Source organism: Pipra filicauda, unplaced genomic scaffold (genome assembly GCF_003945595.2).
Source record: "Pipra filicauda isolate LSUMZ 115617 unplaced genomic scaffold, ASM394559v2 scaffold113_size4260070_pilon, whole genome shotgun sequence".
NCBI lineage: Eukaryota > Metazoa > Chordata > Aves > Passeriformes > Pipridae > Pipra > Pipra filicauda.
The window spans coordinates 2,992,980-3,223,594 of NW_024103585.1; the positions used below are offsets into that span (position 1 = coordinate 2,992,980).

Below are 230,615 nucleotides of genomic sequence, written 5' to 3' on the forward strand. Positions count from 1 at the left end.
ACAAAGCTCCAGGATGCGCGTTTTCCTACACGAGATGATGGGAACATTTGCAGCATCTTGGAGACTTGTTGAGAACAGAGCAGTGACAGAAGAGAAAGGTAGTGGGGGATGTCTACCTCAAAAAGAAGAGCTGTGAGAAAAAAGAGGGGAGGACACAAGAAGATTGTAACTTAATTTTCACCAAGGAACACCCAGTTAGGATTCAAGCCACTTGAAGCTGACTTCATTGTAAACCACAGCTCTTAATTGTTGTACTAGTGGTGCTTTATATGGATTAACAAGAGTCTTAAGAAAGAAGCTGAAGAGAGGTCTCTGCCCTCTGGACCTTTCCTAGTTTTCATGATCCAACTTTTTTTTTTTAATGTTTCCTCTGGAAACAGCAGACCCTTTTACAGCCTCAGTTTCCTGAGTGCTAGTTTGGAAAAAGCTTCATTTTGCTCTGCATGTTTTGCTTTCCAGATGTCTTACTGTGGCACTTAGTTTCCTCAAACATTAATGTGACTACTAAATGCTTGATGTGTATGTAATGTCTCCTAAACTGTTTGGATTTTCTGCAGTCTGAGAGTTTTTCAAGAATATGTGTATTAATAAAATAAGAGGCCAGGTGGATAATTTCAGAAGGGGAAATAATATTCCAAGTCAACACTACAACTAAATGTTGACTGACTTGCCTGTGTAAGGGTGGGAAGGGCTGCTGTACTTCACTAACTGACCTGGGACACGGCTAAGGTGGATACCAAACAAGGGACTTTTTCTTAATGAAATCCTCTTCAGTTTTATGGCTGTAAGGCCATAACCTAGCCGTAATACAAGGGGCCTGGCAAAGAAAATTGAAGAAACCTGTAAGGCTGGATGGGGACTTTGAGGCTGAAACAGGAAGGTACAAGAACAGCTCTTGACTTGTTCAGTGATATCACGAGGTGATATCACTCCTGATGCTGTACAAGGGATGCATGGGACCCTGCTTCTCACACTCTAAGCAACGTGCCAAAAACACACAAACACCTGAGCTCAGCTACCTCCTGCTTCTGCCTCCCTGGGAGTGAAAAAATAAAGAATGGCAAGAGAGCATGTTTTATTACATTTCTGCTAACCTAGCTTTAAGCCACTTTTAGTTCCTCCTTGCTGCCTCTGTAGTTAGCCCTTTCATTCTTACAAACAAGTTCTAAAACATCCTTCATAGACTTAGGTTAAAACAGGTTCCTCAAATATCTCTTCCTATGTATCTCTTCCTAGTATCCATCTAGGTAGGTTGGCTCATGTGCCATCCAAATCTTCTTTGCTGAAAATTAACAATTAGTTTTTCACAAGTTAAAAGTTGATGACTCTACTTAGATATCTTTTACATTCTTCCTGGCCCTATCTTTTCCTTTCTGGGGCCCCCTGGCGGTCTAGTGGTTAGGATGCAGCGCTCTCACCACCGCGGCCTGGGTTTGATTCCCAGTCAGGGGACTTCCCCGGGCAGATGGAGCTCGTCAGCCCTGTAAGGCCATCCATCTAAGAGAAGGTCACTCTAAACAAACCTACGTCCTGAGGACCTCACTGCCACTGTCCAAGCTCGCTCGGCCCCGGCAGATGAACCTTAAGGTTAAAGGGTGGGCTCAGTTCAGCGCACACTGTGTCTCACCTAAAAAAAAAACTCCACTGCGCAGGCTCGAAGGGTAAAGACCTTTCCCAAATCTTCGTTCACGAAGACGGGCCATGATGATGATGATCTTTTCCTTTCTAGAACATACAACCCAATTGCTTTAATCTTGCATTTAAATTGCTTTAATCTGTAAATCTGTAATCACCCATTCCCTCGGAAAGGTCTATTCCTTTCTTAGGGTGTTGTCCACAGCAGGATATAGCTACATGGTCATGAAAAAAGGCACTCCCAGCTGAGGAGGAATTATGTCTCCTCTTTGAGCTTGATGGATGGCAGTGGAAGAGAGTGCTGTCTCCTGTGGAATGTAGTCTGCAAATGTTTTTTCCTACCAAATGCTACAGCAATCTTCTCTGACTAATTGTCTTTCTCAGCCTTGAATATTTCAGCATTGTTTTTATCAGTACAGCCTCCTGTTCCCAGGTCTTGTCAGCTGAATCATCCCATTGGAGAACTTGCTGGATAATGTCTTGATTTATGGCTTTTATATCTTAGTCCTCATAGGTGCCTTGAAAGCACCTAACCCACCATGTAGATAACTGCACCTTGTGATAAGTTTTGTAGTGTATTAGTAAATAAAATTAATATCCTCTGTTTGTTATCCTTTGAAGTATGTAGATATGAAAACTTTGTCTCAGGGCATTAAAATATATATGGACAGAGGAGATCAGTATAGAGCACTGTAATAGTCCAGCTACATTGTCTACTATGTAAAATGCACAGAAATCACTCTATCCTATGGGAAATTTCTGATCCCTGGAGATAGCCCAAAGCAGCTAATTAATTCTGTTCCTCTTGTTGATCTTGCACTACAGTGCAAGAGGCTTAGAGTGTTTCTTAGCATTGCATTTATGGCACAGTCAGCAAACGGGAAAAAAAACCCAAAACACTGAACTCAACTAATGTTTGAAGGTTATTTAAGTGGTTGAAATTGTATTATCCCAAATAGGATCTTAGCAGAGTGTATGATACTGTTCTGTCTTGACTTAGTGCTGTTTAGTCCTGGGCAAGCAGGGCTTTTTGATCAGGTTACTTGCAGTTGTACTGCCATAAAATCATCGATCAATGGAAAATGTGCCTGCCCTGAAGCACTAATCTTTCTTACTGTACATGGTTTGCTTGTTTTCCTGAGAGGGCGTGTCGTGAGGGATCATAAAACTTCTACAGGAGGTGCTCGAGCATTGGGTAATTCCAAAAGTTTGGTTCTACCTAGATTTCTTGCATAGAAATCCCTGAAATTGGTTTATTTTGCAAGCTGCTTTTTTTGCAGAACTTCTGTCATTCTCTCCATTCATGCTGTGGGGGTTTTGGTTTTGTTGGTTGGTTTTATGTTAAAACCCAGGCGTTTTCAATGCACATGAAGTGTGAAACAATAGTTGGACAATACTCTAATGCTAGCAGCACAGTCAAGGAGTTACTACTCCTGGTCACCTCCCTGAGGTGTCATGCCCTTGCTGCAGTTTTCTGCTCCAAACTGAGCCAAATCTGTTGTTTGTGCAGTGTTTCTGTGAACCATATTGTTTAAACCAATCAATGAGCTGTGGTTCAGAACAGGGAGTAGGAAGCCTGGGCTCACCCAACCTGGCAGGCAAACCTAGCCTGCCATGAAACTACAGCCTACAGCTCTAAAATCAGCATGTATAAAACTTAACAACTTAGTTCTCAAAGCCTCAGGTAACTTCTGGTTTTGCTCCCATTGGCATAATCAGCAATAACTAGTCAGATTTTTTTTTTTTTTTAAATGGCACATCTTAAACTGGAATTGAGTAGTATCTCACTTTTGTGTTCCTCTGAACGTTGATTCTCTTAATGATCTTTTAAAAACTCAGTATGTTTTGTGTCAAAATATGATTTAGCACACACTGAGACATTTTTCCAGTTTGTGCTACTGACATGAGGCACAATGTACCTTTTAGCACAGAGGGTAAATCATCATGCACAGAAATAATACTGCAGTATGTTTTTTAACCCCCAGTATAGTGTCGAGCTTCCTCTCTAGAAAACAGAAATGCTCATGAAATGTGTTTCACTCTGCTCCACAATCAAATATAAATTCTCAGGGCTTTGGGGAAAATGATTATAGAAGTCTTACCCCATCAAGTTTCAGCTTTTGAATTAAGGCATCCAGATACACAAATAACTTGATAATAATAAAAAAAAAAGGACCGTAAGCTTATGATTGTTGAAGTATTAAGATGAAAAATGTGCAGGTCATTTAAAATATGCTTTGTTGTAATAAACATAGCAAGGCTGAGAGGAAAAGGAAATGGCCAAACGCTGAGATGGGCTCTGATTTTTCAGCCCATGACAAGCTGTTTTCATGCTAGCAGGCACAGGTTCAGCAGAAGGTTTCTCAAGGCATGTGGCACTACCCTGCAGTGAATCACTCTATCATTTTCCTGTTCAGCTAGTGTCTCTAAACTCCACGTGTGTCTGCCTTTACTCTCCTAAATGCTTTATTTGTTACACCTCTTCGGTGTGCAAAAAATTACAGCTCCCATCCGCTGAAGGCCATCCATTTACAGTCACCCCTGGCATCCAAATTCCAGCCTCGGCCAGAGGTATCACCAGTCAGTGTTCCCTACTAGCTGTGAAATGAATTGCAGTCTTGTGTTCCTATCTGCCACCACACTTCCAGCTCTGCAGAGATGACACAGTGGCCAGAGAGGAATAATTTGCATTTCATTCTCTGCTGGGTAAACCATTAGTTATTTAACAGAACTCTCAGTGAAATTACACAGTTGTTGATGCAGTTTAACAGCAGACCCTGGGACAGACATGAGTATTTTAGCAATAATTATCCGCAGCATTAACATGAAGATCACATGGAGGCACCATTCCCTTCAGGATGAATTTGTCATTTGGTGGGGCGGGGGGTGGGGGAAGCATATTTGACTTCCAGAAATACAAACCACAGAAGGCCAAGTTTGGGAAATGCAGTAGCCAGCTAATTCTTTTAGTCTGTACCTGTGCTTAGAAAACTGTACTCAGCTCTGCAGGAGGACTTGCACAATAGTGACCACTGTATGGTCACTATATAGTCCTAACTAGTAAGCCACAGTTTTCCAACTACACGGGCTGAGAAATAAATGCAGTGACAAGGTAGCCAAAACATTAGGTTGATTTTTTTCTTTTTTTCCTTTTTTTTCAAATCTAGGTCTGCCATTGTTTTTGCACATCATTTTGAGAAAGTCATTCCCCCCAGTTTCCTGTTTATAGTCAGAATACTAATGCTACCCTCCTTAGTGATGCTCATTGGACATATGGGTGTGAAGCCATTTCTCAGTTATTGTCTCAGCTGTTGTCTGCCCATACCACTTCACTAACAGTAAAAATTGTGGGAGTCTGTAAAATCCTAGAAGTTGCTTTTGCATATTCTTGCATGAAATGAAAAATTAAATCATGATACCACATTCACTATTACTACTGCTGCTGGATCTGGGCACTCCAGATCACCTGGCAGGACAGATGGGATACAGTCAGAAGAGGATTCACTACTAACAGTTGTTGCAAGTTCTCTAGAACAAATAACATATTTTCCACTACAGTACTTCATGCTATCCCCCCCCCGTATGAAAGTTACCATAAGACAGAGGGTTCAGATAAACAGTGCCTCATTTGGCATGAAGTCTGCCACAGTGGGATGATCCCTTTACATGGCTTTAATAAAATTTTAGCCATTGGGCTGAAAGCAGTTGGTGTGGGTTCAGCACTTTCCCACTCTAAAGTTGTTTATCTTGTGAAACCTCATCCTTCCATGAAATCAAGCATCTCAGCTCCATCAGAAATCTCAGCCAAAGTAGATGTCCTTCTAACATCATTTCCTTTGAATGACCAATGATAATTGTTGCTGTTTACTTTACACATACACTTCACATACTTGTACTGAAAAGTGCTGCGCAGCACAGAGATGTTTTGACAGCAATGGAAACAATCTCCATTTACTACACATCCTTTGACAAGGGATCTCCAATAGGGAAAGACAAGATGGTGTTCTTTGGTTGGCATGTTGACAGAATGACCAGCTGTATTCCTGTATTAACTCCTCAGAGCACGTCAGCACTTCAGTCATCAACACAACTTTGCTCTTAAAACATGCAGCCAGTGCACATGCATTTCTGTGTCCAAAACAGAAAACATAATTTTCACTTTCACAAGAGGCTACAATTATTCTTTCTTCAAAAAGTAAACTTGTGGCATTTTTCATAGGTTTGCTACTTTTCTCAAACTGCTACTCCATGCATAAAAGGGCACTGTGTGGGAATAGGACTGAGAGAAGACCTTTTCCCCACTCAAATTTCCTTCCAATTTTTTTTCTAATCTCACTTGCTCAGATAAGCACACATGAAGCTACTTTCAAACATAAAGTATGTATTATTGCAAAGCTGTACAACAGTATTATAAGGCTGTAGTTTCAAAGTCAACAGCCTTGATCCTCCAGTCCCAGCATAAGGAAAAAAACCCACTCTATTCAAGTGAGTTAATTAAATTCATCCCAGTACCACATGCCCACCAGAGTAGCTGAACCACATATGTCATACATAGGCTCCTCTTGGAAAGAGGAGGCATGCTGTCTTACAGATGATTCTCTCTCTTGCTGTCCCGCAAGGAAAGCTTTGGTTTGAGAGTGTGGAAGTAGTAAAGGCAGTTTTGTGCAATAAATAGTGCAATAGATGTCAGTTAATTTTTTTAGCCCTGATGCTACTACAAAACAGTGTTCATATCCTGTTCCAAAATTGCTTTTACAGATACTGCTCATCCAGAATTAATTTTATGGATGTAACTGAGGTAAGTTACAATGGAGCTTAACTTAAACAGCAATTTAAACTGTGGTGGGTAAAGAGAGGAGCTCATGCTCCAGTCTCCCCAGTGCACTCATCTTTGCTTCTGCTTCCCTCAGATTGCATGCACTTGGTCTACTCTCAGTGCAGAAAGGGTAACACCACCTCTCATCAAATTCTCCCTCAGCTTCTCAGAAGCAAAATGAATTCTTTCGCTGCCAGTGAAGCTTCAAACCTGTGTTAGCTTGTTTGCTCAGCCACTGAGGCTTTCATAAACCTTACATGTTGCCACTTCTCTTCATTGTCTTTTGTCATTCTTTGAAAAAATAAACTCTTCCTCCCAAGAAAACTAAGAAAAAAATCTTTTATTAACAACACTTATGAACAAAAAGGTGGGGTTTTTTTTGGTTTTGGTTTGTTTTTTTCTGAAACTAGATGATTGTTAAAAATAACACAGCATCAAATGCTGAATAAATAGCCAAGCAGGCAAGAGACACCCTGGCTGTGATGGCTGCGTTCTGGCTGCCCCACATCTCTGTGCAATGCCAATGTCAGTGCCCTTCTCCTTCAAACCCACAGAAACATCTTTCTGAGGTTTGCCCCTCCTGGGAAAATCCCTGCAGTTGACCTCAGGCCCAGAAGTCCAGAATCATTTCCTCCCCATTTCCGGCCCTGCCAGAAGTTAAGGTGAGATTGAGAAGTATATTGGCAATTTTCTGTATTTTACAGATCAGGCGTGGAAGAACCTTTAGGTCCAATAAAAGCTAAGCTGTTTTGAAAGAATGGTCAAGGCTGCTGCAGTAAGGATTCTGGTCTTCACATTGAATTCCCATAAGCTGGAGTCCCATATAAAAAACCAGTTGTAATCTCAACAGTGAACTCAGTACCTCTAGGAGAAGGCTCAGGCAGGACACCAAGGCACTTGCCTCTGACAGGAACTTGATGTGGGGCAGAATAAAAAAGAGAGGCAATCTCTACCATGCCTTCATATCACATTGACCAGTATCATCTCCCATCCATGCTGCCAACAGGTGCTGTGGCACAGCCTGAGGAGCCACTGGGTTTCCTTTCATTGCTGCAAGATGGGAACAACCTGTGGCTCACAACCCTCTCTTTAGGATCTTTCAACAGCATGTGTATTTCCCATCTGAATTTTCACAGAAAGGGTGTTGAATCCTGTGACAGTGACTGGCATGCTGAGCACCCTTCTCACAGACAGCAGATTTTGTGGCCTCAGGATAATAATCTAGGTCAACAGAGACACACTGGCCGAATGTGGAGTAAAGGTCCAAAAAGAACGAGCAGATTAAGGACTTAATTGTTTCTGAACTGATGTTCCTAAAATAATCCACATAAGGCAGTGAAATACCACAACATAGAAGATTTTGTTTCCTTCTTCCTGACCTACACATCCAATAAAGAGTGACAGGGAATCTGGTCACCATCTTTCATGGGAAAATAACTGACAACAAGGAAATGAATTCTTCAAAGTAACTTTGAAAGCCTCAACCAAAGTGTCCAAGATGATTTCTTTCTAAAAACTGTTAGTATGGAAGAAGTTAAGGGATTGCAAACCCTTGCAAGTCCCCTTGATGTCAGTGGGAGTTCTGCACTTACTGCTGGAGCTGGGATTTCAGTGTTCGTAAAATGCATTTAAAAGAATAATAATAAAAATGAAAATATTCAGAATACTAATTAACTGATCATTTAGAGAATCATAGTGTTTCTCATCAGTGTGTATTCACTGCAATAATTATGAGCACCCTGATGGTAAAAAAAAAAAAGGAACATTTATGTAATTCTCTGACTAATTTCCCTCAGAACATGCAAATAAAAATCAATTAAAGGCTACTACAATATTAACAAATATCTAACCAACAAATATCAAAGACTGTAGTCTTATCACATAAGTTTTGGAAATGTTTTACATAACTTGCATAATTTAAATATTTACAAAATATAAACTTTCTTATCTTATCAAAAATAGGTATTTGCACAATTAAACAACAGTAATCCTTTCACATGCTGCTTTTTAAGCCAGGCATTAAATCATTGCATGAAAATAAACAACCTTTCACAGATGTAAAATAAAATTAGGCCAACATATGAAGGGGGAGAAAATGTTATCATTAACATTTAAATATTTCAGTGGTATGAGCCAATCCATAAATTACATTGTGCACTGAATTTAATGAGGATGCAACCTAATGAAAAATTTTAAATGCTGCTTCTATAAAGAAAACATGTTTTAAAAAATCTTTTGCTTTATGGCAGATTTCTTTGGGCTGTGTTTCACATGGTTAATTTTGAAAATGATGGTGAAACACCAGTGAGATGGTTGAACATGGCAAGTTATTGCATAGAGTTCAACAGTGAGGTGATGACCAGCTGACTCACAAAATGTGTGCTCAGATACTGAGGAAATGCCTGCAAGGGTTTTTGTTTCCTTCTAATATTAAACTATATTTTTGTCCCTCCTCAGGCCAGTCCCTCGTGCATTTGAAGGACAAGCTGTAAAAAAAATCCTGAGGTTGCTATTTGGTACACCATTCACATTCATCAAGCTGTGCTCTCACCTCTCTACTCTGGGCACAGCTTGCCTCACACCAACAGATCCTCCTCTCCCAACCAGGCAGTGCTGAGCTCTCTGCAGTCATGCACATTTCTCAGTACCACATGCTTTTCTGCATATTACACAGAAGACAGCTTTCTGAATGGCTGCAAAGCAAACACTTAGTGGTCAAGAGTAGAACATCTCCTGTGATTTTTTCTGAAGTGCAGAACTGAACCATCTAGTGGATTCATCTAGTCCCACTTATAAAAACATAGACATAAGGTTATATCTAATGTATCTTACAAGTCCTCTTAACTCTTCAGTCTCTGGCTAATGAGATCTTGAGTTTTCTCCACTGTACCTGCCCACCACATGGATCTTTAGGACGTTGTAGCTATTAAAGACTTGAAAAGTTTAGTGTCTGTCTCTGCTCACGGAGTAAGATATTCAAATGTGTCATCAGGAGTCCTTTTTTGTTGTTTAAGCTGCCCCTGCATGCAGTCTGGTGCTCACTAACTTGTTCTTTCAGTCGCCAAATGCTTGGACTACTTGTTGTTTGGCAGTACCCATTCTCCCCGAGGCTGATCCCCCCAAAATCCCACAAATTTGCTGCCTGTGTGGCAGCTCTGCACCAGACAGGGCAGGATGGTTTGGCTGTGTTTCCTGTACTTCATCTTACTTGCAGGTGTGTACATCAGTCATGGTCTCACACCTCCTGCAGCGCACGTAGCAGCACCAGACAAACTTGCACTCGCACCTTTCCACGTGCCTGACAACGTGGGTGTTGTACCCGCGCCCGCAGCACAGGAGGTTACAGCCATCGGGTCCCTGTGAGGTGCGGTTACATTCTCTTCCCTGAGTCCCAGGGATCCCCAATTTTTGATCTTCAACGCAGTAATTGGGTGATTTGTTCACATATAGCAGGTCCTCTTTCCCAATTGGTACTTTTCTCTGGCTTTTCTCTTTCCTGCGTAGCTTTTTTTTCAGTCTGTCTGATATTTGTATGCTGTTTTCATACTTATCCTTTAAAAACCGGCCAATCTTTTCAAAGGATGACATTGTTTTCCAACAAGTTTTCACAGCACAGGACCCAGAAACACCGTGACAACGACAATCCACAGACATCAGCTTTGCTACAGCCTGAAAGCAAAGGGAGAAAAACATTTGGATGTGATCTTTCATTCATTAAGAATGCTGCCTGACATCAGTAACACGGAGGTCTCAAAGTATTTAATATTACAGCTGCCATTGCCATTTCAGTGACAGGGAAGTCACAGCATGTTAGGAACCACAGACCCTCTCTATGAGAAGCCCCATCTTCAGAAATGCTCTGCATTTGGACTTTGCAATGGCCATAATGTAGCAATATCAAATCACAACAACGAAAGCTATGATTTCTGAATCACTTTTCATTCTGGAGGATCTTAAACACCTGAAATTACATGTCCTGTGTCACTCCATCCACCACTGGAATGCAAATGGCTCTCATGGGGAATAGCAGAAAGGGAAAGCAGGGACAGGGCAGGTCAAAGTACCCTTCCTATGCTGGAAGACACTGCGCGGGTAAGTGCCCAGTTATGTAGCCTTTTAAGGGTGCCTTGCAGTTACCACCAAGATGACTAAACATCCACAACCCAGTCTCTATCCAATGTCCCGAGAATGGCTGAGGTCACACAACAGCACCTGGGCACAGTGTGGCTCAGCACCCGAAGCAGTGCAGCGTGCAGCCCCGAGGCACCTCAGGGCAGACTTCTGTTGGAAGAGCAGGAGGATGCCCACCTTTCTGAGCTTCGCAGAAAGTCTATCAAAAGAGCCACCATGGCTCAGCAGAGGTGTCTTCAACTGAGGTATTCTGGAGTAAATCTCAAGTGCTTCTCACTTACAGGATAAAGCTCGGTTCTTGCAATTTCTGCATACATGAACTAGCGTGGGTTTCTAGTGTTTCCAGTTTCATAATGGCTCTATTTAACACAATTAGATAGTTGCATTCATATTACTTTTCTTATTTTCAATGTTTTAGCAAAGATTCCAGAGTTACTGCCAACACTAAAATACTCTTAGATGAGTTACTTTTCCATGCCCCTGCAGAAGCAAGGGCTGGGCTGAACAATAACTGTCTGGCCAACAATGGGAATCTGAAGTCTGTGTCAAGCTTTTGTAACACATGAGAATTTTACTTCAGTTTATAGGAGACCAAGCCTCGAAGAACTGGAATCTGTAAACAAGGAGTAACTTTATCTGAGACTACAACTCAAATACTCAGCAGACAATCAATTTAATACTTCCGTTTTGAATATCTAATAGTCATAGCATAAAATTATATGATTAGTATTGTGACATATCTCACATTAGAGTTTGTAAAAGTGCACTGAAAAATCACACATTCACAGATGCAGCACGAGAACAAGGCAAAATGTCAAGGAAAAGAGAAACACAATATCAAAAGAAATTTTACACACAGTTTACAAACAGAGAGGATTTAATAGTATTTTTCCAATTTTGAGTGATTAGTTATTTTTGTCAAGCAATTAGAATCTCAAAGTAGTTTGAAATCATATTGTGCTACAAGATTTATAAGGTTACAGATGTACTCCTTGTTTTCATGTCAGTATGATAAGGTACTTACTAAGGGCATAAGGGTCCAGAAATTGTCAGAGGAAGCACTGGACATGTCTGCTAACTGCTAAGGGTGACTTATTTCCATGTGGGCAAGTAGCCCAGCTGAAGACACAGAAGTATTGTCCCTAGAAGACTGCTCTTGCAAGACACTGAACCAGGAATGTGATAGTATTCATTACAAAAGGTAATAAGGTATCAAAATATCCTTCTTATAAGCCCCAAAACATGAACATAAACATTTTCCAGCATCTCCTATGTAAAGATTTAAAAATACAAAAAGGAAGACTTATGCTAAACTTTACTTCAGATAACATTACTGCTAGAAAACCCAAGTACCAACAATAAACATTCTTTTATTCTGGACAGTGGTCAAAATATTTGCTTTATCTTAGAGTTTGCCATTAAATTACAAAATATTTATGCATGAAAGCTGCCTAAATACTCTTCATGTTTTCTTTCAAGATAATGAACAAAAAATACACCATTGATACAGCATCAGTGAAATAAGGGTCTTCTGGCCTTTTGGGCTTGCAGCAAATTTGGTTTTTCTTAAGAAAACAATGCCACAGTGCCTTGGAAAAGGAATGAGTTCATGTGTCATATGCACAAAATAAGCCTGTGACAGGGTACAGAATCTTTTTGGAGAGCTCAGTACTGTGAAGAACCTGAAACGTGTCCTGGTTTCAGCTGGGATAGAGTTAGTTTTCTTCTTATTAGCTAGCACAAAGCTTTGATTTGTATTTAGTATGAGAATAATGTTGATAACACACTGTTTAGTTGTTGCTAAGTAGTGCCTACACTAAATCAAGGACTTTTCAGTGTCTTGTGCTGCAGTGAGGAGCTGCAAGAGAAACTGTGAGGGAGCATGGCCAGGACAGCTGACTTCAAATGGCCAAAGGGATATTCCACATCACGGAACATCATGCCCAGTATATAAACTAGGGAGACTTGGCCAGGAGGGGTAGATCACTGCTGGGCATCATTCAGCAGGTGGTTAGCAGTTGTATTGTGCATCACTAATTTTTCTCAGGTTTTGTTCCTCTCTCTTTGATATCTCCCTTTTCATTACATTATTATTGTTACATTCTATTTCAATTATTAAAATCTTCTTATTGCAAACCACTAGTTTTACCATTTTTTGCCCCAAACCTTCTCCCCAGCCCACTGAGGGGAGGGGAAGAGTACAGGGGATGTGAGCAAGCAGCTGTGGTTCAACCACAACACCATGAAAGGTTCTCAGTATCTAATAGTTTCTGTTGGGCCAAATTCTACCACATTCCCAGAGACTGTCAGTCTAGTCTAAAACCCTGGTTTCATTCACTCACTCATTGTGAATGAAAATAGAAAATACTACTGTTGCCTGTCATTAAAAGTGTGGACTCACAATCTACTATATTTTACACATATAACCAACATATAAGATAACTTTGATCCTCTCAAAAATACTGTTCATGGAAAATGAAGACTCAATTAGATCCTTCAGCCCCTTGTAACTTTAGTTCACCATTTGAAAACATGTTCTCTTTGGCTGAATGCACTTTTCTCCTTTGCCAGTCAATCCCATCCCCATGACACATATGACCCAGCTGACTATAGGTGTGATCTGGAAACGGATCCAACTTTGAAGAAAGCAACACGAAAATAAAAGTTTATGTTCTAGGCTCTGTGTTTGTGTGCGTAGTTTTTTTTTTAAAGTTGAACAGTTGCTTGGTACAGTTCACAGCAGAAGACTCCAGACAGTTCTGCTGGCCCACTGGCAGCAATGAATGAGGAGCACAAGGATTGTATGGGAATCACAAGTGAACACCGTCACTGCAGACAAAAGGACAGCAAACTATTGCTGCTGCTATTCTAAAGGTAAAGGCCAACAAGATAATAGGGTATCAAAGAGAAACCCATATCACTGACACCTTACCACAGAAATCACATTCTCTTTCTCTTTCAAGTTCCTCTGGAGCCTTGCAGTCTTCTTCCCTACACTTCTGTCGCCCTAATCTGAGACAATGGTTTTGTCTAATGACAAACATGAGTAATAAAATAAAAATTTATATCTGTACTGTGTATTTAAATTAAGAGAGACCATTTTATAGAAATTACTATCTCCTTCCTTAACTATCTCTCTCTCCAAACATGAGAAACAACCTTTTGCTCCTTCCCTAAGGAAATAATCACTTAAGCTTCTGTTACTCTTATTAACATCTCCTACTACAAGATACCAATCACTTTCCTTAGAGACGATTTAGCTGACTGGCATCTAATTAAACTTACAGTAAGTGTTCTCAGCATCTACTTAAGGTTTAAAGTTTGCTTCTTCCACTTCAGTTATGAAAAGGGCTTACGTCATAGAGCCACAGAATCATAGAACGGTTTGGGTTGGAAGGGACCTGAAAGATTTTCTGATTTACAACTGTATAGCTTAAATGAAATAACATATTACCTGTAAAAATTAGTTTAAATTAAAATAGTTTTCAGTTATACCACCATAGCTCTCATGACAGCTTCCTATGGTTATTCCTTGTCTACAGCAGATAGGAAAGTTGGGTTCAGTAAAACTCACTGATCCTGCTTCTGGCTACAAGAAATGACTGAATTACAACGGAGTCCATCAATACATGTAGTTAAAACCAAAGGTTTTTCCTTTTTTCTTTTTTCCTTCTTTAGTTATATCTGTGTCACTGAGCAGAACAGACCTAAAGTATTATAGACCCAGAGACAGCCATTAAAGATGAAATTAAAAACTCCAAGGTAAAGCAGAGAAAGTAATCTGAAAGCAAGAACCAGCATCCAAGTCTCTGTCATTCCAGATGTAAGCTCCAAGCACTCATAGGCTCACATCTCCCTGTATAGGTTGTTTTGCCCCCATTTTTTACCCTCTACAGGACAGGACAGGAGAACCCAATGTCACACACTCACAAACATACATTTCCTCTGCAAACTTGGTTTTTAAGTTCTTTGGGCTGATGAAAAGCTGTCCAAATCCACTCTCCTCTCACTTCTTTGATTCATGCTTTAACCAATGAGCTGTTTTAAAATAGAGGTGTCATTTCTATCCCATGTTTTAAAAGACAATATTAACTCTTGATTTCCTCTCTAACAATGCGAAACTTGTGGTCTCAGGTGTGCACCCCAGACTGTGGATGAGTAATAAGGCCTTTTGTCCAACTGGCCTTCTCCTTCAGTACTAGAGAGACTTAAAAATGTAGGTCATGATGATAACAGAATAGTGAGTGAAAAAACTCATATTATGCTGACAACAGGATTATTTCAAATTTGCTACAGAGTATCAAATATCTAGTTAAGATAACTTTATTATTTAAGCATTGCAGATCTATTTCTTAGTTTGTGGCTTTTATTTTAATCCATGGGGATTAGTTAGTTAAAACCAGCTCTGATTTTGAGTTTGTACATGCTTGCTTTGGTGAATGTTAGTGTTGTTTTTACCATTGGCTCCACATACACCTGCAGTCAAGGGCCGGCCTCCTTTAGCTGATGTCATTTTGTCAAAGAAGGTGAACAAGCAGTTGCTGCCCATATCTGAATGACACATACCTGCCTCCCAGCCTCGTTGTTGTGCAGGTTCATCACCACCAGTCCGCTCCCACTCTTGCCCGTTAAGTTCTTCAAAGGCATGTCCAGGAACTTTCTGCTGAATGACATTCCATAGTGGATATCATCAGAGCAGCCGCCCCAGTGCCAGCCCTCGCTGGCCGAGCCGCCATGCCTCAGGCTCAGGTCGCAGGAGCACTCGGTCACATTCCCCGCACTGCACGATCGCGTCACTGAATGCACCAGTCCTGCTGATGTCACCGCATAGATGAACGCGGTCTCCTTCGTGCCTACAAAGCAAGGCATGAAAATATTACTTCGTAACTCCCTCTGATTACCTTCCTGGCTGGGTTGTAGAAAGCAATTTTACAAGCCAGACTATTATGAGAAGGGAACAGTTACAAGTTTAAAGTCATCACAGCTTGGTCTGTAGTGTTAATTTGTTTAAAGTAGTGGATGTTCATATCCAAAAATGACTTCACAGTCCCTTCATAGGACCGTGCTACTAATGGTGCTGTTTCCTGATGCTTGTATCACACATTTTTTGGTAACTTCTCTCTAAATCTGGTTGGGAACTTTATTTGCCACAGAAATTTTCAAGCCAATTAAGTTTTAATCATAAAAAATAAAAATTAAAAAATCAAACCTCGAACTAACCATATTCCAAACCCCTTACTCTCCACTCTGCTTTTCACTATTCACATTGATTTGAGGAATAAGAAAAGGTTAGTTTAAATCTCGGAGAAGCTGTCACGATCCCAGAGGTTACTTTGGTATAGGGCCAGAACTTACCTCATGCTAGATTCAGCAAACATTAATGTTATTCTAATTCACAAAGGTTGCAAAGAGCCCCAGAAGTGTTAAACGAGACAGAAATCAGGATGGCATAAGAATATTTAGGTCATGTGCTTTTCCTAGAATAAGGTGGCCATGGGAAAGACAACAGCATAAAAGGCCTTTAATTGTTGGACTACATCTCAGAAGAATCATGGAGTGACCTGCATGGGCTTCTTAAGCTGGTTCCATTCTCTGAGACTTCCAGCATAATGTGGCACACAGCTTTAAACCATGTTAAGCAAGGTATACTCTAAGCAAACTGAAAATCCAAGGGTGGTGAATAACTGTAGCCAAAATTTCACTGTGCTAATTTTCACTGTTGTGAAACAATCTCCCAGGTTCCTGCTCACAGGCAGGAAAGTTCCTGTTTGTTTCCCTTGTTCGTAGTGGTCTATGGTGCTGGTACGATCATAAAAGGCTTCTACAGGACACACTAGTGAAGCTTTGTGGGTGAGCAGTGGCCCTCATCTGCGGGTCTTCAGGAACAACCCTTCCTGTTGGACAGAAGGACTAACATACAATACATACAGCTACATATAATGGGGCGAACTTCTCCCATTTTCTTTTTTTCCTTTTTGGAATCACTTTTTATTGCTCATTTTATGTTTTCATGGTTAATGCTTGGGGGTTTTACACTGTTTTAGTACAAAGTGAAGATTGCACAAACACAGAAGGAAATGCCACAATACCTAAATTCACATCAATCACACAATCAGTGACCAGTGTTAAAAATTAGTTTGCAGGATACCTTGGTACTGACATTTGATTCAAACATAATTTGAATCAAATGTAACCCCCAAAGCCTTCTCCTTATTTCGGTGGAAATTTCAGCAGTTCCATAATTAGTTTATGCAATAAAAAGAGTTTTGCTGTGCTGATCAATACCATGTCGCTGAGCACATACAATACATTTTAAAGCAATTCACACTGTATGTGGTGCCTTGAGCAGATTTTTTACCTGCAAACAAGTGACCTTTTTGAAATACTATGTCTCATCACCCCACTCATTTAGTAATTGTGACATAAGGGAATCAACCCAACATAAGAATAACAACATTTCAACATATTTAAGTGGATCTACATACGGGTAGTGTCATCCACGACCGCACTAAGCAAAAATTACAGTTAACAACATCAACGCTGGAAAGACAAGGGCAGGTTTCGTCTGTTGGGTGCGTTTAGCGTGCCTGAGGTAGCCTCCCGCGACGGCTGCGTCGACCGCCCGCCCCGCCGCCCCGGCTGTGCCCGACTGTGCCGTCGGGACGGACGGACGGATGGACGGTCGCCGGCGCCGCCCCGAGGTACTCCTCGCCGCGCAAACCCAACACACCGGGGCAGCCCCGCTGTGTCTGCAGCGGACGCACCCGGCCCGGCGGCCCCACTGGGGCGGACACTCACCGCTGCTGAGCTGGTGCCCGAGAGCGGCGGGGGCGGCGGTGCCGCGGCGGGCGGCGGGCGGCGAGCGGCAGTCCCAGCGCTCGTGTCGGAACTGGCTGCGGCACTCCTGGAGGCCCAGCCGCGCTCCCTCCCGGATGGCGGGCGCCAGCTCCGGCTTCTGCTCGCACAGGTCCAGCTGCCGGCGGCTCAGCGGAGGACTGGTGCAGCCCGGCTTCTCCGGCCCGCCGGCGGCGGCGATGCCCAGCCACCTGCAGGAGCAGCCCCCCGTCAGCGCCGGGCCCCGGCGGACACGAGGGGACGGGCACCGCGCAGCCCTCCCACCCCCGCCCGGCTACTCACATCCAGGTGCTGCCAGCGGCGGGGCAGAGGAAGAGCAGCAGCAGCAGCGCTGCCCGCAGCAGGCGCGGTCCGAGGGGAGCCCCGCGCCCCATGGCAGCCGCATCGAGCCCCGCCACACAGCCGCCGCTGCCCGCGGCCCCCGGGCAGCAGGGACCGAGGGGGACGGTCCCCAGAGGCGCCCCCCTACTCGGGTCTCTCCCCCTCGTGGGGCAGGGGGCAGCTGGCGGGGCAAGCACGAGCCGTCGGACGGCGCTCCCGAGGAGGCTGAGCTGGCAGGGAGGGAGGCTGGAGGGGACGCATCGGGAGCGCCTGGTTCTTTTCAAGGTGAGAAAGTTGGGACTGATGTTTTTCCTGACTCCTTCTTCGGCTCTGCCTCCCCGGCCGTGCATTGGCCGCCAGGGGGCCGGGGCGGGCCGGGGCGGGGGCTCCGCACCGCTCCGCACCGCACCGCTCCGCACCGCTCCGCACCGCACCGCTCCGCACCGCTCCGCACCGCACCGCTCCGCACGGACCGCACCGCACCGCACCGCGGCGCCCGGCCGCGCCTCTCGGGCTGCGAGGGGTCTAGCGGGGTTCCGGCTGCGGCAGAGGAACTACAGGCAAAGGTTTTAATCCACAGTGGTTTAATCCACAGGAAGGAGAGAGATGATGTTAAGAGATCATAACATTCCCTACACCTTTTATTCAAATTTTCTAATGCTTCCGCAGTATTAACTGACCGAGTCAGCATCAGTATTCATTAGTACAACATTTATTCACTTCTATTAACTTCAGTGAGACAGTCTTATCAACTGCTACCTTAATTGTTAGTCGTTAGTTACACATTAAAAGCCAATGAATCAGCTAGCACCTGATGGAGAGCTGGTGTTGGCACTCTGGACTTTCAGGTCCTCTTTAATCACAATATATTGCTGCTTCCTTCTGTGTAAGCAAAACACCTGCACAAAAAATAATCTGGTATGTAAATGGTAGATCTGTAAAGACTTTGATTTGATACAGTCGTAAATGAGCAAAATAGCTCTTGACTGACAATAGCTCCAAGTGAAGAGCACAATAACTCATCTCAATGACAAATATACATTTTTAAGAGTACAATGTGTTGAGAAATAATCACGTAAATGTGCTGTTCCCCCTGTCTTTTGCCCCATGGATGTGATGAGATGTTTTAAGACCACAGGCTGTGGTACATTTAGGTCTATAAAATTATGTCTCCTTCGTACTTCATGCTCATTTGTCTGTTCTTAAAGGGTCTCCAAAGCATCACCAGCTCTGGGCAGATTACTAATGAGCCCACGAACTATATAAACCTTTGAATATAACTTGTTTTCTCTGTTCTGAATTTTAGTCTGGAGAACATCTGCTTGTGGTTTCAGAGAAACTTAGTCCAGAGTGAGGGAAATGGATGAAGGACATTGGAACACAGGGAACCGGCCATGAAACAGGCCTGAACCAGCCAAAATATGTGGCCTGTGTCAGAGAATTATCTAATTATTCCAGGACACATGGCTCATTTTATCCTCATTACTGCTTCCTGGCTCCATCTTCTAAAGTTTATTCAAAGCCCTGGTCTAGCAGACAATTTCTTAGGAGCTCCTTTATCTGCTCTATGCATTTGTCATCCATTCTGAAATTATTTTTTCCTTTTAACAGGGTTATTCTCTTTGGATTTTTTGTTTGTTTGGTTTGGTTGTTGTTGTTTGTTTGCATTTATATTTTTTAAAGTTAATATGCAATTCTTGGTCCCAAATTCTTACATGTGAATTTTTCTGTACTAGCTACAGAATGTTATATGCTAATAGCAATGTAAGATTAAGTTAGAAAAATATTGATTTCAAAAATTCCACTCTTATTTGCAGCATTTTGTATATGGCACCATAAATAAATTACCCCTCTATTGGGTTCCCATGTATTGGGATCTGATCTTGTGTACTTTTTTTGGTACAATCATCTTTATCTAGTTAAGAAAATCCTTTGATCATATCCACTTGTGTAAAGTAAAACATTTGCAATTTGGAGGGCTGATGCTAAACAAAAAATAATATAAATTGTAAGAGACTCCTTGAGATCATCCAGTTCAATCTCTAGAAGTGACTGGAAGCAAACTACATTTTTGCATGACCATCTGATTTAAAGAAGTTTGGATTACTATGTATTTGAGTCCTATCTCCCATCTGCCTCTCTTCCCATCTGTTTCCTTTAGAACCACTCCCCTCTTTCCCACAGCCCCTGCACCTTCCTCTCTAACTGTCACTGTTCCCCACAAGATCCCACTTCTCTGCCCTCCTCCCTTCTCCTACCTCTTATCTTCCCGCCTGCTAGTTACATCATCTCTCTCCTTTATTCCCTCCAACAGTACTCTCCTCCCCAGGCAAAGGCAGCACATACAGGACTATTTCTGTTAGTCTAGAGCTGTGTGTCTGCGTGTGAGTCAGTTTGCTACTGAGAAGGGAAGGGCAAACACATTATTTTGCATGTTATGTGCTTTGCAAACCTGCAAAGGGGCACAATTTGGAAATACCTTGTTGATCTACCAAAATTTATTGAAATTTGCCAAATGTTTCTGAAGTCCTTAATTCTAATTCACTTATGCTTCAGAGCCCTCTGTGCCTGAAGATCATTCACAACATACAGACAACAACATGAGCGGGATGCAGAGACAGAGAAGCAGAATTCTAGCCAAGGTCAAGTGCCAAGCCTCTGAACAAAATTTACTATAAATCAGGGAAAATAAATTAGACTTACTGCTTATCTTACTTTCTCTAGCCAAGGTGGGGCTATCTGTGGCTATTTATACTAAAATACCCACATTTTTTATTTTAAGAAGAAGACAACCAATTGTTTAAGCAACTTGGTATTTCCTGACTGGACATTTATCACCTTACTATTTAATGTAGATGAATTTTTTTTATTCACTGTGAAATAAAGAAGTACTCTATTGTGCATAATCTGTGTGAATAAGCAGATCACATGATAAATAATGTGCTTCAAAGATGGGCCAATTACCTCTTTAAAGTGATGCCTTAAGCCCCTAATGGTTTTTTATTTTTCTAATATTTGTAAGACTTGTGAGTTTTATAAGTAGGTTTTAAAAGCAGAAGCCCCTTCCTTCTTTGTCCCTTGTCCCTTTCCCTTTCTCCAGTACCCTTGTTTATATATTCCTTAACCCTCTTACCCCATTCTATGCTCCCCATATCAATCCTACTTCTGAATACAGCAGAAATGTTTAGTCTTTTGTCAAGGCAAGGCCTAGATGGTTGACAGAACAGCATATCTGGGCCTAAACCACAGAATACGGTCAAGAATTAGGTAACTATGTACCCTTTGTGCTCTGATGATGGTGAAGATGGGATGAATGGGGGGTCCCAAAATACACCCCAGACTCATTTTAAGGGGGAGGACCTGGGATGGACCAGAGTAAAGGCCACAGGATGGACACATCTGGGATTGGATGGATGGTGTTATAAAATGTAACCTCTCAGGCACGGCCTGCGCGCGCGTCGTGTAACATCATCTTAGCCTTGGCATAATAAACCCTTTCTTATCTCACCCCTAATTAACTGCTCTGGAGAATTTTTTCAGCACCAAAATACAGCGGCAACAAAAAAAAGAGTGGCTAGTATTTTCACTACAATAAGGTGTACCTTGATTAGATGCACCTAATCTGCCATCTTATTAGATGCAAGTACATACAAAGTTAACTTCTTTTACAAAATTAACTTCAGCTAAACAAGTCATCCTTCTTGAAAGTTTTGTTAAGATTATTTTCCTTCTCCTGGAACTTCTGAAGGCCAGCAGAGACATGAATATAACAGAGCAAACTGCATTATCCCACCTGTACATACAATGAGGCCATTATCCCCTTGTCTTATAAAACTGAGCAGAGGTAAACATGCCATCCAAACAGGAAAAATCTTCCATATTCTCTATATCAGGTTATCCCTTCAGCTATGATATTTATTATGTTTGGTGACCAAGCTCAAATTCTATACTTCTGATGCAAAAGATGCACTTTCAATCCCCCTCAGTTCTTGGCTGCACTATGGCACCCATCCCCTTGGGAACTGCAGGCATGCTGAGTCTTTGCATTGAAGGAATGGAACTTTGTTGGCAAAATGGTGGTATCGAAGCAGAGCCATTGCAGGATGGGAGTTGTGAGAGTACTCTCACAACTTCACTCTTCAACTGATGTACCCTTAGTGAGAAGGGACATACGCAGTGAGACTCTGGACTTCAGGCCATGAGTCCTTGGTGCAGTGCTCCCTTACAGTGCAGCATCTCCTTGTGAGGTGATCTCTGTGTAGACAAGTCTCAGGCCCTCGATAAGGTCAGGCCGGAGGTAGAAGGGATGTTAAGAGAGGAAAAGAGATGCCTCTTCTCCCATACATAGCCCACCAAGATCCCTTTGTCTCTTGTCTGAAGGTTATTGCTGTTATCAGTGTATTTTTCATTTTAGTATTTGTAGACTGAAAGTACACACTGTTGCTAATTCAGACCCAGCATACTGAGTTCACAAATGACTGGGACAGCAATTAAAGTGCATCCAGTAATGACATGGTGGCAGAGAGAGACTTCACAAACAGACTTCAAAAAATTGTAATGATTCCAAAGCTATTCCTTAACATTATCTTTGTAATAACTGCACAACACGGTATACAGAACCACATTTTCTATGTACATGGATATATAAAAAATGGAGAAGTAGGACCTCGAAGGTAAGGAAAGAGCAGGCTTCTCACAATCCCTTGCCAAAGAATCCAGAAGAAAACTAAGTTTTCTGTATCCCATAATTCTAGACCATTGCTGAAGCAATTGCTGAGCAGATCTCCTGGCAATCTACATTGACTGTATCTTTGGTGATGTGTTGCCAGAAAGCTGGGGCTTAGGAAGAGAGAACGGAGACTGACTACAGATCTCCTGTTCCCTGTGGTCAAAAATCTAGAGGCAGCATCCTGGACTTACCAGTATTTACATGAGTGCTTGAGAATTGCTCGTGTTCTGGGGGATCCTGGAAGCAGGTGTGGGTTTCTTCTGAAGTGCTGCTGGCAAATTCTGTTCTCTGATATGACTGCCTAAATGTAGGTATTTTCTAGAGTTACTCCTGAGGCATATTTTGGGCATACCAATATTAAGTAAAATGCATCTAGGGAATGCTGTAAAGGCTTCAAAGCTTCATGCGAAAGATGTGGGGAAAAGATCCCCTTATTAATTCTAATTGCACCCAGATCTTACTTCCTACTAAAACTTAAATTAGTGCTAAAACTGTATTTGATAACAGTGAATCTTTGTGCCATCAGTTAATTTCCCTGGTTGTTTTGAGAACGATGAGAAATGCTCCTGGAGACAGGAGGTAATAAAAAAGGAATTTTTTACTGACATAAAATTTTCCTAATGTTTTTCTTCAAACTTAAAGCAAAATTATTTTTAAAAATTATTTTTTTACTCAGTAGATGAAGTGTATGAGATTAGAGTTGGTGCTAGGAGGTAACTGTGGAGTTTGTTAAGAGTAGCTCAAGTGTGTGGGAGAATTCAAATTACTTTAGTGGAGTGGGGATGTTTGGTGGTAGTCCTTATTTAGTTTTAAATTATACTCCCCTAAGGACGTAACACCACTACTTTGTTCCTGTATGTGGAAGCTTTATACATAAGTTCCTGAGATAAGCAGAAAAAGACACTCTGCGTGTGTGCACAGAAGCAGCATGCTCTCTCCCAAGGACGTCACTGAATTTTAGGTATAAAACAGGTAGAGGAAGGAGGGGGAACTGCTCCTCTGAGAGCAGTGCTGTCTGCAACACAGTTCATGTTTCTGCCCCAATGGCTAATTTGCGTTATCACTTTCCACACAACTCTTTCATAGCAATGATTTTGCTACATCTCATAAAAGTGACATGATTTGGATGTATAGAACTGTTGCCATCCTGTGATGACAGAACTGAGATTCAGAAGGCTATTTAGTTTTCTGTTGTCAGATGGCACATCATCATGAAAACCATGATTAGGTCCTTGGTTTCTCATTGCTAATTCAACTTCTAATGAGTTCCCTATCCTTTGAGTGAGGATAATGATAGAAAAAGAAGAATCTACTCTGTAACTGTCGTAACACAAGGCTGGCACTCTATTTATTGTCTTCTCATTCCTTGAGGTATGGTTGTATGCCTAATTCACAAAGCATTTGGTCCAGTCATCAGATTACTTGCATCATACAAGTGAATTTACCTACAGAGTCAGTTTTGAAAGGAAGAAGCTTAGGAAGAAGTGAGGGAACGGTATTCTGTCAACAATGACAGAAGTAGTCACTTCCTACCTGCAGTGTGGTGGTGATGGGAAAAAATGCGTGGCCTGCTTTTGTTATATGACAACATTAAAAAAATTCCAAATTCAAATAATTCACTGTCCACCTTTCCCCCAATTTTAATGATCTTGCCCACTTCAGTGTATTAATTTTGTCTGTTCTGCCTCAGCATTTTTTCTTTAGAGCCTCAATAATGCTTGCTTCACATCTTGCCCCATTCCCACTTGGCATTTTTTGATTGATAAAAATAGAAAATAAATAAAAAATTGAAACTTCATACAGTTACGGTCTGGGTAATCCAAGGCTCGTGTAAACTTATGTGTCTTCACTGATAATGAGCACAACAGATCTTAAAAATCAAGGTGCAAAAAACTCCCTAGTAGGACGGTAATCTGTCCCTTCATAAATGTCCATTTTAAGATTAAATGATTACAGGATACCTTGCACAAACAAGTTTTATAAGACTTTAAAAAATTTTGACTGGGTTAGATGATAAACATCAAATCCTTCTTAGAATTTTTCTAGATCTTTTTAAGTCAGTGTTACATGTTACCTGTTTCCTGAGCCACCTTCTTATTTCCTCTCCTCAATGATCCCCTCCTTCTCTCTTTCTAACCTGTCTTTTTTTCTTTTTGGCTGGGCCTGGCACTGTAGTACTTGAACCCACTTAAACCTTTTAACACTGTTGTCACAGAAAGTCTTTCAGCTTTGGAAACCTTACCCTTATTATATCCCTTTAGCTGTGATATTTATCCACTGTTGCATAAGGCAGGGTGGTTGTGGTTTAAAATGTGTGTAGCCACAGGCAAGATGCCAAAGTCTACAGGGTTTAGGCTGTCCCCAACTAATTGAACTCTGCTAAACTGGCAAGTTATCAAAGTAGCTGGGATTTGACATCTCAGCAACCTTGTAATAGCATTGACCTAAATCATGCAAAAGTTAAGGCCATGGGGATAAAAGGGAATAGTTTAAGTTATTGGGGATATTTTCTGTGGTTTTATGCCCTTCCCACTGGTAGTTTCCTATTGTGCTAATAATTATTTATTTGAAAACTTTCTTTGACTCTTGTGTTTGAGATGTTTGAGCAGATCAACAACTGCAAAAATGTGACCATCAGTGAAAATGGGGTCAGTGTGGAGCTTGAACATTTAAAATTTCCCCTACTCCTGTGAGCAGAGGGCAGTAGCCCTTTGCACAGCATGGTCAGTAGTAAACATGACTTGGGATTCATCCTGGAAATCAGGGCGAGGCACCTTCCACCGCAACCCTTTTCAGGAGCTAGTACAGCCAGGTAGTCTGTGCTAGGAGAGGCAAGGAGGAGGCATGTGGTCCAACATTGCCCTGGAGGGTCCGGGTGATACAGGACTCCACAAACACCAGCACTTCTGATTGAAGTGTGTCAGTCCCTTCAAAGTGCAATGGTTAATCCTGACTCCGAGAGTGGAGCTGGGCAATTTGTCACTCCATCTGCCTTTCCTCGCCATCCTGCAGAGACAGGGCTGTTGCCCAGAGGCCTAGGATCTCTTGCTGGTTGCAATTCCTAGGGTATGTGAAAGATTCCCCATATGAAGTGTAAAGGAGCTCACAAACACAGCTGTAAGATTAAGTGCCGTGGTGCCATAAGTATCTGTTTTTAATAGTACACACAGTATTAAATTTCCCTCTTAAATGAACAATTTATTTACAGCCTCAGAACCAACTTAATGACTTCTTTTGTCTAGAATTAGGTATATTTCTATAGTTTCAGTGCCCTCACAGCAAATGCTGTCAACCTTTGTTAATGCTCAGAAAATTTAATTATTTTGTGATTCGGAATTTTCCTGTCCTTTAGGCAGTGAAGGACAATAGGCAGGACTATCAAGTCCTTTAATTTCTCATTTGTGTAAATATGATCTATTTTATTTCCTAATTATCCTCAGCAGTTGCATTAGAATTTACTCCAGCTCATCGTTCTGCCCCAGCTGTGTTTGGTACTTCTGTATGTGAAAGCCTGACAGGTACTTCATTACTATCAATGATTTGGGGGTTTTTTTGTGTCTATGGCTGTTTCTACAGAAGTGATTAGGAAATATGTTTGTATAACAAACTTTGAGCGTACACTATATGTTATTCCTCAGAATTGTTTTCCAGTGGTAGGCATCGCATTATCTGTGTTTTAATGGAACATACATCCTCTTCAGGTGCACCCTCAGGAGTATTATCTGTAAGGGTCCGAGAGAGTCCACTCATTCATGGACAAACATTGTGATGATATACAACAGGCCTAGTCCAACACCAAAAAAAGGAAGGGAAAATAAGCCTGTTTCCCAGAAATGACTATCGATATCTTTACATATTGTGTGATATCTGTGATATCTATCATCTTGTGTTTTCCAAGGCTTGTTACACTTCAGTATCTGTTGGAGCAAAGGGGAGGAAAGTGATAGGGGCTTTCTATTTTTATTACCAGAAGGCTGACTTCTTTAGCATGCAAATCCAGTATCTCTGTGTACTTCTTGTTTATCTCATCCTCGGGCTATACAGGATGTTATAGCATGCTGGCCAATAATATAGGTGATTCAATGGGAAAGATTTTTAGACTGACTTAGTGATACTTGACTTGTGCTTTGAGATACAACTTAACGGGCATATGTGATTAAATGCTTTCACGACTGTAGAGGAAGCTTGAGTGTGTGATTCAAGTGCAGAAATATATGAAAGAGAACTCAATATATTGTGTTTTATTGTAGCTGTCACAAATTTTATATTATCATGCTTTTGAAGAACTGATGTATTATTTTTATTTTTTCATTTGAGATTGAAGATGCTATTGTTAGCAATGACAACTCTAATGTCTCCAATAATGTTTTCCTTATGGTAATTGTAGAAATTGAGAGTTAAGAATATAATGACAGAGCCAAAACAAAAACTGGATTTAAGTACGGAGAGTAAATACTGGTCACTTATTTTTACCAATAAAAATGACTTGTAGTCATAGAAACTTGCAATGGCAAAAACTAATGCAGCATAGCTTGAAGGGAGGCCCAAATACAAAGTGTTAAGTGAATCATATGTATTCAAAAGGGAAAGGAACGCATTCTCAGATCTGATTATAAAAAAAACCAGAATTTGCAAGTATTCCATATGATCTCTATTTTATGCCTGTTGATACTTTCAAGGAATAAATGGCACTATCTGTACAGTATAAATAAAGCAGAAAAATAAATGTCTGCTAAATCAAATTATATCAGACTATATTTACGTCATATAAACTTAAGAGTAAGTGTTTACTGGATCAAATCCCTGCAGCCATATTGGAGGACAAAGTTTCATTGTATTATTTGTGGCTATAGGGGGGCTGTATATTAACTTTAAATTTACCTGCCTTACAAAAATAAGCAAACTGGTTTAAAAAAAATATAATCAGATGTAAAACTACTCCCTAGCTGCAGAATCTGTGACTTTCAGAAAGTGACCAGGAGCTATGGAAACAACTTTTTTATAGAAGTAAGCTTTAAGACACTTAAAGCTGTATGCCGAGGTGATGTGTTACAAGGTAGACTGCTTTACAATACGACTCCTGAGACCACTTATGCATGTGTGAGTGTGAGACTTGGTGCAATTTACTCACCAGAATCCTGAATCTGCTATGTTACAGCTCCACCTATTTAAATCAGACATCTCCACTTCAACAAAACAAAACTTTCCTTCCTTTAGTACACTATCCCTGTATGAGAATCAGCTAAAAAGGAAGACAATTGCTGTGTAAATACATAATGTAACTTTGTCTATACAGGCACATGAAAGATAAATGCATAGGTAGGATGTATTTCTGTGAAAATAGGGATTTGATGAAATTCATTTGCTGGAGAACAAAAAGGAGGGAGATGAAGGAAGAGATGGCTCTTGTAAGAGAAGATAAAAAACGAAAATGCGTTCATACCTAGTTTTAATTTTTGACTTCTCACAACTTTTGCTTCTAACAGCTTTTAGTCATGCAGTGGGTCCCAGTTGTAAACACAAGGAGTCTCAATTCAGGTAGGCATGTTGAGTCCACAGGCTTGCTGGGATGTGGAGGTCATTGTACATGGCTATACAACTCTCTCTGACTTTTTGAAGAAACAAACTGTGCAACTTGCCCCTTCTGTTTGCTGGTAAGACAGTCCATAATCCTTTTGAAATCAGTTGCAGCATGGAAGCAAATGGCAATGGCAAAAACTAATGCAGCATAGCATTTGTCTTGCTCGCAAAGCCTTTACTACTTGTCCAGAATAAAGCTGATGTAGACCACAGCTTCACTGGTTGGCAGGCTAAGGTGCTGTGTGGAGACTGGAAAAATTAGGTTGGCCACTTGTCCATAGGCAGGTGAGAGGGAAGGAAAGGGTGGAACCCCACAAGAAGTAAGGCAAAATTATGGAAGTGGAAAAGAAAGGCCAAAAGATTTTAATAAGGAATGAAAGGCAGGAAAGGGAAAAGACTGGGAATGCTTTTGCAAGAGGATGAGAATTACGTGTTTGCAGGACTTGTCTAGATACGCCAGGAGAACCCATGATTTCGTTGCATGCAATCATGTTCTGAAGTGTGTGCATCTAAGTAAAGCATGAGCAAATCTGAAGAACTCTGGGCTTCAGAGGTTTGTCATTTTATCGCCATCTGGAAGCCCTTTTTGGGGATCTTTTCAAATAAAAATGTAAACAGTTGGAGAAAGAAGTCTAAACATGAACAGGTAGCTGGTCCACATGTTTTAACTATTTGCAAGACATTAATACAAAACAGAATTATCTGCATTCTTGACTAGATGGTCACAAAGTATTTACAGATCCAGGAAACACATCTATTGATAGCAATTGAATATGTGGCTGTAACAAGGCATTTTCTCAGACATTTTCATAGTAGTTTTTTCTAAATCTGCCAATAATAACCTGGAAAGATACTGAAAACTTCTGCTGGCTATCTACATTTTCTTCAAAAGTAATGATATCATGCATGAACAGGCCAGGATTGGATGTCAGCTTGCACTGCCATTAATGTAGTTGTGTGGTGAGAAAAAAACCACAAGTATTCCATCTGAAACAAAAAGCAAGGCTAGGTCCCTCAATATTACTTGGTGAAAGATTTGAAGACACAAATCCCTATTTAAAATCTACCAGTATTGTGTCATAGCATTTTTACCAGAGCCCTTGTAAATCAAGACTTGATTTTTCTTTCATTTTATATTGCAGTGTGCTGACACTTGGACATTAGCCATACTTTTCACGTCAGCAACTTGTCTGTGGCTGAATTACTGTCAAACAGTTAAACGTGCCAAAGGACTTTTCTCCTCAGATCTTCTACACTCTGTGTAGGAAGCTTGTGCTCAGCAGAGGCAATAACAACCTTGAACCAGGCAACAAATAGTCAGTGTAGTTTCACTTACAAACATCCCAGAAAATGTGTGGCCAGGATGATGGGAAGCAGCAGGACCATCCTAGCTTCCCCAAGCATGAGAAGGAGGCAGAGACCTGGTTATGGTGGACAGAGCAAGTCTAAGTCTTACTGTTTCCAAATGGAATAAACTGAAGCAAATCCATGTCAGGGAGCATCTCTTTAGGACAACAGAAGTCTTGTTAGATGTGCAAGTGCTGACCTTGGCTGGTGTATGGTAGTGACTTTACTTGAGAAAGATTAGACTGTGCCACTGCACTAATTCTTTTCCAGCAGGACTGTATTCTGTAGTGTTGAGACCCTGGTGCTGTTATTTGGGGATTGATAGCTTACAGGCAGGTCAGTGCACCTGTATTGACCTTCCCACCATCAAAACACAGATTGCCTGGAGTATGCCTCGTCAAAACTAGAAACTACCGTGAACTTGAGGGACAAATAATGACTAAACGGTTGATATTCAATCCGTCAGACCATAGGAAATAACCCAACTACCCTGGTTGGAGGAGCATGGAAGGCAGTTTGCCGGATAAAAATGTGGTAATCGCAGCCTTGTCTAGACAGACACTTCACTCCAGACTGTCTCCTGTGGAGCGACAGATCACTCATTAAAATGACTTGCATCTCTACTGAATGTTAATTAACAGAACTGTGAGGAGCAGGTGTTAACTTGTTTTATAGATTCATTATAGTTCCTGAGCTCCCTAGACACAGTTAGATATAGTTACCAAACATTTAGAAGTTCCTGATTTTGACCCTTTTTGTCTCATTTACAAACTTGTACTTGTATATGTATATGTAATTGTATTTATTCACACTATTTTAAGGATATTTTAAAGCCAGGCATTTAAACCCCAGGAACTGCAAGAGAAGTCCACCAACAGGTGTTCAGTGGGGAAGGATGCAGTTTGCCTGCATCAAACTTGTGGAGAGATTGTCAGCTCCCTCCTGCCTCCAACTCAGCATTTGTTTTTCACCTCTCTCTTCAGGGATGCTACCATTCACCCAACTGTCATAGCTGCTATTTAACAGCTGCCCAACTCAAACTATCTGAAATTGCCCAGGTTAGTTTACACACTTTAATTCATAGAGGTCTCTTATATACTGTAGTGTTTTTAATTGAGCTGGAGAGCAATTACATAAATAGCTATAAGCCACACAGAGGGAAGTTATGTTGGGGTTTATTTGTGTGTTTGAGGTGTGGAGAGGTGCTCAGGGCAATAAATTCTTCACAGAACCAAAATAGGGGATGTGACCAACATGTCAGGCTCATTTTTTAACACCTATTAGACCTTTTTACTGCACAGGGGTCAGCAGTCCCTAAGTTACTTGGGCTCTCCATGCACTTCTGATACAGGCATAAATGCTAGAAACTGGAGCTGTCAAATACCAATCAGGTACTATCTCTGATATGGCCTCAAACCTGAAAAAGAATCTCTGCTATTTTCAGGAGTTAAGTGCCTGTCAGCTCTGTTTTTCTCACATAGTGACATTCATCTAGCCCTCTTGTAAGGCAGTAGATGGAGATTTGTTCTTCATTTACCCAAATGAAAGGTCTTGAACCTGTATATCCCATGCTACCATCAAATGTTCAGCTCACCAAAATACCTGCAGGGCTGGCTTCCCTCTGACCCAGCGCAGAGTTAAACAATCAAACAGCTCCAAGAGCAGATGTTGAGAATGTTCCATGTTCTCCATGCTGGAGAGCATATCCTGGTGGTGGTGGTGGTGGTGGTGGTAGTGGACTTGTGATCCTGGTCTCAAGGAACAGAGGGGGGATGTAAAAACATCTACCTATGCAAGGAATCCCACAACCACTCATCTGTTGAACTGATATTCTTTTCTCAAAACTTTGGTCACCAAGCAGAAAAATCTGAGAGTTACTTTAGATTCTCTTTACAGTAAAAAATATTGTAGAAACAATAGACACCTCTAGAGAATAATTCAGATTTCAGTCTTCCTGTGATGATTACAAAGAAGCCTAGTGTGACCACAATCAAAATTAAAATGCCTCAGTTAAATGTCTAAAGTTAAGGAGGAAACCAGGTTTTGATGCCTGAAAACAGTCTCTAAAGCTGTTGTCCTTGATTTCCAGGCTGACCTTGACCCAACAGGTGAGTTTTGAATATGTCTGCAGGCTCTGTTGGATGCATTTCACAGTTGAAGGTGTGCTATTTTGATAACTCTATCAAGGCTTCAGAGCTGAACTGTTCTACAGACTATGCAGACAGCCTAGAGAACTGTGCAGACAGCCAGCATTAAGAGGTTACTACACCCTGACTCTTTGTTACTGCACAGAAATGATGCAATGTAGAATTTAGGGAATAGTAATGGGTGGAACAGTAAGAACTGCTATGATTTAACCTTTTACCACCTTGTATATCTGTGTTTTATAACAACTGCGCAGGATACAGTGCTCAAAGGATGTTGAAACAGGATTTTACAGTAGCTAATAGATACCATTTGCTGTAAAGAGAGCTTGACAAACACCCTGAGCTGAAAAAAACCACACCTATCAAATTGTAATCACTCCAGTAAAAACTTTGGTAGAAGAGAACATTGCTTTATTATAGATGAAGATGTGACTGTGATTCTCTATTTTAAAGGAAGCCGGTTTTGGGCTACATCATGCTGGGTGCTGCATTATCTAATGGCTTGCAAGGTCAGGTTTTCAAGGCCTAAAGTCCATCCTATTAGGATAAATAGGGATTGGCAGGTTTCTTTGAATACATTGGAGGCATTAAAGCTATCATAACTAAAAATTTCTGTAAATATAAAGAAACTTTGGAGCTGGCATATGGACTTAAAGGAACAAAACCCTTCAGAAATAATAAAACTTCTCTGGTCTATGAGATGACTTGACTACCATCTGCGGAGGCTACACAATTATTTTTAGGCAGAGTAGAATATTGCTTCAAACTCCTTGGTCCCAGCGAATCATAACAGAGAAGCTGATAATGACAAGAATAAAAGAAAACATAAAAGATGTTTTTGGAACATGACAAGTGAGAAACTCTGCCAAATACAGATCCGGTCTTCAAACCCTGAAAATAATCCACAGAATTTACTGACTTTAAAGGGCTCCTGACAACTTTAACTTTACCCACTTGATCTACAGTGAGATCTTCATGACTGCCTTGCCTTTGTCAAAAGGTGTCTGAGTCATTTTGATTCCTCACTCAAGGATTTTAATTCTGCAGTCTTGTCTTCACCCAGAATCTACCCAGCATCCTGAGAGCGGCACCCGGGCAAACATTACTGGCAGACACTGAGACAGGCACTGTCTGTTTTAACTGCATTGCTCAAGACAGATAAAAAATCACAATAGTGAAAACCATCTGCTGGGAGGATTTTGTCCCCACAGTGGGGTATATGAGGGAAATGCCGACTGCATTGACTACGTGTGAACACAGCTTAGTGTTCACTAAGGTAAACACTAGGTTCACTGCAAAGCAGTTCCCTCCCTTCATTCCATGTAAGCAAGCAGTGGGGATAAAGTTTGTCAAAAGCTGGGAAAAGACCTTGTTATTTGAGTTTCAGCTGAAAAGGACTGAATCCTGCTCCTCATTAGGGAAGTTCAGTTCTAGAGGAAATCAAGGTGATGCTGCATAAATGCTGTGTTTCATAAAGACCTCGGTTCAGATTTCATTTTAACATATGCTTGACCTTCAGTTCAGGGCTCCTTAACATGCTGTCCCTTGCCAAGGTCGTTGAACGTCTTTGAGGGATTGCAGGAAGGGCTACCACAAGTGCTGAGGACCTGGCCAACCAGCCAGATGAAAGAACCTAGAAAAGGGAGAAGTCCATTGCGAGAGAAACTTGTGCTGCAGGAGACCCTGTTGTGACCCTACAGGCTCATCTTGACCGTTCAGGTTAATGACTTGAGTAGGTACTGGCCTGGACTGTCATGTAGCACTGTTTTTAGTACAATCAAACCACAGGCGAGTAAGGCTAAAATGCATATTTTTACTGTGTAGTCAGAGCTTTTCTGTTCAATGGATAGTGTGAAGGTACCAGTAAATACTGCAGCACCAATACACAGGTATGCCTGCATTATACACTGACTGTTCTGGTGTTTTGAAGATTTACAAGTGCAAAGATGGTGGTGGAGTTTGAAAGATGGATTTTTGCTTGGTAAGGGCAAGTTCCATGAAGAGCTAAGTGCTAATGCAAACTAACTACTTAACACAACACAGCTATTTTAAATTCATCAGAGAAAATCACTGCCCCAGAGAAGAAACTTGTTCTACCTCTGTAGCACTCATTATGTCTTTTGCTGTTGGAATTGACAAAAACATTAAAGTAATCACTGATACTTTGAAGAATTGTGAAAAATGCATGAATTTGCAACAATCACATCTTAGATTTTCAGAAGTTGCTGGTCTGATGAAACACAAACTTCTAAGGTCATCTGAAAAAAAGACTAATGTGGAGTAGGGCCAGTACAGATAGTCATAACAGTGAGGTAAAACAAGCCAGATGCAAGGCTAGCAAGCAAACAAGAAGGTAAGACTGTATTTTTCATGTAAGCCTACAGAGACTTGTTTAGCAGTTTGACTCTAAGCCAAATAGTTCACTGCACCTCTAAAAATTGCTTTACTCTAAAAAAGTAATCTGAAAGATCCCTGGACTGCAGTCAACTTAATATCACACATATCTGCATCTTCAAAGCATTCTCTTTGGCTCAACATAGCAACAGAAGCATAACCATTAGTGGTTATTTCAACCTTGAAGTAATTTGATGCCCTGCAACTCCACCCACTAAGCAAATAAACTGACTTTGATGTCCCTTAAATATGTGACAGAAGAGAAAAACAAAGGCCTTGTGTTTAACACTGTGAAAGAGAGGACTTCTCAAGGCATTTCCCTACAAATAGAGAAATCTTCTTTTATTATAGCCAGTTATTCCAAAGATACTCATTAGGATGGACTTGATCATGGTGGCCATCTATCCTGCAAGGCTCAAACTCACAGTTCAACATCTATGTAATATTTAATATGAGAGACAAGGAGTTGCAATGCTGTGTCGTTGGACACTGGTAAATTATGCTCCAGCTTCAGCTAGAGTTTAAAGGGATGTAATAAGAGCTGAGGTTACTGCTCTGTATGTCAGAGTATTTATTTTGCAGCATAGTTCCAGTCTCTCTCTACCTGTACTTAAAGTATACCCCGGTTCTATTCTAAACTCCATGTGCTGCTGGGAATGTTTGAGCAGGAAACTTTACTTTTCAGTGTACTTGTTTCCCAGCCTGAATATTTCAATCCTACCACCAATTTCAGGGCCACTTATATCTGTGTTAGGAGGTGGAACTCACCTTGACAATTAGGTCCTTTGCTATTTTAATGGTAAGTAATGGGACTGAGGTAAATATATGGAATATAGGAACACTTTAATGCTTATTTAGGCAAAACATCACAGCAGATATGATAATTCTAGAGTAAATCATTGATAACAATACATGCTCTCACTGGAATACAAACACAGTGATTCTTTTATTGTCTTAATCCATAAATTTTAATGTGTATGAGCAAGCGATCCTTGCATGTCAATCTCAGCTCTCATCTTTCACATACCTAGAGATGCTAGATATATTTTAAAGTTATGAAATGAAAATGTAGCTTGGTACCTGTTTTAGTCTGCATTTCCTTTATTTATTCCTAAGACTACATGGATCATATATAGTGTTCAAAAAAGCTTATTCAAAGAACTCATTTAAATAAAGATCAATTTGCAAATTGTACCAATGACTCTGTACAGACAAATATATATGTACATAGACATGTAAGAAATAGAAAACACAGGAAAATATCCACTCAAAACACTTGGAAAATATTAGGATTTGGAAAATATTAAGACATCTGGGTGTATAGTACGTGTAAACCATTTTGTGGTGAAACTAGAACTCATGAATTGCACATTCACTGATATCAGCTACAGTATAACAAAGTCAGCTCTTTCCTTTTCATCAATAGGCTTTGGTTAAAAAAACCCAAACATAAAAACCCAGTTCATACCTTAAAGACATTTGTGTACAGAACAATAGCAGTAACAGCATGTGGATTTAAATGAGCTACCAAAAAACCTCCATATCTTAACAGAAGCAGAACTGTAATACACCTATTATTGATCATCTTAATACTGAAGACATCTGGCTCTATTTTGCATCACCTATTAATAATGACATGATATTATATCTTTCAGCTTTAAGGCTGTGAAGCTCTGGAATTCCAGACCCAAGAGAATATATTATATAATTTGCATACAATATTCTTTAGATAATCATATTGCTCAAAAACAAATGCTGTTTTTTCTGTATTTATGCACAGCTCCTGACCCATCTTTCAAGCAAAGCTCCACACCAGGGAAAACCTTACATAGAAATTTGGAGACATTTACTGTAAGCAATCAGCAGCATATTATACAGAAACAGAGATAATCACACCATCTCACAAAATGTGAGTAATTGTCTAAATTAGGAGCTTTTTCAGCATAGTGGAAGGTCTCCTAAACTAGATGTGCCAGATCCTCTTTTTGAGGATACTCCTATTACCTAGGAAGCCAAACTCCATACTGCATAACAATTTCTCATTGCATCCCTACATATCTCACCTAAAGGAGCATGAATTCACAAAACTATAGCTGGGCATACAGACTGTTGAGTTTAAGGATCTTTGGCAAACCCCAAATGTTGTGTCATGAACTGTTAGCCCTACTTCTACTAGCACTACTAAGGTAAATAAGATGATGATTCCTTGCTGTAATTTGTTTATTCTGTGACATGCTTTGAGGCTTCCTTTCCCAAATTAGAAGCTAATGGAAGATTATATGTAAAACTGTGAAGGGAAAGCATGACACAGACTCAGTAGATCTTTTCGTAGACCTGCACTTACCTGCTTCAGACTCCTTTCTCTAACGACAGTGGGAGAGAGCGGTGCCTTAATTGCCTGCTGCATGACTGGATTAATGAAAATCCATAACTGGATAATTTGTAGGGACAACAGTCTTATAGGTTGCCATTAACCTGTCACTCAGCTGTTAAACCTGGATTGTGCTTGGTTTCCCATCATGGCACCATAACTGTGAATGAGTGGGCTGCCAACACTGCGGCAGGGAAGCAGCAGACAGCCTCTCCCTGGGGCTTCACTCACAGAAGGTCTGCAAACATTGCTGATGTAGCTGGGCTCCAGCATGAAGCTGCAGTTCAGAGAAGGTCTGAACTGAAACTAGCATTCACAAAAGGTCTTGTCCCTGCCAAGCATGGGATGCTGGCAGTAAATCTGCTGCCATTGCATTGCACGCTCCTCATGACAGATTAATAACCAGATCCTGAAGTTTTTATGTGTGCTTGAAAAGGGGATTTTTCTTATGTTTGTGGTATTGGCTTCACACATTGGCAAGTATTTTATGAAAATCATGAAAGAAACGGCACTTCCATGTGGGAGGAATACTTGCTTGGCTCACAGGCCAAGGTAGACACTGAAGCACTTATCTAAGTGTTCTTCTTGCATATGGGCACTCTCCTAAACTGGAACCATAAATAAAGTTATGTTAACAAATTTGCTATATTTACATGTTACATTGAAACTGTTACACTCATTCTCAAGTGTAAGGAATCTATCTATTAGCTTTAGAACATGCAAAAAAATAGAGTAGATATCTCTTCCATCTAAGATATAAAGAAGAGGTGTGTTTTCACTAAAAACACTAGAGTTCAAACTTGGCATCATCAGTAAAATGCTAATAGACATTTTCAGTTGTATAAACCAAGTGTATAACGAGAAAAGGTTTGATATTCAGGGGGAATCTATCTATATAAAATAAAACTCTTTAAAATGGAATGTAGTCAGTTTCTAAATACATTCAAATATTACAGTGTCTCTATAAATAGAAAACTATATAGTGCTGAAGAACTGAAGCAGTCCTTTCCAAATGTTCAAGTAAATATATTTCTCTCTCTTTACTATCATAAATACACAGTTGCTTGAGCTACAGCTGTTCTAGTCTTTGGCAACAGTTCAAGTAACTTCCTCTCTTCTCTCCACCTTCCATTTTGACACAACAGAGTTACCAGGGCATATTTCAACTTCATAATGTTTTTGAAAAAATACCACATGTCCCAAACTCTGTGTGTATGTTCAGTCAGTCAAGGAAGCATGTAAAAATTCTCAATCATCCTTCAATTGTCACTCCCGTAGTGGTATTTCTCTAGTACCAGCACTATATCCAAGAGAGACTATGTGCTGACAAGCTCCCTCTTACTTGCACAGAGCCTGCTGAGAAGGATTTCAGAATATACTTGATTTATTGGACCTCGGACATGATATGGGGAGTGAGAATTTGTTGCATAGTCCTGCAGTTGTGATGGTTTGCTTTGACCACCGAAATATTTCCCCAGTGTATAGTGCCTTGATAACGTCATTGTTATGTGTGGCTGTTCTTCAGAGGGATTGGATTTCACCACCTGCAAAAAAAATGACATATGTGAGTGCTTTCTGCCTGCATCTAGAAAGACAGATACACAGCTGTGTGCACAGAAATGCTGCGGCAGTTGTGCACAAAGCAGGTCCTGATACTTTTACCTTGAGCTGCAAGTTGCTGGCAAACAGTATTTTAATGGCCAACTTGTTATGTTACATACTAACTAAAGTGCAAGATCTTAAGTCTTGAAATCTAAATGCATAGGCCCATTATACTCAGTAGATTCTGTAATGCTAATTCTAATGTATATTAGATTCTGTTCTCTTCATTAGAGACAGTTTACGGAAAACAATAAAATTCATACTCAGAGCTTGTCTGTATATTCAGCATGTCAAAAAACAAAGGACAGCCCCAAACTGCAGAAAGGTTTAAATCCTGCTCTGATATTAAGCGCTTGAGGAACAAATACTGTGACTCAGCTAAGAGCCTTGTCTTAACTATGAGAATGTCTCACTCTAAGGTCTTGATGCAAACCTGGCCCACCCCCATGTTGAGATGAAAACACTCATGTATCATGTTTCTCCAAGAAGGGAGTTATGGTGCAATTTAACATCCCTGTCCCCAGGGCCTCACATGACTTCACATCACCTGACATAACCATAACATGATTCAGTAACTAGTGCCAAACTGATGCACCTTGGCCCCTCAAGTATGTATAAAGCTCTGGGATTATCAGGTTCAACTCGAATGGAATAAACAAATGCCCATGGAACTAATAAGAGAGAAAGTGAAAGGTATGGTTGTCAGGAGCCTAATGACTGGGGAGGGTGGTCTCCTGTGAAATGCTGCAGATCTTGTCTCAGTGAACACTCAGTTACTGATGAATAATGAAGCAACTTCAAGAGAGGCAAAACTTCAGAACCTTGCGCATATGCAGGACAGAAGACCTCAGCCTCAGCAGTGGCAAATCCAGAGAAAGCAGAAAAGGAGACAAGTGATTAACTTATTTTTTAAAAAGTAAACATATGCTGACTTGATAGCTCTGATGCCCATCAGTTTTCCTGCTATATCAATCACAGCACATGCTTGAAAATGCAGAATTCATTTATTAATGCACATATTTATTCAGAAGCATGTTAGCTTTTAAAAAATATAAGGTATATTTACTGCCACTGAACAATCAGAATAAATGTTCATATGTAGTGAATATTATAATAAACGAAACAAATCATACAAAATTAAGTGTGAGTGAAGGAGTAACATGTGCAAAGGCTTGAAAGATTGAGTAGAGAGGCTATGAGGAAGCCAGCTGAACTGAAAAAGGACCAGGAACTACCCATGTAGAAAATTAATATATCCTCTGATCAATTTGATACAGTTAAGTGAAGGGCTATTATTTGTTTTTCTTCAGTTACTGCAGGTTCATTTTTCTAAATTAGTGCCTTAAATCTTACAACTATTTCAAAATGATGCCACCTTGAACCAATCACCCAAACTGCATTCCTGTTAGGCATAATCTCCCAGGAATGCAATCTAATGTTCATCCAGCAGTCAGCCAGCCACTGATTAAGATACCAAAATCCCAAGGTTGCTAGTTTCTATGTTGTGACCATGATTTGATTTCATTGCCATTAAAATAGGAAATAAATCTGAATTTAAAAATAGCTTCTATAATGGTCTTTATAAGTGCTGCCCAATCTGCTTCTCCATAAGCATTTTAAAAGAATGAGATAAGTAAAAAATCAAGTTTGCGTGTGTGCACAGAACTAGAAGTATGTTTGGGCAGCAAGTACCAGGGTTATGCAAGATAGTTTGTCTCAGCTCAACATAATCCCGTTGAAAGCCCAGATCCCTTGGCAATCTGAGCAAAGATTGAAGGCTCTACAGAGGTGCAGATTTCTATGCTATCAGGCTCACCCTAAAGACACACTGAAGTGGGTTGGTGGGAACTCAATTTTTGAGGACAATCAGAGGAAACAGCTTTCTCTTCAGACAGCTATTGGGAACTAAATGAGAACTGTTGAGGGCATTTCAGTTCTTGTTTTTTTACTGCAGAGAATGGCCAGTCCCCCCTTCCAGCACAGCCATGCTTTAGCTCAGATGGCAATTATAGGGGAGTGTCATCTTCTGGGCATTTAGGAGTGTCATTTTTTAAAGAGAAAGCAAGTGAAAGTACAAAGCAACAGACTTAATCTATCTCATCTGGTTTCAGAAAACATGAAAAGTGCTGGGGTTTTACACAGTATTCTTGGCTCTGTCCTCAGAGGCAAAATGCCACTTTCCTAGTGCAAACTGCTTCAGCACCTGATGAAACTCCACTTGCCAGGATGCCAGGATGCAGAAATAAGCTGATGACAAAACTGTTAAAACTAACGAGGTATCAAAAGCATTCAAGGACTTTCTTTTTGCTTTCCTCAAGGATCAAGTCTGGATTTTAGTGGCTGATGAATTCTCCTGGGCATATCTGTGCCTCTTTTAGGCACAACGACCTCTCAAGCTTCATTAACAACAGCTTTGTGGGCCAAATTCTCCAGTGATCCTCCCCAGAAACGCATACTTTCTGTTGAGATTCTTCCGGCACAGAAACAAGAGCAAATACAGCTCTCTGGGTAAAATGGAGGGAGGCATTTACTCCATGGGATGATTTATCCATTACATAAATATGTGCTCTGTGACTTACTCCGTTTTTCTAACTCCATTTGTACTGAGCTGTGTTTGTGCCTCTCAAGTTCTGAGCAGAGTAGATTAAAGGACTGGTTAACCAGCCACACCTGCTGATTTTGGTCCCAAAGCACTACAGAGGCCATGGCAATGGCCTGAAAAAATGTGAGCTGCTGGGGAGCTGAGGTGGAAACCAGCTGTGAGGCTGACACATAGCACTAGAGATCAGATGGGTCTGATAACACTCCCAAACTTGTGGTCTGTCCCAGGCAGCCTCATACCGGAGCAGAGTCCCAACCAGTTCCAGTCAATTGACTCCCCAGACTCTTCTGGAAATGCATTTGCTATCTGGTAGACTGTGTTTGAGATAATATTTCTGCCTGTGTATTTATGGAGAAAAATCAAAGCTTTATAGTTATTGTTTTATTCTGCTGTGGCTAAGAGAGTTAAATATAATCTACAGGCTACAAGAAAATAGACTTGCTAGCATATGCAGACACCAGAAGGACACTCTGGAGCCTATGCTTGAATTTTACGATCATCACCGCTGAATTTCAGTTTGTTTAGTTTAAACTACTCGTAGGTTTAATTAGCCACAGGATATTTCGGTTTCCAGTGTATACTGTGGGTGTCTGATGAAGGCACCTTTATTTTTAGATTGTTATTTTTTGCTGTGATATTTTTTCACAGCAAAAATTAGTACCTCCACTTCATTCCTGGTGTCATGGCCCATCTTTGTACCTGAAAAACTCTACAGAGCTTCTCTGCTAACCCTGAACACATTCAGGTCCTGGGGACAGGTTTGGCCAGAAGTGAGGCTTACAGAAAAATCGGCATGACTTGGCAAAATAAGCAAAGGCGGTTTATCCTTGAGAGGTTCAGAAAACATTTGACGGTCTCTCTTACTTAAAGTAATTTATTTTGACAGAAAACAAATTCCTAAAATTATGCTGAAAAAATACTAGCATTTCACTTGTGTGGTGTTAGTCTTTTTTAACACTTACGTGCTTTTGATAACTCTAATAAAAAAAAAATCCTAGGATTTTCTCCATGAGAATTAAGTTTTTGTATTCTAAATGGCATATCAAATTTCTGAGATTTTTTCGAACTCGTAGCTTCTTATTGGCTAAAAGCCCCCAGCTGACTATGAAACATTATAAATTTATTAACTCTTGATTTCAGAGAGCCATCTTTTTTTGCACCCTTTTTGCCCCCCAGTTTTAACTTTTCAGTAACAATTTGTTCTCATTCTGTATTTCATTCTATCAAAATTTCCACCTCTCTTTTGATCACTCAGAGAAAACACAATCTTTCTGAAAGATATGAGAATCCCAGTCTTATGGCTCTAAACAGATTTTAGTTAAATAACTTGAGGTAGTTTCCTAATCTTTTGTTAAACAATCCAGATTTCAGTTCATAAGAATGAAGAATGTAGCATCACAGGCAATTTCTCACTTGCACTTCTGTTTGTATAGTTGGTTACTGTAACTATCCCAGATAATTTTTTCTCAGTCAAGGGAAAACAGATACATAGCAGTGAGATTGGTCTTTCAATTTTAAGCTCCATTTTAATTGTATTTATGATCTGATGTGTGTGCACTGAGCTGCTCAGTTGGGAAGCCATCAGAAGAAAACCTGTGAGACTGAGGTACGGTAAAAAGATAAACTCAGTCCATGAAGAAGCAGCAGGGTTATATAGCACATAACAAATAATATAAGAACCTGGAAACTGTGCAACATCTTTTTATATGAGTTACCTTTGCAGAAGAGCACATTTATTCTTATTTTGAGGAATTATCACTACAGCAGTTCAGCCTGTCCTTGGGTGGCCTTACACTCCAAGCAGCGAGGGACAAGTGCCCTGTTCAAACTGCTGTACCCATGATTTGTATTCAGGCCTAACTTTGAGTCACAATGCTAACCTCATTGCATACCTTTTCGTTTCTAAGCACCTGACAGTTAAAATATCTTAAATACCTGGAAATTATATAAGTGTAAATTATTACCTCATGGAAATGGCAACCACACTTCCCTTGCAGGAATTCCTTGTAACGTCCCATGGTGATGACAAAGGTGTCAACCACTTCATAGCCCAAATTTTTTGCTGTATCCAGAATAATCAAGTTTTCATTCCACAGGTTTTGTATTTGTGCCTGCATTCCAGATAAAATATTACAATGTCTTGTCAGAAGGGCTGTTTAAGGGGTATTGTGCCATGGGAATGAATAGCAAAACTGCATTTTGAATAAGCAATGATGTTATACTCCAGGCATGAATTACTATAAATTCACTCTTGGAAATAGCTGCTACTCCAAGGCTGTTGTAGATGTTTGCAGAAATTACAATTACTTTTCAGTAGTTGTGCAGCTTCCTTTACAGGAAGATTTCAAGGTTGTTTAAAATATAATCAAATTCATTGAGGCTGTTGCTTAAAAAGGAGTAAAGGACATGGGTATCTTAAAAATGGTTATACTGAAGAACAGATTACTATTTCTGAAGATACTGCAGGAAGGCCAACAATAGAAAAAAATTTAGCCATGAAGGTGGCAAGGTGGTGGATTGGACACTGCAGATAGAAGAGCTTTGAGAGTAGCTGTGGTAGTCCTGAAGCCTAGAGCACCCAAACCACATGGGTAATTTGGCATATGATTCCAATATTGAAAGAGAAAAGAATGTCAGTTATTCATCATAGTTGATTTCTGGAATTTTGCCAATTTACTGAATAAAAAAGATAAAAAGGTACTCCTCAGAAGCCTTTAATACTCTTTTTATTCTTGCCTCACCTACCCTGCATCAAAATTCTTCTTCCTCCTAGGACTGAACTCTACTGAAACCTGTGGCAGGAGCTATGAAAATGTTTCTTCATGTTGATGACAACAATTTCCCTACTGTATTCTATTGTGGTCATCCAGATAAATTAAGAAAATTGTTTGAATCAATAAGAAGACATTCGGTAGAGAAAAGGTAGATAGTTAGACAGAAAGAATTGGCAAAATCAGACAGGGTAGTCTCTGTAGCAGAAAGAAGGGTGAGAGTAGCAGTAAGTCACACACTGAATACAGCAGTGTGTTATGGTTGCAAAAAGACGTGGGCACCAGTCCCCAATGTGAAAGGAGTGCTGTATGTAATCTATGAAAGCTAATAATTTTCTCTTTTCGACACCTGTGAATAGCTGGAGCATGACACACAGTGTTGGTAGGCATCATGCACTCCGTTCTGCCCTCTACTGCTTCTCATCCATGCATTTTATGTGTAGAGAATAAAGAATTAATGTCCAAATTCTAAATAAAAATATTGAATTGAATGAGTTACAAAAGTGCATTGAAATGAGCCCATTTGTTACTCTGAGGGTCTTGGATATGATTTAAACTAACTGTAACATATTGTTAACATACAAATAACAGGCTGGATTCACCGGTACATTCCAGCTGCTCTGTAATGTTCTGGTTTCACAGGTGAGTTAAAGTAGATTTATGAGAGTTATGCAATGCAGCCAGACCAGTGAATCTGATCCAGCAGTAAACACGGAGGAAGCCTGTGAAGGGCCTGTGCTCAATGTGGTACAAGGAGCAGTCTGCTTATCCCTAGCTCAATTTCTCAACCTGGACAAGAGGATTAATATTGGAGCTTCTTCTGGTTCTTGGGACAGCTGACCAAGCACAGCATCTCCAGTGGCTCTCTGATTGCAGTGGAATCCTTGAAATAAGGCGAATTGGTTTGAATCCATATTAGTAAGCAGCATGAGCAAATACAAACATTAATCTTTCTTTGATCCACTTAAAGCTTGCTCAGCAGAGGTTGTAACGTATTTTGACCAGACAGCAAAATTAATGCTGAAATGACAAATCTTCCATGAAAAAACATTCAAAATGTACTATAGCTTACTTGTGATAGAGAATGTATTCCATCCACCGGTAGGTGAAAGCCCATGCCTATGGATTTGATAATTACCAGGATATTTGATAGATTTTCCCTGTTTGGGAAATTAAAAAAAAAAAAAAAGGACAAACATTTTAATCACAGAATCAGAGATTATGCTGAGTTGGAAGGGACACACAAGGATCATCAAGTTCAACTCTTAGCCCTGCACAGGACCATACCCTGAGAGTCACACCATGTGCCTGAGAGTATGATCCAAACACTTCTTGAACTCTGGCAGGCTTGATATTGTGACCACTTCCCTGGGGAGCCTGTTCCAGCACCCAATCACCCTCTGGGTGAAGAACCTTTTTCTAATATCCAACCTAAGCCTCCCCTGACACCACTTCAGGCCATTCCCTTGGGTGCAGTCACTGGTCACCACAGAGAAGAGATCAGTGCCTGCCCCTCCTCTTCCCCTCACAAGGAAGTTGTAACTGCAATGAGGTCTCCCCGCAGCCTCCTCTTCTCCAGGCTGAACAGACCAAGTGACCTCAGCTGCTCCTCATACGGCTTCCCCTGAGGGCCCTTCACCATCTTCGTTGCCCTCCTTTGGACACTCTCTAGTAGCTTAATGTCATTCTTATATTGTGATGACCAAAACTGCACACAGTATTCAAGGTGAGGCTACACCATTGCAGAGTAGAGCAGGACACTGGTGTGGCCTCACCTTGAATATTTACTTAACAGAAACATCAAAAGACAATGTATATTTATTTTTTTTCAAAGCCATTTAAATGCACACCCATGAAAAAACAAATGAAATTTTTGTGTTTAAAAATTGTTGTTTCTCATAATTTATCATATCAAATCTTGGAATAACACCAAGTACATAGCATTACCTGCTCAACACCTTTTGGATAATTTGCAGGTGATTGGAATTAAGCCACTGAACACCACCTACAATTAATACAGTCTGGTCTGTGTTCTCCAGGGGACGTGACCTGAAACCCAGAAAAGAAAAACAACACATCTTGCTTTAAAACAGATGGCAAACATTTTAACTGCATTGCATTGCATTTCACTGAACTGTATCTGGCACCCTGATCAGAGGCCTGATGTAATTTTCTACTATTTTTTTAATCACACAACATGGTCTGCACACGTTATGCGTAATAGTTTACCGTCTTTAATTGTGAAATGTGTTAAACACATTTGCGAATAGAACAATAATACAAACAAGGGTACAATAGAGTTTGTACAGTACCTCTGCAGCAGCTGTTCCAGTGCTTTTTCAAAACTCGGTCTCTGGTTTGCATTCATCCAGAACTGGGGGTAGTAGGAGTAACTGATAAATGTTTTCCCCTCATTGATATTATGATAACATTTAACATCATGAGTCTTTTGCCATTCCTGAAGAGTCTTATTCACTCTTTCTATTAGATAGTACATCATCCCTCTGTTAGTTGAGTCACCTATAAAAAGAATCTTTAGATGGAAAAAAAGATATGACTTAGAAGTTGTACAATCCAAAAACCAAAAGCTTAGAAAAAAATACAGCTGCTCAGGAGGTCTTTAAACCCTTCTCATAATGTTCAAGTAATACCTCTGTGAGCTACCTGTTCTCCAGACCTAACATCTCAATACTAAAGTTCTCCTTTAGCAAAATCTGTGTGATTCGATTAATAAAAATATTATGTGTTTCAAAGACAAAAAGTGCAGGTTATAGATGGCTATAGCTGCATAGTTAGCCCTGCATTTTTCATCCTTGGTGGTAATTTCTTTTGCTTATGTGTATATATCCTTCCAATTGCTAGTACACAACTGCTGTCGTAATTGCTTGCAGCTTCCTGCTTTTTTTCCTTCAATTTTTCATGTGATTTGTTCCTACACAGCATGTCTTGATTAATGTCTGTCTTCCATAAAGGGAGTTAGAAATGCTGTCAGGATGACGGAAGTACTTAAAGTATAGCAGTCTCTGCTCTGCTACTCTGAACTTGTAAATGAATGAAGTCATTTGGGCTTGTTCCTATTCATTCTTACAGTCCTCTGACAAATCAAACACCTCTGTATTTGGAGACCACAGAACTTAGTGGTTTGGGTTTTTTTTTAATGCAATTGCTCTATTTCTAGTGGATAGGACTAGCAGTTCCTCCTGCTTGAAGCAGGTAAGCAATGACAAAATAGTACGAGAACCCAGCTTCACTGCGGTTTGCCAATGAAACTGTGTGCATAATCAATTACCACAGTCGCCTCAGCCAAAAATCCACACTGAGGAGCAAAAATGTAAAACTGGGAGTCAGAAACCCCACAGAGCCATAACACAGTAACAGCCCTGTTCTCCGCACAACAGTATGCAGCTTCTCCTACCTCCTCTGGCACTCAGGGTAGGTAGCACCCTGTAAGCTGGTGTTTTGTTGTTTCATTTCTTAATTTGGTTTGGGGTTTGATATTTTACCACTTCCAGATTGAATATTTGATTATGCAAATAAAATTTAGACTGCACGGGATTACATGTTTAAGAATACGTTTCCAAAGTGGTTTTTTAGAGATTCGATGTGGTGGAAGCATCCTGGACTTCTCTCATCTAATACATCTCTATTTATCTATTCCCTTGAGGAATGTTACAGTTTCGGAAACTGATTCCACTTCCCACTATTAACTCGTTGTGATTAAAAATAAGTCACAACAGTGTACCAATGACACTTCCTACAGAACAGAAGCAGCTTCAGATGAACATACCCTAATTTGGTGTCAGGGCTGAGAATGGGCATATCAAGGGCTGCAGAGAAGCCCTTGATAGATTATGTATGGTAGCAAACAAATTAAAACTAACACCAAGTGCATAGAGGCTCTTCTACCTCTTGTCCTGGACCTCTCAAAGCTGCTCCACAGAGGAAATTCTTAAATAGCTGCTGTTCATGCTTGCACTGAACAAGCACTTCTCTCACATGCAAGGGGGTTTCCAGCTTTTGACATTGTGTCAGAAGAAACCGCTTTAAACCAAGCATAACATGACACACAGAAGTCAAGGGTCCTTGGATCCCTGAAAGGACCGGTTGGATATTCTCTTTTTCCCTCTCTGACAGACACAAACATACATACAATTATTTACAGTTAGGAAGACAGTTTATGCTTAGAATATGTCCTAATTCTAAAGTAGATTAACCTGAGGTTTTAAGCAACAATTCTTTTAGCTTGCAAAATCTCCTAATTTCTTCAGTCTGCCTATATCCGTGTCTCTTTAATCTCCATTTCATGAGTCCATCACTGTAGTATCTAGATGCATATCTATTTAAAAAGTAGTTCTCAGATATTAGCAGGCAAGGATATGATTAGCTTGTAATGTGAGTGAGAACATTTTTGTGAAAACACAACACATCATTAGCAGAATAACAAACAGGCACTACCAAGTTACACACGTACTGCAATTGGTAGAACATCCAAGATTGTTTCTCTTCTAGTAACATACAGTACTATTTTGTTATCACAGCACATGAGAATTGCAAAGGAGCACATTCAGCTATTACACTAAATGGGCAGATCTGGCATTTTTATCTCATTCTTCATTCTACTGTGATAAGGATTCTCATAGATACTTTCTCCTTCTAACTGTGTTTGGTCTAATCTCATCTACCACTCCTTTCAAATAGCAGGACAACAAACTTCATGAATAAAAGGAGAGAAGAACTATGGCTAAGGCCAATGAAAATGATGCACAGATATCTTTTTTTGCCAACACTGTGCATTTACTATCAACTAAAATGTGAAGTGTCATGCTAAATATTTCCCAAGTCTCAAACAGTGCAGATCATCAAAGATCGACTCATCAGTCTCTTTCCTATTCTTTTGATGTGTCAAAATTAGAGCAAAACACACACACGTCCCAATTTACGCTACTAAATAATTTAGCCTTGTAGGGCTTTACAATTTCTATACCTACACAAGCACACACATATAAACTGTGGATCCATGAATGAATTTTCAAGCCTTCCCTGGGATACCTAGCTGGCCTGGTTTGCAGATGGAAGGGCACTGTGTGCAGTCATTTAGTGAATCAGTACCAGGAGAGACAAGTTAGGTACAATTATGTCTTAAAGTGGCAGCTCTAGTTCATAAATGACTGATGCTGGGCACCATATGAAAATATCAGGTGGGCTTTAGCATAGTTGTTGTCCTGATGTTCTGCAAATGTGATGGAGGTGATAGGAGTCAGAGCAGATTCCTTCTGATGGTTAGTATAACTGGATGAAACAGGTAACTGTTACAGCCCTGACATACTTCAAATATCATCACAAGATTGATGAGACTGCACACAGCCTATCTCCAAAGGATGTTGTGAGTCTCAGAACATCTCCATTTTCACTCTTAAGTGAACTTGTTATGAAATGGTGAAGCAGGAGGTCAGGAAATTAGATCAGACAGCTAATGCTGTTGAGTGTCCATCTGGGAATGTATACTTATTTCTAGGAGAAGGTGTGGCTGAACAGGATGAGTCAGGATTGAGACAGATGACAACATCCCACTGGGGAGGAATACAGATTGTTTCACTTGTGAAATTAACACAGACTCTCAGAACAGGTCGGTTAAGAGAATACTTGAGACTTGATGTAAGTGGGGAAGAAAGAAATGAACCAAAGTGGACTTGTGGATGTACAGAGAGGCAGATCAAAAGCGTAGGTCACTCTCAAAGGTGTCAGTCAATTACAGAACCATATGAGCTTTCAGTGAAGAAGTCTAGCTGTTCAAGCAGATAAGAGCTACATCAGGACTGTATAACTAGAATCAAGCAAAGCTGTTTAACTCCAGCTACATCTTTCACAGTGAAATTACAGCATTGTTGAAAGGTACGTCATTAACACTAGGACTGCAGTATCTGAAACCTGCAGTCCCTGCTCTCTAGATGTAGTCTGTTTGCAGTCATCACAGGAGGGTATCAACAGTCATTCTCTGGAGACCATGTGTGCTGGGATATTGAAGGGAATGTTCTGCCCTAAGTCTAGAGAAGATGTCAGACAGAAAGACAGGTGTGCATTCCTTGTAATCCAATGCACCCCAGGCTGGTGGATGAATAGCAAATCACCAGCAAATCTGCACACACACTGCATCCATTCATTAAGACCTTGTCTGCATTCAACTATCTGCTTCTAACTATTGGTTCAACCATGCTGTGAGACGTGTAAATCCTGGAAAAATAAAAAAATTCTTCTCTCTAAACAAAAATAAATTAGGTGGAAGAAGAGGACACCTGTACATAATTCTACCTGCTTTTCAAACTGCCCTTGTGCAGAGCTGGCCAAGCACATTTTGTTGAGGTATGCAAACCATCAGAAAGCATCTTTCAAAATTCATGTTCTGCAAGTCAGCTTCATTTTCAGCAAATGCTTGGAAGCCTCAAAGGTTAAAAGTGGTGTTTAGCTTGAGGAAGAAAACCTATGTCCTTCAGTTAACCCAAGAGCTTTGATGAATTAATCATTCAATGTAATTTAATGTGTGGTAACTGTATCCACATTTATTTCTATACAGTTGCATGAACTCACTGTAGTTGCATATGCCATGCAGTATTTAATATGATTTCAACCAAAGGTTCTAGGGATGACTATGACAATAATAAGGAAGATGATGGCTCAGGTGTGTAGAATACCTCATATCTCTTTTTTTTTACACGTCTGGCACAAGGCTTAGTCATGTACTGTTCAAGTCAATGAGGATTTGTCTGCAGGATGACTAAAGGATCAGACATACATAAGGTTATAATTTTACCAGACAAAGAACAACACTTTCACACAGACAGATGTTTTCTTGCAAATATTTTGTGTGAAAAATTCCATTACAGCTTAAAGGCTTTGAAAGATTGTGTAAGCATAGTGGAATTCAATTCTTAACCAGACCTATTATTATAAATTAACCACACTTAGGAAATTTAAACACCTGTAAGTTCAAAACACCACTTAACTCTAAAATATTATTAAGAAATTATAAGCTAAAATTCCTGTTTTAACAGCTGAATTTTAAGTACTTCAGCAAATATTGTCTTTTCATATTTCCTGTTCTTAATTACACATGGCTCAATGGTGCTTAATTATGAGACTAAACTCTGGGTAATATTTCTCACTGAGAAGCAAAATATATATCCCTCCTGCTGTTGAGGTCAACTTTCTATATGCTGCTAATTGGGTAAATAATAACCTGTTAGAATCCATTTTCCTCCACCCATTTTTAAAATTTCTTGTACAAAAATCAAAGCATTATGTCTTAATACAATTGTATATGTCTTACAGTAAGAAGTCATTAACCACAGTTAGAGAGAATTTGTTGAGCCAATATAATACAGATATGATATTTTATTATGACTACCAATTTCTTTGATTCAATTAGAACATAAGTGTGGAGTTCCCTAAGAATGACACAGTCTGCATCTCATTAGCCTTGGAGTTTAAAATGAAGGAGAAAAAAGACTGCAGATATGAAAAGTGGACTGAAGGAAAATCTATTCAGCCAGAACAACCTTAAGTACAGCACTTCAAAATTTTCCTGTTTACTGTGTTTGAAATGCAAAAATATCACTTACTATTCTTGCTAACACATCATAAAGCAAAATAAGACCTCATAAAACTTGTTTTGTGCACATACATCCTTTCTTATGTCTCCATTAGCCTGAGTGCTATTGTTTCACTACAGGTGGTCTTACATTTTTATGAAACCAAGTGTCCTGGTTTTCACTGGGGTAGAGCTAATTTTCTTCCTAGTAGCTGTTACAGTGCTGTGGTTTGGATTTAGAATAAGAATAATGTTGATAACACACTGATGTTTTAGTTGTTGCTGAGCAGTGCTTACACTAAGTCAAGGACTTTTCAGATTCTTGTTCTGCCCTGCCAGCGAGGAGGCTGGGCAGCACAAGAAGCGGGGAGGGGACACAGCCTGGCTAACTGACCTCAGCTGGCCAAAGGAATATTCCAAATCATATGGTATCATGTTGAACAATAAAACTGAGGGGAATTGGCTGGGGAGTGACAACCTCTGCTCAGGGACTGGCTGGCTGTTGGTCAGTGGGTGGTGCGAAATAGCACTGTGTATCACTTCCCTTGTATATTTTTTATCATTATTATTTTCCTTTCTTCTTCCATTCTGCTAAACTGTCTTTTTTTCAACCCATGACTTTTACCTGTTTTTCTGATTCCGTCCCTCATCCCACTGTCGGGCAGTGAGTAAATGGCTGTGTGGTGTTTAGCTGCCTGCCAGGTTAAACCATAACACACAGAAACAAGTTAGCTCAAGCACAGTTTTATAAGCATACAAACTAAAATAGCAGTTAGTGATGATGTGAAATCAACTGGAAGTCACAGCCAGGGAAAATTAATTTCTTTTATAGAGAAAGGAGATTACAATTTTACAGATGAGCTTTGGAAAACAAATAAATTCTAACATAAGACATGAAAGCAGCCTGGAGTTAGAAAACAAATTAGAAAGCATTTTTGAAGGCCTAATTATGATGCAGATAGGAAAGAAGTGGTCAGCTTGGGTGATCATAAATATATTTCAGAAATATTGGCAAATGAATAAAAGAAACTAATGAGCAAGAGATATCTATGTGCTGCATTTTATCAGTGTTCTATGAAACATGAGAAAAACAGAAGGATTGCACTTAAAGATACAGTTGATCTTCTGTGTGCTGCATTTCAGACAAAAAGAACATTCCCTTTACATCATATTTCATCACCCCAGCCTGCACTTGTGCTTGGGATTGCCCTGACACAGATGCAGGACCTTGCACTTGGCCTTGTTGAACTTCATGAGGCACAGAAGCCCACCTCTCAAGCCTGTCAGGGTCCCTCTGGATGGCATTCCTTCCCTCCTGCAAGTTGACTGCACCACACAGCTGGGTGGCAAACTTACTGAGGATGTACTTGATCCCACTTTCCATGTTAAACAACACTGGTCCCAGTACCAACCCCTGAGGTATGTCATTTGTCACTGCTCTCCACTCGGACATTGAGCCACTGAACACAACTCTTTGAGTGTGACCACCCAGTTAATTTTTTAAACACTAAATGTTCCATCTATCAAATCCTTGTCTCTCCAGTTTAAAGACAAGGATTTCATGCAGGACAGTGTTGAATACTTTACACAAATGATGTTTTAAATTGTAAGAACTATAGCCAGAAGATCAGAATCCTGAAAACAAATTATATTTTTTTCCAGGACAAAAATCAGAAACTTTAGTGAATCACAAATGTCACTACTTGCTTTATCTGTGATTCCTGGTGCAATTTTGCATGTCTGAATTTTTTATGAAGGTATTCAGGTGTGAAATTCAGTCACAGAGGGCTGTTAGAGTTTTGACAGTAGGCTCGATGTCATTGGACCCAAAGAGGCTACAGAAATACATGTCTCTGCTTTCCCGAGAAAGGATTGGTAATTATCTGGGGTTTATAGAGATTTTATTGCCTTAGTTCAGAATAAACTTTCAGGAAGAATTCAGATGTAGATACACGAGTCCTTCCTAAAGAATTCTGAACTCCAGAGACCAGAGTTACACAAGCTGAATATTCAAAAACCCTGAATACAGAGGCACGCAGGTTAATTGAGCCCTTTTTGAAAAGTGGACACACAAATGAGTTGTGTTGTTCTTAGGCAACTTCAGCAAATGACAATGTAAATCAAAGAGCATTCTAGATTATCTCAGTGTCCTCAATTGGACTGATGACTTTTGCCCTTGTGTTTTGCACTCATCCTTTTTTTTGCTATCTGCTTACATTTCTAGCATCGAAACCTGTTTCTGGAAACTCAGATGTCTGTACTACTTAAAGACAAGGCATGTAATGAATTGAAACTAAAATCACAAATGAGGAAATATAAATATCTATAGATCTTTATAAAAATCTCTTGTGTAATAAAAATGTATTTACTCACAATAATTATATCTTTGTGGCTACTCAGTAACTCCTCTATGAAAGATCCAGGTGTCTAAAACATATAAGACAGGCAAAAGCCTTTTGCAGTGAGCCCCTGAAATTTTTTTTCTACTACATTGCTTAGACTGTGTAAAGTAATTCTAAAGTTTGACTTAAAACAGGCAGAATCAGGATCTTATCAGCCAAGCAGGGAACCATTTTTATTCATCTACGTTTGGTATGAAGAAATTCTCTCTTAGTTCTTAAGTTCCACTGAAACAAGGGAGTTAACTCATACTCTACCTTTATTTATTTGGTGAAAGAAGCAAAAATGCTATTGCAAAACATCACACAAAGTTAAAATCACTCCAAAGTGATGACAAAAAGGGAATATATAAGAGAGGGAAAGACATAGGGGAAATATACCAAAAGGGGAACATACTTTAGAGTAATGACTTTAAAAGAATAAACTGGCTAAACATACATCTGTGCAAAGGTAACAGGAGTGATTCAGCAGATTTCTACAGAGCAGAAAAGGTTATCAGACAAAGTCAGGTGACTTATGTAAAAGATATGGAAAACAAGTGCAATCAGTTTTACAGAGACTTTTCTTGCAAGGTGTTAATGTAGAGCAAGTAGGATCTGGGTCTCATCTGACACTAGGATAGATCAGTGACCTCAGAGAGTCAGAACATCATGGAAGTTGAATTAAGAAATTAAGCTGACAAACAGTCATTTCATATACTTGGTTTTAATGGACTCTTAACAAATATTTTTGACACTGGTGAATGTGAGTGGTCAGATTCAGGAGGTGGGAACATCAGCAAATCCTCCCAGCAATACCCTGGCAATCCACTTCCACAGTAGCGTATTGTTCCTCTGCTGTCCTTCAATTGCCTAACCAAAAGGGGTTTGCTTATTGAAGCAGCATGATGTCCATGAAAATTAAAGACCAAAGCAAAGCTATCAATTTCTTGTCTATTTTTGCTGTGGTCAACCCAGAAGTGCTTGTTTTGTACATGAGGAGCAAATCAAGCCTCTACTCTGTCATATAAACCAATATGATTTTAGAAAAATATGTTCAGAGAAATGCACAGCTTTATAGTAATTGAGAAAACCACAGGAAGAAACAAAGCCAAATGGCAATAAAGTACTTTTTGCAGGGCAAGAAATTACAGAAATGAAGGAGAAAATGTTAATTGAAAGACTATTATTTTTGTATTCGTCTATATAGAAATGCTCTTCGATTTTATCAAAATGCTGCTTTTAGTTACTGTTTTCTTACCTAGGCAATACACTTTAATATCTTTATAACAATTAATTACTTACTTTCTGGATACTTGTATCCTCAGTAAGGTACCTGAGCCTCAGATCAGAGCTCGCTCTCAACAGTTTTACAGTCATAGCATGCTTATTAAGGAGACCTTGTATTTCCAAGCAATCACCTGAGAAGCTTCACTAAAAGAAAAGAATGTGCAAGAAGACTTGGTAAGATTAGTGTGCACAAGCAATGCCATGCATTAGGTATGCAGAAAAAGAAAATCGACTTGCATGTCAAATGTGAGACAAACTGTGACAACAATGCAACAACATCCTCCATTTGCCATCCTTGTGTACTCACTGCAGGTCTGACTGGTAACCACATACACCATAGGTCTTGAAATTCCGCTGGTGTGACCTAAGATCCTACGTGAAATGACAGAAGACAACTGCCTCTGCATATGAGGCTAAATTATGGATAATGGGGTTTTTTTGTCCCTGTGGATTTTTCATCTGAATATTTTTCCAGTTATAATAAAAAGGGATTTTTCTCACACATCTGTCATAAAAGAATTTTAAAATCTTCAGGACTAATATCCAGGTAAATAAAATGAATTAAAATGTAAAACCTGTTACATACCCTTCTGCCCTCCACACAGCGCTGGAGCTGGGGCTTGGCTAGCACAGAGTATCGGCAGCCATGGGGCTGCCATGTTATTTCTCTCCAGTCACAGGTCCTGTTGTCAGAGCAGCTGAGGCAAGGGACAATCCACTGCCCTGGAAAACAGCAATGGGAAGTCAGCACCTCCTCTGTATTTTTGTGAATGGTTTTATTGCGCAGGAAGCAAGATGTTTTTGAGTATTTTGTCATGGGAGTTTTTCCAAAATTAAATGCCCTCTAACCCTTTGAGGAGACTATTTCCTTCCATTGTGTTATGCCCTTTTCATTTAGCTAGGGTAGGAGTTTTTCCTTTCCCCAAAAGAGCTGTGAATGCTCAAATCTGACAGCTGTTCATAGGTTTATTTCTCAGTTCATGTTGCCTTCTTGTAGCACCTTGTCCTTTTTCAAGAGAAGAGATACAAGAAAGGGAAAAGTGGTGAGGAGTGAATGCAAAAAGAAAATATTCACATTCAGAAGTGCCTGAAGACAAGGTTCATTCTCATCTACAACTAAACATTTAAAGGCTGGATGGCTGGTTGAGAGTACCCAATAGAAAAATGAAGCAGGATGAAGACTTTCCCTCAAAAAATACTAACTTCTTTAGTTTGTGAGAGTTCATAGGACTGTCCCAGATTGCACATACACATTTCAGAAGATGACAGTAAGGTGAGATGAATAATGTATGTGATTTATTAAAGCCTTATCCCTATTTTCAAAAATTATTTTGCAGATTAGGAGCATAAAGTGGGATTACCAAAGGTCAGTGGGTTTTAACAATCCCTTACCAAAGGTTGAACGGTTTTATTATTATGTTTTCTAAAGTTATGCCTTTCCAAAATCCTACTGGAAGCCTGATGGATTTAATTCCTCAAGGAAGACAGAAAACTTTTGAGTAGCCTTTATATTCAGATCAACAAAAGAAACACTTTTTCTAGCCCATATAAGTACACAGTACTGACACCTCCCAGGGACTATGTAGCTCTGCCAGCAAAACCTACTTTTGTTCTGATTAAAGGTATTAGACAAGGAAGAGTGCAGAGGCCCCCAAATCCTTGTGTCAATGCTATCAGGCCTTGCTAGCAGAGATGGGTTCCTCAACACTGCCCAAAAAATAGCTCCAAAAGCAAATGGTTGCAAAGTAGACCTGGCCTTAGAGTTTGTTGCCAACACTGCTACCAGGCAGCAGGTCAGCAGCCAGCTGGGTGTGATGGATTGCTGCTGCACAAGAAGCTCCAGCAAAAACTGCAAGGCTGTATATTGACATTTTTTTATCAGGCCAGGGACTGAGGGGGCTGCTGAGCAAAGCAACCCTGTGGGATGCCAGTGGCCTTGGGAGAGTCAGCTGCTACTCAGGAGCACGGGAATTTCCAGGGAGGCGGCCTGTGCTTGCACTTAGCCAAAAATCCAAGTGAATATGTTTTTGAAAGCAGCAGAGGGAGTTGTCTTAGCAGATAAAGAAGTCCTTCCAGATAAAAGAATCAAGAATTGTTTGTATGGGAGCCCACACAAGTACATACATCTAAGGGCAGAAAACATCCCACAGTGCCACGACCATGCAACACTAGTTACTGCTACCCTGCCCTGTGCAGAACATGCTCATCCCAGCCTTAGATGCACTTGCAGATGATGTGGAGCAAATTATGGCAGACTGAACCTAAAGAAAAGCCTGGACATTGGTTTTTACCATGCTGGGGGTCAGTGAGGATAACCTGGTTCCCTTGGTTCCCACGGGCATGGGTGTCTCATGAAGGCTGTGCTGGGCAAGCAGCATGGAGGAAGGAGGGAAGGAAGGAAACTCAGGACCATGGTGGTAGAGTGCAAGCAGGAAGATAGAGATGCTCCACGCTTCTGGCTCAGAGGAGTTTCAAACTTGCATTTCTGCACCCTAATCACCCAGCTGTTAGGAAAAACATTCCCTACTCTTACCAGCTGAGGACCACTTTGAAGTTCAAAATTCATTAGGACGGGAAAATAACATGCTTGTAACCTGGCAATTTTTGTGTAAAAACAGAGATCTGAACTTTGCCCCCTGGGCAAGATCCTATGTAGACTTTTTATAAAGGGGTTAAATTGAATCTTTATCTAAAGGTACAAAGTGAATAACTAGGTTCAGGAGCACGGAGTGTTCTTCCAAATGAATGTCCTGCTCAGCTGGGAAACCAAAGGCTGAATTTAGACAATTCCTGTTGCTTGTAGCCTCCCAGTGCTAGCTGTTGTGAATCCCTTACTTGTGCTGACCATCCTTTGGCTTTGAGGACCTTTGTTCCAGGTTGTGGTCTACTGGCCACCACTGGGGTCAGGAATGCTTTGACCCTCCAATTGCCCTCTATTGTCACTTGTGGATCTTGCCCTTAGGTCCCTCTGCACACACTTGGCAATCCATGACTAAAGAGTCATTCTCAACTTCATAGTAGTTGTATGAAGAGACTGAAAAGTGCTAGGTCTCAGATAACCCAGCAACAGTTGCTATGCAAACATCTTTTACAGCTTTGTGCTTTTTGAGTAATAGAGCAGAGACAGAATGGTTAGTTGTTTTGAAGTCTGGACTTCAAGATTGCTACTGTTGAGCTCTTCATATATGATCTGAGAGTTGTTTCAGGCAGTGTTTTATATTTTAAAATTATATGAAAACTGAATATTTTTTCCTGATGTTGTAGTTTTTCTTTCACACCAAATACAAAAAAGTTCTGGCAATGTCTAGAACACAGGAGATCCCTCATTTTATGAAATTTTCTTTTTAACATTACATACATTTATGAGCTGATCTGGTTTTAGGTAATAAACCAGAAAAGTAGAACTATATAAAATGAATATTGAGGAGCCAAAATATCTGAACAATAAAAGTTTAAACTTTGGCAATTGCAAGTGATAAGTACCTTTTGAAAAGTTTATTTTAAATAGCTTGGTTTATATTCAATAGTTCTCTAGGTATATTAAGAAAAAATAGATCATTTTTTGGCATATACTAAAGATTAGTAGTAAATAGAAAAAGATTTGAGAACAAGGATATATGGAGACAAACTGATGTGTATAGGAAGCACTAACATTTAATGCTAACAGAATAGTTGTAGGTTTTATATTTACATAGCTTTTTCAAATGATGCATCTAAATTTATACATTTTTGAACCAGTTATTATTAACTTTTCCTGTTTCAGCTTCACAACAGTTAGTCAATGCATTCTCAACCTTCAAAAATAGGATTGTGTTAAAAGAGAAAATGAATCTTACAAAAAAAGGTGAAGACCATTAACAGTAAAAAATAGCAAAAATATTAGTTTGGAAATTAAACTTATTTGCTAGGGAAATTGTAAGTTGCTTTTCCCCTATTTATACAAGTTAGCAGCACACATTGCATCTTTCAGCACCATTTCAATCAGGCTGCATTTTGTTGTGCTTCAGCCAAAAGAGTTAGCATTAGCTCTACCAGGCAAGGGCAAGTTTACCTGCAATTCAGTGAAAGAGAGCAGGAAAGAGAGAGGCGTTGTTAGTTTCTTCACAAACTAAAAATTGGCATAATCAAAGTTTTATGCTAGCCTGTAAGTAGGAGGTTTCCACAGGAAGAGTGAAAGTAAACTGGATTTTTGGCTCATTAGAGCAGTTATAAATCTGCTTAAGATATGAGATTAAACATTGTCAGTACTCCCTAAAACTGTTCTCATAACATGAAAAGAAAGATACTTTAAAAATAATTAATTAGGATTGTTTATTTTCTATTTTAAAAATATTACCCTGAAGTTAAAAATTTAACCAATAAAGGCTGTACATTTAAATCTGATAGTTTTGTTGCTTCTTTTAGCCTCTTTTATTTTTATTCACCCTTTTCCATTTTCATAGCCACATATACATACATTTTCAAATTTAAAATCAACTTTTTTCTATACTGCCGAACAATCATCCATATAAAGAGAAAAAAGTATTTCTATCCTGATTACTCAAAATCAAAATATTTAACCTACCTGATGCTAAAGATAGTTTGTGGATTTATGACTAGCTTACTTTTGCATTTGGTGTTTATTTGGCACCCTAAGACTTTTAAAAAGCTTTTTTCTCTGTGACTAGGCTACAGAAATATTTTTTATTATTTATTATTTATTTTTTAGCTCAATTTATGAAAAGCAAAAGTAAAAATTATTTTTAAAGGACATTATTTGCTTAGGTTTATGGACTTATGTCTGAACTGAGATTTATTCCTTGTAACCAAAGGCGACATTCATTTTGTTGAACATCAGTTAATGTCTCTGTTGGACCCAAATCCAGATAAATGCTGAATGCAGAGAGAGCTCACACAGAATTATGTTAAACTGGATACAGTTGTAGGAAATGTGGAAAGTGGGATATAACTAAAACATACATGTCACAGGAGCAGGGCAGAACATTAGAAGAGAATCTGTGATCTCTTACCCACCAGATTTTTGTAATTGTCTGCAAATCACATTTCCACAGACAGCAGTAGCCTGATTCACTTGCAGGAATTTAGCAAAACTTGGGGTTCTCATGGTCTCTCTCAGCTCTCTCTCTCTCTCTGAGGAGCCAAACACACAGTTAATGCTTGCTGACTTCTGTATTATTGATAATACACCAATACTGAAGAAAGAGTTAATTTTCCTGTGATAGCCTGGTTCAAACCCCATGTGAATCAAGGGAGATTTTCTGACAGAAAAAAGATTTTTTTTGCTTTAAAAATTGTAATTTCATTCTATGATGTAAACAAGAAGGAAAGAAACCTCTGCTGTTGAATATTTCAATTTGCATTTAGTGATTAGAGAGAGAGTAAGAGAGAGAAAGAGACAGAAATGATGTAAATTGAGTGCATATTTCATAAGGTGCTGAGCTTCCTCTAAAGAATAGTGTCATAGTAACTAGGAGAGGAGGAAGTCACTTCTGCCTTTGGTCAGACCCTGAACTACTGTCCCTGCTCTACATCAAAGGACTAGAAATGAGGCATGAAATCCGAGTTGTATGGAATTGCAAAGCAGACTTCTAAGTTTTACCATTAGTGTCAGAGGAGGTAAGGTTTCATCTCTAACTTTGCTGCTCCACCTCAGCCTTTTTCCATGTATGCACAAACACAAGCTTTTCTCAGCACAGATAGATTTTGCAGTGGTAGTACCTCAGTATCCCTATAAAACTAAGCTCTTCCCTGGCATAAGAACAGGGTATGGTGCCACCTTACTTCTGCAGAAGTTTTGAGTTGTCTTCTGAGGGGAAATGACATTGCTTGGCTTCTCTGAAAATTTAACTTATTTAAGTGAAAGAGTTGTTTCTGCTTTTGCAGGGAACTTGCCATGGCTTCCATATGTGTTAGGAAAAAGTTCACTGCCAAGATTGGTATACCATTCGGTTGTTACAAATTTGGAATGGTTTTCCACATAAAGATATGCTTTCCAGTTCCACTTGGAAGTTGTGACACACAGTAAAACTACATGGCCACTTGTTGCCAGATACTGCAAACCCCAGTTCTAGGTTCATTAGACACTTGACAGTCTTCACTTTCTAAGCATAAATTATCTTTTCCTGTTTAATATACTTTTCCTTTGAGACTGCACCTCCTGAAGTTTGTTTGAACTTTAATTGTGTATAGTATTCACAATAAGGCTGTAAAAGATATTTTATATTCAGCCTCATTTAGCTAGATGCAGTATTCAAAAGGAGTATGCTATATATCAGGAGAAAGAGACTGTCTGCCCCAGAAGGATTCAGTGGATTTGGTCTGGGCTTTCTAGTCACAAATGTTATGTCCTGATATAGTGGCATCGGATGATTCGCAACTTGTGTGATTAAAATATGCTGCTAGGTACAACAGTGTCTCTTTTGTGCTTTCCCTCTGTATAACACAAATTTAATATATGCCTCTGTTTCACATGATATGATGCATTCAGGCAGTTCCCACATTCCTGTAATTTTTTATTGATTATTCCATGAGTTTGTGCAAATTTACTGCTGTGAGAAGTACAGATAAAGAATACAGTTGTGTCAGTAGACCATAAAGGAGTGTTGGGCTATTTTTCATTTCTCTAATAAAGGATTGAACAAAGTTACTTACTGTCTAATACAGCAACAACTTAAGCTATGAATGACCACACACCTGAGTAGTTAAAGTACACCTGAATAAATCTTTATGCAACTGTGACCTTAACATGAGTACATGCCTGACATTCTGTTGTAATCTGAGTTCACACTAAACCAAAGACATGTCTTGATTGCATTTCTTATTGTAGAATGTTTAATTTGTCCATCTTGTAGGTATAACTATATGTAAAACTAAAAACTGGTTTTGTGTCTCCAATATATAAATGGAAGTATACCATTCAAATGGATCAAAATGTTGTATTCTTTTTCTAAAGTTAATTTTTGAGTAGACAATCCCTTCTAGTTCGAATAAAACATCTGAGATTGGTTCATTTGGTCTGAGCAGGGTTCTAATAATGCCAAGGTATGCCAAGACACCTGTATGGGTTATTCACTTAAGAGCTGGACTCAATGATCCTTGTTGTTCCTTTCCAACTCAGAATATTCTGTGATTCGGTGATTTTTATTTTAATTGGTGTCAATAGGAATATTTCAATGCATGGTAAAGGCTACATGACAATAACAGAAGCAATGGTGGATCATTGATTAGAAACTTATTAACAAAACATTCTCACATAAACTAATTAACCTGATTTTAAAAATCAGTAACTGTTACAAGTGATTAGTCCAATTTATTGTGCGTAGGTTAGTGCATGTCTATAGCAAAAAGTAAATACTGTTTCTAGTTTTTCTTTGATGAGGTGCATGAGTTAATTTTCAGAAGAAAGGGGATAAAGTACAAACCTTTTGTGTCTCCAGCTTCACAGGTCTTAAACACTGTCTGTGAAATTGCTGAGAGGTATTCATGAGACAGAGGCTGCAAGCCACAGGACTCCTCTGGGTGAATTTTGGAACCACAGTCCTGAATTAAATGAAATATGTGAAAATTACAGCAGTGTGCCCATCCACATAACTTTGAAATCCTCTTCAAGCACATTTAAAGAGGAAAAAAACATATTTGGGGTTGGTTCTGCAGTTCATTCATCCTTTATTCTTCAATATATAGGTTAATATGAAATTTATAATTCTTTTTCCATTCAGACAAGGGGTTTGTAATAAATTATCCCAATCCACAGTACATATACAAAATACTACATTTGCTAAAGACATAAGAAATTTTATTGAGGTAAACATATATAACTTTCACAAAATATTATATTGTCTCTACTTACAGTATATATATATATATATTATATATATATATAGGTATATATAATACAAACTGCATAAAAAATGGAGTGGACCTTTCTGGCTAAATGCAATGATAATATTCAGTAATTCAAAATTGGCCTTTTTAAAAAATTGCATATGCTTAGTACTACTAATTATTTACAAACTACACAAATGTAAAGACACTTTTACTGGAGTGTGTCCATTTCAAGGACTATTCTTGAAACATAAAGAACACTGAAATGCAATTTCTCCAAAAAGAACAAAAATATTTCATTAGTATTTTCTTCACTGAAGCACGCCAATTTCTATTTTCTAAAATGACATTAAAATTAATTTCACAGTTGTCATATAATATCATTCACTGTTGCCATGAAATTATGCTACATCTAGGATGTTATGCTTAAATTACACCAATGAGAAAATTACAGTTAAGTCCGAGTAGGGTGTAGGTGAATCTTGACAGCTAGTAGAATATGTGCAACTGATACAGATGGCAATATGAACACATCCTGGAATTTAGTAAATACTGGTAGTTCTTGATTATGCAATCAAAAAACCGAAGTGAAATAGCTGTCTCAAAATTAATCTGATCTCATTAAATTGCATGGTGGCAGAAACAAAAGTCTTCCCACTGACTTCCAGGGGTTAAGGTAATTTTTGTGCACACATAGGCAGAGAAATAGTGGGTATTTCTGGGTTGTCCTGTTCTCTGCTTAATCTCTGTAACTAGTGGCAGCTGTTATGACAAAAGGAATGGCATAGTGTCTTCTAGTGTTAAATGTGATGCTGTCTTGGAGCCTCTGGATCTGGACACACTGTACAGCTATTTGACAGTATTACTTCAAATAACATTAACAACAGAAAGTTCCTACCTTGCAGTAATACAACTTGCACAGGACTTCACAAGAAAATCCAAAATTCCTGAATGTACTGCCATTGCTCTCAACACAGTGCCATTAAATAACAGGGATTTTCTTGTTCGTATCTGCCCAGGGTATGTGTTTAAACAAACAAGATTTCTTTTTTAATTACATTTCTTTACCATTAACAGCAGTTTCATGTGGCTAGTTACCTACTAATTACAATCAATATGCAGGGAACTATGTCACTTTTGACTTTGTTGTGTTTTCAAAGTATGCAAACCATGAATTTTAAAGGACACTGTTTGTGTTTAATATGTAATTCACATCTAAACTATCAGGTCACAAGAGATTGTGAATCCCTGAACAAAGCTTATTTGTTTCATCTTTACCTTTGTAGGAGACCAATCCTTTACCATCACTGACATTTAATATAATGTGCAGCTACAGATTTTACCACAGCTCCATCAATCTATGGCACATTAAGGGCTTTTCAAACTGCCTGCAGATTTTTTATTGTTTTTTGCAGGTGCTGCAGTGACATGAAATTTTTCTTGCCTTGCCCAAAGATGAAACATCTTGTGATCTTAAGTATGTTTACAAAAGATCACTCATGGCAAAGATGAGAGCAAGACATGTAAACATAAATGATAGCTTCTGCTCTGTATCTGTTCTCCCTGCAAGCCTTCATATTTGGATGGGAGATATAAGAAGGCCCTTGCAATGTCTGGACTAGAATCAAAGGAAAAATTCCCCTGCATTATGTACTTTAGTGCATATCTAGAATGACACTTTATAAGATTGATTTGGCAATTGATTTGGCATTTCACTAGTAAACTTTCTTTTATCTTTATGGAAGATCATCTGGACACTAGCAAATAAAAGAGGAATAAAGCTTTCTTCTCTATATCTAGATAGCTTTTAGTCATCATTGATTGATACTTAGAGAGTGAATATTTCTGCTGTGTGAAATGACAATTGTTTCTGTTTCAGACCACACTACAGTGAACCTGATTTTTCATAAAGTTTTAGCATTTAAAAGATCACAAAGATTTCTGAGCCTGCTACTTTACAGTTTTCTCAAACTACTAATTCATGTTATTTCATTTATTTATAGTCTGTGTGCCTGATTTAATAAGAATTTTGTTTGTTTAGCTCACCTTTCAATAACCACACACTGTATTTCCTCTAAATTATATACTTATGTATATACATAAACATAATGCAGACTTAGTTTCACTCAGGTGCACGTTAATATTAAAAAAAAACCCAAATCCAGAATCAGTTTTAAAATTGTATGGGGGAGATAGAGACAAAAGCAAAGCGTTATAAAGGTGACCCACACTCATGCAGCTAATATGACATGAGTGTCATATAGCTAATACCATCATAAATGCAGCCATGCTTTAGATTAAGGAATCTAAATTAACTATTAATGGATTTTTAATTACTGTTGTATCTTTTTACAATCTCCACCCTAATGAAAGAGTGATTACTCTGAAATTGCAGCAATTGCCTACAGACTAACCCCATAAACTTTCACCAAACTAGAAGCAGTTAAAAAGAGAGAAAGTAAGCAGCCTGGGAAAAGTCTCATCAAACAAAGGACAAATGGTCTATCTGAGTTTGTTTGAACAGTCAGTGCTCCAGCAGTGACAGAGCATCACAAAAAAATAAAGTTACTTTTAGCATCTACAGCTGCTGCTACCTGTCATCTCAAAAAGGCATTTTAAATAGAAAGGTAGGATTTTCAGCATTTTTCTGGAATAACCCAACTCTGTCCATTTAAAGCTGTTGCTAAATCTATAATTTTTGGTGGAAGTAGACTTTTGTTAATGAATTGAATGCTTTGGAAACTCCCACCCAGGATGACTGTATCTAGACTGTACTGTAGACTGAGCAAGGTCTACAGTTTGGTCAATAATAGTTCTTCGTGCATTTGTATGAAACCCCCTAGCAATCAAAAGGAGTGGTGGGCTCAACATTTTGAAAACCAGGCAATTTCTGCATTTCTGAAACTGTACCCAGCCCAAATCACTGAAGAGTACCCCTACCAGTCTAATAAAGGATCAGAGTATCAGAATGTTTTAAACTAAACAACAAGAGAAATATAACTAAGCTCACAGGAATTCATTTTAGCATTGCATACAGCCAACATGTAGCCAAAATCCTGCCTTTTTCTTACATCCAGAGCCCATGCATGTCTGGGAACTAATGGATGAGATAAACGTCATTGATTATTCTTTGTAAAGAAGGGAGGAGACCTCCCCACCTGTCAGTTCTGCCCCTGTAGTGCCACAGCCAGCATTGCCCGTCAGCCCGGCGGGTCACTCAGCTACCTCCCCTCAGGCACCACAGCCCTGCCTCCTCTCACGGTGCTGCCTGGACTGCCTTACTCCTTTTGACTGTTTGCATTTTAGACATGACAGAACAAAACTTCATGTGAAAGAGATAATTTAGAACACTTTTCTGTTGGCCTTTGTAGGCTCACTGACTTAACTTTATTTAATCTGTTTCTATTTTAGCTGACCTGAGTTTCTCATGGAATCCTTTCATGTCTCTTTAGTCCATCTTTTTCTACTATTTTACACATAACTAAAACTGGATGAAAAGTGATTAAAAATGATACTATAGAAGGAATTTCAATAAAGTTAGTCAAAGAGTGAGCTCATGAAATAGTGAAACTGTATCTTACTACTAGGGCATAAATTGTGAGCAGACGGATTAGTTCCACTCTATCAACTTTCTTAATATGGTAGTAATAAATGAAGGAACAGTTGGCATATTGACTTCTATTCAACTGTCTCCCTCTGTCTGGCTGCATTATTCAGTGATAGATGAACCTCCAAAGATTCACAGCTTCAGGCTGGTTCAGTTCAACACCCAAACTGACTACACTGAACTGAAACTCATGGGTGTACAAAACAGGTATAGAGATCTGTCATAAGGAGGGGCATTCTTACAGGAAATTTCAGTACATTATTGCTTTTGACTGGGGCATAATGACTATTGTTAGCCATCAAGCACTAAGACATAGATGAAGACATTGCCTACATCAAAAGACACACAAAGTCATAAAACAGAGAATATAGGATTAATGGGATGAACTGATGGAGTAATGTGCTGCAACTATGATTTAAAGGAAAGAAACTGCCACCACTGTATTTTTTAAGGAACCTAATGTGTTCCATCTGCAAAAATGGGATAATAGCTCCCCAATGACCCCAAATACACTGTCATAAATATCACATTAAAAGAGTACAAAATGCTCAGTTCCCCACAGATCTGGTAGGGACCATAAAAACACTTTAGAGAAGGAGTCTGGGCACTCACAGATTTGGAATACGCAGTGCACAGACATCAGCAGGAGTCCGGGACGGATATGAAAAACTGAGATACTGACCATATTGTTGGGCATGATGGAGACATCAGAGAACAGTTTGAAATGTGGACAAAGTACAGCCATCAGTCTAAATTGCTTTCCAGTTCTTAATGGAACTATTCATGTTGTTGATATAATTAATATTACTGTGTCTTACAAATACAATAATACCCTTAACTGTGGGTCTCAATCACAGACTTCTGTATATAAAATTTCTTTGAGAATAATGTCATATGCTTTAACCAGTGGCAGAAGAATTTCATAACTACACAGTATCTTTACTAATTGCTAAAGAACTTTTGAAAATTCCAGTAGGTGCCTCTCTACAAAGACAACTGACTCAAAGCTCTTAAAATTTATGGACAAATAAATTTCATCTTGATACTAAAGCAGATGCAGTGGTTTCCTCTGCACTGAGAATGCCAACCTCACAGAAAACTAAGAAACTGTTTTGAGAAATAAGCACTATATATTAAGAAAAAATATTACAAATTTCATATCACTTTTTAAATATCTTTTACGTGTATGGGGAATATAAAAGGATCCTTTTCTTCTATGGAGGATTTTGATTCAATTTCATTTTACATGGAGGTGATATCAGTTAGACCCTATCTACCTTCCTGCCTCCAAACACTCAATAGTTCCAAGTTCTGCATTTGTGAGCTAAAAAGCACAAGTCTTAATCTAGCAGAGTCTTGTGAATTAGGACTCTGAACTGCTCAGAGATCCATCAGAATTAGTTGAAGTAAGACAACTGAATGTAAAATCCAACTCCATTAAGAATGGAATAATATAAACTTAAATTTTGGAAAATGTTTCAAACTGTGCTAAATATAATTACAGAGACTTTTTTTCCAGTATTGTTTGCTAACATCTGCATGGATTTTTCAAGTGCTTTCTTAGCATACATGTTTTCCTCATGCAGTTAATGCTATTTTTCCCAAGCAAGAACAGTGATGATTTCCAGCTTGTATGCTTTATAAACCAAGTATACACAAAGCAAGAAAAAAAAAGGAATAAAAAGAATTTAGTATTTTTTCCTCCCTAAAAATAAAGATAAAATAGGGACAAGTAATAGCAGATAAAGAGAGGCATTTTGCTGTTTACATACTGGTGGTTTTTAGTTTAAAAAGTGATATGGTACTGCTGATCTGAAGACTTTAGGAGCTGCATCGATTTTGGATTTTCCCTTAGTCCTTTTCTTTATCGCCCTCTTTTCTCAGTACAAGCTCTGAATGTGAACTGATTTGAAGTTTGCCAAGTCCACTATCTGAAAGCAGGGAATAGCTTGAGAAAACCATGTGCTTTGACAGTGCAAGAAGTAAATATTTTATGTGATAACCAAAGGAATTGTTAGGTATTTATGATTTTCTCAATACAGTGTTGATGTGATTGTGATTGTTTTCTCTGCTAATTAAGTAAAAAATGTACTATACTAGCTGGGAAATCCCACAGCCTTGTGGCTATTTTTAAGGAGTATTCACAGTTATTGGTTGTATGGCATTCACAGTTCACATTGCAGAGAGATCTATACCCCTTCCTATGTGCAAGAGGTGCTTGAGCTCTAGACTTGTCCCTTTGATTTTAGACTAAGACCTTTGTATCACAGCCGTGGAAGACACAGCAGAACTTCTCAGACTGAACAGTTATCATTACATTCAGAAAGTATGAAAGGGGATGAGAGAAAGAATGAGTTGAAAAGCATTACTGTTCCTTCATGAATTCTGAGATTGAATACTCTAAGAATGAATTCAATGCATTGAAAAAACATATGTGAGCCAAGGACTCAGTCCAGTGAGTTATGCATCTGCCAACACTACTGTTAAAGCTGCTATTTGCAGTATCAAAGCTTGCAGAGATGAACTCATTTTTTAGGGTATACCATACCAGAGGTACTTCCTTCTCATTTCTAATACCAAATCCTTTAGACCTTGAAAGAATATCTATTAACTTTATTTAGGGCCTGGGGTATAGTGAGGTTAGGATTCCAAGGAGAGATTTAGGATGTTTGAGTCCAATTCACAACTCTGCCTCTTATTTTCTGTATCTTGTAGCTTCATCCAACACTACTCACCCTTGTAATGTATCATCTCAAAAGTCTGAGTTGCCACAATCCTCCTAAGTGCCTATTTTCCTCCAGTGGGCATAGGCAAAGCCACCCATAGCTCACAGAGCTATTTGAGTCAGCCCCTTTAGCACTAACAGAGTTTAAAAATACCTTTGCCAACAGTGCTTGATCTTATAGGTGTTGTCAGGACATTACTGGGAGTGGGCAGTACATAAACATTAACTGGTATTTCCCTGGGAGAACATGTCCCTATGATACAGCAAACATAGTTTAAAGTCCCTCTTTGGAATGACTGGCTACAAAGATTTCAGTTCACTCTCCCAATGTTTTCCTTCCAGTTAGGGGGCTACAGGCTATTCTGGGCAGTTGTTTCAGTCTCTCCCAAGGAAGCTGTTTGCATTTGCTTTGTACATACAATTAAATACTGACTTGTAAAGAGCCTTGAAGTAGGTACTTAGATCCCTGAGAGAGCATGTGGCAATTCACACTGAAGGACAGATTCTCCTGTAACCCAGCAGGATATATAACTCCCACAGAAATGTAAATCTAATATCTATTTCTTTCTGTATTATTTTCTGCAGAGCAATACATCTGACACCCTAATCACTGTGCTGACAAGTGGAGAATCTTGTTTTTACAAGCTGAAGTCTTCTATTTCAATTTTTAAAAAGAGTTGTACTCAAATGCTTCTTTTGGTGTGTGCTTTCTTCCCCTCAGTTATATCAGATGCTCTGCTAAAAAACATATCAAACCTTTCTCTGCAAGCTTTACCTCACTAACACTCCCTACACTGTGCAAAAGGAACCTTGTTACACTGCCTGGACGTGACCTGTTTCCCTAGGCCTCATGATGCTAAAATGTATCTCTCCCCAACTGATTGTTCTGCATTCTCCTGCACATTCCCTGAACATCACAAAAGGCATGTAACACTACTTTTTTTCAGCAAAATATCAATGATGAATAGTAAACTGGTGACTGCCAAACAGGATGAAAGGAAAAAAAAGAAGAAGAAGAAGAAGAAACATTGGGATTTCCTTGCTTATTCTAAATTGGCCTCAATGACTGAAAAGGTATTAGTGAGCCATGGATGGACTGAAGGCAAGATTTCAAGAGGTTTGTTACCTTGGGGAAGCAGACAAAAACAAAGCTAAAGAAATAATAAATATAGACTAGATATATTAATAAAAAAAAAACCCCAACAAACAGAACAGTTTGTTATTTGATTTATTTATGTCATGCTGGCTTCAGGGCAAACTAAAATGGTTTTTGTTCAAGGAATTACTGCACACACTGTTTTATACAGAAATTCTGTTCTCTGTGGCATACTAGGTTTTGGAATACACATCAGAACCATGCATGGTCTGGGGAACATTGAGGAAGCTCAGAAACACCAAGTAGATTTCTGAAACTGTTTTCCTAGACAGTGGCAAAAAATCCAATGAGTTCCTGCCTTTCATGTAAAAGTAAGTGCCTACATATGCGTGGAGTCTTCACTTTAACGGAAAGCACACTTGTATCTGGTGGACAGCAGGAGGTATTTCCCTTTGCATACGTACAGATTGCACTGATGCACATGTTTGAAGAACCAGAGCACATGGCCAGCTTCGTGCAGCCATGGGCTTTGATGCTGGCTGTCTTTAATCTCTCTGTGTCTCAGGGAACACGCAGGGTCAGATGCTGAGAGGAGTCATGTTGAACACTCGAGTCAACTCCCCAAAGCTAAACACCCTCCACTTCGGAAAACAATATCCCTGGTGAAAGAACCTAAACTCACTCTCAAGTGAGAGTGTTCCAAATGGTTTCTCTGCTCAAGTGTGCACTGAAAAATATCACCCACCTATAGAGGGTTAGAGGGACACAGGGCAGTGCCATTGGGTCAGACCTGAGCTGAGCCTGGAGAGGTCTTTTCTGCGGTCTCATCTGCAGATGAGAAGGCCATCTCATCTGAATGGTGCTAAGAAGAAAAACATCTGAAATGTGTGTGTGCTCGTTGCAATGCCCCCACTCGGGGCAAGGATGATCCCTATACCTTGTGCTTTCCTGGCAGCTCAGTGGGAGGCAAGTCATAGTGGCTGGCAGTTTTGCAAGCAGCTGTCTGACCCTTCTGTTTTGGGTCTGTTTTTAAAAGGACCTTTGACAAAGGTCCCATTTCTGAAGAATCAACATCTGAGGCTTTTCTGGCCAAATATCAGACCCTTCTCTTATTAAGACATTAGGCTGTTCATTTATGAGTTAAGAGACCTTGAGAAAGTTTATTTTTAGAAAGAGAGCATTTAGACAAATCTTTCTAACTGTAACCAGCAAATATTTTATAAAAAACCTATTACTGGTGTAAGGTTTAGAGCCTTTTTGCATACAAAACAAAATGTTAGGGCTAAAACTAAGAATGTGTAAATGATGCTAGAGAAAGCATTTATGCAAATGTCCAGAACACATAGGCAGTGCATGGATAGGTCTCCATTTCACACTACGTGTAACTCCCATTGAAGCCACTTATATTCAGAAGGTGACGTATAAGCCTATGGTAGTGCAGAAAGGATGACTACGCCTTTTTTCTCTATGTGTGAAAGAGAGTGAGACAATGGGAACATTTAGGAAGTGGTGGGTGTTTTTCCCTCCTTTTTTCCTTTTCAGTTTAAAGCTTCAGTAAAAATAAAAATACTTGAAAGGAAATCAGTCAACATTATTTGGGATTAAAGTTTCTTGGACAATGCACATAATGAAAACTATATCAAACCAGAAAAGATAAATGTATTTACAGGCAGAATCTGGTTATCATTTATATTTCCCTTATACCACACTGTGGCTTACCATAAAAAGAATGAAGTAATTGGAGGACCGATGTGACTTTGAAAATCAATATGTATTTAATTGAAAAGAGCCTTTGAGCTAGAATATTTTCCTTGCTGTCTAATAGCTATGTCCAGCAGTAAATTTCACATATCCCCAGATACTTGTTTAATATACACAGCTGGGAGACAGGAGTAAGACAGGCAAATTTGTTTTCCTAGAACACCTACAAATCTAGCCATGTAATAATTTATTTTCTAAACTATAATGGTGTCAAAATTGACGCTAATGAATGTGCAGCACACTGGCTGCTATACAGAAGTGAATTTCATGGATTTTTATTAAGCATGATCTTTTTCAAAAGATACTGATTAAAGGTTTGCCTTCTGGTGCACAGCAGACTGAAAATGCAGCTTCCTTACAGCTTGATGGCTTATTGAGCAGCAGACTGCATGCAGGTAGCTTTCACACATGGACAGAAACAGATTGCATGCAGTTAGTGCCAAATGAGCAGACTGAAGTTAGAATTCACCCTGCTTTCTCCAACAGCCTGCTCGCACTAATTTACTACTACACGCCCTTTTCATTCACCTAAAGTAATAAAGCAGCCACTAGTTGAACAAGGTTGTCCTCAAAAAAAAACATCTAATTACTTCTGAAACCTGAATAATGGGCTTAGTGACGATATTTATTCTACTGCACAAGGCGCAATAAGTGACGCTGAGCTGAAGCCTTACTCTGATCAACACTGAGATTACATTATCCCAGAGATAATATAATTTAAAATTAAAATTAAAAACTTAAAAATTGACATTTAGCCTCTCTCAACAATGTATTAAGGCAGTGAACTACAGCTTATTAATCACAAAAGTTCCCCTGACCTACACAAATATTTTTATACAGTAATTCATTCTCCCTAATAGATAGATGTCTGGAAGATTTCTGTGATTCACTTCGAGTCTGGAGAGCAATGAAGAGGCAGATTATGCAGCCAGTGCAGCACCACAAACATAAATGAATCAAAGTGACTCAGGTTGTTTTCACTGAAATGTCAGAAACATGTTAACAACTGTTTTTCTTGCAAGGACAGAGGCTACACTTGGATCTGGGCAATTTTCCAGGCCCAGGTGGAACCCACTCACCAAGATTCAGCACTTCAAAGAGATAACTCTGTGTGGAGCTAGATACTCCTCCACCTTTCGTATGTATTTTGAGTCAGCCGGTGAGGTGTTTTGTGTTTAACTTTCTTGTATCCAGTAATAAAATGAATTACTGTAAATTTAGGCTTCTGGTGACATGGAACAAGTTTTCCTTCAGCAAAGTAGGCATGGACAGCAAACCCTCCCACATTATCACTACATTGTTTTTCTGACTGAAAGGACTGTTTGATTACAGGCAATGCTCCCTGAGCAACTCTAAAATCATGGATTCAATATTATCTTATTATTTCAATATTTTTGCTTAGGCTGATGAACAGTCTAACTGACAGATTGCCTTTGACCTGCCCATACTCCTAGTCATTTACCAGCTATTTTTCATTTTCCTACTCTTCTTCAGTAAGACACTGGATATCTCTAACAGAAATTTTTCTCAGAGTGTCTGCCCAGTAGTAACTCAGCAAAAGGCATACAAATCTTGAACCAATCACACAGACCAGCTTTCCTCCAGTGGCAGCTCTTTTTCACGTGATAAAGGGCTGCCAGACCTTATTGTGGACATTGGGACTCTGGCCTTACAGCAGACTGGGCTGTTGCAGAAAACTAAAATATTTCCAGTTTGAATCAGAGGATGTACTACAGACAAAAGAACTGAGATAATGGAAGGGCTCTATTCCAGCAAATATTAGATTACAGTGTACTATGATATAGCATATATTAGATACTATTATGTTCTGTATACTGTAATCTGTATTAGATACATGATAGTAATTTAACAAAGGTTAAATTAATTATTAGTGCAAGGATGTTGTCATCTTGCTTTTACTTCATTTGAAAACTTCTTGGTTTTTTTCCAAAAATCTTTTCATATTATCAACATGAGAAAGACAGTAAGAATGCTTGAGGGAAGGTCAGAATGGAGAAAGGCAAAAGACAAATACGGGTTAAATGAACAGCAAATTGTTTTCTTTGGACACATGGCTGTCTAGATGTGCCATGTTATGGCAATTGAATAGAATTGCTTAAATGATTGTTTGCATTTGCTAAAAGATATTTGGAAATGCTTCGAAATGCCTCTGTTTTGCAAAATTAAACCTACCTTCTATTGTGTTGAAAGAATAACATAGGAGGAAACAGCTCAAGATCAGCTGCTAGTCTGAAAGCTCTGCATTACTATTTTCATACTAAAGAGCGAACTAAAAAGAAAACATGTAGTAGATGAAATATAGTTTACCCTTTTGCACTGAAAAATGTCCATGCAAAGACTGATCTTAATAGAACCCCATATAGAGATTATGGTAATTAAATAATCTCCTTCTAAGCTGATGAACTTCTGCATCTAACATACTGGGGAATGGAAAGGTACTAATGTCCAACAAATTACCTCAATGCAGCTATGAAATCCCAGACATGCAGAGACTCCAAATAGCCTTCACATTGCCAAGTTCAAGGCTTAAGGACGATCTGGCTTTCTCCTGGTAAAACAGCATAAACTCCTTCACTGTATCAGAATGCAAAAGCAAAGCTTCATGTAAATGAAGGTTGGACTTGATGATCTTGTAGGTCTTTTCCAACCTTAACAACTCCATGATTAAATGAGATTTGGATATGCTGTAAGGCATTTCATGTAAAGCAAAAAAAGCTCTCTCAGTCCTATTTTGCCTGTTCTCACCCTCCAGCAACTGATTGAAGTTCTGAGTTAAAGCCAAACGAAAGCTGTGCTATCATTATTGATGAGTGCCAGTGGTCCCCTGGCAGTGTGCCACTCATAACCAGTTTTTACAAGAAGTTGGACATTTCCCAAGATATTTTTTGCCTGTCTTCTGATTGACCTTGGAAGCAGCTGTTGAGTGCAATTATCTCAAAGGTCTGCAAGACTAATGAGTACCTCTCTGCAGCAGATACAGCAAGTTACAAAAGTAATTTCTATCCTTTCTCAATGCTTAATAGTGAATGCCTCAAATGCCAGGAGCTAATGCAAAGTCTGAGTTCCCCAAATACTCATGTTTGCACCCTACCAGATACAACTCACATGTATAAGAAGTTTTTTTCCAACAGAGCAACTCTTTAGATCTACTTGTCCATCTTTTCTGAAGTACAAGCTCCTTATCTTAAGCTTTCTTCACACAGACAGTAATAGTATTAAAAAAATATGCCATGTCAAATTATGATATACTGTCAGAAAGAGGACAAGTTAAGTGAAAGCACGCTGATCATAACTTTATTGTGATTTTATCTGGAATAACTTGCTCTTGCAACATGCACATGTGCAGTGTTTAAGGTTTGTCAACCACATGCTTTTGCTCCACATCTGTCAACTAAGACCAGAGATCTGTTTGCCCAGTGTAGCACTCTGGAACATTATGATACTCCCACAAGTATTTCTGGCTTACAAAGCAAGAAATGGGTTACCTTGAGGCTGTGGTATGTTCATCTGTGTTTTATATGTTACAGTTGTAACACTCTTCATATTTTATAAATTATATTAGTCACTTCATATGTCAAATCACAGAAGTTAAAAATGAAAAGGCACTTCTAATCATTAGTACAAACAAACATATATAGCTTTGAATCTTTCACATCAAAAAAATTTGCCACAGTCAAAGAGCACATCTGATTTGTTTTACAACCCTTAAAAACGTGCATCTTCTTCCATACAGTTCAGAGAATCACAGAGTCACAAAATCGTTCCTCTACAAAAGAACCTCAGGAGGTCACTAATCTAACCTCTTGTTCCATGCAGACTCAGCTATGAAATCAGATCAGGTTGTTCAGATTGCTTTGCTATTCTTGAAAACCTTCAAGAACGGAGCCTGCAAAACCCCCCTGTGCAGACTGCATCTCTTGACTCTCCTCAAAGAAAGAAATGTTCCCTTACATGTTCCCAGACAGAAATTGCCCTGTTTCAATTAATCAGCTTTTGTTCTGCTGTGCATCTCTTTCATAAAGAGCCTCTCCTTGTCCATCTCCTCTTACACAGGAAGACTGCTATTAACTATCATGGAAACCTTCTGTGTGTTGGGTTAAAAAAGACCATCTCCCTCAGCCTATCCTCTGAAGGCAACTGCTGCAGGCCAAATGTGCTCTGAGGGCTTCCTGTACTGCAATTTGGCATGCACACACCCACCAGCGACCTGACGGTGCTGAAATTTAAATTAGGAGAAGGCATTCCTCTAGTTTTGTCAGCGTGGGTTGATTAGTAAATATTCTGGGAATTGATATGCCAGACTAAGCCCAGTGGAAAACTGATGATTCTGTGACTCTCATGAGAAGTGCTGAGACGTAGGATATGCAAGTTCAAATCTTTTATTTACTGATTGATGCAAGTTCAGTTAGTGGTTTAAGTAAAAAATCTACAGTGGGATAAGCAGTGACTAACTCTAAAGTAGGGGTTCATCTATCGTGGGGATTCTGCTACACTGTAGGTAACTGTTTCATAGATTTAAAAAGAAACAAAATAACAAAACAATAAAAATCTGCAATGATTGCAGACTGGCAAATCCTCTATTTGATGTTAATCCTATTTTAAACTCCTTAGATTAATATGCAGCTTCAACTAAACAAGGAGATGTAATTTAGCACTTACTTGGATTTCACAATGAACTGGTTATCAGTCACCGCTCTGGTCTATAAAGACATGATATTTTTAGTAATACGTAACCAAAAATATGTATTCAATTATATCAGCTTCTGTTTTCTTCATTATGGGAATGGACACGGTAGCTCCATGCTTTACAAATATTTCTGATTTGTATAGTATGACATCAAGTGCTATTAGTTAGAGACTAGCAATAGCATGAAGCTTTACAAAATCACACATTAAGAAAAACCTACTGCAAACATACCTGCAGTTTCAGCAAAGGGCTTAGCAATCAGTCACTACAACTGAAGTGTCCTAAATAGTAAGAGTATCAAAGAAAAACGTGTTTCTTCATCTAAAAACTTGACCCGGTAAATTAATCAACAGCCTGTTCATGGAAAGTCAGATGTGGCAGCTGTGCAGATAACAGAGGAATAGGCTCCTTGGCTGTCTATTTACTGACCAGAACTGCTTCCTCCAGACAATCCTCTCTTTCTTACAAGGAGTAACTAGCTAACAATATGTTTATGGTTTAGTAGAGCGATTCCTCAGCAGGATGGAGAGATGAGATGTGACAAAAATTCCCTGTTCAGTGCCAGGAGATGGAGCAAGCAGGTAGGGTAACATCCTACTCTCACTAAGCACATACATACTTCCCATTCATGTCTTCCTTCTTTAGGATCATAGGATTAAGGCTGGGCACTTGTATAGGTACTTTGCTGGATTGAGAACAAACGCTTCAGTTCCTGCAATTGCTGCTGTTACAGGCACAGAGCCTTCTCTCTGTAGTGTTTTTATTGTAAGAGCCCCTTTTCAGAGTATCCACGAAACTCATTTTTTTTCGGAAGCTTCAAGATAGTTTGCAAAAAACATAGAGAGGCAGCGTACAAGCTCAGTGAATGCCTTTTTTCCCATCATCACCTCAACTATATTTAAGTGATCTTTATCTCTGATCTTTGAGAAGGAGGAGAATAGGCTTGCTATTGACTTCAAGAAAAGCTGTTTTCTGTAATGTCATGGTGGCATGTGTTAGATTCTACAACTCACTTCCTGGAGGGTTATCTTACTCCATTCACTTCACTGAGGACTCTGAAGGACTAATGCTTTAGCTCAGGCATCTGAGAGAGATGCTCAGATTTGAAAGGGATGAATACCTCTCTCTGTTTTGTTCAGGGGATCTTCAAACACACTACAGATATAGGGAATTGAAACAAATGAACATATTCAGGATGACTATGAAATCCAAAGTTGTCTTACATTTTTCAACTATAACATTTCATGACAGACATAAGCTATTGACACAAGAGTATTGTATCATTGATATCTTGGCATGTGAATCGATGCTTTGTCCCATATTCCTTTTTAAGTTATGTGACAACAGCTGAAGGCACCTTTAGTCAAAGAACTGACAGAAGTAGCTCCAGAAGTTGATTTGGATTGTGCCAAAATAAATATTCTTCTAGAGGAGCCAGAAGAGTGCCCATTTGCCCCAGAGGGAATTTACTGTATCCCGTTAACGCACATGTTCCCAGGAAGAGCTGATGCAAAGAGAATGCTCTTATCAAGAGGAATTAAATTAATTTAAGTCCTTTACACTATAAATTAAGTTTCCAATCTTCTTAAAGTCCAGCATTTGCTCATCAAGTAAGAGGGTCAAAACCACATCCAAAATTAAGTGTATGATGTGCTCTTTCCATCCTGACAGATATCTACAAATAAGACTCAGACACCATACAGTTCTTTCTTTTTCCCAGGAAAGAGAGTTTTCCAGATGGTCCTTACTTCCTTTCAAGCTCGGTATTTATAGACTAAAGGACACTTTTGAAAAAGCCTTTTTGGCAGGCTGGAACTTAAAAACTCAAAAGAATAAAAAGCGTATTTTTAAACTTCTATATTGTATATTAATTTGCTGTGCTGTTCATATTATTCTATTACAAAATAATAAAATAAAATAATATTTATAGATCAGCTTTTATATTTCAACTGCTTTTGAACAACTAATAATGATGTTCACATCTAAAGATAGGGAACACAGAAGTATGTGACTGGAGCAAAGCTTCATAACTTTATAAGGTGAGGAGTGAACACTGAATTTTTATTTCATAGAGACTAGAGACAGAGCCTTCAGTCTTATCACTAGTGGGTTTATTTCTCTATCATTTATTTAAATTGTACATTTCATTCCTAACAGATGATAAAACCCTGGATAAAACCTGAAGCCATATAAAGAAAAAGTAAAAAAATCCCTCACAAATTTATACTTTCAAATAAAATTATTATGGGAAAAGTGGTTTTGCTGCTCAGTTTCCTTCATCACCAGTCTTCTTCCCCCTAACTCCTGCTCCATTTTCTCTTCTTTCACTTCCTTTTCCAAAACAAACTTTTATCCAAACATCATATTACCTCTATGATGATTTGACCCTGTGTTTGTAAGAGTTTTAGGAATTCTCAGTGGTTAAAGAGTCAGATCCAACACAGGTCCAATCCTTTAGAATAATATGCTTTATCTCTGCTGAAGTATATGAATACGGACTATTCAGCACCCCACAAGTCCTCAACCTCTGAACATTATATACATCATCAGATATTCAGAATTCACAAAGTCACACCAACATTTATGACTTCAGGTTTGAACTACACGTATCTCACATGCTAGCGAATGCAACTAACATCTTGCTAAAGGAGTTTGCACCACATTCCCTCCCTCCTGTGAACATGAGACTCATGTAACTTTGCATGCATGACTTGTTTTTGTCAATTATATTTTATCTAGATTGCTCAGGATGTAAGTTACAGAGCATAGGTTTCGTCTGATCAAATATTTAGAGCTGTAACACAGACACTACTGCTTTATAGCTAAGCCATTCAGATAACTCAAGAGAGATCAGCTGAACTGTGCCTTAAAACTGCTGATTTTCCCCAGTTATAGGCATCCCAAGGAACTAGGTCACATTGTTGAAAACAGAAGTAAGGCAAGATGGATCCCATACACAGTGCACAGACTGAGAAAACACTTGGGTCACAGAAGACTTTCTCTTCCATCTCACCATCATATTTCCATTTTTACAAAGAGCAGGGATCAAGCAAAATATTTGGTATCAAGGGTCAATGTAAGCTGTCAGCTCCCAGAGCACCCATCAAAAATGCACACAGTAGCTCTTCAAGTACCATGTCAGCTCTCTGACAACTCATTGTCAAACAAATGTCTTTTAAGGCTGCTACAAAGCACAGAGGAAAGCCACACATCTGTCTTCATCTTTCCTGCTGTAAGAAGAGTGGGAAGCAGAAGATATCATTAATATTTTTTCTATAGCAACCCAAATATAAAACTTAACGGTCCACAATACACGGCACTTTCTTTCACAATCTGTAGGAGAAGTAGTCAAAGAACATATGAGCTTCAAATGGGCTTGGAAACAGCTAATAGTGGGCAATAAGCCACAATAATGAAAAACACAGCTTTGAAGCTAAACTGAAAACTGTACTATTTTCAATATCTTGCTTTCAAAGGTCACAATAAAATGCATTTTGAAGAGATGATATGCTTTCACATTTCTTTTTTGGTGGATTTACATATTTTTCTGTGCTTCTGTCTAAAGTTGATTATTAGTTTAATTTATTGTAAAACAGAAAAATCAAATTCCTATAGAGTTTGGTATATCTTTGATTTACAACTCAGTTTTCCATCTGCCCTTTGCTGAAACCAGCCACGAAACACAGAATTACTGAAGTAGAACAAAACAACTACAAGGTTCCACTTTGTTTTCTGAAATGCTATTTTTTTCTAGCAGAGGTCTCTGTATTTATTAATGAACCTTTCAGAGAGAGCCTGGCCTAAAATGCCTCACCCTAATTTGGCCAATCAGGCATTCAAACTGTTGAACTTACAGAACAGGGAGTAGTTTCTTTCCTAACCTAAGCCCTGTTGGAAAGAATTAATAAAGGAGGTGTGGGTGATGTATTGACTCTGCTTCTCTGGATTTGTGCCTGGAAGAGATCTCTGAATATGTCCCTTGGCTAAGGACATCATGATTTGACCTACCTGGACCAAACACCAAAGTTGCACAATAAAGCCTACTGCTATTTTGGCCTTCCATAGCTTTTGCCAGCAGGATCTTCCCATACAGAAGGACCAATTTGACAATTTTAAATCTCTATGGTTATTTTTGAAGTCTTATCTAGGCTTAAATATAACACGCATTAATTTTTGTAATTAAAGTCAACATTTTTGCCGGATAGACCAAGCATAATCGTGACAATTGAGACTGTTTGTTCTTATTGCAAATATAGAAACCTTGAGCCTTCCTTCACTGGATTACAGGATTTTGACAAGATATGGTCAGTTCTTCTGGTATCTATGTGTAGCATCAATAAAATTTTTAAAAAAATCATTATTTCAGTATTTGCATGTGATTACAGGTCTTCTTTTTGTGGCTGCTTTTTTTTTTTTACTGTTTCATTTCTGTCCTATTTCTGTTCTGCTGTTGCAGAAGAACAGAGCTTTACATACTCTGACTTTGTTCAGTACACTAGAACTTAGTATAAGTTTAACACATGTAACACAGCTGATGTTAATAGACATAAATGTCCCCTAAAGTAGTTTTCCATATTTATATTGGAGCAGATGTTTTACCTCTTTTTGTGTCCTTGGACACTGGCCATTCCACAAGACTCTAACTGAGATACAATAGGAACTGTGTGGCTAAAATATGGCTTGTTCAGCAAATGTATCTTCTTTTCAGTTGGATTTACCACCAATATGATAGGAAAGAACAGGAAAAATAATAATTTTCTTCCATTGTGCACAGTTGACCAGAAATGCAGAAAAAGTGTAAGATGTTTCCTAAGACTGTGCTGCAAAAATGAAGTTATATTAGAATGTCACCTCTTGTGACCATATATCGTTTCTCATACTTGTGCAAAGCAGCTACATTCAGATAAAAAAGAGTATTTCAAACAAAACACTTTTCTCTGTCTTCTCAGTTTGGTGTTATATACTTACAAAAATACTTGGTTAAATACTTGGTTAAATACTTACAAAAATTTTTCTGGAAATTTTAATGAATATTGATTAGGCTGAATTTCTGGAAAAGCAGTAGAGCAGCAGTATATAATCGGACATTACTTTTCTAGCAAATAGAGTATGTTGTCTGAAAATGTTTTCTACTACATCACAGTTCATTAATTTAAACTAGGTAGACAAAATAGCTTGCTTTGAACAATGGATTTAAGTAATTGCTTTCTTTCTTTTTTTACTTTTATGTAAATCATAACATCACAGTTCTGTTGACCTCCAAGAACCTCATAATTCTTCAGCAATCATAAATGAAGTCTTTACTCTAAAACCCAGCTTCATTTTGAGTTAAAATCTGTATCATGAATTTGTCTTCAATTCAGTGACTTCTTTTTTCAAGCTCTGTCTTCATTTCCCTAATGTCCATATGTATGCTGACGTTGCTCCATAACAGAATGTTTACTGGATCAAAAACAAGGGAAAAGTCTCATTGTTCTAATGATGGCATCCATCCCAAACTGTATTAGCTACAAATAATTGCTTCCTAAATTGCTCTGTTGGCAAGAAACATCCTGGTTTAAAACCCTCTTGACCTTTAATTTACAGAGCAAAGCAATTGTGAGCAAGATTTCTGGCAACAAAAAGCCTCTAAACTATACTTCTCTTATTTCACTGCTTTAAAACTGAACAGAAAGAGAAGTTCTTAAGCTCAGATATGTGAGTAAATCATTAGCAGATCTATTTTATTTCCAGTTTAGTCTAACTAAATGTGGCATGGCACAGCTCTTTACAAAAAGAATCTGAGTAGTGAGAATCATGGACACACAAAGCAGGATAGAAACCCACAGCAAAGAAACCCATGGGGTCATGTAGTTCATCCTCCATACTGAGGCAAGATCAAGTGTACTAGCAGTTTTACTAATCTCACTTAAATTCTTCCAGTAAAGGGCATTCCACAACATAGCTAAAACAGTCTGGGAGAAGCCACATAATCTATCACTCCTGAAATGCTAAGAAACAGAAATGAGTGAAAGGAAAGAGCAATAATGTTCTTTGCCAAATATCTGTTTCACATCTATTGTTTCTTCTTTATAGGACCTTCCTTTGTTTTACAGATGAATCTATAACTAACCATTAGTAAAAAGGAATTAATTCACAAGGAAAAAAGCATTTATCTAGAGATTTGCAACTATAAAGTTAATTAAAAACAATGCAATAGAGAAGAGACACTGGCATGAATGAGATTTCCAGAATTTTAAACCAAAAAGGTTATCTAACCAAAAGATCTGAAAAGAAAACTCCAGGTTATTTATGCTCATTTCAATTACAAAGATTAAAAATATGAATTCATCTAAAATACTGATCCCGTTTACTTTGACATGAATATGACCAAGAGTCAAATTCTTCTGAGTGGAGTTTTTGAATAAATGTGATATGAAGAAGTATATGGTATCCTTTGGACTGTAATGAACTCTCTCCGTCAAAATGTCAAAGTAATGGTAAAGAAACAAGATTAGTTTTTTTATTTGAATGTGATGGAAATAAGCAGTGGTTTGTAAAACAGTAAATAAGACTGTCAAAGAAATAACATGTATAAGAATACAAAAACAATAGTAGTGAATGTGTTCCCTTTTCTCAGATGAACTAATCTGCATGACAGTACTAGGACATAACTTGTCTCACTCGTACTTAGTTTCACACTAAGGCAAACTTGGCACAGCTTCTAGCTTGCTGAGTGGGGAGTTGCATTCTGACTTGGCAGATGACGCTCCTGCCTTGCAGTGCCAAAGGTCCAGAGGTTAAAATCTAGTTGCAGCTATGTGTGGGATACATACACAGTGAGTCCCATCTCCAGCTAGGACTAGGTCCCTGCTAATTGGTTCTATCCTCTTGAATGTCTGATTGCCAGCTGGCAGGCACGAAGTCTCATTTGTGGTATTTAGCAAATTGGAAGTGATACAGTCAACTCAGACCTTCAAAGTCAGGTGAAATTTTGCTAAATGCAGTGGAAATACTTCCTGCTCTGCTCCACGGGACACATATACAAAGGAGGTGAGAAGAGCTGTGTACAGGAATAACGGAAAAAATACTGTATTACAGGATGGATTCTGTCTTGAAAACTGAACTGTGAAGTGATCCATGTATCTGAGGTATTCCCAACAGCCTTCACACTCAACTAAGTTTCATGGACTCAACACTCGTGGACTCATAGAAGAATTTAGATTGGAATGAACTTTAGGAAGCTCAAAGCAGGCAGAAATGTGATAACTCACTTTTTCAGGGCTCCTAAGTATGTTAAGTTTCAGATACTGCAGTCTAGCAAACCCGGTTAATTTTATTTTGAAACAGTGTATGAGAATTTGTACAAGAAGTGGCTGCTTGTTTGCTGAGGAGGCAGTACCAAATAGCTGACCAGCAGCAACTGAAAGCGATACAGTAGAGAGTTGGTGCATCCCACCATTTGGTTAACACATCTCTAATTAAAGATGTCCCAGTCAAAGGTTTGAACCTTCTCAATCCAGTTTTGCCCAATTTTCCTTCTTGGAGCCTCTATCTATGTTGCCATAGAACCATGAAATTGTAGAAAACCAGGTTGACAGGGACATCAAGAATCATAGTCTAAGTTTTCTGTCAAAAGCACGGTCTAGACAAGATGGCCCAGCATCCTGCCCAGCTGAGTCTGAAGTGTCCAATACTGGGGAATCCACCGCTTTCCTGGACAGTTTATTCCAATGGTTGATTGTTCTTAATGTGAAAAATTTTTCTTCTGTGTCCAGTCAGAATCTCCCCCAGAGTGACTTGTACCATTACCCCTCATCTTTTCCATGTGGCTCCTTGTAAAAAGGGAGTCTCCATCTTCTTTGTAGCTACCCTTTAAATACTGGAACATGGTGCTAAAGTCTCCCCTAAGTCTTCTTTTCCCAAGGCTGAACAAAGCCAGCTCTCTCAGCTTTCCCTCGTCCGGCAGGTGGATCAGTCCTTTGAGTGTCTTTGTGCTGGACCATCTCCAGCCTGTACATGTTGTTTTTGTTTTTTTATTTTTGTATAGCAGGGACCAAAACACAACATTCCAGTGCAAATATTTTGTCTTGGATAAAGTCCCGAAGGAGTGGAATTTTTCTTGACTGGAAAATTAGGTTTGCATGACATTTAAGGTGACAGAGAACCATCTTTTTGTACATCAATTCATCATCCAATTGTATAAGGGATGAAATTAGAAATGCAGTTGCCTTAGGACAACTATACTTATTTGGGACTGGGGATAATTCTATAAACAAGTAACAGAAAGCTTCTCTGATAACTGACTAGTCACATATTTTGATCCAGGATGATCACCAGAATATGACTCAGAAGGAACCATTAAGGCCATCAGCAGGAGTTACTACAACTATTTAAGGTGATGTCACACTTCTCATGAAGAGCAAAGCCAGTCAGGAAGAGGACACAGCAGTGTCATCATGCATTCACACCATCTGAATCTCACCTCACCAATGAAACCATCAGCCAAGAATCCAATTATCTCCTGTCAGAGAAAAGAGCTTTTTAAGGAACAATCTACCTATTCTGATATATAAACAGAAGAACCTGGAGTAGATTGGGAGCAACTGGAGAAGGTTATTAGGAGTGAGGAAGATAGGAAACAACTGGGTCAGAGGCACAAGACCAAGAAACTAGGAGCTGGTATTCTTTTTTATTTGGGAGTAAGACTGGAGGAAGCAGAAAGAAGTTTTGAGTTGAAAGTTCATTTTCGTTAAAAAACCACCAAGTTGCTTCACTTCTGATATGCTGAATCAGCCTCCCAAAGAAGTCTCTTTGGACATCCAAAAATCAAAGCGGAGTAGAAAAACTGAAAGTCTGAGAAGACAATGAATCAGTATTTCTGAGCCTAGTTATCACATACATCAACTAACTTGCAAAGGAATTATTCATGCTTTATTGTAGAATTTGCCAAGGTGATAATAAAAGTATTTTGTGCCTTCCATTGTATCTCTGTTTTGCTTTAACACATTTTTTAAAATAGAATATTTAGTTATATACAATATTCAAATGTGAAATTTTGTGATTTCTGAAAATCCAGGAAGAAAAACCTACTTGTCAAATGAAAATAAATTATCCTGTCTCAGACCTCAGGTTAGTGAATATTCAAAGCAGCAAATATCTGTTAATTTTCTTCTTACTCCTAAAGACAGCCAAAGGTATAAAAAAAGTTACTCAACTTGTTTAATTCCATTTTTCTGGTGTGCTCATTTCAAACAGGAATTCTGAGGTTGCCAGGCAAATTATATTAAGGGGGCTATCTCAGTCTTTCAGACAGTTCAGTCCTTCATGATATTTTCTGCTTTAACATCAGGTGTGTTATGATGCTCTTAGTCCTGCCTTGGAAGCTGACTTGGATGCCTAAACTGCTTATGTAAGGTGTTAAAAGTCTAGCATACACAAGTATCACATTCAAAGTCAAGCAAATACGTTTCACCTGGTCTTCAATATAGCACCCTTACCCAAGCTAGCAACAAACAAGTTTGGGACAGAAATACATCAGTTCCCAGGGGTTTACATTTAAAAGACTGCTGTTGAGAAAATGGGATATTATATGTCATAAAATCATCACATAATCAAAGCAATAGCAATGAGTTATGGGTTTGGCTCTGATCCACTGTAGTTTCAGATGCTTTGCAAAATGCACAAACCTACAGTCTGTACTCAGTTACAACAGCTTCAGTTACTTCAGTGAGGTTATGCCAGGTTGGCACAGCAACAGCTGAATGCAAGCTCAGTCTTCATTTGCAACAATAAAATATAAAAGCTATTGAACAGCTTAAGAAGAATTCAAGTTTATTATGGATTACAGTAAACTGTTTCATAATGTCACATAAAGTATGCAATATATCTAAAAATAAATGCAGGAATATAAGTAATATTTCCCATCTTTGACATATGCTAATTTCATACAGTTTAATGTCAACTTCTCTGCTGGACATTTCAAGGCCCTGTGTCTCATAGTCTGAATTTGCTTTCATGATGTTTGGAATATGTGCTAACCATCACACATATTTCCAAAAGACTTACTGGTTTCGAAAATGCATCCTAGTCATATGCCCAAATCTCTCTGAAACGTGTGGCCAAAACTGTGTGTGCAATTGAAATCAATACATGCAAAAGTGTGTTTTTCAAAAACAGTGAAGAAGGTTTGGGTTCTGTGAGCCAGGTATCTTCTCATCCCTTAGCACATACTCTTTCAAAAAAAGGTTTTTTGTTGGGTAGCATTGCTTATCACACCAGCTGTTCTCTATCTGTATGTATGAACAAGTAATACTAGGAAGTGCCTATTTATAAAAGCTTCCAGTGCACTTTTTCTGTCTGTATCAGGAGATGGTGGGCCTGAGACAAACTGCTGAGTCTTAGCATCCTGGCAAACAAACTGTGGAGAAGCCTTCTCTGGGCTCAGGTGAATAGAACCAGAGTGGCTCCCTCTGCCTGAGTACTTTCTACACCATCCGGCAAATCAGACAGCTAATGTTATTTGCCCCACCAAGGATTCACAGACCGTGTACTCATATCCTGGATCTCAAAGTCCTTGGTACATGGTTCACCAACAGCCCCTAAAGAGCTCAGTGATTTGCTGCAATATTTAAGAGTGCTTAACCCTGTTTACAAGCAGGGGGAAAGAGCAGGACTGCATTCTGTTCTGGGTTTCACCACCTGACCTAGGTGACCTTGCAGTCTTTTATACTCATCTTGCAGTTCTGCTTGGATTGCAATCCAATCTGCTTGGATTACTGCAAACAAATACCCAATTTATTTTCAAGCTTGAACATTTTACTGACACCTACTTTCCTCTTACAACTGGGGAACTGGAAGGTTTGTGAGAGTGGAACCTGAATGTGAACTTTCAGTGACTGAGCTGACAAATGTTGTACTTGGTCCCTAAGGGAAGGTGGATGATTGAGAATATCAGCTCATTCAGAGCAAATTGTAACCTCATTCTCCTCAACCTATACACATCCTCAGCAGAATTCTCAAAGGAAACAAGAAAAGTGAGAAAGTTGAAAGGAAAAGGAGGGAGAAAAAGAGAGGAAAATTTAAGACCTATAAAACTTCAGACGGGAGAAATAAGTACCATAATCTTGCACTGTTATTAATTTTATTTTGCTGCTTTTGCTCTAAACATGAACTTTAGTTTCTCCAACCCTCTCTAGTAGTCAAACTAGAAGTAGAAAATTGAATACACAGGTAAGTAGGGAGCAGCAGGGGCAGAGGTTATTACACACAAGAAACTTTGCATACCAGAAATGAAATAGTGAAATACCAGTGTAAGTCCACCTGCCAGGGACTGAGAGCTACTTTTGTAGATGTTGTTCTCACATGGCTGTTCTGTTCAGTGGATTTACCACTTGTAGAGATAACTGCAGTACTTTCCTTTGGTCACTGTAACCCACCTATATTATTTTGATCTTAGGGCTACTAAAACACAAATAAAATTCTTTAGTCGTGTGTTCCTGCCATTTGTTTAGTGGTATACAGTATGCATACTGCAGAGCCCTGTCTACGGCAGCCGCAGGCAGGGACTCTGCTCATGACTGGCCCTGCCTATAACTTTCATTTAGATCTCAAGTTCTCAGCCCCAAGATTTGAATTTTAGCTTTAAAAAAAAAAAAAAAAAACAAAACAAACACAAAACAACTCCTCTAAATTATTTCACACTTTTAAGAATGGAAAAGTCATGTCCCAAGATTTTAATAAGAAGATTAAAAGACAGTCCTGCATCATATATCTGCACCTTTTTGATGTTTTCCCAAGATCAACAACAAATACAGAATCCTTGTTGCATTTTTTTCTTCTAAAGTTCTATTGTGGGATTTCCAGATTTTCAAGAAGACCTCAGTTTAGCCTCTGCTGTCATTGCACAATCAGCTAGAGGATTCTGGGTGGTGTGTTTACTCCTCAATTGGCTTGTCAGCTCATGAAGTACAAAGAATACAAAGGTTTGGCAAAGGAAAACCTTGTAGTATTTAATTGCAAACATAAAGAAACAGAGAAGTGGATGATTTGATAACAAAAATTAGTACCATTTAATTTAGGAAAGGAAGAACATAAAATCATATTTGCCAAAACACATAATGTGCACTGTGTAATACTTCAAGGTATTTTACTCTTAAAAATAAAATATGCTTCAAATATCACTTGATGAGGTAAAGCTTCCATTGTGTATTCTCTTTTTGTCTTGAGTAAACCAGCTACAGAATACTTGAAAACATTTGATTTAATGCTGCTGATAAAATAATTTTAGGGACAAATTTTAAAGGTACACGCAAGGTAAGTACAGCTACTCAAGTCTTTTGTTACTCTCTTCATAAATGAGTGGAAAAGATATTCACAACCTGAGGTGTGAAGAGTTACCCAAATATAATGCTTATAAGAGCAGTCATTCCAGCACAAAACATAACATTAGATTTTCTCTCTCTCCTTTGATTACTTGTCCTACTTACCAAGACACTGTCATAGCAGGAAATGAGGACAAACACATTTTAAGTTCACTAGAGGATTTCCAAAATTGCATGTCTTTGACCTATTTTCCCTCAAAACATTTGATCAAACTCTATTACTTCACAGGCCAATGAGGACTAGCATGTTTTTTCATTTTGAAATGGACATGCCCAGACAAAGTGATCAAATGTTACTGATGGACATATAAACAGGCAGAAAGAGAGACAAAAGGAAAGAATAAGAGGATATATTCTCTCTTTGTTCATTCTGATTACTCCAGCAGATTTTGTTCCAGCACTTTTTAAAGACTTCAGGAAATCCCACTGCAAAAACTAGCTCAGAAGGGAGTATCCAGGCCCCATATGTATAAGCAACTCCTTGATATTTATCAATGATTCTGTGTAATCAATAAATCTGTTTCTCTACATTAATAATGTAATAATTCACAGAAAAATTTAAATAGGGCATTTATTTTTCTCTCTAAAGAATAGAATTATTTTTCATAAATATGAAAGTATGTCATCATGAAAAAGAGCAAAAGGAATTAGAAGACGAAAGTCAGGAGTGCTGATAGACACTACAAATATGTTTCTGTTTTAGAAATAAATAAATACTGACTGTCCTGTTTTAGCACAGGACAAATGGGAACATGGATACAATTATACACACTCCAGATCTAATAATATTGCTTAAGACTTTGGGCCTGCAAAGATGGAGACCTATGATATTATTCGGAACAAGTTAACCCACTGACTTTGCTGGAAATGTCCAGTGTGTGAAGTGAAGCATGCATATCCCTTTGTAGAAAAATGCACTAAAACTTCCATGTTTTCCCTCTGAAACCTCATCAAGCCATGGGGATTAGAGCTCCCCTCAAGTATTTTCTGTGTCTTTTTGCTGCCACCATATTGTTGTTCAGTTCCTGCATTCTATTAGTGTTCCCTTTTGTCTAGAATTTACTTGGCAACTCTTAAAGATTTTTGGTAATATCATAACCAATTTATAGTACATCCATGCTCTCTCAAAATAAAATTCTTAACTGTCAAATGTCCATCTCAAAAAAAAAGCACCAATAAACAAAAATTGTGCAACCTTTCTGTCAAGCATTGCATCTCTTAATAAAGATATTATGGAAAATTACACAATAATTTTACTAATTTTAATAATTTTAATTTTGATTAAAAGAAGACAATTCCTGAAGTAGTTTTTTTCCAATACCTTTTTTTAAATTTTTGTCTGTAGTTCAATACTATGAAAAACACTTGGGTGTTGGATCAGGGAAGGTATAGCACAATGGGGACAGGTATCAGGAGTATCAGTAGTGTTTTTCAGTTGTGACGATATATTTCATAGAAAAAAATCATATAGGAACAAGAGGTTGTGGAAATTACCTTAACCCACCAGGTGACCAGCCAGAAACATTCAGGGTTTGGCACAGCTGCTGAACACAGGTGTCCAGAGCCTTGCCAGTAAGGTGTAAAAATGATTTTCAGCATACTAACCACTTACACAGAATTGGAAGGTATGCTCAGCCTGGGATCATCAGCTTGGAGGAGGATGTGATACTGAGCTTCTAACGTGATAAGAAGGGAATATTGAGGCAATTCATACCTGTTCCCTTTCTCTTTGGATCCTTTTCACATGGCAGTTCCTAGTAGGTTCCTTGGTCCTTTCCTAAAGTGATTTCATTGCTAAAAATGCAAATTGGGAACTTCCCTGCTGAAGCTTTTCCTTTCCTTGGATGAACTCTGACTAAGGGTTCAGAGTGACTGGAAGAATTCCTTAACCCCTCTCCCAGCAGAGCATGCTATGGCCAGGAAAAGGCTTGTGCTTTTGTACTCAATTGAGGTCAATAAACTGCAAGCTGACTAAGGGGCAGGGACCATCTTGAGATACCAGGATAGCTGCTTATTTAAATTTGTAACCCTCTTTTGGGGTTCTTCTAAGGTTTTGGGTTGCTAGGTTTTTTTGCTGTTGTATGTGCCATCCATGATGAAAACATGTGAGAGGTCTGAAGGAAGAAGAAAATAATGGGACAATGAATAGAAAAGAAACCCCTAAAACACAAGAGCAATAAATCCACAGGAAAGCACAGGCACTATTTGTATTCCAACCTATTAGTGGTAAGACCTGAAGATGTTGCAGCTGTTCCAAGGTATTTTGTAGATCAAGGCTTCCTACAGGACCGTAGTGGGTTTGTGCAGCAAGGTTTTACTAGTGGGGAGGACTACAGGGGTGGCTTCTGTGAGAAGCTGCCAGAAGCTTCCCCCATGTCCAACAGAACCAATGCCAGCTGGCTCCAAGAATGGACCTGCCCCTGGCCAAGACGGAACCAATTAGGGATGGTGGTAGTATCTCTGCGACAACAGAGTTAAGAAGAAAAAAATTAGTTTTTGCGCAGAAGTAATTACAGCCAGAGAAGAGAGGAGTGAGAATATGTGAGAGGAACAACCCTACAGACACAAGGTCAGAGGAGAAGGAGAGGGAGGAGCTGCTTCAGGCTCCAGAACTGAGATTCCCCTGCAGCCCGTGGTGCAGACCATGGTGAAGCAGCTGTGCCTCTGCAGCCCACGGAGGTCCACAGGGATGCAGAGATCCATCTGCAGCCCATGGAATAGCCCCACACCAGAGTGAGTGGATGTGTGAAAGAAGGCTGTGACCCCATGGGAAGGCGATGCTGGAGCAGTCTCCTGGCAGGACCTGTGGCCTGTGGAGAGAGGAGCCCATGCTGGAGTAGGTTTGTTGGCAGAACCTGTGATCCCACTGGAGACCTACACTGGAGCAGTCTGTTCCTGAAGTACTCCACCCCATGGAGAGGGATCCATGTCAGAGCAGTTCATGAACAACTGCAGCCTGTGGGAAAGACTCACACTGTAGAAGTTTGAGGAAGACTGTCTCTCCTGGGAGGGACTCCATGCTGGAGCAGCAGAAGGACTCCTCTCCCTGAGGAGGAAGCAGTGGCAGAAACAAAATGTGATGAACAGACCGTAAGCCCCATTTCCCATCTCCCTGCACCACAGGCAGGGAAGAAGGGAGGGGTAGGGAGAAAGGTATTTTTAAGGTTTGTTTTATTTCCCATTTTACTTATTCTGATTTTAACTGGTAATAAATTCAACTAATTTCCCTAAGTCATGTCTGTTGGGCCCATGACAGTAATCAGTTAGTGACCTCTCCCTGCCCTTATCTCAACCCACAGGCCTTTTATTATATTTTCTCTCCCCTGTCAAGTTGAGGAGGGGAGTGACAGAGCAGGCTTTGGTCAGCATCTGGAATCAACCTGGGTCAACCGACCACAAGGACATAGGAGGAGTAGGCATAAATAAAACAGATGATTTTGATGAAAAAATAAGAGACACAGGTTTCATTCAGAAACTTATCATAGAATCATAGGATGTTCTGAGTTGGAAGAAAACTACAAGAATCAACAAGTCCAACTCCTGGCCCTGCACAGGACCATCCCCAAGACTCACACCATGTGCCTGAGAGTGTTGTCCAACACTTCTTGAATGCTGTCAGGCTTGGTGCCATGACCACTTCCCTGGGGAGTCTGTTCCAGTGCCCAACCCTGCTCTGGGTGAGGAACCTTCTCCTAATATCTAGCCTAAATCTCCTCTGACACAGCTTCATGCCATTAAAGCAAAAATGTTGGCCAGAACACTGGCCAAGATTAAGTGAATTACACATATTCACAGACCTTTAAACCAAATGCTCTAGAGAAGAAAGACAGCATCTCTTCAGCAGGCACATCACTCTGTGTAAGTGAAGGTGGCTCTATTCTGCAATGCCTTTCAGTAGAAATTTTCCCCCTTTTATGGGATTAGGCAGAGAAGGTAGTGTTCATTTAGAGACAAAGGAATAATAGAATGACAGGGTGAGACAGCAGTCCACCTGTACCACATATTACTCAAATTCTTTACTGGAACTCAGATGACTTCTGTGTATGGTGGCTCATTGTCATGGCTGTTTCTTTTTTCATGCCGTGCTCAGACATTAAGCCACTCACAACTGCTCCTTCTTAAATAAACTCCAGAAGTCTTTGATCTGTTTTCTACAAGGCTTCCCAGCAGATATTGGCATCTACTTTATTTTTCAGGCAGCACCAATGGAATGAGATTTATGAATAACTTCTGTCCTCTGAAGCAGTCTGGTAGCAAACAGCTGAGCACATGCCACTCAATGGAAGACTCAGGATAAGCAACAGAAGCTTGTTCCTTCCTAAAACTTTTATATTTTTCAAGGTGAGAACCATTGCCAGTGTGGCCAACGCACAAAGGCCGACAGTTTTACACAGAAGATACCAAATTTGTTTGACACTAATTTGAAATATTTTTAACCAGATTAAGGTGCAAGGCATCTTCAAGTGATCCTTAAAGTGGAATTTTAAAATTTATGCATTTTAGTACAAAGTACAGGCATCAGCTTCAGAGTGACAAGTATTTGAATTTTCAGTATCAGCCACAAGAAAGAAAAATACTAAAAAACACACAAAAAAAGAGTATCAGATTCTAAAATGAATAGCCACAGCACTGAATACTGTTCTTTTTTTTTCCCCAAGTAGCATATTGCTGTCTTTCATACAGAGCCGTGCATGTAAATGAAAGGAGTCTGAGACGTACAAACTCCAGCTGGAAAATATGCTTAATTCAACACAATAAAATGAGAAACAGAACTATATTTAATCATAACTATATTTAAAAAAGTCTAAATAAATGTGTACCAAAAATACTGCAAAATAGACCACAATAATTCTTCATAAAGAGATCTCATGGTTCCGTCTTCTTTGAAATGCAGTGAAATATGCCTCCAACCAATGTTTTTCAGCAAGTAGGTTGATTGTCTTTAGCAAAAGGGCAAGGATTCATTCCAAGAGTAGTGGTATATGCAAAAGTAGGTAAATGACCTTCAGACTCCATTTAAAATTCAAGCTCATTTTTTTCCAGTAGCTAGTCAGACCCCCAGGACACCCTTACTGAGGTATTTATGCGTTCCATTTTCTGCAATGAATCCCACCTTTTATCTAAAAATTTAGTTTTAACCATTTTCATTGCAACATCCTGTGAATAATTTATGCAGATAATTACAAATGTTTATTTTTATTTTGATTTGACCAAATAAAAATAGATTCACTGGATGACGTTTTCATTGATAATCCTTAAATTCACAAGCACCTGTAATGGCTGGAAGTTCTTACCCTAAAGGGAACAAGGCTGGACTTGATGCTGACCTGACTGCAACTACTCTGTTGTGACTGATTTGTTTCCTTGTTTATATCTACACACTCTAGCTCTGAGCAAAATCAGAACACTTATTATGCATCAGCATTCCACGCTCTTTTATGTTGGATTATGTACAGTAAACACCTCACTTGACAACATTCATCACACAGGTAGTGCATTTTATTTGTGTGGGTAAACAAAATAGGTGGAAAGTACACATACAAGTATTAAATGGCCTGAATTCCAGATGGCTTGCTTGCTCCATAAAGGAACAGTATCTGCTGAGATGACTGTGGTACTGTAGTTCTTTTTCCTTACCAAACACATGCAGTAGGAAGTTTTCCTCTGTTCTTTTGTCATCTTCTTTGCTGCTCTCTTATTTCATGACCTCTGAGTTAATCCTTCTATTCTTCCTATTAGCAAGTTTAAGCAGGCAAACTTCAAACGGACTAGCGATTGGTCACAAGGTTTAATGGGCATGTAGATAATCATCTAAATTACATTTCTGGAGCTGATGGGCCAGACAGGCTTAGAGAGTAACTTTACCAGCTTTCACTGTTAATCAGCAAGGATTGTGTGTCTCTACTTATCTGCCTTTGCCTGCCTCCCCGAGGGCCTGGGTCATACTGACTGATTAACAAAGGCAGCTGCATTAGCTTTCTTCTCCCAGAAAGTGTGGCATGGAGGCCCAAATGACTTGAAAGGCAAATGTGACTACAGCTCAAGCACCAAGCGCTCTCTTCTCATCACTGTGGAATTGCTGGCCCTCCTCTTGCAGATTATGATACTCACACAACAGTTGTTGCCAATTTTCATGATCTGTTAACACTTAGGAAGCCTTATGCTGAAGGCTCTTATTTCACATCTATTGTGCTATCATCAAGGGGAAAATTCAACAGGCTATTTCACATTTTCTGATTAATTTCAGAGCAGTGTATGAGGTGAACCGAAAAGAATACAACAATTGAATTGTCAATAATGAATGCCCTGGATTTCAGCTTTGAAACACAAACTGTAGATGGCTGGGTAAAGAGAATAACACCTCTCTGTAGGATACAGACAATTTTACAACTACAGAAATAGCAATGGATGGATCTGTAGTGTGAACCTGATTTTCTCAGCGAAGCAAAGTGTATCAAATCTGAGTCTCTTCTTTGTCTTATATTGGTGGTTGTGTTTTATATCTACCTTGATTACAAAAGGAACAAGAGCAGAGGAGGATTGGCTTCCTGACTTTGGCAGAAGTTTGTCCTTCAGGTGTTTGTCTCATCTTGTGTAGTAAATACTTTTTAATCTCTTTATCAAGTTGTTAAATAAACACAAAATCAGACCAATCAAACTATGATTATCCACACAAGAAGCTTACTCAGGAGCAACATAGGCTAATTCCAGCACTCTTTAAAACAGTAAAACCTTTTCATACATTTATAGCTCTGTACAGAATGGAATCTGACAAGCCAGCTAAGATTTTATTTTGGATCCCAATTAAGAACATTCTACAAGAAGAAACTAGTGAGGAACAAAGTAAAATAATCTAGAACACCGACTTCCTTATCTGTCTCTTGAACTTTGAGAAAGGAAGTTGGATTCTGACTTTCCACAAGTTTTTATAGGCAAAACTATGAAACATTCATGTTTCTGTGACTTAGATGCAACCACTTGTGACTGATGTTAGAGGCAGACATGAATTAGGCTAAATACTTCTATAATTTTCCAGTCTAGGAAGCATGCCATTTCTCAAGTTTCTAAACAAAGACAAAATTTTCCACTTTTATCTGGGACAGACCCAGAACTCAAGGACTGTCCCATATTGTGATAAAACCTTCAAGTCTCAGTTTTGTTTCAGGTATTCACTGAGACATGGGATTATCCTATTTCCTAGCTTTTTGGCAGCCGAGTACCTTACCCACTCCCGGAGCCACAGCGCTCACGCCTCTTTCAAGGAGAACAAAAATGGCCAAAGCTCTATGCCAGATCATGAAACTCACAGCAGGATTTCAGATATGTCACATCCTCTTTACCAAAACAGTGCACAGAGAAAACAATCTGAATTTCATATATCCACTGTGAGCATATAGCTGGAAGAGTCTTTACACAGTGCAGCATTAATTCACTTCACTTTTCATTGTTCTATTGTACAATTTACAGAATTTGTAAATTGTACAATTTACAATTGCTGATTTACAATTTACAATTGCTGATTTACAGAATTATCCTTTTCACTTTTACTTTACCAAGTCAGAATTATAAATTGTAATTAAAAGACCAGACAAATTATTATGAGTTATGATATCATTACTGTGACTCATTAGTCTTTCCCTTATATCATGTTGATAACAATCTATACCCTCTACTTAATATTACAGCTTTTCAATGCCAAAATGCCATCAATAATTTCCAATAGCATCAAAAGCTGAGATGATCAAAACCTAGCTATTATTTCTGGAGAGGCAATAGTAAGCATACTCTTTCCTGCAGACTCATTTTTTGATCCCACATGGTAAGAAAATAAGTCTAGTTAGGTCAGATCCAAATTACATGGAAGTCAATGGGAATCTGTTTCTCTGTTCAAAGAGCTTGCATTAAGGATATTTTTCTCTTCTTTTACTGTTATACACACCACAAAAAATGGGCACAGAACCTGCTACTAAATCCAAATTTCAGTCTGCTTTGAGAGTCTCAGAACTGAAAGAGCTGAGTTGTACAGCTGTATAATAAGGAATATGCAACTTTTGTGTGCCCAAAACTTGGCTCTAGACACCTTTACCTTTCCCCCCTCATGATATGTGTATGAGTATGACAGAAAGTCTTGTAGATGGAGTAAACTTGGGTACCAGAAACCGACAGATGTATGTGCAACATATATTTTGCAAATGCTTCATAGACAAATGCTTTGCCTGTGACTTAGGAACTGGCAGTCTGATCATAGTTGTAACACTTTGTGTGCTGTCATACAGTGCCAGTTATTTCTAATTAATGAACTTTCTCTCCATGAATCAGGCACATTGACACAATGTAAACACTGACACAAATATTTACCCAAAACATAACCTAAATATTTCAGTGAGGCTTCAGAAACTCTGAATGACCTTTTCTTCCTCCCCACCCTCTTTAATTATTGTACTTTTAAATGTGTCATTGGACTTCCAGGAGCTTGTAAAAAACTGCTTAGCTCAAACTTTGCAGTTCTCATAGTTACGTGGCTCATTCAAAGACTTGTAAGGCTTTACACCTTGCTGGGGAGTCAATTCTTATATCTCGATATTGCACAGTTAGAAATGGAAGTATTGAAAAATTATGGGCTTCATTCTACCTTCCTGATTTAGCACAGTTAATGTAGGCAATGCAAAACCTGATCCACCATAGTGATTGAGAGGGCTAAGGTTCCCTGTGGAATCAAAGAAAAACAACAGCTATTAGAGGATGACTGAGAGTCCTCAAGTACATTATCTATTCCTTTCCAGAGATCTCAGGTGCCATCACAAGGCTTTATCATCAGTACAGTACACAGAGCACGACCCAAGAGTGCCTGGCTCAGGGCTGCATGGTAGGAGCTTCCTCTGCCTGCCCAGGGTCTGGCTCCAGCAGTGCCCTTGCAAAGATAGGGCACAGAAGGAAGCAACCCAACTAGTCAGGCTGGGTCAGGATGCCCCAAACTGCCTTTTGGCTGAGGTGATTTGAACATATGGTCCCCCTCTTTTCCCTAAGGGCTATCAGTCCATCAAGCTGTACCTCTGCTCAAACTGGAGCCAGTGCAGCAATGCATGGAGGGATCACTGTGCTGGGCAGGGAGAGGAAGCAAGAGTAAGCACAAAAAAAGTCTGAGTTACAAGGAGTCTTCTGCAGAAGTTACTGCTACCAATTCTCTAGCAAAATGTAATTGATTCCAGCTGTGTTACTGGGCCTGTGTTATAATGAAAACATCCAAAATAAGAGCAAAGAAGGACTATAAGTGAAAAACTATTTCTAAATATGTGGGATGATTGCCTGATAACTTAGCATAAACAAAAAATCCACAGCTGACAAGAATTATATTAAAACAGGTTTTCTGATAAACTTTTCCAGAGAACAGTGTTCTGCCAGGATCAGAATCGCTTACCCAGCATTTACTTCCATCTGTCTCCTTTCACAGCCACCCACAATGGTTTGCTGTTATTATTTAAAAAGACATTTCAATCCTTTGGTTAAAGTCAGAAAAAAACTGGATGTATTCCAGTCTGTACTAGCCATCCTTCATGGGCTCAGAGACAGCACTGTATCTACAGAATCTGCATCCACAGCACTGTATCTGCTGCAGCACCTCCCCATCCTGCAGCACCCTAGGGAGCAGGTATTGCAAGGCAACTGTCAGGCTGAAATGTCCAATCATACGCCCCACCAGCACCAGTGGGATCATATGTGTCATAATTTAACTTCCTAACATTTTTAGTCATGCAATTAGGAGTTTCTGCTTGGCTAGTTTCCGGGCAGATCTTCATCTTCCGTATGTTTAATGTGTCATGCACACCCATGAGATGGTATCAGTAATTGTATGAAAGGGGAGAACAGCCTGAACACACAAAAGAATGGAATTACTCTCTCAGGTCGTTGAAGTTTACCTTTTATGATTTTGTTCGTCACGACATTTTTCTGTGGCAGCAAAACAGCAAAACAACCATTCAAGTTAGGAGTCTAACAGAGTCCCTAGGATGGTGAAATGGTCCTAGCAAGACTGTGCTAAATTGCAAACACATAGAAGACAGAAAAAATGGTAGGAAATACTAAATTTTCCATTATTGAGGTAGGAGATTCTAAAAACACCTCTAGCTGGTGTCAATAAATTCAGTTGTGCTGAAGAGTGATATCATTCCTGACTTAAGAAGTTCTTAACTACAAGAGTGCCAACCAAGGAAAGAGAGCATTGGAAAAACTAAAGCTGAAAGCTCCATATAAAATTACCTCTCTTCAGGGGCTAATTATTACAGCAACCTAATACTTCCTCTCACTAATGATCATAAACCAAATTAGTTCATTGGTGTCATCTCAGTCATTATTGGCTTAAAATTGTTGAATCATTGAATTAGTATTCCTATGGATAGTCTCAAAGCACTGGTGGCCAATTTCTCCATCAGTGATCTGTGTAACACATAATTTCCCATGTACAATGCATCGTAATAATGACAAATGTGGCTGCTGCATAGACACATCCGCTTTCTTCAGTCTTTGCCTGAAACTTTCCTGAAGGGTATCTGGTATTCATCTTGGATCATATGTTAAGCCGGAAACTTAGCTACACAGAGAAGACTAAGCACAACTAATATAAAACCAGGAGTGTAAGCAAAATACTGTAAACTGGAAGACTATAAATTTTTCTCCGGACAGCTGGACCCAACATGGACTTAAGCCTCAAAGTTTGGGCTCTCTAATGTGGCATCCCCAATGTGCTGGAGAGTATGATGATGGTCCTACTCAGGCACAGCCTACTGGAAATACAGGATGAAATTTTTAGTTTAGGAAACTAAAAATTTTCTTTCCATGCTTAGAGAAAGGGATGCCTAAATAGAAGCACAGACATTGTGCTCATTCTTCTGCTGTTTTTTCCCATCTTATGCCCTAGTTGTGCCCATTTTCTCTTTATGGCCTCTTCAGAGCCCAGCAGATGTCTGACAGGGAACAGTGACTCTGGGAACCTGTGACTACTAAATGATAGTGGAGACTGTATGAAGTTAACTGTGCAGATGAAAAAAGTGAATGTTTGCCTTCTACAGAAAACCCAGAGCATTATATTAATTCCTTCAAATGATGGATCTCATCAGTTCTGCTGAGTTTTTGAGACCTTTCCTTAAAGCAGCAGATAATGGCCACTGATCAAGATGCCAGCTTAACAGCCACATTCTGAGTCTGAATCCAAAAGGAGTTCAGTACAGAACAGCGTAAATGTTAAGAATACCCATCACAATGGTTAATTGTTCCTCTGACTCATCTACAATGCTTTAAATCATTGCAAAAGTCTTGGGTATAATTAAGGAAACGTGGCAAGCCTTCTCTCCCCAGTGGTATACATGCTAACAAAGACAGAACATGCTGACTCTACAAAACATTTTGTTCTGAGATACACACACAAAGTAAACCTCTACTTGCAAATTAGCTAAGTGTATTTATTATTTTCATGTCTATCATCTATCATCATAAACATTGTGGAAGCACCAAGTTGTGTTATTCAATTTAGGTGCTTTTTCACTTTATACTTACAGTGAACGGTGACTATAAATCCCTTGATCTTTAAATATTTTAAAACTTCTTCAAGTAGTTTTTTAGATTATCCTAAGCTGTTGTTTGACCATAAATATTTAGGAAATTTAAAAAATTCTGTTTAGGATATCTAACAGGATATCTATCTAATTAGGAAATCTAACAAATTGAGCAGTTTTATTCAAGTGAATTTGCTCACATACATTGCCTGGCATACATAATGGAAGAGAATTCAGCCATATGTTTTTGCCAGGATGGGTACTCCATCAATGTAATTTGGAATTGCTCCCCTAAAATTAATTGAACCATGTTGACATAGAGCAGTTGAAGATATAAGCCCTCAGCCTTCTTTCTATGGCAGTCTCTCTGTACTAGCTCTCTATTTTGTGGCTTTCACCTAAAGTACTCACAATTTAACACGTATTCAATTTGATACACATTTGTTCCTTAAGGCTAGGTGAACCTTGCTCTATTTTTCCTGGGGAGTGGGTTGCAGTCACATAGTACCAAAATAATTTATGCTTTATTTAATAGATTAATAGCAATGCAAATGTACTTCTAGTGTTTTGTGTGTTTTCACCCTTAAATCACTTCTACAATTTCTGAACATGAAGCTTCTGCTCATTTAAAACCAGTAAGAGCTTTAAACCCAATCCTGATGTGAATTTCTTTAATGAAGAAAGAAAAATCTGCCTTAACCAGCACCCACTAACCACCCTTCTGTGCCCAGCTGCTCATTTCTGCCCCTGCATCTACCCCTTCCCTTGTGTTCACATAGAGAGATTGGGTAATTTATCCTAGAAACTAGTTCATTTAAAAAAAATAAAAAGCTTTTCCATCTAGTTCATGAGTAGCTGCAGGCAGGGAAAGGGATGCTTAAGTTGGCATTGCTCCTGGAAAGAATGACTGTTATACTGTGCTCTCACTAATGTTTCTGAAGAAAATTTAGAGTATAAGCTTGAGTGTTTCAGATCTAGTAATGAGTGGGCTTTTTTCTTGTCCCAGATACTCCCTCCTTGAAAAGAGAGTTAGCATTCTGGACTGCACAATAGCTAAAATATCTAACTTAACAGTTATACCAACAAAATTTTCAAATTTTATACTCATTTAATCAAATAATCCTCAATGAATCAAACACACCCTTTTGAACAACAGGAAAAAAAAAAAGGACTCCAACTATTTTTTTGAAGTTTGGGGCATTTTTTGTTGTTGTTCTGAAAAATCCAAAACCACTGAAAAATATTCTCACTAGCTCTATACCTGAGAAGGCAGAGGAAAACAATGCATGATTGCTCTCATAATGGACATTCTTTTTTCTCTGAAAGGGAAGTAAGCTTACTTTGTAAATAAGATACAGTCTGGTGGTTGTTACAATTAGGCTGTGTATTCAGTTCCAGAGATGCACTCTCCATGTCTTTTCAAGCAAGACACTCAAACCCAGAACTGCCACAAGGGTTAGCTGCTACTACAACAAACTCTGCAAAACACGTGGCATCGGCAATGTCCTGAGGACAGAAGAGATGGGCAGTTTGTAATGGTGGTCATGCTGAATCTAATGCAGATAACGGGAAATACAGAAGAGAATAATGTGCTTCCAGCCTGTCCTACAAGACAAATTCTTTGTTTCTCTCCTAAGCTTTCTTTTTTTTTTTTCTTTTATGGACATTATGTGATACTTGCAAGGTTCTTTGAAATCTTTGTGTGGAAGTACTATGCAAAGAGTTAATACATGTTTCTATAATTGATGTTTTTTACTTGTACTCTCTGGTATGAAAAGCTTTGTAAATGTAATAGTACACAGTTTAAAATGAAATAAAACCATTTTATTTTCCCACAGTTTAAAATGAAGTAAAACTCTTTTATTTTCCTTTGGAAATGTATAAATTGAGCTGCAAAAAAAATAAGTATTCTCATAACTTTCTTAACACAAAAATGAGAGCTTTTTCTTCTCTATGCCTGCAAATCTATAGTAAAATTAAATATACTTACTATACTAGGCCTAGGTCTTAATTGCTTTGTCATCAATGGAAGTTTAGTGGACAGAGAAATCAACATGTTGTTCCTGGCATCTTGTTGCCAGCTGCATTGCAGCCATTTGGTGTTACAGTTTGCAATGCTATGCCAGTATCTCATAATCAGTTCTGTTGGGCTTCTTATGCTATCTGGACTCCAGCAAAAAAATACGATAAAAGGACTTATAAAAATACAAGAGATAATAGTACTTAAGAATAAGGTTTTTTATAAAAATCAGGAAAGTTTTAAAAGATGTTCTGTAAGTCCATTCTCTCAGACCTGAGAAAGCTGTAGGACAACCACATTAGCCCTCTGCACTGCACTGATTCTGGAATGTACTCTTTTACATTTTGGGCAAATGCCCAAAGAGAATGATGAAGAGAACAAAACACACTATGATACAAAATGTAATATTAGCTATCCATTACTCACAATACACAAGCAAAATCAAATAAATAACTGTATTACTAAAAAAACCAAAACCCAAAACACCTAAAAAACACAACAAAAACAAACAAACAAATAAACCAAAAACTACCCACTCCAAAACACTCTAGATACAAAGTTCACAGTGTCAAACAAAATTCCCTAAGCACATCACCAGTTACTCACCATGACTGCAACTAGGCAAAGATTAAAAATCAAAGAGAGAGCACATTTCAAGTGAGGCATAGATAAATCTGTTTGCATTTTAAAGATAATAGGCACTGCAAGGATGAATAAAATACTTTTTCCTTTACAAGAGTTTGTATGTAGTGTGGGGTCTTTCACCTGAGAGAGATGCTGATAACCCTGTCTTAAGAGCTCACTGGCTTTCCTGCTGCCTGCTTTGAATCCTGACTATCTTGGTATCCAGCTTCAGAGATGATAATGAAATGGCACCACTTCTTTCAGGGTACTTAATTTGAATATTGTCACTAATTGCACAAAATTAAGTTCAAGCAGAAATCAACAACCTCTCAATTTGCAGTCCAAACAATACTGTCAAAATGCAAAACACACAGTGGAAGGCAACCAAATCCGCTGAAGGTACTGCGGTGATGCAACAGTTTATTTTCTATTGATTTGGTTTTAATGAGGATATTATAGCTGTTATAAAAAAGTAAAGAGGACAATATCTTTTCCCTTTTTAGGGGTTGCAAGGCTTGGAACCACACACCTCTGAATTCAATAGCCTTGAAATGAATCCAGCATTATTCAACTGCATGAGAATTGTTAGAAGACTGCAAATAACATCCTGCACTCTGTCTTTTTATTGTAGCCTTCCTTATAGTATCATCTTGCAGTGAAACCCGAATATACTAATGGGATTAAACATAAAAGAAAGTCAGGAAAAAAATTACCGGATTAGAATTTTAAGCAAAGCCTTCTGTGAGAAAGACCACACCACTATCAGTGACCTTCCTCTCCTCATGTGTGATCCCAGTTGTGCCTAGTCAAGTGTCCAAAGGATACTCCATCAGTTCACGCTTATTTATCCTTTTGCTCCTAAAACAGGTGTCTTTGTTACTAAGAGAACAAGCATTCATGGTGGTGTATTAACCCACTCTGCCAGAGCTCATAATGTTCTCTACTATGAAAAGCAGAATGTAATGATGTTATTTAAGCCCTGAGTTCTGTATTGATAAAATGACATCATTCTAAGCAAAAAGGAATAATTCTCTTCTAGCAAATAGGAAAAAGAGTAAAAAATGCAGGCTTTTAAGTGTTTTAGAATGCCATTTCTATCTCCAGCTCCAGTCTTTGTTTGTTTTTTAAATGCACTCTCTGATAAGTTTGCCTCTAACATAAGTAAAAGTTGTTTTAGAATCTCATACTGTATCTTCACAGCAGTCCTTAGATACCACAAGAATGCTTTTCATCTTATTTTTACTCTAAACTCCTGAAGCTGTCCCTAGCTCTGAACAATTATATTAATTAGAGAATAGTTATTCACAGAGGAGCAGAAAACCGAGCTTAATCAAAAGAAACTTCTAAAACACTCTTAATTTTTATCACTCTAGATCTCTTTGCCTTTGCAGTGCTTTAAAGATTCATACTGTCTCATAAATGCTATCATAAAACATTAACAGCAGTGTAAACTCTAAGTGTGGGAGGATGTGTATGAGGTTGAATTCCTGGTCCTATACCCAGATATGTGCCCCAAATAAGGAAAAAAGAAGAGTTCCTCACATCTTTCCAAGTAGTGTGTTGTCCTCATAATATAACCCCAGTTCAACTTATCGCTGCTCTCCTTTTCATATTAATTCACACTTAAGATGTCAGGCAGGTTGCTGTACACCTGAACTGAAATCTTAGGTATTATATGTGGTTTTTCTTATTTTACTGTAGCAACTACTAGATCTAGTGCTGAGCCAGTAAAAAGAGCAAGAAGATGGTCCTTGACCTTTTGGGTTGGTAAGAGAAGTCTAAGAGAACAGACAAAGAATAGGTAGAGAGCCAGACAACACTATAATCAAGTATTCAGATCAGCAGTCAGTAGGCTATGACTATTACACACATTTTCTCTGACAGTTCTAATTTGCAGATTGAAATAATTATTGTCAACATACAATTTGCTATCAACATTTATTATCTCTTTGCCTCCTGTTTTAAGTCCCAGTATGTATCTCTCCACAAGAGAAAAGAATCCCTCTTGATCTCCCCCATCACATAAAATGCTCTGCCTTCTACCACCCTGGTCTGCCAACCAGAGATGGGAAGGAAGTTTTGCTAATGGATATAATGATATATAAAGGTCTTCATAAAGAAAATAGATAAATAAAGATAGGATTAGACATTTGACATGAACACGGATGACAGTTTCAACACAATAGTTTTGAAAATCCTTCTTCCTGGATGCAGAATTAATTGTGACAAAATATGCTACTCCTGGATGCTCTAATAATTAGAATTAACACACCAATCCTTTTAATCTGCCTAAAATTCCACAGACAAAAGCATTGCCCTGGATTACCATTTACAATGTCACTTCCTTCTTTGAACTGGCTGGCTTATCTTTGCCCACCATATCAAGGACATTTAGTCCTCAAACTTTGGAATACAAACAGCTCTGATACAGCCTGTGTCCCAGGTTTTCTCTCTTATGCAAAATATCTTTATCACCATAGTTTCACTAACTGAAATCTTCACTGTTACCTGCTTTCAGTACCTTTCTTCCAATTTTCTGTATAATTCAGCCTGATATCCCGTTTCCCAGCCCCAATTTAGCCCTATTGGACAGACTCTCATCCTTTTTTTCCCTCAACAAACCAACTGCTTCCTAAGCATTGTTATTTCTTAGCAACAATGATCCCTTCCTTCAAAATTATCAGTGGGTCTTTTTCATTGTGTTTGTTGCTCTAGAATAAACAGTTTTCATTCATAAATTATCTGGCAGCATTTTTCTTGAACACTGATAAGCGCACTGTCATCGTAAATATCTTTCCCAGTAAAAGGATTTCCATGGCTCCAATGTCACAGACAGATAGTTATGAAAACTGCGCACTGCGTGTTACAGAGGGACTGTTTTATCACAAGCAAACAACACCTCTCTGATGGAGAAGGTTTTGCCTGACCAACGTAAAGATTAATTCACCCAGAGCTCTCAAATACACGGTAATAGGTACTTATGCTGGACTTACCTTTTATATCCAAAACTTTATGTAAATATTGAATTTCATACAATTTTAGTGTTTAGAACTCAGATTCTAATCTCAACAAAAACTGACTCTACACCAGCTTTGGCCCATGTGCCCTAATTTATATCACTGGATGAACAGAACCCAGCTAATATCACTATTAATTTGAATACGAAAAGAATGCAGAGACAATACCTGCACAAACCCACACATCATGTAGTCATCAAACAAAGGCAGACTGGGACGGTCCTCCCGATAAATTGTTATTTTGTAGCTGCTCACAACCGGAGGGTTGGGCTGCGAATCATCTGTTACGAGAATGATGACTTTGTTCAATCCAAGGCCAAGGGGGTAGTTAGCACTGCTGCACAACAAAATAGGAAAGAAGTGGAATAAACCTTAAAGAAATAAAGATTTATGCTGCTTTATCTATGGCTGCTAAATTTTACTTGTTCCTTGAGGCTGCTATTTCTAACATTTTCTCTTAAAAAATACATGTGATTTTAAATACAAACAGTGTAAAATAACATTTTTTAACAATTTATAGTTCTTTCAGAAAGATATAATACTGAGAGTGAAACTTTGTGAAAACAGCTTCAGTGGCAGTGGCAAATATTCTGACGTGAAATCTGTGAATGAAACCATCAGGGACAATAATTCCTGGTAGGTTCAAGTTTATGATGATGTCATCAGAGAGACAAACATGACCAGAGATGTCGGCCACTGAAATTGTCCACTAGCCAAATGTGATGACTAGACAAACTGCTCAGAGTGACAGACAAGACCAAAGCTGAGCTGTTTGTCTTCCTTTGGAAGGGAAACAAAAAATGATGAAAGGCAGAACCTGCACATGCAAGGTTTTTACTTTTCAATTTAAAGGACATATTGGTATTCCGTTTTCCTTTTACAAGGAAGAAATCTGTAAGCTTTTCACTTGTATCCATATTGACTGCCAAGGGAGTTAACATTAACACACTAAAATGCTGAGTGGAAGAATTTTGTGGCAGTTTCTTTTGAAATGATATATCAAGACTAACTTCTTACTGAAAATACAGAAAACATACTGAGTATTAGATCAGTAAGAACTGTACAGACTGTCTAGTTATTAGAAGACATTCTAGGTCAAAGCATCTGCTTCACAGTCAAAAGATGGTGTGTTGCATGAGCACTTCATGTCAGGAAGCAAAGTTTGCTCTGTAATGGTTAAGAATTCTTCTTCCCAAGTAATTCATTGTTCATGCTCTCCTTTTTATCCACTCACTAATGGTTAGTATGTAAATAGGCCAGTTCTCTGGTTCTGAGGTACCTGACCCAAATAAATAAACTGGTATTGTCCCTGGCACATGCTGTTGTCTCTGAGAGAGCTGGTTGGCAAAGACAAAACTGTGCCAGGGATCACAATAGCAATTAAATATCATGGATGATTGTGGGTCAGTGATAAAACCTAATGTTTAGTGATGACTGCTCTCTCTTCTATCATCCAGCTTTATATTTCTCTAAAAGATCAGATAAGCTGGGACTCTTGCAGATGGCAAGATGACCCACTTAGTGGATGAGAGCAAGGCTGTTGTTGTTGTCTCCCTAGTGCCTTTGGCACTGTTTCCCACAGCAATCTTATGGAGAAGCTGTCTGCTCACAGCTTGGATGGGCATACACTTTGCTGGGTAAAAAATTGGCTGGATGGCCAGGCCAACGATCAGGACAAGGAGATTGAGTGCAACCTCAGTCAGTTTGCAGATAACATCAAATTGGGTGGAAGTGCTGACCTGCTGGAGTCTCTGCAAAGGGATCTGGACAGGCTGGATGGATGGGCCAAGGCCAAGTGTATGAGGTCCAAGAAAGTGATGTACCATGTCCAGCACTTGGGTCATAACAACCCCATGCAGAGCTACAGGCTTGGGGCAGAGAGGCTGGAAAGACGCCCAGTGGAAAAGGACCAAGGAGTGCTGTCGACAGAGGGCTAAACATGAACCAGCAGTGAGCACAGGTGGCCAGGAAGGCCAAAGGCATCCTGGCTTGTATTAAGAATAGTGTGGCCAGCAGGACTAGGGCAATGGTTGTCCTCCTGTATTTGGCACTGATGAATCCTTGACACCTTGAATCCTGTGTTCAGCTCTGGTCCCTCACGACAAGAAAGACATTAAGGTGCTTGAGCATGTCCAGAGAAGGGAAATAAAGCTGGTGAAGGGTCTGGAGCACAAGTTTTATGAGGAGCAGCTGAGGTAGCTGGGGTTCTTTAGCCTGGAGAGAGAAGGAGGTTGCCTGAAAGGAGGTCATAGCCAGGTGGGGGTTGGCCTCTTCTCCCAAGTAACAAGAGGTAGGACAGGAGGAAATGGCCTAAAGTTACACCAGGGAAGTTTTAGATTGGATATTAGGAAGAATTTCTTCACTGAAAGGGTTGTCAAGCATTGGAACAGGCAGACCAGGGTGAGTCACCATCCCGGGAGGTATTTAAAAGACCTGTAGATGGGTCACTTAGGGATATGGTTTAGCGATGGACTTGGCAGTGCTGGGTTAACGTTTGGACTTGATGATCTTAAGGGTCTTTTTCAATGTAAATTATTCTATGTTTCTATGACAATCCCTTGTAATACAACTCCGATGAAAATGAATCATTGTAAATTAGGAAACTTGAACCTATTTCTTCTTTTGACTCCAGCTATCCTACTCTGACCCACATAAGCAGACCAATTCTAGCAGCTTAGGGCACAGTGCAAAATTAACACCTGGATACAAAAGCTCTAATTCTTTCTTGTCTACTGTGTGCAGTGTAGTGATAGTCCGTTCCTACTCAGCTTTGATGCTGTCAGAGATTGCAGGAGCTGGGTGAGATGCTAGCAACTGTACCCTCTATAAAGCTAGGGCTAATTATGGCTTGAGAACATACTACCACTGACTTCAGGACATTGAAAATAAATACAAGTTCCTCAGTGTTGAACTCCCTCTGACTTTCCTTTGACTCATCTATCTGTGTTCTAGGTATTTGGAAACACAAAAATATTCTGGAATATTCTGCCATATTTCCAAAATTAAGTTTTTACACTCATATTTTGTTGCTCATACCTTGGCCCTTTCTTGTCGTCAAGGTGTACTCGGCATTGACAGTTAGAGGGTTCTGCTCCTATCTTCACTGTCACCATGTCGAATGGGACTTCTGCATAGTATTCTTTGATCTTTGGGTTAAACTGAGGATTCAAGTCCAGCTGTGGACTGGTGAAGATCTGCCTGATATGAGATAGGGTATCTTTATCTGTTCCAAGAAGGCATCAAAGAAAAAACTGTGAAATGTATGAACATTTTTGAGTAACATGCAACTTCTGGCAGATTGATAACATGTACAGTGGCAAGATATTTAATGCCTAGTCACTCTGAGACTGATAATCCTGCTGCAAAATCTTAATGGAGTTTTTAGTGGCACTTCAGAGAAAGGTTTAGACCTTGGAGGGATTTTAATTATTCAGTGCCCAATCACTTTAGTCCTAGTCACAAAACTCAAAGCCTGAGTAAGCCTTTGAAAATGCAAGGATTAAGTCTTGGAGATCTGTCTCCAGTTGGTTTACCGAAACATAAAGAAGAGCTAGGCCAAAATTCATAACCTACTTAGGTACCAGCCTGTGTACAGGGTTTATGTACAAATGTAATTTCCAATAAAAATCAAAATAAGTTAGACATATTCTTACTCTTCATAAGAACAAGTCACATGGAGATGTCTAGACTCATGGGGTCATTTGTAGTACAACTGGAAGAATGTTTTATTAAAATTCCTAAATCAACAAATTCCAGCTCTTTGCCTGTGTATGAAATCTCCACAATCAAATCCTATTTGCTCAAATGTATCCTTTATTTTGTAGTGTTTGCCCAATTACTCATGAGAATAATTATTTGCTGGCAACCCACTTATGACAAATACTTTAATCCAACTTATCAGATTCAGATTTACAGTACAATTCCACATTCAAAACTGCTTTTCACATACATTCACTAGTACATGTTTAAAACTGGGTACTTCAGAAAACATTCCAGATAGAAAACTCTTTTATTATAATATCTGAAAAATCTTGTAGCTTAAAACCTGGTCTAAAAGGGTCCTAAAGAATGTAAGCAGTTCTATGTGGACCTTTTCTATCTTGAAATATCTGCCTTGAGAAAGAAAACAGGGCAATTTCAGCACCTTCTTGCATGGATTAAAATATAAAGGAAGTTATTCCAATGGAAGAGTAGAACTTGGGCTAGATTTGTAGGGGAATAGAGTCCTATACATTAATACACAGAAGGTATTAAAAAAAACCCCTACAGATGAATACAAACAGCTCTCCACATTCTGTATGTCTTACTTAAAAATGTTGTCTCACTATAGTTTAAAAATGAGGAATTTCAAAATAAAATTAATGGAGGTATTTTCAAACTAAAATGTCATAAAATCAGAATAGTGATGCCAGTCAGCCAGCCCCGGAGTATTTCTGGCCTTTGATTGATAGAGTAGTTCCTGGAGGCACCATATCAGTAATAGAGAGGACAGAAGGCTCAGTGGGTAGCAAAGCCTTTCCACCACAGAGCAATGGCTTCACATTTACAAAGCGATCCCTCAGATAACATGTCAATGAGGAAGGCAGCCAAAAGCATTGCTCTTACCAAAGAAAAATATATTTTAAATCTTTACAGTTCTTTAAATATACTTTAAATATTCCAACAAGCATATACATTTTAGAAAAACTCATCTCTTGAGCAGCTATTTAATATCCCGCTATTGAACCCCAGATAAATTTAAAGGTTTTTCCACAAGAAAAAAACATATGCTGAAGTTAATGGAAACAGGGGGCAAAAGTCTATTGAAGTGTGACAAGGGATCAATGAGTGCTGGAATACTCACATTAATATGCACACATAGCAATGTTTAATTTTGTGCTTAAGTCATATTTAATATAATAGCCCAGTTATTGAGAGTTGTTTATAAACATTCTTGCTACTTAAAAATCCTTCTTTTTTTTTTTTACAGCCTGCAGATACTTGATTCACTGAGAGGTTATGCAGAAAAACCCAAGGAATTTGTTCAAGAAATCTCTCTTCTTCCCCCTTAGTGATCTAGAAAGACCTTGACTTACCATGACTGCATTGCCTTTCTTCAGTCTTACTTGAATAATGCAATGCTGAAAGATAAACAGAAACACCTAATAGTTTTCTACTGTAAGCCCAATTACAATCCTATTGGAGAAGAAAATATCTTTTAATCATAAAAGATACATTGTACTCTTATTCTCTACAGTGTGAGATCTTTGTTTTAGGCCCATGAACACAGTTCATGGGCTCAGCATAACAACTTACACAGAAGAAATATATATTGGTCTTTTATATGTAGTAAGCCAAGACTTCAACTGGAATACAAAACAATGTAATCTAAATCATGCATGTTATCAGAAATAATAAAAATAGGAAAAACATACTTTATATAAAAGATCTGATCCCTTACCTTTATGACTCTTCTTGGAGTCAGAGGGAACATTCTGCTTAGGACTCCTATTTCCTTGAGAAGATAGCCTGTCGATTCAATAGCAGACATATTTTTACATGAATGGAAGGAACAGAAACCATGAAACATTTTTCAACAATTTCTATATGGTATCCTAGGGCACATGGTATTTCAATATTCTCCATAGAAAGATCAACTTTCTGGATTCATGCTCTCAGCATTAGCAATATTACCTGAGTGAACATATTCCATAATAAATGGTAGCATATCATATCAAAATAGAAAACAAGAAATAAATTCCAAAACAAAGTTGCATTGCTGGGAAAAGGAAGAGTGGATATAGCCAGGAATAAAATAACCCAAACTGTATCTCTTAACTGTTTGTATGATGGTTTTCTGTATATACCTGAGATTTCAAAAATAATTAAAAATAAATGAAGGTCTGTGTCAAGGGCAACATCTCTACTGACATTAGCATGAATTCCTAAATGGAACTCCTATGTGTTTTGCTGTGTTTGCCAATTCAAAACAAATCCAGAGTATATATATAAATAAATCCTCCATGAAAAAAGACAAATGATTTGCAACAATTCATCAACATGTTAGTGGTGCCCATATTACAAGCTTTGCAGACTTTTTCTTTCAAATAGAATTTTGAGAACATAATAGAAGAAAGGGAGTAGCACAACAGAAGAAAGGGAGTACTTTTTGATCTGTGTACTGGACCTCTAGGTAATAACACCTTTTCAGAGGTCTACTAGCATTTCTTGAAGCTTTCATGTGTTTTCCTCCCCGTGTTTTCCACAGAAGTTCTCATAAAGCAGCTTCTTCACAGATACTGCAGTTTGGATTTTGAAAGACATGAAGTCACTGTCTGTGCCAAAGGAAGGGAGGTAGCAATATTGTTCTGTGCAATCATCCATCACTAATGTTTCAACAGAAGCTTCTGAAAGCAATATTGAGGTCAATCATGGTAAAAGGTAAACTGTCCAATGATAAAACAGAGATTTCTGCATTATGTCAATGAGATAGGAAAGAAGTCACTGTCAGATCAATGTGTCTCTGTGTGTGCATGAAAATGTAGTTCTGAGATTGCAGTGTCTAGACACCACCCTAATTTCATGCACATTCTTGACCTACTTCAAAGGAGGCACTTAACAAACTATTAGAGAGTTTGTTTTCCAAGTTGCAAGTAATTTTTCACCCCCTTCCTCCTTGCCAAAGAGATAACAGCTAACACTTGTCAAATACATTTTTCCTCTCCACTGTTTCTTTTTTCTTGCCCAGTCCCAAACTCGTAAGGTGAAAACAAGTCTTAACTCTATAAAATGCCAGAGGCAGTGATCATCCCACTGTACTCAGCACAGGTGGGGCTGCATCTCAAATCTTGTGCCCAGTTTTGGGCCCCTCACTACAAGAAAGACACTGAGGTGCTGGAGCCTGTTCAGAGAAGGGCAATGAAGCTGGTGAAGGGTCTGAAACACAAGTCTGCTGAGAAGCGGCTGAGGGAGCTTGGGTTGTTTAGTCTGGAGAAAAGGACGCTCAGGGGAGACTTCATCACTCCCTACAACTACCTGAATGGAGGCTGTAGCCAGGTGGGGTCATTCTCTTCTCCCACTTAATAAGTGACAGGATGGGAAGAATCTTTCCAATCCAAATGAGTCTATATTTCCATGATTTATTTCTGCTCTTTTTACTCATTAAGTTTTCCTTTGTGCAAGCTCTTTGCAGTCATCAGACTGAGGTAAGATGCAGTTATGAAGCTCTTCAAAATACAGGCACCAGCTGAGACCCTGGACTGTGCAGAGTCCTTTCCTTCACATGCTGTTACTCAAGAAGAAACCTTTATCTGTATGAGTGGCCCCTTATTTACTTAAGTATCTCGAAGGAGCTATCAAGTAGAGGTGCATACTTTGCCCACACACTTTGTAATTAGCTCTAATGAAACCAATGACTGTATGACAGTACCCTTGCATGCTTATGAATGTATGTACCTTTTGAAAAATCCCAGATGTGTACATCACAAACTATTGACTGTGAACCTGTCCTTTAGGAATCTCTCTGATTCCGCAAATGAGAAAGCCAAAGGATTGACAGCAGCAATAGTAATATAGCTCTGATGGTCTAAGCAATCAGAGACATAAGCAATGAAGGATGTGTAGAAATAGAATCTTTCATTAGATTAAAATATAAAAAAGAAAAAATCTAGTCACTTTTGGTGCCTTTGATGGGTAGTTAGTTGTGGATGGTACAGTTTGTAATGGGTCATTAACTAAAGATTGAGAACATATTTCAGTATTTAGCAGAGTTATGAATTTTATTTCTTTAGCTGATGTTATGTAGTTATCTCTTCAAAATGAAGAACCGCTGCAGGTAATTTTGTGAGACTGTATCACTAACAATTTTTTTCTGTTTGATTAACTGGCAGTGTGAGCTTTGCTTGGCTTCAGTCACAGTTTCCATAATGGCGTTTGGTTGCCTGAATAAAATACCTTGTGCTGATCTTCAGAAGAGAAATATAAGGTTGCAGACTTAAGAGTGGGAATGGTTTCCTGGCACTCAATACCAACTGTCTCTCTCCTTTCCTACTTCCCTCTCTCTCTCATTCCTCCTATTGCAGGTCAGTGATCTTATCCACACTTCCTCGTTGTTGCCACCTTCTGTCCCATAGATCAAACCATGTTACTTTCTCAAACTGCCTGGGTAATTGGCACAACCAAGTTAAACTCCGAGAAAGTATGTTCAACACAAATTCAGTCTGAAGGCTGTTGCTTCTATTTTGATCTAAAAAAGGGCTTGTATATGGAAAGCTAGAACCACTTTTCCAAATATATCAGTTGATTTCATAAAAACATTTGCAACTTTATTGACCTGCTTAGGCTTTTGTCTTTTGCAAATACAGAAGAGCTAGCTTCAGTCACTAATTCGATTCTTCCATGATACCCTGCTGTGTGACATAGCCGAACATACTTGCCATGATACACCTATTTTAAAAGACAGCAGCTATGCACTTCCTATCAGAAGTCATATCACAAGTTGAAACTGCAGAGTTGAAAAACAGTGCACAAACAATGCAGAAAATTGATTTCAGTGCACATGTTAGGTAGTACTGCTCCATCACTTTCAAAGAACTTTGTAATATCTTATACCAATACATTAGAGGTGGTCATTTCATCTAGGTTGTAATCTTTTCATTATAGTCTGAGATGAGTTTCTGGAGTTCTTCTTCACTAATACCATTTAAGGATTCAGAACTAGTCATGTAGATGAAATGGGTGAAAAAATGTAGACCAGGAAGCACCTTTAAATCCTGTCTTCATCCTATAGATTCGTGATCAATGAACAGAGTGACTGTACAAGACCTGAGTCAGAAGTCACTATTTTTCACATAAGTATCTTGTCTGGATTTTTTTAAATGGAAATACCAGTTTTGCATAGTCAGAGAAATAAAAACTGTGTGCCACAGGATTAGCTCAGTTGCTTAGAGTATGGTGCTAATAATGCCATGGTTGCAGGTTTGATCCCTGAACGGGCCATTCACTTAAGAATTGGACTCGATGATCGCTGTGAGTCCCTTCCAACTCAGAATATTCTGTGATATCTCATCAAGTGTTAAATAAATCAACTGAACAGCCTGGCCTTACCTGAAGAAATTTAGGAAAAGTATTCTGATATACAAACTCATCAAAGTTGGGAATTGCAAAAAACAGATAAATCAAAGCTCAAAGAGAACGCATACCCGAGTTAGTAAGTACAACAAAGTTTGTTCTTCCTTGCAATTAAATATAATTACATGCCTATCTGACACATGCATCACCATCACATGCATGTAACTATAGGAGTGGAAGATTATGAATTAGCAATGTCAAAGAACATGTTTTTTTTATACAGTGAATAAACAAATGGTATTATTAGCTTAACCATTGCAGGAAAATATAGTGCAAAGAAGCAGATTGGCCCTTGTTCTGGAGAAATATCATGGTACTTCTACACATTTATATGTATACAATAAAGTTCAGCTTGAAGGAAAAAATGAGGCCAAGGGGCTTACTCAAAGTGAGTGAGTGGTACAGCTTAGATTAGAACAGAAAGCTGCTAAAGGCTGGTATGCTTTGATATGCAAACCTAAATATTTCTGCAAAAGGCAAGGGCTTACATATGAATGCAAGCAGCTGCATCTTTGAGTTACTTCTCATGGAGTGGTCGCAGTAACAATAACTCCGCACATTTACGAAACTGTGTATTTTCAAAACACTAATAAACAGTTACCTAGCACAGTGGGAATAGATAAACGACTTCATAGTTAAGTAAACAAAGATACAGATAACTATTGACTTGCTGAAAGCCCCACACAATTCAGTGAGGAGCAAAACTAAAACTTAAGAAATCTTACAGATGCCCTATACAGTCATGACAGCATTCTCCAAGCAAAATGCATAAAATAGTGTCATTCATTCAACTTGAGACTCAGTGGAATGGAGCACACACATTGTCTAATGTGCCTCTGTTTCCAAGCCCTGGTTTGTAAAATCATAAATGTCTTTAGACAGCAAAGTGTGGCATATATGTATATAAGACATCATTAGCCAAGAGATAATGAAAACAGAAAACACATTTTGACAAATTTTTTACTAAAGATGCAGTATACCACAAGTTTTCCCCTTCCCTCCATTCATTCTTCACTCCCTCTTTTCTTTTGTCCTCTCCGTCTCTCCTTCCCTCCTTGCTTTTCCTCTTCCCTCTTATGAAAGTTAAAATTTCCTGACAGAAGTTCAGTGGATCCAACCATGTCATTGCAGTATTTTTTCCAGCTCTTCAAAAAGAGTTAAAATGAGGTTCTCAGAGTATTATGGTCTTTGACCTGCCTCTTGTTGGACAGAAAATCTAGAGCCACTCAAAATTATTTGTCCTTTCGAAAAATCTTCACCTGAAATTTTATATTTTCTTTACAGTTTTGCTTTTAATTGGTGCATAAATTAAGACAATCTTAACCCTGAAAAATATTCCTAATATTGATTTTACAGTTTTTCAGAAATAACTTAATAATTTACTTCATCTTTCTTAAAAAAAAATTTAATGTAGTTCCAATTAAATTTTAATCCAGAGTCCTTCATATTAGAAAGAGAAGAAAACACTGTCCTATGTAGAAACCTAGCTACAATTCTAATGGCAGAATGGCTGACAACGCTCCATGATGGCATGATGGACACTCCTCTCAAGACTTGCAAGTCCACCTGCATCTACTGAAGAATTAAGTTTTATAATGCTCACTGGAGATATTGCAATTAATATAATTTGAGAAACTACCCTCATATATATATAACAGCTGTCTTACCATTTTGACCTATTTGTATGTGCCTCTTTAGTCATGAACTGGAATTGTTCAAGTAAACTGGAAAGCAGCCAATGCATAGTCAGGACTGAACCAAGCCGCCTCATTGGGTCTACCATGCGATAAAGGTCACGCAGTAATGTTTGAATCTTGGGTGCAGCAGAAGGGAAAAGCTGAGAAGAGAGACACTGATTAGAAACCCCACAGTATAATATTTCTAGAATGTCAAGATGTGAGAAATTATCAGAAGACAGTATATATAGCATAGGGATTATTATATATTAATGCTCTTACCCACATGTGTAGAAAATTACTGTCTTGCCCAGCCTTGCAAATCAGAATTCCTAGTACTGACAAGGAAGTCAAACTCCTTTGCCTCTGTACTGACTTCTGGATCTATTAAACTCAATCACTCTTCAGAAAGCTTTACTAATTTCCATCCCTGAAACTCATCCAGGAGTTCTCAAAGAAATCCTGATATCATGCAGACTTTCTGAACAACAGATTCAGTTTCTTTTATTTCTCATATATTCAGCATTTCCCTCACTAACTGCCATGCCTATTTACAGACACTGACTGTTATTCCTCTACCTGTATTCTTCTCCAAAAATGAACATGAAGTGTTGCCACTTCCTCATCAATATCTACTCTTGGGTCATGATCTCACTGCTATAGTGTCTTCACTTCTTCCAATCACACCTGCTTTGCTTTATTATCATTCTATTTTATTACCAACTCATTGGTCATTTACATAGTTTTCTTCCCTTCCCTTCCCTTCCCTTCCCTCCCTCCCTCCCTCCCCTCCCCTCCCCTCCCACTTTCTGCTGTCTGTTTCTGCTTTAGCTGTCTTTTCAATGAATCCTTAGCTCAAATTCTCTATTTCTTTATGTCTTTTAAATTAAATGCAAATGATCCTCCAAAATAAAATCAGTGTAAACTCTTATCTCCTTACTTCCCTGCCCATCCAGCCTAATACATGTGCAAAGAAGGGTAATGAAGGATAATGAAGGAGAACTGTTAGGAGATTTACACAAAATATACATCCAGTACAACAAAACCATATTTATTTTACCAGCTCAAACTGTCCAAGACTCTTCAGCTCCTTTATGAAAGTAATCATTGAATTTATCTCTTTTAAAGAGAAACATTGCTCATCTTCTCTGTGGTACTTTCTGTCCTGTGAAGGAAAGGGCAGCATGTTCTGGTGAAATCATGGAAAGCAATGTGCTTTCAATTAGACCCCAATCCCTTTGGTGATCAAAAGAACAAGTTACAGCAGATCTCAACTAGCCCTAACCTCAGCCAACCAGCTCCTTGATACCTCTTCCCATTTTTCAGTCTAGAATAAAGTTGATTGTGCATTTCTTTTTCCTTTGTGTAGAAAAGCACAAGTCATGGTATCCTATGGAACACAGCCTAGGTAGTTGCATCACTCGTGCATATGTCTGCTGCTTCCTACTTTATCCTGTCATAAATTTAGAACGCATGACCCCGTTTTAGCCACACCTGGTTGAGAGACAGAAGTCGCATGGATAAATTAGTCCCTGTAAGTCTTGCAAGCAGGATGCTCCTCAGAAATGCATCCTTAAAAGTGCCCAAACTGGGAGAAATACTGCTAGAAGAGACCCAAGCTTGCCAGAAATAGTTTTCACTAGTCATGCAAACTTTATACAGACCCTTTAAATAAAAAAAAAAAAAATGGATATTGCATTCAGAATAAGAGACAAAGTTGTAGGACAGAAAAATTAATTCTAATGCTCATGAACTTACTTGTGTGAGTTAATCAATTCAGAGTGAAATTGCGAAAACACACAAATCTGTACATTAACAGAAGACCATTTAAAAAATGATGGGAAAATTATTTCATTAAAGTTTTAAATATATGTTTAAAGCTCAGTGTTTTGGGGAATGATATAATTTGAGAGTCAAATTTTAAGAAAAGAAAATTCCACTGTTTAATATAATTACAGTTTTATTCCCAAGAATACAATAATAGATAGTTTTTGATAAAATAAACCCTTCATTCTATGATTTCTATAGGGCATCAGCAATTTCAGAGAAGCATACAATTTAAAATTAAATGTTTTCAAATAGTCAGTAATAAGAAAAAGTTGGAATGAACTACCTTGCTCACAGTTGATCCATATATTTTTTGCAAGGCTTCAATGAAAATGGATGTTGAGGATGCATTAGATAAGAGAAATTTAAAAGTATCTTCAAAAATAAGTTCTTTGAAAGTTTGGTCCTGAATAGTTGACTCATCCTCATCTTGAAAGTCAAAGTTTTCATGCACCTGTTGGAAAACAATATAAGAATTTATAGTTTGAATAAGAAGTCCAGTCTCCTTATAACGATATATACTACACTAGAACTATTTATTTTAAAAGTGTAATAACACAACTGACGGGATTATAAAATAACAAACGTGTGCCACATTTTGTCACAGCTTCATACCACAATGTTTCCTGCCCTCCAGTGGACAGAGTGCAGTATTGCAGTGCCATGTGAGCTTTTTTCGTACGTTTGACTTATAAGTTTATTTAAAAAAAAAGATTTTATGCTAACATAACTCTTTCAAAACTCAGGTATTCAGAGTTACTACAGATAAAAGGATAAGTTTAACAATATAAATAAAATTAACAAATTAATATTTATGAAATATTACTAAATCATTATTTTAGCATAAAGACAAATATGACGTCAAGATGCATAGGGTGTGTACATGCTACACTTTCCAAGGGATACTATTCAAAGTCAAATGTCGCATTAATTGTCAACTGTTATTTTTTAGAGCAATTTGTATTTTCATAAAAACACTATTAAATTCTACTGATTTACTGTACATTTACAGACTGGGGATAATGGTTGAAATTCCCATACAGGCAGATAAACATTATGTTTTATGCTTAGTTTTTTAAGCACTTCTGGCAGAATTTTTTACAGCCTGGTATACAATTACTGAATTCTTATGACATGCCACATTTTTTACACTAGCAAAAAAAGTCTTTGCAGACTATTTAAGGATATTGTCTTCATGGATTTTTTAAATTGTGAAAAATTGCTTTCATGTGTCCATTTTTCCTATGTGTTTAAATGATTTTTTTTTTTGAAGGATGGAGAGAATGACTGCACTGTTGTTGCTAGAAACTTGAACAGATTTTAAGTAAGGATATATTCACAATTTTGCTTTTAATATTTGCATATCACAAATATGGACAAATATTTTATATGCCTAGATATATACATATTCATGTGTGTACAGGGGTAATGAGAAGCAGCTGGAAAGTAGTACAGTATTTGTTTCAGGACAGGCTGTTCTGAGGCAAGAGTGGTATGAAAACTGGCACAGGTCACATTTCCCTGGTTTTTAGGGCCTTGAGGATCATCCAGAAAGAAGATAGCACAATGGAGGTTAAAGGAGGTCATGGGCTGCAGGAGTACAATACAATTTATGGAGAACTTTAATTTGTATTAAAGGCCAATTGTGGTATTTTAACTTCCTTCCCACATCTTTGTTCTGTCATATTTAAAACCTACCTCTACTTTCATGCAAGGCTTCCTGTGGGTTTTGTATCACCAATATTCAGTTGGGTCATAGATAGTCCTTTAATGCTAAACTGAAAGATTTGCACACCTCCTGGTGTGGTGAACTTTATCACAGGAACTCCAACTCTTAAAAACACGTTTCTGCCATAGCAACTCTCCACATTTAGGCAAAATTAATATTAAAGTATTTGTACATTTCTAAGAGATTTGAGAGTACCTATCAAAGAGGGTTTCCTGCTGTGTTCTTCTTAGTGTATTTTTTCGAGGTCAAGCAATAATTTGTGTAATTTTCTCACCTCAAGAACTACTGGGTATATTGACATGCCGAATCCAATGTCAAAGGTTAGCATTTGAAAACATTGGCTGCATCTGAAATACAATATAACAGGAATTGGATTCAGTGAGGTTAGGTACTGCTGTGAAATACAGAATCACAGAGTCATTTATGTTGGAAAAGACCTTTAAGGTCATTGAATCCAATCATAAACCTAACACTGACAAGTTCACCACTGAACCATGTCCAATACATATGGTGAAATGCAGTACACACACAGGTCCAGAGAACACACACAAGAACACGCACACAGAGGTCAAAAGACAGCATGTAATGCAGACTAAATAAAATTTCCAAGAGCCAGCAGCATTAATCATATATGGAGTTAGATTGTGAGCTGACACAAAAGTGCTATATAAAAATGTATTATTATATGGTTGACAGTTAAACCAGTGAGGGAGGTGAATTATGCTAAAGGAGGAAATGTCTTTTGAAGAGAATGAGGTCCTCCAAAAGTTTCAAGACATTTGGAGGGCAATAGATGGTGAAACTGCAGGCTCACTGAAGCTGAAGAGCTCTGCTGCAGCTATGGGGATGTTTGAAGGCATGGACCAGGAGCTCTAAGCAAGTCTTGTGTTACATAAACAAGAGAGTCCATCCTATTGGTAAAAAAAGAGAGCTTGGACCACTGTCAAAATAGCTTCATTCCTATTACACTCCTCCCCTCCTTGCTACCCTCTCTACTCACAATGTAAGCTTTATTCCCAACTGTGTAAGTCAAATAGTGAGCTTTACATTACTGCCACTAAAACACCTGGGTTGTCAAAATAGCTTTATAAAACACATAAATGTACTAAATAGTGACTTATTTAGTATTTATCATAAAAATGTCAGGGATGGGACATAACATATATAGAAAAAATATTAATTTTAATTAGTAAAAATATTACATAATAGAGGTTGAATTATGTGTAAGAACTATAACACGCTAATGGAAGTGATTACACACAGAAATGTGATTGTTGGTGTCTAGGTGTATTTCATAAGGTACACTCCATAAGATATTCTACAGTGTCTCTTGTTCAGGTTGCCAGCTAGAGCCAGCTCTAAACCATCTGGGATATTCTAGCATTAAATATTTGACATATGAAAGAAGGCTCACTGAAAGGAAATACAGCATTATACGTGTTAGGACAAGCCGAATTGTGAGTGATTTCTGTTCATCTGTGCTGCCTGAAACACTTCATCAGGACAAAGCATCTGGTCCTAGGTATTCATCACAACCTTTTCACAAACTGGAAACACTGTGGATATTGAAGAGGTTTACTCCTTAAATGCACGTCCTTACTTTACAAAGAAGTATGAAATAGAGGGTAATTTTTTATTTTAGGAGTTGTGTAGCCCCTACAATTTTTATTGTGTTCTAAGGAGTTATCTTGCATTACACTAGAATTACAATGACTACTGCGAGTCACTTACTGATTGAAAGAATTTGGTCCTGAGGCAGATGATTCACTGAAGACCTCAGTTATAAGTAGAAGTTTGCTTATAGCCTCCTTCATGTTGTTCAAGGCTTGTTGGGGAGAACTGTTTTTGAAGAATATGTCAAAAAATCTTTGCAGCTGTGAAAGAGAATTCATATACTTTTGAACATTTACAGTAAAGCAGTGCCTACAATCATAAATTAAAAAGCTGGTAGAAATAAAAACTGCCTTGCAATATCAAATTCAGTTCTTATTTATTTTCACAGTGAAGTGCTATGAAAAGCTTCACCCTTTTTGTTTAGAAACAAGCATATTAGAAACAAAATCTATATTAATGGTTTTAAAAAATACTGGTCACAGTCTAAGCTTACTTCAGTATAACCTTTTGTTGGCACTGGTTCTAGGCAAAGGAAACTACAAATGCTTATTTCTTTAGCAGTGGGTAATAGCACACTTAAAGTAAAAGCCTTCTCTCTTTTTAACACACTGTGCCAAGGGCCAAGCCATTTGGCTTTGACTACAAATCCTTACCCCAGTCAACAAACTTTAAAGAGAATATATGAGACAGATGTTGAAAAAAAGACCAACCACCCCAGCCTGTGTTTTGACTGAACTCTGCATACCCTGTGATTTTCAGACTCATGAATCCTCACAATGGCATATTTACTGGCCTGCAGAGCACTGTCCTCAGCTGCTTTCATCACTCAGGCAAATTCACCCATCTCATCACTTCAGACAGAGATTCAGGGAAACAACTGGAGCAACAGAGACCCAGTGAAGAGTGGGACACAGGCACGGTTTTTTGCAAGAGTCATCTGTGCTAAGAAAGGGCTGCCTTTAAACCATATTTCCATTAGAGTTATCACATGGCAAAGAACCCAACTAATGTCTGAACTATGTAAAACTATTAGATAATCTAGTAGTACTGTACTACCAAAGATCTCTTCAGAGATAAATGATGTAAAAAGTACATGAAGAACATGTTTTGTATTGACATTCGGAAAGGAAAAAATTCTGATTACTTACAGGAATTTCTCTACAAAATTTACCTAGAAATGCCAGTATATATTTTTTGTTATCACCCACTTATACATGTCCCACTGGGATAACACGATGGAAGTATGCAAACTTCTGTAGACAATCCTACTGAGGACTGATGTGCTTGGCATCTCTCATCTCAGACTACCTTTGACTACTACAGCCATGAACAAGTATACACAGCAGATGGGTTAATCAAGCCTGGTCTTCAGCAAAAGTTTAACGTGATATTTTGTCTTCAAAGCACGATCACAGAATCACAGAACCACAGAACGGCTGAGGTTGGAAGTGACCTCTGGAAGCCATCTGGTCCAAATCCCCTGCTCAAGCAGGGTTATCTGCAGCTGGTTGCCCAGAACTGTGTCCAGACATCTTTTGAATACCTCCAAGGATAAATACTCTACAACTTCTCTGGGCAACCTCTGCAAGTGCTTGGTAACTCTCAAAGTAAAAGTGTTTCCTGATGTTCAGAAGGAACCTGCAGTGTTTCAATTTGTGCCCATGGCCTCTTGTTCTGTCACTGGGCACCACTGTAAAGGGCCCAGGTTCATCTTCTCTACAGCCTCCATTCAGGTATTCATACACACTGATGAGATCTCCCTGACCCTGAAAAGCTCTTCCAGGCTAAACAGTCCCAGCTCTCTACGTATGCTCCCTCTATGAGCATTTCCTCATATAAGGAATGCCACAGTTCCTTAATCATCCTAGTGGCCCTCCACATCCCTCTTGTACTGGAGAGTCCAGAACTGGACACAGTAGTCCAGGTGTGCCACAAGGGCACACTGCTGGCTAATGGTCAACTAGGTGTCCTAGACCCTTTTCTGCAAAGCTGCTTTCCAGCTGCTGATCTCCAGCATGTGCAGGTGCCTGAAGCTGTTCCTTCCCAGGTGCGGGACTTTGCACTTCCCCTTGTTGAGCTGCATGAGGTCTCTGTCAGCCCATTTCTCCAGCCTGTGGAGGTTCCTCTGGGTGGCAGCGTGACCCTCTAGTGTATCACTCCTCCCAGTTTTGTGTCATCAGCAAACATGGTGAGGGTACACTTTGCCCCATCATCCAGACATTTAACGAAGACATTGAACAGGAATGGATCCAGTAGGGATCCCTGGGGTACATCGCTGGTTCCTGGTGCTGTGTTATGATGCATTCACTGTGATCACACCAGATACTAAGCATACTTCTGTGTACTCTAGTCCACAGCATTTTCTAGACAATGTTGGCGTCTCCCCTTGTGAGCATGAATACTGTCAAGCACATTGGTCTCCGCTGGCATGGATGAATGGCTTTCAGTTTCTTCAGGCAGCATACTGCAGTTAAATGTAATAAGCACTTTTCACTTTCCTTTTTAAAAAACACTGTATCATTGCCTACAGCCAGCCATGGGAGATACTTGAGTATGCAGCTAACACTGATCCTTCTTTGCTTTTTGCTCTCTTCAGCTCAAGTAACTCCATCCAATTGTGCTGGTAAATAACTGGTGGGTAGGCTTTTGGTCTGTCTGCCTTCCTGTTCTTATCACCTCTGATTTTATTTCAACAAGTGGTTGTCTTTCCAAATTTTACTGACTAAAAGAAATGTCCCCCATGCATAGTTCTGGACTAAAGGTTTGTAGTGCCTGGGACTTTTTCTCCCTTTCTAATAAAGCTATTTGAAATGCCAGTAGGAAAAAAATGACAACAGTATATATGACTGAAGTCATAAAATTAAACCTCTGACTGCCAGGAAATTATGAAGTAAAGGTTTCACATATAGCCTCAACTCTATCCTTTGGATATTTGCGTGATGTTGAAATGTTGAATCACATCACACTGTATTTTTATGCTGTAGAAATTTTTCCTTGTGTACTACAGTTCCATGGGTCTCTGGGGCAAAAAGATCCCCGGAAGTACTATTTAGAGATTATGCAACTCCTCATAGCACTCTCCATTTCATTACCACAACAGGCTGAGAAGGAGTCCTTGTTTCCCAAAGTCTAAGACCACCAAGGCTCTGTTTCTCCCACAGAGTGGTACAAAGATTAAGAACAAAAAGCTCCATATTTTTCAAATTAGTTCTCATTCAGATTAATTTCTGAGTGAAAATGTCCCATTTCAGTTCATTGTTCAGGGCGAATTAATTAAACTGCTCATCTGGAATAAAAAAAAAAATTAAAATGAAGGCTTATCTCACCAAGGTGGTTCTTCAGCTGACTTTGACAATTATTTCCAGCACCTCTGACAGATCTGGCACACCACTCACACTCCTGCTACACTGGTTTGCACATTTTCTCTAATTTCCTAAATCTCCAGTTGGTATTGAAGGATTAAGCGAGAAGCTGTGTTATTTTGCTGCACAGGGAACATAAGAAATTGCGGAGTTTTATAGAGATGGGGGATTACCAGAAGGAAAGGCAAGAGCACCATTAGCTCATTTTGCCCCTTGCCATCAATCAATTCCCAAGCACTTCAACACAAAGGATACATAATGCATACATTTCTAGTAACAATCGATGAAAGACAGGCTTACTTCCCCTATTGGCACTCAGAGCATGCTGTTGGCTATAATAGTCAACTGTTGCCAACAGAACAGGCATTAAAACAAAACTGGCTTCTCCAGGAAACTGCTCTCCTTAGCCAGCCTAGAAAAGAAACATTGCTCAACAGGTTCTCATTGAAGGATATCAGATTTTATGCCAATGTTTTTCTAAGCCAATGGCTGAAAATAAATATTTAGTCAGGCTGGTTCAGGACCAGTGGAGACAAGAGACAAATACTTCAAGTTAAATTCCAATTCATAAAAAAAAAAAATCCTATTCAAACAAGTTCAGGTTAGATTTGACTCTGATGGATTCCATAGGATTTTCAGCAACTGCTGGAAAAATTTAAAGTGATTAAGTGTGAAAATCTGCAGTAACCTCAGGTTCTTCTGAGTGAACAAAAGTATATAAATATCTGTGTTCAACTGCAAAATCCTAAAGTCATTGAGTTGAAGGTTTCTTCAGGTGATCACCACTGATGCTGGTAGTCTCACCTGCAGAGGAAACAGACTACCTGTCCAGCAAAATTCAACCTCACCATTGCTGGAGTGGGATCAAAACAAGCACTGAATAGTGTAAAGAGGACGGAGTAAGAAAAACTGCTGGTAATCACAGGAATCTACTCTGGGAGAAAGCTGACCTCTGGCTGGCAAATTTTTAAGCAGAGGAAGAGAGATTAAATTTTAGTAGGCTGTAAAACTTAATGCAGACATGCACATATATTTTATACAATGACACCACTACAGACAGAATTGCAAGACTTCTCAGGAGCTTGCAGATGTTCATCCACATGTTGGACACATACAGCTGGGAGTATGTTCTAAATATTTACGTAATGCCTTACAGAAGTCTGTAAATGCAGTCAAATTACATGGATCAAGAACACATTTTCTGTAAAGCCAGAATGAACTAGAAATACTCTTTAATTTAACTTAAACTCATTGACCTTTCACTGCCTGATAACTACTTTTTCTTTAGGAATAGTCACTGGGAAAAAACAATGGCTAACTCAATATTACTTTTATGATGCTTTTTCTTTAGCTGTTTTGACAGTTTTTAAAATCTGCAGTCATTAAAATAAGGTATATACTCTCAGTGACACAGATCCCTCTGGCTCCTCAAAAATACACTGAACCATTAGTCAACGGTCTGACACATTGAAAAAATGCCATTTAATTGACAAAAGAATTCTGATTTTCAGACCTCATGCACAAGACTCATGGAGCCTGAAGAAGAGTGGAAGAGTGTGGTGCTCACAGGGCTGGATGTTATGATGACTGCAATTCCCTCAAGAGGATTTTCCTCTAGCAATTTTTCTACAAAGGAATTTCTCAGGAGAGATGCCGGAGCAGCCTGCAGCAGCTAGCTGAACAGTGAGCTGAGGATTGCCCTGAAAAAGGATATAAAACCAACCTATAGTGGTCTTTCTGAGATTGCCTTCTAACTCAGTCCTAGCACAACCTTGTCTCCTGATGAAACAAACAAGAAAGATTTTCCTTAACTAACATTAGGAATGAAAACAAATGCAAAGTTAGAACACTTCCCTTCACTGACTGCATTCATTAGCTTTCTGTTGACTTTAACAGTTGTTCAGAGACACAGCTCACATGAACTCAATTCATTCAGGTGTCAATACTGTAGAGAAATCCCACCCTACAAGACTACATGGCTTATGTCTATGGATGAGTTAAATGCCTAGGTTCCTTCAAGTATCTGTGGAACACAGATACTTGAAGAGCATAATTCATGCCATCCTAAGGTAGCCACCTCAAAATGGTGACATTAATTGCAATCTAAAATTGCTCAGGTTCCTCTGGGAAATCTAAATGAGACACTGAAGACAGGTAGGAGATACCCCACCGGAGTGATCATACAGCCCACCCACGGACAACACCACCTGTGTGCCTGGAATATTCAGAACTGTCTGGGATTACGTTTGACCAAACTTACCATGATAAAGAGGAAGGTGACCATCAGCAAGGTTAAACAGTAACCAGGAAATTACAAAGTGACTTTTGAAACAAAGAAGGAGCCAGCTTGGGAAATTGATAGAACGTATATTATTATTACTGGTTGCCAGTTAATTGTTTATCATCAATTAGACACTTCTGAACCTACCCAAGAGGCAAGGAGATAGAAGAAAAGAGACCACTGTGGCTACTGAGTAATACAATTTTGAGGTTTACATTTTGGGATTTAGTGCATCATAATTTACAGTGTTTGTATAAATAGATTTTGAAAGGACCTTGCTGGTTCCTAGTTGTAGCCTTCAAAACCATATGGCAGACAAAGTTATCAGGATAAGAGTTGAAAGTAAGATTTACATCTGATGTACCAAAGCATGACCTTTGGTTTCAAGAAATTGCCCTTTTTGAAGTAACAAAGGGCATCCTCTCCAGATTGTTCTGCTATCCACCAGAGCTTCTGCACTCTTGATCAGCCAGATCTGCAAGGTCTCAAAGACAGTAATTGCCTCTTCTTGAAAACAGCTTGAATAAATTCAATCAATCTCTGAAAACTTTCAGCACAGGCTCTGTACCCGCAGTTCACTTTTCTACATTCATTCTTCTTACTGGATCTATCTTTGGTGAAATTTCTTCACCAGGTCCAAATACTTTTGGGTGTAAGTAGTTGTCCATAGGTACAAAAATACTCTTTTACACACAAACAAGAATCTTGTTGACTATATGTATGGAACTATCCAAATATCTAACATGTCTGCAAGCATACAAACTGATTCACTTTGAAGGCTAGGATAAAACGTATTTAGCAATAAAGCTACTTCCTATATTGTCTGCTAGCACAGGTGGACCTCTCCACTGATCATAGTATATAGGAAAAAGTCACAGGATGTGTAATGGGATAAAAATGTACCCATGAACCATGTACCAATGGTTCCAGAATAAATCACAGAGAAAACACTGCAGTAATTTATCATAAGTTTATAGCACTAGCTTAAAGTAGGTCTGTTTATTCCACTCCTGATTTATTGTTATGATGTGTCATTTCTCTGCAGCTTTATCATCGGACTTGACGAAGGGGGAAATCATGGTAGTATTCAGCTGTTTTCTACAGTAAATTTCCCAGTTATGTATATATTTTTCTTTACATAAGATTTTTAAAGACATGATATTTAATTGTTCATTAAAAAAGTTGTTAACAAAAAAACCCCAACCTCTCATCCCTTAACACTTTCACAACTTATCTACATGGAGGAGAAAAGGCCGTCTGCGAGAGGTTTCCTCTAAAGCTCCTTGCTCTTAAGACTAAGTTTAAAAACAAAGAGCCACTCACCAGCTTCAGCAACCACTAAATTAGGCCATTTGATTGAGACTAAACAAAGAATGATTTCCCAACCCAGCACTAACTTCTTAGTAGGAAAGTAAAGGTGATTTACTAACAGCATTTTCCAGCTCACTGCAAGACACAGAAGTGGATCAGCTTGACTAAGGGAAACTGTAAATCAAATAAAAGGAAAGATGAGAAGAAGAATCAGGATAATGGAAGGCAGGTCTAGGAAAGTTGGGAGCTGCAGTGGGGTATGCTTACAGAGCTTACAGAACAGCCAGAGCAAGAGAATTTGTGAACTAGGAAAAAAAGAGACCTAAGGGCCAGGATAACAGGGTAAAGACTTATGACATATCCACATATCGTAGAGAACAACCAGTCTAGAGCTCTCCCTTAGCTAAACTGGGATGTTCATAATGAGAAGAGTAGAAAAGAACTCCAGAAGAAATTTTGACTGTATTTGTGCACTGCATGACAGGTTGACTCAGAAATGAAGAAGATAAAGAAGGATTACTTATTCTTTCTTTTAAGATGAGAATTAGGGGTATGAAATCAAGTAACCAAGCAGAAGTTTTAAAGCAAAAAAAAACTCTTTCTCAAGCAACACATAAACAATCATTCCTAGAAGACATTGGGAAGATCAAGAGAATTGCATGGCATAAAAGTTCACTGGAACTTATTAAACATCAAGTTATATATTCCACTTCCAGTTTTGTATTTCTAACCTTGCAGGTTACCAGAAATAGCTATAGTCTGCCTAGGGACCAGCACCAATTTATGCTTGTCCTGTTACACATTTTCATGATGCTCACTTGCCTGGTTGTTGCCAAGAACTGCATGTCAGACTAAGCATGTCTTTGATCTCCCCCAGTCCAGACAGACTTCCATTCTTAGATCAGTGAAAAGAGAAATGATAGGGCTCTAGATCCCATGAGGACAGAAAACAGAGATGGGATTTATATTATCTCCAGTCTCCCAGAAAGATGAGAATTACAGAATTCTTACAGAACTTAATGAATAAATTTAATTTTAGTCCCAAATAACCCTGCAATCTAATTGATTAAGAATTGATGGTCATTTTTCTTTTGTGTTTGCTCCCGGAAGTGACTGGGCAAGAATATTAAATTAAAAAAAACAAAAAAAAAAACCAAAGTGAGAACATCCCGAGCCTTTCTGCCGTTTGTAAACATTTTGCTCTTTATCTGCATGTATGTTTGCATTTTATCTCACTACAAATGTGTGCCTAATACTTGAGGTGGTATCAAAACCGGCCACTTGAGGGCAATACTGCAACTTAATTTCACGGTGCTCGGCTGTAAATCAGACCTCCACGTCATATTAAAAGATGGATTTCCTGTATAAGTGAGGGTCCAGTTTTATTTGCATGTGTATTAAGTAGGAAAAAAAGTATTTTTCTTTATTCACGTTTCCAAATGCTTAATGCACAGACAGTTTCAGCGACAGTTATAGTGACTTACACCACAGCAAGATTAACAGCAAACTGCTTTAATAAAGTATGTTCACTTCACAACTGGAAAATCACTTCAGAGCTGTTTCATCTGAGCGTATTAAGGGTTATGCAAAAACACCAGTCAAGCAATTCAAGTCTAGGAGGAACCTGTCTATTTTGGATGAGCAAAGGGATGGTGAGCCAGGGGGCCACGGGATGTTGCCAACAGCATAGAAGAGCCTTCCCTGATGACGCAGGAGGTGCTATTACAGTCTACAAAAGTGCATCCCTTCATTAAGAACCGGGGTCAGGTTTGGAAAGGTTAATGGCAGGGCAAAGTAAGCACTTCACAGTGTGTTAAGCCTTGAGATAATTAATCGTAAATTACTGTTCTGCATACCAACTTCTACAAAACAGAAAATTATTCAGGGGTCAGCATTCTACTCAATACACATGCATAATGTCGATTAACACAAAGGAAATTATTGCATACATTGACAGAGACCCTTCCCTTAATTGGTCCCATATGCAAAATAGAAAGCTTCTATTTTATTACTAATTTTTCAACATACAGATGGTCTAAATAAGGGGTTTCCAAATTCCCTCAAGGAAATAAGGCTATTACACAAGCCTTATATCAAAACATCTGTGTGGCAGAAAGCCATTCTCTCCCCTGCATCCCTTGCATGTTCCCATACTGGGCCCAAATCTAGAGCTGCACTTTTTTTACCCGTTAGCTACACACAAAATCATCATGGCAGCTCAGGATTTACCTTCTTTTGCTTTCTGAACTGAGATACTAAAATATGTATAATCCAGAGAAAACCTGGCAGTCTGTGAGCAAAACATACTTGAACTCTTCCTGAACTTCCATTTGACCAAGGCTTATTCAAGTAATCATCCTGAAGCCATGCCACTACGACTAGGATAAGTAAATGTGCATTGCAAAAATCACTTATAGTAGTTTACTAAGAAAAAAGAAAGCAGTGGGGAATGCAGTATTATTTAATTCATTAAACTCTTGTTTTCTCTTTACACAGTTTCTCTTAATCATTTGATATCATCTGCTACCCCATCTCCAGTTTTCTTAAAAATCTCTCCATATATACCATATTCTGGTGACTACTAGCAACCATAAAGTGTCGTTGTACACAGGAGATCAAACTTTAAACATACTTAACATAATGAGTTTATGATAGCAATGCTTTAACCAAGTTAACCACAAGCATTGATGAATTTCTCATAGATAATATTTAATTACACTGGTATGAGACAAAAATACCTGAACAGAGGTCTGTACACTGAGGAGGTCTCTAAATTATTGTGTAGCATTATTGGAAGCAGTGCATCAAAATTATTCTCATCTCTTCATTAAAAAAAAATAAAACCTAGAACTCAGTCAGCTGCTCTTGGGGAAAAACACATCAAACACTAGGAAATTTTTCCAGACCAAAGTCTCCTCTATAGGCATGTTGAGTCCCCAGAAACAGTGATGGGTATTCTGTCAATCAGTGGAAGAACATGTCTTAAGTGATCCTTTCTGTCTGTATCGACTATTGACAAGTTGGTGCTTCAAAGCATGACAAACCATTTCCATCCTACATAATAGAGCCGGCGGAAATTTAAAGCTTAGGAGATTTCTGGACCAGGTTCCTTAGCTGGTACAAACACACATAGCTCCACTAGCTACTCTGGGAAAGGAGATCACTCTGCTGGCATTGTATGTCCCACTAGCAAATGACAGCTCCATGAAGTTTATGAGAAACTTGACATAATCTCATCCCAAAGGATATCAATGGTTAAATTCATACCTTCTCCCAAGTATTACTTTCCGATGGGTGATCTGCCTGTTGCTTCTGCATCAAGCACAGACCCTCTTTATGATTTTCCCAGTAGTGCTTTCTCTCTACTCTATGAATTCCCAGCATCTCATCTCTCCTAGAAAATCCCTGACCCCTTTCATGTTCTTTATAGGGCACACTGTGCTGAGAGAGTCTTACACACCCTATTTTCTATCATTTCATTAATTTGCATTTCAACCTCCACATCCCTACAAATGTGCTTTCTGTGGTGTCTATGTTTTGTTTATATCTCACCATTTTGGCAAGTTTGCCTAAAGATGTAACACCACAGCAGATTGGAACTACTGCAGATGCACTGCTATCATTTTTATTTCTTCTTCAGCTGCCAAAGTGCTCTGTAAATGGTGGCTGGCACCCTGTTCAGCAGACTTCTCTCAGTGGGAATTGTTTTACAGAGCTATATCACAATTACTAATGACTGCTTCAGCTGCAATAGTGATGCTGTTGGATATTGTGCTATTTTAATAAACATAAACCAAAACTGAATCCCAAGGTTTGAAAGTGAGCGACCATTACTCTTCATAAATGTAAATAGAGGAAAATAGATGGCAAAGTGATATCTCCATTGGCTTCCATAGCTTTTGAGGGGGGAAAGAGAGAAGTAGGTTCAACTCACCCAATTCTGGTAATCCAGAATTTGGCATAGAATGTCATAGCCCACAGAAGGAAGCAGACACTTTTACCAGGAAACTCATCTCACTCCAAAACTAGTATCTAAACTGGGTGGGATGACTTGTTCTCTAGAGGTGTCTGTTTCTCCAATAACTAAAATTAGATAAAGAGCTTAGAACTAAGCACTTCGAGAGAGCTAAAATTGTAGAACATACCAAATGGTTAACATCATTAAGAGTCCAGACAGTAACACCACAACACTCAGACTGATCCAAAGCCAAGATCTGCTCCTACTCCAAGAACACTAAATGGCCAAAGCACACCCACCCACTGACGGCTGCTGCAGGAGCTGATCTATGTGACCTCAAGAAATAACTGCTGCTTTGTGATCTTAAATCATCAAAAGGAAAGAAGAAACTGCACAACTGTAGCTTCTTTACAAAGAGCTGATGTGTTGGAAGCATAGTTCCTTAAAGAAATGCGAAGGCATATTTGCCAGTTCATAGGTCTGCTGAGCAAACGAAATGTGTAGAGAGAGGGGTCTCTCCAGGCACTTGGAGAGAATTAATCCAGTTAAGGCACACCCTTCTTCATAAAATTGAGACCATGAGGGGGTTTAGGGTTAGGGTTGAGAGGGTGAAAGAGCCTAGAGCCCCAGGGACACCGAGGCTGGAAAATGCATGGCAAGGGGATCACGGCAGGGCGCCAATATTGCTGCATCTGCACCTTTCGAATCCCACCCTCTCCATGGTATACTTCCTCCTCCTTATTTAGAAGTGCCCTGACCTTCCTCTAGTCTGTTTTACTGCACCTAAAAAAGGAATCTAAACAAACTATTTTAAATATTTACTTTCCTGTTTCACAACACTGTCAATATCCCAGAAAAAAGCTGTTACTGTGTGGCAGCACCCACACTGCCGTGCTTTAGAGAAAACAACCTTGCAACTGCTGTCAAATGTCACCAATAAAAATGGGCTCTGAGGCGTGCAAATGCCCCCAGTGCACAGGGCAATGCTGCCCTGCTTCATGAAGCAAACCCAATTTGTTCTGAGAAATGAAAACAGTACTTTACGAGAACATTCATTGTAGGCTGTGGACTGCTAACAAATAAGAGATAAAAGAGAAGAAAGATATTCTCTGGTTTTCTATCTGTGTACTTTGCCTGAAAGATGGAAAAAGTAGAAAACAAAATGTTTGACCTTTATGGTAAAATGCTTCTTCTTGGGTGGATGCCAGACACTGGTGGTTGAATGAATGAATGCCCGCAGAGGTGTTAAGGATGTCACAAGCACATATGCTTTGATGATGACAGAAAGGTCTTGAGCTTTAAGGATGTCCTTGTGCTCTGATGAAGCTGATACTTGATTCCTGGAAAGTAATAAAAATACATAGCATTAATACAGTGCTTTTGCAAATGAGTTCTAAGAAAATAGTGAAATAGTGAAATTGTTGGAAAATAGAAATTAATCTTTTTTCCCTGAAGGTAAGCAACACAGTAGATTAAATCAAGTGGCCTGGAACAAAGCTTACATGAAGTAATTTCATTGCTTTCAGCATTTTTAAATCTTAATTTCCAAACATATAAAGCAACTATATTAGGAGGGAGTAAATTTTGAGAGTACATATGGGTAAATGCATTTTTGGAATATTATACTTGTTGGAAACCCAGGACATTCAGAGTGAAATATCAAATTAAGATTAATTTAAACATTAAAGAAGTCTGAAAGCCTTAAATAACAGAAGTGCATAGTCAAGGTACCCAGATTTAACACTGATTAATACCAAATACAGAAACTCCACCAAACTCTGGGGAAAAACTGTAATATTGTTAGCACTTTCCTCAATGTAATAAAAGGACAGAAACATGTGGTGCTGCATACTTTCCCTAATGAAAGCCATATACAACAATTCCAAATATTAGGAAAGACTAGGATACCTATAAATAACCCATAATACCTCAGTTAACCTAAGAATTATGCAAGCTAACTTTGTCTGGGAAGTGACACAGCTCTCTAAAAACTGGCCTACAGCTCCCATAGTACACACAAAAAGAATGAGCCATAGAAACAGGACAGAAAAAAACCAAACTCAAGGAAAAAAATCAGTTATTTAAAAGCTCATTGCTTGGGTAATATGAGCTGTACTTGGGCATATTCACAAATGTGGTTATTAATCTGTCTGTTAAAATCTCTGAGTATCAATTTACCTCATAGCAAATGCAATGGGAAGATGACTATACAAATTATGGCTCCTAAGGCTGATTACTTGTAAAAGACAAGGGGCTCTCCTCCCATTTCTCTGCAACTTTTGGCAATACGTGGCCTTTCCAGACCTCAGTTTTGCTATCTGTTAAGGAAGTCTAACAACATCTATCTGAAGGAGAACTACTTCCCTCTGTAGAATAGTAGGTCCTCAGAGCATAAAATTTGTGAAATACTGTAATATAGGAAACAGCACTTGATAACAGACAAGTTATCAAGTACTTCTTCATTCTTCACTTGAGGGAGGATCTCTTTGCAAAGGACCACATGTGTGTCTGTGGTAGGGGCAAGGTGAGGATGGGAGCAGGAAACAGCTCAGTCACCATGAGACCTTAACATTCAGGGGTGTCTCTGGGTCTGTATTTATCTTTCTAGGTTCTTCAATGCCCTCAACATAAAGACTTTAATGTTTACACTCAAAACATGTGCAAACTTGGCTAGTACAGAAACAAACATTATGCAAGTATGAGATGCAATACATCCAAATGCTCCATCTGCTGTGGTCTCCTCTTTTGCTACATTCTGCATCCCTGACTCCCAACTAACTGCATGATGAAGCACTGGCAGTTCCTGAGGATGAGGTATCACGAGCTTACATCTCTGCACTCATGTGCTGCTTCCACTGGTGCTGCAGATGAGAGGTACGTGTCTTGTCAGTGCTTTTGCTGCCCTGGGACACATTGCTTGTGGTGCTGGCCCTTGATGGTCCAGGCTGGCCAGAACACTCTGGGGTGACTACTGGGAGCTGCAGGTCTGAAAAAGTACCAAGAGGATGAGAAAGGAAGTCAGCAGTGCATTGAAAGCAGCGGTCAACTCCTGCTGCTAAGGTTAAAATGTATAACACATAATAGATATGAGCTATCAGCATCAGCCAACAATGCAAAATAACAAATGCTGAGATGATAAACCTTTTTTGATCTGCTATCAGAGAGTTTCTCACCCACCAAGCACCCCCTTCCAGCTGCAAGCTGCACACTCAGAGGCTTAGCTGCAACTCCCACTTTACAGGTGAGTGCAGTAATGTTCCATACAAAAAGCGCCCCCTTCTCCCTTCTTCAGTACAGAAATCCTTTATTTCTAAATATAGAATTCCAAAACTTAGTTTCTCACAGAGTACAATTACAATTAATGGGGATAAAAGATTTATTTGACTAAGAACCAAGGGACTTTGCCACTGTAATATACTGTAAGAACATAGACAGCTCAGTAAATAACCACATATCTTTGTTTCTATGTTCACTATTTAAGGCTACAATTTGTAGTTACTGAAACCTATGGGAGGCTTAGTTCTGCCATTGAATACAGGGGGTGCAAGACTGATGTACCACAGTCTTCCAGATTACTGAGGCATATGACCATCAGTAGTAATCAAAATATTGTGATGTGAGATCAGTCAATGGGTGGCATGTATTTTCTGCTTTTACTGTGCCTTTAAAAAGGCACAAAGCCCCTATGTTGTATCATTATTTCATGTAGGGTGGTTTTCATTAACTCTAATACACCTCACATTTCAAGTTCTTAAGTAACAGTCAGGGAAAAGTCAAACTGTTCACACTACTCCCAAACCTTAATACCTTTCTTTTTAATGACATACTGCATCGTGCTAATGTTATGAATTTATTTGTAGAACTTCTCTTTTAAAGCATGCACTCTCAACTCTGGTACATGACAAGAAAAGTAAAACTGAAGTTGTGTTTCTGGTGATGAGCTGTGAGCAGCCATTTAAGGAAAAAAACTATTCATTTTTATAGAGATCCTGGTAAAATCGCATTGTGATTGTCTATAATCATTGGCTGTTCATCAGATCAGCTCAGTTCATCCTTCCAATCTCAACTGGGATCTAAAATTAAGCTGGTCTTCTGCCTTACATGCATTGCACCATTTAGCAGGATAAAAGGCTTTAATAATCAAAACCATGCAGTTTTTTAATAGAGCACGTCATACTCAAATGTTATTCACACTGGCATCTCTCTGTTGTGTTATGCATTATAGCTGATTTGGACTTTGTAAGTGACTACCTGGTTTTTGACGGTACAGCAACGAAAACAGACTACTCCACAAACTCCCATTAAGTAATTTATTTAGCACGTGTGCTTCTGAATACGCACAGGGACCAGATCTGTGAAATCAAGTGCTGTTTTTTCCATGCTTGCCTTGTAAAGACACAAGGACAATTTCCACCCTGTAGATAGACAATGGCATTTCACCATGGCAGTTTGCAATGGCCCCGTGCAACTACTCCTATGCATCACTTTAGATATCTATTAGCATGGTAATACTACCATGCTTAGGCTTTGTATTTAAGCAATGAAGAGAGAGTGAGAGAAAGAGTGAGACAGAAAGAAAGAGAGACCAGTCCTTGGAGCACTAAGAGAAATACTGGTTCTGAGGGGCTCTCTGAAAGAGAGTGGCTTTTTCACTGACCGTGCAAGAAAACTAACCTACTTACTTGCAGCTGCAAATAATTCCCAGAGTGTAAAGTTTGATCACACAGTTTTGGTGTTCAGATAAAACCAGAATTATTAAAACACATAAAGGCCCTCCACAGTGCACAAATTACTTCAGAGATCTTTTTCTAATTTATGCTCACATGGGTAAAAAGGCAAGACACAACCTTCTGCTGTTGCAACTATTTATGGAGTTATGGAGCCAAGCCCCGTACCCCTGTATCTTGGTAGTGTAGCACATCCACCAGGAACAGAACAGCACTGTAAGACTCTGGAGTTCAACTCTAGTAGCCTCGATCTTCAAACAGCAAGATACTGATCTGGCACATGGCTGAAAGGAGGCAGAACTATGTTTCCAGACAAAGCCCCCTATAACATCAGGCCATATCTCCATGTCTACGTTAACAGATTCATGCAAAAGACCACAATCACAGCTCTTCTCGTCTGATCATCTGAAAGCCAAATTATGTCAAAGGTGCACATTTTTCAGCAATTACTTTAGGTGAAGTGACCATTATGTTGAGAGAGGGAAATACATAAAACATAACTTTCTTACTTAAAAGAAAGTAAACATTTCACTGAAAATAAGAACATGGCAGGAAAGGGCTGTTCAGCTCATTACTCAAGAGAAAGTAAAGTGTCTTTTCCTTTAAAAATATGTTTTTAATTGTGTTGCTAAGGCAACAAGTGAGCAGTATCATATTAACTCACAAGACAGAGTCTGAAAATAATGAGATGAGATTTATACCTATATTTACCCCTCCTAAATGAGAGTTTTAGTTGTTTCAGGGAAATACAAAAGACTAATTCATTTGATATAACATTAATTGATTTGATATAACAAAAAAAAGTAAAACAAATGGGTAGGGACAGATGAAAAAGAGAAATGTCCTTGAATTCTCAAACTACTGGGTAGAAGATCCTTAGTATTGCCCTAAGTCATTGCAAAATGTCTCAATGTTAAAAAAAAAAAAGGAAACCTGCCATCTGTTAAAGAAGAGAAAGTTAAAAAAATTCAGGGTGCTGGTGATGAGCATTGAGAACTAAGAAAGGGAGAATTGTCATAAATTATTCCTCATGTTATAAGGCATTCTGTTTGCATGGTGCCTTACACCGCTCTACTGGTTTTGTGTTGGCATCCACCTGGGACAGAGTCCATTGCAAGGTGGCTGTAAGAAGTAGTGAGACTGTCAGAACGTGCTTGCATCTTTGAGATGACACAGAGCATGTACATCATCAGGCAGAGTTAAGAGGGAGTGACAGTCCCTCAATTTGGTAAATCTACTCCTAGTAACCAATGAATACAATTTTCATAATAATAAAAAGACATCAGTAGGGCTGAACTGAGCATTCAGCTACATCAGTTCTCATGGCAACTCTTCACCTGCTCCTGCACTCAAAAGCAGTAACAGTGTTTATTAGAGCTGTGTATTTGTTAATCAACATTATCATCAATGAAAATTAGCCTGCAGTGCCTTTACTGTTTGCAGTAATTGCCATGTTTTTCCATCTTGAAATCACTCTACAAGCTGTTGTTAATTAACCAGTCCTTTTGAAGTATGTAAACAACATCAACATTTTATAATGGAAGAGGTGAGGCAGGCTCAGCAGTTGATATTTGTCACGCAGCTTGGAAAACCAAGTTAGAAAGAGTTCCAGCATCCAGATTACATTCATGTCCAGATAACATCCCTGCTTTCAAAAATCCAAATCTTAAGACCAGTAATTTCTGTAGCAGACTCTAAAGATCGAAAGGAAAAAAAGTAAACTACAAAAGAACATTTTTCCTTTTAAAGTGGCTATGCAGTAAGTGAAATGCTACACAAACTGCTGTTTTTCCTGAGGAGCAGCTGCAGGCTTTGCCACAAGTACTTTTTGCTGCTGCCATTTGTGATGATCCTGTGTAAAGCAAAGGGCCTAAGGCTGGATATGTGCTTTCGCTTTAAAAAAAACCAGAAAGCTTCCCTTCCTTGAAATTCTGGCTTGAAAAAGGTTTCTGATGCTGACATCTCTGGAATGATACCACTGAAAACACGACAAACAGCACTACTTTACCACTGCCTAGGGTGTTCATCGTGAGGCCATGTTGATGGGTAAGGAAGCCACTACAGGTTCTCAACCGAATTCACACATCAGCCCTCTAACCACAACAACAGGTAAAAGACAGACCTAAGAACAGTTGCAGGGCACATCTGAAAAGGAGGTGTAAGATCCAACAAAGCAAGTCAACACATCCAGATAAAAAAAATTAAGCACCTCTTTGTCATGTGAACTGACAGTAGATACTGTCCTGTCAACTGCAATCTCTTGAAGTACAACAGTCAAACATATCACTTAACAGTGACAATTGATACCTAATGCAGCAGCCTCGTTGACATCTAATGAGGCCTTTCAAGTGTTTTACACAGCTATGACTCCTTGTTCTCTCTTTCAGTCTCCAGCTTCTAAGGTATTTTCTTGTCTTTGGCTCAGAAGTGAAGATTTAAGACATACACAATAAAGAATAGCTGATTTACGAGTACAACGTGTGGCTAAGCAAAAGGTTTACCAAGAGTTAGAAGTATATTTGGACAAATTAAGACTTCCTGGAGCAGAGCAAAGCTGCAGCCACCTGAACTGGTGGTAAATGGAACACTTAGGTTAACATGAACATCTGGCAATCTGCAAAGGTGAGGAATTCAGCAGGAGAATACCCTACGGGTTGAACTAAGTGGGTAACACTCAGTTAAAGAAAAGGAAACAAGATGAATGAGAATGTGTCCTCTTCTTTATCTTTCCTTTTATAGTATCCTTTGGTGTTACAAGGAGGGTTATGATATAGTTTTGTTAGTTTCGGTTTTTTACTTTGTTCAACATCAAATAGACTGTATTTTATACACTTCAAACATGAAGCAAGGAAAAATCAAGACTATTTTCTGTGAAAAAAGGTCATTTTGTTTCTAAAGTGCCCATCAACTGTCAGATCTGTTACAAACATTTCAAGAGCGATTCAGTCACCTTGGGAGCTACTGGTTGTTTAAAGAAGCATGAAGTTAGAGAAGGGATGCAATGGAACTGAAGTGCTGTGCTTTGTTCTGGGCCCAGCACATTGTTAATTTCTTTCATAAGGTGAAAGCTCAGTGCATTTGTACTTGTAGGGTGCTCATCTGATGCTTTTCAAGCAGGAAAGACATTACTTTAGAACATGGAAGTACATTGATCCTGAAAGTATACAGGAGTCTTTCCATCTGCATAGGCACCTTGTGAACTTCTTCCTAAATTTTCATAGTGGTAGTCTGTTTCTATCAGGAGCCTGAATTCTCTCACATATGAAAAAAAAAGAGAATTATAGTCACCTCATGCCCTTTATCATCAGTTTCTACCACACAATATTCAGGAAATACTGATGTCCTCTCTGTCAGCCTTGCAGGTTTGCTTTCTGACAGGGCACCTCAGTGAATTAGAAGAACTCCACATTGCATCGTGTTCTAGGATCATCCAACTTCCTGACTGATGTGGGCTGCTGGAAAACAAAGAGTTTATTTATGATACAGACCAGGCAAGCTGCATTGCTACAACCTGGTCTTCTTCTGGTATTTCAGCTGGACAATTTTCCAGCCCTTGTCGGTTGGAAAGGTGTGTTTAACAGCTGCAAAGATTGCTCCACATCAGGAGATGCTTAAAAAGCTTTCATAGATTCTTAAGCAGACTTTTGAGCACCTCCAGGACTAAGAGATTTTGATCAAAATAAAGCCTAGTACCCAGTACCTCTGGCTCAGTCAGGTATAGCAACTTTCTCTAAGCTGCGTAACTATGAAAGTAATGAGCATTGAAAGTGTATTTTTTTTTTTCATTTTTCAATGTTGATTTTGGAGGATGGATGATTTCAGTTGAACTACCACCACTATGTGCCTTGAGACTTGTCACAGAAAGCAAACCTATCCTATTTAATTGCTTCCTGTTACCCATTTGAACTATTGGATGAAAAGACTGAAACAAAAGACTCCCCTATTGATTATACATTATGAGGACGCTAAAGAAAGAGAGAAAAACTTTAAGACTCAGTTTTATAACCTGTGCATTTAGAAACTGTGAAACTCAAAGTAGACAATGAGTATTTGAAGGAAATTAGGAAGACTAGGGCAATCCTAGCCCCAGTGAAGTCCTGGAAAAACTTCCATGGATTTCACTGGAATGTCGTTTCTTGTTTGATATTTAAAACTCCTGGCATGGTCTTGACATGTGTTTCAAGCTTCATTTGTGATGTGCACATTGCTGCAGGTTCAATATCCCACCCACTACTGACTATTGATCCAGCTATCCTTAAAAGGTTTTCATATTCAAAAAACACAGTAATCCCACCCTCTGTAATACAGTTAATCTGAAAGCAACCCACCCTGGATATTTAGAATGAAGAAATGTCAAACTACTTGTGATTTCTGAAAATTTAAACTATCCTAAATACATTTAGTATTAAAAGCCAAACAATTTTATAGTAAAGCAGATATAGAGGGAAATTAATTTAAACTGTGGGTTGAAATGCACTGAAATTCATGCCAAAAAACACCCGTGAAGTTTCAGAGTTAAAAAGATAAAATGAGGATCATTTGTATGATATTGTTTATTTTCCTCTTTAAAAACATCAGGAAATACAGCTTCAGTCTAGATCAATCATTTACCATGTTTATTTTATCTCTGTTTTGACAGGTGAATTAAAAACAGTATTTATTGAATACAGTGTTTGCTTTTTCATTCCTAAAGCATCCTCACAGGTAAGCATTAGAGGTTTGGGGGTTTTTTTCCAACATTTTCCAGAAGGGCTGCTTCTTCTGTGTGCATCTTTCATACTAGAACTTAATTATACAGATAAGCTATAAAACTCTGGAAAAATCAAGTCAGTGAAAATGCTGGCTGATTACATGATTACATGATTAGAGCCACAATTCTGTACTAGTAACAGGGTAGAATATAGAATAGTGTAGGCCAAGTAATTAAATTAATTTGGCTTACTTTAATTAATTAATTTACTTCTTTTCAGACTACTCATATTTGTTGTTCTTACAGAAGTACGTTCTTGTCCTAGCTGAGATCTGTCACTGTTGTAAAACCAAAGAAGCCCACATAGTTTATAATCAAATTAACTGAAAAGAATCAGATATTGGTTTTATTGGCCATTCTTGAGACTCTTAGCAACTTCAGTAGCAGAAAGGTAGTAGGCACAAACCTGATCAGAGCTGGTGTGCAAACATTTACAGGGACCAGCTGGCAAAAGAAATTATAACCAAAATTAAAAAATCATGTTCCAGTCACAGAGATGTTGAATTATTACAACAGAAAACAAATTGATTCTATAGCTTCTCTTGTCCATAGGTGGCTCCACTGGGTCTTGCTTCCTACTATCAGCTTGTAACCCTTCCTGCTGAATCCACAGTAACCCAGGGACACTGGGGACAGGCAAGAGAGATTTGCTAGGCAGGAGGAGAGGAAAGCTGGCATGGGGTTAGCACCAGACCGTAAACACATCACATAGTGAGAGCACAGTCACAGAGCTGGACTATCTTGGCTCTCCCTCCTACACAATTTCATTAGGACTATGCCCATCCCAAGACCTTCTGTGTGATTGATGCTGTTGGCCAGGCCGGCAGGTGATCAGAAGAGCACATAAGGCTGGTAAACACTTGTAAAGTCTCTGCACTAGTGACATTAATAAAAAGAAACATAGAAGCTGTATAGTAAAAGTATTTCTTAAAAAAAGGATCAGTGATCTGTGTGAGTAGAGAAAACAACTATGCGTGGCACAGGCTGGGCCCTGGAAGTGATGAAGCAAGACAAATGCTTATATGGGAAGACAGACTAGTATGAAATCCTTAGGGAACAGGAAAATCAGGGAGGCAATGCTATAAGCAATTTTACTATTTTCCCAGGCAAAACCTGTTAAAGAGACTATTTGTTGTACATGCATCAGGGTGCCTTTCCTGTGCCTTAAACTGAATCTGAGGAACTCTGCTCACACTGTGGACCTTAGTCCTCTTCATCTCTCATCTGAGCATAGTTCCAGGAGGCATCCAAGTGCAGTTTTTAATGCACCTGTGGTGTGATACCAAGTATGAACACCTGAAATCTCTCTGACAGTTGTTTTCCAATCTCAGAAAGCTTCTAGGTTTGGGTTGTTTGCAGGAAGATTTAATTTCCAGATCACTGCAACTGCTGCAGCTTTTGCTGACCTGAACAATAAATGCCAGGAGCCTTCCTTCATCATCCATTAGCCATACCAGAATCTCCTCATGGCCCAAGTCCCATATAGTGAGCAGAGATCAGGTGCTTGATTAAAAACTGGGCCAAATGCCCTGTAAAAGCAGAAGTGAAACCAATCTTCTCATACTGAGCAGCAAGCACTTATCAGTGTTGAAATTTAGGATTTGTTACTATTCTTATCCTTTCTTAACCTCCTTGCTTCTCTCCTAGAAAGCAGTCATCACTGGTATGTGCATAATTTTTCCCCCCGTAGAGACAAAAGGAATATGAAGTGTGAGACTGACAAAAATATTTTCCATTAGAGACAAAGCAAAGAAACAAGCACTGGCATAGTACTTTCTACAAAACCATTTTCTTTCCTATAAAACAAGGGTATGAGAATGGGCGTGCTCTCTTAAATACGAAACCTATCAGTTTAAGAGTTGTGCAACAAGAAATAGAATAACATTTTTTAAAAAAAACCTTTACCACTGATTATCCATATCAACACTGTCATAACACATAGTAAATCCAGTAGTCCCATCCTCTCAGCCTTTCTGCCTGATATTTCTTTCTACAGCTTACTATGTCTTTAATAAGATGGCATAATTCTTTGTGTTTTCACTTTTACAGGAAATTGCTTGGCTCCTTGGAGGCTAACTAAATGACAAACACAGTAATAACAAACCCACTGATCCTCTTCAACAGGAATTGCAGAGAAGCCCTGTTGACTCAAACACACAAGAGTGAAAGTACATGACTGATTTGAAAGGAAACAAACTGTTCTGTGAGGAAATACTGATGAAAACCATTATTTCTGTGGAAAACTTTAAAATTGAGCATCAAACAAATCCTACTAAATGGCAACTTAACAGTTGTTGGAAAGAAAGATCTGTTGGAGAATGCAAGCAAAAGGAAGTAGAAAGAACTGGCTTTATCAGGTGAATGGAAGGGGAGCATCTGAAGTCTTGCCTCTAGAAGTTTGCTTTAACTAATGCCTTTTTGTCCATTTAACCTGAAATCAAGTTATTTACCCTTCTGATTCTAATTTCACCTTCTATGGATGAATTTCACTCATATAAAATTACATTTCACATATCCACTGATTCTAAATGGGATTAATTTCTGAGTTGAAACACTTTGAGATCCGGCCCACACAAAGATGACCCCGCTTACCAGAGTCTACGACATCAGTGTAGTCTATACAGTCAGTGTGGAGCAATTCAGCTAACCCTAAATTATGCTGAAAGTAAATGCTCTTTTCAGCTTGCTCACTCTACATACTCAGTGTTAAATTCAGGTACCTACAGACATACATCTATTGCTGTCTAGGACACCACAGGATATCCCTCTGAACCTGCAGCTGCTGGACAAAAGCAGATGGGTCCTGTGCCAAATCTGCCCACCCTACTGGGCGTGCTGGATTCTCTGTGGCATCTCAAGTGGCATAAGAATCTTGTGTTGAATCCGCTACCTCAGCCCCTAGACCACATGCTGATGTGGAGACACCTAGATTTAAGAGATGGATTTTATTTTTACATTAAAACACTTCAGCTAATTTAGGTTCAAAACCATTTTTACTGGTAACTGAAAGGTGACAGTTGATCTTTTTCTATATGATAGTCCTTCAGCAGACTGCTAGAATAATCCTCCATTGCTGGGATTTCCGCATCAGTCACAAGGCCTTTTCTCTTTGCCAGGAAAGTACTAAAAATATAAGTAAGTAATAAGATACTTACAAATGGTACTTCCCTGAAGAGGAAATGTGGTGGGTTGACCCTGGCTAGATGCCAGGTGCCTACCAAAGCCTCTCTATCACTCAGCTAGAAAGGTGAGAGAAATTATAATGAGATGCTCATGGGTCAGGATAAAGATAGGGAGAGATCAGTCATTAATTACCAACATGGGCAAAACAGACTCAACTAAAATTTATTACCAGACAAATCAGAGTAGGATAATGAGAAACAAAACCATCTCTTAAAACACCTTCCCCACATCCCTCCCTTCTTCCCAGATTCAATTTCACTCCTGATACTCTACCTCCTCCCTGCCCAGAGAGGGGAATGGAGGCTGTGGTCAGTTCATCACATATTGCCTCTGCTGACCCTTCCTTCTCAGGGGGAGGACTCCTCTTCCTCTGCTCCAACATGGAGTTCCTTCCCACAGGAGACAATCCTCCATGAACTTCTCCAAGGTGAGCCCTTCCCCTGTACTGCAGTTCTTCATGAACTGCTCCAACATGGGTTCCTCCCATGGGGTGCACTAACTCAGGAACTGCCTGCTTGAACATGGGCTCCTCTCTCCACAGGTCCTGCCAGGAGCCTGCTCCAGCATGTGCTTCCCACAGGGTCACAGATTTCTTCAGGCATTCACCTCCCCTGATGTGGTCCCCCAAGGGCTGCAGATGGATATCTGTTCCACCATGGACCTGAACAGTTGACTCACTATGGTCTGCACCACAGGCTGCAGGGGAACCTCTGCTCTGGCACCTGGAGCACGTCCTCCCCCTCTTTCTCCACTGACCTGGGTGTCTGCAGGGTTATTCCTCTCACATATTCTCACTCCTCTCTCCAGCTGCTGTTGTACTGTTGTTTTTTCCCCCTTCTTATATACATCATCCCACAGGTGCTTCCACCATTCTTGATGGGCTCAGCCTTAGCCACAGCAGCTCCAGCTCGGAGCAGGCTAGAACTGGCTCTGTTGGACCTGGGGGAAGCTTCTGGCAGCTTCTCACAGAAGCCATCCCTGTGACTCCCCACTACCAAAAGCTTACCATAAAAACCCAATACAGGAGAAAACAACAAACAGCTTATCAGAAGTGGCATACACAAAGTGGTTTTACCACAGTTTATGGACAGCAGTGGAAATGTGCATATTTGAAGGGGAAAGTTCTGTGTGGTTAGTGCCTCTGGTGCTTGTGGTAGCAAAAGAATAAAACCACTGCAATTGGCCTTTCTCCAAGTAGCAGGGCAAAGTAATGTTTTTTAAAGGTAATCTCTTACAACATGAGCAGGACATACCAATTTCTGAAGACCTTGACATTTTTAGAAATCTGCTTAATTTTTTCTGAAACTGGTACTATATCAGAATACTTTCTAACTCACTTCCAGGGAACCAAGGCACTAGGCACCACTGAAGACATGCTAAAACTCAGACAAAACAGAATGTCACTTACCTGGTGTAATATGACTTCATGAAAAAACACTCACAGGACCTGGATAGATGTTTATTACACTACATATTCCTTATGATCAGTTTTGACAATGTACTGCACCAGGAAAATCTAAAGGTCCAATTTAAACTGACCTTCAATGTACAGTTCTTTTAAGGGAAACACTTCACAGCTTTTAAATATTGATCCATCTTTAAATGAAACAGCACAAAAATTAAAAGGGAAAAATACGATATACTTAGGTTAGGAACCATCTAATCTCAAATTTAATCAAGCATCCAAATGTGAAACATTTAATCTAAGCTACTTGTCTAGGCCCCATTTACAGTCAGTGATGAGAGGTAACTGGATTGTAAGTACCTGCAGAGGGTAATTCAACACACCTATTTTAAACACATATTTTAGGATAAAAAGAAATAGTATTTGTAGGTGTATCTCTCTCTCCATTGACTTAAATGAAAGACTAGAATACTGCTGCAGAAGATACCTAACTTGTAAATGGTTAAATGAGATGTAAAGAATCCTTTCCTATGTATTAGATTTTAGCATATATATAAAAAAGGTGAGAGAGAGAGGGGAAGGGAGAGAGGGGAGGGGAGGAAAAAAATTAAAAATCAGACATATAATTGCAAACAAGGTTAAATACTAATGGAATAAACATGGAGTTAGTTGTTATTGGATTACAGAACAAATCAAGAAAAAGACAAAATTTCTTATTAATAAAGTTTATATTGTGAAGGTAGATCATAAATTCAAAATAGCATCGATGATGGATATCGAGTAGTGTAACTGAGATCATAGTGTGTCCCTCTGTAGTGTAAATAACCCCAAGAGAGTGCACAATAGTTTTTTTCCAGTTTCTATTCAAAGCTGAGTTTTACCAATGATAAATTAGAATTCTCTGGCAACTTGCCCATAACCTTTAAACTTTTCTGGTTGATGATCTTAATACACAAAGGCTTTATATCAGTAAATTATGTCTGGATGGGAACCAAACTCTGACTATACTACTCCTTCTCCATGCCACAACATTTTTGTAAAGCTGAACAAACATATTACACTGAACCCAGGGCTTTGAAGAGTAAACACCAATACACTACAGTAACACAAAACAGTCCAAAAATAAAACACTTATAGCCAAATTATTTCTGCAATATGCAATAGCCAAACAATGCAGTATCTTTACCTGAAAAGACACTGCATAACTGTACTCTGTATTTAAGTGGTGTCTGAAATGGATTACCATTCTTGTTTAATTTTTTCCCTCTATGCATTCATGACTAAAAATAAAACAGAATTGTAAGCCCGACCATCATCACATATTGAATTTGAAGAAATTAGATTACCTGAAAAGGCTTTTGTTATCTGGCATAATCCCTCTTTTCTGCAAAGGAAATGCTGGATTTCTGGAAGTAGGTTTACCTGTATGTAAGAAGAGAAATTTTAATGATTTCATTCAGAAAAGCATTCTTTTTCCTTCAATGGAAAAAGCCTTCAATGGGTCTGTGTTCAATTTATCAGAGACACTTCATGTGCGAAACTCCTGCCAGTGTCAAAAGGAAATTACAACACTGCCATCCCTGCAATGTGGGATAATGAAGTTAAGGTGTGGACTCTTCCTCCATGGCCATCACAAAACAAAATTTTAGACCTACATCTCTCCTCCTGGCTGCTGAGTTTTCACCTGTTCCCTGTCCCCTTTTCAGTCTCTGCAGGTTCTCTATTCTCTGCAGTTACCAACTGCTTTCCCTCCCTGCATGGAAATACCCCATGCCTCTTGAATGACTGTGCTTGGGATCAGTGGAAAGCAAACGTAGCTGAACCACTTCCAGGCTCTGCAACAAAGAACTGTGTTGCACTGTGGTATGGACATGCCAGCAGAGAGTAATATTACTCAATATTTAAAGCTATCTGAAGGTCTGGGCCATCTGGTTTAAGTCCCCGCTCTGCTACAGACTTCCTGAGAGAACTTGGACAATTCCTTTGATCACCTTGTGTCTCAGTTATTCATGTGTGAAGCTTCTGGACATTGCAGCATGCTGTAAGGATTATTATATTTCACAGCATTAGAGGCTCAGATATGATAATATAGGCAGACTGAGCAAAAAGCAGCTTGCAGAAGCCTGGGACGTTTTATCATCTGAACTCTGAATTCAAAGTATGTGTACTTCTAGCAAACTGGAACTGCTACAAAAATTTCAGTTTGAATACACTTAGATAAGGCATCCTGTCCCAGGGAACCCCAGTGTACATGCTCCAAGCTCTGACTTCTGTGGACACCAATTGTTTTTTGTATCTTCATGAACTTCATACCTGAGGCACTTTCTAAAAGCAGTTCCACTTCTCCCAGACCCTCAAGTTGGAGTCTATAATTTAGGGTCTTACCGTTATTATCTGTGCCATTTTACTTTAAATACAAGTCAACTGTACCTATAGCTTGGTCAAATCTTTTCAAAGACTTACATATTTTTATTAACAGGCCAGTTCTCTATTTAGACGTTATGTATCTAAGTAACCTAAATTGTGCCCACAACACACTCAAGTGAAAAAAAAAAAAGCAATCCTGAAAATACCAAGAAATATTGGCACTACCAATGCTTTGGACCATGAGTAAGCAGTTTGCAGTGCCAGAACAAGGAACTCCCTTGAAGGACCTGGAGGAGAACACTGGTCTAGCTAACACATTATCAATTGTAGGAGCACTGTCGCTGTTTGGAGAGGCGCCTAAATTATGTTTACAAAAGAGCAATTACAACAGGTGAAACTCAACAGTGATATAAGATGTGAAGCCTAAATTTGTCCAGCTCTATCTTCTGCCTATGCTATTATTCTGAAATATTGTGTGCATTTTCTAATTGTTTCTTCCCATTTCTAAAGGCTCTTTTCCAATGGGGTAAATTGCTTAAATTTCCCTTGACTTCTGTAGACACTTTTGCTGCCAGACATGCTGGTTGATGGTGGCCAAGAACACAAAAATTTAAGCTCAAGAACAGAAAAGGGAAACTTGACACCCAATTGTACTAATTTTCAGTATTTACACGGAAACACATCCAAACTAACCTCCTGTGTCTAAATGAGAAATTGCTTTTGATCACTGGGAGCGATATAGAGAATTAAATGCTGGTATCTGACAAGTATTTCACAGTAAATAGAAAACATAAAAAAACTTTTTTAATTGCTGCTAAATCATGGTGCTGTGGTATAAAATAAGGATTAGATAATTTTCTTTTTATGCGGGCTGAAAATTTGGCCTAGCCTGTCCATCCATTCCCACAAAAGATAACACAATAATCTCATACCTTCTGGAACAACTCTAGATTATGCAAGTCTTCTGTTTGAATGCAGCCAGTACCAGTATTTTTTCTGGAAGATAAGCAGATCAAAAGATCCCAAGGGTTTATACCACCTATCCAGAAAGAAAAGAAGCACATTGAGAAAGAAAATGTCATGTGATTCCTGTTTGCGCAAAAAATACTTAAGAGCCAAATCCTAAAGAACAGTAAATGGTTGGAGTGCTAAATACCTGAATCGCTACAGCTGGCAGCAGGATAAAAGACATATTTGCGACCAAAGTTCAAGCTTTGGAACTATATATAGGTGTTTCACAGTTGGCATTTCCTGTTATCCCTGCCTGCTGATGTTCAAACCCTGCTGCTTAGCATTCGGAAATTAAAAAGTTCACTAATATGATGCTGCTTTAAGTTGTTCCTTTTTTTTTTTTAACTCTTCAGCATGCTCACTTATAATACACATGCAATATATGCAATATGATTTTCTGAAGTCTTTATTGGGAAGCAAATTTCAGAGGCATTAATACTATGGTCATGCTATTGCAAGCAGCAGGAATTTCTAGCCTGAATTTTGGTGTAGTAGCTTCCTAAATATTAGACACCTAACTGCCAGATCTAGAACTGATGTACAAGTGGGAATGAAGTTCCTAGCTTCCGAGCTAGTGCTGATGCTTCCTTTCGGGGGCAAAAGAGACCTGTGAGATCATGGGGTTCTATTATCAGAAAACAAGCAACACCAGAATCAGACATAGCTGCTTGAAGAAGAGACAGAACTAAATTGCACCAATTTAAACACCATTGGATTAGAAGATACAAAGTCTTGAAGTTTGCCCATATCTCAGCATGTGTGTGGTGCAGAAGTGCCAATGTTGCTTCAAAGGAGCTTGGTCAGCTCCCTCAAATTGTTATTTGTTTATCTGGACTAGTTAGAGATAATGGCATCTCACAACAGAATTATTACATCTTTTGAGGTCACAATGAATATGTTCAATAAAGGGTAAATCATTTCATTGACAGGATGACAATTAGTAATAATGAACTTCCAAACTAAAAGGGTAGCCAGTCAAGCTGTACAACATCCGAGGCAGAGTATAGCATCGGGTCTCAAAGCTCCCTTCAGGACAGCTATTTCAGTGACTGGTTTGTTCTTTTTCCCAAGGTTGGGAAGATTACGTGCATTTTATTCCATTTTGTGCTATCCATCTGTGATGCCTTCCTACTTTGATTCGATTATCCCCTAAGTTTGGTTCCGCCAAATAGCCCACAGAGGCATTTATTTTATTTATTTCCTTTATTTCCTTCTCTGAAATGTACTTTTCTCCTATCCAATCATGATTACAAATGTCAAGCAGGGTGAAGATTTCACTTAAGGAGATTTAGCACTCAATTTACATTAAGTACAGTAATGAACTGATTGTACAGAATGGATCCAGGACTGTGAACGTAACTATCTCTTTTTTATGTTTATAAGCAGTGTGACAAAGCTTAAGAGATCAATTTTCAGTTACACTACACTTATTATTGTGACAAGTTCTTCAATTTCACATTATGAGAACCAGTATTACGGTATAAAAGTAATTAAGGTATATGAAATTTAGGCAAGACAGACTCACTACATGCTTCTTTGTGAAAGAAACAACAAAAATCCTCTGCAGGTAGATAAAAACGTCACAGACAGCAAACAAATGAAGCATTAAAGAAATGTACAAGCAAATACTTCATTTTAGTGCAAAAGATTGGCAGGGCTAACAACCTACTCAATGACCTCACCAGCTATGTAATTATCAGATAAGCAAGATGTTATGCCTCTGACTAGTAAACACCTTCGAATAAATCATTATAATTATATATAAAGCACAATGCCTAGCTCTGTGCAAATTGAAAGGGAGCTGGAGGGAACTCCATTTCTCAGAAGCAGCTCATTTCCTTCCCTTGTTTATTGTGACACATCCTGTCCTGGAATGAATTTGATCCCTGACACCAAAGGATATGTTGCACTGTGTATTTGCCTTTAGGATACATCAGAGTGATCAATATGAATGTACTGAAGAGAAGAAAAGGAAAAAGTACCCTCAGATCTGCTGTGTTTCTGAGCCAGTGCCCAGGAAGTAGAACAGTTCAGGAGGCTTGAATGCCTGCCATTATTTGTGCTTTCTATTTAGAGTAGTTAAACATCTAGCCAGTTATTTCAGTACAGAACAATCAGAACACAAACATGTCTATTTATAGATATCAGGAGACTTCCTATCAGAAAAACAGTGTACACCTAGTGCTGTCTCTCAGATTCAGGCAGACAGAGCAGTATGACTTCTATTTCAATATATTGATACATTCCTCATCAACTATACCTGGAAAAACATTCTTGGAAAACAAAAATGAAAGAGGCATGTGTTACAGCAACTATTTATTCTCGAACAGGTTCCTCTGTGAACAGATGTAACCTAGAAATTGCCCGTGTCACTCCTCCTACAGCTTAACTTTTTGTGGAAAACAAACATCTCTGATCACGACACCAACTGACTGTCTTCCTTCTGCAAATTTAACAATTATAGAACTATACTGCAGAAAAAAATTGCTAGCATTATTAATATTGAAATAACACCAGCGGCCCATGCAAAGAACCCCAAGCTGTCAGACACCATGTTTTAACATAGGAGATCCCTTTCACAGAAATTATTTTTAAAGTAAAGCAAGACACATGAGCTAAAACATTTTAAAATAAAAGAGAAAAGAAGAACAAAATGCACAGTATTAATAAAAGTCATCTGAATGGAAAGACTTGTTTCAAAATCTTTTTAGAGACTTTAATGAAGAAGCATTAATAAATTCATAATATTCCATCTTCAACATACACACTGTTTTGCTGATTTCCTGCAGACTTCAAACCAGAAGCAGGCTTTGACAGGACATTTGAAGAGGAAGGTTAAAAGGAATACTTGATATCTGAAAAATTTAATTATTAGCAATTTGCATGAAGCTTTTTCCATATGAAGGACTTTGTCTATAACTACAGAAATCCTTTTTGCTTTATGCAGCAAGTCAGTGGAGCTCAGCATGCACAGATCAGTTAGTATGAAATCACCTCATGGAGATAGTCTCTACTACTTTGTATTGCTTTGCATTTGGACAAGCAGGAGAGTGGTAACAAGATGAGCATGTTCATACCCTCTCTGAGCAACTTTTCAAACTAAGATTGTTTAGTTCAGCCTGTTAATTAAGGCCTTGCCTACACAAGGAATACTCATCTGCAGAATGAAATCTAATTATGCAGGCAAAGTGAGCTTTATGTGGATACATGCTGGCAGCATGATGCTTTTATTCACCCATCTTTTGCCAGCTCTTTCCCCCTCCTCTCCTGCAGTCATTCTAGCCCCGTCTTCCAGCCCCATCTTAAAAAGTGTTTGTGTACCTGTGATGTGTATCTGATGTTCACCTAAAAATATCAACCCAAGTTGCTAATTCAGCTAGTAGTAGTACAACATATTTTGATTCAAACCTGATGTGATTACCTTTAATTACTTTTATTCTCAGTCAAAGTACATGCTATCCAATTCAGAGATCAATGTTTCAACCGAAAATTGATATAATTTACAAATTATAATTTTCAACAAGATACCAATGTTTTCATTGGATTTGACTTTGAGTTGGAATAATTTGAAATAATTGAAGTAGTTAATGTGGAAAAATAATTTAAAAGATAATAGTCAGATAATAGAGAGAGAAACAAACATGTTTTTTAGCAGCAGAGGAAACAGCAATGCAGGGACCAATAAAAACTTCTTCTAGAAAAATAGTCTGTGGAGAGTTTTTGTATTCTGATATCATACACCAAAGTTAACAGAAACCAAATGACAACTGTAAGATTTAGTGGGGTATTAAACTTACGGACAATTTTCAAGAATTTCTGAAGGTGATTTCTAAAATAAAGTTATCTTATTCCAACCTCTGCAGTTATCACATTTTCCCCATGAGCTATGGCATTGGAGGCTGGATTTTGCAGGAAAACTGTCAGAAGCATGCACCTCTATGAACCTTTTAATTTCCTAGGTGTAGACACAGAAAAATATTATATGATTTAACCAAATAAGTAAGTTTCATACAATACCATAGAGTGAAATTTCATTTTGCAGTGCTAAGGTTCCTATTCTGAATTTTGAAATGAAAGAACTTTGAAAATCAAATAAAATTTTCAGCTTTTACACTTATCTTCCTGTATTTCATTCATTCTGGGAAATTAAAAAACTGTTTGGTTTTATTTTTATTTTAACTTCTAATCAATTTGCAATTTTGCACTTGCTCACACCATACCCTAAAATTAATCACTTTATGAGCATGAAAGGAAAAGAAGAAAACAAAAGTGAGTGCGGATTGCACCAAGTTTGGTGAGCAGGAACATATTTATTGAAGTAGCTGCTTATGAACAAATCCAACTTTAAACTACACAGAGAAATATGTTTTACAAAGCAGTATTCATCCCTGCTATATAGTCAATTAATAGGAGTCAATAGGACAGTGGAAGCACTAACACATGTCTGAAAGACAGAGCTTCTGCCTCACTGACTGGCTCTGGATCCTGGGCTGAATTTTATGCTCCTCAGCGTCTCAGAGGGCAGCAGCATCAGGCAGATTGTGTGATGGGGTCTGAGGATGTGGGAATTCTACACCTCTGAAGATCTGAGCTTCACTGATAACACTCCAGGAGAAAATATCCTTTGAAGTCTATTTCTGGTTACAGCAGCTTGGTTGTCTCACTTGTGCAAAGATCAGAATGCCACTTGTTGGACTGAATACTTTCTCTTTGTTAACAATATGCCATTTTACAAGTTTTTGATATCACTGTTTCATTTGTAAGGCTTTCCCTAAAGGAATGTCTCACACCTAGGTGTTCAGGAATTTTCCCCTTAAAGAAGTAGTTAATGGAAGCATTTTAATTTCTCTTTTGGCATGGCCCTTGATAGTCATGAGCTATCACTGATAAGGACTCACTACAACAGCAATAAAGGAATATTCACTCTGTTGAGTGAAGGTAGCACAGGACACGGTGGCAAGGTTTCTGATATTTTCTGAACTATTCTGGAAAGCAGCTGTACACCTGTCCATATGCAAACCTTTTGCTGTTTCACACAATGTGCTCCATGCCACTTTTTGAGACTGACTGTACTCTGCCATAACACACAGCCATAACACACACTGCTTAGCTGGACAAATTAGTTTGAAATCTTTTGTCACATTAATTGCAGTGGAGTATTATAAGTGTAGAAAAACCCCCACACTATATATGAGGTTGAGACTGTTGGATGCAGTCAATTCATTCACAAAATACTTTGTACAGTTGCTGTATGGTTGCCAGGGAAAGGCTGAAGGAATCCTGAGGACTGTCACTATTCACCCCCCTTGAGGATGATCAGGATTTTTTATTTCTTTTGGCTCAGCTGCCCCCTAACTAAAGGATGTGAAGTGCCAAGGGAAGCATTCTTCATAGAGGAGAGGCTGGCATGAACTGAGTAGAACCAGTCTGCCCTATGCTCAAGAATTAATGCACAGTCACATCTGAGTTCTGTATTTGGGGAGTGAAATAGCCATTTGAAGTTCTATCACAGCACCTTGCTCATAAAAACAGGATAATGCTTGACTGTTCTGTATCTCTTCTGCAAATGCTGTGGAGAGATGTTAGGTCTAACTACAAATGAGGAGGCATAATGCTTCCACTCTTGTCTTAAAAAAAGAGAGAGTTATTTTATTGCTGTTTCCTTATATCAGGAAGGGCCAGGTTGCAAGCCTGCTTTTCTTGTCAATCCAAAGGAGAATTTTAAAAGTGAAAAAATAAATGAGTGTAACAGGCCAAGAGCTACCTGTTTCTCCACAAAATGTTCTCAAATATTTCATTTTTTCACCTGGTCTCAAACTCTAAAACTGCCTTAGACCTACCTACCAAGTCAAAAAGTTATTATCTCTGCTACTGGAGTAATTGATGACTTTCTCTAAAAGAAGCAAAAGAAATCTATTGCAGTCATAAGTACAAGAATGGATAATTGACAGGACAATCCTTTCTCCATTTGTATTACATTGAGTCATGCAATATATTAACAATCCTTTCTTCAATCAAAAAATTGCCATACTATAAGAGAAAACCACAACAGAATTTTCAGAACTGCAGCAAATGTGTTAAAGCGTGTTTTTCAATTTGCAGATAAGTGTCTATAAGACAACAAAAGGTAATAGAAAAAAATAAATTGCAGTATTATTAAACTATATCCATATATTTTTCTATGCAACCAAAGAATGAGCAGAATACTCGAAATAAAAGTAACTAAATCTCCACGGAGTTGTAATACAGATTCTAACTTTAAGAACCTATAGGTTTTATCACGGCATAATCTGTCAACTCAAGCTATGAAAATATGCTGTCAAAATACTTTCTGAACTACAGCAGAGTTCAATAGCAAACAAAAAGAAAATATGCAGTCCTGACCTAATGGCAAACACATTGGGGCAATTCAAACACTCAAGCCTGTTATTCCACTTCTGTGCTTACACACCATGCTTTGGATGAATATTCAGATTACTCTGGTATGTTCTCCACACATGGGTGTTTTCTGCACAGCAAGCCTCAGTGAAACCAAAAGCACCTAGTAATCCAATATTACTCTTCTTGTATGCAAGCTAAAATGATTTACATATAGTTGCTCCTAGATGCTAGAATTCTTACTTTACATGTATTTAATACACCAAGTAATACCATAATCAAAGTTGCTAGATAGGTCTCTCACTTGCACAAAAAACATTGTAGGACTGAGACCTAATTTTCTCTGGGATGGAAGTACTTGGTACCTCATTAAAGCACAGATTTCACAGATTTCCCAAAGCTCAGCTTTAGGAAGGTATCTCCTTACCTTCTGAGAATGTGGAGGAGAAAACTGTCTGACAGAAAAAGAGATAGGCTACTGAGAGTGGACTGGCATGAAGAATCAGGTGAAAACTGGAAACAGAGAATGTGGATGTGGGGAGGAGAAGAATCATGCTGTTGAGATGTGGGGATAAGGCTGAGGTGAAGATCATAGGGAGGGCAAGTCTATAGTTAGGGAAATTATTATCCATATGCTTCATCTGCCATAGCCATTGAAAAACTTGCAATGATTCCCTGTCCTGGTAGCAGGGTCTAAGGCTAAGCATGAGAGGTGGTAGTGTACCATGCATGAATTAAAGAAAATAAGTCAAATATTACCAAATTTTTACATGTGCATCCCACTAAGAGAGAAAAACCGCACTGCTTCATGTGATGAGAGAGAGGGCACTGAGATCTCCAAGCGTCAGCAGAGAGGAAAGAGTAGCTCCACCCTGCTCAGTGCCAAGTAAGAAGTCTCTGCTTGACCCAACTGCCTTTGGACAGCTCTCACTGCTATGTGATCCAAGTTATTCTAACAACTCTTGGGACTATATCCAGCAAAGAACTTTGTATCCCTGTCCTGCGCACCCTGAGGCAAAGTCATATGAAAAAGCAGCACATAGTCATGAAGTGGAAGGATGTATCATGAGTGAGTGAGTCAAATCAAAGTTGGAAAAAATGGATGTCACAGCTTTTGAGTACCTAACTGTGTGCTGGTTGTATGCATATATGCCTGCTCTGGTCTGATATTCACTGATCTCCCACTGATTTTATAAAGTTTTTTTATTTAAACTTCAGATAACATGAAAAAAAGTAGCAGTTCAAAAACGTGATACCTTTCACTCACAGAGTAGAGTAACAAAAGAAGGGAAACAAACACACGTAGCAATGAAGAACACATTGAGGACAGGGAAAACTCCTCTTGGCTGGATGCAGGAATATAAAATGATGAGAGTCAATAGATGCAGAATCACCAAGATTCAAAAATTCTATTACAGAAACATTTACTAAAAGTCCAGTCATTTTTTCAAGGGAGGGGGGGGGGGAAGGAAATTTATAATTGAAGCTCTGTTATTTTAGTGTGAGTGTAACATGAATTACAGTTTTCAGACCCATGTCTTAGTTGCTGAACAAAAGTGCTGTGATCACTAGTTCTGTGATAAAAACTCATCTACAGACCTGCCCAAGGGAGCCCAGAGAAACCACAGCAGGTGGAGGAATCCAAAGAGCATCCTGCTCCAGCTGCTCCCAGGGACATTGCAGGAGGGAGATCTATCCTCAGAATACTCTTTTCTCTTATGCACATGCACACACACACACGTGCACACACACTAAGGAACACAGAGGCACAACACTGGGCGGGGCAACCCCAGTAACACTGTCACAGAGATTCAAGCCCCTGCCCTGGTCTCCACAAGATGTCCCAGGGGATGCTCAGTCCTAATGCCCATCAGGATGAGTGAACGAGAGCCCCAAAGCACCTTGTGGACCTGAGGAGGGGTTGGAAGCACATCCTAACTTGGATAAGTGTATACATAGGAGTTAACAACAAGAACAAGAGGTACTGAGGCAACTTTCCCACTAGACTATTGCCAAACCTGCTGATTCTGCTACTTACAAGGAAGAGTTTGGGCTTTTAGAAAGGTGCATGCAACAAAAGAGCAGGAGGCTGGAAAGAAGATTCAATTGGAAAGTAGTTCCTGGGGAGGAGGAGTTCTGGTCAAGGGAACCAAACTGCCAGCTTGGTTATACTTTCCATTCTGCGTTTCACTCCAACCTTTCCACCACTCCCACTCTTTGCAACGGAACATGAGGAACCTGAGCTAAGCCACCCTCTGAATGACAGCACTAACGAGAATTCATCATTGATTTTAAACTGTCCTAGAGCTGAGAAAACAGCCTCTACCCTTCTATGGATATAGAGGAGGTCAGGATAAGGAGTAGATGGGTTTGTTTTAATGTCTTGTTTCATTCTAATTACAATGAATTACAGTAAAAAATGACAATGTTAAAAGAATGATGTTTGATCACATACGCAAAAAAAAAGACACATATTTTAAGGTCCGAATGGCAGTCCTTGGTCACTGCAATTACAACATGCAGGCAGTCTGTGCCAATCCTTATTATTGTATCAGAATCCATAATACCCAAGAAACAGGAAACAATCAGAATACTGAAAAAGAGAAGCTTGGGAATAAAGGCAATGGCTAAACGAAACAGTGTCAGGACAAAGGGTCAACTACTCGTCTGTAATCATCTGCTGTGTTTGTTTTCTTCTCCTGGGTGGCCATGCAATGCCCCAGGAGACAGCCTAGGGCAGTGACAGTTCCTAAAACTCAGGGAAAAGCAGGCCACCCTCAGTGACAGGACCAGAGCGTAGATATGTGGACATGAGCCATACTGCATCACTTGTCCTCAGCTCTAGGGAATTGATCCATTTTATTTATGAGTTAGACAAAACCACAGAAGATAGTGATGCAATAATTAAGACATGGCTAATGTAATGGAGACTTCCTACTGTACCCACAGACACTGTTTTCTATGCAGCACCCTACTCTGCCTTTCAGCTCTACTCACCTGGCACGCCATGGGGTAGTGAAAGTTGGTGACACGGATATCATTATGACTACCATGTAGAGCATCCATGGAACGTGGACTCTAAAGCAGACCTTAAAATTATGCCTCCAAACATTTTAAAGAGACCTAGGATCAGACCTCTCACTTTTAAAGGTCAACAGGCACCCTCACATTATTAGATTTGCAAAAAATGTGTACTGTAACGGCTGGGGTGTAAATCAGATGTGTCATGGAGCTGCACAGAGAAGTAAAAAACCTGATGCCTTCTCCTACTTCACACAGAGGGCAACATAACTAGTCCTTCTGTGCTAGCACTTTCTGGAATACTTCGTTCTCTCTGTTGTTAGAGCTTTCTCCAAAAGTCCTCCAACCTTTTTCTAAAGTCATATAATTACATTTCAAGTGAAAATAGGGTTAACATGTGCCTGACTCTGTATTTAAAGTCCTTGTCTTCAGCCTACTCTTTACAAAAAATGACCACAATTATTTTTTGTTGAAGACTGACTTCTAGACAGGTTCCAGTGACATCTGGCCTCAGTGGGGTTGTGAAAACTGGAGTGAGCGAGGTTTTTTGAGAGACTTACTAAAGCCAGCTGGGGAAGGAATATTTAAATGCCTAACTCCAAACACAAAAAATTACTTCTTGATTTGGTCCAAAGTAGCTAGATCTTGTTCTTATTTTGTTTATCAGCCTGTTTAACAGTGCTTTAGTATGCTGATAGGTTTTCTATTTTATATCTTGTAAAAAAATAATGAATTGTAGCAAACAGTGGTTTTCTTCCAAATCAAGCAAAAATGGTCTTGTCTAATTTTACCACTTTATACTAATAGTCCTTTCCCAATAAACTGATCTACGGAGCTGTCAGCTCTAAAATAACTGTGGCTGTGCTAGATTCATCTTGCATTTAAACAACACAGTAGAAAACTCAGTGTATTCTATATACATACACACTTTTAGTGGTTGCTATAAATTAAAACAAACTCCTTTTTATAGCTAAATATTTATTTTGGAAAGCATTACCACAAATGTCAGAAACAAAGTCATTACAACAATAAGCTTGTTATACAAACACTTTATGACTTGAACAATTTGGTTCAAACTTTCCAAAACACATACCACTAAGCTCTTCTGTCCTTCCCTCTATCAGAGTCTGAATATATTTTATTTATATGAGGCACCATTGAGGAAATATGTTAATACTATACTTCTTTAATCTTGCTACCCATTAAGGTTGCTCAAATCCTATTCCTTTGTCAGTTTTTAATCCAAATCCCCTCCATATTTTGACCTTCTGTTGTGAAAAATGGACATTTTTTTGTAAGGAAATATGCCTGCCAAAAATGATAGAAATTAATGACATGTGGGTTTTTTCCTTTCTAATCAAAGAGTGGGTGTCACTTTCAGTAATATTTTTCTGTATGAAATAATTTTTTCCAGAAATCTGAAAGCTCTTGTGACTAACTTGAAACTGAGAAATAGTTCCAATCTCTAAATATGTCAGAGAAGCTTCCATTCTTTTTGACATCTGTGCAAACTAGGATTACCTCCAAATGGACAAACTCAGGGGCTGAATAAAAGAATATTCAATATTACATTGAAAAATCAACTTTGATGGAGTACAATGAACATCAGAAGGGTAGAATAATCACTCCCCTCATGAAAAAAAGATTCCTATTTGATGTAAGATAAGTCAGCATAACAACAATATGTTGTGTGAAATTTTCAGAAACATGTTCTAACTCGTGGGTGGCTACTGCACTTTTGATGTCTGGGGTGGTTTTGGGATGCAGCATTCAAAAGAGCTGTCAGCTGAAAGTGGATGCAGCTGGAGAAAGTTGGAATCTGAACCTAGGAATGGCGTGGGCTGGCTGCAAATTACAATGAAGGCCCACATAGCGTATAAGCTTCTTGCTGCCTGAACCAATAAAAGTCATGGTAGCTAAAGTAAAGAAAAAAAATGTTTTTGTTTCAGTGGTATATAATGCCTCTACCTAAAATGGGAGCACAGTGATGAAAAGCAGCAGCACACTTCTCACAGCTGACCAGGGCACAGAGCCAGTGAGCACATCAAAAAGGGTGCACAGCTTCCAGCAGCCAAAACACTGGGCAATCCTACCCAACAATCCCTTAGAGAGAGTGCTCTGGCAGGACTGTGACAGCCTTCTGGCTCAACTTACTGTCATTCTCCCATCACCTATTTTAGCAGACAATTATCTGACATTTAGGAACAGACATATGTATTCATAAACTAGAGTCTCTGCTTGAACCCTATCAGAGCCAGGATTCATTTCTAAAGTGAAGCATTTTTAAAATACTTGAAAAAGCAATTATATGTGGTTACCTTCTTATCCCACAGGCTACAGTTATGAAACATTATCTCAAATTCTTTTACAGGATTTGCGCGTTACTTTTGTTATAATTTGCATATTATAAAGCTTGCACACCGACACCCAAATCCCTTGTATTTATTTAATTTCAGTGGAATTGCACATTGCTGCTTTCCTTTGGCCAGCATGTGGATCTGCCTGGACACTAGTGTTTTTCAGATTCTATTAGCATGACATAATTTATTCCAGTAAGGTTTTAATTTTAGCTCACTGTGCAATCAGTGCATAGTATTTTAATTGTTGGAATTTCTAGGTCAGGCCCATAAATACGACTCTCCACTGGACTGTATGTTCTGTTTATAAGACTAAAAAGAACATTCAAAGAATGATACATTGGGTAAATTTATGACTAAATGCAATATTTTGATTTTACCTTACAGACCTCTGTGTCCTTATACTTTGTTATGAACAAATAAAGAATTTCTCTTTCTCAGGGAAAAGAGTGCATTTGAAACAGGAGATTTAGCACAATCTTACAGAGGGTTTATTTTAGTGCTACAAAGAAATTGTTTGTGTGCTCTTCTTCTAGAAAGCATGACTATGTTCTGCTAATAATTAGGAAGAAGAATACATATTGTTCAGAAAAATATATGATGCATTTAGATTTTCTAACAAGAAACCACAGCATCAGATTAGAGAGCAGCATTCATCTCTGTATGTCAGAAGCCAAGATGTGTTGTACTGAAATGATGCCTGTGGCATGAAAGACAGTGTATATTTCTGGTATGCATTTTCTTCCTAAAACTAAACAAACTTGAATTTTATGGAAGCAGAACAAATTTAGCAAACATTGTTTGTCACATGCTTGTAACACACTGTGTTCTGAGGACCACATTTCTACCTATTTAGCTTGTTTAGGAAGCTCCTTGCTTAATAACATACAAAAAGTATGCTTCTCTTTTACTTGTCAAAACTTTGCTCAGGACTCACATGACATATATTTTGCATTACAAAGTCAATCAGTTTTGTATACTGTTGGTTACATATTTGTACCAGCAGTTAACCAAAATGATTTTGGGAAGAGAATTTACATCTGCTAGATTTGAAGATACACATGTATTTGTATGGTAACCCACAAAATACTTCTGTGGCTAGTCTCAGCATTATTATTTTGCACAATATTTTAAATTACTTACTTATGATAGAATGATCTTGTGCTTTTGCTGGCATGCTAAGAGCTCCAGTTCTGCTTATTTAACCTTACCTCCACAGGATTGTTTACACTTTCAGAACCTGATTCCAATTTACTTTAATTTTCTCAGAGACTTTTGTATTTATAAAAGCTGAGCATCTAGTGACCTCTCTATTCCTGACATTTCCTTTACTCTCCACCATGAAAAAGAACAAAAACCCCAGTGTCCCACTTCTGTTCCAAAAAAACTAAACTGCTTCCTTCAGTGGGTTGGTCCTTGTAATTGAAAATGGCAACCAGATGTTTACAGAACACATAAGCAATTTTCCTTGAGGCCTTTAGTCTTTATAATTGTTTGCTAAAGTTAGTTGGATTTCATGGAAACTTGTCTGAGGCTGTAACAAACAGCAAGTAAGGGCTCCTCCTAACTGTATTCTGAGCAATTAAAAATAAAATAAAAAAAGGAAAGTTAGAACTAATGTTACCTACTCCTGTTAATGTATTTCTAACTCAATAGAAAACCACTCACTAAGGAAAGAAATTTGGTTCTATGAGTACTGATTTTTACATACTGTCCCATGAAAACCATCCCTAGTTCAAAATATGTTATTTGCTTTCTACCTTCTCAAACTTCAGCTGGCTAGTATCTAAAAACCACTGATTTTGTGCTCCCTTCCATTTTTCCCCCTCCTGTCAGGAATGCATTCTCATAGATTTTGATTTTTTGAGAATATTTTGCATTTTAAGAAGATGCAACTACATACTGAAGATACATATGTATTTGGAGGACACGTCCTCCAAGCCCTCAGTCACCACACTGATTCATACCTGAAATTGCTCCATTTGCTTTAGAAATCATGTTTTTCTAAAAATCAGTTTCTTGTCTGCCTCATTGCTCAAAGTTAGTCATAGACGTCCAGAAATCTGTGAGATCATCTTGTTACCCCACAAGGGGACTCACTACACCCAATAAAACCTCTTTATCTAATATTTCAGGATGTCTAAGATCAAATGCTCCACAGCTCCAGGGGATCCATTTGATTACTTCACTAGCCTTATCCCCAAAACAGTTTTCCTAATAACAACTTTGTTGTTGTTGTAGTACTGTTTACTATAGGCATGATGAACAGATCATTCTTTTTTTCTTAGCACCAGACTTTGTTAATATTTTATGTTAACAAGTACCTCTGTTCACTCAAACATACCAGCCTTCACACTCATTGAAGAAAGAGCATCACTGTGTCCTCCTATATCTACCAACTTCTCTCATTTTCACTTATTTTGCTGATATACTGTATCTTGGAAAATGAAAAGTGAATGTCTGACAGTCACCAGACATGGCCCTGAGGGCCTCCGAAAGCCACGGCTGTAGTTTATTCTCTGCACTAATTAGCAGTCCTGAGGAAACTATTACTGGCTGCACTTACGAAGTAGCATTTCTACAAGTTCCTACCTTGCTGCTGGCCCAGATGTCAGCAATTAGACTGATACTTCTGCTATTTAGCCTATGGTCAAAAGTATGTACAGTGAGGAGTACTAGGGGTGATACAATATGCTAAAGGAGTAACATAAAGATATACAGCAAAGATCATGCATTTCATCCTAGCTCTAACTGTGACTCACACAGTTTTTATCTAAGTTCCTCCATCTCTAACTCTGATGTGGCAGCATTTCTCTGCCTTCTAACTCCTACTATGAATCAAAGTGAACAGAATCACTGTCTTCCCATGGAAAATGTAGATTTTCTTTAAAAAGTAATTTTTCCAAAGGATACCCAACAAACCAAAATGAAAAATTAATAAAGGCTGACTTGGAAAATTGCTTTTTGGAAGAATCAAAGGAGAGTTTTCTTTCATCTGTCCCCAACTGCTTCTTCAGTCATGTAGCACACAGAGGGAGACAGAAAACTTTGCAGCTAGCATCACTCCACATCTATGAACACCCGTGCCTGCTCCTGCAGTCTCCTGCTCCCTGACATTCCCCAAGCAGCTGCTTTTACAGGGAGTGACCACTGAGTACAAAGAAGCAACAGAACTCTCTACAGAGAGCAAAGGAGGGAGGCAGCAGAGGCCATACCTTCCTAACAACACAATTCTCAAATCACCATTTTACAGCAAAATGAGTTATGCCTGACTACATACAGTTTGCTTTATCAGTGAACAGTTGTTCACTGCTTGCTGTAAGTAGTGCTCCTTTAAATAAGAGACAGATCTCTTGAGCCCAGCACGCAAAAAGAAGGGCCAAGATCACTCAGATTTGCTCCCATGGGTGTCGTCTCACTCATCCCTTCCTGTTCCTGATGCAGCTCCACCCAAGCACCACTCCCACATCTGCAAAAAGCCAGATCGTCCTCATAGTTAGTTGCTGGAACGAGGGCTTAGTTAACACGGCCAAGTACTTAAACACAGCAAGCTCTTAACGTGACAGAAAATAGAACAGCATTAAGTGTGTATTTATAAAGCCAAAAAAGTGAAAAAAAAACTTCAGAACTAATATTCTTTGCTATATATGTAAATTTGAGGATATATATAGTGTACTATTTCCACTCAACAATGTCAGGTGAATGAACAGGAAATGAAACTGGTATTGATTTCAGTGGGAATTGACAGAAGAGCTAAATATCGACCACAGCTAAATTGTGTTCAATACTTATTTTATGGAACAATAAATCACAAAAAAAACCCAATCCAAAGCAATATAGGTACTGTAGATATCTTTCTCATGGCATGGCTAAAATTTCATTTTCAATGGATATCACTCAAACTGCAAACAGAAGCCATAGTTAAGTTTAAATACTTAACTTGGTATTCTAAAAATAAGAAATTATCATGTAAAATCAATACTATGAAAATGGTTTATGATTCCTTTTTTAAAAGTCCCTCAATACAATTGCAAAAACTTCCATCAAATTACTAACGTTCTAAGGCAGCAGGGAGCATATAATGTTACATTGCACTCAGTTTGCCAGTAGCTTGAATACATGTGTTTTATTCCATGGCCAAACTAACTGGCTATCATTTGAGGTTATGCAGAATCTTTTCCATTCCAAGATGCACCACTAACAACAGAACTTTGCATGCTATTGCTGCATGAACTAAAACTGGCTGGTTGGATTTGTAACATACAACTGCACATGTTTTTTGGAGTCTGCAGTGTGCTGAGATTTGCTTAACTATTAGGAAAGGTGAAGAATTGAGAAATTAAGGAAATGCCTTTTAAAGGAGGGTTACCAATGACTAATGAGGCAGGCACATTGAGCAAAGGACAGAAAAACTGATGGCTCCAGAATGAAAGATATAAGGAGTTTATTTCTCTTTGAAGATATCATCTGGGCAAAGTATGGAATTCATAAAAGGTTCAGGCAGCAGACAGTAACTAGGGAACATTATTTTTGGAGGGCAGAAATGCATTTTAGTGAAAAAAATTCTGAGATAAAACCTTCCTTTTAAAAAATGTTTGTTGTGAAAATGTTGTCAGGGCATCACAGAGCCGAAGGGACCCACAGATCTTGTTAATCTTTACTGTGGTATCAGAGATGAGAGCTTCTCTGACTGGAAGAACAAAGAAGGCAGAAGACATTGGAAAATATTTGGCAAGTTCTTCTCCAGTATTTGCCTCTCTGGGAGAATCTAAGAGTGCTCTGAAGCCAGATGGCTAATCCCACTCTTCTCTGATAGAGCAGCACAGCTCTGTCGCAGGCTGAGGGAAGGAAACCCTGTAGTTTGTACAGCTCAGCATGGCAAACCTCCCAGGAGAAAGCCTGGAGGTGTGGGGCTTTCTCACTCCTTCTGATCCTTTTATTATTTTCCATGAGATTGTGACACTGGTTTCAACACCCTCCAAGGCTGCGGCAAAGGCAGAATGTGTCCCAGAGGCTACGCCTCTATGAGCAGAGGTTCACATTTTAAAAAAGGACACAGAAGGAAGGAAGGAGCCACACACCAATGACACCTTCTTCTGCCTAGGTGGCAAACAAAACAGCTGTACCATTTGTAGATGTGCTGGCCAATACAACCTGATATCTTTCTCATCTGCTGTTATGCAACTTCTTTTGAACTGCTTGCTTCAAAACAGACTTACCACAGATACTTACTGGTGGTACTGACCATGCTAAAATGGATTGCCCAAGGTGGCAATCCCAGTTCTCTGCATAATCTGACTATCCCATCATCTGCTACTAATACAGTACCACCTCTCTATCTCCATGCTAGCAGCAGACTAAGAGACATGTTAAACTTATAGCAAAACTGGCTCATTTAGGGCTGCTGAGAAAGTAAGTCTCAAAAAGCTCAGAGCAGGGACAGATACCATCAGTCCATGGACTTTTCTCTCCATGTGGATTTGATTGCTAAGGAATGGTGAAAGCACAAATACTTTTTGTTCAGGCAAAGCTGCTTGAGAATTTACTGACAAAGCTATTTTTCAGTGAAAAATTAGGGGATTGAATAATTTATGTTTTACTGCAGAACACATCTGTATGGATTTTTCATGGTAATCCCATAACCCACAGACTCTGCCATGACTAAAAAAAAAAAGTATACTTTTCCTTTCTGGCCAACTGTTTTCCAGTTACCAAAACTCAAAATGTTTTGGCTGGTCTGTAAGAAGTGAAAAATTTCCACTGAAGAAAACCATTTCCTCCGTTTCTCTCTGGCAGCAATGAACTCAACACAGTACTGCAGCCCAGGTGTGGAGGATCTTTCTGGAAGATCAGTGTGCAGAGCTGTCACATTTGGGTTTCAAACAGGAGCAGAACTGGTCCCAAAATTCTTAGCGGGCCAGCACAAAAAAAGTTAGGAATGTTTTGTGGTGAATTTTTTTCCATATATGACTTCAGCTAGAGTCTTGGCCCTCAGCCATTCAAAACAAAAAATCCTTTCAAATTTAAGTGTACTTTGAAAGATACATGAGTAAGACAGACTGAACAAAAATAAAGCACCAGATAGAGCTGCTAAATAATACCAAGTAAGAAGGAATGATTCTTTTTACAGATTTTTCACAACATTCAAAATCTATGTTTCTCAGTTCATTACCTATATATTTTTAACTGAGGCTTCACGGAGTATATTTTTAATAACTTATTACACTCCTATTAGGAAAATATGCCAAAGCATAGGCCAAAATACCCTTCTCCAAAATAAGAAGTACTATCCCATCCAGAACAGTAAACCCCATCATCTATTGGCAAAAAAAATTAACTTTGAACGCAGTTTGCTTAGTTGCAAGAAAAGATCATTGGTTTGGTATGCAGACATGCTCTTTTACTTACTTCTTGTTTTTAAAACGTAACTTTAAAGCTAGGCACTTACATAACAGGGAATAGTTAAAAGCAGAGTTATGTTGCCATGAAATGGAATTAATAGTCTTACTCTTTGCCTTAAATTGGCAAGCATTTGACTTTTTTATGTAATCCAGCATCTGCTGAAAGCTGTAGGATGTTCCTAAAAAATACCTAAAATCTTTTCAGTTTTTAATTTTTTTTATTACTGGAAAAATACTACAGGAAATACTGGTTCTAGCCTGTAAAATACAAATACCCACAGTTAAGCTGATTTCTGCGGGGAAAATGTTTGCAGTGCAAAAACCTGTATTGGAGAACTTCAATCTGAACTCATCATTGTAAGAAAATCTAGTACAGTCTTTTTATTTTATGGGTCACAACTGAATTTGGCATACCCACTTCCTTAGCCATTTGAAACAAAAGTGTTTCACAGAGATGGTGCACATGATCCCCAGAGATGCCATCTTTTCTCTGCAGCCCATCTGACATTAGCAAAACCTGCAGACATGCTGTGTCTTGTCACTGCGATGGAAACTACTCAAGGCAAGGAGTGGCTAAAATGTGCCTATGTTACCAGACTCAAATAAGAATGAGGTGAAGACCATTCACTATTTCTTGGTACAGCCTGCCAAAGACAACTGAATGAACCTCATTTTCAAGAAAGTTTCTTAAAGGAACTTGAAATTAGTGATGGAATTTTGGGCAGCCTCGAGCATGCTAAGTAATTATAGTTTTCATCTATGAAACTACTCGGTTTGGTTAAACTCAAAGCAAAACTGAGCTCTCTGGCAACCCCAGAAATGTTGAAAGCCCGAATGATGCAAACAGCACTCCCTTTAGCATGAGAAATATCCAACCACACCATTTTCCATCTGACAGAATGGTGACCTATGTATTTTTTCAAAGTCATCCAGTTTCCAAACTTACTTGCAACAGAAGACCAAACAGAGAACACAGTTTCAGTTCATACATCTAAGGTGTCCAAGAGCTCTTAAACATGGTCAGTTTACATAAAACTCGTGCCCAAAGCTCCTTTATCAAGCACAGTGTAACTGTACACAACAAAGCCATAGTCCCTTGTGCAAGAGACCAGGCTTCTTCAGTAGCCTGTTTTAACTGTGGATCAACTTTCAACAGAAACTAAGAACCAACAGTAATGCACCCCAGATTCTGCAGCAAATGGAAAATGTACTTTTTCTGTATCATGTTCTTTAACAAGCTTACAGAACAATCAAAGTATTACCAGAGGAAAAAAGTACTTTCGTGGATACAGCTTTTCTTTAAGAGAGAAAATGAAAAGGAACTAAATGTAACAGGTATGTGTTTTGTTATAAAATGCACTATTGAAAATCACTCAGTTATATTGATGAAGATGGTATGAGAAGTCATCAGAAACCAAACTGATGTGATTTAGTTGTCAAGACTATGACAAACTACTCTGCTGCATTATTTTAAGGAAGGATATATCTAATGGAAGAATCACCTAATTGTGGAAAATTAGCTTCACAACTGAGAAGGGCTAGAATTTGGCTTCTATCCTTACTTGTATTGGACTTTATAAGCTTTATCTTTGTGGAAGAATGCTGAATAAATACTGTATTTAGTGATCACATTTAGTAATAAATGAATTAACTAAGTCCAGTTAGTCTTACTGTGATAAGGGCCCTCATGCCTGGGGTTTTCCACTAGTCTCCTGTTTTCAAGGACTGTGACTGTATATCTGTGTTTTTCCAGGATGCGCTGACAGAGCTGACGGTCGGTCTCACGGTGGGCAGGAGGTGCATATAAAACTGCTCTTCTCATGTGGCTTCCAAAGTAGTGGAGAATGGAATCATCGATCTACAGCAAACAGAGGGCAAATACAATGGTTTTAAGATAGGACACTACTCAGCAATATAAAATACAGTTGTTATTTTTCACAAAAATAAACTAGTAACCTAATGTTTAGAATCCTAAACAGTACTAGAGATTACTGTGCTCTAGAAAATTAAACGTAACCTTATCATACCTTATTGCCTTATTAGTCCAACATAATCCAGCCTATAGGAGGACTGGCAGAGAAACTTTTATATAGGAACAAGTGGAAAGGTGTCTGATGTCTCCAATGAATCCCAAGGAACACCTGGGTTACCTATCACTCGCTATCTTCCTATATAGTGTCTAGGGACAATGGCATCTAGAGAAAAACCTTCCTCTATGTAATATCCTGGAGTATGAGCTTCTTGCAAGAAAAAATGGAAAAGAGACACCCCAAACACACAAAAATAGTGAACTTCTCCAATGCGAGTCCTTCCTGCAGGCTGCAGATCTTTACAAACTGTTCCAGCAGGGGTCCCTTCCACAGGGTGCAGTCCTTCAGGAACAGACTGCTCCAGCATGGGTCTTCCATGGGCTGCAGGTGGATACTTCAAGGTGGATCTCCATGGACTGCAAGGGGATTGCCTGTCTCACCATGATCTTCATCACATTCTGCAGGGGAATCTCTGCTCTTGTGTCTAGAGCACCTCCTTCCCCTCCTTCTTCAGTGACCTGGGTGTCTGCAGAGTTGTTCCTCTCACATATTCTCAGTCCTCTCTCTGCCTGCAGTTGCACAGTTGTTTTTTTCCTCTTCCTAAATCTGTTGTCCCAGAGGCATTATCAGCATCATTGATGATGAGCTTGGCCTTGGCCAACAGCAGGTCTGTGTTGGAGCCAGCTGAAACTGGCTTTGTCAGACATTGAAGAAGTTCCTAGCAGCTCCTCGCAGAAGCCACCCTGGTAATCCCCCCCACTAGCAAAACCTTGCTATTCAATCCCCAGTACAATAAGGCATAAAAATAGGATGCTCCATGTAGCAATCAGGACACTAATATCTAGAACACTCTAGCTATTCTTTTGCAGTAAAAACACCATTCACAAACAAGACTTTCTTTTGGTGAAAAGTACTTGTCTTTAGGATTGAAATATACCACCAAGGATTAAAATCAGGACATGAAATTAGTTCTTCACAAGCTTGTGAATTTCAACCTAGCAGTAGTTAGCAGTTTAAAAACTAAGTTATTCCATATCTTCTAATTTTAGTAAGCTTATCACTAGAGATATGAAGCACTACACAAACAAGTCACCACCATTTTGTGCACAGTAGACTAGACTGAAAAGAGACAGATGTTTTGATATAAATAAATATCATTCAAGATGTGTCCAGTTGTTTATAGGGCTGGGATCTAGTGATAAAGTCACTCTCCTTAGCAGTCTATTCCCTGAGTATGAGATGCAGTTTTACATTACGCTTGGCTGAACTGTAAGTTTCTCTGCAGTAGTGAGGAGCACAAACTATTTCAGAGCCCGGAGCTTCTAACAGCACATCTGCTTTTGCTCCATGGAAAGGGTTAGCATCATTGATGAAAGGACCCTGAAAAAATCTCAACAGAACATTGTCAGAGTTTTCCACATATATTTGCTAAATGTGCAACCCAAAACTAGTTTAGACACTGGGATATTCAAGTAAAGGTTTGATCACTTGCTGGCCGGAAGAAGCACAAATAGCACAGGGTGAAGTCATAGGAATTGCATTAGATCACCTGTCAGACAGTGTTCCTGGCATCCCAGCTTTTTAAAAACACATTATCAGGTGCCAAGCACAGCGTTAGAGAGTCTCAGACGGCCCTTCCCCACCACAGCACCCATCACTCTTGTTCCCCTCTGCCTTTGCCCCTCCTTCCTCTCCTCTTATCTTCTCTCTTTCCTGTTCTCTTGCAGTGCCAGCAGCTGCTGGCAGCCCTTTCTCTCCATTTCCCTCCCTCCCTCCCTGTTCCTAAATCCAGCCCTTGTCCCAGCCCCCTTCCTGTGCTCCCTCTCCCTCTTCCAGGCAGTCCAGCCAGATATTTCCCACTTTCCATTTCACTTGCATCGTGGAAGAAACCCAGAAGACAGAGACACCTCTTGCTTTACTTTGCAAGAAAATCCCATTTTCCATCCCACATGTGCTGCAGGGGCCAGCGCTGCGGGATGAACTGAGGACATGTGAGGAGCACAGAGGGGCTGCAGGCCAGGACACATCCCTGTTCCATTTTTGCTGGCAATTATGGTTTCTCCTACTCCCGTCCTTCCCAGTGTGGCCTAGGTCCTGCCTTGGATGTGGCAGCACTTTGTGTGCATCCTCCTCACTAACAGTTACCACAATTCTGTTATGCTATGAAAACACACCTTTCTTCATGAAAGCAAAGTTTCCTGCAGTGTCACCTCTGAAGTATTTTGCAGAGGTCCTGCCTCGAGCACCCAGCAGTGACTTCATTTCCCCTGCAGTCAACACTCCAAGGTCAGTGCCTGCAGGGCTCCCCCAGCTTGGCCACTGCCTCACAGCCCACGCCTGCTCCAAGTGGCCTTGGCCTTGGGTGCCAACCCCACATGAGGGACGAGCTGTCCCGCCTGGTGAGGCATAAGGGACAGGAACCAACCAACCCCGAGGCGTCCCAAGGAGCCCAGGGGTCAGCCAGCCTGCCTGCGGCAGGATCTGCCAGGGAAGGGGCTCTCCCTCCTGCTTCCCTGTCACCATTGATGCAGACGGTATCTTCCTCAGCTCTCTGGGGAAGAGCAGAAATGTTTACAATGCTTTAGTTTGGCTGTGACAAATATTCAACAGAACACTGATAGCAGCATTAAAAAAAAAAAAAAAAGGAAACGGAAAAAAAAAGTAAGTTCAGGCAGTAGCAGTGGCCTGGGTCATTTCCACAAAATACAAAGGGAAATGGCCCCAAGCAGCTCCACAGGGCCCATGCAGCAGCTGGCTCCCACCAGGCACCTCCCATGGGTGCTCAGGGGGCTCCTGACAACCCTCGCAGATGGAGCACAGCACTAGTTGCTCCAGAGGGCTTTTCTTGGGGCATTCGCTCCAGAGATACACAAAAGTCCCTCAGACTGACGGTGTACAAAGCCTTCTGCCACAGTGCTGGGAAGGACCAGGTGGGGACAAACTCATCTGTGCCCCCAGCCTCCCCTCCCACTGCCCAGGCACTGGGCACGAGGTATTTTTATCCAACAGCTCCCAAAGAGCTGTGACGGGATCTCTGGGACAAGGAGACAATTCAGGATCCTAAATTTAACATCTTGACCCAATATCTAATCTGGTACTATTAAATAATATGAAGTATCTCCACACCTTTTAGGGTACTTTCTTGAGATTCATGTGTAGTGTTGCCAAATTTATTTCCTCTGCCCTTTCGTTTTAGAGCTATATGCAGTCCAGGTTACAAGATGCAATGTGTCCGCTGTTTTCTTGCCAAGCCAGTGCAATGTAAGGTGGGTTGTTAGCTAAACAGAATTTAAAAAAACCAATCTGGCCAACTGCATGCCTGTAGCAAGTGATTCCATACTTTTTTCCAAAGTTCTATATAAAATGCTTTGCATGACTGGACATGTTGATCTAGTTACTACTGGATGTTTTTCAGAATTTCCAATATTATAGCAATAGCAGTTATGTTTATATATTTAAAGAGTCTGCTGGTTTTCATAAAATGTTTCTCAATCATAAAAATTCAGCCTGAAGAGGGAGTTGGTATAAGAGAAGCCGAGTGCAATAGACGAAAATAAGCTGTTCACATAATTCCACATTTTATGGTTGTGATTTTTTTGGCATTCCTATGAATTTAATGTCCAGTAGGTTTAGACAGAAAACAAATGGATCCATAACATTTTGAAAATTTGAGAATAATTGGTAAGTGGCCAAATGTTTTGGTGTACCAACCATTTATTAGCTCTTCCTCAGTTTGAAGACTCAGACTATTTGTTAGCAGGGCAATTTATCACAGATTCAATATACCTTATGTGAAAGGGATTGGTAAAGAACATCTGCAACCCATGTCTTACCTACAGAATGGTGTGTTTGTCTCCATAGAAATTAATGAGGCTTTACAGCAAAGCTGAGATTTCCCATATGATTTAGGATGAGGCCTGTGTCAGCTTTGACATGATATACCTGCTTTTACAGCTTACAAAACACTGCATTTAGCTGAGTCACTGACCTCATTTTAGTGCAATTGGCTGTTACACAGATGATCCACAGCCTTAACAACTGCTTTAAACAAACCACAATGGGCTATAAGGTGAATAAAAATGCATAAAAGTTAATTTTGTAATTTTTTTTCAGTTTATAGAATAACATGGAAAACACAAAAGAAAACAAATTGAGCTCCATTAAAATTTATTATGGTTTTTCAAAAAAACTATCACATCAAATGTATATTCCTTTGATGTCTTAACAAGATAAATGGCCCAGTTTATATAATAGGAAAGCTCAAGAATTATGTAACCATCCTTGTACAGAGGAAAATAGACATCTGTTATCTGAGTTGTAATTCTTAGTTCTGTCTATATGTAAGTTCCACAGAGCTGTGAAGTACTCTGTTAAAGAGAAAATGTTTTGACATTTCCCTTGAAACCGACATATCCAATTCTAGTTTATGAATGTATAAGGATATAATTGATTCTATTAGTCTCTGAAGCTTTTCTCTATTTTACAGAATTTCTGGGTTGTTCCAAAAATCTAGAATTTGGTCACTAACTGGATCTTAGGATATATAATTGCTGTTTTTGTTTTGGTCAAGAAGAAAACAGCAAAGATATTTCAAGTTGCAGAGAGAAAAACAGTTCCTTGGCATTTTTTTCAGATTCCAAGAAGATTGCATAATTCCATAAATATTGATGCATTGTCTAAGCCTGGCAAAGAAGCAAATATACAGTTTGAACTCTTGCCATAGAATATCACTGACCATCAACTTCAACTGCAGAAAAAAAATTCTTCTTCCTAATATAATGGCCCACTCATGTCTGCCTCAGCTTCTCTCAGGAAAGAACTCAAAAACTGTGAATCATCTTTTCAGCTACCCTGTTCTGGTGGCATTAGTCCCTGTGTTTATTACTAGCACCCACACTTCACACTAAGCTAGCCAAGACTGTCAGAGTCTTGGTCCAGTAGTTTCAAATAACTGACTGCAGCTTACTTCAACCCCACTGCTTTCTGCGGGTACTGAGCTGCTGCAAAAGGGATATATGAGCCACTATGCAAACCAAAAGGCCCTTGCATGGAAGGGGAGTGCAACAAAAATACCACAAAAGAGAACCAGCCTCATAAAAACAACACTGGCACTACCAGCACTATTCACAGGCAGTGAACAGCCTAAATTCCCATTTAACCAGCAAAGAAAGTTTGCATCTTTGCTGTTAAATACCACCTAGCTGAACAACATTAAAAAATCCATGAGTGAAACTCCTAGAAACTACCGCACTAATATTAAACAGCATCAATAAAAAGAGTGATAATAAAAACTTAGCATGTGGTTCTAATGCCCCAAGTCATTGATTTACAGGACTATGCAGATCTTCATTAACTCCAAATGCGATTTCTAAATTTCTTTTTGTGTTTGCATAAAAGTTCATAGAAATAGTAAGTTCTTCATACTACCATTATATTTTAAGTGCACATAGCTCCTGTATCAATAAGTAAGAGAGAAGTTAATTTCCTGTTTCACTTTCTGGAGGATATTTAAATATGTTGGCTTTATGTTCTGTTGGATTTCCTAATCAGAAAGGACTGGGTTGTAGAATGAAACGTCTGGAATGTAATTCTGCTTCCAATTGTTTGTTGGATAAATACAGAACAAGCAATTAGATTATTGGCATGACTTTGATGGTTGTTGTCTGATGACTTCATAAATCCAAGAGCAAAACCAGAGTTACTTGCACAGTCATCACCAGCACTCTAAGCGGGAAGTACAGAGCTATTGTATCAAAATGCCTTTGCTTTATGCTTGCATGTAGTTCACGGTACCAGCTGCCGTGTCTTAAGAACAGACAATGAGCCAATCCTCCCATCTTATCAAAACAGCTCCTTTTGGAGAAAAACTTCATTCTGTGAAGTCTGTGAGTGAGATTCTGCCTCCATTTCCCATTTGCTGCTGATGCATCCTTCTCAAAGTTCCCTTCCTGCAAAGTCTCCACCCTGCCCCTCTTTCCTGACTGCTACCACAATAGCTTTGCCCTTTATCACCAAAATATCTCTAGCTATCTGCTCAGTAAAAATAGCTGTTTCCTTAAGACCTTTTGCATTTTATATTGAAAAGGGGAAAGCAAATGTCCCGCTTTCATAGGGGCCAATGTGAATGTGGTATCATTCCAAGGAAACCAGTTGCTGATACCATACCCTATATTGATTGCTTTCTAGTAACAGAGGTTTCATACCAGTGAAGTTCTTTGTTCTTCTGTGAGGAGAAAAAAGTTCTCATCCCCCTACTTATTCTATAAAATAATTTTTAAGATTAAATTTAGTTTAAAACTGGATCAAACCTTGTTATGCATAATGTAATCTTTTCTATTCAGAGCTCTCACCATGCTCCATTTCTGCATAATAGTGAAAATCATCCCTTCTCATTCTATCATCGAGCTTCAATTCTCCTTTTTCACATATTTACATTTCAAAAGTTTCCATTGGCTTTGTTTTCTCTTCTTTCCATTTCCATTGCCATCTCCCTTTCTCTTCCCTTGCACAATCCAACCCTCTCTGTGTACAATCTCATCTGTGCGTTCTGAGGAGACTATTTCTTTGCAGCTGTAGTTCCTTATTCTCCTCCTCCATCTGCTTCCTTTCCCCATGCCTTCCTCCATGACACACTCCCCTCCTACCTCCTTTGTTCTCTGCTTATTCTGACTGATGCATGTATATTCTATCAAAAGAAATCAATAGAAAAAAGACATATACCTTTAGAGTGTGAAGTTCACCAGATTTGTATTACATGTCTGCATTAATTCATGATGAATTTTGCATTAGAGACAGTCATTTGCATTGACTGTGAAGTCCATCTTTTTGCCTCTGAGAAGATAGAGTGGAGCACACAAATAAAGAGGGAATAATTCCATTCTGGGCGTTCAGAGTTCTACAGTTATAGTAACAATGTCTCAGCTTTTCGGTAATTTCACTCCTAATTTTCAAATATAGATTCCCGGGCCAGTAACCTATGCAAGATGTTCAACCGTATCTTCCTCTAGCTCTTGGTTAAGAGTAAACCATGATATTTCTCCTTTTTTTTTTTTTCCTTTTGTTTTTCTTTTCTTTTTCTACATAATATTTTGGAGGTATGACCACATCAAACTTTCATTATCTTGGATCTTTCATCCTGTTCACTCCTATTAAATGATATCCTATCCTATCCTATCCTATCCTATCCTATCCTATCCTATCCCTTCAGAGTGAAGCCATAAAAAGCCTTTTCTCATCCTTCCTATTTGCTCACTTTATTATAGCTCCTCTTTGAGATATATCTTTTACATAAAACTTAGGTTAAGGGCCTTGAAAGGAGGACAGATTTTTTTCACCATACTGTTATATTTCATTTATTAGGATGCCAGGCTCACCCACTCATCAAATTCTCACATGATCAGCTGCATATCTTGTTTTTTTTCTTTTTTTCAGCTAGCCTTAAATGTCCAGGGCATGTGAAGCAAGGGCCTTGTGAGCATGCATGAAATAATATCCTTCAAGATCCATCCTAAAGTTTAAAAATCTGATTTTTTTTTTTTTAATACATTGGCCATGGTCGGAGAGGTAATAGGCCAAAAAACTGCCTATCACAGAAGCAATAACTGTAAAAGGTGATTAACCATTTCCTTCTCCTTTCTCTCCAGCTGTGGAAGAAAGAAAGAAAAGAGAGAATTTTGCTTTCCAGGACCAACAAAAATTCCCACTGCCAATATGGTGTACCAGGCTTCCAATTCCAACATGGATATAAAGCTTAATGGCTTGGGAACTGGGTCTTTTAAGAAACCAGGAAAAGTGCTTTTGGATTTTCTCTGACTGGGAAAGCAACTGAACCTCAGGTATCTGCCCTCCTAGAAGGCAATATAGTTCATATTCCTTCCTCCCAGCAGAGGTCTACCTGAGCAAAATGCACTCTGTGTAGAGACATCTCAATTGGCTCTGGCTGAATTAATTCAGAGAGTGGAAACACAGCTTAACCAGCTAATTAACTCTTCTCAGAAATGGCCGAGAAGCAGAGCTAAATTACTTATGATGAGTGTAACAGTTTTACATCTGCCTGGTACCAAAAGTATTTCTGGCACAATACCTTGCCAGGCAAACCTACACACAGGGCTTGTATAGGCTTTTTTTTTTTTTTGTTGATACCTATTCCAGCTTCAATGCTGTAGCACCAGCTCTTCACTATACAGATTCACAAATATTTCATAATGCAGGAGAGGTAAGAGTGCCCTGCTAAATCTGCAGACAGCCTGCTGCTAAATGTGATATCACTCTCTAATGCCTTTAATGCTGGAGATTCAGAAATAAGCCTTATATTTTTCATGCTAGAGATATTAACATTTAATGTTGTACTAGAAAATGTTGACCTCTGTTCCTGTGAATTTAAAGCTACAGGATATGATCCTCACCTGCTTTTAAAACTCCTGTAATGTGTGATACCCGAGAGAGGAGTAGTGTGAGCTCTGACTGGTTTTTCAGCCTATGAATGAAATATGCATTTTTGCAATCTAAAAAAAGGCAGCTTGCACTATGTGCCTGACAGGAAGGGCTCCATCCCAGAGCATCTTGGATGTAAAGACACATTTACAGATCAAATTGGCAATGTCTGACCCCGTGCTTCTTCCAGACTTGTATGGAACTCTCCCTTCCAAAATGAGGTTAATGTTGATATCAGAGCTGCACTGGCAAAGCTGCACTTTTCCTCAGATCTCTCCCTTCACTTCCAACAAATGGCTCATGAAAGGTGCCACGGTTTCTTGCGTTTTTGTTTGTTTGTTTGGGTTGGGGTTTTTTTTGAGGCACTTAGTGTTATGCATACTCTGAATGAAGAAATTAGCCTTTGGAAGGGGATTTTGCTCATGCAATAACAATCAGAACCAAATTCTTACAGCAAGCTCAACACAATTCTGATTTTTTTCTCTGAAGGAAGCAAGAATGAAACCTGCCCCTGCCCAGTCAGAGGACAATCTGCAGTGTGACCCATGCAATGGCTCAAACCCCATAAACACTGTATATTACCTAAAGAATATTATCTCCAGCAGGATCTTATTTTCCTCAAAATTTATTCATGAACTTTGATTTCATAAGACGTTGCAGTGTTTGCTTTAAGTCACTGTTTAACCGCACGATATTTTTTTATTGAATTTAAATTTGCTGGATGAACTAATTATAGAATAAGAATACATGTGTGACTAGTTAATTACAAATGTGAATAACTATATTCTAAAGTAATTTTCCAGATTCATACAAGAAGATTTTAACCAGAGCTTTAATGAAAAGTTGATTCCAAACTAGCTACCATTGGTGGCACGTGACTGTAAAATGAAACAGTGTAAAGTTTCAACCATGACATCTATCTTAGATGTTACTGAGCACCCAATAAAATCAAGCCAGATAATAGTTCAGCTATCTGAATAAGCAGTGGGCGAAAACACACAGTTCAAGAACACACTTTCAGAGCAAAGTGGTAGAGGTTTTTGGAGATGTTTGTCTTTGCTGTTCTCTGAGATTATTATTCAGCCCACACAACCAGCATTCTCTGGAAACAGAGAGCAGCTTAGAGTAACATCCCAACATGTGCAAGACATTTTGTTCATCATGCTCTAGAGGAAACGTTCAAGACAAATAGGGAGCCAGCTATGGGTGGTCTTTAGAACTTGAAGAGGAATGTGTTAGGGTAGCACGGCCCTGGAAAACATACCTATAAGAGTTAACATACGCACTTACATCTGTACTATAAGTTCAGCATGTGCATGTGATAGTCACATCCAACCACGTATGCTGGAGAGCAGTAAGTACAGCATGTTGTAAAAAGAAAAGCTTCCTTCTCATTTCAAACAGCCAGAACGCCAAATTACACGTCAATCTCCATTTTTTCTCAGGCACATTGTTAAAGAAGGTATTACAGATATTTTCAGCCAAACAGCATACTAGCAAAACTTCGCCATTATTTCACCAGTTCTTATAGATTTTAAGTAGCCAAAGGCAAGGTATTAAATGTTCTTTCCCATTACAATAGCAATGGGTAAAAAAGAATGGACTGTTAAGTGTCAGAAGATGTAACCCACACAATGCAACCCACATAAGTCAGCTGTGCTTATTTCCCTTTAAATTGTAATTATTCATGTCTTATTGCTGAACAAATCTGAACTTGGGTATCTAGTGTACTAAAATGTCATTAAAATATAAAATGATGACAATGCAGCATACAGTAGATTTCTGCAAGTCATAAGATAATACTCTAATCTTCTCAAGAAAAAAAATAAAGTTAAAAAATTTAAGAGTTCATGCCACAGTTATTTCACATATCTGTTTTTGATTGTTGCAGAAGATGCACTTTACAATCACTCTCCTAAAATCAATATTGCTGACCTTTTAGACTGTGAACTTTGTCTAATCAAAGAAGCAGCCTTGTACTTTTTTTTTTTTAAATTTGAACTGCTTTATGTGGATGCTGTCCATAATCTGTGAGTTAACAAATTGTTTATAGTCCTGCTACAGCTGTATATAAAATGATAGCATAATGATAATTTCATAGTTTGATGTCTGCTGCACTATTAGCAGCTCTCCTATACAACTAAAGAAAACCTGAAACATTTGTGCTAGTGATCACAGATTCCAGAGTATAAATAACTACCCAAATCTGGACCATTTAACAAACTACATTTTCCAACAAAAATAAGAGTGTTTGAATTTGGTAGATTTTAACACCCATCCTTAGGAAACCTATACAAAATAAACATGAGGTCAGGTAACCTAAGGACAAGGTAAAATTTGTGAGACAAAGATTCCAAAGTATATAGTGTGATTTGAAAATATGAAAACTGTTTCTTTTATTTCTCAAACACAGTGAAATTCAGCTTCTCAGCAGAATCCCAGTAAAGTTCAAAGCTGACGAGCAGATAACTTTAACACAGGGCAGCTGCAGTCTTGGTGCCAATTAACAACCTCGGCCACTTTCATGAAACCCTCCTGGCTCCTGATTTATGTGCCTGTACTGTAAAGCCTCTAAACCAACTCCCAAAGCCAAAATAAAGTATGGTCTGTGCAGCAAACTGAAATCTCGCTGGAGACACAAAGCAATGCCATGTTTCAGTTGAAGATTTTAGGATTCCTATGCTAATAACAGCACTCTGAGGAGCTGGTAATAGGAATGTGCTTGCACATATGCTGCTGTCATTAGATCATCCATTTGTTTGTATACAGATCCCAGACTTTCAAGCTTAGGCTAATTTTAGCTGGACTCAGATGATCCTGCCAGACTTGCTATCCCTTGCTTTGCTAATTATTGCTCAGCACTCTGCTCCAGCTGACTTACCTTTTTCAGTGTCTGTGAGTTACTGCCAGGGAGAAAGCAGTTAGTGGTGCTTGGAGAGACCTCCTTGTACCTTCCTTGCTGTGTTTTGGTCAGTTTGTTGGATGTAATTCCATTAACAACTGCCGAAAGGATGCTGCTGGTCATGAGAGGAGTCAGGGTCTGGCAGAACAGACAGATGGCCACCACTGTGGCCAGAAGGAAGGGACGAGGGCGACAAAGCCTGCGGCACCTGGGGACTTGCCCACAAACCATGGCCTCTTTGCCGTCCTCACTTCAACCTTTGCCACATTCCAGATGCAGTCCAAGTAGCCACGTCTTGCCACAGTAAAAAAAGTTAAAGGCACACTTTACCCAAAACTAGCATGAGTTTTCCCATTTCTGCTGCTGTTTTCCTGGTGTCAGGCAAGAAGGTTCCAGAGGAGCAGAGGCTTGGGGAGCACCTTCCCACGGGGCTACTGGAACAACCTGTGAAAAAACAACAACTGAGCAGCAGCAAACAGCAGCATGTCATGGGGCATCCTGCAAGGACCCGTGGTAAGCTTTTCAATACTGTGCTCTTGGGAGAACAGACCTGCCAGCAGACAGGTGAGGAGCAGAAATCTTCACCCCTTTTGCAGAAGGAACTACTCAGCCAGACAATGGTATCCAAGAAAGCAAGAGGTTAAAGCTTAACATGTCCTGCCCACAACTGAAAAAAGTCAGAGAGTGTACCAACTTTGCGAACACTCATTTGCTGTTTTTTCTCTCTTGCATTCTCAATTCCCATTTTGTTTTTACAGTTTCCTTCATTCCATTCCTTTTAAATTTCCTCCTTCCTGTCAGCATGCACAGCTTTCTCTCTAAAAGTGATAATTTATCTGAAAACTGACAGACTCTGAAGATTTCATTTGCATTTGTTTTGTCCAGCTTTCAAGTTCAAAGTTAGGTTTACTTACTTGGTTCTTAATCTGTTTGAAGTTTTCCGTTCTCCTCTAATGGACTGCTGATTAAAACCACTTGTAACAACCCTGGCTCATGATCCCAGCTCGTCTCACACACTCAGGAGGCAGGCACACGCACATACACACGCCATCTGAAGCCAGTTGGACCACAGACTTCATATAAATAAAGGCTGGACTGCTCAGTGGGCGGGGCTAAACTGGCTCTGCTAGGAACAGGCACAGGGCTTGGAGATGCAGTCTGAAGCCTGGATGAGGAACAAGAGGTGTCCTCGCTCATGCTGCATGCCTGGAAGCCACCATCACCGCAATTTTTAGAAAACTCCTGTTACAGTGATTAGCCTAATTGAAACAATAGTAATATCTTGCAGGGAGCAGCACCTGCAAAATTTTAATCCAGACTAACAAAAAATGTTATAAAATAAGCAAATTTACTTGTACGTAAGTGTCACTGACAAAGCAGTTGTCAGTAATTTTCCGTAGTAGATATAATATTTCATTACAGTGTATAAATAAAACTTCTTAGTGATGTCAAAGAGGGAAAGAAAGGAGGGCGGACAAAAATACTCCAATGAAAGCATTTAGTATCTAAGCCACAGAAGGTCTTAGTTACTACTTCCCCCTGCTGACACAGGACAGGGACAAGACAGATGGGAACAGTTGACAAACTCTATTATCTTTATAGACCAAAACTTCTAGTATAATCAAGTTATTTTAGCTAAAAATATCTGTTTACAAGTCATCTATTTTATCTTTCATCCTTAGTTAACTATTTTTGTAAAGAAAGTTCTTCCTACACTGCCTTATATATAAGAAATGAGTGTTGTTACAGTAGCTTTGAGGCAATCTATACAGTTTAACAGCTGCAGCAGCATTAGCAAGTTAGAGGCCTATACACAGCAAGAAAGGGCATATATTGTTTGAAGTGCTGGGTTTTGTTTAGCTTTTAAATCCTTTTCTTTTTCCAAATGAAACCTATCAATTTGCACACAAAGAGAACACCTAGCTCAGGACCTCAGCTGTCACATGCACTGCATTTTACAGAATCACAGAACATGCTGAGTTGGAAGGAACCCACAAAGATCATCGTGTCCAACCCTTAGCCTTGCACAGGACTGTCCCCAGGAGTCACACCATGTTCCTGAGAGTATCATCCATACACTTCTTGAACTCTGTCAGGCTCTGGGAACCTGAGGACCTGACCACCCTCTGGGTGAAGAACATCTTTCTAATATCTAACTGAAACCTTCCCTGACACAACTTCAGGCCATTCCCTCGGGTCCTGTCACTGGTCACCACAGTCTGCCCCTCCTCTTCCCTTCACAAGGAAGTTGTAGGCTGCCATGAGGTCTCCCCTCAGTCTCCTCTTCTCCAGGATGAACAGACCAAATGAGCTCAACTGCTCCTCATACGGCTTCCCCTCAAGGCCCTTCATCTTCATTGCCTTCCTTTGGACATCCTCTAATAGCTTAATGTCTTTTTTATATTGTGGTGCCCAAAACTGCACACAATATTCAAGGTGAGGCCACACCAGTGCAGAGCAGGGCGGGACAATCTCCTCCCTTGACCAGCTGGCGATGCTTTGCCTGATGCTCCCCAGGACAGGGTTGTCCCTCCTGGCTGCCAGGGCACTGCTGACTCATATTCAACTTGCCGTCGACCGGGACCCCCAGGTCCCTTTCCATGGCACTGCTTTCCAGCATCTCATTCCCCAATCTGTACCTACACCCAGGGTTGCCCCATCCCAGGTGTAGAATCTGGCACTTCCCCTTGTTGAACTTCCTGTAGTTGGTGATTGCCCAGTTCTGCAATTTGTTTCCGTCTGGGGCTGTAGTTTTCTAAATGAGACTCCTGGGTTATTCTGAGCAGGAAAAGAGTACTCCAGTTGCCTGTACCCTCCCATGATAGATGCTTGCCAGCCACAGAGGAGCTCCCATCTCTGCTCTCCAGAGACATGCTGCTCATGCTCTCTCCTTCCCAGCACAGCAGTTCACATCCTCAGGCCCTGCTCTAGCCAGACTGTGCTGCAAAGCCTCTAGCAAGCCAATAGATCTATCTAGCAGGCATCGGAAAACTATGGGTATACCCTGCAGCTCTCTGTGGAGTAGATTTCCGCCATCCAATGGAGAGGGGTACTCAGTGAGCTGGTACACTCAAAGGAGGATAGCAGAGGCACTACCGCCAGCCAGCCTGGGAGCCACAGTAACTCCATCAGCACAAGAGGGCAGCTTAGAGAGTTGGTTTATTGTTGTAAGATGTGTTTTTTGGCATGCCCTGATTTCTGGGCCCACAACCACCAGCTGTGTGGGTGGCATTAGCATGGTTGTCAACTTCTCCCAAACTCTTAGTGAGGGTATTTTATGAGGGCTTTTTGTGCTATTGCTTGAAGACTTGATGAAAACCAGTTTATAAAGATTTGGATTAATGGCCGCTTCATGATGTGGAGATCATACCCCCTTGGAGAATCCCACACTAGAACAAAGTAATCCTCTCTGTCTTCACCTTCTGCTCCCTCGGTTGCCTTCAGCACAGCAAGTAATCCTGCTCTCCCTCCAGCCCAACATAATTTTCCTCTTTCAAGCGCTTGGGTAGGGTCTTTATCCTCACATTTTCAACAGTGTCTGAGAGGCAATTCAGCCTTCCTGCAACCCCAAAATCACTCATGGCTCTCAAGTCTTCAGGACAAGTGGGTAACAGATGAAGGGATATCAGCAGAGAGCAGGGATATCAGCAGAGGGTAGGTGGCTTACTCTGCCTCCTGTATACTCCTGGGAATCAGCCTTCTGTCCTTCTGCTTTTCCCAGCTGTTCCAAGGAATGAGCTGGATTTTTCTCTATGTTTTGTGGTTTCTTTTCATGACAACAGCATGTAATGCACATTTCTGAAGCTGTAAATCCTTTTCTCAATCACAGCTAGAGTGCAATGAATGTGATTCCTGTTATCTTTTGAATCAGGATTCCACTACAGCTCTGGGCTTACATGTCTACTGTCATCTGGTCCCATTCCGACACTTCAGGAAATTAAGTCAGAACTATTGCATATGGGGACTAATTCCCCTGGCATTGACTAGTCATTTAGGTACAGAATATAAGTGGATAAAGAGACAGGCATCCTCTGACTCAAATTCACAGGAAAGATTCTTCAGTGCATAATATTCAAATAATTATGGGTAAGATCAGAAATATCCAGCTAAGTATTTATACTCACAGGTATATGTGCATATTTCAGAATTCTTAGCAGAAAGGTATAAATCTCCTCCTTCTGACATAGATAACAAATTTAGTATTGATTTCCTATTTGGGATTCCCATTCCTCTTCTTTACAGTGGCTGTTCCCATTGCATGGAGCTCTCTAGCCTGCTTACCTCTTCCTACTCCTCCCCCTCACTCAGGACTGCTTGCCTGGCTGCTCTGTACAGCAGGCAGCTGCTGTCCTGCCTGGCATGAGGCAAAGTCGTGCAGAGATCGCTTCTGCCAAAACCAGCAAGCCATGACTGTCAAGAGTGATCTCCAGTGCTTGCAGCCAGAAACTCAGTTCCATCTGCATCATGTGGAATAGACTGTAAGTGTTTAAAGCTACCCTGACACAGAAAAGGTGAGAGGAAAGTCACAAGACTTGCTAAAAATTGCCAGGGACTGGGATTTGAAAGGACTTAGCCAAGGTGCCATGCAGGCATGTAATACTCATCATTCATCATCTCACTGGGGTTTTAAGCAACGTGGCTCATACACACAGAGCTTTCATTTTACATGAGTCCCCATGTTTGCTCAGTAGTGAAAGCTAGTGACCACTGAAAAATTATTTCCACGGTCTAAGTAGTGACCTGGACATATAATTGCCAGGAGCAAGGAGAAAATACTAGGCACAGAAAGTTAACAGGAATTTAAGGCTAGCTGAATAGATCCAGTTCATGCATGATTAACTTCACTCAGAGATCTAATATAAATCATTCCACAATTCTGAATAAAACTAAGACTAGGTATAACTGCTTCCAAGATCAGATCTTGATGTAAGAAAACGATTTAGCATCAATAACTTCACTATAGAGAGGCTGCCAAAAAGAAAATATGTTTAGAAAACCTCTTCACAATTGCTCTTTTTCTGGAGAAAGTTTCAAATTTCAAAGCATAGCATCCTAGCAACCATTTCAGTCATAAGTGAGATCTTATGAAAAATAAACTCAAACTGATAATTTCTAAATAAACTGATAGTCAAATGCTTGTAATCATGTCTGTCATCTTCACATTGCAAACCTATATGCAATTGTCATTGTTTATGGTCAATTTTTAACTTCTTTTTTTGTTTCTTTTTTATTTTCTAGCACACTAAAAATTGTGTCAAGGGCCATTAATTCTCACTAATTTAAAAAATTACTTAAAAGGTTCAAGAAAAATAGGCATCAATAGCACATCAATATTCAAGCAAAGCATCTTGTTAAACTGTGCTGGAGAAAGCCTGTTCAGCTGCACCCTCCATGATTTTTTACTTCACCCTAAATTAAATCCAGATTGCAATTAGATTTGCAGTGTCTTCAATCCTGTGTGTGGTCCTATTATAAGCAGTGAATGGGAAAGACTGGCACAAAGTGAAGAAAATAGGAAAAATACATTACTTTTCTGCACATTGGAAGATTTGATACTGCTGAAGTTAAAATCGATCCCGGCATAGTAAAAACCCATCCTCTCTCCTTGTCCCATTCATAGAACCCTGTAAACCTTAGTGATATTGTGATTTTCCTCCACTCTAGAGAACAAAGATTCATGTCTTAATCCCACTTTGGCTCAGCTCTGTGATTTTGGCTCACAGTGAAGGCAGGCAAGCAGAGAAGCACAGAATCACAGAATATTCTGAGTTGGAAGGGACCCACAAGGATCATCGAGTCCAACTCTTGGCCCTGCACAGGACCAACCCCAAGAATCACACTATGTTCCTGAGAGTATCATTCAAATGATTCTTAAACTCTATCAGGCTTGTGTTGTGACCACTTCCCTAGGGAGTCTGTTCCAGTATCCAACCACCCTCTGGGTGAAGAACCTCTTTCTAATATCTAACTGAAACCTTCCCTGACAAAACTTCAGGCCATTCCCTCGGGTCCTGTCACTGGTCACCACAGAGACCCCTCTTCCCCTCCTCTTCCCCTCACAAGGAAGTTGTAACTGCAATGAGGTCTCCCCTCAGTCTCCTCTTCTCCAGGATGAACAGCCCAAGTGATCTCAGCCGCTCCTCATACGGCTTCCCCTCAAGGCCCTTCACCATCTTTGTTGCCCTCCTTTGGACACTCTCTAGTAGCTTAATGTCTTTTTTATATTGTGGTGCCCAAGATTGCACACAATATTCAAGGTGAGGCCTCACCAGTGCAGAGCAGAGCGGGACAATCCCCTCCCTCAACCGTCTGGTGATGCTTTGCCTGTCCCCCCAGGACAGGGTTGGCCCTCCTGGCTGCCAGGGCACTGCTGACTCATATTCAACTTGCCGTCGACCGGGACCCCCAGGTCCCTTTCCATGGCACTGCTTTCCAGCATCTCATTCCCCAGTCTGAACGTACACCCAGGGTTGCCCCATCCCAGGTGCAGAATCTGGCACTTCCCCTTGTTGAACTTCCTGTGGTTGGTGATTGCCCAGTTCTGCAATTTATTGAGGTCTCTCTGAAAGTACTACAAATCCTTGGAAAGCAAAACAGTTGATGTTAATGGGAGAAGAGTTTTAGGGGAGACTCCCATTAGGTTTTGCTCCTCGTTATTCTTCAGTTTATTTAATATTTTTTCTTTATGTAAGTGGCAATAAGTGATCCGGGCTACACACAAGCAGTGTGTTTACTTCTCTTATCATAGAATTTACAGTCCATATATATGTATAGTTGATATATAGTCCATTTTAACTCCTTAAATAGTCCCAATTTAAGTCTGTAAATTTTATCAGTGTTTTAAGAGCTGTGATAGCTGGATATTTTGCCCCAGGAAAGATGCTGTTAGGCCTGAATTCTATGAGGAGATCAGCCAGACTAGTAATGCCTTTCCATGGAAAGGGAAAGGTCTTGATTGCTCCCTTCTACCCTGCCTTACCTCTGCTCCTGCTTTTTCCCTTTCTCTCTTCCTACCTTGTTGTGGTGCTCATTAGATCCTTTCGCAAGGAATTGTTCAGCTGGATTGTTTTCTACCAGGTGAGGGAGTTTAATTGACTCTTGGAGAGGTCCAGTGGGCCCTAGTGCTGGCACAGGTTAGGCAGCAGGAGAACATAAGTGAGAGAGGATGTAAACAGAGGAAGGGAATGGGACCTTTTAGGCAGAGGCAAAGCTCGATACTCAGCTTACCAGACTACCAGACATACCATTCCCTAAAGTTTTAGGCAAAATCTGGGCCAACTGAGTTATTTGTCCGGAGGTATCTCTTTGAAACTCAGCCATGATCTTCACTACTTTGTTTTGGCAGAAGAGTGACAATGAAACAGAGGTGTCTATTTATTTATGTATGTTAAAAATACGGCAAGTTGCTTGACAGGAAGATACAGGAAAGCAGTTATGAATATACTTTCCATAAGTGTTATGAAGATACTGGTTCCTGCTTAAAAGGCAAATCTGAATGTCATGAGGAAGAAATAGATCAGCAAATTCTCTGCTTCTTCCTGTCTGCAGTTATTTGCTGACTCTTGACATAATCCCCTTGCAGCAGTTATTCAGAGATAACATAGATTTATGGATTTTGTAGCCAGTTTGATTGCTCAGACTCATTGGTTACTTCTGAGAGATGGATAAGAATCAGCGACAATCAAGAAATGCCCAGACAGGCTCTAAGAACATGGATATTTATCTTCAGGTATGCAGAACAGGAACAAAGTGAAATATCTCTTGAAACTGTCTATGTTCCTTTTTACTTTAAGTAATTACTTTATTTTGTGATGGTCCACATCTTTTCTCTGGCGTCTTGCCGATTCTCCTCTTCTTCACACCTCAGGTGAGAGCACTTGAATTTCCATTCTCAGGTCTTCCTCTTCCTAAAAACTTTTTCTAATGATATCTCTGTCTTCTCCCAAGATCATTCTCTTCTTTTAATACAGTTAATAATCTCTTGGGTTAGGTGATCTAGAACCTTCTTATTGTCTTTCAATTATATTTCCTGGGTTTACTATATGAAAAGAATTTCCACAAATACTTTTCTACTTTCTCATGCACTTCTCTTGCAAGCAGAGCTCTTCACTGCCTTGTACCTGCAGAAGGGCTCTGAGTGCGCTTGATGTGCTGCACAGTAGTATTTCCCTTGCAGTTCTTCCTAGCTGCATATATTCAGATGAAAATGTACCAATGGGAGTGGGAAGAAATCGAGAATACCAGTGTCACTGACTCTGTCCTAGCCACTCAATGCCTGCATAAATGATGTCTGCAATGGGGGTATCTGCATTCCTCACTAATTATTCTGCGTACTGGGACACCCTTCCCACACCAGGCCTGTCCCCTCTACCCTCAGCACCAGGTCAGAAAAGCTCCCATGAGAAGGAGACAGGGGGAGAGGGACAGCAAGTAGTAGGTATATCAGTTTGGAGGCTACCGCAAAGAGAAGGATCAATCCCTCAGCCAGGCCTCCAGAGTGAAGGTGGGATGTATCCTAAATAGCTGCCATGGCAGTGGGAATGTCCGATGCTTGCAAGCTGGCCATGGAGTTGTTTGAATGAGAGCAACAAATATGAAGGAAAAGATCAGTCTATAAGGGCATTTTGCAGGGGGAAGAGAAGCATTTAAAAACCTATTTAATTCTAATGCTTATTTGTTTTTAAAGTAATGCATTTTGTTTGTTTGTTTTTAAAGTTAATTGTTCTAGTTTCTGTACCAATAAATTCGAAATATAGAATTGAAATGTCATAGTCCTCCAGGTCCTGTCACAATGTCTTTCCTCTTCTGTGTAAACTAAGCTATTTCATTGCCATGTTCTGTTTTCCCTCTAGCCTGGCCTAATTATGTATGTAGTCAAAACTAGTGGTGTGTTTATTTTTTCTCCTGTTCTACACTGTAAGTAGACCCAAAACAGTCATCCCCAAGCACCAGTTGCCATCAAGTTCAGAAGCAGTATCTGTTTCAAACAAACCAACTTTCAGAAGCTGCAGTAGAAAAATACAATTAGACTCCTCATTCCATAAACACTATCTTCCAATTCATCCCCTAAATTCCTTAAACTGTATTTTATTCCGTCCCCTTACCTTTGACTGCCTTTATTCCTCTTCACTGCTTATATGATCAGGAACATCCTCTCTTTCTTTAGCAAAGTGGTTGCTTTGCTGAGACCACTCAGACTTTTTAATGACTATCCCAGTGTCTTCTAGGTTCAATGCTCCTTGGCAGCAAGGAAACAAATGACAGTCTCCTACAAACATGCAAATATTGTCACCTCTATCGTGTGCATGTAAAATAAGTGTTTCAGGTACCTACAGCTGCCTGTGGTGTTCTGTAGATCGTTCAGTCTGTGCTGGTGCAGATGATGTGCCTGCCACTAACAGGCTTGGCAAACAAGTTCTGTAGTTTTGGACCAAGTTTTCCACGTGCCAATCGTTTCAGACATTTTGATCATTACATTTTTGTTAGCCCCAGTATAGTAAATATCCACGCAAACAGAAGTTAAACCTCATCATGGCCTCCACTGACTTCAGAAGATGAGTTCATACATGCGGATGTTTTAGGCATGAGGGAACAAGAACTTGATTTCTTCCTATTGAAAAGCTTTGTACTGATGGACATTTGTTTAACAGAGCTCTTCCGTTAGCAGAGAGAGTCAAGACATATCTCTTGACACTGTCAGAGACAACCACATTACACGGAAATGTTGACTAAAGGCTCATCTGTGCCTTTCAAGGCACCCATAGGTTTAGCCAGCCCCATCAGGACCAGACACTAAATATACTAGAGTATATTACAGTTTATTCCAGTTTGTTGCATTCTCATGGTGCTGCCAGAATATACAATAAGCCAGTACAGAAATGTGTTACTTGGGGTGCTTCACATACTGTGCACATATATGAGAAATTATTGTACAAGTGAAAAGAACATGTGAAGATGCAAGACACGATATTTTGTTGTTCTTATGGATAGGCAGAAAAAGATAACAGTATACTTCTGAACTTATCGATCTGGTTGTAACTGTACAGCTTCTCTCACAAGCTCAGCTGCCACAGCACGATTGCTGCAGAACAAGATAGCAGCAGCCACTGTGGCACTGAAGTTACTTTAGAAATAGCATTAAATATGCTACATCTTTTAAGCACTGACTTTTGGCAAACTACTCCACATGATATTTCTAAAAGTATAGCTGAAAATTAGATTTAACCATTTTTATATCTTAGAAAAGCAACGTGGCTGGAATAAACAGAGTGAAGGAGGCCACACAACATCTCCTTCACAGCCGGCATGAGCTCTGATGAGTTCTTTGTGTCCTGCCCCATGAAGAGTCACTACACTGCCTCTTAGCTCTGGCCTGCTGGACTGCGCAGCTTGCTCAAAACACACCTGGTGGCTATTGCATGGGGCTAGAAAGCTGAAACTGGGGAGGGATGTCATGCTGAACTACTGTGATATGGCTGGGAGGAAGCTGAACATCACACTGTCAGTGAATGATCTTGACCACTCTGATTAAACAGATTGTGTAAAACTAGCATTTGATGCAAAGGTCTGTTGACAATGCAAGGATTAAGGAACATATTTTTCAGGTCTGAGAGATCTAAAATGTTTTGCTGTGATTTTTCTATACTTCATACATACTTTGAATTGTCCAGAGGAGCTGAAAAGTGAATCGAAGCGTTTTTGTTCATTGGCTGATCACTAGGTTGTTGGGATCTGTTTCTTTTGTGGGTTGTTTTGTATATTTTTTAATTATGGATGTATGCTCTATGACTAGGGGCAGATGTAGATGTACTTAGGATTTGATCTTGAAAAAATTAAAATATAACCGAAATATAACCAAATCAGAAAAGCTCTGAAATACATTATGGAGTAGCTGAATAAGCTCCTAATATAGTTTTTTAATCAATTACTATTTCTGTAAACTTCATTTTGATGCACTTTTAAAAATAAAGTGCATTAAAGAGACTCTTTGCTTCAGAAAAATCATGTAAAACCAGGTAGTGCCAACACAGAAAATTAATAAAATGTATATAAGGCTGAGGGTTAATTTGCTTGTTTAAAACAGTCTTTAGAAGGAGAATTACAGAGAATTTTTGGGATTGATTTAAAATCATACCTTCATTAGCCAAATACAGACTCAGGTTACAGTTTTATAATGTGCTGATGTAATTATGAACAATATGTTTAGATAATTCCTTCCCTCATAGGTTTAAATATGACTGCTTAAGATACAAACAATAGGGAAGAGGAAAACTTAGAATCTTTTCTATTATAAGGCTTGTCAGCCTCCAGAGAAAGACATTCCCAGTACATTCCTTTCACCCTCTTAACAGAAGTCTTTAAGTAAATAGTTGTCAGTGAGTGTTTGGAAAGCATTTTCAAAGTGGAAAGTACTTCAGCATTGGTAAATCTTTGAACATTAATGCAGATACTAACCAAAACACCTTAAAGTTGGATTTTCTTCTCTTTTCTGTTTTTGAGAATCATCTTCTGTTTTCCTGTCCTGGGCTAAAACCTCACTGAGATGTTTGCCTAGTCTGTATTTTAGATTGTGTTTATGTCTTACAAGAGCAACCAACAATGTTACAGAAGAGAGAGGCAGAACAGTTCTGATGTAAGTGAAGCTCTCAAAGGTAATCAGCACTTCTGAAATCAGCACTTCTGTCTGCAAAAGCATGTTTAAAGTCAGTGTTTAAGAAAATTTTTGCTCTAGATTAAAATGATTAGCACATAATTTTAATTTTTTGAGGCTAATTTTAAAATGTATGGGATACCTTCTTAAATTAAGGAGTTGGTCAATACTACTGACTGTAGAACTGTTTCATTTTCCAGACCTGCCTAAGGAACACATTTTTATCGTCAGTTCATTCAACTACTGACTGATCCATCCATCTATAGAATGTGCTTACTTTAAAAGCCTGAGATTAATTTAGCTCCAAATAACATGACAGAGAGATTAAACACATTTTTAAATAATTTAAGTCAAGAATACAATATTCAAATGAATTTGTCACAGAAGAAACACTCCAGGTTGTCATCTTTTCAGTCAAACTACATAACTGAACATTTATTAAAACAATTTTTAAATATGATAAGCACTTATTTTTACACCACCACAACCCCTCCCGCCCCCCCCCGTTACAATGTACTTTTGATCTCACCAAAATCGAGTTGTAAAGAAAATTTTCTTTGTCAACACAGGGAAAAATATTCCTGCATATCTGACAAGAAAGAATTCCCTGATTCCATAGTTCTTCACTGACTGACCCCTTCCAGCGCTTAACTACACTCACACTTGGAAAGGTTATCCAAACGTCTATCCCACGTCTTTTTCTGAAAATAAATCATGGATCTAGCTTTGAAATTGTAAGGCCACAACTTTGCAGGCAGAAGCAATATAAAATTATCTTCACATTGCTCTGCTATTTCTGTTCTACTAATCCTCATGTGTGCAAATACATTATAACTAATATTTATTCTTCTAGACAGAAAGGCTTAATACAGCCTTAACTAGGAAAACAAAGTTAGCTGTCAACCTAATAAATAAATCTGTGCTCAGCAACAAAAGTATACTTAAGATTCCTCAAAATTTTGATATTTTTGAGAAAAATATATAAATTGTAGCTGAACAACGGCACGTAAGTTATTTAAAGAATCCCATCACTGTACTACTCTATGACTTCAAAAACTTTTTCTTAATTGCAGTAGCTAGTTTCATAAATGTGGGCATATGCATTTGATTCAATGTATATAGCATTGCTGAGTAAATATTTAGAAAGGAACAGAGCTGTCATAATACTAAGAAATTTTCATAATATAAGGTACAAGGTACAAATAGGTATTAGGGCTTGTGGATCCTAACACTGTTCATCACTTTCTTGTACAGTCATGAGGCAAGTATTTCTCTACTCTAGCTGTAGAGTAGTAGCTAGGAATAAGGGAATTATTCCTATTCCTATAAAAAGGGAATACAGTTATCAAACAGTTAAAGTCATTTACTCAATGTGTCAGTGTGTCTTCCCCTCTGCTCTGCTGTTGAGACCCCACTGGGAGTGCTGTGTACAGTTCTGGTCCCCCAACATAAGGACGTGGAACTGTTGGAGCAAATCCAGAGGGCCACAGAGTTGCTAAGAGGACTGGAGCACTCCCCTATGAAGACAGGCTGAGAAAGCTGGGACTGTTCAGCCTGGAGAGAAAGTTGTGTGGAGACCTCATAGCGACCTTCCACTATCTGAAGGGGGCCTACAGGGAGGCCAGAGAGGGACTCTTCATCAGGAACTGTAGTGACAGGAGTTATGGGTACAAACTGAAAGAGAGGAAATTTAGATTAGATATTAGGAAGAAACTCTCTATGTGAGGGTGGTGGAGCACTGGAACAGATTGCCCAGGGAGTTTGTGGATGCCCCAGTCCAGAAAAGGCCTTGAGCAACCTGGTCTAGTGGGACATGTCCCTGCCCATGGCAGGGGAGTTGGTACTAGATAATCTTTGAGGTCCCTTCCAGCCCCTTAACATTCTATGATTCTATAATAAAGACTTTAAATCTATTATGAACTAATGTAGGTTTTTCTAAAATATAAGATGTATGCAAGCACAACCTTTTAAGTATTCATGCAACTTGCTGACAACTTTTGTATGCTCAAATAGCTATGAAATACAAGGAAAAAGCTGCTGTTCATCTTTATAGAATATTATATGAGTATAAAAGCAAGATATGGATTTGAAAGCGCTAAGAGGAATTTTACTGCAAATTGGTGTAGCTACACTGAAGTGTGGCATTTTTCTCGTTTTAGTTACATTATTCTCAGAGCTTTTTAGTCAATCCTGGGAGGAGTAGTAAAACTTCAGAGACTGTGTTCGTACAGTGGGGCCTAATTTTATTCATGTGTACCCTGAGGAGAGTGTAAAAACTCAGACCCTTATTCCTCTTGCAATTCTGCTTCTTGGAGATTTTTAGTCTAAGTGCAATACTGAACTCTCTGTTGCCAAGCCGGTCACCTCTGTTGAAGAAAAAAAGTGTATGGTCCTGACATTCCAGCAGGATGAGAAGGGAGATGAAAAAACTTGCCAAGAAAAGCCAGCTTGTAGTGGAAATTACCTCCCTGGTGAGGGGGAACAGAAAAGGGAAACAAACCTCAGATTTTCTGATCTTTACCATGTACAGTTAAACAACATTTTGCAAAATTCAGTGAAGAAGACAAGAATGCAAATTATCCTGTGCTATTCAGAGGGACAACCTAGTGGGATTTTCAGATCAGGAAGCATAAAAGTATTTCTTCTTTCTTTTTAATTTCAGATCTAGAATAAATAAAACCTACAGCTCCCCAGTGCAAACACACAATACCATTTACAAGGCATAGACCACATTTTGTTCTATTACAGCTCTTAGCACATTGGCTCTCAGTTTATGATAGTACAAATACCTCCTCATCCTAAAAGTCCACCCAAATCCTGAAGCATTGAGATGAAACTGAAAGCAGTTGCACTGCATAATGCCAGAGAGTTGCCTAACCTCGTGTCTGGTATCAAAGAGCGTTCAGTGGTCTATGCCACGAGGCTATGAGGATTGCAGGACTGCCAGTCAGCCTGGAACACTTCCCTGGTTACAAACTCTCTTGACTTCCAGTGATCAGCCTTCAGTGAGTTTCTGATCCAGGTATCTTTGCTGTATGTCCCGTTTTGTAATGTAAGAATGCCACGTGTGAAAAAATGCTGCTAATTTTTTTACTTTGGACTGGCTACCTCCAGATTACTTCTTCTATCAAAAGGCACACCTTTGATAGTGTAAATTCACTTCTGAATTTACAGATCCCTGTTACATCCTCACTGAGCTGCCTCTTTCTCATCCACAAGACTCCCAGACAATTCATCTGCTTCTCAGTTTTGTTGTCATTACACAGCTTTTGGCTGCTTTGATCCTCCTATTTGAGCCTTTTCCTAGCTCTGCTGCCTTTTTGTAATGGAGCAGACCAGAATTTTACACTACATTAAGACCTAAGTGCACCATCAATTTACACAGCATAAACTGTTTTCTGTTTTATTCTTTATCTCCTACTGAGTCATTCTTAGCACTTGTCTGACCTGCTGCTGAGCAGTGAGCTGAGGTTTCCATAAAATTACCCAGGTAACTCCAAAATCACTTTGCTACACAGCAATAGCTACTTCAGAGGACCAAGGTGCAGGTAAAGTGAGAACTCAGTATTATTTTATATATTATATTTATGTTATTTTAGTAAAATATTGAAATACATCTACTTTATCAGACTCTCACTATCATGAGATTTGTCTGCTGCTTTTAGCACTTTCCATTTTTATTATTTTTGAGAATACAACCTAATTGCAAACATTCTGTTACTGTTTAGACCTCTTTAACTGATCTGTTATGTATCTGATTTTCTCCTTTATCATTATTCTATTTTGCAAATAGCCATGTGGATGGCCCAATGTCCCAATTAAGGGACTCCTACTCTTCAATCAGTGCATTGCTGTTTTTCAAAGAAGCTTTAATGAGAGACCTCACCTAAACACTCGTACTTGTCTACTCAGGAAAGTGTCCAGCAACTCTATTGACCATGAGGCATGAACATTCTTAATATGTAAATATTTCATACTAATCAGTGCTTTTACACTCTGATCACCTAATGACCTGTAAGCTTCTCTTGTTTAGAAGAAAACATAAGCATGTACAGGTATTGCAAATTTTTCCACGTTTTTCATATTTGTTCATTTCTATTTTCTTAACTTTGACACAAAATACTAAGGTGAGATTTTTCCTCTTGTGATTTCTCTAACTCATTTGCCAATGAAAAAATAATTTATATTCTCCAGTGAAACAGTGATCCAATGCTCACACTAAAAATTGAAATTTTTATTTGGATTTGTGTTCTGTTAGGTGTGGTTACCACCAGGTATGGTTACCACCAGAGTGAGAGATTTTGCTATATATGGTCATAATTCTCAATGGACTAACTTCATAGCCATAAAGACACTCAGTCTAAGGGAAGTCTGCATTAGTGGTTGCTTATTTAATTTCAAATCATAGCATGGCACTAGTTTCCCACAGAAGAAACAACTCGTTATCTCCGTTGTCTCAACAGTCTCACTTAAAAGCAGATATTCTAGTCCTCAAGTGGTTTTTTTCAGACTGCAATTTCCACAGAAATATATACAGTGGGTTCAGTTCACAGTTTTAATGGAACCTTAGTTAAACTGCTCCTTGATGTTAATTTTCCCCAACTTCTAGCCTATTCTTTTACCAAAGTCTATTTATCATCCATAATCATGTTTCCCTTCTTACACATCTACTTTTCCCCAGTTCATAGACTTTAAATGCCTATTTCTTTCATTAAAAAAAACCCGCTGTGACAGAATCCTGGTTTCATTCTTTGCACATACTCCTATTACTAATGGGCCTGTCTGTTTTTATTCCCTTGACAGTATTTGCATGGTCATGCAATGTAACACTGCTTCTCTCCCTCTCTTCTCCTCCTCTTCACGGGTCTGGAAAGCTACTACATGAAGGCCACACTCTTCCAGCCTGAAGTAAAATCTTTAATCCAAAGGGAAAGTGTACTTTTTTTAATAGCAGAAAGAAGGAGGAATTAGAAAATAGAAGTAAAAACCCTGTTTCTGTTCAGTGCTGCTGCATGAAACAGCCACAGAAAAACAATAAAAGGAAATTTGTTAGTGAAACCATTTCAGAAACAGACTTTTTTTCTGACAAATGTACAGAAAACATTAATTTGAGGAGTTGAGGTTGTTTTATTTTACACCTAATACAATTCAAATTTAAAGGATTACTTGCACAAAAAAATAAACACATTTGGTATAAAAATTTATTGTCACTTTAACACCTTTTTTTCCTCTTATGGCCCCCACCTTCTCTGGAGCAGAAACATATAAAGACTAATGGCACAAGTTTGTTTTATTCTACAGCATTTTTTTTGTTTTTACATACTTGAGTACCCTAAAGGACAACAGCCCGCTGTATACAAGAACCATTTTCTTCAGCCTGCTGAATTAAGTTTCATAAAGAACCAAAGCTATAAAGGCATTTTAAAAACATTGTCTCTTTCTTTTCAGAAGCACTGACTTTTTGCACCATTTATATACATAGTGTTACGTAACAGCTCTTGAGTACAGTACATGCAGCAGAATATATCTCTTGTATATAAAACATACATTTAAAACCTTGACTTATCGGAATTCTTTGAAGATTAAATAATTGTAGAATGCCCAGTGCTTAGAGAAAATGGTTTGATAGTACAAATCTCTGCATATGTTGGCCACTGGAATAATCCAAGGCTCACTGGAATATTATCTGTAGCACATCAAGGTGCGTAAATAATTTACTTAGAATGTTAAAACACAACTAGCAAAACCAATATTCATGATCTTACGACTGGGGGCTGGAACTAGATGATCTTTACGGTCCTTTCCATTAAGTCCCAACCATTCTATGACTGCCATGTTAACTCTTCAGTGGTTGCAAGCAGGTGTTGTGGGAGTTCCCCCTCCGCTCCTAAGACCTCTATAAAACCTTTAGTACACAATTTGTTTTCCAGATGAAGAAACTTATTTATGTCTACTGCCTCTTCTCTTCATTGCAGCTGTACACTGTGGACAGTACCATTTCCCTTTTGGTGCTTCTGTCAGTCCAACACATCCATAGTGGAACCACTCAATAGGACACTATAAAAAGAGAGTTAAAGAGATGGTTTGGGATTTGTTTTGTTTTTTGTTTTTTTTTTTCACAGTGCCTATCACAAATACAATTCTATGAAAATGAAACATGAGTAAAAAGCATAGATTCTGCTTTTCATACAAATTACAGGAAAAAATGACAAGTGATGAAGATCTCAGTCTCTAACATACACTCAATAAACTAAGGAGAGTGATAAGAATTCTAGGACTCATATGAACTCACATAACAGAGCAAAATAACTATGTTTTGCTTTGAAGGACTTAGTTTGACAATACTAAGTGACACAAAAGTAATCTTATCACGCATTTCTGTTTAAATGTAGTGTCTCAGTAAATACATGATGACATTCAACTGCTCTTTTAAAACTTTTTTTATTTGAAGAGGACAACTGTTATTAGCTAAACACAGCTAAGCATTCAGAGAAATAAATGGCATTTTGAACTAGGGCTTTTCTGAACCCAGTAAAGGCTGAAGGTTTCTAAAAGAACCTGAACTGTGAGAAGAAATGAGAAGTTTCCTGAAGGGTGGTTCAAAACATATGCACTTTACTCTAAAAAAAAATCTATTCAAAAACCAACTCTAAAAAAAAGTAACTTCTGCAAACAACAATTACATGCACAAGCCTCTCATGAACCCTTTGAACTTTGTTACTTACATCTTGGTTATCACAGCCTACCATTTCACCATAGGACACCTAGTGAGAAAAAAAAATTCCATTCTTAATAATTGTATTATTAACTAAAAGCAATTAACATTTTCAAAGGGCTAACAATCAAGATTTTTCCTTTAAGGACTCTGTCCATTAACAGCAGCAACAACATTTTGATTTTTCTTCTCACAGGTATCACAGATATCACAGAATATTCTAGAAGGATATTGGAAGGGACTCACGAGAGTCATCTCTCTTAAGCATCCTCTTCACTCTTAAGTGAAGAGGCTGTGCGGAGCTTCTGTTACACAATCCAAACACCACCTCGTTCATAGTGAATTGATTTTCAAAGATTGTTTGTGCAAAAGAAGATGCATCTGCATATTTCAGGTTGGATAAAAAAGGTCAGCACTCAAAGCCTGAATGAAGTACATTTTGATGAAAACAACAGTGCTCAGTATGTTATCAGCCTAGTTCTCAAGATTATATTGATGTCTGCCATTTCCCTTGCATACATGACAATTTCAAGCACTTTATTTGAAACAATCAAATATTTTAGAGAATTACAGAAATCTATAAACTCTAAAAAAAGTCAACTCTCTTAAAAGTGTTTGAAATAAGAACAGGCATTTTAAGTAAGTTTCTCATGTTGTCATTCATTCTCCGGATAGCTTATCTAAAATTAGGTTTTTGTTCGGTTGTTTGGGCTTTTTTAAGTTTATGGGATATTTTGGGTTTTGGTGGGGGTTTTTTTGTTTGGTTTGTTTGGTGGTTTTTGCTTTCTATGGGGAAGTTGGAGAAAACAGACAAATTCCTTACTAACTTAACATTTTAACTACATTCACTGTGAACCCTTTCCATTTTTAATTTAATTATTTCTGAAGTCTCCACTAACAGATTTTAAACACTCCAGGTATGTCACATCACTAGAAAACTGACCACTTTTAGCTTGAGTTGATAATATTTGTAGCACCAGTAAGTAAATAAAAACAGATCAGAATTTCAAGGGTAAAACCACAATGTTCTAAAATTAGCAACCAGAGAAGGAAGTTCAATTACATCAAACCAGCAGTTCTAGTTGTATTTCAGGCTGGAGGCTATCCTTACCTGATTACAAATGCAGTAACGTGGCTCATTTGGATCATAGGTCCAGTCAACCTGGCTATTAGAATCAGACTCTGGTATTACTGCTGTTTGCTGAGACAGTTCTTGTGCTAGTGCAGATGAAGAAGAACATGATGACAGAGAGGAAGAAGAAGAAGATGACGAGGACTGCTGACTTGAGGATTTGTTGTTGTTTCTGAGAAAAGGAAAAACAAAAAGGAAAAAATGGCATCCATGATTTAAATTTATTTCCTGCCAAGTGAAAGAATCACTAAACAAGTACTTTGTTAACTCTGAAATACTGCAGTATGTCAATCCCAAAGTATCATTTGCTAACAGATTTCATTCAACTACTGCAAGCACTGGAATGGACCCACTGAATGCTCTTTGGAAAAGGAAACAAGTTGTACCAGCTTACAAGTGCAAAATACATTGTTCTAATCAATGGAATTCAACAGCTCTAAACTGTCAAATGGCTTTAATGAATGCTTTCCTTCACAAAATTTTCCATTAACAGCCTTGGTGTCAAGTCCCCATAAAAATTATATTACAAATGAAACAGGAATTTACATATACATAATGTCATATGTCATGTATCTGACACTAAATCTATGCATAGATTAAAAATCCTTCTAAAATAGTATTATTAACTGAGCTGTGAACACACATAAATTTGTACGAAGAAAAAAACTCGTGTCAGTTTAAAAGGATGGGCATTTTGAGACAAATTATTTCAAGTACGAGTTGTGACACTGTTGGTTAAAATGTTTTAAAACTTCATTTTAATCAGAAATAAAATTCAGTCCATTTCCTGTCCTAGATGATCAGCCATCAGAAAGTGTTGCGTTTATTTGTGATCTGGCATGAAGCAAATCTGCAGATTATTTCAAAACCATCTACAAACCGTTGCATGGTAATTCCCAACATTTGCTGTTATGTCAAATCTCTCCAGAACACAAAAAAATGAGGGAAGAACCTTGACTGTATTGCAGATGAAAAAGCAAATCGACACATTTATTTACAAACTTGGAGTGTGTTTGCTTAAATAAAAAGAAGTGAGAGGACTGAAGAACACAGCCCTGAAAAAAAAATGTCCAGCAGGCAATAACTGTCTTCTACTGATTCTCCCTCACAGATATTAAATACAAAGTATTTCTATTATGGCCCATGACTTTTAAGAGAAAGCTTAGCTGCCTTAAAAGCTATAATTGCAGTCAACAAGTAAGAAAACCTACTTGCTTTTTCTGCCACTTCGTGAATCTGTGGTTGATGAACTTAATGTCTGTGTTAACGTAGATGCCAGAGCTGATGACGAATATCCAGCTGAATCTCTGGACAATGAAAATTCTCTTCCAAGCTGAAAATCATTGTTTTTAAATGCTTCATAGCTGGCTTTTAGACTGGATGTTCGTCTTCCCTCCTTCATCTAAAAGGAATACTGGTATTGTATCAGATTACACAGTAAAGCTCTTACATAAGACAACTGCTAACTGCTAATTATTTGCACAGGTTCATTAGTTACCTTGTTAACAAAGTGATGTAGAGTAAGCAGTAAAATGTGTAAGAATATTCCCCAGGAAAAGCCAGAAAACAAGCTGTCCCTTTAGGCAATTTATATAGGATGAAACTGTGGCATATAAACAAAAGCTGAAAGTGATCATGGGAATTCAGATTTAAAAAAAATAAAGTCACTAGCCTTTCTTCTTAATCAATAGCAGATGGCAGAGTGACAAGAACATTTTGACATTACCTGTGCCGTGGCTTGCACTGCTTGAGCTGCTGCCATGGTAATTGCACCGGCCCCGGATCCTGAAGATAATGAGCCCAGGTTATATGATGCCAATGGTTGAGAAGAGTTTGTATTGTATGCATTGTTTGAAGAGGATGATGAATTACTGTTTCGACACCCTTGATGAATAGAACACATTTATGAAATTCAAAATGAAACTAAATTCCTTTGCATTTTAAGAAGTTATATATGACAACCAGTGAAAGAGTAGGAACTCAACGTATCAGAGCAGTCTAATAATTTCGAAAAAAGGTTTTAAAAGTAATTTGACATAGACAGTATTTGTATAAGGGAAAAAAAAAAAGAAGTTTGTTCCCTCTCTATGCTCATGTGCAAGGAGTCCTTTTAGAAAGATAGCTCTCACTATCCTACTCAGCTATCAAAGATGCAGCTGCTGTATCTGTCGATATTGAAACAATGCTGACTAACCATCAAGAAAGTAAGAATTTGACTGTACACCTATACTGTTTCTGAAGTAAAACTTTACCGATCTTAATTCTAAAAACTACAAACCACAGTTTTAATGCAACACAGATTTCCATGGCCATCTACAGAATGACAGCTGCTCATAGTTACACTTTATTTGCAACTTCATGTGAAGATCCTTCAAAAGAAAAGTGAAGTAGGTATGAGGGAGACTACTTAAAACTGATGAACACTGCTAAATTCCAAAACATACAGTAGTTACTTTACGTACTATAACCTCTCATAATCTTTTATTTTCAGAAAAGAAACTAAGAAACGCCTAAATTTTGAAAATGGGCAGAAAGTTGTGGGGGTTATTTTATTCACCAAACAGGCTTCTTGCCTCTTTTGACATAGACAATACATGAAAGAATTTTATTTTATTGTAGCCAAATGCCACGTCAGACCAACACTTTAAAAAAAAGAGATGTGAAAATTCTTTTCCCTTACTTTGGAAATTGTTCCATGCATTTCTTTTTCCCAAAGCAGTAATGCATTGATCTCTTATATTTCTACTACTGCCTGAATGAAATCCTACTGTTATCTTCTTTGAAGCAGTGTAAATAAAAAGGAACAGCCAACAGACAGCTGTTAAATGACAACAAAACTGACCTGCTTCATGGACAACACAGATGAGTAACAATGCCTACAGTATCTCATGTTTCAAGTAATTGAAAATCCCAGAGGAAAGGGTATTAGCCTCTGATTGAAAACTGGTTGAATGGCAGGTCCCAGAAGGTCATTATCGATGGCACAGGGTCTAGTTGGAGGCCTATCATTAGTGGTGTCCCCCAAGGTTCAATACTGGGCCCAGTACTGTATAACTTATTTATCCATGACTTGGATGAGGAGGCAGATTCCTCTTTAGCAAGTTCGCTGATGACACAAACTCAGGCAGAGTGGCCAATATCCTAGAGTTCTGTGCAGCCCTTTGAAAGGACTTCGACAGGTTGGAGAGAGAAGCAGAGAAGAACCTTCTGAAATTCAACAGAGAGAAGTGCACAGTCCTGCACCTGGGGAGGAATAATCCCCTGCACCAGTACAGGCTGGGGTCAACCTGCTGGAAAGCAGCTCCGTGGAGAAGGACCTGGGGGTCCTGGCGGACAACAAGCTGTCCATGAGCCAGCAGTGTGCCCCTGCGGCCAAGAACCTGGAAGGTTCTTAGGAAGACCATTGCCAGCAGGTCAAGGGAAGTGATCCTGCCCCTCTGCTCAGCCCTGGTGAGGCCACATTGGGAGTGCTGTGCCCAGTTCTGGTCTCTTCAATACAAGAGACAAGGAGCTCCTGGAGCAGGTCCAGCAGAGGGCTATGAAGATGATTAAGGGACTGGAGAATCTCTCTTATGAGGAACGGCTGAGAGAATTGGGCCTGTTCAGCCTCAAGAAGAGACAACTGAGAGGGGACCTCAACAAGGTATATAAGTATCTGAAGGAAGAGTGTCAAGAAGACGGAGCCAGGTTCTTCTGGGTGGTGCCAAGCAATACGACAAGAGGCAACAGGTAGAAACTGATGCCCAGGAAGTTCCACTGGAGTATAAGGATGCACTTGTTTACTGTGTAGGTGTCCAAGCACTGGAACAGATTGCCCAGAGAGGTTGTAGAGTTTCCTCACTGGAGATATTTCTGAACTGTCTGGACACAATCCTGTGCAATGTGATCTGGGATAACACTGTTTGGAGCAGGTAGGTTAAACTAGATGACCCACTAGGGTCCCTTCCAACCGTACCCATTCTGTGATTTCAAAAGACTAACTCAAAAGTTTCTCTTCTTTTAATTTAAAACTAATGAAAGGAAAGACAATTAGGATTACCTGGTGTATTTTCTTTAGAAGCATCTGAAGTCAGGGTAGATAGAAGAGCTTCAGATTTAAACTTCTTTTCAGGAACATGATCTGTTGTACTGTGGTGAGAAGATGGATTGTGTTTCCTTTCTAAATGAAACAAATGGAGGGAACTTAAATGTAAAACCTATTCAGCTTGAAAGTCAAACTAAAAAAACAGCACTTTCAACTAATTTCCACTAGCAAAACCTTACTATTTGATTTTTGCACTTCTTCTTAACAGACATTATTATCATTGATTATGCCTTATTTTCCCCTGAAATGTCTGGAAGGAAAAAAATTCAGAATATTTTTTTTCCTAACACTACTCAAAAAAAAAAAAAAAAAAAAAAAAAAAGGAAACATAAAAAGTGGCCACTTTTTTAAAGTCTCAAATACTTACTCTCTACTGGAGTATGAGAATGGGCGTGATGGTTATTCACAGGCTGTGATGGTGTATCCAGCTCCAGAGACCCTAAGAAGGGGTGAAAAGGTTAGGAAAATTTCAGAGTTGTCCTTGCCATGCTTTTGACTTTTAGATATTAAGTGAATCTTTATAATATTAATCAAATCACTATGCAGTTATATTTATTTTAATCATAAGAATTTTTGCTAGAGTAGAAACCCTTCCCACAGTACAACCAGGAGCCAGTGAGATTAGTTTTAAAAGTTGGTGAATGCTAGTGTTTAACTATTGAAATCAAGAAGTTAAAATCAAGGTCAATAAGGAGAACAAACAACATTGCCCTCAACATGCCACTTATTCAAATGAGTTGCACACAAGCTGGTGATGATTGGAGGATGGCTGCACCAAAACTACTGACAATCTCCACCAATATGAATTGAAAAATGTAACAGGTCAACTATGCAAACAAGACGTTGTCCCACTGAGTCCATCTTGTCAAAATGGAAGCAATAGCAATGTATTTCCAGATGATTTAACATTCAACAGGAAGGGCTTCACTACCATTATCCAAATTTTCCTAACGCTTAAAATAAAAAGAGCAATTAATACAAAGAAAAAACCCACCTATGAAGTCGGTGAGGCACGAATACAAGTATACATCTAGGAATAATATTTATTATAGGATGAGGCTAAATAATTGCAGGATGGGAGAGACTTTTGACTATAAATTTCCATTAGCACAATATACAACACTTTGTGCATCAATCTCTGGCAAAAAAAATCTGAAGTAGCTGCAATATCTACTAACTCATGTCTACATAGGAGACTATTCAAGAAAGCAAGTGACATTCATTTTTCAAAATCTGTAGCTTCAACATTTCTTTACTTTTTTCAGTGCTTTCAAAAAGCACTGAAATACATGAGTATATGAGTAATACATAACTGTATTACAAAAGCTTAAATAAAATTATTCTGGAAGAAGTTCAAAGCATAACGAGCTATTTTGGCTGAGCAAACTTCAATCATATCATCAACTCGCCCAAAGGCTGCCCTCTGGCGGAACCTCAGCTATATGCATTTATTCTGAAAGTGAAAAAATTTACAGGCTTCTACTTTTAGCTTTATTTAAACAAACAAAGAAAACCCAAATCCAAACAAACCTTAAAGATGCCACATGCAGTTTAGTGCTTTTCTATTCTGAGTTCTTGAAATGCTACCTTAGCAACCTCTCCAAACACATAGCTCAACAGAAAATAAACAGCTGGGATTTCAACTAAAATAAACTAATCATTTTATGTAGTTGCTAGTTCATTAAAAGCATTCAATTTACATTTTTTTCTTTGTGCCTGTTATTTGTAATAGCAATTAAAAATAAAATATCCCAAAACTCCCAACTCATAAGCCAAAGCCACAAAAAGTTCCAAGAAAGAATACTTATTCCCAATATCCTCAAGTGATTTAAGTTACTTTTCACTGTGTTTGGCTATGAGGACAACCACTGCCTCCATAATCACAGTAATTAAAGGAACTCAGAAATATATCATAATCACATCCAAACTTGATGTTTAAATGCTGATGTGTACAGAAAAGCCAGACTCTTCTACACCAAGTTGGTCAAAAAAGATGTCACATTACATTTTTGTTCACATTCTTAACACCAGTATTGCTATATTTGTTCAACATGCAGGTTTCTTACCTAAAATGCTCTTCCCTCACTACACCATTACAAAACAACCCATTCTCACCCCTTTAAAAAAATAAGTTTCTAACTGTATTTGATATTCCACACCTAGAACTAAAATAAACTAAAGACCCTCCTCAGTGTGGTGGCAATCAAATCAAGGAAGAAATAGTACAATTGCAACTGGGTAGGTGACAGGCTTATACTGAAGTACTTGTCTGAATACCTCCAGTCATTAAAAACAGGTTTAAAGAATTCTGCACCTGTCAGATACAGTCACCAATTCACAAGTGCAACAGTTGTGTGAAAAAGTTATTTTAATTACTCAGTTGTATTTTGACTTCACTGGTAAAAATTGATGTTGAAACTAAAATTTGAGAATCACTGACGAAAAGTGGGTTAAAACAGTTTTAAAACAAGTAGGAATACTGCCTGCCACTAACAAGTGTATGATATTTTAATTTTGCAAATTGACAGAAAGTGTGTCAAGTTCTTAAAGAAAATCATGCATACTTACGTCTCTCTAATATTTCTGTGATTCCAGCATTATCTGCTTCAAGTTCCATTTTAAATTTAGCGAGTTCCTGGTCCAATTTTCTCAAATGACGGTCCACCTGTTTTTCAGACAAACCAACAACAAAGAGCCTCCAGTTCTGGAACATGAACATCTACATCCTTAATTTCAGACTTGCTAAGTATTTCCCTTCCAGCAATTTTATGCCATGCACGATTAAGCATGTACAGTAACACACAGAAGCATATCTTCTTGGTCACCTCCATTTCCCTCACTCAGCAGAGACACTGGTGTTAACACCAAAATAGCGCAGGCAGTGATCCAACACACTGTCATAAGTGTCACTTTCGAGAAAAAAGATGAAGAGGACTTTGGAGGTGCTGTGGATATGTCAATACAAAGGAGAAGAGAAAGAACAGTTCATGACATGGGCTTTAGAAGAGGTTGGGCTGCTTTGGGGAAATTGAGTCTTAAGTAAAAGTGTAGAGATTCCTGTGCGTTTGAGTAAATCATGATGTGCTCTTGGGTACTAAAAATTAACAAAAAAACCCCTGAACTCACTAACGTGAAAAGAAACACTATGTTGCAAATGCCTTCTACGTCTGCAGCCATCCAGCAAAATATATCTGTCTCTATTAAAAACTGAACAGGTTTTTCAGTTACCAGCTAACCAAAAGAGAGGATATAAGAGCTGACTTCTGGAACAAACTTTTGGTGCTGCTGTGAAACTAAAGCAGATGTTTTGTGTTTACTACATTTGAGTGCAGTGTGACTTGCAGGGTCTAAGAAAATGCAAAGTAAATATACTTAAACTTCAAAACCCACATGCCACTATTCTCTGGGCCCAGTCATCCAGTCAGTTTTTTACCCAGCCAATAGTGCACCTGTCCAAGCCAGGAACAGTCAGTTTCCCCAGAAGAATATTGTAGGAAACAGCGTTAAAGGGTTTATTAAAGTCCAGGCAGACAGCCTTTCCCTCATCTGACAATCAGGTCACTTTGTCAAACGAGGAGATCAGGTCATTCAAGCAGGACCTGCCTTTCCTAAACCCATACTGTCTGGACCAGATCCCCCTGGCTGTCCAGCTCGTGCTGCAGGATGGCTCTCAAGATGATCTGCTGTTGCAGTCCAACAGAAAAGGAAGTGCTAGGATTAAGCAGGAAACCTTGGGCCACAGGGGCTGGAAAAAAACATCATCTAAAAGACCAGAGAAGATCCACAGACATTCACTTTGTGTGGATTGTCCTGATCTCCCCCAGCAGGAAGTAGAGAGACTTTGCATGATGCTATCAGATACCTCATTGTTTTCTCCCTCCCTGTGTAAATCCTTATTTCAGGAAAAGCTGACCACCCTTCCCCAGTATAATCTTGCTTACTGGAAATATCAAATCCTTTTTCCCCCAAATGTAAATACTGGATCTGAAAAATGTAAATCCATTTTTCCCCTTATGTCACCCCTGTTACTGGAAATGCTAATAGATTGTGGAAACCACTGTTTGGAATAACCCTGCTTCCTCATTAGCATGTTAAGCCCCCGAGACCCTTAAACAGCATTTGCATGTTCAATAAATCATTCCAGTTTTTGCCCCCATAGTTGGGATCATGATAGCTTTATTAGACCCTTACAATCTGCTCCATGACCTTCCCCAGCACTCAAGTCAGGCTGACAGGCCTGTACTTTCCCGGATCCTTTTTCCGACCCTTCTTGTAGATGTGCATTACATTTGCTAATTTCCAATCATGTGGAACTTCTGCTAAATGAATGGAAGTGGCTCAGTGAGCTCTTCCACCAGCTCCCTCAGTGTCCTTGGGTGGATCCCATCAGGGCTATAGACTTTTGTGGTCTATGTGGCATAGCAGGTCACTGACCATTTCGCTTGGATTATGGGGACTTCATTCTGCTCCCCAGGTCAGGGGGCTGGTTACCGTGAGAACAACTGGTCTTGTTACTAAAGACTGAGGCAAAGAAGACATTAAGTACCTTGCATCCAGTAAAGGGTGGAGATTTTCCTCAGCCCTCCTTTTGTTGCTGATATATTTATAAAATATTTTTTATTGTCTTTTGTAGCAGTAACCAGTTTTAAGTTCTACTTGGGCTTTGGCCCTTCTAATTTTCTCCCTGCATATACTCACAATATCCTCGTAGCCCTCCCAAGCTGCCTGCCCCTTCTTCCAAAGATGATACACTCTCTTCTTTCCCCCCAAGTTAAAGCTATTGTTCTCTATTTAGCCCAGCAAGCATTCTTTCCCACTGGCTTCGTTTCTGGCACATGGGGACAGCCTGCTCCCGTATATTTAAGATTTCCTTACTGAACAATGTCCAGACTTCCTGGACTCCTTTGCCCTAAAGACTGCATCCTGAAGGACTCTTTCAACCAGTTTCCTAAACAGGCCATAGCTATGCACGAAAACCTTACAATTTCTAATCTTATTTCTTTGTTTTGTATTTAAGTGACGCTTACTACCAAAATAACAAAATTCTTAAAAGTCAATAAAATATTAAATGTTTCTTTCACCAGCAAAATATCTGTATGTAGATGACACAGAAGTACAGGTAGCACAGCTGTAATGCTTATCAAAATTCTTAGAACTCCTTAGGGCATAAATTTAGGTAATTCACCACAAGTCTTGTGTCCACTTACCAGATCATATATTTGATTAGCCAGTTGCACTTTTTCATCTGCATCTTCCAAAGCCTTATAATAATCCTGTTAAAGAGAATTTTTTTTAAATTATGAACATAAATTAATTTCCACTATTACTTTTAAGCTATTGTTATCCAACACAAAATATAAGCTAAAAGAAGAAATTCAAGTCAGTTTTGAGAAAGCCTGTGAAACTTTACTGTAAACAACAATCAGCTAAATTTTAAATGAGAGATATAATATATACCAATTTATTGTCTGGGCCTTAGAACAAGCAAACTACAAGATGGAGACATCTCCTCCTACAGTGACATTTATATTTCTGCAAGAAATGTTACAAGAAAAGAAACAATCCTGGATTTATTTTATATTACACAGCATAAAGTTATGGACTCAAAATGAGATTATGTCTTTTACGTCCTACAGATCTTTAGGACCACAGCAGATCCAACTGCTCTTCAAAAAGATGCTGAACAGTACTGTGCAGGGAGGCCCTTCCAACACTGCAGTTAAATAGAAACAATGTTGTATATATCTTAAATCATTTTAAAATAAATTTCTATAACTCATAAGTGTAACTTGAATGAAGCAATCCAATTTAAAAATCTGCTCTAACCAATGAAAATTCACTGACAAAACTTTTTTTTAAAAAATATGTTTTCACATGTTTTTATGTTAGATTTAAACAGATTTTACTGCCTTTTAATTCTCAATTTCCGGTGAATAGTATCTTGCTTAGACGAAAACTACTTGAAATTTTGGTTCAACTAAAGTCAAAAGCAAATTTTCATTTACTCTAGGGAAGTTAGAGCTTTGACTTTTTCTTTTTTAAAATACAGAAATCTATTTGCATTAATTAAAGAAGTAAACAACCAAATAAGAGGCTGAAGTAGCCAGTGTAGGAAACTACAGAGGATTTTCTCCCAACCAAATGATGGACTACACTGCAAAAAATACCACCACCAATGCCCAAGTACTGAAAGATAGAACACATCCATCTTCTTACTCCTCCCTCCCTCAAGCTACATGTACCATAAATATAACATATAAAAGGACAGAGGTAGAATTACAGGAAATGCTAAATCTAGCTTTAAAATTATCCTCTAAAAGAAAGTCAATTAACTTACACAACTTCATGTCACACAAGGAGAAACAAAAAATCTGAGCTGAAAATTTAGTACCTGGTTTCCTCACCATTTCAGGATCATATTTTTTAAATTGCTAGCAAATACTGGGTAAAACTTGAGAGAAATGCTTGATCAAAGAAACCTTTCAGTCACTTTTCTCCTCCGAGGTAGTTCTATCCATCTCTATGAAAGCCCAAGGGAAGGCATAGTTCTGAACACTTAAGTCTCCATCTATCATAAGCTATTTTTTCCTAAGGTTATCTTAATTTGCAAAAGAAAAATGTTACCCACTCCTGTGATATCCTTACTTTTTTGATTGATGTCATTTGTTCTTCTCTCCATTCAGGTTTGTTTTTCTTTGCGTTCATAAAAAATTCATTTACCCTCTGCTCAAGCTGATCCATTGCATCTGTAGCATAGGAAAAGATTAAGACAAATATTATCTTCTCATGTACATAAACATTAGGAAATAATGGGAGATTTTTTTTCTCAAACAAAGTTGACAGGACTGAGGTGCAAACTATTAGAGAGGAAAAAAAAGAAAAAACCAAAACAACCAAGCGACAGTGGACAGCGGAGGGAATTATTTACCTTCATTTCCAAGAAGCAGAATTGCATTCTGGTAGGATTCTCATCAAGGTTCTTGTGCTCTCCAGCATGGGACAGGCAGGACTCCAAGTTCTAAAGGTTTTTTGTCCCTAAGAGCAGTGGTAGTGACTTAAAGCACGACCCAAACTCCTCACCCAGGGCTCTAGATTGCTGACTTTGGAACATTCTAGCCAGTTACAAACTGAGCAGGAAACAAAATATTCTCCTAAGAGAAACAGTCAAATACAAAACCAAATAATTGAAAAAAATTAGTGCCTCAAAAAGGTAGAGCAACTGAAGAGTAAAGTCACTGCCTTTAAATCAAGGCCCTCTCCATTGTATGCTATGAAGGGTAAGGGCAAAGCACAAGTTATTCCCCCATCCCCACAGGGGTAAATCACTGATGAAATACTATTTAGACAGGATTCTCACTTACATAAAGTTTAGAAATATCGTAAGGGGAAAAAATAAAACCACCAATTTTCTAACATTAACTATCTCTAGAAAGGAAAATGTTAACTACAAGGGGGTTTTTCTGTTGTTTATTAAGACAGTAACAGGGATTCCCTTCCCTTTCCCTTCATGCTTCTCCCACTGAGTTTACTACTTCAACAGTTGTGCACACAACAGCTTGCATATTTCCAAAAACGTACAGCTGCCTCAGTCAAACCTGCTTTGACAGCCTTGCTAGTGTCAGGGTAGATGACAATACTGATTTTTTTTAACAGCACTCTCAGCAACGCTGCCCAGACAGCAGTTTCAAATTAAATGTGACAACCCACAAACTACCTAGACTTCAGGTTCTGGATGTAAAACAGCTAAAAAACTTTCCAGAAACCACCATCAAAACTGAATTACATGATGGGCATCATCTCTTGCCAAAAAAAAAAAAAATGGAAGTGAATTATCTAGTTCAAGAAGCTCATGAAAGACAGTATGACTAACTCTTAAAACCCAACAGAGGCCAAAGGTCTTTTCACCCTATGAAAATTCACAGCTAAAACTATTTATGTAAATAACCAAAAATCATTCATACTAAATGATCAAAAACATTCATCAACTTTCCCTATGCTGGGAACATCCAGCACAAAACCCAACAGGAACCTAACAACTCTCACCATTAATCCCAAGCCATAACAGTTGTGACACAGGCTCACATCAACTTTGTTTAGACACAGACAAACAAAGCATTCACACTTTTGGTGTAACACAGGCTAAAGATGGGAGAATCTGTACAATGAGCATTTTCCACTTGCACCATGTTATCCAGGGAGAAAGTTAAGAAGCCTGAAAAGCAATCAAGAAGCACACACTTTATGTGGAGGCTTCTAAAATGACTTCTGACCAAATGACAACAATTCGGTCCATAAAGCCAACAAACTAAATGTTCTACCTTCTATCCCAGAGCCCATACACCTTAGGTGATAATTATTCCAAGAGCTCCATAGACAAGAAATGACAAAAAAAATCTTTCCTCTTCACTTTTTATTGAGGACACGTTATCAGTCTGTGTGAAACTGCATAAGGGAAAACTTCCACAGAAATTTGGTTTCTCCTAAAAGGGCAGAAACGGCAAAGGGAAGTGAAGGTGAGATCTACCAAATTATATGAAAAGTTCTCTCTGGTACACTCAAGTTCATCCACCTTTTCTTCCTCCCAACCTTTTTAATCCAACTGTGATACTATATTCTGAGACACTAATTTCTTATATCAGATTTCTCAGGGGAGTTACCAGGAAATCTATTAGAAGAGAGGCTTTTTTCCAGAGTTTTATGTTTTACCATAAAGGCCTGATAATCCATGACTTGACCTTAAACAGAGAAACATTTTATGCTTCATGTAGAGCTCAGTTAAAGCTCAAGAGTCAAGTCACAACTCCGATGACCTTTGCTTTTCCCACAGCAGTCTTATCAGAACATACAGAAGGTACATCTGGTTTGTTATTTCTTCCAACAACAGCAGCACCTGCTCCATTAGGAGTCCAAGTGGTCTAAACAGGACAGAACATAAAGTCAACACTGACTCTAAAACAGAGCAGCACAGGTGTCTCTGAATTACAGCTCATGTGGATTTCTGGGACAGCATCACTCATCAAACTACTGTTTCCAAGTACTTTCAAGACCCTGAATCTTCACAGCAAGTCACTGTATCACAGCACGAGAACAACCTCCAGGTTTGTATGTAGGGCTCACCGGGCAGTTTGGCAACTGATGTTAGAGATGCTACTCCAGAAATTTTGTAAATGTCTTTGGATGCTCTGTCACTCACTGTGTAAAAATAACAGAAGTACCAAGGCCTGAGAGAATTTTTCTCTGTGCCCAAGGTTGGTCCTAGTATACAGTATTCAGTGTCATTTGCTATTTCCAGCAATACAATATGGAGTGTTATTTGTAATTTCCAGTTAAAGAAGAGGAAATGACACTCCTGCAACCTTGGCAATGCTAGCTGGCTCAATTCTGAAACACACTTAAAAAAACCCCTACTAGCTTCTTTGCCTCTCTATGGAACAAAAGTAAAAGTTGTGAACTTATTCCAAACTACCTAAGTCAGTGAGCCGCTCACCCCCTCTCCAGGTGCTCTCTGGTGAAAGTGACTTTAGAGGGATTTTCTCCCATAAGGAGCCATGACTGTTCCCACAACTTTAAGCACTGAACCCAAGATAGCACTTGGGTCATAATATACCAAAAAAATCCTATAGCCACTTATGTGTGTGTCAGCAGGGTCTGTTAAACAGACCTGCTGGGTCTACCAAAGTAAATATCCAAGGAAAAGCCTAAGACTGCACTTTGAAATATTATAGGTTAAACTACAGTTTTCAAGAACTGTTCCCACTTAGTCCTGCATTGTGTATTCCTATACAGCATTCCCTTGTTATTTCAAACTTTGCTCTTTCATTCCTCTTTACAATAGCCTAACCCTTCTATATGGACGATTCCTCACATCTCTTGTGCAATAACAGCTTCATTAACGAAGACCTTTGGATCACAGTTACAGATAACCATATTAACTGTCTGTTAAATGACCACAACAGCTAATTAGATATTAAAGGACATCGAAGTCCCAGATGAGATTGCATTAGAAAGGATGAAAGGCCAGTGCATCCTGAAAACAGCATAAAGCAGTGTATTACATCAGGATATAAGCAGAGATATAAAGTGATCTAAAAGAAACCTAAAATATATTTGTAGAAAACCCGAAGTATAAGTAATATAGTTTTTATATGTATATATATACTTATATACACTATATTATATATATTTATACTAAACATGTAATTATATTAAATATATATTCATCTAAAATGTAACTTGTATAAAACCTAAAGTATACTTATAAAGTATATTGGTTATGTGTCAGCTAGGGCACGAGAGGCAGAACAAAGAGCACTTTCACATGTGCTATTTTAAGGGAGCTGGCTGGAAAGTTTCAGGGACAGCACGCCGCTGCCTGCTGAAGGAGCGGGACACAACTCATGTTCCAAACCACCATCACTGCTCTTAGGGATCAAAAATCTAAAGAGTTTGGGACGTGCCACCGAAAATGCCTTAGCGAGCAGCACAAGCCCAGGAGCTCCGCTCCAGCGAAACCTTCCCTACGCCGAGGCCCGGCGGCGGGCGTGGGTCGGGGCGGGCCCGGGTCTGTCGCGACAGCGCCGGGGGCGCGCGCCCCGCCCCTCGCAGCGCCCCGGCGGCTCCGCAGCGCCGCCTCCCGCGGCTCCGCAGCGGCCGCGGGACACAACGAGAGCGCCCGGCACAGCCGGGACACCAGCCGTGACAGAGCGGACGGAGAGCCGGGGCGAGGGGCGGGCAGGGGGCGACACCGCCCCGGGGCAGCCGGGGGGCGGCGGTGAGGAGCGAGTGGCTCCGCCGGCACGGGCCGGAGCGGCGCCGCTTCGCCTCCTTCCTTCGCCGCTCGGCCTTCCTTCCTCCCGCCCTGCGGCGGGGGCGCGGCGGTGGGGCCGGAGCCCGCGGGGCGGAGCGGGGCGGGCGCGGAGGGGGCGGGCGGAGGCGGCGGGGGCGGGACTCACGTACTCTGCACCTGCAGGTCCATCTCGCGCATCTCGGTGAACCTGTCGCGCAGATCCATGGGAAGCTGCTCGATCACTGCGGGGACACGGGGGAGCGGGAGAGAGGGGGGGGGGAGCCAGTCAGTCACTCGCCGCCGTGGGGGAGGGGGAGCGCCGCCTCCTCGCCGCGGCTCCCCCCGGCTCCCCCGCACCTGCCGTGCCCGGCCGCCCGGCGTCCCCGCCGCGCACACACTCACTCTCCAGATAGTCCTCCAGGTACAGCATGGCGGCGGCCGGGCCCGCGCCCAGGGGCTGATCGAGAGCGGGGGCTCGTCCCTTCCAATATGGCGCCGCCGCCAACAACACCCGCGCCTCGACTCAGCGAAAACAACATTGGCGGCGGACGGCGCTCGCAGCCGCCGCGCCGCGATTGGCTGCCCGCGGCACTGACGCACGGCGCGGCCGGCGCGCCGGCCCGCGGCCTCACGGGAAGTGTAGTGTCTATGCGGGGAGGCGGCGTGTCCCGCCATGCCGCGTCCTCCCGGCCGGTCCGCCGCCCTGGGGGCATTCCCGCGGTCCTTGCGGGCATTCCGGCCCTCCAGGGGCCGCGGGATTCTTGCAGCGCTGCTGCAAGTCAGGAGAATGGAAAGGGAAAACTTGCAGCTTCTTGACCAGACTTGGGCCTTTTGTTTGTTTATAAGTTGTTGTTTTAAATGCTGGCAGCTGGCAGTAGTGCATAAAAAGCATAAGAAATGTCAAAACTAATGAAATCGCTCCAATCTGTGTCTTCTCACGAGTGGCCTAAGGTAAAAGAGCTGCTCAGTTCAGCACAGGTCACAGGTAGTGACCACCTTACGACAGCAGAAATTTAGCGTGGGCTTTAGTGTTGCTGTTCAGAGTGCAAAAAAATAATTAGCTGGTAGCATTTATTGCAATCCAGTTAAAACACTTCTTGCAGTAATTTAAGTGTTTGTAGCTGAGGTTTTTCACGCAAATTCTATCCCCCGAATAGTTTATTTCATCACTCTTTTATTGCTGATATTTATTGCTCTAATCATGGACTGGTGTATTTATCCAGATTGGGTTTTTGACTGAGGAAAGGAATTTTTGGGGCTCGCATGATGTCAGGTGTAGGTAAAGGAGCATAAGAACTGTTGTAGCAGATCAGGCTTGTTTTCCACCACACTTTTTATCTTCTCTTCATGTTCTCATCTGCACCATACACATCCGAGCAAGGAGAGAAAGTGGATGTTTCAGCCATATCTGAGTAAAAAACTTTATTGGGATGTTTTTGAGGGTCAAGACCAAGGGAAAATGACATTATTTTATCATGTGTTAAGTTCATACATCGTGAGTAGTTAGCTGAAGATGACTGAATTTTGGAAATTGAACCATAAATTTTGTATGTAGTCTGTACGTAGGCTCATGGTAGCAATGTGTTGAATACATAGGGTATAGCTAAACATTTTTAATTCTTCTGTCATTAAAGATGGAGGGGGGAAAAGGTATAATAATAACTTCTCAACTTTGCGAAAAAAGTGCTGTGCCAAAGTGGTCGCTTTCCATGCTCACTCCATCATTAGCCATGTAGTCTGTACTGCCAAACCAGAAATATCAACCAGTTCAATATATACAAATGAACAGATTTTATATGGTCATTAAGCTCAATTAGCCTTAGTTGAAATAATCTGTATATAGTTGCTTATACAGATCACTTTGGTGTACAGCTTCTGAGACAATGGACTAGGAATGACAGTATTTTTGAAGTTTTGTGTGAAAAATTGCTTGGCCTGATTATGCTATGTAGAAGACAATACTGACCATTCCTGGGAAGATAAATGCCTGTATGAGAAATAAAAATACGGGTTTTTTTATAAATAGGCGTATCGTGAAGTTGTAAGATATCCAAGTTCCAAGAGCTGAACTTGGGTATCAGGGTCTCTTTCGGTGAGATAAGGGAAATGAGAAAATTCTTAAAAATCAAATCTTTTAAGGCCATTTTTCTCTTTGGGCTAAGAACAAAGGAAGATCCATCACCTTTGACAGGAAATGGCTTGCAGCCAATTGGGAAAAGGAAAAGCCCCTTTTCAGAGAAAAGAAACCTTTTTAGGTAAATAAGAATACATTGAAACTTATATGAGAAGGGTGGGATTTTTGAAAACTATAAACTGTATAAGTTGTATGCTCACGGGGTCTTTTCTCCCCGAAAAACTTGGTGGGAGAAGGACCCGGCACACTGAATAAATTCTTTGTTTCTTTGTTCCCTGAATTATGCCGTCTTTCTGAATTTAGAAGAGGGATTTTTCCCACACTTGCACTTTTATTGAAGTGAAAGGGTTTGATTGCAGCAAGAGAGCTTAGCCCATGCAAAGTAGTGACATCCAATATTCATTAGGAGAAAAGCTAGGTGAATTTAGGGGAGGTCTGAATTGATGGGGTCACTTTCTTTTATGCTAAGTCATGGGTTTAATGTTTTCTAAAGAAAAAAAAAGTCATAGACATGTCTGGGAGTAGATTTCATGGAGCAGAAGTTTAAGAGAACCATATTGTACACAAAGATACCACTGTTAGAACTACAACTAAAATACAGTCCTTAGCATTTGCTTCATGACCAAAATCCCAAGACAACACAGACATTGGGACCTTGTGACTTATACTGTGCTGCAGTTTGCAAGGCTGTGTTTGACACATTGTCATCTTTGCAAGCTTGGGAATAGCCAGTAAAATTCTCATTGGGGGCTACTATGCACAGGTATTTTCATCTGTTTTCTGTGGGTTGTGTCCAGACCAAGCAACCCAAGAAACATAGCTTTTGGGGCTGTGTCTCAGTCATTCCCATTAGCAATGGCATGTGCCCTGTCTATATTGGTAAAAAGGCAAAATGAAACTCAGGTATGCCAACAGAATGACAAAGTACTAGTGGGGCTGGCTGCTGTCTTCAATGTATGTTTTGTGGTTTACTGGAATGTGAGAGAGTTTTATTAAAATAGACACCTGCTTCAGAAACTGTTCATTGTAGTGCTGTACAGAAGAGGATGGGATTATGCAGTAGAATAGAATTGAAAATACAATTCAACTTTGTTCAGTATTTATTTAAAAGAAAATAGGAACTTATTTATTTACCTGTAGTCCTCTTCAGTATTTTTTTTTTTTGACAAATGGAGAAACTTACATTTTTCATTTCTGCGAATGTTAACTCGTATAGTGAAATGAGTAGCCACCCCAACTTCAGTGGGATTCCTTGTGTAAATGGTGCTTATCATGACCAATGGCACTGAGTTTAAACTGACATTTAAGAAGTGATAAGCCACTCAGACCATAAAAAAGAAACTGTTTTTACAATGGGAAACTTCCTGTTGTGTATAAATGCAAAGAATTAACTCCATTGATTAACTCAGCTTTTAGAACAGCCTCACTAGAACAGCTCCTGATAAGGAAACATGTATTAGTGACTGTTTATTGGAATGCAAATATAGTGAAAAGGAACTAAATGCCAACTGTGAACTCAAGGTAAAAAGAAATTCAATTTGTGAATTACAGTCAACATTGCTCAAAAAACTTCTGTGCATCAACAGAGCTGCTTAGCACAGGAAAGGAATGGAAGCCACAGGAGCTGCTGTTTTCTCCTGTTTATATAATGTTATTAATGTTGATGGCATTTCTCCAGCAAATGTTTCACATAAATCATGTTTCATCACTGTGGCAGAGTGATGGCATAAAGGAATATTATAGTTGCCATGTGGTCTACCTAAAGCTAATTGCTTGCATAGGTTTCATTAGTTTTCAGCTGACAGGAAAAAATCTGATTAAAAACATGGATTTATGTTCTGATATACACTTCTCAGATGGGGTTAAGACTTTCAAATTTTCTCCCTTGCTTCTGCTCTTACCCATTCCAGATCTCTGTAATGTCCTTTTTCATTATTCTAATTTCTTCAATATCTTCCCACGTGTGGGGTTGTTTGACATGTCTAACTCCATCATTTCCATCATTACATTTCACCTGCTATCTGTCTCTTGGTCCCTCTCTTTCCTTGTTCCTTCCTAATCCATTCTGTCTTCTAAGCTGTATGATTGCTGGAGCTTTCTGTAACCATTTAGGACCATCCCAGTTACGTATTTACTTCAGTACTCTGATTTTTAACTCTTGTCTAATACAGTGTTACTGGACCTACAGTCCTAATGTTTTGGTTTTTTGTTTTCAAGGAGGACCTGTTTGAAATGCTTTGATTTGAAAAAAATCAGAAAAGACCTACCTAGCCCATTCCTAGATTGATATTCCAGGTTTCAGCTACTGCTGGTAGGTTCCTGTGCTTTGGTTTCTCATGCGGGAGCCTCACTGCCCATGGTACACATAGATTGTGATGTTTCTGAGGGCTAAACTGCTGTCACGGAAGAACTGCGAGACAGAGCGACAGCTAAGTGGCATCCACCGGGGTGCAGCAGAGCCTACATACAACTGCAAGCCTAGGTAGCTCCTAAACTACTAGAAACCGAGCAGTTTGCTTTTCTTTGGCACCTGCTTCTGCTGCACTAGAGCAGTCCTGTCTGGTGGGCCAGAATCCATTCACCACGGTACACTGCTGTGAGCACGTGTTGTGGATCGCAGCATTCCTAGCAGTTTTGTCTGCCAGTGTCAGTGTCAGGCTTGCTGATCTCACATGCTTTCAACTATTTTATTGTAATTCCTCCTCACTTCCTGTTTATTGCCTGCTATTTTTCTCCTATTTTGGCTGTTTTTCCATTCTTTTCAGTCCTCCCAGTTTCACAGTCCAGCTGTCCCTCCCAGATGTCATGGACCCCACCATCTTCCAAATTCTACCCCTTCTGCTGCTGCAGGGGCATCACCCACAGCATCACTCTCCCTCTGCAGGAAATAACAATCATTCCTGCTGTACTACACACCATGGCTGTTGGAGGACTTCAGTTAAATCACTGAATTGTCTTGGGACTGAGCACCATGTAAGGGTTACAGCATGATAGTATTTTTTCTGGGCAATCAACTTTATGTAATGGGAAACTCCATCCAAAGCTGGATCCTAGGAAAAAGCTGGGTCAGAGTATCAAGTACATAATGTTACCCTTGTCTAGCGCAGCACTATGCAGAAACTTCACACTTCCATTATATGATCCTCAAATGGGCAAATTTGGCCCAGAAATAGTGTGTCTGGCTGATAATCTATCTGAGAAATCACTTTCCTTTTCTGCCTACTACAAACTCTTTCAGATTCTGAGATCCACATTCCTATTTCTGGAAGCAAATCCATGACCCCAGATAATTAATTTGCTGTAACCATCAACAGGAAAATGGAACTGCCATTTATCTTTCAGCTTGACTTTGTGTACAGACTCAGGCAATAATATCTCCATCTTTTAGTTAATTGTATCTGCTACAGATTCAGTTAAATTTGCTTGCAGATTTCAGTTATTTCCTGAAAGTCTGCAGGATATGAGCAATTGCTGTTTATATGTTAATCACTGAAATGTTTTATCCTGACTTTCTAAGGAAATAAAGCTTATATGAACAATCCATATGTTTCTGTGCACATTTCTTTATCTGTCCTTTCACTCTGCCCTGTCTCTATTGAATTTATTGACTAATTTCGACCTAACTGAAAATAAACCCCACATTCTTTTAGAGAAGAATTGTGTACTCATCAGATGCTGTGCTACCCCTAATAGTTTTGGGTTGGTTTCTCCCTTTCACTGAGAAGGTTGTAATATGAACCTTCCACCTATTAGACTCAAGAAAATCTGCACTCAAAAGCAATGAGTACCCTAACCATGAAAAAAGCTTCAGTTGGTGAATATAACTTATGTACAAGCAACCAACATAAGCAGTTTTGCTGCTCACAGAATGTCCAGTTTTGTTTGCTTGCTTTTCTTAAAGTCTTGAATTCTAGGTCATGTGGCATGCATGGCAATAAAGCTTAAAAGTAATTATTTTAGTAATTATTTAAACACTTCTAGTAATAGTTTAAGTTTCAAGTGCCTTTATCTGTGTATCTGTAATAAAAGACATTTTTTGCCTTTTTCTCTCAGATTTATACATGTACTTTTTTCCGAGAAGTCAGCACATTCTTGTGCCTGGAATTGGTCCATATCTGCTAGCTTTCCAAGAAGAAATGCTATAAATGTATGCTACGCCACGAGTGGCACAGAAGAATGTGGGATATGACACCATCTATCCCCTATGCTGCTCAGGAGGTGTGTCCTCTGAGATTTGAGGACTACAGATGGAGCAAGTAAAAAAATAAGAGCCAAACACTAGGAGATGTCAATGCAGTTGTATTATCCTCCACTCAAATTCATGCTCTTGTAGCCTTCTTTGTCCCTGGAGCAAATTCACAAAAATTGAAAGCGGCAGCAGGGGAAGGAAATACTCGGAAATTTGCCAAAATAGTGACATTATGATTGACTGAAGGAGCACAGCTGCCACAGGAGAGGATGCAGACTTTGAGGGCAGGCATGAATCTTCACTGCCTCTGGGCGTACACTGTCAGATCCATGAGGATAACCCTGAAATCATCATCTTCATGATCATTAGGCAAGAGCTGTGCAGAGATTAGGGCACACAAGAAACTGGAGTTTGGACTCAGAGGAGTTGCAGGACAGGACAATCTCAGAGTCACAGAATATGCTGAGTTGGAAGGGACCCACAAGGATGATCAAGTCCAACTCCTGGCCCTGCACAGGACCACCCCAAGAGTCACACCATGTGCCCAAGGGTACTGCTTATGACCCCTTCCCTGGGGAGCCTGTTCCAGCACCCAGCCACCTTCTGGGTGAAGATCCTTTTCCTAATATCCAGCCTAAACCTCCCCTGACACAACTTCAGGGCATTCCCTTGAGTCCTGTCCCTGGTCACCACAGAGAAGAGATCAGTGCCTGCCTCTCCTCTTCCCCTCCTGAGGAAGCTGTGACTGCAATGAGGTCTCCCCTCAGTCTTCTCTTCCCCAGGGTGAGCAGACCAAGCGACCTCAGCCACTCCTCATAGAGCTTTGTACTGTAACTTCTCACCTAAGGAGAGAAGATGTACTGCAATTTAGCATAAGATAAGAGTCTACCTCTTTCCTTTGATAACATTAGGCAAAATTTGGGGGAAAAAAGGAAGAACAACTGACTTCCTTGAAATTTTATTGCCATATGTATTCAAGGTGGTAATGACATTGTAGCCATGATGCTCTCAAGGTACAGTCAAGTGCTCTTTCTGGGGAAGCTAATTTACAGGTTAATTATTTTATTAGAGATGTATAAAACTGATGGAAATAAAGACAACTTGGAGAGCACAGAAGCTCTTCTCCAAATGTCCTATTGATATTTTTTGTGTGATTTTTTTGAAACTTTTACAGATATTTCATGTGACCTAAATGTACTTTTTTTATATATCTTTGGTCAATTTTGCATCACAATTAGAAGTACAGCTTATTTTACAAATGAACTAATAGTGTTCCCTACTGACTTGCATCAGGATATTATAAGATTATTATTGTTTATAATTTTTGTTCTAAAATGCAAATTCATGGTCTCACATGTGGTGAGCCATGTCATGTTACTACAGGAAAAAAGAATAAAAGATGGCCACAGGCTAAGTTAATACCTAATTTGTTTTTCATGTCATGCATTGGGGGAGTAACCTTACCATATTTTTAGATAATTTCTAAAGATTTGCAATCAGCCAAAATGATGTAATACCGTAATGATATAATAAATTGCTTCATGTTTGCATATATGCAAAAATCCTTAATGAAAGCATGCACAAGATTATTTGAAATTGCACTGTTAAAGCAGAAGAGGCAGTGTCATTGCAGTTCATTTTAGAAGGATTTATCTTGTTTCAAGTTTTTAGACATCTCCACAATTCTCACGTATTTCAAGGCCAAGTCTTTCCAAAAAAGAAATTTATATCTTAAGCCTTCAATATTCATTTATTTTAGTGCACATGGAGAGTTTGCCTGTTAGACACCTACCTTGTGTCAGTATTGTATTTCAACAAAATATGAAGAGAATTACATAGTCACTTTGGGCTTCATTGGCATAATAGTTGGCATTCATTGCAATGAACTTTCAGGGTAGCAAGTGATAGGAATGTTGCAGCGTTTCTAACACAAACAGAGAATCCTACTAACAAAAGAGTTAATTTTGGCGAAGAGGTTCTAATCGAGAAATTTCCCACCTCTCATTTTCATGCGTGTTGTTGCAGAAATATCCAGTCTTTTATATTTGTATATGTTATATGTATTAAGTTTGTTGGCATCACAGAAGTTATAAGAAATAAGGGTTTACCAAAAAAAAAGAGAGCTACTTTATGGGAGGCCACGAGTTGATTTTACAGAAAATCTAATGTGTCAGGGGAATATATTTTTTTAAAGGAAAGAATTCCTTACTGCTGTCAATAATTTCCAAGGAAAGTAAAAAAATCACTGCATTTTTTTACCTCAATTTAATTGGTAAACAAATAGTAAGTATTTTTTCCCCATTAATGAGAAACCCTGTATTCCACTTAGTTACCATCTTAGATCTTCTCAGCTCTTCTCTGTGTCTGTGCCCTTAAAGATTAATACAGAACACTTGGGAATGCAGCTGACTGGGAATTCTTCAATGAAACAATTTTTTAGCTGGAAAATACTCATTCACTATATACTAAGGTGCTTGCAAGAACCTAAGTGCTTGAACAGGGCTTTTACTGAGATGCAAAAGAGTGAGAGGTATAATAGGCAGCAGCATTGTGGTCATGAAACTCTCTTGGGAGCTAAGCAGCAAACTCAGGAGTCTCTTCTGTCTTATTTAGGTGTTGGCTCTGAGATTTTTTCTTTCTGAATATGACTGCTAGGTGTGAGAGAAACTACTATGGAGCTAGTGACTGTTCTATCTGTGATGCTGGGGAATCAGCTTCACAGCTCTTTTGCAGGGAATTTAAACAAAATATACAAATACATGAAGCCATAATATATCTCTACCTTGGAGTTGATTTTCTCATGGCTGGAGCAGATTTTTGGGTCAGGGAGAAGTAGCAGACCTGTAGAGTCACCCTGAGCCTTCCACGTCTTAAGTAATACCCCTCATTGCTAGGCTACTATCTGTGCATGCATTGAATTGGAAGTGTTTAGTGACATTTAATAAAGAAAATGAACATTTAAGGAACTTTAAAAAGTTTTACGGGATCAAAAAAAACACATTTCCTAGTCTAACTGAGCATCTTTCTTCAATGGGGTAGATTTAATAAAAAAAATCTTATAAATGATTAAAAACTCATTTGTTTGATATATCTTGATACCACTAACATTAAAAATTACTTTTGTTAGCAGTGAAATCTGGTATTCTATGATTGACCAGGTTCTGTACATAGAGAGGGAGAATCTCTCTTGAAAATATTGACAGAAAACATGAAGAACTTCAAGACAGTGTTTATAAATTCTTGAGAAAAGTTCAATGGCCCCTAGATTATGTGCATAAGGTATAGTTTTAAAACTATCAGGTAATGCAGTGTTGTAATTTTGTAACAACACTTAGCTGCTAATTAACATAGTAACAGATAAGTGTTTGGTGAAAATAGAAGCAGGTTTTAATTTATTTTTTAAATCATGAATGTCAACATTGCTGCAATTATCTCTGGGCTATTTTTCCATTTTGAGGCTAAATGCAAATTGAGATAACAAGTGGTTCCTTCTAAAGAATATCTACTGGAGGAGGAAAGGCCTAAAATAGTATGTCTTACCAGTTCTCTTCTTTTGTAAACAGGATTAACATAAACGGCGCTGCCAAATGATGATGATTAATGGTTCTAAACACTATAGATCTGCATTATGTAATGCATCTCATATCCTTGAAATGAGGACTGTAATTTGTCATTGTTGTCTAGAGCTAAAATTTGAACATGTAATTTACAAGAATAGATTGTAGTGTTTTATAATTGCATTTTTTAATTCATATGGTCTTATATTTGAATAAATATTAGATCTCAGAGCAATGCATTAATTTTCTGTGCAGTGGCTGGATAATCAATTATACATTTTTTTAGCTAAAATGTCTTCTATAACATTTCTTATATGGTGTGGTACCCTATAAGTAGCACCAGAATAGAGCCTCACTCCTCCCACCAAGAAGTGCTCATTTGCTACATTTATTTCCTCATCTCTACTCAACCATGAGACTGGCAGGGTTCACAGCTAACCCCTGGGGATGGAGCACATTCTGCCTGCTCGTGGGAATTACCTCCTGGTCTCTTGTCAGCATGCTCTTACAAGGGGGCTGTTTTTTCATGGGCCCTCTCCAACACCTCTTCTTGGCCCTGCTCCATGCCCTTGTTTTAAGCAGTGGCCTTGGCTCATACCAGATATATGGTTCATTTTAGGCTGTGTAGTCCATTAAAATGCATGTGATAGTTCATATTCAAAGAATTCCTCTCTCTGAACCTCCCTGTACTCATTTACAGAATTACAAAAAAAATTATATAAAAGATCCCAGACGGAAAAACCTGATTCACAGCAGTTTGTTTGGTTGGGGTTTTTCTGTTGTTGTTGTGGGAATGCAATAAGAGTCCAACATTTTGGCTTGTGATATGGTCTTATGTGTCCTAATTGTTTGAATGGGAAATTCCATTAAATCGCTGACTTGTGGTTCTGGAATTGCTCAGTGACCTCAAGTGCTGGAGGACAGCTGTAGCTTGCCTTCTTTATTTACTGATGCTGGCTCATAAATGTATCTTGCTAGCTTGGACAACACAGACAGGTCCCTTGTGGGCCACTTTGCTGAACTTGACTGAGGAATGTCTGCCCCTGGAAAGAAAAATATTTGGTTTCCAACAGAGAACTAGAAGTTTCTGTGCCAAATGGGACAGTGTTTGGAACAAGCGAGAACAGAATGGAAAGAAGATGGAATTATCATGTTAGGACTGAAAGTTATGATATAGATACCTAAAACCAAAATACATCTACACGAGTATTTGTCTATTGTGAATGTTTCTTCCTCTTCAGTTTTCAATCAGTGTTAGCTGCATAAAGCTAATAATCATTCCTTAGTACTTCCTTTCACAATATAGGCACATTTTGTTAATTGTTAAATAGGCAGCAAGTGATATGGACACATCCAGCTGTTTAGAAGAAGACAAATGCAGGTCAGATCAGTCTTCAAAGACTTTACAGGGCCCTGCAAAAATTCACAGTAGTCAGAGCTAAATGCCTTTGTATATAGTGTCACATACAATTAAAGTGTAGTCTGGAGGTACTCTGTGTCTGCTGCCTGTCTCAGAGATGTGGGAATTTATTCACTATTAAGAATCAATATATTATATGGATTTTTAGTTCAGAACCAACTTATATGAATCAAGGACAAATACTGTCATCTGCTGATGATTTCAGCTCTAATCATACTCATATTTGAATTTTAATCACCCTGTTTCAAACACACATCTGCTCCATATATGTGCATATATGTGTGTGAATGCATAAAGGCTGTTTTGGCAACAGTACTCATCCCTCGTTCATAATATTATTTTTCATTATCTGTCCCTGCATAACTCATTTCAGAGTTATGCACACAATACAGACTTATAGGGTCAGAATTTGAAAGTGATAGGAAAAGAAAGGAATACATATTTTCAGTGAAGACATCTGTGTGGTTTTATGCAAAATTTTTATATGACTGAATTGAGAAAGAGCAAAGAAAACAACATAAAGGTAAGCCTATAGAATTTAATGGAATATTATAACTTTGTTGTATTTTTTTATTTATCTCACAGGTTCCATAAGGAAGTAATAATCACATTGTATAATCTTGTAAGATTGTGTCAAAAAATAAAAAAGACACATACTTGTATAGTAAGTTTTAAAGTAATTTTTGTAGAACCCTGCTAGTTTCCTCACCTCTAGCGAGTTCTAAGGGATTTTCTCTATAGTCTGTGTTCTTCAGTCTGCTCAAAGGAAGGCTGAAGGCACGGATACAGCTGGACAAGACACGTGCCTTTTTCAGTGAATTACTAGTAGCTATCATTTACTGCTTTGCTACAGCAGTGACAAAATAGTAACAGAGAGCAGAACTCCCATATCGGGTAACACACACACACCAGCTGTCCCTTTAACCCACTGCTCTCCTCCTTTCTCATAAAACCCTTTTTTCCCATCTTTAAATATTACATGCTTTTCCGTTATGAATAATAGTCTGTTTACAGTGTCATGTTTTATGTACCCAGTGAATTATGGAAAATTCTGTGTTTGTAATGGAAATAAAATACTTATTTCACGCTGATAAAAGAAACACCGAAGTTTGCCCTTCGTGTTGGTAAAGTATTTGTGCAACTTTAAGAGATTTCTTTGCATCATATACACAGGTGCCATGTGATGCAGGAGTTACCATGGAAACAACACTGTTGAATGGCAAAATCAGGCTTCATAATAACTTTATCTTAATCACCTTCAATTTTTCCATATGTTCCAAGTATTTTACTCTGTTCTGCATGAAATGAACATGAAACATAACAGATCTGTGAATCGAAGCATGATAAGCTTCACTTGCACAACTTTTCAGTTATTGCTGTCCTGTTTTAGCAATAAGTCTCCTTTGTTCCTATCATTACTTGTATAAAAAAAAGAGAAGTAATGGACAAAGCATATATGTACTTTATCTACATATCTTCAGAAGATATTGTGAGGCAGACATCTCCCAGTGGAGACTTTACTATAGTAATGGTGATACCATAAAAGGTCCATCACTGGTGCCACACTGTGTTTTATGGAAGAAGGTTATGGAAGAAAATGGTTACTTTGAGAGGGGACCCAAGGTACCACAGAACCTGTGGATACTTGTCAATTGAGCACAGACACTACTTTATCACATTAAGATTCCTATCAAATGATGCTTTCTTCTTTGAATATAAATTTCATTATATGAAAGAGCTTTTATTTGAAACTTTTTCAGGGATTTTATAGGCTATAGAGGATTTTTTATGAAAACAGAGTTGAACATTCTGAAATCAAAACTGTCATCCCAAGTCCCAGAAACTGGAAAAGATATTCTTGCTGCTCAGTGTGACACTGTGGCTAGTCCTGATCATTGTAGCACCAGTACCATGAAGTTGTTGTCATGATGGCACACAGATGAAGTTCATTTTGGTTGTTTCCCAGATCCAGTGGCTCCTAACAAATGTAAGATGTCCCCAGAAGTATCCCTGGAAGGTCTTTTAGTATTTTAATCAGTTTTGTGTCTAAAATATTGCTGCGTGTATAATTTGTTCTGCTTCTACTTTTAAAGACTTACTGCATTAAATTAAATGTTTTCAATAATTAGGAGTCATGAATAGCAGTCTGGGTATTCGGCTGCTAATAAGCCTGAAAATGAATTCTAACTTGGAAAACAGACTGACTTCTTTTTCATTCATAAAAAATAAAAGGAAAAGGAAATGACAGGCTAAAAAGGTTACCTGAGGCAGGTCTCATTTGCAAAAGTAGCAGCAATTATATATTACATAATTAATAATTATAAATGAATTATTATATAAATTAATAATTATAAATTAAAATATAATTAATAATTTTATATTACATAAAAGCCAAAGCAATCAATATCTCTACAACAAAGCACATAAAGAAGTAGTTCATACACAGTGAGAACTACGGCTATTAAACTAGCCTTTTAATCTATAAAGCAAACTTTGTAATCAGTCTAGCAATTTTTCAGTCTCGAATAAGCCATTTTATGGGAGTCTATTAGATTTGTGATTCAGCTCTGGGAATACCATTGTGTGCACTTTTTCTACTGCTTTACAGTCCATAACAAGTTGTTTCCAGGACACTTAACAGATAAGTCATATTTTCATCATTCACTGGAGCCTTAAGTACATTTTGGACACCTCCTGCAGGACTGTTCATTGTAGTGGTTCGAGGACACCTGGTCCTGTGGAACAAATGCTTTATTTACAAATATAGATTCAATGAGTTTATGATATGCAGTAAGATATCCTTTGATCCTGAAAAAGAAGAGCTGATACATACTAGTGTGGTGCAAACAGAGAACAAATTTAAATTAAGGCATGTCATAGCTATCAAAAGTATCCCAGTGCTGTAGTACTGAAGTAAGTGTTCTTTGATAAGCAATCCCCTGGGATTGTAATGCCATTTTAACATCTTCCATGGAAAATCATGGATAAATGACAGTAAGTAAGTTTCCAAGTCTCTGATGCAGAGAGAGACTGCTCAGAGCAGACAATTCTCTTTAACAATGGTGTTTTGCTGTTGGACAAAATTGAGCTTTAAGGCATTTGGCTTTCTATCTGTATTTTTCAGAATTGCCTACAAAGTCTATTTATACTCACTCTGGCATTGATGGGATGTGAAACTAAAGTTGTACAGCAGTTCTGTACCTCTGTTTGAGCCCAATTTATCTTATCTGGTAGATGCTGTAGCTGTGTTCAGCCATGTCAATGCCAATG

At 39.0% G+C, this 230,615-nt stretch overlaps 3 protein-coding genes across 10 annotated transcripts; all 3 read right to left on the minus strand.

Moving 5' to 3' along the window:
- Positions 1-5,744: 5,744 nt before the first annotated feature.
- On the minus strand, positions 5,745-18,128 carry WNT16 (Wnt family member 16). Of its 3 annotated transcripts, XR_005564458.1 has the most exons (6): positions 17,720-18,128; positions 17,381-17,628; positions 15,149-15,435; positions 9,660-10,120; positions 9,003-9,144; positions 5,745-5,763 (listed from the first exon to the last, which is right to left on the minus strand). XR_005564458.1 is itself a non-coding variant. In XM_039383755.1 (5 exons), exons 1-5 carry the CDS (start codon positions 18,106-18,108, stop codon positions 9,093-9,095), a joined length of 1,437 nt encoding a protein of 478 aa, XP_039239689.1. In that variant the 5' UTR covers positions 18,109-18,128; the 3' UTR covers positions 5,813-9,092. The 3 variants fall into 3 exon arrangements, 2 of the variants coding, with proteins under 2 accessions (XP_039239689.1, XP_027576698.2); XM_039383755.1 differs by lacking the exon at positions 5,745-5,763 and having other exon boundaries at positions 5,813-9,144; XM_027720897.2 differs by lacking the exon at positions 5,745-5,763 and having other exon boundaries at positions 5,813-10,120.
- Positions 18,129-35,038: 16,910 nt separating this feature from the next.
- On the minus strand, positions 35,039-182,648 carry CPED1 (cadherin like and PC-esterase domain containing 1). The gene is made up of 23 exons (XM_027720851.2): positions 182,593-182,648; positions 181,658-182,122; positions 169,985-170,171; positions 150,078-150,184; positions 148,125-148,200; positions 135,543-135,699; positions 133,885-134,053; positions 121,919-122,061; positions 120,462-120,534; positions 118,745-118,912; positions 117,692-117,796; positions 116,623-116,792; positions 111,288-111,355; positions 110,923-110,967; positions 108,884-109,070; positions 106,016-106,184; positions 61,976-62,093; positions 55,141-55,277; positions 45,614-45,834; positions 45,249-45,350; positions 44,374-44,461; positions 42,495-42,641; positions 35,039-37,870 (listed from the first exon to the last, which is right to left on the minus strand). Exons 2-23 carry the CDS (start codon positions 181,907-181,909, stop codon positions 37,643-37,645), a joined length of 3,117 nt encoding a protein of 1,038 aa, XP_027576652.1. The 5' UTR covers positions 181,910-182,122; positions 182,593-182,648; the 3' UTR covers positions 35,039-37,642.
- Positions 182,649-198,435: 15,787 nt separating this feature from the next.
- Positions 198,436-216,599, minus strand: ING3 (inhibitor of growth family member 3). Of its 6 annotated transcripts, none has more exons than XM_039383773.1 (12): positions 216,448-216,599; positions 216,223-216,287; positions 211,905-212,005; positions 210,467-210,532; positions 207,828-207,924; positions 205,627-205,698; positions 205,215-205,334; positions 202,902-202,960; positions 202,387-202,577; positions 201,155-201,347; positions 200,054-200,092; positions 198,436-199,385 (listed from the first exon to the last, which is right to left on the minus strand). In XM_039383773.1, exons 1-12 carry the CDS (start codon positions 216,582-216,584, stop codon positions 199,269-199,271), a joined length of 1,257 nt encoding a protein of 418 aa, XP_039239707.1. In that variant the 5' UTR covers positions 216,585-216,599; the 3' UTR covers positions 198,436-199,268. The 6 variants fall into 6 exon arrangements, with proteins under 6 accessions (XP_039239707.1, XP_039239703.1, XP_027576689.1 ...); XM_039383769.1 differs by having other exon boundaries at positions 202,902-203,059; positions 216,448-216,584; XM_027720888.2 differs by having other exon boundaries at positions 216,216-216,287; positions 216,448-216,564.
- Positions 216,600-230,615: the final 14,016 nt, after the last annotated feature.

Excerpts from the sequence above, each read along its gene's own strand:
- WNT16 (XM_039383755.1), bottom strand. The coding sequence starts at position 18,108 with ATGCACGGCCGGGGAGGCAGAGCCGAAGAAGGAGTCAGGAAAAACATC. Across the intron at positions 15,436-17,380 it reads CGGGCACCAGCTCAGCAGCG|GCACGAAGGAGACCGCGTTC; the intron begins GTGAGTGTCCGC and ends CTTGCTTTGTAG. Across the intron at positions 10,121-15,148 it reads ACAACGAGGCTGGGAGGCAG|GCTGTAGCAAAGCTGATGTC; the intron begins GTATGTGTCATT and ends CTTTGCTTTCAG.
- CPED1 (XM_027720851.2), bottom strand. The coding sequence starts at position 181,909 with ATGGTTTGTGGGCAAGTCCCCAGGTGCCGCAGGCTTTGTCGCCCTCGT. Across the intron at positions 55,278-61,975 it reads TGAAGCTGGAGACACAAAAG|GGCAGTGGATTGTCCCTTGC; the intron begins GTTTGTACTTTA and ends GCTGTTTTCCAG. Across the intron at positions 45,351-45,613 it reads CTGGAACAGCTGCTGCAGAG|GTCACGTCCCCTGGAGAACA; the intron begins GTACTGTACAAA and ends TCTGGGTTTCAG.
- ING3 (XM_039383769.1), bottom strand. The coding sequence starts at position 216,584 with ATGTTGTTTTCGCTGAGTCGAGGCGCGGGTGTTGTTGGCGGCGGCGCC. Across the intron at positions 210,533-211,904 it reads AAATGACATCAATCAAAAAA|GATTATTATAAGGCTTTGGA; the intron begins GTAAGGATATCA and ends TCTCTTTAACAG. Across the intron at positions 207,925-210,466 it reads CTAATCAAATATATGATCTG|GTGGACCGTCATTTGAGAAA; the intron begins GTAAGTGGACAC and ends TCTGAAAAACAG.